Genomic DNA, 288,358 nt, shown 5'->3' on the forward strand with positions numbered 1-288,358 from the left:
ATTTGCATGCAGATGAACTTCGCTACCAGAAAATACCTGACTAAATATTTGACAACCTGAACTACTTACAGAATACCAATATTTTCCCCAGAAAACTAAAACAATAACATCCAGGAAATCAGGGGTTATATTTCCTGGGGTTTTAAGTGAGAGCTTTAAAATCAATGTCACTTTAATTAAGCCTGAGTAAACTACATGACCATAGTCTGTAGCTGCCGTGCCACAAAAATAAAACTTTGTTTCCATATTAAACTAAAACCACAACTCAAGCTAGTATCTCCCAAACAAACAAACCGTGTTTACAACAAGGTCTCAAGCCTACTAACAATTAGCAGCAACAAAACCAGACTGTGTTACTACCATAGTCTTTATCAGTATCACTGGATCCCTTACCGGCATTTTTAATCCCTTCAGTTTCTCACAGTCAACTAAATTCTCAGTTTCAGTATAAGAAATTGCATTTCAGTTTACAGTACCAGAACATACTGAAAAGTTGAGCACTTGATGAAAACGCACTCACATAATTTAATTCAGGGTGTGTGAAGACACTATTTTGAAACAGAATGGCACCAATGAGAATTGAGATGAAGATACTCCATTACGAGCTTTCTCCACAATTCCCTTCCGATTGCTGAAAGGCCTTAGAATCCTCTTGGGTGTACATTGGACAGGGGTGTGCCAGCATTATACCCCAAACTGCATTTCCAACAGCTTTCCTGAGAGCTGCATCATCTGCCTTCTTTCCAACGTACCACAACACTAGGAAGTATAGTCTTTCCATATAAGGAAGTTTCAACCAGATAACTGGGGAAACTGTTCATAAGTATTATGAAACTTTGGTTCAATATTGAATTACAATTTGATTTCAACTAGCTAGAAATTAAATCCCCAACTAGTTCCTAGCACGCTAACAACTCTTGGGGTAAAGAATCACCAAACCCAAGCATAACTACGATAAACTGAAGCCCGCTTACCAAGTCTGGTAAAATTCTAATTGGAATGTATGGACAAGATAGTTCATACAAATAAGCAGTTTAGTTATTAATAACTTAAGATTCATAAGAAGCTTTCTGACATTCATGAGGCTGACTGCCCACATGGCAGTGGCAGGGTTAATAAAATTCAGGCCACAGCCTCTCAGCTACATTTACCAGCTGCCACAAAGCACAGTTACAAGTTTGCCATGTGCGGTTCTGAACTCACTCCATACAGGGTACAAATATGTATTAGACAAGGTATACCATAGCTTGTCACCAGTTAAGAAGAATAAAGCATATAATTTACTAGTTAATTATTAGCAAAAACCCAACATATAATCTATACCACTTACACATTAAAATGACAGAATATTTAAATATGAGAGTATTAATTCCACTTTACATTCCTTGCCCTTCTGCATGGATACCCATGGTATCTGAACCCAATATCTTCATAACCACAGCACAGATTTCTAACTTATCTTTAAAAAGAGTAACTGTAAGAGCAACTGGCAGCATAACACTATTTGCAAGGCAACAGCTGTTATAAGGATGCCTACAGAAAGGACAAATACAGCCCACGGGACAGTGCACAGAATACAGATAGCGTGAAACATTCAGTTAGGGAACAACAGAGACCAGTATAAACCACACCTTATCCCCTTAGTCACATAAAATATCCATTTCTAATCCCAGCTGAGTAAAGCTTTATGGCTTTAGCAGTAGGTATGGTAAGCTGAAGTAACATTATAGTGCCACAGTCTCTTTTGCTACCTGTAGCATGTCAGGCAAGGCAGGCACAGCAGCAGCTACAGGAACACAAGATTTCCCCTTCCACCCTCTCTTCAGAAACCCATTATAAAAATACTTCTTTGGCAGTGACATATTGCTCTACAAAGATCATTCTACAATGCTGAAATACTGATGGATGTTTCTTTAGCATTGTTGGTCCCTCCCTAAAATTTACTCAACATGCTTTCATCAATTTCAAAGAGAAGCTGTACTGGTATCTTGCAAGAAACAAAAGGCAATTTTCTTTTTCTCCCCATGAGAATCCTATTTTCCTGAAAAAGGAAAAAAATAAGAGTCAGACCAGCAACTCTCTTCTCTCAAGAGTGCAAGGGAACCGGCACGTTAATACTGCAAATTTCTAAAAGGTACATCAATTCTACTGAAGTTGAAACTCAGTTACGTTACGCTAACGTAAAATTCAGTAGAGCGTAAAAATATATGCTAATGCAAAACTCTGTGATAAACATTTTGTTATCTAGCTACAACAGAACGTTTAAAACACTGTGGAAAACCCTTAACAAAACTTGTTCCCTTTCCTAACTATTGGTTCTTTACTACTGCCGTTCTCCCTTCTGCTCTCATTTCATGTCCCTTGCCCTTCTCAGCACCACAGATACTGAAGAAATGCACTACTTAGGACAACTCTTCTGTTCCCCTTGCAGTCAGCTGAGTTACACAGAGTAAAGAAAACACACGCAACGTACACAGTAAATACATAATATATTCTATGAGTGATATACTATAAAATTTTGATACTTCAGTCTTGTGGGCTTTTTTCCTCCCCTCTCCTTAAAAGTTTAAGAGCTCAAACAAGACAAATCAATAAGCCCTGATCTTTTGCCCTCTCTGCTAGCAAGGTACACAAGGAAGAATTCTGAGACAGCAGGAAATAATTGAGGCCTTACCTTATCACTTCAGCAAACAGATAAGGAAAGCTGAGAGTCAGCAAAACAGGTAGCTTTGATACTTGAAACTGCAAGTGACCACATAGTCCCTAGCTCATCCTAGCACTACTTGCAAGCTACTGTTTTAAAGGGCCACAATAGGTGCCAATTCAAACACAGTTTACCTGATCAGCGTAATTAATGACAACCTTCATATAACATTACCCGCTAGAGAAGTCTGCTTTAACCAGTCCTATAGAACTGGTTAATTGCAGTATTCATCACAAATTCTTGATTGAAGCCAGGAAGCTGCCTCAGTTTCACCACAGAACAGCCTCACGTCACCAAAACACCTCGCTAGGATGCCAGAGAAAGCGACCGTGCAAGAAACCCCTCGCTACGAGAACGGTGCCTGGCTGGGGATGAGAAATGCGAGGGCAAGACCGAGGAGAGGAAGAGAACGACAAAGACGAGGAAAAGGGACGTTTCTTATTTCACACGCGATACTGCCAGGCCTCGGCAGCGGGTTTAACTCTTCTCTTCCTTTCGGAGAAGTTGGGACTTGGCAGCCGCCCGCCGTTTGCTCCAGGGCAGGTGCTGCCGCCGCACATGGGCCGCTGCCGCCCGGCCGCGCCGGGAGCCCGGGGGAGAGGAAGGAAGCCTCAGGGCGACCTGTGGCGCCCCGGGTCACTTAAGGACACGTGTAAATATCGCTTACGCAAATCAGAAAACGGTTTTTTGGTTTTGATGTTGTTTTTTTTTTCTTCCCAGCCCCACCCGCACGGGAGCGGGGCGGCCGACAGGCCCCAGGGGCCGATAGAGACTCCCTCCGGAGCCCCGTCCCTCCATCCCTCCCAGCCCCGGCCGGCCTACGGGGAGGCGGGCAGGTGAGCGGCGGGGCGCCGCCGAGGGAAGGGGCGACAGCCGCGCAGGCTCACCGGGCCACCGGGGGCCGGCAGGCCCCCACCTCTCCCGCCGCCGGCGGGGGCCCCCTCAGGCAGGCGGGAAAAAACGGGGGCCGCCCTCGGGAAAGCCCCGCTCCCTCCCCACGCCGCGGGGCACCTGTCAGCACCGTCCGCCCCTCCTCGCTTACCTGCCCACACCGCCTTCCTCCCCTGCCTAGGCCCGGCCTATGACCAGGCGCTCCGCCCGCCCGCAACGGCTCCCTCCGTCCGCTCCGGCGAACGGGCAGCACGGCGCGAAGCACCGGCTCCAACCGGCACTTCTCGGATCCGCCCCGCCGTTGTCACGTTACCGGCGGGGCCAACCAATGGGGCGAAGCCGGCGGAACCGCTGACAGGCGGCGGGGCGGGGAGGGGGCCGGGCGCGGCGGGGCGCTTTTGTCCGCCTCCGGCGGACAAAAGCGCCCCGCCGCGCCCGGCCCCCTCCCCGCCCCGCCGGGGTCACCTGCGGCGGCACCTGAGGGTCCCTCCTCCTCCTCGCACTCTGCTATAATAACGATTATTGTTTGTCTCGTCACCGGTTTGGCAGGGAAAAGGGGTCAATTTTAATTGCTTCCCCCCCACCTTTCCATAAAAACCCCAACTCCTTTTCGTCACAGGTGTAGCAACCCCCCCCTCCCTTCATTGAAACAGCTCAGTGAGGAAATTTAGCAAAAATAACAATTTGCAAATTGTATTCATCTATCTGTTACTATAATCGTATTACATTTAGCTATTATTATTAGTTTCAACTTCAAAGAGCCACAAAAACATAATGTGCTTTTGTATGCACTTGTTTTGAAACACAAGCTGAAAGTGAAGCTAAATATACATAAAAGCGAAGCTTGCTTTTTAACCCAAACACATAGAAGCATGTATATTGTAAAAAACAAAAAAAATGCATCTTTGTTTCCCAACTTTGCAGTCATATTGGTAGCATCGCAGAGAATGTATTTGTTTTAGGCTGGCGGTTTCTACTTAGGGTGATGTACCCAGACAGCAACTGAACCTCAGAGAGGCCGCTGTGGCCGTCACAAGGATGTGACACTGTGTCACAGGGATAGGGTGGCACTGTCTGCAGTCCCTGCTCTGCAGTGGCTGGTGAGGTTTGGCAGACAGCAGGCCTGCAGCCTGCCCAGGGGACCAATTCCCCTTTCTCTCATGACCTGCCACCGCCTTGGCTGGCCATATCTCCATTTCCATCATTGGGACAAATCTTCTGCCCTGTTCGGGTTTCCCTGAGGAATAATCACATCTGTTTTACCATATTGGAAGTATTTCCCCTTTCTGTGAGCAAAATAAGTAAAAGTACATCTTATTCTATAATTCTCCTTCTTACTAACTCAAAAATTAATAATCTGCCTCCAGGAACTGCCACATTTTCTTTTCGTCAGCAGTAGGCTAGGAAGACAAATTCATGTTTAATCAAATTATAAAGCCAAGAACTATTTGTGCTAAATGACAAAACCAAGCACTGTTTGTGCTAAAAATAAAAGTATTGAATTAAGTCAGAACTCTGAAGTTAATGGTCATAATGTTCATAATTGCTTGAGCAAAAGCTTGCAACCCAGCTTTCTAGGCTTGGTTCTTATTTACTCTGCTGCTGAGTAGCTCCTGGGGAAGCACAAGGGGAGCGCTTGACTCATCAATCACACCCCACAAATCTCCAGCCGACGATATCGGAGCAAAGGGAATATTTTGTCAACCGCCTACTCCAAAACAAGGCTGTTTTTAGCTGTGCAGCTCCTGACTGTACACCTAGCAGATCAAGTTCTTCTTTGGGGTTATCTTAGTGCGATTATTTTAGGATTAATTTCTTCCAATCTTTTTCAAGCAGCACTATCTGGCAAACGTTCCTCAAGTTCAAACACCCTTTCTAACTGTTTGTCACAGCCATTTATAAGATACTGAAAAACAACAGCTTGACAATCCAGGGAAAGTTGAGTTTCATTTCACACAGCATGCCATCCCCTGATCTTTTCTAACTTGATATTTAGATGTTACAAAACCAGCTCTGAATCTCAAAAGAAGGAGCAGTTTCAAACGTTACACTCAGTGTGACTAATGGGTGTCCTGAGCATCTACTTCAATCCCTTCACGTGTACAATTTTGTGAAATCTCATGTAGTAAGAAAGTGAAAGCTATATAGCAGCATTCTGTATATTTAAGAGGCTAATATTTACAGTCAAATTTTCACTCTAAAATTATTGAACATTCTTTTTAATAACAGAGAGGCAATATTATACTTGTCTTTTAACCCTGTAGTAGTGCTTGGAGTTGCAGGAGCAACAGCACCTTGACGGGAGTCGCTTTGGCAGCAGTTACCCCAAGCTGAGCCAGTCCTTTTGGGATAAAGCTCCCTGTGACAACTTGCCTTGTGACCACCAAGCGCGTTTCTGACCCTCTGTTTCTCAATATCCCATCTTTTGGTATGAAAGGGTACAGCTCCACGGTTAGCTGGAGCATGAACCAGCAGATCACAACCCTTTAACCTCTAAAATGCCATACTACCATTTGTTCTCTAAAGAGAATTAAAAAAAAAAACAAAACTGTAAGCTTCATAGTTCTCCATATAATTTAATTTCGGTCCCTGGCACATTCTGATTATCAAACTGGCTCTTTCTGGCGTTTGCTAAAGCTTCGTCTCCCTCTGAAAATTTATAAATCACATGTTATATAGGCTCCACATCATTGATTCCCTGGAGCAATAACGTGGCCTGCAGTTCACAAAAGAGGCTCTCCGGGAAGGGGTGGGTATTTTAGATCAACGCTTCCCTCTGCTGGCTCTGCAGGCAGCCACAGCTCTGCCTGCGCTGGAGGGACCGGCCCAAACCCTCCCCCTCTAGCTCGGGCAAGACCCCCTGCTCCTTCCAGACAGCTCTGGACAGTAAAAAACTAGCAAAAGTCTTCTTAATTTATCAAATGATTATGATAATCGTAAAATTTTAATCCGGTATCAACTGGACAGGATTATCAATTTAGTTTCTGCTCAAGACAGGAACATCTCAAAGCTGTAGATATTGCTAAAAAATGGGAGTCTGGGGGTCTGCCATTTCATATTCGCTCCAAAACCCTGACACATTAGCTCCTGAGCTGCACTAAAGCAGTTCAGAGTAGGAGACGGCTTGATGCACTTCAGTGAAAAAGCATCAGGATTGCAGGGTACTGCAAGAACACTACCACACATAGGAGTTGCAAATACCTGCAAAACACAGGACATCGGAGAATTCAGCATGTTCCTTTTCTTTCTCTGTTCTGTGCTGCTCCCTATTCTCTGTGCCTGTGAGGAAGTGAGCGCAGACAAAGTGACAGCGGCATGTTAACATTATTTTTTTTTGGCCCATTATAGTATGGGCAGCCTAAAAAACACCAGAAACATACAGTATATAGGGTTGCTATCATGAACCTCACCTTGCAGACAACAGATATATATAGATCTGTTGTCTGCAAAGACCTTCTCTACACAGTCTGTACTGATTTTAATTGACAACTCTTAAGCGCCAACTGGAGCCTCACGCCAGATAAAATTAAGTCAATATTTAAAAACACCTTTTACTCCTACCAACAGGTACTTCTTTGTAGAGTGTGTATATAGGGCCCCACAGAAAAAAAGACTGATTTTTTTAAGAGAGTGGCCGTACTTTTTGTGACTCTAATGGAAACCAAGAACAGTGCTACAGTGAATTTTAATTGAGTGCTACAATTTCTAACTGGCCATCTGTTCAAAATGGCTAGCAATAACCAGAGTATGACATTTTACAGGGGGATTTGATGGAAATTACCATATTCAGATACAGCTGTCTCACGTTCAACTCATACAGTTGTTGGAATACTGTCCACAACTGAGGGAGGGGGAGTGAGAATTGCTGACATAAACGAGTAAGACTGTGCTTAATTCTTGTTCTCCATGAGGACAGGAATTGGTCCCAGTGCAGTACTACATGTGCTCCTCATTTGTACACACATGACTGAAAAACGTAATTAAGCATTTTGCTGAACAAAGATGCTGTTCACATACTCTGCTGAATGAAGGCTTTTGCTGGACTTCAAAACACAGGAAGATGACAAATAACCTAAAGATGGGGGAAGAGGAGCAGAAAATACAGATGTAATCCTAAAACAATATTCCCAGTCAGAGAAATTTACTTTGAACAGGGAGACAGAGACGTTCCACAGAAAAACTGTCAAAAGATTGGATCAAAGTGGTACTTAATGTTAAAAGTTAGAACAGGTAAGGTAACAGTGCTGAAAGCTATACGGAGGTTAACTGGAAAAAAAACCTTCACTAGAAGACAGGAAACAGGTGATTACACAGTAGGTGGTTCCTCATTTGTGTTCAGAACAAAGCCTGTGCTAAGCATACTAAAGGTCTAGTTAGAAAAGATCATGTAAGAAATATTTCTCATGAAAAAACATGTTTTCAAAGAGTTTGGAGAGGAAATAAAAGGCTTGAATGAAGAATAAACTCGAATGTCAGGATCAAGGAGGCATCCTGAGTAACAGCAATAGTAAAAAAACACAACACACCAGCATAAGGTGGCACAAGCAATGCTTTTTCCAAGCAGGATGTTTTCCAGTCATCACCAGGTTTTTAAATGCTGAATAATAAGGATTACTCTCTGCTTCTTTTAGAGGGTACTGCATTCTTGCCTCCTGATGATCCCTGTATCTTATTCTTATTGACTAATTGTGAAGTCTTTGTCTGAGACTTTCCAAGGAAACTCTAAGGTGGACTCCAAGCAGACAGAGCAACTAAAGACAAGTATTTGTTTCCTAAGAGCTTTCAACACAAAATAAATGTTTGTTGGCTCTAGTAGCCCTGCAGGCATTAACAGCTCTCACACGACACTTAATGCTGCATTGCTAATAATTGATGCATGTCTACTAGAATGCTACCAACAAAAAAGAGAGAAATAAAATGCAGTGCTTTAGGATTCTGATACCATTCACTCCTGCTGTTTACAAATGCTTTGAGTCCACTGTACAGTCCTACTACAGCAATTACAAATCATAAAAATGCAATTAAGAAACCAGCACTTGAAACTTTACATCACATAATTTTCTGCAGAAAACACAGGAAATAGACTTCACTGGACTTTTATGCAGATCCTGGCTTCTCACAAGTGTCCTAGGTCTTTTTTTCACTTATGCTATCTTATTTTTTACATTTCGCTCACCTTGCACAGAGGTGAAAGAACTTTACACCTAGTAAATATTTCATTAATGCCAGCTTCTGTTTGCTCAGCGCTCTCGCAAAGTCTTGTGTTTCTAGTCAATTCAGCACTTGTCTGGAGACAACTTTACACTTGCTGTGGAGGTTAACACACTAGAAATGAGAAGTCCTCCAGCAGGAAACTACTCCCTGTGTTGTTTTATATAATCACTGTTTCTTTACTCGTTAGGCTGCAGACATGCAGCCCTGATTTCAGCTGAGACAGGTCAAGAGGGTCATCCCCTTCAATAACCTCCTGTTGCCGACTATAGTCCACAGCTGTTTTCTTGTCAGAGGTTGCTGCTCCCTCAGAACTGCGGTCTGGTTTATGTGTGATGTTGCTCCCCATTTCAGTGCTACCAAAATTAACCTGGTCTGTTTAAACACTTTTGGTTACAGGGTTTCTTTAATCTGCATCACTTTGAAAGACCCAATTTGGGATCACCCAGTATAAGCTGTTTCCCATTTAACCTGCCTGTACAATACAGCAGGATCTGCTCTGTACCTTGCAGACTCAGATCCTCAGGGAAGTTGTTAGATTAGAAGACCAAAGGCAATTGTTTTGTCTTTCATCACACTTTCATTCTGGGCCTTTTTTCCTTGTTCTCTTCAGTCTTCTTTCCTATGTATAGTTTGAGGTTGGCCAGTGATTTATCTGAAAAGCTTATTCCTGATATCCCTCCAGAAAGTGAAAACATCAGTTCTGTACTGCTTGGAGCCCCTACCAGCAAAAATGTCACAGAATCACTTTCTGGTAGCTTGAGGAATCCATAATAAAAGATGCCACTGCTACATCTCAAGCAGAAATTTGCCTCCTTTTTTCTAGAGACCATGGGAAAAATAAGACAAAAAGGTCTGTTATACCAAAGTATCTCTACCCAAATTTAAATACAAAGAAGGTACCTCTGGAATCTGCCAGAAAATGCTTCCATTGTCATATCCATTTTAATTATTAATGGCTTGGTTCCACAGGGGGAAAAAAGCCAATCTGTCCACAAACTGTCACAACATAAAAATATATAATTTTATAAAGAATTTTATAAAGATACAGAGGCACAATTTAAAATCAGCCTTGTCAGTATGAACAATATCCAAATAAATGAATATTAATTTGTTTATGGATATTGCTAAGAAATGCTAGAGTTATCCACCACCTGCTTCACTCCACGGTTGCATTCAATTTTCTTGTAGCTATACAAAATGTATGAGGTCATTTAAAATTGGAGTGCTCTCATCACCTGTTAAGATTAGATCTTTAGAGCCAATAAACCCAGTATAATCTGAACTCCAGGATCAAACTAATTGGCTATGATGCCTTTTTTAAAATAGTGCCAAGCATATACCGTGGCTACTATCTGATAAGTAAATCATTACAGTGTAGGCTACCAGGCAAAGAAAAGTCATTATTTTTGAATGAGAATCAAAGTAAATAATAAATGCGTACAGCACAGACTGATACACGGAGTTCCTTGGCACATATTTTGGATGTTTAATCCTAAAAAAATGTAGTTAGACACCAGTCATACAGCTCACCCCAAACAACTGAAAAGTTTTATGCATTTGTTTAATACTGCATACTGTGAGTAATATAGGAAATTCTCACTGAAGTATTTCCAGTTTCCTAGACTCTCTTGATGTAATCCAGTGTTAGTCATGCTGTGTGGGAGCAGTCAGATAGCCACATCCTCTTCCCCAATCCAGATGCTGGCTGGACTCAGCCTTTAGGAATAAAGTTAGGCCTGCAAGATATTTGGGCTCAATTTTGGGTATTTCTTCATCTCTATTGTCGTATGCTGTATTTTAGACGGCACACTAATTTCTCAGAACATCTCTTTAATAAGTATTTGCAAAAAATAAGATTCCTACTATTTTTCTTGAACAGGGCTTACAGCTACAACATGTCAGAGTGTGAAGTGGCAGCCCGGCAATGGGCTGGCGGTTAAGGATGGTACCTCCCACCCGAGAGACTCCTAATTATCCATGGCTAAGAGGTGTGGGAATGTCCTGCTTATCCTATTGCACAGGCATGCGTACAGGACTGGACACTGAACTGCTGTAGACATCAGCATCTCTTCCTGTGCTTTTGCTTGAAAAGCAGGACCGTTAGTACAGCATAGTTGTGCGGTTCTGAGGAACAAAAGGAACAGAAGAACACACTAAGAAAAGGAATGGTGAGCAAAGATATTCTCTCATCTGCTGTCCCGTTGCTTCTGTGATCAGAAAAATGGGCTTTCATCCATTTCTTGTTAGTAAACAAGACTCTGTCAAAGACACATAAGTCCCCTCAGTAATTCAGTATTTTTTCCTCTTGACAAAAAAATTCTCAGGGCCCTAAACTCATATAAAAAGGAAATTACAACACGTATGTGCCTTTTTGAATGGCCACGTGTAAGGTTTTATTTTTATGACTTGCATAATACCACTGTGGAAAGTACTGGCTGTATCCCAAGGGAAAGCTGATCTAAATTTCATGTTTTTCATCTCTACTTCAATTTGACCAAGGTACAGGTTCATTAGAGTCTTATCTAACTGCAGCTGGGGTAGAAAACTCCAATGGACAAAACAGAGCTGAAGTCAGCTGATTTTCTATGGGCAGTTAATAAGGTGACTTGTGCATCCAAGTTCTGCCAAATAATTTTTTCCTCTTCAATTGAACTGCCTGTCACTAATCTGTTTTGAAGTGTACAAATTCCTGACTACTATTCCTACTTCACCAATAAGATGGAGCTGGGTGATATGAGAAGAAACTAGCCTAGAAATGCACTAATTCTTTCTTCTAATGAATGAGAATGCGTTAACCAGTTAGATCAGCCATATAAGACTTTTATCAAAAATTCAAGATGCATTACTGTGCACTTACAAAATGAGTGAGATGCTTCTAAACTGAAAGTCAGTATGAGATACTTGGGGTGCTTAAAAAAAGTCAGAAAATTTTAATGCAGGTGCCGGGAAAATTACTTACTTTAAATATGGAAATAAATATTACTTCTAAGTATGAAAGAGAAATTTGAAAAAGCAAATTATGTCACCATACCCAAATTTATTACTCTAGCTGAGTCCTGGGATTCAGGACCAATTTAATTTTATGAAAACTGTTGAATGCTCAATTCAAAAGACTTGACAATGGATTTAATCATTAGGCTCAGATGTCAGTGTTCCTGTTTTCCCTGCTGTGACAGAACTTGAAAAATCCTTTTAAGTCAGCAATCTTTGAAACAGAAGTTTGGGCCCTTCACACTGCTGCAAGCGTGGCAAGGCTGAACTGCTCAATCAGTTTCTCTAATACTGTTGAGACAGGCCTCCTTCAAGACCTTCTGACTGATACAAAGTCAGCCTTTCCTGCTTAAAGCACAAAATGCCAATAAGTTAAAGAAATTGTCAAATTTGAGAGAGAACTCAAAAAAAAAAAGCTACTGAGCATAGGTGGTAACTATAACTTTCATAGTGGTCCATGACTACACTGGACTTTGATTGTTGCATAAGTTGGACCTCTTACATGTTTTTCGTATTACTTCAGATGAAAATTAGACCAAACCTGTTGCACCAGATGCTATAGAACTGTAACTAAACGAGCAGACAATATTGGCTTTGTCGTGTTAGTTAAACTGATCCTATTAAAGTATGTGCTCACAAGATTCTGTTTTACCAACAGGAGACACATAATTAGGTGTCGTGCAAGAGATGAAATGTCAGAGTCAGTTGGGGCAGATGAGACTTTAAAACCGCCTTTATTCTTCACTATCTCCGCTGATCTGGTAAACACTGAGCATCACTTAACGGGGTAAGGACTCAAACAGTGCTTCTTTCATCAGCTGAGGATGAATCAGCAGTATCTTAACAACATCCCTTCAGCTATGTGTACCACAGAACTAGAGTGGGGGTCTCGTGCAAAAGCCTGGAAAATATAACATTGCGTGGATTTCATCATGATGTCTGCTTTATACGCGATATTCTGTGAAAAATACGGGCATCAACGTGACGAACAGGCAACGGAAGACTAAAGTTTCTTCTTCCCCCCCCCCCGCCTTTTTGAACCGCCTTGTGACATGGCAAGGTTTGGGATCTGCTGCCCTCCGGTGGATGCTTAGAGAGGCCCTCTCTGCCAGCAGCGCCACCGCGTTTGAGACCGTGAGAATTCTCAAAAAGCATGACAGAAAAAAAGGAATAAAGTGTTAAGTTCTTTGTGTGTCTTATTAAGATTAAAAATAATAGCTGGGATTAATTTCTAAATTTTGTCAGGGTATTTCTACATCCAAGTAGAGGTGTTCTAGTTCATGTTATGAAACTGGTTCTCTTCAATCAGCTCTCTCTCATTTTATATGAATATATATAATAACACGATACATACAGTAATGATATACAAGTAGTAGGTGTGTCTATCACATTTGATAGTATCTGCATTCTGCCTGCTAATTCATCTCTTTGCGATTATTATTGATACACTAGACCTCTTTCTAGCATTAACATTTAAAAAAACCCCAACTTGTTATAGAAAGTGTTTTCTTATTGGCTTGTACAGTTCTTTTAAAATATTTATCTGTATTACTGGACATTTTAGAACAATAAGCGCATTTAACATGTAACGTCATGCCAGGCCACTGTAAAAAATCTGATTTGTGAGGTTCTTTCAGCTCTGCAGTGTGGTCTGAGATACTGTGTGTTAAGATCACAATGTTACTCAGCATACAAAATCAATTGGAGGTGTAGAACCTTTCTCTTTCTTAAAGCTCCATACAGCGATGTTAATATTAAGGCAAACTGGTTTTGTAAAGATTTATAAAAGCAGCAAAAATATGTTGCCAAGGCTTTTCAAATATATATATTTTTTTTTTTTTCTAACTGAATAATCAAACGTAGTGATGATGAGGTGCTGATTAAAAGGAACTTTTTTCATTTATGAAAGGACTCTCTGGTTGTCTTCGTTGTGAAGGGGAACCTTAGAAATGCAAATCCCGTGACTTTGTGGAAGACCTTAAGAAATCTGGAAACCCTCATTCTTTTCCTGATAGCGGAATGAGATGATAGGTACGAGATGATTGTTAAAGATTCTGACACTTCATTCTTTCCAGAAAGACACACCTGAGAGTAACTAGTTAGCCCAGTTTACACCAAGTGCCAATTTTTATGTTGCTCAGGAGATCACAGAATTATAGAATCATAGAATGGTTTGGGTTGGAAGAGACCCCAATGATCATCTGGTTCCAACCCCCCTGCCATGGGCAGGGACACCTCCCACTAGACCAGGCTGCTCAAAGCCCCATCCAGCCTGGCCTTGAACACTTCCAGAGATGGGGCATCCACAACTTCCCTGGGCAACCTGCTCCAGTGTCTCACCACCCTCATAGTGGATGCTACATAGAGATGCTACATATATGAGTGTCCGTGTAGCTCCGTATCAAGAACTATTGGAGCACGAAGAGATCAGAAAAATCATAATGCAAGTTCTGACAAAAAGTCCACCAGAACTTGGCAATCATAAGACATTTCTAGAACGTTCAGCCAAGCTGCTGTGTCCTACTTCGTGAGCAGGCCTCCCACCTGGCAGCAGCCTTTCACCCACCTGCATGGCGCACCACTGAGGCCTTTGCAAGGCACCACCTCAACCGCCTGTCTCGCTACAGTGACTAAAGTTGCCCTTCGACGGATCACCTCCCCCTCAGGAGTGAGGGCAGGCTGCTCGGCCTTCCCACCGCCTCTTCCAGGCCGTGCCCACCGATGCCATCACCCGTGTCCTGCTCCTCACTCCCCCGGCGGCCCTGAGGCACCTGTGAGGATGCCCACGAGAAACCTGCCCTGGGCAGCCCCCTCCCGCTCCAGATGTGGGGCAGGACTTCACTTATCTCAGGCCACGGAGCTTTACACTCTCTTCGGCCGCTTACGGCCCAGTCGGTGCCCTGTCCCGGGCGGGCGACGAGGGAAGGGCCCTCTCTGCACCCCGCGGCCGCCATTTCCCTCAGGGGTTTCCCGCCTTTTCTGCTGAGGCGCCGCCAGGGAGCGCCGGTGGGCGGCGGGGAGACGGTCGCCCCCTCAGGGCGGCGGTGGCGGGGCAGGCGGGTGCCGAGCTCCGCCCTGGCGGCTCCGCGCCTCCCTCTGCGGGCGGGAGTGCGGTGGGCGGTAGAGGCGGCGCTGCGGCGGTGAGTTTGGCGGCGAGGGTGGGGGGTGGAGGCTCTGGCCTCAGGGCCTGTCTCTTTCTGCCGAGGGCCTAAGGGGGAAGCGGCCGTCGGGCTTCGCCGGCCCCCAGCTGGCGGTGGGGGGTGGGTGGCCGCGTTTCTTGGCTCTTGGAGCGGCCGGGAGCCAGCGCCGCGGGCCCGGGGAATGCGGAGGGAGCCGCGCAGGGGCGTCCCGTGGGCGTCCGGCGCCCTCCCCTCTGCTGGACGCGGGGCCTTGTCGGTGAGGCAGGGGGTTTGCTAGTCTCCGTCAGCTCCTGGCCTTTCGAACTTCGTGCTGCAAACGCGGAGTGCTTCTGGGGTGAAAATATGCGTGGGCTGAGGCGTCAGGGAAAGCATAACTGCAATATGAAGTGGTGAAATGGCAAAGCTGCTACATGGAGCGGGGGTGGGGGGGCGAGGAAGTAACACCACCACCTCGTCCTTTTCCTCATTCCGTATTGTGAAATTTATTTCTCCACGCTCAAGTTTTCTCCATTCCATGAAGATTATGGAAGAAGAAATGACAAAATGTTGACTGCTATGACAAATCCTTCACATACAGCAGTTCTTAAGTTCAGTGCCCTTAATAAGAATACCCAACTTCCCAGAGTCCAGCAGAATTAGCAACAATTCTCTTGGCTTGACGTGCCATTTACTACTTTTAGATGGTAGAAAAAAAGTTTTGGAGAGGCCTTGGTGAGATGGCAACCCTTTCATTCTCTAAAGCTTTCATCTTCTAGACACATATGAAGAGAGTCTTTCAAAGGTTCAACAAAGTTTGGCTGAGATGTAACATTTTCAGGTTTGCATATCCAACAGATATTAAACACAACACAAATGTAATAGGGTTTATATTTATATTATTGTGGTGGCTGATGGGCTTGCAGTGTTTCTAGTAGTGTTTGTTCCTGAGACTGCACAGTAAACTGAGACTACTTGTTACAATGGAAAAAATGCAGCAGCTTAAGGGGTCTGACATAAGTCTTTCAAGCTCAAAGGCATTGGTTTTAGAGAGGTGGTATAACTGATGCTCAAAGATGAAGGGACAGTAGCATCTGGCCTTCAGTTTCAAAGGGGAAAAAATCAATTCATTACAAACATGTAATTTTACATAAAATGCCCTGATGGTACAGTAGCATCTGAGATCAGGGTACTGTATGAGCAGAGGTTGGGCAGCTGCGACGGGAGCAGAAGAGCCTGTGACTCAGAGGTTGTATCTGTGCTGGAGTGCCACAGCATGAGCTAAATGATTGTTAGTGCACAGATGTGTTCATAGAGTTCCCATGACAAAGTCTAGCTATATCTTCCAACCTAGTTTAAGTTACCAAATCCGAATTTAAAACAGATTAGCAACCACAATGTTTCTTCCTCCCAGCCCCAGTAAAAAGCGTTTGCTGTGTTGACCTTTCTGTTAGCCTTCCTTGCTTCTTACTGCCCTGAAAAATAGGAAGCTGCAGGGGTAGTCATTCGTTATCCTTTTTTCCCTTAACATGGTCATTTTCCTGTTTTCTTTATGAGGATACAAGCCTGAATTCCAGGAGGACTGACTATGAGTTAAAGAGTGAATGTTTCAGGGCGCTGAAAATTAGAATGGCATGAAAAGTATTCCTAACTGCTAATTTCTGAGTTTAACAGACATGACCCTTGGCCAAAAAGCTGGTGCCTGTCTCCAAGATTGAAAAAAGAGACATTAAAATAAGACTAAGAAAGAAAAAAATTAATACCTTTTCATTCCTCCACAAAGATCGGTGTGTTTTCTGTGTTTGAAGAACCTTACAAATTTTTAAGAGAGTTGAAACAGGGTTTGCAGTACCTCTGTAGCTGCCTAGCACTCTGCAGCTTTCCTGAGCTGGAAGAAACTTTCTATCTTGATGAGAAAAACTTACCTTAAGACATTACGAAACATCTCATTGGTGTCTTATACATACTTGGTTGTTGCAAAAACAGATACAGAGGTAATAATTAAGCGTGCACTCATCCTAAAAGTAACAGTAAATAATTCTCTTGAGCCTGTGATACGTATTAACATGTCATATACAATTATAGTGGGAATGTGTGTGTTTAGGGGGAAAAAAAAAAAGTTGTTCATGGTTTTTTGGTTTTTTTTGAGATCAGTATGGGAGAGTATCTGGTTATATTAAGGAGGCCTTCACCTTTATTTCCTAGAGTAGCTTAAATGGAAATATTCAGTATTGCAGAAGAGAGAAGAAGTATTTTTAGAAAGAAAAAAAGTAATAAAAAATTTTATAGGTGGCTTTCCCATTTAGTGGCCAGTAGTCTTGTCTCTGAGGGCTCTTGAGTCTGAAGAAATGCTGTTCAGCATTTGCTGGGAAAGTGTCACAAAGACTGAAATGTAGTGAGACAAATGTTACATGCTGGTGCCTTGACTTTCCTTACTCAGGCTGTTCAGCAAAGTAGTCTTTATTATGTCCCTCATAAAGCTTTCACAGTTTCTGTGATATTAAAGGTGGATATCATTTTTTACTTCAGGTATTTCAGGTACTTGCAGAGATTGACTATGCCAGAGTGATACAGGTCTACTGCTCCTCATGTTATGTTGTGGTTTTGTATGTTTGCCTTGTGTCAAAAAATGGCTTGTCAAATACCACATTGTCTTTCAGTGCAGCGTGGCACCGATGCTAGAAAAATTTACAACAGTTAATAATTTTTCTTACAAAAGTTGCAAGTTAATTTTGTGTGTAAGGTTCGCAAGTTTTTTTATGTCATTTTGCTACTCCTCAATACAAAGTGAAACAAGCAATGATATGCATTTTTGTCCCTCTGTGCTAACTATTGCAAGTGTTTGCAGTGTGCTGCAAGAGTAATCCTGCCTCTGCTCTGACCCTGGAGAATGGCGCTATTGTTATAGTCACATTTTAAGATAGTATCAGTATGTTACATAAGTAGCTTTTGGAAGCATATACAAGGAGAGAAATAGAGGCCCTCACAACTTTTTTGATTTAATGTAATTATTAACAAAGATTATGTCAAATATGCTAAGTACTGTTATTAAAAGTAAAGTAAAATTATTTACAGGTCTTTTTAAACAGATATACTTCTTTTGTGTCTTTCAGAGAATCTGCTGGCTAGTGTCAAAGGTGTAATTGCTGTTTACTTTTGCTAGTCCTCAGGCCAGCAGAGTTGAGAAAATTGTGTGTTTCTTCCTGTAAAGAAAGCGTCAATGAAATGTATACTTGCACATTGCTAAATGCAATGGGATTGCATGGGTATTATTGAGGGTCTAATTGAGTTAGCTACAACTCAGCATTGTATGAGAAAAACCCTAATTTCAGAATTGAGACTTGAGTTTGTAGCACTGGAATACAAGAAAGGCAAAATCAACATACTTTAAAAACTTAACTCATTCAATGAGGCATCATGAAAAGGGAGTATTGGTTGAGCTTTTCTGTTAGTTTACATGGAAAGTGTGAAGAACACTTTCTTGTTGGACTAAACCCGTTCTTCCTAATGAAAAAAATCATATACTTCGATATTGGATTACCTTCTCTACTTCTATCTGCAAGGCTTGCATGGTAGTGTTTTAACAGGCAATGGTGTTCCTTTGTTTCTAATACAAATAGTATAGGTTTTTTCTTTCTTTTGTTTTCTTCCCCTTTTCAGGTAGCAAAGCCTGGGGGGAAGCAGGGGTTATCTATTCTTTAATGAATAAAGTATGGAAGACAAAGTTAATAATTATACTGTTGTGGCTACTGTGTTTCTGACATAGCTCTACGGGTTACATGTTTTTCTCTTGCACATTCCAGTCATTTTGATAATGTCATCCGGCGTATATGTTTAAAAATACATTCTGGAAGTAGATGCCTGAAGTACCATCTCTTAATTCTTTTTTATAGTTATTGATTAACAGAGCACATTTCCTCTAGTCAGTGAACGATCTGTTACTCCACACAGAATGTCCTTTCTAGCTGTCTGTTTTCTGCTGTGCTAGATATTTATGTTTGCCAAGTCACTGTGGCAAAACTTAGTATAGTTACATAAAGTGCGTAGGCCTGCTTCTCCAGTGTGACTGGTGATCTTAATTATCTCAGTTTCAGAATACCTGATTTGGAACACTTGAAAATGGAGACCAGTTTTAAAGCTGTGTGGCTTTTTAAAAATTGGGCTATTTTTCTCTTCTGTCTAAATTGGGAATTGTAATAGCAATTTTTATTACACAAACACATTTTTCACAACAGTTCTAACAGAGACTTTGAACCTTGAATTGTGTTAAGTCTTAATTGTCATTCAAGGAAAAGATCAGTGCTGTCAAATAGAGCAAACCTTCCTTCTAGATGACATTCAGGAACATTTTGCAGCCCTGTCAGTTAAAAAGTTTCATCCTGTATGCTTACAAATGTGATAAGGTAATAATTTACTAGAACTTATTTCAGTGAAACAAAATCACTGAAGGGAAGAGAAGGGGACCTTATCTTTAAAATTGCTTAGTGATGTGTAGAAACTCATTCCTGGAATCTCTAAGTTTTTTTCAGGTCACTTATTTATTATCCAGGCATGCTTTTGGCTTCACGAAGCTTCTGTTGCCTTGGCATTAGAACATACCAACGACGAACAGATTTGCTTTCCAGATCCATCAAACTTTCAGCCTCTGCAGTAAGTATTCCTTCAGCTTCCTAGATAAAACTATTTTGTGCAATATTTGAGATGCACTAATTTTGCAATGTTGCCAATTTATATCTGTTAGCTGTGTTTATTCATTGTTAAATTGATCCAAACATTTAATATCAAGAAGAAAATAAGATATTTGAATCAGTGAGATATTTAACCACGCTAGCATAACAGAATTTGGCGATTATTGCTTTGTGTATCCTTTTCAGTCTTTAGAGTCACGTCTAGCACTTATCAGGCCAGAAGGATTGCCTAGTTGTTAGGGCACCAGAGCTTGAGATACAGAAGACAGTTTCAATCCCAGCTTTATCACAGATTTTTGGTAAGACAATTAATTTCTTTGTATCTCAGTTCTACTTTAATGAAATGAGAGTGGGGTGCTTCTTGATAAGGGCTATTTAAGTACCTCAAACTTAATTTTTTACAGAATCTTCTCAGTCTCCCAGCTTAACTTCTTATAAGATTGTGTAGCTTCATTTCAAGTCTTCCAGTTTTATTGGAAGAAAGCAGAGCTTTGCAACATGGTAGGTGGTTGGAGGTCTCACTCTGCATTGCATATAGAACACTGGAATGTAAATTGGGTTACCAGGTCAGAACAAGAGTTTATCTAGTCAGCAGCTTGGGTCAACCAAGACACATGTCAGATCCTTAAAAACGGATGTTCAAACCATTGTACTGGACAGTTGTAGCATATTTTTCCCATTTGAGAAGTTTCTCTTAGCACGCAAGCCACTTTGAAGGTCAGCTTTTGCCTGAGTCAGATTTTAATTTTTCCTGTAAGTATTTGCATTCTATTTAATGGATTTGGATATTCTCACTACATGTGCTGACATCTAATCCTGATTGTTTTGGGTTTTTTTTAAATTTTCTTAAAATCTTGCCTTCAGTTGTAGCTTTTGACACTGAATTCCACAATTTAATTATGCACCATATAAAAGTATTTGCTTCTGTCATTATTAAACACACTGCTATTCAGTTTAATCACAGCTTTCTTAGTATTAGGAAGAAAGATAAATATGAGCCACACCTGACTTTCTGTCATGTGCTTTCCTTGATGGAAAGTGTTAGGGAAAGCAGGAGGTCAGAGTTAGAGCTTGATGAGGACATACCTCTCCCAATTAAGTTAAACTCATGGAAATCCTTGCCCTGCACCTAGAATTGGCTTGAAGATTATCAAGTGATTATATAACTGGGCTAAAACAAAAAAGAATTTTAGGAATGTCATGACTTTTTGGAAGAAAGAATGCTACTTAAGGTATCATTTTAAAATGTCACTTAATTGGTTGGCTTTCTCAAAGTAATGAGGTGGACCTGAACCCCACTGTAAGCTGAATCTGTGAAAACCTAATGCAGGTCCAGCTATTCTGTTTTAAAACTAGTTTCAAGGCACAAGAAAAAATAAACAGGAAGACTTGAATCATTAAATATTTAAACTTAAAATAGTATGAGAGCTGTAAGGTGAAGCCTTATTTTACTTGTCAATACATTTTTAGCTAAGGAAGGTTACTTAATGCAGTTAAGAGTTACATTATAGTTAATTATAAAAGTCCTGCAGTTGATAAGCCTTTAGCTTTTAATAAATTGGAGGAGTTCCAAGAAGAGCTAGTCAGTGGAACAAATTTACCCATGGCAGCATACAGAATTCTCATTATTAACTGGAAAGATTCAAGGTGAGACTTCTTATTCCTTGTAGTATGAGAAGTAGTCTAGCATGTGAAAAAAGACGTGTGTGTGTGGCTCAGTCTAAGTAGTAGCTGTGTTATTTGTATTTATATAGTACAGACAAACATTAGTCATATTTACCAAGACGTACACTGTGAAATTGGATTCATCTTCTAAACCGTATGCGTGTTTTTAAATAGATGCAGTACAGGTTACCTAGTCAGAAGTCCTTCTTAATTTCTTCTTGTTCTGTGTCAGGAATTACAACTTCACCTATCTAGTTATCTTAATGGTTTTCTTCATGAGGACAAGTAAAACGTGTCCTGTGCTTGATTCCTCTGGTGTTTGTGTTTCATAGATGAGGTCAGAATTCGATCTGTGGAGAAGACATATGAGCAATGAAATATCTATTTAATTTTATAGCTTCCCATTCTTCAAATCGTTATGTATATGGTAGCTTCATTACTGTAAACAGGTTGAGTGCAAACATGTGCCTGCATATTTCTATGTGAGTCATTCCCATTGATTCAAAGTTGAGACTTGGAGTATAATGGTAACACAGACATTTTCTTCTCAGAGTATGGGTTTTGAATCTTTCAGACAATAACAACAGCTAACAGTGATAAAAGTCACTAAAATCAGTAGTCTGACTCAAAGAAACACGAGTGTCTGGAGGACTGAGGGACTATGTAATCCCTGTGTATTTTTTCCGGTATCAGGCTGGTTTACAAAGATAGAAATGAACTTCCACTTTTTTTGTGTGTTTTTTTTTCCCCCCTAACTTTCTTTTCTCTTTTTAGCTTAAAAATACCACAACTGTCAATAAGTTTTTCTCTGCCTTTATAGAAAGTACTCATTGAAAGTCTATTTTAAAGCAGTTTTTCAAGACCTTAATTGAAGGTCTGAATATACAGCAAAAACATGTTCTAATGTGGTTGTGTTGTGCTGTAAGTAAATAGTTTAAAGTTTTAAAAGTCTGAATGAAAATAGGAAATGTCTTTGCTATTTTCTTCTTACCCATCAATTTAACAAATAAAATTACTTTGAAAATGCACACTTTCCAAACAGCAGGAATGAGCAGGAATTTGACTAGAAATAACAGTCTTTAAGTTGTTAGTGTATCACAGAAAAGAAAAATAATGTATATACCCTATTTTTCTCTTTTTAGGTCATCTTTTAGAGCTCCTGAGCTAAATTGTGCCCCTGTTCCATCCTTGCTGAAAGTTCAGTGGCTTTAGATAATGATGAATGAGAATTTTGGACATTTTTGTGTATTTTCTTGTTAGTCTGAATTCAAGCTATTATAGAAGCTTTCATGAAAGAACATGTCTATAATTTTGTGTAACTACAGAATTCAGCTGGCAATGGTATATTTGAGAAAGGACGAAGGAGGGTTTGTCATGCAGAATCCAACAATATAGTACTTTGTCTTTCTTAACAAAATGGTTCTGTCTGTATATTTTGATCTTGCAGACAATGGCCTTCAGACACAAAAACACAAGACGAATTGAAGGCCTTGATAGCAATGTGTGGTAAGTAAAAGGAAAATATCTGCAAATCTCAGAATATGTCTTTGGCTGATATATTTTCTTCCCAAATTGATAATTATTGCCAATAAGAAGGTATATATCACTTGCTGTCTCTGCTGAAATAGATTTGGCAACTGCTTAGAAGTAGTGAACCAAATTCTGTTAAAGGTGTGAATTAATTCTTCTTCTTGAGCTTTAAATATTGGGCTTGGGCTTGGGCTTCTCTTCATCTAGCAAACCACACAAGACAAGTATAACTCTTGGGCATGGTAGTATAGCTAACTTTCAAATTTAAATGTTACTTTTGTTGAGTAACGTATTTCAATTACACTTGGTTTGTGTTTACCAAATGAATCAGATTTCTTTTTAAAGCTGTGCGAGCTGGCGCAGGCAGGGTGCAGGAACAACCACAAAACCATGGATGAAATGCAAAGAGTAAATTTATTTTCATTGCCTCGCCAACCACGGGATCCCCGAAGCAGCACCAGGGCAGAGGCACACAGGCAGGAACGCAGGCACTGTGAAGCTCGGTCCATGCTAGAGGATCACCGAACCTGCTGGTTTTGCCTGTTTATCAAGGATTCATACAGGCGTAGTGTACCACTGTGCTTTCATCTTTTCTACAGCAGGGCAGGAATCTTGAGCATATTCGATAGGGTGCCTCTAAGTCTATGACAGGCCTATGTTATCTAAACACAGGCGTTCTACTTGTCCAACACACAAGGCGAAACAACAATTAGAACGAGATATGTTTTTCGATACCCCAGCTGCAAGTCACTTGAATGTGTTTATTCCTCGCCAATCTTCCATTATTTTCCCACAAAAGCCATTTTACTTGTCTTTATAATTTAGCTCATTGTTTTTAACACACTTTTTCCTAGACATTAAATTGATCTTAAGGCAATATTGCTATCACTGGTAAATATGGGATTTTGTTAGTTGGTGAAAACACTATTTTGGGCTTTTATTAGTTGCATGTATATATTATATATATACACAGAAGGTGTTTTGGTCATCCAGCCTCAAACTCATTTTTAGCAATTTGTATTGATTTTTGATAGAACTGTGATGCTACATAGGTTTTTTTGGTTTTGTTTGGTGTTTTTTTGTTGTGTGGGGTTTTTTTTTTTTTTTTTAAATCTTGTTAACATTTGGGTAAGGAGGAAAGGTAAAATGCAAAGCCTACCTGTGAAGGGAGGAAAAACAATTGTTCAAGAATCCTAATGTTTGTATCTGACAGGCTACTAGGAACAACTAATTAACAACCTGAAACAGTCTGTTGCCTAAAATTACAAAAAAATATAAATTATAGTACTCTGAGATGACTGGATAGTTTAAGTGACACCTTCACTTGACAGAATCTAGCCTTTAAATCGTTTAATGTGCCTGTTCTAATTAGGTCTGTTTCATTTTGCAAAGAGGGTAGTGTTCCATTTTTGCCTGTATCAAGAGTTACTGTGTGTTTGTGCGTGTGCACATCTGAGCACAGTTCTGCTGGCAGAAGAGTTACTCTGTGGATGCAGAAAGTCAACCTTTTATTGGGTTCCTTCTGACTCCTGTGGTTGCTTAATATTGTCCCAGCCCCCACCTCTCCATGTGAGCCCTCTACTAAAACCTGTTTCCACTGCTGAGAACTTGTCAAAGTGAAATACTCATTTTTTTTTTTTCTTTTTCATGATAATGAAGGAAAAGATAATTTTATCTTGTATGTTCGCTTTAAGATGTTTTTTCTCTTTAGGGTTGAATTTACAAAGGTGGCAGCAGATCCCTCAATCGTTAATCTTGGTCAAGGCCTTCCTGATATATCCCCTCCTAGCTATGTTAAAGAAGAGCTGGCAAAGGCAGCAGCAGTTGACAGACTGAACCAGTACACACGAGGTTTTGTAAGTACTGTGGAACTTGAGGACCCGAGTTCAGTGGAGAGCATGCCTCAGGGAAAAAAAAATTGACTTTGCTTTAAATTGGTTTCATCTGTAGGTCATACTGTTATGTCCCATATTAAGTTGATCTAGGACCCTTATCTGTTACTAATGAACATCCTCTGTGTAGGCTTCTTCAAGGCAGAGTCCTTCAGCAAGAGCAAAATGGTTGAGTACATCTGGGATAGATTGTCTTTGAAGAGTCAATTCACAGTTTCAAGAGCGTAAATTATGTATTTAGCTCTGATTTTGGTCTGTGTAAACGTAAATCGGATAAGATAATGGTAGAATGAGAAAGAAATACTTGATACCACTTGAGACAGTGCCTCTAGGATCAAGAAAAGATTCACCCATAACATTTAGTCGATTTCAGTGGAGATCAGGAAGTGATGAAAACAGTAAGTATTTGCCCCTGGAGGACAGTCACTGCCCATTCTGTACGTTGGCTTGTAGAGTTTATGTCTTGAACTGGGTGTGAGTGTGTGGCATTTATCATTGTCCAAGGCAGGATATTCAAATGGACAATTACTGTTTTAGTATGACCACTTCCTTGTTTGGTTTGTCTTTCTTGTATTTTGTGGTAAAGATAAACCATGTTGCCTGATTGAGAATCATGTGTCAGGATTGCTACAAGACCCCAAGGAGTCTGTCTAATATTCTTCTAGATGACCATGTTACACAACAGTGATAGAAAAACATTGTGTAGACTGGTAGGCCAGCAATTGTGTTGGTAGTTGCGCAATCATTGTGTATATATTCCGACAAAACCTTTTTCCTATTCTCTGAGAATCTGCATGCGTTAGAACTGACAAGGGAGCAGCAGAGGCCAGCGGCTCCCTAAAGGAGAAGCTATCACAGCGAGCAGAGTGGAGGCCTCACCAGCCAGGGCTCAGTCCCACAGTAGCTAAGCAAGGCAGGTCCAGAGATGGTGGCTGAGGTCAGCCCAGATCACCAGGCAAGCGTGTCGTGGTGAGGTGGGCCTGAGGTCAAGCCAGGAAGTCAGTCCACAGGTCAGGCCCAGCAATGCTAACGACTGTGGTTAACCCAGTGATCACTGGGCAGGACCAGAGTGACAAGACAGGTCTAAGGTCGAACTACAGAATCAATCTATAGGTAGGAGCTGGGTTCAACAGGGTCTATAGCCAGGTTGCAGGCATGGCTGTAACTGAATTGTAGACCAGGGGCCCTGCTACATAGCTCTTAAATGGAGCCCTGGACCAGGCGCATAACTCTGGGTAGAGGCTCCAGGTGAGGCTGGTCAGGGCCATTAAAGCTTGTTAGGGCACTCAGGGCCCCAGTGAGAACAGAAAGAAAAAAATAAAATCCCCAGTGAATGTAGTCTTATTACCATCCGTCTTTGGATCATTTTGTTTAATCACCTTGAGCTGTGTGCATAGAGTCTCTGCAAGTATGATATATATATATGTATAAAAACTCTCTCTGTATATGTAAACTTGAATGTATAAAGCAATTATTTAGCATCAGAAACACACAAAAGATGGCTGGGATATAATGAACTTCTGGGCTAAGCATTAGTGTGGCGTTCACCCCTGACAAGGTACCTGAAAATTCTTTGCTCACCAGGCAGACAAGGTTTTGGAGGAGCCTTGGTACAAGGGGAAGGGTTACAGAGAAAATGGGCTATAGTTTGCCTTCCAGCTGATATTCACACACTGATTCTCTAAACAATTTGTAAATCAAGCATAAATATAGTTTTCCCAATGCATGTAATTATTCAATATTTACTTCTATCACTTTGTTCTTTATTTCCAAATAGTTTGATAATTCCCATGATAATTATGAACATTTGCAGATATATTGTACTGTAATAGTAATTAATGAGGAATTTTTACCAATATTCCCATCTTGAGCCTTTGCACTTCCTCTGCAAACTTCTGCACTTGTAGGGTTTTTGAGCAAAGTATTTGTGGTAGCAAATACAGGAGGGATGAGTGTGAATGATGCACATCCATCTGATTAATTGAGACATTGTCTCGGCTCTCTGCGGTGCTTGGACCTCTCATTGACTGTAGGGCTATGGCTTGTAGAGTGACGTAATGTGACTTGGGTGGTGCAGCATTCCTGTGTAGCTGACACACTCACGACAAGAAATGGCTGTCATTTGAATCAACAACGACTTGTAAGCCTTTATTTATGGTAATGTTCTTGTTTACAGAAGGGTTCATGGTTTTATGCTTTGTGTGTTGATGTACAGTGTTCAGTATTTTAGAGGTTTTTTCTTACATAGTTGTATTTTGTCACTGAGCTGTTTTATATTTCCACCAAGTATCCAAAAAGAAAAAAGATTTTCACAGCAGGAAACCTGTAGTCTACCTGAGTAAACGGAATTGCATATTATCGCATGCTTATTTTCTTGTTCTTTGCACATTTTGAGAAGAGTATGTTAACTCCCATGTCCCTGTAGGGGACAGAAATGGTGAATGGTGCTCTGAGATTTGGGATATGACTGTAGGAATCATCATTCTGATCACAAGTTGTGTTTATCAGCAGTATATGAACAGAGTAAAAAGATTTCCCTTGCACCAAATAACTTCTAGTTGAAAGATAAGGAAAGAAACAGAATGAACTTCAGATGGAAGTATGGGCGGGTGAGAAAGAGACTCTAAAGGAGGCGAGGATGAATTGGTTTCTCTCCTCCTGTCTTTTATCCTACCTCTCCTGTAGGCTACCTGGAGCTATCCTGAGATACAATAAGAAGATAGAAATTAAACAACATCAGATATACAAAAAGAATTTCCTAGTAGATACAAATAAATTGGAACCACTTTTCTTCCCTAATGTGCAAAAACTTTAAACCATGCTACCTGTTAAGAGCCATTAACACTGAGGGCTCATCCCAAATTTGTCTATTTCAAAATGTATTGTTTTGATATATGTGGAAAAACCCCCAAACATAAGTTTTGTAAGTTGTCAGGAGCAGACCAATCAGTTGCATTTTTTTGCTTTAAACAGGGACACCCTTCACTGGTGAAAGCCTTGTCTCAAGTGTACGAGAGAGTTTGTGGAAGGAAGATTGATCCTCTTACAGATATCCTGGTGACCGTGGGAGCTTATGGATCTCTCTTTAGTACAATACAGGCATTAATTGAAGAGGGAGACGAAGTAAGTTTTTATTTGAAATATTCAGGTATACTCACTGAAATGAGAATTAGCCTGGGTTTTATTCATGCATTTTTAAATATAAGCTAATGTTGGGGCTTCTTTCTGATCTCCATTAACTTTATTTGTTACAGTTGCACACCTCAGTGACAGTTTCGGAAGCTATGATGAGGAGACTATCCTTTGGATGTCTTCCTATCATTCACCAACTTACAGAGCCCTCTCTTTCATACTTATGGTACCTCTAGCAGTTTCTTTATCACTATTACTGTGATACAATACACACTTAGTCCTTATTTGAGAAAACTTATGGGCTGCTGTCTACAACAGAAGGCTAAGGGCATGCCAAGTGTTGTTGGTTGTTTGAATACCCTTTGTGTATCAAGTTCTGTTTTGGACTATTGTGTGGTAGCAGCATAGGTAGCAGAAAAGCAGAAAAGTCCTTTAAAGAAAAGATTGTTAATTTACTGTACTAGCTGTGATGGTTCATACCTTCACTACTGATGTCTGCCTTTTTGGCAATGATATTAAAAGTAATTTTGGGGGGATATTTTTATCTGTAGTGGACAAGAACTTTTTGTGTTGTCATGCATTTTGCGTTCAATGTTTTGTTGGTTTTACTTGTGTAATGTATTCTTGCTTGTATCTTTTCTTCCTTTTCTGTTGCTCTGACATTCACTTCTCTTTTTTGGTAACAGTCCTCTGCTATGAGCCTTTGGGTTTTTTTTTTTGTTTTCCTATTATCTAGTCTCTACACAATTGTCCTTGAATTTGTCCTCTTTTTCTGCCTGAAAATTTTCTTCTGATAAAATTTGAGGACTGAAGCCATTCTTCTGGGATTTCTGGATACTAGAAAATCCTGGAATTTCATGGACGGAACTAGGGCAACTCTTCTGTCGTTTAACAATTTTCTGTCTCCCATCTTTGCATTTTTGCCTTGCACTTTAAAAGCTCTGTGCAGGACCCAAATGTTCCTAATATTATATCTTAATAATGTGTAACTATAGAAGAACAGCCTGCATGTTGTCAAAATGAGTGCTTATTATACTTAGGCTAAGGGCATTATTATGTGATGTTCTAAAAGGAGAAACATTCTGCAATGTTAGATCAGGGTGGAGTGCCAGAAACATTATCAAGTTATACCACCAAAGTAAATCTGGAACTATGATGGTATTGTGCATGGTAAATTCTCTGTTTCTGATACTGATAACTGTAATTTCAGGTAATAATAATAGAGCCATTTTATGACTGTTATGAACCAATGGTAAAGATGGCGGGTGCAAAGCCTGTTTTTATCCCACTGAGATATGTGAGTAGCTTTTTAAAAATGATTTATCATGTAAAGTTTCTTATCCATACTCAATACAGTTTGATGAACACCTAGGCAATGCTTTTCTGTATAGTTTTTCATAGTATCTAATTATATAAAAAATTGTTTATTTGTTATAATGTAAGTCTGAGGCAATGACAATCCAAAGCAGATAGAATATTTTATTACTGTTGGAGAAGGTGGGACAATGTTTCTCATTTACTTTAATTTGCACATTCTGAAAGCTGATCATAATTCCTTTTTGGATGTCATCAGAGAATGTTTTCAGTGCAAATTAGGGAAAGAGAATCACATATCAGTGCAATTTCTGTATCTGCTGGTTTTCAAAATATTTGGTTTCTGATCCCTTCAGCAATTCCTACAATGACAGAATGTCATTTCTTTTCCAAAATCTGTTTACAAAATAAGGGGAGATCTTGCAGTAGACATATTTGCTATACGTATGAGAATTACTGTTTCCTTTATTGGTAAAAAGGAGTAATTTTAGTATGGGTTAATTTTCAAATTGGTACTACTGGCATTATGCTGACAGCTTGCAAGAATTGTTCTGGATGCAAAGTGTTGATCCTATTACCGTTGCTTTGGGTGACTGGCAGCCTTGCATGGGGAGGGCTGAGGTGCTTTTTAGGCAGGACTCTTGCATGAACACCATGAAATCAGAACAACATGGAGTGACAAAACCTCCAGGACTGCAGTGGAAGTAGGTGAGATTTTTCCTCTGTGTGTCCTCCTTCTAGGGGCATTTTGAATGATGGGGTTCCTCTGGGTATTTTCTGTTTTGCACCCTTGTTTTCTGTCTGGCCCTCTCCCAGTAATGTGCAGGTGTCAGAAAGTTAGTGTAGCCATGATCTTTGTTCTCTGTAGCAACTGGCCCAAACTTCTGTTGTCTTTGTGTAATATCACAGCAACTCCAGAGCCTCAGTGGTACAGATTTTTAACTGTTTCGCCATTTTCATATGGACAAGGAGGAGGAAAAGATCTTGAATCTCTCCAGTGGTGATCAGTCTTTCCAGCCAAGCATGCACACACTTGTTCTAGGGTCTGAGAAGGCTACAAACTCTTATGTCATATGACTGGGCATCCTGCATTACACGCTGATATAATCAGCATGTGTGTAAACAGATCCTGGAAACCAGTTCCTGGGGAGGCTATAAGACAGACAGTGGCTGGGAGGGGACAGCAACTGTCATAATAATTTACCTTGCTCTTAGGCTCCCTGCGTGTTCCTAGAAATGCCCTCTCCCAGGAGAACAGGACAGATTGGATAGATTGTCAAGTATGGTTATGAAAGTTTCTGAGGGTGGTAAGTTGGGCATCTCTGTTTAGGCTGTGACACGTTGTATTCAAGTAATGGATAAATTTATGTTTTGGTGTTTTTTTTGGTTTGGTTTTTTTTTTTTTTAGAAAAATGATGGAAACTCTGCATCTAGTGTTGATTGGGTCTTAGATCCTGCTGAACTTGCAAATAAATTTAATTCCAAAACAAAAGCAATTATTCTGAATACCCCGCACAACCCTATAGGCAAGGTAAGAGTCCTGCTTTAACACTACTGTAATTTCAGAGTATTCCTTAAACATTCTGATTAATGTATTGTCCCTTACTTTCTTGTATCCCAGGTGTTTACCAGAGAAGAGCTCCAAGTAATAGCTGATCTCTGTATTAAACACGATACCCTGTGCATCAGCGATGAGGTGTATGAATGGCTGGTCTATAAAGGAAATAAACATGTTAAAATAGGTACTGATTTTTTTGTGGCATCTTAGAAGTGGTTGTGCGGTGATGTCATAAACGTGCCTCTTGGAGATAATGGTTGCTGGAAGGAGCTCAAACTTCAAGCTTTGACTATTTTACAATGTTTAGACTCTTAAGTAGGAGACTCCCTACCTTTTCTGAAAAATATTTTGAAGAATAATTTCCAAATAGAATTTCCAAAAGCTCTTAAGTCCCTCCAAAGATGTTAAGTAATGGACATTGAATTCAATGAAGTCAGTTGCTGCACAGGCAGTGTGAAAGCATGCTGAAGCATTCAGGCAGCGTTGCTACAGGCATAAAGCATCATTGCAAGAACAAACCAGAAAACCAAATATGATGTTATGTCCCTGTCCCTCTTGTTTTGCTTCTTGATCCAAGTTTCACTGATGTTAGTGGAATCACTCCCACTGCCTAAGTGAATCTAGTGCAGGTTACTGAACTCCTTCCTCAATTCTATAATGCTACAGCTAAGCATTTATGTAAAAGTTTCTGGTGTGGTGGTTTTGGTTTGAACCTGCTTATGTGTTTGATCTGGCTAAAGTCCAAAACTTCCTTACTATATGTACAGATGTTTTGTTTCTAATGGTGGCATCTTGCATGAACTATCAGTTATGATACACTTATTGTCATAACGAAGGCACATTTCAGTAATGTGCAGTAGAGACATCTAGTTGAGATAAAACAACGAAATCAAAGGATGTAAATATAACTTAAACCTGAAAAAGCTTAGCTCTTTTCCTGGCTTTGCCACTGGTTGAATGCTGAATAACTTTGATTCTATGCTTCAATTCCATATATGTAGAGCAGCAATAAAATAAACTTTTTGTTAGTGTGGGCTATATCATTGTAAAAACTGAATCTTATAAAATGTAAGAAGGAAATTATATTTAAATGACCTTGCAATACTTATTAGCTCAGCTACAAAATTGCTGATCATACAGCTGCAATACGTTGATTGTATTGGCCACGCATAGGCTATGAGTCTGTTTTGAAAGCGGCCTGATCTCCTGGCAGTTGTGGTGTGTTGGTAGTGATACCTTCTCAAAGACCTTCAGACATGGAAGAAGGGGAATGTTTTGGGTACGTTTGTGTGATAGTAATCTGAGTCAGTGCATCCTAGCAAGTTACCACAGTGGCTTATCATGTCCCAATTGCAAAGTAAAATGAGTTAAATTAAAGCTTGCTTCATGTACTTAGCAGGTGGTTCATGCAAATAGCCATCCTTAGAAGCAAAATCTGTGTGGGTGGTATAAGATCATCCATTTTCCTTTGCAATGGCAGCAGGTCCGAATGCTTGTGTTGTCAGTTACACTTTGTCTTAGTGGACAGGTGGTGAATTCTTGAGACACAGTAACTCCTTTTTTTTGTTTATATCAGTATTGTCATTTTAATGCTTCAAACCAAAACAGTTTCCAGTTGAACAAAAGGCATTCTGTAGTTTAGCATAAAATATGAAAATAGTATGTAATGATAATGCAAGTTAAAGCCTGGACAGTTAGTCAGCTAGGTTAAGGAATGTATTCTCTAACAGATCCCATGACATCATCTTTAACTTTAGTGTTAAAATGACTATAAAACCTTCAGGGTAACACTGTAAACAAGAACATTATTTCAGTAAAAGGAACAAGGTCTGCTCTTAACTTAAGTTTCTTAGATTTTTTTTAAAATCTACAAAAGGTAATACAAGAAAAAATGAATGTGTTATTTCACTATTTAAAAACTCTTGTGTTTGCATATTAACCTCTACATATTCCATCAAATACAGTGACTCTTTTTTAGTGAGAGATGCAAGATGGATATTGAATCAATTTACAGGGTCTGGTGGTGGTTCCTTAATACAATTTAACAGGGGTTGCTAGCCACAGATCATAAAATTAGTACTGTCTTTGTGCTGTCACTGAAGCAGTTTTCTGTAGTGTAGAGCAGTTCATCGTGTTTCTCATCATTATCTGACTTCCGCAAAACTGTGGACCTCCTCTAAGTAATGATTAGGGTTGCACTGGCAGATGCAGAGTTTGCATCTCCTGACTGAGGATTCTGAACAAGCCTCTCAACAAGCTGAGTGTCATCCCAGGTAACAGGCTTATTCCATGTGTTAGTTTGCACTTCATTAGTTTTTAAATTGTAGTCAGACTTGGTTATGATGTCATATAATGGTGTTGCCATATGGCATGGAGGAATTTCCCTCTCTATTTCAAACTTGCTGCTTGTAAAAGCAATAGGGCTATTTCTTTCCCTGTGCCCTTTTGCTGCTGCTATTGTTTGAAATGCTGTTACATTCCGTCTTCAAGGTCAAATTCCTATGACTGTGTGGCAAAACAGTGTCACTAGAGGGCATTAGCTTTGAAATTCAATTCTTTTTGCAGTCTGAGAGAGCCAGTTTGGTTGCCTTTAGGAAGTATCTATACTCTTGATCTAGCTAGCTAGAAGGCGCATCTGTTCAAACTGCCTTTTTGTTTCAAGGTCACAGAGCAGTTGAGTGAATACGGGTGGGCTAATAGGAATATGAGTTTCTTTCCTGCTGTTTTGTTTCTCCCCTTGGCAAGTCTGCTCAAAAAAATACAATACCTGTTTTCCAATAACTGCAAAGACTTACACCGTGTCTAATGCAGATAACTGCTGCAAAAACTTCCTTATGAAATTCAGTGGTTTTATTTGGAAAATCCTTATTCATTGGTCTCCCTAGAGAGGGGATTTAACAATTGGCAGATTCCTTGGTAGTGGTTCTACTGTACAAATGAGGTGGAGCCGGATGTTGTCAACCACTGTAATTGCAGTTGTGGTTTGACCTTGTCTAACTTTGTGTCTCGGACTTAAGTGTGTCTTGATTCATCTGTTTCTGTTGAAAGTGAATTAAGTTCGAGTCCAAATAGAGCTCCCCTGAAGCAGTGTACAGAAAAAAATTTGCAAACTATAGGAAGAGACCTTTGGTCTGCCATCACCTTGGAAAGGAAACAAAGGATTTTTGTCTCCTACCAGATACAAACACAGAGATAGAGAAAGGCCTCTATGCATCCCTTAATCGTTGCAGACATCAGTAGCTTGCTGCTATTGTCGGTCAGTCACAGGCCTGTTTAAATTATATAACAAAATGTAATTTATTTACTCACTCTGCTGATTTTCTGATTCTTGTGGTGTTCGGTTCTGGGTTAGAAGCCTTAATAATTCTTTTATTTTCCTGATGTCTGAGACAGCCAGTGACACTGAACTGGACAATTCTATTAAAATGGCTTGCAGTGCCTGAATTAGTGTTGTATATGGTGCTATTATCAGGCATCAGAAATAGTGCTATCTTGAGACGAATGGGTAGCCACTTCTTAGATCGTATCTTTCTTATGAATAATTATGCTTTTTAGCTAGGGATAACTAACATGTAGTTTTCACAAACTGTGCCTCTTATTTTCTGCCTCTTCTTTATCCTTTCATTAATCTTTACCTTCTTCTCATGCCAAAAAGCATTGGCCCATATATCCTTTCTCATTTGTTACAGTTGCTATAATTTTAGAATACTCTCATTGCTTGCTTTGTATGCTGCGATGATACGTCAACATATAGCTCTGAGCTAGGGGCAGTACAGTTTTTCTAACTACATGGAATATGTGAGTGCACCTGTACCCAATTAATTTTATTTTACATACAGCTACGTTACCAGGTATGTGGGAAAGAACAATAACTATAGGAAGTGCTGGAAAAACATATAGTGTAACTGGCTGGAAGGTAAGAACAATCAATATAAATGAGTTCAGTTATATAAATAACGGAATGCATTTATTACACTAAAAAAATCTCAGGTTTTATGACCTGTCTTTTGAAAGCTTCTGGCAAATCTCCATGTCTCCAAAGCATGAAGATAGCATTCATTTGGAGTAATTACCTATCTTGAACAACCATGTTTTAATTCTCTTCTTGTCTCTCAATTAATAAGCTCTTGTGAGAAAACAATACTAAAAAAATAAACACAGTACGATTTGTTCAAAACCAGTCAAGAATCTTGGAGAAAAAATGGATATTATGATATTTTAACTTCCAAGTTTTGTGGTGATATTTTCAGATGGTGATAATGGTATGTTTTGGAATTGCATATATTTCTGTAAAATATGTAATGATGATATTTTGCTTGACTTTAAAATATATATCAGAAAGTAAACAAAAATATTTAACTATTTAGTGACTAAATTCTTTCTTCTTCATCCCCTGTGTTCAAACTGAACCATGACATATCCGACTCAGTAGTGAGCTTTTGCTTTATGCTCAGACCACTTTTGACACAGGAGCTTGTAAGATGGAAAGATTCTAAAACAATTAGGAATGACGTTCCTAATAAATGCTCGCTTTGATTTCTAACCCTTGTTATATGAAGAGTTAAAAGTTTGCTCAGTACCCTATGAGAGACAGGGATAAGTGAAACTATAACTTTTCTCTCAAACCTAGAATTTTAAGGGCAAACTTTGTGTAAACCAGCTCTTTCCTGAATTCTTCATCAAAACCAATTCACTACCAATTCTTAAAATAGAAAAACTTGAGACATTGGCTAATTTTAATTCTTTGATAATTTTTAGTAACACCATTGCTGTAAGTATAACTTATGCATGCTTTCTTCTTTAAGCTTGGTTGGTCTATTGGCCCCCAGAACCTGATTAAGCATTTGCAAGTTGTTCACCAAAATACACTGTATACTTGCCCAACTCCATTACAGGTAGGTACACATGGGGCAGAGGAGGTTATTTTCTGGTGTAGCAAAACTATAGGACTCACTGTAACAAAACAATAATCACAACAATGATTTTTAGTCAAATTTTTAGTCAAAATATGTCTTCTGGCATCCAAGAAGAGAAGACAAATTTGATCAACTCACTAGAAGTTTGAAAAAAATAAATAAATCAGTCTTGCAGATTCTTTCTTCTTTCACCTACAAACTGCTGTTTCTCGCATAAAACATGACAATCTTATTGGTTTCCTAGCAAATACAAATAAAAGTTGTCGCAATAACGTCTTGTTTTACTGAGCATTATCTCTGTCTGATAGTTTCTAGTATTCTATGGTACGTTATTGTCAATAATGTAAATTTAGCTTCAATTCAGGTTCTAAACCCTTGCGTCAAGGACTGTGACTTCTGTATATGATTAGTGCCTAGCAAATGTTTGGGTGCTTTGGGTGTTGCCACAGTACAAAGCAACAAACAAATTGCACTCTTTGACCTAGCTTGTGTAATTTCTGTATGCTAGCTTGCTTAATAAGGGCCAGAATCATAGGAAAATCCGTATGATTTCAGTAGGAAGTGTGAGTATCTGTGAATTTACTGAGTATCCATGAGTGCTTTGAACATTGATTATGTTTCCAGGAGGCTTTGGCACAAGCATTTTGGATAGACTATAAACGCATGGATGACCCAGACTGCTATTTTTACTCACTGTCTCGAGAGCTGGAAAGCAAGCGTGATCGGATGGCTCACCTACTTCAAGAAGCTGGACTAAAGCCTGTCATTCCAGATGGAGGATACTTTATGATTGTTGATGTTTCTACATTAAGTTAGTATGAAGTTTATTAAAAGGGGTGTCAAAAGCAAGTATTGTAGTTAAGCTGAAAATGCAACTTTCATTATAAACTGTATTCTCATTTCATGTTTGTATAACGTTGTCAGAAGTGCTAATTGGGACTAAAATTTCTCTTTGACCTTTGCCTGGGAGTTAGATTTTTATAAGCTTCAGCAAAGCCTTTGTTTGTGATCGTACCTACTCTCCATGTTTTGCAAAGTTTTGGCAAGGTTTTAGGGAAGATAAAGAAGGTGGATAAAAATTTCTATTTTCAAAAGGTCTATGGTTATGAAAAGGTTTGAGCGCCAAGAACCTGATTTAATATCCTGAGTTCGTACACTTGTACTTTCCCCTTTCTGTTTTTTGTTTGCTTATTTTTCTTAATCTGAAGTCATACCTTCAAGGCTCTTTGAGGCATTCTGATTTCTAAACACTGTAAAATACTACCAAAATTTACAAAACCTTTTGGAAATGCAGGTTTTGGTAACTTTGGAGGAAGAATTCCTACAGGGGAACATGTTCTAGTTCCACGTTTTTCACTAACTGGTCCTAATGGCACTTGTCATTCACACAGAAATGTTTAAACACAGCTGGACCTTGCAGTGCTACCACACGTCAGAAAGTGTTAGATACCTCAGTTTCACAGATGAGGAAATCGCAGTTGCAGTGATTATTGCTGTGCATGCAATAAACACACTCTTCAGTACCCTCCACAGTCCTGATCCCTCAATAACCCAGACTTGAGGACTTCTTGGAGTACTGCATAGCTTTCATCCAAGCTACGTGTCAGAATTTGCTTTGAATGGAAAGCAAGTGCTCAGGTCGGAATGGAGAGATTCAATCTGTTGACCTATTTTGTTATAGTATATTTTTTAAATTATATTTTACAATAAAAACATACATCTTTATTCTTAAGTATTAACTATAATAAAGTGTTGTTAATGAATGCCTTCCCAATGGAGTCAAGGAAATCTTACAACATGTTTGTTTTAAATTTAATTTTTTTAGATGTGGATCTTTCTGATGTAGATGAGAAACAACCTTATGATTATAAATTTGTCAAATGGATGATAAGGTCTAAGGTAAGGTATCTTAGACATACTCCTGTTTTAGAAATGCTTTTCTGTTGAAAGCAAGAGCAGTGCAACTGTCCTTATTAAATGTCATAGAGATATTCCATTCAAAATATTATTTGGTGTTTATAGTAACTGCTGATAATGATGTGGCTAAAATATTGCTAAATATAAAAAAACCTGTAGGTTTGTGTTATGTCCCAGCACTTTTCTTTCAGCATGCTTCAGTGTTAGTTGTACAAAAGTACCTTTGAAATGTTTTGCCTAAGAAAAGTAATTTGAATTTGGTTAAGCCTAGCTAGTGTATATAAAACCAAACTTTGTCTTTCCTTTGCGTGTCAGGAGGGAGAGTTCTAGAAATGGAATAGTAAAATCATCATGCTTAAAACAGATTTTTTTAAATACATATATAAAATAAGGAAATATTTCTGGTTTATGTTTCAGAAGCTGTCAGCAATTCCTCTTTCAGCATTCTGTGGTCCTGAGACAAAAAAGCAGTTTGAAAAATATATACGTTTTTGCTTCATTAAGGTAAATTTGTGTCCTGGGAAGACTTAAGACTTCTAGAAATCAGTGCAGTACAGAAATCTGCAAGTAATTGATTGAAGTTATTTAACATGTTTTTTGTGAATTGGCTGACTTTTGTCATTTTGTGAGCATTTCCTTTTCACATATTCTTCCTCCTTTTGAATCTGTTCTTAAAAAAACTGAAAGACTTTGGGGACAAGTATGTAAGCTTTGATAAACCCACAGCCCTAAGATGTTTCCTGATTGTTCTGTCATAGAGTCAGCATAATGGAACATGTGCAACTCCTTAACTGTTCTAGTACAAAGATCAGAGCCTTAGATCGAACCAGTAATGAAGGGGAGTTTCTGCTTGTCTTACTTAGTTCTTTTGATGAGGTATAAAGACTTATGATGTAAACTGAGCCAGTAACAACCAGGATGAAACTTGCTGGTTGTAAATGTGGCTTTCCCAGGACGAACAGCAGCAAGTATGTAAAGTTAAAGACTACTTGTATGACCCGCCAGGTTGTAGCCAAGCCACACAACTGGCCACTGGATGGATTACCCACATTTAGAGGGATTATGTTTAAGTAGTTCACAGCATAACTTGGTTGCATGGAGATTTAAAAATCGCAACTGTACACATAAAGATTAGGAAACTATGCTAGTATGTCTCCAATATAGAGCTGCCAAGTACATCACTGCATAAATGCCAGGCATTTATATAAGAAATGTTGCTTTCATTAAATTTGATAGTATGAATACTGAGGAAAATATGTTGTCTTTTAAATATACCTAATAAATATTTGCAAGGAATCGGCATTGAATTCTTTGTGTAGTCTAGATTTGTAGCTATAACTGTTAATGAAAAATGGAAAGATATTTACAGGATGCAAGTGAAACTGCCAAATATTGATTTTGGATGATACAATCATGACTGCTACTCACTTTTCAGGAACTCCATACTTGCAGTAATAGTGATGTTCCTTGTTTTGCAGAAAGACAGCACACTAGATGCAGCTGAAGCAATCCTGAAGAACTGGAATAAACAGACAGCCTGATTTTTCTTATTAACGCTTCCATCTGGTATTATTAGCCAATAGTCGCAGGTTTTATTGCAAATTTAAGAACAAATTACTTAATACAGTACAGAATTAATATGACATAATTGTGCTGCCACCTGCTGAGGGGTTAAAACAATGATTTACTGACATGTGTAATGCAACTCAGGTTATTTTCAGTCTTCAAAATAATTTACTTTTTTTCCTAGAAAAATAAATAAATATGGGATTCACTTTTACTGAAAGACAAACATTTGTAGGACTGTGTAAAATAAATAAATGATACGGGTATTTTAAAAGTTATAAGAAAAAAGTGGGAGGTGTTTTTGGTATGAGACAGTATAGGAACTAAGGGTGAGACTTAAACACTGTGGCTTGTGAAACACAATAGCCTGCAGTGGAGGAAAATTAAGATATGCCTCATATTAGATAATTGCAGTGACTTTCTACATACATACCTACCTACCCTGTCTATGCACAAATTGCATCAGTTTATTTAAAGTGGTGGAGTTAAATCAATGCAGTGTTTATACTGTAGGCAAGACTGAAAAGTGCTAAGTTGCATAATTACTATTTTATTTTCCCACAATAGTCAAGTGTGCTGCTCTGAAAGTATTCAGTCCTCAATAAAATTATAAAAGTGGCCTCTAGAATAGGAATTCTATTTACTCCTGTCTGCCTATTTATTTATTTATTACATGGATGAATCTACAAAGCAAAATAAAAAACCTCACTTTAGAGGCTCCTTCACAATCAGATGTACGGTGACATAATTAATCCTGTCATCCTTTTTTTTTTTTTTTAGCATGTTCAGAACATTGGTAACTTCACACCAAACTTATTTCAGGCTCTTTAGATCTAGGGGGAGAATGGAGATGGGCCTTATACTGTGCTATGGAGCTCAACTAACTTTCTTTGAAGCTCAGTTGATAAAGGACTGCTTCAAAAGAGATCAATATGGAGAATTCCTTTCTAGTTGTCTCTGATTTCAGTTCTGTGTGTGACCTTTTAATCTGTCGATGGGTTTCCCACCAGCAGAAGCAATTCAGGTAGCCAGCCTTTTAAGGCTGTGGGTTATGTTCTCCATCTTGTTTCTGTATTCTTCCCACAGGCCTTATGGTGGAAAAACTGAACAAACTCAAGCGCTAGTTTTGCAAATATTTTACTCATTCTGTGATCACACAGCTGGAATCTTAACTGAATTCCATGAGACTGTGTCCATGGCCAGGGCCTAAAAAAAAAAAGTATAGAAAGTGGACTGTGAGGAAGCTGCAAGGCTTTTTCATTAGTACTTCTTGGTCTTGGGCCTTTGAGAGTCCAGTAGCTGGGACTTCTGTAGTCCTTGTGTCTGTCTTGTACTGCCGTTCCCCGAATCTTACCAGAAAATTGTTGGCTGGTATTTTTAAGGTGGTGTGTAGTATTTGTGTAGAAAAATCAATTTAGTAATTAGAATGACTTAACTGAAATTTCAGCATGAATTTAATGTGGAAATTCCTACATTAAATTCCAGGAGGAGCTATTTTTTTAAGATACTAAATTTCTGTGAAATCTACTCTCTGTTTTACAAGGAGTTTAAAATGTTTATCTAAGTTGCACTGGGGAGCTGTGCTGCTGCAGGAGCTAAGAGGGCAGTGTAATAATCTATTGAGCTGCATAATTTGGGAAAGGCAAATGCAAAATACTCTGATGCTTTAATTGAAAAGTAAATTTTTATAAAATTAAGCAGATTTTTCTAGCATAAATACATGGAAAAAAATAGGCTTCTATGAAATGTTTGTATGATTATGTGAATCAAAATTTTCTAATTTCTTAAGCCTCTGAAATGATACAAAATAATAAAATATTTGCATTTTGGGTTCTTGTCCTTGAAACAGGTGCTTCTCAATGTGATTAAACATTACACAAGTAATATTATTTGCATCATTGTTATATATAAAGTTTTAAAGATCATTGCATCATGCTTCTCTTGAAGATAACAGCTACAAAGCACAAATCTCTTAAGTATTTTTTTAAAACCCTATTTCTATGATTTAAGATTTTCCTGAGATAGCTGGCTTGTTAGAACATACCTCTCTTTACAATGTTTTCATTGCTGTCGCACCTCACTGCTTCCAGAAGACTTGATCTAACACGCTTATATTACTTTCATTGGCAAATGGGACACTGTGTAAAATCAGTCTAGAATACGCATGAAAGAAAAATGATATGCAGGGCTGAAGAGGATATTAAATAACTATAGCAAAATAATTTTTCCATGGTTATGTTTGACTGTTTCAAATACCTCATTAGTATGCTAATAACTCGCCTGCTAAAGCACCAAATTTGAGTTGGGACACACAGGTGGCCGATGTGTATAGATGCAGAGCCTTACTCATGTGTACTGGTTTTGGCTGGGATAAAGTTAATTTTCTTCATAGTAACTAGTATGAGGCTGTGTTTTGGATTTGTACTGAAAACAGTGTTGATAACACACATCTTAGTCACTGCTGAGCGGCGCTTACCCAGTCTCGAGGCCCTTTCTGTCCCTCAGACTGCCCTGCCAGCAAGTAGGTTGGAGGTGCACAAAAGGTTGGGAGGGGACACAGTTGGGACAGCTGACCCCAACTGTGCAAAGGGATATTCCACACCATATGACGTCATGCTCAGCAATAACACTGCGGGGGGAGGTTGACAGGGGAGGGTGCTGCTCAGGGACTGGCTGGGCATCGGTTGGTTCTTGGTGAGCAATTGTCTTAATTTGAATCGCTTGTCTGTCTTGGGTTTTATTTTCCTATCTCTTTGATTTTTTTTTTCACCCTTTTCCTTACATTTTTTTATTTATTTTTAATTATTAAACACTTTTAAATCTCATCCCTCAAGTTTCTTTCCTGCTTCTACCCTTCCAATTCTCCCCCCATCCCACTGGGGGAAGGCGAGTGAGTGAGCGGCTGTGTGGTGCTTAGTTGCTGGCTGAGGCTAAACCACAACCTTCATGTTATAGGACCCATTGTGTTAGACTTCAGTAGTTTAAATTTCCTTTTTCCTATTTTGTCCAGGTGCTGTAATGTGGTAATCTTCTTGTTTCATCAAATGTCTGAACAGATAAGATGCAGCACACCAAGCATAATTCAACTGTTCTGGCTATTTACTGTTCCCTTCGTTTGCTCCTTTGAGGCATTTGACTGACATCTGCTATTTTAACAAAATGACCGTTGGCTAAATCAACAAACCATTACAAAGGACCTTTAGACATACAAGTAAGAACCAGTGACTTGTTTTCATTAATGTACTGTTCATTGTGTTTGCAAAGGCATCTGAATATCCCATTGCGTTATTCTTGAAATGGTGCTGGTAATATAAGCAATGTAAGAATTGCAATTTAATTACACATTTTTATTACTGACAGTAGCTAGCATGAGATACTTTGGGTGAAGTTTTAAGAAACTCCTGAATGACCAATTAAGTAAGTTTTAAAATAGGATTATTGTTCTAACTACAGTGATGGGAAAGAACAGATACAGTAGGGACAGCAAGGTGAACTTTCTGTAAGTTATTAAAATGATCTGTTGTTGACAGAGACTGTTAATAGCGATATTCCCATCTGCCGCATCAACCACCTTTTTTCTGCCGCTTATGGACAGAGCACTTGAAAAATTGCTGCAGACAGGGAATAAAGAAATGCTGAGAGATGATCTATCATATTTTTTGCAACATTTCTGAAAATGATTGTCTTTCTGTGGGTGGAAATTAAACTCTTTCCATTCTAGTTAATGAGAATAGGGTCAGGAGGGACCCACTGCTGACAGTGATTGCCAGCAGAAGATCTTTTTCATAGAACGGATTATATGAGAAGCCAGGACAAAGCTGGAAAGCTTGATGGACCTGAGAGTGCTGATGGGCCACATCTGTTGCAGATGCTGCTACATTTGTATTTCAGAGGTTATGGGGAAACTTAGTATCGCGTGCTGTATTCCCATTGACAGTTACAGTGACTTTTTTTTTCATTACTATTTCATCTTTTGGGTTTATTGAGCATTTGTGAAAAAGGTCATTACAAGTGGAAAAAGAGAAGCTTTAAATTTCTATCTTAGCATCTGTATCTTCTAATAGTTCAGCTTCCTTTTATTCCAAAAGGTAGATATATTTTTTTAAAGTGTAAGGAGTATGTTGGCAAATTCAAATTAGCTCATTTTCAACCAGCATTTCAGTCAGCAAGAAAGTGTTTAGAAGTTGTGTGATAATGAATTTGACTCAATATTAGCAAATATGAAGAGAACTTTTCAACCCTGCTGTATTTCCTTCTTTGAGCTAGCAAATTGAAAAATACTCATACATAGTGGAGACATGGTCTTCAGTGGTGTGAATAGCTCTTTGTATCTGATTAATAGATAGCCAATTTCCAACTGTTCAGAGATGTCAGTCTGGATGCCTTTAATGCCTTGAAGTAATGGCACTTTCCAAAACCTGTAGACATTCCTGCTCCATTCATCCCTCACATTATCAGTGAGGAGAAGCTCATGCCAAAGGAGTAGGGTGTTTTTCCACTGTTTTACAACTTGGGCTTGAAAACCTGTTGTTGCTGCTCAATACACAGACTCATTTTGCATATGGATAACCTCTTGGGGAATTAGAGTCTGGACTGGAGTCCAGTGCTGGAGGGCTTTGGTTTGGCATCAGTTTTTGTGGATTTCTCCTTCTCCTTGGCCTGACATTTGCTGCCCAGGCGGGTGTTGGGGGGGAGACAGAAGGGGATCTGATCATGTCACGTGTAGGGTGACATGGGGAACCCACAGGGACCAGCAGGCACGTCTGGTGGTGTCTGCCTGAATCAGGCTGAGGGTCTCTGCATGGCCTGTTTGCCAAGGGCTTCCATGAGACACAGATGGGCTGCCCGACACCCACCGGTCCTGCAGAAGGGCTGGGTTTTTCTCATGGTGGCATCAGCTGAGTGGTGAACCTGAAGGGCTGGCGCAGATGGTGCCAATAAGGGGGAACTAAACTTGGCTTTCTTCCCCTTTCTGGGAATCGGCCTCAGCTTGGCTCTGGGAGCCGTGAACATGTTGTGCCCCAGAAGCTTCTGCGCAAACTCCAGAAGTTTTGCTTAAGCTCGTTTTCTGTGGAGTTTGTGCAGAAACAGGGGAACCGGAGGGGTGTCCCAGGGGCAGGGGTGGCACTGCGGTGACAGCACAGTGACATGCAGGCTGGCAGGGGGCTTCTGCGCAGCCGTGCCCCTGCCTGGGCTTTGGGCCGCAGCTTGCCCAAAGGGGAAGGCTGCAGCGCAGCCTCCCACCGTGCCGCATTTGAGGTGACAGGCCCTGTCTGAGCCCGAGGTGCTCGGCATCGGTTGGCTCGTTAGAGCGGGATGTTGGTCCCTGCGCCGCCTTGACTGCCGGGTGGCTCCCAGGCTGGCTCCCCGCTCGCCCCTGCCCTCGCCATTCCCTTGGGTGGCCAAGCCCTGCCCGTGGGCCTGGGTCCCTGCGCTGACACAGCGGCGGGCTCGGCCCCGGCAGGGCCGGGACGCCACGAACAAACAGCCCCGCGGGAAGGGCGGGGCCTGGCGGCCTCGCGCCCGTTTGTCCCTCCGCGCGACCCGTACCGCGCGCGTTCCCGGCTGGCCCCGCCCGGCGCTGCCGCTCTATAAAAAGAGGGAACGTCGGGACGCTGTCTGACTGCGCGGCGGCGCTGCGGCACGAGGAGGCAAGATGGCGTCCACCAGCCGGTACGGGAGGCCGGCCGGGGCGCCCGGAGGGGCGCGCGCGGAGGAAGGCCGCGAGGGGGGAGGCGGGAGGGGCTCCGCCATCTCTCCCTGCCCGTGGCGCAGGAGAGAAAATGGCCGGCGATTGCCCCTGCTGCCGGCCGGGGAGGAACCTGTGGCCGTCGCGCTGCCCTTGCCCGGCCCCGCTGTCCCCCGGCTCGGCGCGGCTGTCTCGGTTCGCGGCGCCCTTGGCCGCTCTCTGGTTTCCCATGTCGCCCTGTGCGCGGCTCCCGGGGTGGCAGGAGGCTAGGGAGGGCCGCGGCGGGACGGGCCTCCCTAGGCTTCTCCGTGTGGGCCGGGCCGAGCGGCCTCTGAGGGGCCGGAGGTCGGGAGCGCTGCGGGGGGCTGAGCTCCCCGCTTTGCTGCTTCGTGTCGTTATTAACCGGTAGCGCACTGGGAGGAAGCGAATGTTTTAGGGCACTTGGTGGCCATTTGTGACTGGATTCCGGGGCCCCTCGTTAGCCAGAGCTTGGTGTCACCGGCGTCTGTGATCGAGCCCTTCTCCCTGTAGGGCCGAGCTCTTCCCTCGGCAGTGTCCTACCTTCGTGCCGCCGAGCGCGGCTCCGGCGGAGGGAGGGCTGCCCTCGGTCCGGGGCGTCGGGTGCCCTAAGGCCGTCGGGCGGGTATGGAGCGCCTTCCCCGGTGTCGCCCGGCTCGGCACCGCCTCCGAGCCGGGGTGGCTTCTCCCTGCCTGGCTTATCGGGTCCTGCAAACAACTCTGAGGCTCCCACCCTAAATCTGTACCGGCACCAGTCGGTGGCCAAACGGCTCTCGGGCTCCGAATTGGTGTCTTTCCCTGGAGCGTTATCCAGGTTTTCTTTCAAGTCAGGAATGAAGCCCATGGAGCGGGCTGTGCAGTGACTCTGTTACTCCTGCTAAACCTGTCCTAGGATACAGGGAGTGCTTCCTACTCGTCTTAGTGCAACTCAGGAGCTATTTGCTGAGACGGACCTTGACACATGTGGCATGCGTTTTCCTTGAGTATGGGTTACTTAGTATATTGAACCTGTATGTTATATGAGTAGGCTATATATGTCTAGATAAATGAGTTAAAATTAGGATAGGAAGTCTAATTTTTTACAGTGTTTCGTGAAGGTAGAATCTGAAACAAGACACTGTTAGTATTCTTTTAGGCTTCTGGATTTTATTTTTTTCTTTTGCTTAGTGTGTCGCTAGCCTTTTGCGTAATGCCAAACATCAGATGATTGCACACGCTTTGTCAACAGTTTTGTTTTGTCATATGAAACTACTGGCTGGGAATAGTTTCTCACTACTTCTCGGAAAGTAGTTTAAAGAGCTTTTATGTAGTATTTTGAACATAGCTTACACCTGAAAATCTTGTGTGTACATGTTCTTTCTGGAGGCTTTAATATTAATAGTGATGTTGATTTTCAGTTTTGGCTTCAAGTCTTAGTTATTTTTGAACAGTCACTGAATTAAAATGTTTGGGGGTTTTTTGTTGTTTCGTTTTTGTGCTTGTGGTGGTTTAAACCCAGCTGGCAACTGAGCACCACACACCTGCTTTCTCATTTCCTCCCCCCTCCTTCCCGCCCCCCCCCCCCCCCCCCCCCCCCGCTGTCCCCCAGTGGCATGCGGAGGATAAGCGAATCAGAAGAGTAAAAGTGAGAAGACTCATGGTTTGAGATAAAAACAGTTTCATAATTGAAATAAAATAATAATAATAATGTGTAATGAAAAGGAAAATAACAGAGAGAAATAAACCCCAAGAAAGACAAGTGATGCAAATGAAAAACAATTGCTCGCTAGCAACTGACTGATGCCCAGCCTGGCCCTGTGCAGTGGCCTGCCCCTCCCCAGCTTTCCCCCTAATTTTTATGTTGAGCATGACGTCATATGGTGTGGAATATCGCTTTGGCCAGTTTGGGTTAGCTGTTCTGGCTGTGTCCCCTCCTAGCTGCTTGTATGGCCCCAGCCTCCCCACTGGCAGGGCAGTATGAGAAGCTGAAAAGTCCTTGAGTTAGTGTAAACAGTGCTTAGCAACAACTAAAATATCAGTATATTACCAACATTATTCTCATCCTAAATCCAAAGCAGCACTGTACCGGCTACTAGGAAGAAAAAATAACTCTGTTCCAGCCAAAACCAGGACAGTGCTTTCGACTCATCAGAAGTACCTAAGACATAAAAATTCAGATGGAATGTATAGATTAGGCTGAAGTAATGGACTAGTGTGAAGGAGGGAACTCAGATTAATTTAAACTTTAATAGGATATTTTCTACAATTGAAAGGATTAGTAGTTATTTTTTGGCACAATCAGATTTAAGTTTGTGGGTACTCGTGACAAATTTTTTGTAATCACCCTCCATACCCTCTGCTTTTTAGCTTGAGCAAAATGGCTTTGATGACTATACAGACTCCAATTGTAAATATTTATTATTCTAATTTTGAAATGGCGGGTTTTAACAGAATTAATGAACAGTCACTAGTAGCTTGAATGAGGTATTAAATTTAAAAATGTTTGGTTAGAAGCAATTGGCTATTGTTCTAGTCAGTTGTGTTAAATAGTGCTAGTGCTTTTTAGGAAGTTTTTTATATCTGCTATAACTCTTGAAGATGCATGGGTGTGAAAGAGACAGATCCCTCTTTTCAGAAGCAGTTGCCACATAATCCCCTTCATGAGCTGATTGTTTTTTGTTAAGATCTCACAATTAATGAGTTGTTTAATTACAAAGGGGACTTTTTCTTCAAATACTTGAAAATAATAGAACAGTGGTAGAATCAGCTATTTCCTAAAAATACATGTTGTGTATACACTAATTCCTGAATTAAGGACCTGGTTAGTAATATTGGTCTGATTAGAATGAATGAGAATACTCATCTGGAATGACGCAATCACCACTAACTTTTTTGGGAAATTCATTTAGTGGTAGATTCTGAGTTAGACTACACTTAGTCAAGTCTGTTATTTAGATTTTTGATGTTTTAATTTGAAGTGGTTTTGGTGTATCTTGTAAGATATATCACAAAAATTTTGGGATTTAAGATGACCTGAAGTCTCGATTGTCAACGGTAGTGTTACAGCATTTAACTAAAAGGTGAAGTTCCAGTGTTTAGGTTAATATTTTATCATTCAAATCACCGTAAATTCTGTATTATTAAATTGTTCTTTTCAGCAAGGAACTCTTAATACTTTCGTATATGCAGCCTGCTTGATTAAAAGTAATTAATACTTATTTTTTTTCTTAGTTTGGATGTACTTCCGAGAGTGACTTGCCCAAATCATCCAGATTCCATTTTAGTAGAGGATTATAGAGCTGGTGATATGATTTGTTCTGAGTGTGGGCTAGTAGTTGGTAAGTAGCTATTCATATTTTTATCAATTAGTATGTAACTTAGACTGTGCACGTAGACTTATATGATAATTCGAGTGTTAAAAGGTTTTTTCTTGATGCCTAAATGTTTTCTTTTATGGTATTCTGTTGGCTAAAAGATTACTGTTTGTAATAGTTCATCTTCTGGTAACTTCTTGCATTATGAAAAGAACCAAGCTCTCTTTAGATTAAAAATTTAAAATATGTTGTAATTTAAAATATGTTTTAATATTGATTTAGAATATTTTGCTGTCTAGTCCAGTATCCTGTCTTTAATCGTGACTGTTGTTTCAGTCAGGAAAGTATAAGAAATGTAATAACAGCTCTTTGTCAAATAACTTGCTTACAAAAAAAAAATAAATCTCAGTTTCCCATTAGTTAGAGGTTATCTTCTGCCCTGGAGGAATTATCTTTATATCCTTGCCAGCACCTGTTTTTGTTAATTACTTCTTCTAAGGCTTTTAATACTACCCAAAGTAAATATCCAGTTTTTCCTCTAGAATTTTTCTGAGCTCTTTTACTCTGTTCGTGTGGCAGCAACTTCCACAGGCTAAACTATATTTCTAAGTATAATTGAATATTTAAAATGAAAGGCCTTTTAGGCCTTTTTTGTCTTTGTTTGAATGAGTGAGAGGGAATCGTGTCATAGAACATGCTGCATATTCATTTTTATTTATCTTTTCTAGGATGAGCGTCTTACTGTGCACCTTATTGTCTTCGTTCCTTTTGCATGGGAAACTTCATGCTCCTGTTATGATCTTTCTTTAAACCTCATTTATTTCTATTACATTTTTTACACATGCTATGACCTAAAAGAAAATCCTCTGTTTTGAGGGTGCGTGTTCAGATGATTCATTCAGTGGTGCTAAATATTTCAGATGGTTTTATGTATGTCTCTCCTAGACTGTGGTGATTTTGTTTTGGCTCTCGTCTTGCACTGAATTAAAAATTTTCATACAGCTGTTAGCGTAAAGCTAAAGGTTTAATAAGTTGCAGCAAAAGTAGTACTAATTTAGCCATGCGACTAAAATACGTGTCTTTTGTTTCTGCAAAAAGCAAACTTTCACATAGCTTATTAAAGTAAACATAAAAATATTTAAACTGAGTACCAGTTACCTTGAAAATTATGAAACCATTTAAAAGGCTGGGGCAGTATTGTTTCTTTGTTAAAAAAAGAAGTGGTTTAAACTGCATGAATTCTGATAAAGATAAATGAATTCCCACAGATTTGCTGGTTAAAAATTCAAATGTCCATATCAGTATTTCCTATTGAAATATGGTAACAGGCTTCTAAGTTATTGCTTAAAAATAGTTTGGTCCATGTTTAGCTTTTTGCATGGCTGCCATAGAAGTTGAACCAAAGTTTCGAAAAGCCCATCTTGATCAGTTCGTAACTTTTAAGATAATGCTGGTGTTAGAAGAAGAGGAAAAGGGTTTGCTTGATCTGTTTCATTTTTACAAACTTGGGGAGTTTATCAGAAATCTCACTTCATGTACCGTCTGTTAACCAGTCACAAGGTATTCTTGCTTTAGAAATTTACTCTCTGGTCTCTTCTGAATCAATAGCATTAGAGATTTCTTTAGTTTGCATTGTCAGCATTTTTGATGAGCAGAATCATTAGAATATTAGTTCAAACTTTTGCTGAATTTAATTTTAAAAATATGTTTAAAATGGTCTTAGCCCTCTTTGCAGCCAACATTACTGGTAGAGTAAAAAGGTTTTTTTCTTTAAGCATGCAGTGTTTTTTAAGTAGGCCTTTCTATGGATTTATCACTAAAAGGCTTTAACGTTTACTTTTGTTGTGCTGATTGTTCTCATTCTGTCATGCCTTCCTTCAGCATGTTAGTTTACCTGCATATGTCCAATTCATTAGCTAGAGTATCTAGCAGCTAGTTTAGTAAACTAATTAAATCAGATGAAGATAAATAATTGGAGAGTGCACGACCAAACAGAAGTGTGAACATTCAGCATTTTCTCTTCTGATCTGTTAAGAAATTTAGAGGAAGACAAAACCAGATACAATTCTTGATGGCTGTTTTCTGGGGGTGCGTGCGAAGTAGGGATGTTTTAAAGGAGCGAAGACAAAATTTTGTTTCCAAATGAGAAAACTTTTATGTATTTGGTGCGGATTCCATGATACGTGTTCCCGTTAAGAAAGTAGTGATTTCATTGCCTGTTCTTACATAGAAAAATCATGCATTTGGGTTTCAAAGCTTACATAGGTCATGATGTGTAGCTGCGAATAGGGCCCACTCAGAATATATTTTGAGGTGGACTGAAAGTTAGTGAGATCTTTATCACTGAAGGGGATTGATTAGAACAGTTAAAACCCCAAAAGACTCAATATACTCTATAGCCAAAGAAGTGTTACAGGTTTATTTTTAAATACTGTGATTTTGGTGTATGTGGAGCAGAATAGTAAATGCTGAATTTGTGCATATATTTTACTGTTGTAAAGTACATAGTGATGTGACTTCACTGATTTTTATTTTTTTTTTAATTTATTGTTTTTAGTACGCTTTGGTTGAAGTCAAAGCAAAGAGTCTTTGACTAAACTAAGTATATTTCCACTCAGTGTTTTTCTTGCTTGCTATGGCAAAGTACTAAAGCTTCACATTTGTGGGGAAAATGTGAGTTTGTTTGTCCTGGTTTGAAGTAAAACAGAAGCAATTTTCTGTTCAGTAATTTTATTTCTTAGCTAGGCCTCTTCTAACTCTCTGAAATTAACAGCATGCTGTGTATAAAAAGGTTCGTTCAGAGTGATAAGACAGTTTGTGCCAAGGAATGCTATGCAGAGAGGCTCTTGCTTATACTTACTGCTGTAACAACCAAGGTCAGCTAATTTTGTTATTTGGCTCTTGGAGGGTTGGAAGTGGAAAAGCGTAGAGGGGTCCCACCTTCAGGGAGGAGCGGACAGGACAAGTGACCCAAAAATTGACCAGCAGGGGGATTGCATCCCATCTGCCCCATGCTCAGTATAAAAGTTGAGGGATCAAACGGTCAATGCTCATTCTTCAATGGCCAGTGTCCAGGGAGTACCCTGCCTGTTCATCTGCCTTTGATCCTGATCCGTGTGTTCCTGACTCCGTCTGTGGAATCCAGTTCCCACCCGTGCATGAGTCCAGTCTGGGACTTCCCCAGTGGCTGCTGGTGACGTCACCCTGGGAGCTTAATATGGTTTTGTATATACTGTGTCTATTTCATTATTTCCTTTATATTATATTATTAATATTTCATTAAAGTTGTATAGTTTCTTCTAAACTCTTAAATCTTTCTCTCTCTCCTCCTCCTCTCCGTATATGAGAGGTTGGGGGGAGCATCTGTTGCTGGACATTGGCCAATTTGTCCAAAACCACGACAGATTTATTGGTGCCCAACATGGGGCATGAACAGAGCTCTGACAGATTGCCTGAATAGTTTGAATTCCAGCTTGTTCAGGGAGAACAGACAGTTCACATCATGTCGTTCTTACGTGAAATCTTGTATCGTGTCCTTAGAGAGCTTTGTATGAAGTTAATCAATGCAGTGGGGTTTAACTGGTTGAATATATTGCATGGTTTATTTCTTCTTTGTGTTTGGATGCGGTGGTCTAAGCATGCTCTGTTGGTGTGGATTTGCCTTCAGATGTATAAAAAAAATTGCTTGGGTAATGGTTCTACCTGCATCTTGGGCACCTCATGATGGAGTCTTTTACTATTTACACTTTTGGGATGGATTCTTTTACTAATTACACTCTTGGTTTTACCTGGGGAAAGTTTACTTTGCTCTTGGATGATGATGCCAAAGTGACAGCAACAGAATTAGGGGATGAAAAACTTTTGGGCTGTCTAGAGAGTGAATGTTACTTTCATTTGTACGTGATTCTGTTGTCGGTTTTCCTGAATGTGTTGCAGGGGTGATTTATTGTTAAATATCAGTGCAGGAGTGAGTATTATGTGACATGTGATACTGCTACTCAAACCCCACGGCCAAAGTGAGAGATAGCAGAAATTCAGACAATCCTGCCGTTAAAAGCCACAGCAGAAACTCAGACAGCCCCGCCTCCAAAAGCCACAGCAGAAATTCAGACAACCTTGCCACCGAATGCTGCAGTAGGAATTCAGACAACCCTCCCACTGAAAGCTACAGCAGGAACCCAAACAACTCGGATTACTGCCCAAGCCACAGCACAGACACAAACAAAGCTACCGGCCCCGATACCAGCCCGAGCAGCATCGGCTGCTCCCCCCCCAGGCCCCGACATTGGCCAGACCCACATCGGCTGCCCCCCCGCCGGCTCCGGCCGTATCGACACCGGCGCCAGCGGCTGCCCCCCCACAGGCCACGGCACCGGCACAGCACTCAGCAGCCTGCGGTCGGGTCAAAGTCACTCCGCCGCCTGTGCCCCGCCTTTATCGCCAGCTGTTGCATAGATAATTTTCATGTTTTGTATTCAATTTTCTGGGAATATGAGATGAAATCAGTATTATTAGTATTATGACTGAAGTTGTATTTATCAGGTCTATAGCTGAAAAGGTGAAGCAAGGGGAAAAGTTATGGGACCAGGAGGCTCAGAGAAGGAGCTGATCTCTTTTAACAGCTGAATTCCATGCCTTAGGCAGCACTGTATATTGGAAATACTGCTTTTTGAAGGGCTTTTCGAGAAAGATTTTTAATCAAAGTTGTTTTGTACTCATAGACGTTGTTCTTAGTATCTCAAGATTAAAATTTTAAGTTAAATGCTGCTTTTTCTTTGCACAGCATTTTTCACTTGTTCTAAATAAACTGTGCTGTTTTGCTGTGCAGTATTAAAACAATGAAATCTTGTCACGTCAGTGTAACTGAAGCTGGTGGCTGTTTTGTTATTGCTTCAAAATATACCTTCAGTTTATTAAAAACTTTCATTTGCCTTCTCGGGGTTACCTCTCCTGGATTAGTTTGTGCTCCATCTTTTCATGGTAACTTTCCAACTTGTTAACTCTTCCTCCTGCGAATTGTCTTTTGGATGAAAGGCAGTTGGAGACCTAAGTTGCAATTATCCATGGAATTTTGATACTAATCTCGATTGACATGAATCTGAAACTTTACAAGTCTCCGTCTATGTTTATTTGCTGTTTTAAGTCTTGTGTTTTATTATACATACTTTTCTGAGATTGTTCTGGGATATATAGTACGGTAAATATTCGGGTACTGGCTTGAGAATTCACCAACAGAGTTCTTAGAGTTTGGAGAAGTAGTTAGTTCTGTGTTCGTTTAAAACGTTGACCATATCTCATTCTTCAGACAGACTTAGTGGGGGGAGAGGTGTTTTGTTCAAGAACACAAGGCTAGTAAATCCTCTTTCTTGACAGGTAAATATTTTGCTTACTACCTTTTATGCAGTAAAAAAGGCTGGAAGTCAGCTGGTATTCCAGAAAGGGCTGAAGAAAGCAGAATTGAAGTGGAATACAAAGCACTGAATTTTCTTGATATGTAGCAAAGTGGTGAGCTGAATTTCAAAGGCGACTGAGTCTAGTGGCACGTACAGCCATGTAGCATCTCAGCTAGGTAGGAATACCTTTCTGATCTAAGACTTCCCTTAAACTTCTGTATCGTTTCATTAAATGTTGTCTTAGTGTGCAGGAGTTGCAGCAGTGAGGCGTTTATTTTCAGCATTTAGTAAGTGATTTTTCTCTAACTAGTTAGCTCTGTTTGCTTCAGTGGGCAGGTGTGGCTTAGAGAAGAAGAGTGCTCTTGTATGAAGTCATTTTGGATAGGCTTCTTAAATAAAAAGGCAGAAAACTGCCTTCAGCTGATGAGAATCCTTGGACACGTATCAAGTTGTTAAAGCTTTGAGTCAGATTATGACCTACATTCAGATGTTTATGCAATGTTCTGTGTATACCTGAGTGTTCAGTTAAAGAATCTTGGGGAAGAATGTTCAATAGCTTGTGGTCAGCAGTAAGGCTGTTATGAAATTCTGTCAGAATATCCAGTTGGCTAATGCTTCTGAAAAGTTTGAGGTTTAAATGGTGCATCTTAAATTCAGGTATTGTATGAAGAATAGGTAAGATTTAAGTGTACCACAGATACTTTTTTTTTTTTTTTCTCTATACTATAACAAACGAGGAGGAAGGGGTTTCACAGTTGCCTCTCTGCTGGCCAGCCCATTACTCAGGATGCCTGTCATTAGGGATAAGATTGGTTGCATCTGTACACAGATGCCTGTTTTCTGAAAACCAAAGAAACATGGGTTTGGTGTTTCATCCCCCCAGCTGTTGGTAATACCTCGTTAAGTGGAGGTGCTTAAGTACTTCTGACTGGAATCCACTAGAGGGCAGTTACGCTGTTACGTCTCTTCCAGTGTCTTTATGCCTCTGAATAGTGAAATATCTTTTCATCTTTGGGTGTATGTTCATGGTTACTTCTTTCTGTGAATGTTGTCAACACTTAAAAATCTCATTTTAAAGTATTACTTAAATAGGTGAAAATCTTCAGATGTGGAAGAGTATTAGCACCTTATATCTGGTTACTGCTTGCACACTGGGTGTCCAGAGGACTAAAAAGTGGCTGACAAAAGTTAGTCCTTGCAAGTAAAACTCTTTGCATCCACAGGAAAGCTAATTATAAAGGATACTGAAACTTAAAGAAATTCTGAATAGTTGACTTTTGCATGAGCATTCATAGATGCTTGATTTTCACTGGGAATTTGTAATATGAAAAAAGTAATTTACTAGCCTTTTTCAGTCAGCATTTCAAATAGTCTGTGTTTTAAGTCTAACCCATATCAGCTTTAAAGACAAGGTTCTATCTGTTTCAGCCACAACACTTGTAACAGTGGAAACTTCGACTTTAGATGTCAAAAAATTGGCATTTTTTGTCAGGCTTTTTAATAAGCACCACTTTTAGCATGTTGTTTGTGGAGATTTTCTAGTTAGTGGGTTCTAGTCTGGGAACCAAAGGTGTTTGAGGGCCACTATGAAGAATGCTTCTATTAGTTTAAGCACTAGGTTTATCTAGTGGAATAACGGTAACGTTTTGAATCATCCTATTTAGGGAATGTTTTTTACTTGCTTCCTTATCAGATTGGCAAAGTGATTTAGGGCAAATAAGGGCTGGAAATTATCTAAACTCCTTTGATGGAAGGAGAGTTCAAAGCCTCTGATTTTTGTGATACAGTGTAGATCAGGCACAACATTTTTCGTTGAGATTCTGTAGTTTGGAGCATCCTTTGCAAATGCTTCAACTGTTTGCCTTTTAAAGGCCACAAGTCCTGGGGAGGGCTAACTTCAGCTGACCAGACTTGTCCACCAGATTGTTTAACATTTCTACTCTCATTTGCTTCCTCCAAAATTATTACAAGTCCAGGCTTAGGAAGCCTGGAAATCCCGTTAAATCTGTTATCATTTTGATATGCAGGACCTGCTCAGCCTTTGTTCCTGTGACAGTCATTTGCCTGCAGTGCTATACTGTTTCAATCCATAGTTGCCGATAGGTACTGGTATGATGCTGTTGATGTCTGGAAACTAGTGGAAGTATTGTCTGCATTTTGTTGTGTGGGGTTTTTTTTGTGTTTGTTTTTTTTTTTTTTTTCTCAAAGCCTGATTTGGTTCGGTTTGTGATTTCAGCTGAGTCTTGTGAATAGGCTGGTGTTGCTGTTGGTGATGATACAGTTGTGGTGGTTACAGTTTATTGAAAACAAGACAACTTTTTTTGCAAAGAATATTGCTATCTTACGAAAGGCTGGAAATGTTGTAGAAAAAGCTGTGACACTAAAATTGTAGGTTTATTTTTACCAGAGAGTTTATTCTTTGGTAACATTGGATACATCTGGTCTTAAATAGAAGTTCTGAAGCTGAAGACTGGAAAAAAAAATTGAGTTTATTATTTGGAAGCTATGAAGTTGAGTACTACTGTATGGGGCAGTGCGTTAGCTGATAATAGAACATGGAGTATGTTAAAGGAGAAGCTGCTGCCTGAGCATTCACACACCGTTCATGGTGAGGCTCACACACACACACTTACTCTCAAGCCTGCTTCCTCCTTATTCAGGCTCAACCCTAGGTTTCCCACAGCAGAGTCCCAGGCATCAGATTTTATAAAATAATTAATTGAAAGGTATAACATCAAGAACAGCCCGGGCTGTATGCCTCCAAGAGAGACACACCAGAATGGTGTATGAATGCTCTGGCAGCAGCTTCTCCTTTAACAGAGTAGATATCTGGAGTACTGGAGTCTAACTCTGGGCTCCTCAGTACAAGAAAGATGGAGAGTTGCTGGAGCAAGTCTAGCAGAAGGTTGCAAAAGCGATTTAGGGACAGGAGCATCTTCTGTACGAGGAGAGGCTGAGAGCTGAGACTGTTAGCCCGGGAAACAGAAGGCTCGGTTCAGCACGGCTCTGTGCAGTTACGTTTTCGCAATTCTCCTCACCTTGTAGTCAGCTACCTGGGATTTTCATTGTAGTTTTTCTCAGCACCTCATTACTCTGGATAATAAGGACATGATTGAAATTAATTACAATTCTATATATTTATTTTTTTTAAATTTGGCATTGTAAAATGCTTTTAACTAAAAGTATAATATATGTGCTCACTAGATGGCAGCAGATTCCTTAACTAACTGTAAGAATGAAATGTTCTGCAGAAACAATAGGTATTTTGGTGCTTTAAAGTGCAAATAAACTTTAATCACCATATTCATTTTCAGATCAAAATATTAGTTAATAGTATGTAGAGCTTGATACGATGTACAGCTGATATTAGAGCTACTCTGAAAAAGGCTTAAGAAAATACCTTCTCAACCATTTCAAGACTGGATATGGAAGATAACATTACTTGAGGCTTCGATGTCATCCTATTCCTTGTTTTGATTAAACATCTTAAATTTGCAGCTATATTGTCTTCATATAATAGATAATACAAAATGCAAAAAGAATAAAATATATGTGTATTATGAATTATTGCAAGTGGAGTGCAACATCAAAATAGCTGATACTTTTTCTCTATAAATATGTAATTGCAAATTCAGGGCTTGTCAAGTGAAAATATTTTCCTTTGAGAAAGCACTTTCAATTTTTAGGAGGGCAGTAAACATAGATAATTTCTGATGTGTAACTTCTAGGGTAACTTTTAGAAACTGTTCAAAATGATATTTTAGTTTTTGATACTGACCTGAGTTTACTCTTGCATTTCTGTAGCGCATGCTCTTTCCCTTTGGCAGTTGTGAAAAAAAGTAGCCTTGGTCTGAGGTTTTCCGTTCTGAATAACAGTTCTGCATTTTACAAAATGAGCTTTTCAGATGGTGGGTAACCGGAGTCGGTGAAGTTTGCGGTGTGTATTTCCACTAGAGCCTGTGTGTTAGTCTGTTAGACTGTATTTTAAAGAGTAACAGAATTCTGAAAGAATGGTTTATGAAATGAAATGGGGCAATGGAGAAACACTCAATACGCTTAGAAGGATGGTTCAGGACATCAGATGGGAGACGAGTTGTACAGAGATGTGGTCCTATAAACTGTGTTTTCTGTATGTACATCAGAGGAGAAAGCTGAGGAGATGAACTCATCCGTTTGAAAATTAAATCAAGGAGTGTCTAATGTAACCATATCTAGTGAAGTTTATTTTTGTTCAAAAGGACTGCATCAAAAGGAAGTAGTGAAGGGAATATGCAGCCACTCCCATACTTACCGCAGCTCGATACCATTACCAAACCCAATACAATAATGATGTGAGAAAGCAGAAACTATTTTATAAGGTACTTATTGGGAGCTTATTTTTACTCTGATGTATGACTATCAGACCTGTTTTCCAGGTGCTTCAGGAAAGGCAACCAGTAGTGTATGACCAGCAACTTCAGTTTAGGACTTGAAATATTGACTCAGAACCAGTCTTCAAGTACGGCTGATTCTGTACACTACTTTTTGCAAGACTGACTTCAGTATTTTAAGGTTTTGTTTTGATTGCTTAGGGTGGAGCTTAATTGCATCTGTACTTAACATCACAGTTCCAAAGTGGTTTTTGTGTTCTGGAGAGTTAAAAATAATAAATGCCACACTTTATTTTTTGTGTGTGTAGAATGGGATAATTAGTTGCTTGTAGCTGAGTATATTTTCCATCTATGGAGATCTTTTGGCATATTTTTTCCATTTTCATTAATATTTCTAGCTTGTGTCGCACTTTTGTAGAAGCCTTTTGAAAGGTAGAATGCACTTCCTATATTTCAAATAAGACACTGAGAGTACACAGATAAGCCTTTTCCTGCAATAGCAGATTTTTTGGCAAAGGTATTTGCATACTGCATCTTAATTACACAAATGCTTTATATTCGGTGATTTGTTCGACTTAATCTTTTCTCACTCTGAAATAGTAGTCTCAGTCCTCTGTTTGTACTATGTTTGCCAAAGCAGGCAGTGATATAACACTTTTTTGTTAGAGCAGGAATGGCTCATAACTCACAAGAGGCAGATCCCTGAGTGAGTCATTTAGGTCATTCCCTCTTGTGTGGAAAAAATATTACATCATTGCCCTGTACTCAGTGTTCTATTTATACCATGCCAGAATTTTAAGTACATTTTGCTTTTTTTAGATGCTGTAAACAGTATTGGGGGGTTGTCTTAAAGTAGAGTTACTGCTAGGCCATAGAAGGAGCATTACTGAATCAAATATTTACAGAGAGTCCAGGAGCTAGAGGAGCACGCTGTTGGCTAATTTAAGCTTGGGGGGGGGGGAAGACCTTTCTATCAGAAAGAATGGATCTGTGCCGCCTTTTACTCTGCTATGTTCTTAACCTTCTAGTTTTTGATTCCCCCCACTTTTCATTATAGCAGTAAATAAAGGTGGAGCATAGCTGTGAGCATGTCTGGCAAATATTGGTGAGAAAACCTGTAACCTAAATTTATTCTTTCTGGTTGTGATGATTTCTTGTGGTTCATTTACAGCTTTCAATTTCAAGAATATTCCTTGCATAAATTTATGTTAAGAATGAAGTTCCTCATTCAGAATAGACCCCCCTCCCCCAAATAATTGTGCAGTTGTATCACTCTGTCCATTGCTCCTGTATTTTCTCCAGCTTCATATCTTGTATTACCATTGTTTGGAGATTGCTTTTGTCTGTCTGCGTATGTTCTCAGCAGGTTAAATCAACCTCTGTGGTTTCATACTAAGAATTCCATACCGGAAATTTTTCTTGCAGTCAAAGCTACTTACTCTTTGCAGACATTTCTTTCACAACATACTTACACACACATAAAGGTAGTGAATTTTTCCTCGAGTTTAGCAAAGCCTGGTGGCAGTTATATTGAAGTTTCTTCTGATATCCTGCACAGAGCTGTAATCTGCTTTACTGCAAAAACAGCAAGAAGGGTGTTCATTTTGTGCGTTTCTGTATGTGTATTCTTAAAAGTTCTGTAGTATTGCTCTGTGGGCAACACCTTTGAGATGCAGCTTTTACCAGATCTGTGAAGAGAACAAACTGCATTGCCAACAGCAGGGGGTGTGGTTGTGTGGTGGTGTTTTGATTTTTTTTTTTTCATTTGTTTGGGATGTGTTTTTCTTTTTTTAAAGATTGTATCATTGTGATTACTGTAGGACTTTTGCCTGTATCAGAACCTTGGTTAGAGTTATTTCTCAATCTGAAAAGTTGCTGTAGAAAAGGTTTAGGTGAATGTGAGATGAACAGAAGAATGCAAGGAAAGCCGTTTCATTCAGACAATGTGGGTTTAGTGCTTTTTCTGCTTACTCTGAATCTGTATTTAAACTGTTCCAGGTATAACAGGGTAGGTTGAGTTTAAGAAGAAATAGTTGTGGGTATGTATTGTGTGTTGATAACTGTCAAGCATCATAAATGAAATGGAGTTGGGCAGGGTCAGACCTTCCTTCAAGAACAAGAATTGAGGTGCCAAGTGTCATTATGGCGGGTTAGAAGGTGGCATATTTCAGAGTACCAAGGACCTGGAGTTCATGCACAGAAGTGATTTATTACAGCTTAATGAGATTGTGCATGATAGATATTTCACATGTGCACTTTGAACGCGTGGCAAATGTGAGAGAACTTGTTAAGTTACAATAACGTACTCATTTGCCTAAGCACTGAGAACATCCATAGGCAGCCGAGACCTCCAGCTTGAAATCAAGGTCTTGATTCTTTTTATGTATTGAAGATCCCATGATACTCTTAAAGGATAACTGTAACTCTTTGTGTTCCGGATGCATTTATCTAGTTAGTTATGGTTTCTGTGCAGCTCTAGTTGCATATCCCCCCCGCCCCCGTTTTTTCCCCATTGCCTTTAACTGAACTTGTACATCCCCAAACGTTTTAGTACATTGTCCTGCAAATTACTGTTCTACTTGGGAATGCCAACAGACTACCTTTTTATAATGAAGAGCTCACATGTATAGCTTCGTGAAATATTTCAAAATGTTACAATTATTGCTTTCTGTAAATTCAGGTGACCGGGTCATAGACGTAGGGTCAGAGTGGAGAACTTTCAGCAATGACAAAGCAACAAAAGATCCATCTCGAGTCGGGGATACCCAGAATCCTTTGTTGAGTGATGGCGACTTGAGTACAATGATTGGCAAGGTAACACTTAAAATACTAAATTTTATGACGTTTGAGCATTTTAATGTCAAGTACGTATTTGTATGTCCATTGGGAAACTATTCAGAGAATGTATTTACAAAGAGATTTTGTCTAAACTGAACTCTTACATTTCAGTGGTGTGTAAAATGTGGCTCTTTCTTGGGGGTAGCAGGAAAGGACTGACCTCTTCAACAAAAGAGAAGTTTGCAGTGCTCTGGGGTTAATTGCTGCTCTTTGGTATGCTGCTATAAATAGAAAAGCTGATGTTGCAATCTTTAAAGAAACACTTTGACTTAGCATTTGTATTTAAGATGATTCTGAAATAACAGATTCTTAGTTTTGAGGTCTCAATAGCTAGTACTGCCCAACTTGACTATCATTGTTTGTAATAAAATCTGTATCAGATTCATATTGGAGACCCAGAGATCTACACACGTTGTACATGTTCTTCCAGTTAAGGTTCAAGCACTAAAAGTAGAACTCTTTCATGGTGTGTGAGAAAGTATTCATTGTATATTTGAGTTGAAATATAGTGGTACAGCCATATCCTGCTGTTTCCCACGAGAGAGCAAGCAAGATTAATTGCACAAATGCACTCCCTTTAATGAAGTAGTGACCCAGGTAAGTTTTCATTGTTGTGCTTTGTGTTAGGTTTTCTGCTGCAAGATCCAAATTGATTTTTGTGGATTCTTTGAATGTTTCATGAAAGGTGGTCCCGTTGCTGATAACTAACTATTAAAAAATGTATTGCTGCTTTGTGTGTTTTGGTACATACACACCAGGATTTCTCAGAAGTTTTTGTTCCAGTGATGTTGCTAGGATGAAGAAGTAGACATACCTAAATATGTATGGATACATATAGGGGAGTGTGCACCATACTTATGTCTACCAAGAATTCTTCAGAGAGATGAAGACAACTAATAAATACTGATATGGACAGCTAATCTTGAAGCTCCCGTGGTGAAAAGGACAATCCTTTGAACAGAAGGCTTCAAGTAGATGCTTGTGCTTTGGACAACGCCAAGCATTGCTGCCCACCAGATTTTAGGATGCCTTATGGTGGCTTTTGGAATTTGTTCAGGCAAACAAATTTCTGCACTGGTCCATTAAAAAAATTGGCATTGCCATGTAGCTCAGTGAAGCAGTGCTGTAGAAGTCACTGGAGTTTTAACATCACCTGTATAGGTCCAGAAAGATCGTAGTTCTCAGGGCTTGGATTTCTGTCACTGATTTCATTAGCTGTGATAAAAATCAGAAATACACCTTTACAGACAGATGGAGAAATGGCCTGTTTGGTCCAGGTTCACACTGTTGTCTTGTTTTGGGACTCTGTAAATACAGCATTTGCTACTGGGAACTCAGTTTGATTCACTAGGTAGGATGACCACCTGAGCTCTTTTAGAACCTTTGTCTTTTTAGAAAAGACAAAAGATATTTCAGCTAAAGATAGAATTTGTATCCAAGTGAACAGTGACTTGTGCTGCTAACCCTCTTCTCTCTGGAGGTTCGGATCCTCATTTTAGAATAAAAGGGATAGCAGCCTCAGCCTCTCTTTAAAGATGTAAAGAAATATCTGTGAAAAGTTTATTTTTCAATGAAATCTAAAAATTTTCAGAGATGGACGTTCATCTAATGAAACAGTTTTTCTGTTAACCAGAACATCCCAGAATAGGCATGACTGTCAGTGTGGCTTGATTTAACTTACGAGAACTGTGAACAAAAGTGTCCAAGTACTGCAACGGCTGGGATCGCATTGGAGAATGCAGAGGGGACAGTCTGTCCTACTGTGGATATTTTATTTGCATGGGGAGGAATCACAGAAGAGACACATTATTTTCTACAGGAAGTTGGGAATCTGTTTGATGAACCCGGATGTGTTCTGGACAAGAGTTCCTGTGTTTGTCTTGCCAGTGAGCAGGGGCTCTGGGATGTCAGCTCATTGATGTGAACTCTGTATCAGAAGCTGCGTTTTTCCTCAGTCATTTGGAAGGAAGAGAATGGCTTCTATCAGAAGATGCTGAAGACACTTCCTATCAGTGCAGAAAGGGCATGAATTTTGCAGCAAAAATAACTAAACCAAGGAAGTACATTTCTCAAGCAATCTTCTGAAGTCACTGCCAGCAGTAGGCTGGGATGAGGATTGACCTAGATGTGCACAGTGGTTGAACAAGGGTGAAATTGGTGTAGTCATGGGGAAGATAAGTAGTATCCGACAGCGTACAGAACAGCCTTCGTGAATTCCAGAGAATGAAGCAGGATAAGATTGTATTTTCTCAGTTAATAACAATTCCTAGAATGGCTTGGAGTGGACCCCAGATATGTGTGCCAGAGATTGCTTTAGCCTTTTGCATGGAACAGGGAACAGAGGTATTCCTTTCTGCTTGAGGTAGAGCTGTAGATAATAGAATCTTTAGCCACTCCCTCCTCCTCCACCAAAAGAACCACCCCTCCCCACCAAAAAAATCCAAAACACCACCTGTGATGTGAAAAATCCAGAAGAGAAGGACATTCAAAATTCTCATGGCACATCATATTAGAGATCTATTGTAAATTCCTGGGAATGTAGGTGGAAGTGGAGTCTGAACCACTTGCTGGTTGCAACAGTAAAGTTCTGGTGACTGTCCGTTGCCGTGAAATAATGAAGGAAGGGGCCCAGTTCTGCTTCACAGAATGGTTTGTCACTCTTTCCTCTTTGAAACCAGGAGGTGCTGCTTTAGGACTCCGTTCTGCTGGGAGTATGTGGTCTGTATCTGCTAGCAGCAAACAGAGGCTGCTTTGCCCATGCAAAGGGATTAGTTCCTAATTGGTTTTAGTACTTCATGGAACCATCTGTCTGAGGTACCAACAGCTTGCATTGGAAGAAAGATTAATTTGTCTGTGAAGAGGAGGGTGAATAGTGTAGTTGGCTGCGGTGGAATCGGTTTGCATTCTTCAGGCAGATCTTTAGGTTATTGGCACAGAACTGTGATCTCTGAAAGTAGATACCGTGTGCTGTAGTTGATCTCATGACAATGCAGATGAATTGGAGGTGTGGTGATGTCTGGCATTAGTTGTGACTTGGTTGCCAGAGTATTGTAGTTATTTCTAAATCCTTGTGTAAAATTCAAGAAAAATAACTGAACAAGCAGCTTCTAGATTCTGTGAATGTAAAGGAAAACTTTTAAGTTTTGCTACCTATCTTGTGGGAAAAGTTGTCTTTTGTCGCACTTTGTAGTTAATCTATTCCTTTTTGTAGTGACTGCGACTACAATTTAGATTGGTCGAACAAGAAACTGATGCAATCTGTTGGTATAGAATTCCTATCCTTTGATCAGATGCCTCTGGAAGGAAGCTGGCTGTTGCCAGACTGCATGGGCTGGATCTAGAAGTGCTATTTTGATAAGCAGTGGCAAGATACCAAGGGCTGATGACTGAAAAAGAAGAAAGGATCCATCAGACTGTATAATGAGCTGGTTGTACTGGGCAAGAAGACTGCTGGATCTAGGGGCATTCCTTAGCGCTGTGGATAACCTCAAGTCAATGATGTGGATGATGTTGGTGATGCTTCTACTTTCTGCTATTAAAGGGGATATACTGGCGTACAAAGCTGTTGGCTGCCAGCACTGTAAACGTAACCTCTGTTGAGCCCCTTCAGAGATTACCCCTGTTTACTGGACTCTGTTTTCTCACTCTAGTGATCTTTGAGGCTCTTTCCAGGATTGTATCCATGAGTTTTCTGCTCTGTTTGAAAGCCAAACAGGTGGAACTCCTGACTTTGATGGGCACCTTTCTTGCCAAGATGGTAAAGATATGAGTAGATGTCTCTTAAAGGCCACAACAGTAAAACACACGATTCTTAAAGTCTGATTTCAGTTAAAACTGTATGGCTTCTGTTTGTTCCATGAAAGGAAAGGGACACCTAATGTGATTGTCAAGAGCTGAAGCCAACAAAGCTTTGTCCCTTGACTGAAAGCTCCAGAAGGAAAGTAGATGGTGCATTTAAATTGCTATGGTTTATTTAAGCGGTTGAGAAGGAAGAGTCTTTTCCAGCTCTTTTATAGTTGTGAGCTGTATATTGGGTATGGCTTTGGGGGAGTGCTCATACCGACGGTAAAATCCTTTGGCTAACAGTACTTGCCTGTTGGTAATTTCAATATAGTAAGCATATAATAATCAGACATAAGCAAACATTAAAAGGAAAAGGTAACTGTGAGTACCAGCAAGAAAGTAAAAAATAAGAGATGAAGGAGAACCATTACAAAAAAAATTTAAATTTTTTAGGTGCCATATACTGAGCCAGGGAAAATCTCCGCGGTGAAGGGGAATATTTGATGTCCCCAGGACAGAGCAGTGTTTCATGGTAAAGGACTATCTGGCGTGAAGCCTGCATAGACAGGGACTGGGTGCTTCTGTGAGGGTTGATAGCCTTTGTCTGTGGTCACCCTTCTGGCAGCTACAAGATTTTGAGCACATGCAGTTCCTGTAAGCATTTGTGCATAGCGCTAGCGTAGGAGGCCATAACGCGCATTAATGTTGTAATGTCTTGCAGGGAACAGGGTTAAGAGTGATGGCCAGGAAAGGAGCCTTTTGACCTGAGGCTTGTGTATATTTTAGGCCAAGGAAAGTTGTTCCATCATTTCCGAAAGGAAGGTCTAGTGTTGCAGATACATTTGTAATGCTGTTTGTGGCCTAAAGTTTGTTGTGCTTGATTCTTGCTCTTTGTTGGCCTTTAAACCTTACCTGAGAACCTTTGGGTAGTTGGTAGTTCATCCAGTCAAGGAAGTAGGGTTGCCTTTGGAGCAGCCCTCTGCTGTGTTGGTGCCAGGATCATTTCTGGGTGTTTTTTTCATCTGAAAGGATGTTTGAAGGAGTAGAAAAAAACCAAGAACAGTCTTGGAAGCTAGCATCTGTCATAGAGGGGCCTGTTCAAGGGGCTAGGGAAGCTTGCGAGGAGGCTTCTGTGCTGGCTCCTCGATCTCCACAGCAGTCCCAAAGTGTGTGTGCGTCCCAGACACAGGTCTCGACAGTAGAGGTATCCACTGAGCTCGTCAGAAATGGCGTGTTACTGGAATCCTTGGATGTAGGGAAGTGGAACAGTGTACATGAATGGTCAAGAGTGAGCGTTATTAGCGTCAGACAAAGAACATGTATTAAATGTGGATGTGTACCAGGGGGAGATTATAAAATCAGAGGCTGTTTTAAAATAGAAGGGCAATTCCCAAGAACGTGGATCAGGAAAGAAGAAATGAGCTCTGACTCCATCTGGGCAGCTCAGAGGAATAAGGTGGTGCCAGGGTGTGGTCTGCCCTTTGTCTACTATATCCTGGTCCCACTTTGTACCACGTGGGCATCCTCATATATTCCCGAGTCTTCAACTTATGTGCAAGTGCTGGATATGAACAGCCAGGTTAGCAGTCAGTCATAGATCAGGATCTGCTTTATGCTTACTGTTTTTGGCAAAACAGAACAGTGTAGTAGTCTGTCTGCAGCAGCCACATCAGCTTGTTTAAATGACCAAATCTGTCTGCAGTGGAAGTTGGACGTCCCTGCCCAGCTAAATTGTTTGAAGGTGCCAGCAAGGAATAAATGCTTGCTGATTCAGGGAATCCAGGTTTCTACTCGTGATATGGAATTGTTGTGAAGAAGCATTTTCCACTTGTGAGAACTCATGGTCCCTCACACTGCAACAGAAAGCACATAAGCAGGCAATATAAATTACAGACATTGCTCTTCTGAACTTACAGGCCATGTTGTCATCAGCTATTACTAATCTGACATGGCATTATTTGTTAAAGGCATGTTTCAGGCTGATGGCTAATTGAAGACCTTAAACATTTTAGACCCTCGTAGTTGGACAAAATTGATTGCATGTTTAATAGAAGTATGCAATATGTACCATCAGTTGTAAGGTACCAAAAAAAAGTGCATGTTGTGAAGTTGCCAGATTGAGCTGGTAGCTCCTCTCTTAAGACATCAGGCTTTTCTTTTAAGAGGTTCATGGTTTTCCTGTGATGGCAAAATATATGGATTTTACATTTTGCTACAATTAAGGCTTGCAACTGCTAGCCAGGCACAGTATCAAATTGGTTTTGAATAGGTCATTGGTTTGGATGTCCTCTTTGCCCATGTCTTCGTTTTCATAGCTGAGTTATTGTAACAACTGTCTCCAGTTGGCCATAAAACTTTGTCTTTCTGACTCGCCGGTCTGCCACAGCGCAGATGCAGCTCAAGTGACATATGGGTTGCATAAAATCTAATCTTGGGCCTCAGTGTTGGTGACTGAAGTATTGAGACACACGCATCAGCTACATATTATTCATTTTATTCTTTAGACTATTGTTACGTTAGGAAAGAAAAATCCCTGTGTAATCTGTGGTCCTTGGAAATCAATTCATGATTTGAGACTTGTGCAAAGTATAGAACCTGATGTTTGGAACAACACTCGATTGTATGATTTGGTTCGGTGATGTTTATTTGCACAACTGTTCAAACTGAATGCCTTGATTAAGATGTATTTTGCTGGGACGTGCTTGCTCTTGAAATGAGGAAGTTGCTTGTGTTTTATTGACAATAAAAATTTTTCTTCTTAGGGCACAGGTGCAGCAAGTTTTGATGAATTTGGGAATTCAAAGTACCAAAATCGCAGAACTATGAGCAGCTCTGATCGTGCAATGATGAATGCTTTTAAAGAAATTACGAACATGGCAGACAGAATCAACCTCCCTAGAAATATAGTTGTAAGTTCATGTCTCCCTTCCTTAAATTGTCCTGGCATTGACTTAGTTAGCATAATATAATGAGCACATGAATTTTTGATATTGCTGCTAATTAAATGGCCTAGAGTTAATTAAATTTAGTCTTCTTGCTTTGAAGGATCGAACAAATAATTTATTCAAGCAAGTGTATGAGCAAAAGAGCCTGAAGGGAAGGAGTAATGATGCTATTGCTTCTGCTTGTCTCTACATAGCCTGTAGGCAAGAGGGTGTTCCAAGAACATTTAAAGGTAAGTTTTCAGTGATACAGATTCAATTTTGCTGTGAAGTAAAGGTCTAGTTACTCTTACTGCAGGAGGTTGGTTTTCTCATTCCTGGACTTTGCGGAATTGGTTGTTCTCAGCTACAGCTCACCCTTGGCGGGAGGGTAGGAGGGAGTCTGGAAATCTGTTATATTCGTGAAGTGAGTAGGTTCTTAGGCATGGGATCTCTGGTGATAATGCATTTAAAAAAAAAAAAGGGCATTTGAAAGTCATTCTGAGCGTTGGTGAAAATTAAAAGATATTGCTTAGATCAGAGGATGATGGGGACTATTGTAAGTGAATTTGAACCAACGTTTCTGCAGTAAATATGTGCAGCTTTTCCCTGACAGGGATACAGCTTTTTTTGGCATTGAGTACAAAATTTCCCTTACTGAGCAAGATGAGTGTATTTTTTTCCTTATGAAGAACGTACACTGACTGAAACTATTTGGAAGTTTCACAAATGTGCAAAGCTTATTTAGTGATGGTGGCCTTCATGACATTGGCCTTTTTTGTGGGTCTTAATATATTGAGAATCAAATTGGATTATTTTGGGGGAGCAAATGCTGTCAAGCCTAAAGTTTAATTTTAACTTCTTGTTTAGAAATATGTGCAGTGTCCAGGATTTCAAAGAAGGAAATAGGCCGGTGTTTTAAGCTTATTTTGAAAGCTCTTGAAACCAGTGTTGATCTGATTACAACTGGAGACTTCATGTCAAGATTCTGTTCCAATCTGGGTCTTCCCAAACAAGTGCAAATGGCAGCAACACATATTGCCCGTAAAGCTGTGGAATTAGATTTGGTTCCTGGGAGAAGCCCTATCTCTGTCGCAGCTGCAGCTATTTATATGGCATCACAAGCTTCTGCAGAGAAAAGGACACAAAAAGGTAAAAATTCACTTTTCTTTTTTTTCTCCTTATCTCTTGCTGCTTGAAAGAGAATTCAATATTACTGCAAAACTTGGATGAAGTCTGTGCAGGTGGTGATAAGCTGCCATTCTAATTGCGTACAGCAAGGACCAAACCGGGATGTCCCACTCCCCCCATTGAAAATTGGGTAATTGGTTATGCTCAATCTAAACTGAGTTCACTTTCTTTGGGCACTAGGAGTTGGATTCTTGAATGCAATAGAGCAGTGCATTCAAATGAGCATAATTTTAACTTTACCTGGGCTTGGCCGTGGATCACCTTTGGCATTACTCTCTTCTGGAAGGGTAGCCCTTAGGAAGCCGGTGGAGAGTTCTGGGCTGTTGTTGGCCTTCAGAGCAGCATGGATCGGCCTCCGGGGCTCAAAGAGAATCAGGCCCATGTACGGGCTGCGCATGGGGGAAGGAAGGGACCTTAGGCTGCGGTGGTTAGAACTTGGTGCAACAAATGGATCCAAGTGCTGGTAGCCGGCTGTGGAACATCCACTGATGTGTCTAGTCCAGTTTAGATCAGAAATGTTAAAAATGTAAAAATTTCTTAGTAGAGATCTGCTTTTAGGTAAAGAATAGCCTTTATCTGTCAGGTTATAATGCTTTGTTCTGCATTGATCACTGCTTATTCTGTCCCTGGAGCTTTTATCATGTTGGCAGTTTCCTGGGCCTTCATCCTTGCTCGCCTTGAGCTAGCGGATTATGTCTCTTAAGAGTGATCGTTTAAAAAATACAGCTGCCTGCTGTGGTTACAGACATGACTCCATACTCCTTCGGTGTCCTCGGACAATGCTGAAGGCTTTCATGCACTTCAAGGTTGAAATTCCAAACTTGGTTAAATCTTGGATAAATTTAAGTTTCTGTGCATCTCAAACAAATGTTTCCTTTGCTTGTTAACCAATAGTTTGCTCTGTGCCTCTTAACTTCATGCGTAGCTGAAGGTATTCCTCTTTGCCTATGCTTAAGTTTTCTGCTGGTTTTGCTTAGATTTAATGAAAGTGCAAAACTGAAGATCCTGATGTTGATGTTGATTTATTAGAATGTTGCTGGGCACACATAGACTTTGCAGTAGATGATTTTAATGACTTTTGCACTCTTGGCCCTCTGTCAATTTGAAACTGCTGTTATTCCATGATTGATAGCGTAAGTTGAATTATCGTATGTGAGAAGAGACTTATATGTAAAATATTAGTCACAGAAGTATTTTTTTCCAGGCTTTTGGGAGAGTTACAAATTAACCTAAGCGTACAGCACTTCTTGATAAATTATGCTTGCTGGTTTCTTCAATACAAATGGCAAAAGTAAAAACTAATCACTTGTCTGCTTTTTGTCTTAGAAATTGGTGATATTGCTGGTGTGGCTGATGTTACGATTAGACAATCGTACAGGCTGATCTATCCTCGAGCTCCAGATCTCTTCCCAGCAGACTTCAAGTTTGATACCCCAGTAGACAAACTACCACAGCTGTGAAATTGCAGAGGGTTACTTTTAATTTCTATTAAAAAAAAAAACCAAACAAACCCAAACCAACAACTACAAACTTTTGATTTTTGCCTATAATAAAGGATGTACAAAGTGTTAATATTGAGTCTTCATGTTGTGGAACTGGAGGATATGGCGATGGAGCATAACTGCTGGAACGCAGCACACATTCCAAGGGTAAACGAGCTCATTGTGTGGCATTTTGTATGTATATATTAGTGGAAGTAAATATTTAATAACTGTTGCAACAAACTTAATTTCATATTGTTGTACTTATTTAGATTTCTTTTGTAGGGATCTAGTAAGATGTATTTTGGAAAATTGAAAATAATATGTAATTCCCAAATAAACTGTTTTCCAAAAACACTTAACCATTTTGTGAATATCACTGCAACTCGACATGCCCATAGTGGTCCACACACCAGGAACTGGAACGTGCTCCACAGAATGGTAGAGTTAGCTTCATACTGATGGACTCGGTCACAAGGCTGCTTAAATACTTGCTTGCTTGGGAATTTTTAATATCTAGTGCGGTTTTAATTTTTGTAGTTAGCTGTACAGTGCTGCGTGGATGACTTAACCCGGAATGCAAGCAGTTGCTGAAAAGCTGTTTGAATATTTGCACGACTGCTGCTGAAGATTTCCAGACTTGTGAAAGCATTAGTCACGTCCTTGGCACAGTCTCCCTGATTTTCACTGATGTCTCTCTGCTTTGCTTCTGTGAATTTGACATAATGATGAAGCAGATAAATATAAGGACTGCTACTTTAGTTGAATTCCTGACACCTTTGTGATGCTAGATACTGTACAGAGGAAGGTAAAAAATATTTCTGGTAAAAGTTTCTGTTAAATTTCTGCCCTGTCAGCCTGCCCTACAGCCTGGCTGGCCAGCGCTTCCGCTTTTGGCTGTCACGCTGTGAGTGAGCACTTGCTTGTGTGAAAGGATGCACCAGGTGCTGAGGAGCGAAGGCCAGAAGTATCCAGCCGGCACCAAACTAACAGCTTTGAAAACTAGTTGCCTCCTGACAGAGTCCCTTTGTGTGCAAAGCAACAAATGTACTTAACTGGGAGTCTTCTGGTTCCTGAGTTAATTTTGTATCACAGGTGCAAATTCATTTTAATTATTGATATGAGCAGCTGAGGGGTCAGCTTGCTATGCATCTGGTTCTAAGCCATCCAGAGAGAGGGCTGGGTGTCCAGTGCTAATAGCGCTAATTATCAATAGCCCCCACTGTTTTCTTTCTCCTTTGGTTTTAATCCTCTTCTGCTGGTCGAGACTATTGAAATGTGGCAGCTCAACATTTTTTTCTGTAAACAAATAACAAAGGCCGTACAGTTCTGTTAACGCTACTGAAGCTGTTGGTTGCAGTCATGAAAAATTCTGTTGCGGCTGTTAAAGGTGGTGGTGTGGGTAGTTTGGAGGGACTGTATTCTAATGTAGTTCCTTAAACTTCGTTGCAACGTTTTCTTACCTGGGCTTTCCCTGTCTTGTTCTGAGCTACTCTGCCTCCCTCCTCTGTGGCGAAGGCGTGATGCTTTGAATAGGCGGGGCCTGACCTTTGATGTTCTGTTACAGCTTGGAAATACAAAGGTGAAAGGTGTTTTTTTTATCACGAGTGTACTTTCCAGCACAGATCAGTGTGTTAAGTCTACTACCTGCAGTTTAAAAATGGCTGAAACTTACATTTACCATAATGCTCTTATTTGAAATGCTTTCAGGCATTATGCCTGAGCACTTGACACATGAGTGTTGAGTGTTTGCAGTTGAAGTTGTTACATACAGCAAAAGCTGGCTGGACTGAAATGTAAATCTGTCTGTGCAGAGCTCTGGAGTGCAGCAGATGGAGGCAGGGACGTCCTGTCCTGGCTTGACCCTGCCTCTTCCTGCAATTCCACAAGCAGTTCCTGTACCGGAGATGGTAGTAACTGCGCCGCCCAAAGAGGTAGAACTGGGAGCACGCTTGAAGGGGCTGTAGATTTCTGAAACCAGCTCCTGCTGGTACCAGTAGGCCATTGTTAATGTGAAGCATTCCAGCATAAGAAAAGATTATAACTCCGAATTAATTTTTAGGCAGTTACGAGCCCTTTAGTAAGCTGCTCTGATGAAGCAGAGGAATTTGGTTTCTCGTTCAGACACGAGCTCTCCGTGTTGCTGGCTGGAGCAGTTGTCGGCAGTGTGGGGGGCGCACCAGTGGCTCAGGGTGGCAGGGATCGGTGTGGAGAGCTGGAGAGGAGGCTGTTGCAGCTCTGCAGTGTGTTTTAGCAAATTAATTACCACCTTCTTGTTACCAAAGCGAAGTGGTAGCAGAGGCTGTATGACAAGTCGAGCCTAAAGTGTAAGCGAAGAGACTGGCTGCAATTCAGGTGTTGTAGGTTTCGGCTCTCTGCTCGTGTGCGCAAGCCCTCGCTGGGAGGTGGTTGCGCCGGGAGCCTGGGAGAAGACAGGAGCACTGGGGGACTGCATTCCCCACGCACACCAAAGGCAAGGGCATAGTCTCTTCGGGCACTTCCTATGTTGATTCAACTGTGATTTAGACTAGATATTTAACACTGTCTGGATCTTCATCTGGAGCCAGCCAGAGCACGGACGGATTGCTTAGTTCAGTAGTGAAGTTAAGTGTCCCCAGGCAATGCTCTCATGTGAAATTTGTTCTTAAGAGCAATGCACTCAGAAAAGCAGGCTTTATTCTCTGCTTAAAGAACAAGCTTGTGGGCTGGGTATAGGTTTTTGTTTGTTTACAGAGCTTTCCTATATAATGGGGGGGGGGGGAGGGCAAGAGACTACAATGAAGAAATACCCAGGAGGGGAGTGGGCGCTGTCTCCCCCCGCCCCCAAAGGAAGCCTATGAAGGGAGACTGCGGATTCCAGCTGGCCAGAGTTCAGTAGATGTGTCTTCTGCTCCTTCAGAAGGACTGCTCACCCAAGCAAGAGGAGGCTACTTTCCTTCAGCCTCAGATAGAAAGGTATGCGCAGAGGTAATTAATTTTTTTTTTTTTTTTTTTTTAATGAATGGAAGTACACTGAGCTACCACTAAGAGACTGGGTTTCTGTAAGTCCCCTCCTGATTGCAAGTTCTTTTCTGAAGTCACCTGTGGAGAAAACATGACAAGTCACTTCGAGAAACAGCAAAATCATGTTTGGGACACAATTTACAAATTACTCTATTTAAAACTTTAATTTGTGATATTAATGACTGCAAAACACTTAGAATGACATTTGTTAAAGGCACATTTCATTTTAATGCATAGTGTACCATTCTAAAATATCCTAATTTCCTTACAAAGTGCTTGAGCAGCCACATACAGATAAAGTATAGCAAAATATATTTACAATCTAGAGTTTAAAATCTTAATCTGCCTAAAAATATTTAAAAAACTACAGAGATAAAATTAGTGCTTTCTTTCAGCTTAACTGGGTGAACATACCCTGCCCTCTAATTTTTTTTAATTTTTTTTTTTTAGTGATTTACTTAGATTAAAAAAAGATTTCTGTACAAGATGTAGTTACAAAAAGGTATTTTTGAGGATACTTTCATAAGTGTTAAGCACCCTGTTAGATGCTCATATATATATTTGGGAACCAAAAAGGGTGAGCTGACTGTACCTCAAAAGTACTGGTTTCAGCTAGATACAGGAACATAATTTCTTTCTTATTAATTAGAATCTGGGAACAAGTAATGCTGCAAAGTTGGATGACTCTGCCAAACATGATTCGATTCGTAGAGCTGGTAAAGACGCCTTCCTGGTTCCTGCGGGGGAAGATGCCTGATTTAGACCCAGTAACCATTTTATTATTTTTTTTCCCTAAGCCTCTCCCCTGTTTGCCCTGCAGGTCTGTCCAGCATCAGGATTTTAAACAAACACCTTGGTGTTAACACACTCGAGCGGTTGCGTTTCTGCTTTGAATGCCTAAAATTACAAGTTTTAATTCATTTGAGTGGTGATTCTCACTGTCTTAGCCCACGAACAGCGACCTCCTGGCTGGGATGAACCTGGGAGCGGACACACGCAGTCGGCTCCGACCCGTGCTCGAGCTAAGGGCCACGCGGGAAACCTGACTTCTGAGAACTAATGTTTGCCCACAGAACACCAGATGCCAAAAACAGGTCTTGGTTTACAAGTATGCACAGTGTCTGGTCGAAATTATTTTTCAACTTTTGAGGTACAGCTTTTAGTGTTAGGGGGTTTATAAAATATACACTGCTTTTATCAAAAATATTTATACATTCTGTTACAACGTATTGCTCTTACTCTCAGTAACTGCCAATCTAAGTTCTGGAGTTCAGTGGCCTGTATGTATACAAGTGTTTCTTTTCACTCGGAGTTCTGTGTTGTTCACTCGGCCACTGTGCAAAATTAGTGAAGTGGTATAATTAAATTACTTGCCCGGACATAAGAATGCATTACAACTTCCACATATACATGTTCACAGCATGTATACATTGAAAATCCTCATGTTTTCTAAATGTGCTATGATATTGTACAGCAGACAGAGGATGACGTGGGTGGTTAGACAGAGACTGGGTCACTTCGGTGTCCCCTGGGGGATGGGGAAAGGCAGGGGTTGGAGTACAGGAGCGGAGGGGCTTGGGAAACACGTATGCTTTGCTCTTTGTGGTTAGACTGAGCAATGTCCTTGTCACGTTCTTCATATCAACCAGGGCTTTAAGCCATGCTTAAAAAGCTTGAAGGCAAAACTGTTTGGCAAGTGGCTTTGGTAAACTTTCTGGATTTTTCTGGATTTTTCTTTGTAATGGAAGCACTTATGCTGCTGTTATCTCGAAGGCAAGGCATTTAACATTTTTCCTAATAAATATCATAGAAAATTTACAAAACAAGGCATATCTGTTCTCAATACCATTATTTTAAGAACAAAAGATGAAAGTGTACATAGAAATGTGTAGTTTTATAGACTGCACAAGATAATATTGAACTGAAATTATTTGCCTTCTCCAGCTAGAACCGTGTTCTGTGCGAGTGTCATCAGTATCCCAAACTTCCCTTTCAGTGTGGATGAGCAGAGAGAAGCGATTCCCTAGCTCACAGTCTGCTTTTCCCACTTAAGGCAGATACTTGAAAGAGGGATGTTATCTGCTGTGGGGAGTGAGAGCAACAGTACAGATCCACGTGTGCCCGTGCGCGGGAAGCTTAATACAGCCTGGGTTCACCAACTCAGCTTAAGAACTCCACAGACCTGCTTTCCAGTGCTCAGATAAAAAACAATATACAAAGAGGCCACTCTTCACAAGAGTGTTAAAACAGTACTTAAAAGGATCTTCATGTGACTTAAAAAACCCAGAAGCTACAGGTGGCACAGAGAGCAATTGAAGGGTGGGTATTCTTCTGAGAGAGGCATTCTTGTGAGCCAGTCAGCTGGGGTTTCACAGTGTCTGGAAGTTAACACCAATCAGCAATGTAATCAAAATCTCTGAACATTTCCTGCTCTTCTTCCGAAAGTATCCTTGGTTCCCGAGGTGGAGTGAGGATCGGTGCTTCAGAGGTAAATTCGTCATCAAAATTACTAACATCTTCTCGTCCTCTAATGGTGGGTACAAAAGGAGGCTTCACTTTCTTGGCCAGTAAAGCATTCCAATCTATTAGCTGTAAAATAAAGCAACTGCTGTTTAGTTTCCTGTCTGTGCTCCTCAGTGTCCTTAGAAATAACACTGGTTTGTACTCACCCTGAAGAAGTGATGCTTTTTCACATCCTCAGCATCTTTCTCTCCAGCTCCAAGACGCCGCTCTGGATTTCTTCGTAGCAGCTGACAAAATATGTGAGATTTCAGTGCAAGGATTCAGGGGCAAGGAGAGGAACTAGGGAGGATGAGCGCGACCGTCTAAGAGCCAACACCGAGACTGGAGGGACGGTGAAATTCATACTGCGGGACCTAGACTAGAGCTAGCAGTGCTCTTTTAGAGCTGCCTGAACCTGTTTGCACAATTCCACCATCAGCCCGGCTCTGGCCATACGGAGAGCAGACAATCTGTCTCACCACGGAGCTGAGGTACCAAGTCTCGGTACCTGAGGTGGTTTGTGGGGCTGGTGTTCAGCCTAGAGATACTGAAAAGTGCTTTCTGCTGGAGAGGGTACAGAGTTTACACAAACTGGTAATGTCGTGCTTGGCTCAGAAAGAGATTGCTCTGTTGTCTCCTGTGCCCAGCTATTTCACAGCACTTGATTCACCAAGAGAGGACTGAATGTTGCTTCACACACCCCGCCAAGTAAAAGGGGTTTCTAGTTACGAGCAGAAGTCAGATGTTCCCACTCGTGAATCCTGCTGCTGTGAGGAGACCCCTGTGCCCAGCAGAGCGCCCAGGAGCGGGGTGGCCCAATACATTCGTGCTGCAGCACATTCAAAGAATAATGTCTACTCTATTATGAAAGAATTTCTGATGGAGCAGTGCAGACACAGCTACAAATAGTAAATTGCAAGCACAAAGTCCACAGTCCAGGTATTCCTGCTGCAGTGGAATAGATACTGACATGGTGAGTCTCACAGTAAACATATACCTTTCCCAGGTGCTGCCTTAAAGCTGTATTCTTCCTTCTTTCTCTAGGCAAACACTCTCCCTTGGAGGAAGCCATCATTTTAAGCTGTAGAATATTTGTACTATTACTTAAATACTTACGGCACAGTGGTTACCATGACATGCTTCAACTTACATGCTGCAGCGCGTGGCTGAATTGGGTGCTAAGTGCCTGACCCCCAGTAGCAGCCTAAGCAGAGAGGCTGCTTCCCAAGGCTTTGAATCCCCTCCAGCAGATGCCTTTCTATCAACTGTGACGAGCTTCTAACTACGACAGCATCGAGCATCTTCTTCAGACAAGTAGAGGCATCCCACTAAGGAACAGCGCTAGTAACAATCATAACCAAAAATCAGCTGTTCTTTGCCAAGAACAGGACCGCAGATGCCATGTGTGCCGTGTTCCCTGCCCCACTTGGAAGGAAACCAAAAAGATTTGGAAGTCTTTGAATTAAAATATTCATGTGACAATGTTAATCTACCAAACAGGTCAATGCAGCAGTGTTCTGCTAGGAAATAAGAGCGGAACTTCTCTAGTTAGGTATGACTTGGAAACTTAGTTCAGGGAGAAAATGGAGCCTCTCGTGTTTCATGTTTTAAAAAGGAAAAACTTGCTCCTGAATAAAGTGGAATGGCACTGACAGCTTTCATTTAAGGTGCTGGGCAGCATTGCACAGCATAAATGAAGCAGGGCTGAAATGTAATTGTAGAAAAAACTACCAAGCGTCAGGTCTTAAAAGTATTTTGCTCCCCACAGAAGTAATTAATTTTCTTAATGCTGGAGAGGAAACAGGGTAAGAGGGAAATACTGTAATGTTGCTATGTTCTTACCCGCCTCATTATAGAGATGGCTTCTGTAGACAGAAATCGTGGATATCTTACTTCGTCATTTACAATACTGTCAAACACCTCTTCTTCATCGTCTCCAGGGAAGGGAGACTATAATGAAAGTAATAAAAATATACTATTAAACAGGCTTAAAAATCCCTTACAATTGAAAACCACATATATTCAGTTGACAGTTTGGAATTAGACACACGGAAATGAAATCTTCCTTTCACAGTAACAGATACGGTACTTTTCCATAAGGAAGAGGAAAAAAAAATAAGGCAGGTTGGTATTATCCCTTAGTTTTTACTGAAGGATTATGCTTTAAAAATTTGTTTTTAGAAGTAGAAGCACCTAAAACTGGGATCTTCTGTGAACTCTGACACAAGATATAGAGGGAACGTGGGAAGTATGCATCCGGTCATCTTTGGGAGAGCTGCCGTTCACAAGTAACACGGTAAAGACTAATTTGGTTTTGTAATATCTTTAGCATGTTACAGCTCAGGGGTTTTCAAACCGTTTTGAAATGGCCTGACAGATGTTGGCAATACCCTACAAGCTTTTTGTCCTTTTTTACCTGAAAGGAAGTGAAAGTAAGTCAGTCGCTACCTTTTTTGAAAAAGAACAAAATGAGCAAATCTATAGTTTTCCTCCATTTTTTAGCACGTAAGCCATCACTGTGCTACCTGGGAGCTATTATGAACCAGAAGGTAAAGCAATATATGCAATAGTAAATAACTATTCAATAGTAATTTATTTATTCCAGCTCATTTACATGGAACTGTGGCATTCTGTTTTAGTGCATGTGTAATTCAAATGGTAACAGCACTGCGTTCGGCATAATCTTTCACTACGATCCAGTTTTACGCATTAAAGTTCACTTCCATTCTAGCTACAGGAGTTAAGGAGTTTGTTTTCTCCACAAAAGCATTTGAAAGCAGAAGACTGCTATAGCTGTACGCATCCAAATTTGATGATAACAGATGTGTGCTGGAAATGGAGCTCCCCAAACCCAGATGTGCAATGTTCTTGATTAGAGACACCAATATTAGGGTGCCATTATTGTAATTTGATTTAAGGCATAATGATGTAATTAAAAACAAACCAAAAATCTAGAGGTTAAGTCTTGGACCAGCTACAACTCATTCACTTCCACAATTGCTGGTAACTCAAGCTCGTGCCATGACTCATCAGCTTGGACAGCACTACAGCAGCTGCCATCAGCTGAGTAGCTGCTCAGCATTTAATACTTCTTCTCGATGAGACACATTAAGATGCTCACGGTAAAACCAGGCATCCCATACATACTGTATATGCAAGTGCGGATAAAGCTGTGAGAGGCGGGGCATGTTAGATGTCAACAGGCTGGGATCTTGAGTGTTGTAACCTTTTGAACATGTGTTAGTTTTCCGACTCCATTGTATCTCACTAGAACTTACCTCGCCCACCAGCATCTCGTAGATAAGTACACCAAGACCCCACCAGTCTACAGCTCTTGTATAGGAAGTTTCTGTCAGCACCTCTGGAGCAAGAAATTCCGGTGTGCCACAGAACGTGCTCGTTCTGTCTCCAAATCCCATTCCTGAAAAGTTACAGTTAATGAAAAGCAAGTGGTATTTTCTGCCACTCTACAACCTATTCCTCCAGCAAGTAAAGCCTCTCTGCAGAACAATGCCAGCCCATCTCGTAGTTCCGGGGCCTGTCCTGAAGGCTCAGGCCAATGAGGTAAAACACTCCCCCGCTCCTCCCTCCCGCGCCCTGTTCCACGTGCGCTCCAGTGTAAGTCTTTCTGTCCCTAACTACGTGCGATGAGACGAATTAAGCTTCCAGTTACCCCTTTGTCACCCAGTTATCTTTGCTTGGAAAGATACAAACACTCTTATAATGTATTTCTACCAGCTAGAAGAAGAAAATGTGGTACGCTAGTCAAACATGCCCACTATGGATGCTTCTACAGTGGCAAAACTACACACAGTAAAGTAAAACACAGAGTGTAGTGAAACCACCTGGAGCAAAATAAGCCCTCTAGATTTGCAAGAGCGGCACGGTTTGGGACATCAGCACGGCAAGGGCTGCTGTGATAAGACAGGCGGAGGAGCTGCAGAAAGCTTAAGAAAACCATTAATTGTAGTAGTCAGTAAACCAAAGAGCTTTCCTTGACCTCGTTTCCTTTTGTCATTTAGGGAACTTGTTTGTAGCTAAAGTCACAGGACTTGCCCATGGATATTAAAGACAGCAGCAATGTTTGAACACCCACCGAGTTCACTAAATTCCCTCTTAGGCTATCTAAAAGGAAAAGATATGGAGGACAGGCTATACAAATCAGAGAAGGAAATGGACCCTTCTGGATCTTCCCCACAATAAAGTTTGAGAACGACACTGCAATTTCAGTTGCTACCTCTATTTTGTCTTATTTGAAAGGTATTTGCCAGTAGTGGGATGCTAAAAAGTAGCCTTCTAACATGTAGGCTTCGCTTTTGGGATAGATGTCTTTATTTTAGCTATAATATACTTTGCATGTCATTTCCATATGCCTAAGAATTGTGTTAATTCAAAGATTAAAAAAAAAAAAAGATAATGAATTTGTAAATAGTAAGAGTGAGGTATGGATTACAATGGTACTTGATTTCATTTTACAGTGTCAACACATTTAGAATGAGGAAAAATACCTAATGCCTTTCCTGCTAACTCGTAAAATGCAGCAGTACGCCTTATCAATACGCAGAGCTATGACGAAGTAAGAATCAGAACAGGTGATGCTCACAACTAAAAAAAATAAATAGAGAATAGGGCTGTGCTCAGATGCTCCGCATATTTCCCTACTAAGGAACTTCCTCTTGTTTTCACATTTGTACCATCAGAGTTGTATTTTTTCCTTCAAACAATACAAAGCAAGTATACACTACACATTTGGCGGTCCAAAAGTCTCAAGGAACAGTCAAGAGTAAGACAAACTATGGAATCTCCCTAGAAAGAAAATCGAAGGGCCGTTACCTTCTTTGCAAAGACCAAAGTCAGCAATTTTCACGAAGCCTTCTGTGTCCAGCAATAAGTTATCCAACTTCAAATCTCTAGATGAACATTTGAGAACAAAATTGCATCACTGATGTTTCTTCAGTTCAGAATAGCTAAAATTCATCTGTTGGAAATGGGTCAATGACAACTTACCTATATACTATTTTGTGTTCATGTAAATACTGAAGTCCAAGAACCACACATGCAGCGTAGAACCTGTTGAAAAAAGTTCAAGTTAAAAATTTCAGTGGATTTTAGTCTTGCTTTTCAGAATGTGAAGCCCATTATTATTGATCTGTTTTATTAACCGTCCTCCGAAGATGACTGATTGTTTTTTCAGGTACAGATGAGTTTTAACCACCTGGTTAGGCAGCAAAAATGCTTCAAAACTTGCAGCTTTCAAGCCTTGAGGGTAAGTTTTCTGTAGTGTCCACTGCCACGGCATTGAGGGATTTCTAATTTGGCTCATTCTTTCTTTTTTCAGCCTTGTCTGCTTTTTTAACTTTTCATTTAGATTTTTTATGTAATCTTTTAAAAGAAAGTATGATAAAAATTAAATAGTTGTATATGATTTTTGAATTCAATATGGATTCGGGCACGTTAAACCCGCGTGTGCCTTTTTCTAACAAAATCAGTTAGAATCTCTGACCCTTTTAAAAACTTAAAACAGTATTTACTGAAATGACATAATGTAGAGTCACGTAGTGATAAAGGTCTTAGTTCTTATTCACCGAATAAAACGCCTTCACTAAATGCCACAAAAGGGGTGGGTACTCACACTGCTCTTGGTTCAGAGAAGACGTCAGTGTGAATGTGCATCATCAGATCCCCACCAGCAGCGTATTCCATTACGAAGCAAACGTGATCTTTGGTTTGGAAACAAGCAAAAAGGTTCACCAAGAAGGGATGTCTTACACTATTCACAGTTTCAAATATTCGCTTTTCACACATCAAGCTGCAAACAGAAAATCAGTAAAAATTTAAAGCTGAATCCTGAACCACAATTTTTCAACTCTCAGAAACTATCGTTAATTCGTACCTTATGTTTTTTTCTCTATTCCTCAGGATAAGGTAAGAACACTTTTTGTTTCAAGAGAGAGCTTTTAATATTTGCACACACTTTAAGCTGATGCCAGGATTTCCATGAAGTTGCGTTTAGCTTTCACAAATGAAAAAGGAAACCTAACAGTCCATGAAAATTGTATTCTGCCAATTTTCATCCCAAATACTCAGCCTTGCATTAAGTATGCATCAGCATCATGTGACATTAGCTTCAATCCATTTTTATTTTTAGTGTATACAATAAAGTGGAAAAACAGTAACAATATTATAGACATCTATCTATAGTAACGCTAGATTATTTCTCCTTAAGCCAATTGCTTAATTTGTATCTTATTCTTAAGAGTTATCTTTCTTCCTACAAGCCAAATGAATATAGTCACTATTAAACCATTGTAAAAAGCACCTTCTTGCACTAAAACTAGACAGTTTTCTAACTGCCGCTTCTCTTCCAAGCAAAGAAAATATCTGAGTTTTGGGGCAAAAAGATTAAAAAAACCCACAACAGCAGAGTATACACAGGGCTTAAGGGAAAGTATGACGGACAAAGTATGACAGCATGTTACAGGTTGAGAAATACCATCAGAGGTGTTTCTGCCAGTAAAGAAAGCACAGTCACTGTCCTCCTGAAACGTGATGGAAGTCTGCACAACAAGTAATTAGAATAAATAATTGCAAGAGAACCGAAATGAAAACAGGATGAGATTTAAGTCGGAGCCGCAGTACAGGCATGGTACGCGGGGCACTAAAGGGACCAGCATTCCTGGGCTGCGCTGCTCCCTCCGTGCCCCAGAAGACAGACGACACGTCTGCAGCAGCCAACTAAGCAGGGAGGTGGCAACTTGTTTTGCTCTTTCACTGAATTCAATTGCTGTTGGATAGAGCTTACAACTGTGCTGCATGCAGAAAGAAAACACAGATGATTTATGGAATCCACGTATTATAATTTTACAAACTCACCTGTCTACTTCATCACGAGCGACAATATCTCCTTTCTTTAAGGCTTTAATAGCAAACATCTCATTTGTGTTTTTGTACTCTGCCAAAAGCACCTAAAACAGAAGATAAGTGAATCATTTAAGAGCTGTATCTAGTTTTTGATACAGCCTTGTCATTTGATATACCCTTTTGACATTTACCTTCCCAAAATGTCCTCTGCCCAGCACAGCACAACATCTGAAATCCTTCAGACTGAACTGAAATCTTTGTTGTGATCTATGTTAATTAAAAAAAAAAATAATAAAAAAATCAAAAAACTCACAGTCAAAAATCCTCTAGTTTAACTTTAAGAGATATCGTTCACATCAACAGCAAACCCACTGCATTTTACCTTCTATCTTCAGGCTCTCGGGTGTTGGAGTATTTTATGTCCGAACGGGGAGCATCAGGCTCACAGATTATTTCAGGCTGGAGTTTTGGGACAATACTATTTCTGCCATTTTCAAAATCAAAATTTGATACTTCATCCTGTGAAGAAAAAGAAGTTTGAAAATTTAAAACTGATTGCGAAGGCAAACAAATGGAGTAATTTTACTATAAGCATATGAAATTCTTAACACAAGAATTATCTAAGCTAAAATGGTATACTTTAAAACGACACAGACAAGCAAGCTTTTAACAGACTGCTGAAACCTCTTGCTCCAGTCATCCAGCTCCTTGTAAGTAAAACCATTTTTTCCTGAATACTCTAATAATTTGGGGCTTTTGTTTTCTCTGTGGTGCAACTAATGACTTGGAGAGTTAAACACACCAACCATGGAAACAGTTTGGTACCAAGAATAATCGGAGCATTCTCTCGGGACAGTTCTGTATGTGTAAGTTAAGGGAGCATAAGCTGAAAGATAAGGGAAGAAATCCATCATAAAGATGCCAATATTACAACCTTGTTAAACTGTATAGCCCCAAATTCTTCAAGTGACTTGCCTGAGATGGCACGTCCGCAGCCTTTATCTCAGAGGAAGATTCACATATTTCCCCAAGGGAAGATGCACGGGGTGGAGCAGGTGGAGGCTCAGGCTCAAGTTCAAAGTCCAATTTGGCTACAGGAGAGTCACTGGCAAGAAAACAAATAACTCCTCAGAGTATAGCAGAGACTCTTTTAATAGTATGAAAACCAACCTAAAACTGCAGGTTATGTAGATTTCTCCTAAAACAAATCTTGTGTGTAGATCTGTCTACAAAATGTACGTCCAAACCTGAAACACTGTAAGGTCTGCAGTCATGCAGAATAAGCAGATTTGACACATTACGTATGTTAGGGCATAAGCATCTTCCTGTTACTCTTGCTCTTAAAAGTACTTAAGAACTGTAGATATCGCCTACCTGGCTGGCAGCGTCAGCTCAGGAATGTGTGCATCCACCACCGGCCCGGCAGCAGGCACTGCTGCTTGAGGGCTGAAGGTGCCAGAGTGATTTACCGTAGGAATAGCTCTTCTTACCAGCCTTCCCCAAGTGGCAATATTAATATTCATTTGAGGAGCTCTGAGAAACGTTTTGCCTGTGGATATTGTGAAAAGAGAAAAAAGAGTGCAAGTAGTTTCCTTACTTATTACCAAAAGCTATAATTAAAAAAACATCATATTAATCAGTTTATAGTTTATGAAGAATAAACTGAATTTGTCGTATTCCTTAGCAATTCCTAATTATTCACTATTAAATGCTAATGCGTAATAAGGAATTCTAAAACAAAACATTTCTAAATGCAGTGCCAAATCCTTCGTTATCAACACTTTATTCACAGACAAATATTAGGCCTCTGTATAAAGAAATAACAGATCTGTGCAATTTTTAAGCTTTACACGTTTATATTAAATAATCACCTTGCTGCTTTGAAAAAATTTTCTTCTGCCTCTGGAGTTTTGGTCTTCTTTCAATAACTGGATTAAAAAACGTAACCTGCGGTTCAAATAATGTGTGTTATAATTCAAGTTTCAGAACAAAATGCATTCTTAAAAGTTTAAAGAGAAACTATTCTGCAATACAATACTTGCAAGTATGCTCAAGTGTTTCACAGAAACCTTCTTACCTCTGCAAACAGAGTGCCCTGGGGTTCAAGATAGAGACACATGCCATGCCGTTGGTTGTCCAGGAAATCTTCCAACCTCAGAAACTTTACTGCACACAGAGATCTCCAGTCACGCCAATAAACGGAGATTTCTAATTCACGTGACTACAACAGGAAACGTATACACAGGAAATTACTTATTAGTAATTGTTCTGCAAGAGTTACCTCCGCACAATCGTAAGATCTAGCAACTCAAGGATCAAGATGCAGAGCTGTTTCTTTAAAAGGGAGCCTGAGCCAACGAGCCATACTGAGCAAGCTTCGACTAGGGTGCCTGTAGTATTTCACTTCAGTTCCGATGCAATCGCCAGTGTCCAAATAAAAGAATAAGTGTAAAACTCCCCCAAGAGCAGGAGAGAGCCGCAAACAGTCAGACGGGCTTTTTGAGTCAGTCCAACAACAGTGCGAGTTCAAGATATTTTAGCTCATGCTCTGACAACAAGTTTTTACCAGCGTTTAGAAAACTCAGCTTTACTAGTTTTCCACGTTATTTACAAGTATCAGTTGCATTTCATGGCTGCATAGTGACATTTTACAACCTGCACACGCATCATGATGCAAGACTTTATGTTATCTCCAGAAAGACATACAGGTTTTTTGTGACTCGGGGCCAAAAACTTTAACGTAACAAGAACTACTGCTATATCTTGCTGGTGGGACTGATATATTCTTGGGGTGTCTTATATGCTTGTCACAAAAGGTGAAGAATTGTATGTTACTAAATTCAGTTAGCACAGTTTAATTCCATCATGATGCCTCAATTTGCTGTCTTCATATGATAGCTTTAGGTTTTAAAAGAAACAAAAGTTAAGAAGCAGCAACAGATAAAAAAATGATGGGGTTTGGAACGTGCGTTTCAAATACGGAAGGCTGCGTGGTCATACCCAGCAGAAGCAAGGTCCTCTTCCGGCACCAAAAAGCCACCTAATATTGAGTTCTTAGGTAGTGAACAGGACAGGCTGGTAGGAGCAGCTACTACACTTTGACTAGTCCTAGTCTTAATCTGAGAATAATCAAGGCTTCGTGACTCCACAGCTGCCTAGTTTTGTTCTGCACTACTCCGAACTGGAACCTGAACTTCTCAACCTGCAGGTCTAAAACTGCTTCCTTCCTAGATAGAAGGAACCTGGTTTGGGGCTGGGTGGGGTGGGGGTGAGGTGGGGAGAGAGCAAAAACAGGAAGGTAGCTTTTTTTTTTTCCCCTCTCTTGTTTGTTTTAAACACATACTGGAGATGACATTTAGGCTCCTAAAATATAGTTTAATTTTCAGTCTATTTTAAATACTGATAGGAAAAAAAATCATCCTTGTACTTTAAAATAATGTGACCACCAGGTAGCTAGAACACAAATACTTGATTAAATCTATATAACAGAAATTCTCTTCAAAAGGTGTGAGGAAAGAAATATCAAGTATCATTTCAGATACTTTCATCCTCCAGGTAATCTTTAAAGTTCTAGGAAAGAACTATTAGCGAATTTATTTATTATTCCTGAAGAATTGATCAGCTTCACATGAAAACACGTTTACAGAAGCACTGCAAAAATTCTATGACATAGTTTACCAAAATATCCAGACTCTATCTGATATTAGGATGTACTGACAAATAATCAGAAGTTGATTATTTGTCTATTTAGCACCATCTATCACAGGCTAAATAGATGTTAAGTGTTACATCGTGGATAAAAATGTCAGTTTGTAGGCCAGAAAAGGTAAAATTTCTAGAAAGCCAGCCCAGCACAACAGCTTAACCCCAAGGAGCCCGTTCTGTTAAAGATGGGAATACTTACACACGTGAAATTTGAACATAATTACAACAGGGAAAAAAAAAAGCAACATGAAATTCATCTACAGAATCAACTATAGCTGTCAATGAAGGAAGACCACATTTTTACCCTGTCTAGTTCCAGTGTAAATTTCTGATCCCATGACTGATTGGAAATAGGTTTCCAGCTAGTTTGACCAACCACAGTGTTATCCAGCTTCAGTACAGCACAGACTTCATCTGTAAGTAAAGTACACAAACTCAGCTTAAATCTTTAAGAGGATTTTCCACAAACAAAAAAATCTTCAGTAAGTTTCCCTTAAAAATGTAATCTCATACTTAATTGGTTCTTATGGGTATAATAGTGTGGCTGTGGGTTTTTGTTTTTTTTTTAACAACTTGACAGATGAAGAAACAGGTAAGTTTAAAGCTTAAAATCAATTTAGTAGTTTAAATTACAGAACACGGCATGCACAGTAAAATGTAAATAAAAGATATGCATAAAAATAAGAGAAGTATACTGAACTGGACAAGTCATCAGTTTTCAGAAGGTTTCTACTACTCCCACTTTTACTTTTACTGGTTCTGCTCATGAAAGATGATCTGGCTTCATTCGGACTCCAACCAGGGAGCGTAATTGATGTGGCTTTTGATCGACCGGGGACGTTTTCCAAAATATCTTGGCAGCCCATTAGCCTAACTTCCAGGGTACCTACAACAAGACAGACAATGATTTATCAAAGATTTCTGTTCTTAAGTAAATGAAGTGAAAGACTAATGATTGATTTATAGCAATAGCTCACATTTTGACCCGCGCAGGGTCTAACAGAATTATCAGATGAAATCAAAAGACAGATCTAAGACAGACAAATATACTGAAAATAAGCATCAAAAGTCAAATATGTGCAACTCAACCTTCTAAAAGGTGCAACAGTTCACCCAAATAACACAAAATAAGTTTTTGTTCTGCATCTCAGAATTATCTTCGTTCTCTTCACTTAAGAGCCTAACTGACTTAGGTTCAAGTTTTAAGCAACGTCATTTTTAAGATGACAAATCTTATGTTTCTTATGAAAATGACAGATCTTGCAGATGGGACAATAACAATTTTTCATGAGGGTTATATGACCAATTAATATTGGCTAGATCGCTTTAGTAATTAAAATGAACACGTTGATTATTGAGACTACAATGTTGAAGATACATTCAGAAATCACATTCGCTGGCTGCAGGCTGAAGTCAACTTTGAGTTAGTACATAATTTAAAATCATTGAATTGTTCCAACTTGACTGAATTTGGATTTATAAAAGCTGAGACAAAAAGCTGCTCTTCAAAACCTTCTACATCTTTAACCAAACGAGGTACAGAGGCTGCTGTTCTAATTTCAGAGTTTCCTCCAGCAGCACAGAAACATCTGAATACCACAGATGGTTTGAGAACGGTAGGCTTACCTCATCCTGTACAAGATAGCATCTGTAAAACTGTGACACCACCAACACTAACAAAATTAACTATTAGAAGCGGTAAAGTTAGCCAGTTCATAATCATACTGTCAGCTAGAAACACAGCGCCTGAATGCAGGGCTCTTTTGACAGCAAACGTACTTAACCGTGAAACTTAAAAGTACTCTTGTAACAGAAACTTAAGTCAGACTTGACCTAAAAATGGTCTGGCTACATTACAGCCCACAGAAAAGACACTGAGAAACCAGTCTCAGAAGAAATCCCATCCTGTAGGGAATTAACAGCCGTAAGTGACAGCTAAGCATTAGGCTATGAAGATGAAGGGATGCTGTTGGTTCCCAAAACAGGATAAAAGGTAAAAGAATACTTAATTCCCGAACTCTGTTTAGGAAAAAAAAACACTGCACCCCCCCAAAACCCCCAGAAAGGCTATAATCTTGTCTAAGGACTGGATGGGTATCAGAAAGTTCCGCTGATGCACTTTAAAAAGCACGACCGTAGCACTGATCTCTTTTTCACTGTGTTAGAGGCAAAACACAAAGACACCGTTCATTTAAATGCAGTTCAATACAAAAGCTCTTTGTGTAGCTAATACGAAAGTGAAACTATTAAGAACTTCACAAGCATGTAGCTCTGTTTTGGTAATTCCTATCAGAAACTATTCATACATATCAGTAAAACACACTTAAAGAGGAATTATTTGTCACTATAATGTATCTGACCCATGATTATATATTATAGGAAAAGCATAATGAAAAAAAAAAAGCTGTTTGAAAACCAAGGCACGATACTTCCTGCCCATGGTCACTCATCATTTGAGATTGCATATGATGAAAAAAGCTCCCCTCACCACTCTGCCGCTTCACAAGGGCTCTCAGCTGAGGTCTTGATGCTTTTTACCCTTTGCTCCTCGTCTTACTGAACCAAAATGGAAGACAAGTAGACTCGCTCCATTTTATTATTATTGCAGCTCGGTAGAAGAGTTCCTCTTTTTGTTTTAAAATATAACCCCACAGTACTTCCAAACCAAATTCTTTCATGTATAACTAAAGTAACACTTGAATTACAGATTGTTTTTGTAATAAGCTTACTCTGTTATAGTTGGTTTAATAGTTACATGTAAAATGTAACAGAAAACCAAACCTATCTGTACTAGTAATTCTTATACGACCACTTATGAAATAAATGTAGCAAAGCAACACAACCCCAAGTAGTCCAAAGGATTTGATTTTCTTTAAGAACACTGGGAGGCAAATGGTTAAGAGCTTTGTTAAAGCTCTTGAAACAGTTAACTTCTAATGAAGGACAACAAGTCCAGGTGAAGCCAAACTATGAGAAGTTCCTATGTCTTTTACATATTTTTTTCTATATATATATATATATAAAAATAAATGTACTGTTCCCCCACAGGAGGCTAAGTCCCTCTAGGCTAAAGAGGCTAACACACAAAAACCCCCACAAACTCCATGTTTAATTGTAAGGAAAACAATTCACACCAATAAAGAGAGGCTTCAATAGTTCCATGCATGTTTGTTAGGATCTCCCTCTTTGGTTTAGAAATAGGCCACATGTTTTTGTAGCATAAATCTCACGTTCTAGGAAGCCAGCATGGTCCAGTGGGTAAAACAGGGAGTGTGAGAAGAGCTGGGTGCCTGTCTCCAGCTCTGCCACTGACTTGTTGTATGACCTGGGCAGGTCACTTAACCCTTCTGCACCTCAGTTTCCCCATCTGTAAAGTGGGGATAATGACACTTACCCACCTTTTAAAGTGCTTGATAATCTAAAGATGAAAGGTGATAGGTAGTATTGTTCCATAGTGACCTAACTTAAGGCCAGAACTTCACTTTTTCAACAGGATTATAAAAGAGGTCAAGAAATAAAGCCAAGAAACTTATCTGCATTTTTTGGTGCATAGACACTTGGAAATTATAAATGCTTTTGTCTAGGAAAAGAACAATGATGAAATATGGCCAGAAAGAAATACAGTTGGCATTAAAGACTTGTTTTAAACCATTTAATAAAATAAAAAAAAAGCTCCATAAATCTTACCTGTTAAAGCTGCTGGTTTGGACAGTGTACTATACTGGTTTTGAGTAGATATTACACCTTGACGAGGACTTAATGTGGGTGAAGAGACCAGTGAAAGCTCCTCTATAATAATACTGCTTTTGGGATGGTTTTTAGGAAGTTCATTCAATCTCTGTTCCAGTGAATACTTCAAGAGGTCCAGCTTCTGGCTTGATTCATTAAATCTTGCTTGTGCCTTTTTAAAAAAGAAAAAGAAATATTTCAATTTTTTTTTTCTTGAAAGAACATTTAAAATAAAGTATCAGAAATTGTAATGATGTAAATTACTTCTGAAAGTGCCTTTCTGTCGGTAACTTTCCCAGATCCAAGTAATTTCATCACATTTTTTGCACCTTCTGCTACAGCATACTCTATCCTAAAATGATGCCGTAATTCTTCCATTCGGAGTTCAAGAGGGCTTATCACAGGTTTTGCTGCAAAGAGATATAAACAATCAATCTTCATTGAAGACCATACCCATGTTTAATTTCTTTAATATCAACCTCTTTCCCATATAAACAGAGAGAGGAGAGAAAAAAAGAAAAAAGAAGGGGGGGGGAAATCAAATAGAATGAGAGATGCAGATTTGATAGCCCAAAGAAGAGCTTGAAGTATGTCATAAAAGCAACAGTGAAATTTTAAGCATCTGCATTTGAAGGCAGAAATAACTGATCAGGGCCTCAATCCAATAAACAGGTCCTACTCCTCAAAGAGCTATAATTGCCAGAGGATGCACGAAAAAGAACACATCTTCAGGGCAGTTAAGGGACAAAAGCCAAATTTCCCAAACATCATTCAGCTGGCAAGAGGGAGGTCTGGAGACTGCCACATTTCTGAACCACGCTCTGAGGATTTATCTTTCAAACTGCTCTATAGCTAAGTAGATCCCTGATCTGTTTCTGACGATCCTCCTGCTTCACACAAAATCCCAGGGAATTTGGCTTCTGCCAGCACAGAATGTAAGAGATCCCATACACTGCCTTCCCCAACCAGTTTGAGTTACCCATTCTAATGTCCACTTCTTACAGCGTTTAGATTTCCCAAACAGAATTAGGAAGTCTCCTGTTCAATATATTCATCAATGACCTGGATGAGGGGATAGAGTGCACCCTCAGCAAGTTTGCCAATGACACAAAGCTGGGGGGGGTGGCTGACACACCGGAAAGCTTTGCTGCCATACAGAGAGACCTGGACAGGCTGGAGAGTTGGGCAGAGAGGAACCTTATGAAATTCAACAAGGGCAAGCGTAGGGTGCTGCACCTGGGGAGGAATAACCCCATGCATCAGTACAGGTTGGGGACTGACCTGCTGGAGAGCAGCTTGGTGGAAAGAGGCCTGGGAGTCCTGGTGGACAACAGGATGACCGTGAGCCAGCAATGTGCCCTCGTGGCCAAGAAGGCCAATGGCATCCTGGGGTGCACCAAGAAGAGTGTGGCCAGCAGGTCGAGGGAGATCATCCTCCCCCTCTCCTCTGCCTTGGTGAGGCTGCACCTGGAACACTGTGTCCAGTTCTGGGCTCCCCGGTTCAAGAAGGACAGGGAACTGCTGGAGAGGGTGCAGCAAAGGGCTACCAAGATGATTAGGGGACTGGAATTTCTCTCTTATGAAGAAAGGCTGAGGGATTTGGGTCTCTTCAGTCTGGAAAAAAGACGACTGAGGGGGGACCTTATCAACACTTATCAATACTTAAAAGGGTGGGTGTCAGGAGGATGGGGCCAGGCTCTTTTCAGTGGTGCCTGGGGACAGGACAAGAGATAATGGGCCCAAACTTGAGCACAGGAAGTTCCATGACAACATGAGGAGGAACTTCTTTACTTTGAGGGTGGCAGAGCACTGGAACAGGCTGCCCAGAGAGGTGGTGGATGTCTCCAACTCTGGAGACATTCAAAACCTGCCTGAATGTGTTCCTGTGCAACCTGCTCTAAGGTGACCCTGCTCTGGCAGGGGGTTGGACTAGATGATCTCCAGAGGTCCCTTCCAACCGCCACCATTCTGTGATTCTATGGATATATCCCTTTCTGTTTAAAGCTCTAAGAGCAATAGGAACACAAAAAGGTGTTTGAAAGCCCTTTCTAACTTGAATACCTTTCTTTTCTTTTGAACAAATGCCATACATAAGCCGTGCGCTAAGACAAGGTGTTAAAAAAAAGAAAAAGCCAGAAGTATCATAAGTGTAAAACCAAACTAAACCATTACCCCCAAAACCAAAACAAAACCACATACACACACACGTTTTTCATTATCTATGATATATCCAGGCCTTGATTATGAGCATCGTCACACAACTTCAATGCTCAGAAATGCGTATGAATAAAGTTCAAGATTTAGAGATGTACCGATATGCCCACAATGTTATAGTACACTCATGCTATATACAGCTCAGGGGTATTTATTTTTTTTTTTTAGTTAAAAGATTTCCAAAGAAATATAAGTTTAAAACTACTTCTGAAATGCAGCATGAGTGTTTCAAGTCAGGTGGTTTTAAAAACACTTTTGTTTGTTTGTTTTAAAAATAATTGTTTCCTACTCAATCTAGCCTAAATACCCATAAAGAAAGCAAAAATTTGCCTCCATCTGTGCCCACATTAGTAATAATAAGGTCAATCTATTTAACTATGACAAGCAGGCTTTGTACCTGCATCAGATTATTATTTTTTTTTAGAATAATGAAAAGATTATATGCTTTAAATAGAAGTACTAGTTACTGTCAAGACAAAAGAGAGCATGCATGAAGTGAGAACAACGACCACAAAGCAAAAATGGATTGTGTAAGGTATAAAAAGGATTATGAAGAGAGACTGTATTTCTCTTCATTAAGCTTAAGGTATTTTGCTTCAAGTCAGATGTATTTGGCATCCTAACACACACAATGGTGTGCCTAGACTCTGATTATTTTCGGTTCACGCCAAGTTTTGGCATTCCTACTTTTGGCATTCTAACATTCCTACTAGAAATTTATGATAACTCTGTGTGCATGTGGGTAACGTATCTACATGGCATTCTGACATTAATGATTCATATATTCTTTCTATTCCGTCACCATTATCAAAAGCCAATTCATTGGTCTGGACTGCCTGAAGAATCTGCATCCTTATAACTTCTATTTTTGTCTTGCTGTCCTGGAGCATCTGCTGAGCTGTGGCAAGAAGTTTTCGATCCTATTAAAACAAACAGAAAAGTTAAAATTGTAAACTCTGCATAGAACAAAACACATAGAAAGCTTCAAAACCCACACGCTTTAGGAACTAGAACTAAATCGATGTAGTTAATTCGGTACAGCAGACCAATTCAACTAACCACATTAGGCTATTAGTGGAAATTAAGTTAGGACAGAGGCATATTCTGGTTGATTAAGAAGTACAAGCCACTCTCATGGAAACTGTATTTGTTTAAAGGTGAATAAAGGCGGCACGATCTAGCAACATTACATGTTTAGATTAATGTTGTGTAAGCTGATACTAAAGAAAGGACAAGATATTAAAAGCAGAATACCACCATCCTATGTAGAATGACTCAAATTTACTGTGAGTATGATGAGAACTCTTCTAATAGACAAATTTGCTAGACTAAATCCATATAAAAACCATTGTACCAATTTACTTGAGCTGATTTTTCAATCTTGAAATGAGAAATATGAAGTTAACTTACATAGGACAGTATAAATAAGTCTGCAGTACGTTTTTCCAAACAAAGCTGAACATTTTTTTTTGCATTAATAAATGCTTCATTAGCTATTTCATCAGCAAGTACAGTACTTTTCATCTAAATGAACTAAGGTTATCATTTTTTGTTTTCAAAAACAGTAAACACAGGAAGCAGTTTAGAAGAGAGCGTTTCTGGAGATGAACTTTCAAAGTAGCTGATAATACCATTTCATTGCCAGGAGCACAGCCAACCACATGTTTCTCAGGGGTACCATGTTTTGTCCTCCAGCTACTGGAAATGTGACTTACAATGGATTATCAAATGGTTCTGTGGAACTGGTGGAACTGTGCATGTGCTTCTATGGCTGCTGCATGGCTCTCTCTAAATGTTCTGAGAGTTATCGGATAACTTAAAAGTGATCTAACTGGCAGTAAGAACAACAAAAAAAGGAGTATGAGAAAACTTAAGGCAGTCTATTTGTCCTGTCTGTGCAGTGCCAATCAATCACAGTAATTAATAGTAGCCAGCACAGATGAGTATCGCACTTGTTATAGCCCAAAGGGTACTTTGGTTAACTCATTTTGTAGCCACTCTATAGCCTCATTAATAACTTACTTTCCCATGGACATGGTTTATACTTATATTTTTAATTTTATAATGAAGTTATCGATTATTTAAGAAGTTAAAGAAATTTAATTCTTCCCCTTACCACAACCAAGACAAAGAACTGCAGTGTAGCACAGATACCCAGAGCTAGAAATACCAGCACCATGGAGCATACTGTGAGAAAAATCACAGAAGAGGGAAATTCACCTTCATAGAGCTCCACTATGACCTTGCGCCTAATGTATTACTCTGATAACGTAATGCTACCCTATGTTCTGCAGGGTAGATACGCCAAGATATACATATGAAAACACTTTGGCTGCATGGGGAGAAATTGTGCCCACTCTGCATACCACAGTCTCAGAACTCTTGGTTTTAAGCTCTAGTATTAATCAACATTTCAGAGAGATACCACTAGTTTTCATATTTTAAGATTCTATGTTAGCTATACAATTATTTAATGAGTACACTGAATTTCCTAAATGAATGCCTTCTCAAATACAAATATCAACTTTTGAAATAGACGCTGTCTACAGCAGAATATAGAATCTAAGTAACAGATCGCGAGCAACTCCAGAATCCTGTATTAAGCCTTATCCATGCATCATTCTGATGTATAAATATGCTGTAAGTGTTTCTTTGTCTGTATCTTCCTGTTTATCTTATTTTCGATCTTGCTGCTCTTGATTGTCCCTCATATCCTCTTACTGCAATGGATTTGCTTCCTCAGGGGCAACATCAGCCCTTCAATGTGTAAAATGGCAGTAATTCAGGATTATAGAGATATCCTTATGTTTTCAAGAGGCAGAAAATCCCATCTTCAGAATCAAAATGGATGTGTTACACTCAGCAGCTCTTCTAGTGTTGGAGGCCGAATACAAAATATTTCAAGGCATCTCCTGAGTATAGAAGAACTGGCAGTGTCTCTAAAACTCATCTGCAAAGCTGTCGTGGGATCTCAGAGAATCCACACAAGTCCAAGGAAAGATGATCAATATCTTAGAAACACTTAAGTCTGAATAGGTTGAGCTGAATGTTACTGAAGCAAGTAGAGGAAGTACAAATGGAAAACCTGCCCATGAGATGATGGGTTTATTCCTACTAACAAGCTGCTTTTTCATTTTTAATAAACAAATGATGACCTCCCTCCATTAAATTTAGGTCTGAAAATAATACATCAAATTTGAAATCTGATCATATAGTACACTTGAATAAAGGTCACAAAAGAGTTTAATAAGTTTTAAAGAGAGTCCTGGGACTAATTTTTAAAAAACTACTGGATTACTGGGGTTGAATTCAAACTGGGAATTTTCTGCCCCTTTTGCCCACCTCATCCAGACCCCTGAGTTGTTTTAAGCTCTGCTTTTTAAAAAGTAATCATGATGCTCAAGTCTACAGTTTAAACCTGCCAAAATAACTCACTACTGAGTATTACGAATATGAGAGAATGAATACACACCATTTCCATCCGGTCTGTTGAAGCAGCTGGCAATGCTTTTGTGTTTTCCAGCTTGCTCTCCCCAGCCCAGTTACTAGATACACCCAGTCTGGTAAGGCCAATTTAAGCATTTACCAATTGCAAATACAAGATTCAATCACCAATTTTAATTACATGCCTCAATCATAAAGCAAGCCAGAATATATCCTTTCTACCTAGTCTGATCAAAGCTTGCTAACAATGTCTAATATTATAGCCTGAGTGTCGAGTTAAGTTTTTTCAGGCTGTTATAAGGTTACTTGCTGAGGGTTTATTAAGAACATAATTCACGTCTGTCTTTTGATCCATTGGGTCAGCTGATTATTATTTTTAAGTGCACCTGATGTTAAGTACATGGCCCCAGAGGATGTCGACTGCAGGTTTTGCAGGAGCCGAGGGACTGTGGTGCATGGACAGCATTCCCAGGCCCTTAGTCATAAGGTGCAGTCCAGATATTTCTTCCACCTGCCCCAGGCTAGTAGGTTACAGATCACTTTCAGATAAATCTGCCAAAGTACCAGCTGGTTCAACAGAAGTGCTGTTGGGACAGAAGGAGCTTGGTGGCACCCATGGTCCATCTAGCCTAAACTAATTTTTCTGGGAGCGAGCCACATTTGCTGTAATTTCCTGAGGTATAAGAAAGTCAAACAGTAGACAGATACAAAGTTATCTGCGTTTCCACCAGTCCCAGGCAGAAATTCACTCAGAAATATAAAGTTCCTTTCCGACATTTTTTGGTTAGTATCAATTATAAGGGGTAGCAATGCAATTCATAGATGTCTACTCTTCAAATCAAACACTTTTTTTTAATAAGTTCACAGACTTATAGGTGTTGGGTAGTAAGTTAAGATCTTAAAACATTTCCGTTCATTCTGTGTCTGGACACAGAACCCAAGCTACTGCATACTATTTGTTAGATCTAGGCTTGTCTTTCCCCTTAATTTGGAAATTCATCTCCTTAACAATGCAGTAAAAGTAAATGGAAAGACAGGCAATGAGTAACTAATGAAGGGAGAAAGAGCAAGTAAGTAGAAGATATCCCCTCCTTTTCTCATTTGAGAACTATGACTCCCTTATACTCATAAAATATATTTTTGGGGTTTTTTGCCGTTGTTTTGGGGTGGGGGTTTTTTGGTTCCCCCCACTTAAAAGGTTTGGTTTGTCTTTCAGTTGAGTTAAGGGATTCTTAGTGTATGATAAATTTTATTACACAATTAGGACTATGTAATAAGTCAAAACCATTCAGGGGTTAGCTAACACGCCCCCCCGGCCCCAGAGAACTTCATTCAATTCATAAAATTCAGATGTAGAAATAAGTGTGGCTTTATTTTTAATTTCAGTTTGATGCTACCAGATGCTACCTCTAGAATACCACACTTCTGTAAAGACGCATGTGTATTTCATGTGCATGCGTACTAATGCAGATTATAACTCTTATCAAAGTACTATGCACATTTTATTAAAACAAATATTTGGTAAAAATATTTTTACTGCCAACTACAACTAGATGACCATTTCAGAAGCATACTTGGCAATGCCGCCTTTTGTGTAATTATCGTGCACATTACAACTTTAACACTAATAGATTTTTTTTTTCTTTTTTAGTGGAACTAGGAAAAGCATCAGACACCAATCAGTGCCATACCAAGCTCTGCTGCTAACTGAATCACACATGATCAAAGATTACTAGATGTACTAAATTTAGTAAGCCGGATTTGTTATTTAGGTTGAACTGCATGTGGACAAATTGATAAAACAATCACTTGAGTCGGTATTAAACCACAACAAAAAATGGTGTAGTAATTTGTAGCAGATTTGACCTAACTACTTAACAAAAAATATACCCCAAACTAAAAACACTGAAATTGTATACTGTTTATATGTTGTACATTCACACCACAGCAATATGAAAATTCACAATCACTTCATGTTCTTTAAGCATTCCAAAGCCTTACCTTTGAAGAGCCATTTGAGTACATCTGTATCATATTTTCTGCTCCCTGTTTTACCTTCAGTTCTATATCCAACTGCTTCTTTAAGGCCATCAATCTGTTGTTAGTAGAAAAACGAGGATCGCTATTTGGAGTATCAGGAGTCCTAGGACAATCTGCAAATTAAAGGTAAGATGTAATGTGTGCAAAAAGAAAAAAAAAAAAGGGAAGAAAAAAACAACCCCACAAAAACCCACACCCCCCCACTCTATTCTATTAAGTTATAGATTAAACAAAGCTGGAACATCATACACTTAAGTATTAAGACTGACCCTCCTGTCCAGAGCTACTTTTCAACAGCACTGCAAATGCGCCTTAACGTGAAAAGCCTGGCGAAAGCCCGGTGACTCCTACACATGCCCTAATTCACATGAATCACTTCCGGGAGTGGCGACACAGGCAGGTCTGCAGCCAGGTCTATTTTCATTTCAAAGGAGATTTATTGTTTCTTCTAGAATGTCTTGAATCGATCAAAAATGCAGTTTTCCATTAATCTTTCTTACACTCCTGATTTTAAAAATCTAAGTGTTTTAAAAACAAACAAGCTTGGACAATAACATTCAATACTAATGAGCACGGTCTAAATACAGATATTAAGTAGGTTCTCATCGATTTTAGTGTGGACACTGCAGACACAGTTTATGTCAAAATTAAGAATACATAAAATGAGCCTTTTCCTTAGTCATAAAACTGAACGATTTTTGCTCTGGAATCCTAACAGAATCCTGGCATATAGGCAGACAGGTTATGGAACAACTGTGATCTGTGGGAAGGATAAAGCTTTTTCGTTTGACAATATTACTATTTAGATCTCCATCTTGCTGGATTAATTTAATGGAATGCAAGTTAGTTTTAGCAATCAAATTATATAGTCAAACCTCTTAACTTTTCCACCCTCCTCCAGAAAAGTCTATTAATCACTAGTTCACATTTCAGCTTCTGCAACATGAACTATGACAACTGAAAATAAGTGGCCACTGGACTATTTCCTAGTACTTAACTATTTCCAACATGACTGTCCTTGTAGCTAACTATCTTCCCTAACAGTCCTAATGGCTTCTCTTTGAAACTTTTTGTAAAAAAGGATAAATTATGTCTACTGTAATAATTATGGTTTTTTGTTGTTGATTTCTTTTACCCGAACAACTGAAAGAATGCCTTCTCTATAGGAAAATAACATTAGTTGGTCTCCTGGAAGGTAGTATGTACCTGATATCAACAGTACAGTCTTTTTTCCCCAACTTTAATTAATTTTCCTTGAATTAAAACTGGGATGATGGATCGGGTTCCTGAAATTCTCAATTATTAGAAAACACAGGCATTGCACTAGTAACTTACAAATTATTAATTATGAGGTGTCATGGGGAGGAGGCATCTTATCTGTCATTTAATATTTCTTCTGTAGAAGATTCTGATAACTAATTTTGGAGATTTAATACATTTTACTTTCAAGTTTGCTGTGTAATTTCCTCCTAAATTGTAATCTTTGCTGAGGCTACATACAGATTTCATTTAAGGAGAAGTTTTAATTTCCTCTGCTGCTAATTCACTCTTCACTTCAAGCCACTTTAAAACTCTTACTGCATCCTCACTACTTAAAGGTAGTACAGAAAATAACAGATGTTTAAAATATAAATAAAAAAAAATAATCTGTGCTATTCCTCATCTGTTTTGTCGTTCATCCTCTCAATGTTTTGGCTTGGTTTCTCTGTGAAACATTGCACTTGAACAGCTTTACCTTAAATCTGCTATTAATACAACAAAGATTAACAACATGCTTTCCTCTCACTTATGCTTTTACATTCAACTAATCCTCACCTAACCATCTATTCAAAAATTGGAACAAACATGAAACTTGAAAGTCACAGTGTCGAGTCTTCTTGTTAAGTAGATTAATCGTATAAATGAATGTTTACCAACTTCAGATTTATGATGCAGTCCTCTACCACTTAGAGATCCCAGCCCTGTGATGATCCCCGGGAAGACCGTGGTGCTCCTGAAGCCTGTTTTCACCGCTTTGAAAGATGCACACAAGCAGCCTTCCTTTGCATTAAAACAACACTCAAGTTGCAAGTCAAGGACTAATTAGAGATACCGCGGCGCAGGCTGCCCAGGCAGCTGTTATTATCTCCCTTTGCGTGTCTGCACCGTGAAGGTGTAACCACATCCCCTACCTGGGTCATCTCAAGAGCTGGTCTGCACTTGTGGACCTAAACTCCCCTCTACCATTTAGTTTAAACGGTGCACCTATATGCTTTGTTAGCAACCAGCAGCAAAGGAAATGTTTCTGCACTTCGGACTAATAGCTAGGAAGAATTCAGTTTTTGCTTTCAGGCATAATAGCTGCTCACTAAACTCCCGAACATGGAACACTATGGTTTCTTAAAAATTTTCTTTTTTAAGAAAAAGAAAAAAGTTTACCAACAGCTTTTCAGAAATGGCCTAAGTGACTCCAGTTCCCCCCGCCCCCCCCCCCCCCCCCAATCCCATTACAATGCAGTAAGTAGCCTGAGGCAGCCTCTTATAGAAGAATTCAGATTAAAGTTTTAAGTCAGCTGGACAAACTGGTCCTATTATGGAAAGCGCTGACAACCTTAGCAGCAGCACTATGAGCTACAGCTGTATTAGCAGTTTCCCTCTCTCTTTGTAATGTCTACTGAGGCTGTAATCACTTCGGTATGGCTTGCTATCTCTCATCTATTTGGATAAAGCACTACACAGAGGGGCTCAAATCTCATCTGGAGACATTTAGCCACCTTCATAATACAAATAAGTAATAAATTCATCTGGATAATTGCAATCAATGGGATTTATGTATCTGTTTAAAGTTAAACAAGAGTTAAGTACTCGTACCAAATTAATTCTTCACTCAAGTAGGTGAGTAGTGACTGGGGAAAAACCGAGATTCTCCAGTTTGCCATGTCTGTTGGTCAACAAGGACAGTACAGGACTTGCCATTTTGGATGCATTCAAGTTCAACTTTGCATAGGACAGCAAGAGCTTTGCTGGGGTATGGATTAGTGCCCCTAGGCATTTTCTTCTGGACAGTGAATATCAAGTGAAGTAACAGATGTATTTCAGGTGAACTTGACTTCATTTCAAGTAACTAGCATGTTGATTTGCTAAACAACTACAAATGTTGTTGCTTGATACTAATGAGTTTTGTGCAGCTTGTTAGCCCACATCCAGGCTGCTGGAAGAGCTGCAGTACTGCTTCCCCAGCACCTGCAATATCCTGTTTTCATGAAAATATAAGACTTAAAATAAGTTAATAGTGATGGTTTAACATATTTATTTTCTTCTTATTATTAAAAAAAAAACATCTGGACTGCATCAGGACAATGGCAGTTTTCAGTCTGAAATGTTTCTCTTAACCGTGATCCTTGCTCTTCTGAAAATCTTTTCAGTGCTCACCAGCAAAAACTTTTTGCTTCTAAGTTGCCTTTTACCAGTACTCCCATCTAAATTATATTTATTAGAGTAACGACACAACTCTGCTCTACTGAGACTGCTGCTCATTCCTTTGGGGACTCTTCCCCAGATGCTAGGTATGCTATTTCTTCAATAAGCTCAGTGTGAAATCTAGGATCCCATGTAACTTTCTGAATTTGGGTTCCCAGATGGTACTGCAGCGTGCTGCTAAGCTACTCAATTAGCAGCAAGTGCCCTTTGGTAAATAGTTAATTTTAATCTTATTTGAGGATATTTAATTGCAGTTAGCCTCATCAGTGTCATACTCAACAGAAATACCTGTGATGCATTTTTAGGCATTGCTGGAGGGGGGAAGAAAGAGGCATCATCAGGCATTTCTCAGGGAGTCAGATGCATTTGAACTAAGCCACCAGCCAAGGCAGCAGGGGACATTCTGCACTCAGAGAACATCCAGCACTGACCTAGAAACTTTTGAAGTTGAACTGAATTTCAATTCATTAATGGCTAATTTTAACTACTAAACAAGTGACAGAAGATTGCTTCAAATGGCTTCAATAATGTTATTCTACATTAAGGTTCCCAAAAGTTACCATGAAATTCCTACGGATATGAGCCTTGTAGGTGCACGCTGCTCAAAAAAGTCACTACCTCTATCAGTTTGGTTGCTGCCTCTACTAGTTTCCAGTAATTGGTCCAGTAAATGGACACTCTGGTGTCTGACAGATTAACCTAGTCATTTGTATGGACAAAGAAATCCCCCAAACAGTCTCTCTCACTCCCCTATCAGCTAATCATATCATATTCTTAAACAAAATATTTACTTTATTTGTGACCCCTGCAGCCAAATTTGATGTGAAGTAGACATCTCAGAAGTTAGAGGAGAATGGAAGAAGAGGCATGAACTTGTCTCTTTGATTTCATGTTCTCAATGTTTTATCCAGTCTCTTCAATTCCCTCAAAAGTTTTTCTATCATCTCACCTCCCTACCGTCTTTAATTCAGCTATATGGAAGAGATTAATTTCCCAGTTTATACATATCCTACGTATCAACTATATGCCTAGTTAAATCAGTGACTCGCTGTAGGTAAAATATTTCAATCTTACACCTTACTGAGTCACATTCAAAACCCCAATCGCTACTGCTACTTTTTAGACTTGTAAAAAGAATATAAATTTAATTGTGCTACTTTGTAGAAGTATGTTTTCAAGATACAAGATTTCTTCACCTCTAAAACTGAAGTAATTATTCCTGTGTTACACCTTAAAATAAATCTCTCAATTTTATGGTCACTCTGAGCAAGTAATGGTCACTAGGCTTGTCCTACTCTTTTTGTATTGCTGCATTCCGCTTCACTTTTAAGTGCTGACCTATGAATTTTAAAAACTCCGCGCCCTAGTATGACTAATACACTGCACGATAAGGGCAGACCTGGGGACAAAGTCCCACTTCAAAAACAAATCTACATTCACCAGCAACCCCAAAATGTAAAGTAAACCGATGTTACACTAAAAGTTGTCTCTGAATCATACATCTGCTGCCAAATCTACCGTCACATTCAGTAACATAGCTTTTTGGCAAACTGCACTTTTTCGTTAAGGTTTAATACCGATTCTTCAAATAGTTGTGAAAATAATTTCCTATGGCATTAGGACACAGAAAGCTTCCAGCTCTAAGAAAGCTACCATCAAAACATCTTAACTTGCTTCAAATGGAATGTTATTAAAAAACATTTTTCTACAGGAGATTCATTAACACTACATTTAATGGTTTTAACATGTATCGATTACATTGTGATGATTAAAAAGAAGTTACACTACAAATTAGTGTTTCGTTAAAAAAAAGTAACGCAAGTTACTGCTTGATACCATAAGCAACAGTAAGAGTCACAAAAGCTCACACAGCACTTTTCAGCTCTAAATCTGGAGCACTTTACAAATATATGTTCACACCCACTTTTCAGATACAGGAACAAGGAAAGATTAAATGACTTTTCCAAGTTACCACAATGACCTTTCAACAAGTCAACAGAAACCATCCAAAAATCTTCAGATTTCAGGCCTGACAGGTCAAAGGGCTCATCATTTTATAGGCAATGATCTTCTCAGTGTTACTTCTCAATGGATCTCAGCCCTGACTTTGCTACTTAGAACCTGCAAAAACCTAAACAACATACTCTAGAAGAGGTAAAAAACACAGGGCCGCCCCCCAAAAATATTAAAGTACATAAAGAGAACACAACCCTTGACTCACACACCTCTTGAACCCTCTTTACCTTATTTTCAGCATTCATGCTCTGCACTGTCTAAAAATTTCCTGTGTATTTCCTTCTCTCTTTTAAATCTTTTGTCACTAACTGACCAGAAAAAGGTCAAACACAAGCTAAAGTGAAGAAAACATGTAACTTAAATTAAAGCTAACCTCTGGAAACAATGCGCTTGTTCAGGAAGCTCCCATATTTGTCAGTAAGTGATTATTAAATTCACTGTTGATCCTGAGCAAAAGCAAGAATTCCCAGACTCAGATACCTGTGACCTCTCCACAGAGGTACTCTCGGTCAGATGGCAGTGACATAGGACTATGTGTCCATGTATTTCCTGAATATTATGTGTAATACATATATATATACACACATACACACAGAGTTGGCATGTCGTTTTATATTACTAACCTTATTTTGCAAAGGTCAAGCTCACTGATACCTTAAATCAAATCTAAGACTTCAGTATAAAAAAACTGGAGTATCACCTAGATGATTTGCACCCATTAGTCTCAAGACAGACGGGACGTTCTGGTAGCACTCCTCCCCCATGAATGAAGTAGGAGACAGGCAATTAAATTACAAAGCAAACAGTATAAAAAACTCAAGCATTTCAATTTTGAAGGGTGCGTGCTTGTAGATCTTTGATCTAAGAACAGATATTGAAAGAATTAAAGACTATTTTTTAGAAGGTTATGCAATATATTCTATTAAAATGGGTCTTATATAGGAATACCTGATGTGATACTATACAGAGAATATATGATCTCAACAGAATTAATAGGTTTTTTTCTTGCATATTTCAATAATTAAGTAGGACTGTAAAAGCTATCTACCAATAACACTTTGAACAGAATGAAAGTTAAAAACATAGTACTAAGAAGTTTAGCATGCATCACAAGCAGGTAGAAGCACCTGCTGATAAGTTTATCAACCTTGATCTTTTATCTCTTGAGCTTTCATGAAGTCTCTGGTATTTGAACACAACGCGTGATGAGCCTGGCTGCTAACAGTTATTCGCAAAAGCAATGGGCACTGCTGGCCTTTCCAGAAGCGTAGTAAGGATCTGAACAACATTATTTAGATTTTTGTAGCCAAACCATCTCTTTAGAACGAGCAAATGCTTTCTTAGGGTCTACCACATTTCCCGAGTCATGCACAAGGACAATATGGCTCATTAACTCAATGTGATAGTTTTAAAATGCTAGACTGGAAGGGGGAACTCCAACATGAGCATTCTGCGCTCATCCACTTTTCAAGTTCTACTATGAGATGAACTTCACAAATTTGTGTCCGCACATATTTATATTTGGTCTATACAGTTTCCATATAGTTTTCCTTCTGTTCCACTCTTCCCATTCCTTTAAAAGCCACAGTACTGCCAACACTGAAGCGGATTTTCATAAACCTTAGCCAATATGGAGCAGAACGCTTCATGCCTACTAAATATCCCATGGCTATCTATGAAGCATACTTTATTGTATTTATTCCCATTTCATGCTGCAGCAACTACTTTGCCTCGCTAGTTCCAGCTGTGCTCCTCTCTTCCCCTTGTATCTCTTGAAGAACAAAAGCAGAAGAATGCAGAGAATACAGAGAATATTGTGCAGGTCACTATGGACACTTCAACACTTTGGCAGCATGTCACAGGACCAGTCAGTATGAATTGCTGACATCACCTGCCAGTATTTTCCTAAATTCTCACTGTAATCATCCTTTCTTCAGAAGGATGTATTCTACTGCCCAAACTTCTTAAAGCTTGGCATTCACTTCTCAAACACCTTCAATGGCTTGTGCACATTTATTAACATTTTGCCAGGAAGAGTCTGCGCAGTGTGACATCATCAGGCTGGCAATATCTCCCAAGTCATTCCACAAAGCTGAAAAAGGACTGTTTACTTTCATAACATTCCATCTTAAAATACCAAGCCCTGTATTTTTAAAAAATACATTCAAAATCAGTATTGACTTACTGCCATGCCACAGAAAATACGAATTCATTACAACCATTCTGTGATTCTGTGAAAAAAATTTCAAATTGTTTTTAAAATAGTAGCTTCATTGTGGAAAAGCCTCAAGACTTAACAAATCATTGCCACAGTAAGAAATGTTTGGTAAGTTAGTCAGATAAATGATGCAACAGAAAAACAGTTTTTAAAAGTTAGATTTAAGTGTAAAAAAAAACACCCAAAACTTTTAAATGAAAATTTTACAATTTTTTTTTTCCCATAGAATAAAAAGGTGTATTAACGCTGATGCCTACAGCATAACTCAGAGAAAGTCACTGGAAGAGCTACTGAAATTTCCTTTTATACAGTGAAAAGCTGTTAGGAAATATTGAAGTGATTGACAAAATACTTTAACAGAGTAATAACTGAAAGTGAAGAACTGGTACATGTTAAGTTAGGCTTTAGAGCATTATCCAATAATTCGTGAAAAACCGTGTTTCCCAGAATACAATTTAAAACTCAAAGGGACTGGACACTTATTTGTCAACCAAAACAAAGAGGCATACAAAAATATCAAACTTGCCAGCTACGAATTTGCCCATTCCCAGAGCAATTTTTTCAAATGAAATGGGATAGAGCTTATCTAAGGAGGATAAAAACTGATTTCACAACAACATATGGTACCTGCAACATCTTCTGGATCCGTTACAACAATGTGTGCATTTAACTCCTGTAACTTATGATGCAAGTCTTCTAATTTCTTATTCGACTTTTTCAAAATGTTGTCCACATATGCCAAGTTCTTTTTATCCGTTGTGACCTTCCTGAGGTTCTCTGCTCCCTCCTTGATTTTAAGTTCCTTCCTTATTTCCCGCTTGATTTGGTCCTTTACTTCATCCAGCTTCTGCTGTACCATTGTATCTGAAAAGTCCAACTTTTGGCCAGTGCTCACATTCTCAGAGGCTAGAAGAGTTTTGGCATCCCCCTAGAAAGGAAAACAGTAACATAACTACCAGGAAACACTGTTCCTTGACAACGCATGCTGCAAACTTAACATGACTAGGCTTCAGGTCTCTGTATATTAAACACTCACTTTGTAAGACCATTTACTAACCCTGGGTCTACACTCATGTTGCCCTAAAGCAACAATCTCACAAGACATTACATGTTAACTGGAGTTACATTTTACAACAGATTTATTTTAAATTTAGTGACATCTTTACTACGCCTATTTTTAACAGCAAGAGATTTAAATACTTCTGGATTTGTCATGGCTGCTTGCCTGGCAGTTATATGCCCCAGAGCTAATGACTCACATTTGTAATTTTCTAGATTTAATTGTGTGTTTTAATAGACCAAATGGATACAGGAAATAAGACTAACGTCTAACAGTTATTAACTATGATGAATTTTTATACATTTATTAGAATATATTCCTTTTAAAGTTTGTAAAAAAAGTTAAAAAACCTTAGTGATATTTGCAAATGTTTAAAGAAACACTGACATCTTCATAAAGTTTTGTCAAGATGTTACTGGAAAATAAATTTGCTAGATTTTTTTAAAATTCCCTCAAGGAAAGCCTTTCACTTAAAAAGATAATATTAAAAAAAAAAGTCTTACTTTCTTGTGTAGGCAAGCTAGGCTGAAATGAAAAAAAAAATAAAATAAAAATTTGCAGTGATGAGTAGGAGTTGGTGTAGTAAAGGAGCAGGGGATGAAAAGTCTTCAGACCACCAGTACAGATGAGGTCATGTTTGCGCCTGGTATGTATTTACGTATCATTGAGAAGTAAGAGTACAAAGGGCATGTTATAGAATCTACATCAAAAAAGTACAAGTACAATTAATTACATACGTAATAACACTTCCTGTGTGTATTATCCATGGACCCTGTACAATGAGTAGACACTAGGTCCTACCCAAGAAGTCTTAGCAAAGAAGGGCTGTCCTGAACTTGGAATCTGACCCAGTCGTAATTCAGGATGTATTTAGTAAACGTGTGGCCTGATCTGTACATAACTACCAAACGACCAAAATTTCTGTAAATTTTCTTAAACACAATGAAGAAATTGCCTAGACTTATACAGGCAAAGAAAACAGTAGATGAAAACATTCAAGGAGGATTTCAGGAAGCACAGCATTGGGCTAATTAACTGTAAGAACATCCCAGAACACATGATGTGTAGATACAGTTCACAGCGACTTGTTTGTTTTTCAAGAGAATTTGGGGAAATGAGGGTCATGAAAGTTGTTCCTGGGCCATACATGTCAACAGATAACGCTCGTCAAACTATTTCAATCTGTGCAGACTGCAGTGATACTGCCTTCCATGAGTAATATCCAATCTACTAGTCCTCAACTATAATTTTACAAGTTTACTAAATCATCCTTAAACACTTCTTATTAAAACATTTCTATACATAGCTGCTACAAAAGTTAGCAACTCAAAGATTCTTAAATATGAAAAGTAGCTGGAGTAACCATTTTGCCACAGAATTTCTCTATCAGTGAAAAAGACAAAACCCAAGCTATTTAGAAATAACAAACTGAGTAAGAAGTGAAAGGGAAGAAATCATGCAAATTTATACTTCAAATGCACTTGTGATTCCTGTAAGTACATATCTGTTAATGCAGATTAAAATAGGTAATTTATTATGCATATGTAGAGAGGCTATTCATAGTTGTACTAGGAAATACATGACATTGTTTGTTAAAGTCGATTCTTTTTTATACGTGTATATATGGAAACAATCAATAGCGATGAGCAACTAGTACCAAGGTTCATATCCATAATGAAGGAAATCAACCACCATGTGCTGAGTGTTTTGAGAAACAACTGAAACTGAAAATAAATTCATTTAGCAATTGTATAGCAAACTATTTGTTTAAGTAATAAGTATATCCAAACTAGAGTCAGATCTTTGATTTCCCTGTTTGTCTAGCACACAAAAATTTAGGGTGTAAAAAATGAGCTTCATGATTAGTATATTAATATTTAGCCTTTAAAAACAGAGATCAAAATAGTGTTAGTAATTTTTAAATTGTGTATTTTTAAACCATAATCCTTTGCACTTGTTCTGCAAGCTTCCTAGAAATAAAGTCATCATCTACCTCCTTCAAAGCATGATATTACACTTTTCAAAGTTCACAGGAGAAAGACAAGTAGTAAATGTAAAAAAAAAAAAACCAAAACAACAAAACAACCAACCCCAAACCAAACAAACCCAACACCAAAAGAAAACCTTTATTCCATATTCCAATAGTACCTGAAGTATGCTAAAATTATGCCAAGAATGTACCCCTCTCAAACAGAACAATGTAATTAAAATATAAATAATTCAGAAATATTCTTGACTAGGGTTTCCCCAAGAGACTTCAGTTAATCGTGTACCTATTGAACAATAACGTATTTTGTTGCAGGGGAGGTTTTTATCCCTCTACAAGCCCTACACCCCACCTGTTAAAGGGATGTTATGTTCCTCCATAAGCAGGTTTTTGGAGCTCTGGTTCCAGATACGGAGTCTCTAACAAGTCTTCAATTAAATGAAATCTCCATGATCATTAGTAATTTGCATTCCAAATTTCCAGTAATTAAGTTAAAGTTCTCCTCAGCTTGAGCAGTCTCAACAGCATCTTTGTCCCTGGACTTAAGGGTTTCAAGATACAGAGTCTTCGTCAATGCGCTTCCGAGACAGCTAAGAGTTCAATAGCATGGATGCTACCACTGGAAAGTTGGTCACATTGCCTATGCATTTAGGCATTCATCTTTAAATCCCACCCACCCCCCCAAAGGCCACAGATGATACTTCTTCTGTCTCTCTTGTCATCCAGAGTTAATTATACTTTTGAACTAAAAATATCCTGTCACCTAGTTATCTGGACGTGTCACCTGGCACAAAGGTCACTGTGAAACAAACAGTCTTCCAAGGAGGCAACCTTGGACCCTGAAGGTCACTGTGAATGCAGAGCAAGCGCGTGTTCTGCAAGCAAAGCTGTGTTGCTCCTGCACCGACCCCTTCTGCTGCTGGGATGCAATGAAGGTTTGAGACAGGTCCGCATGCCACAGAGATGAACAGCCTCAGCAACATTCCACTTTAAAATGGAGATAATGCCAAGATGGACACAACTGGCCAGAACGTCTAATAGTTCAGTAAGAGAAGTGAGGTAGAACTTTTTCTTTAAGAAAAACACCTCCCAAAACACCAAACCCAAACTCTACTTTTAAACCGAGAAATTACTTAAAACACTGGATGTTCTAACTTTATTTTATGACAACCTATTACAAACCTCTTGTTAGAGCTGAATATTCTTTCAAAAAATTCTTTTCCCCATTTGGATAAGCTCTCTCCTAGGTTAAGCTTCACATCCATGAGGATGTAAGTGTCTTGTTCCCTCAATCTGAAAATTAAGTATGTCAAAAGAAACAGTGGCTGGAGGCCAGGTCCTTTCTTTGCACTGTTCAAGCAGGCAGGGTGCAAAGACAGAAGAAATCGTTCACATTCTTTATGCCAAGGAAGCATCAACGGATTTTGCACAGCCACTTCCTTTACTCTCCCTCCCAGAATCATTTAACATAAAATATCTTAAGATTGGAAATGCTCTGAAGCTGATGACTAAACCACTCCTGCTGGCTAAACAGAGAACAAGCCTCACTACTTTAAAATCTAAGACAAAAGAATGGGCAGCCAGTTACTAATTCTCAGTTTCTTTTTTAATTCTGGTAGTAGTATTTTGACTGCTGGTTAGAAGGGAGGAGCCAGTCTTTGCTGGGTGGTCCCAGGACTGGACCATAGCATCCTTCTGTCCCTTGTGCCACAGCAGACGGCTGGTGACCCAGTTCTTTGCACCCAAGGCCGCTCCTGCGGTGGCATGTACTTCTTTGCAATGGGAGAATACATGTTTCTGAGCCAGAGTGGAGATTTCTGAAACATTTCAGCGTGTAATGAAACTGAAGCTTTATTTACTACAATAAACTATCAAGGGCCACAAATGAGATACTACTGCTTAAGAGAAAAAAAAAAAAAAGGGAAAAAGGAACCCATATCTATAACTTTCCTACTGCAATGGCCTCATGACTCAACCTCACTTTGATTGTTGGCTCAAAGACTACCTTTTACACAGATGAATTCAAGATGCCAGCCTTCAATTTCTGTATTCCTGTGAAATGATTTAAGTATAGTTGCTGAAAATAATGGGTAGTGGTCTGAGCATGCCTTTTAATAATACTCAGAGCTCATTCTGGCTGATGTGGTAAAAGAAAGTAGTAATGTTGCTTATGAAAACCCATAGTGGCCCTGCACTTTTTCCTCAGGTCAATTCTGAACCAAACAATTGGTGAAGCAGATGCCTTGCCAAACTGCATTTACCATCCAAGCTCCCATTTAAGAATAAAACATTTAAATGGATGAACGATGGAAATGGTACTGCTGAATAGACGAGAGCACTATGAAGCTGAACATATCAGAGAATGTGCTTAAGTTGCGTAAACTGAATGACTTACAATTCAAAATGAGAGTCTCAAATTGCCACCTGCTAGCAGAAAAATACAACGCTAAAATCCTGGGCATTACTAACTCCCAAAGACTTGCTCCTAAGAACACAGTGCAGCTGCACTGTGTTATACCACGTATTCACTATAGAGAATATTGAATAGGGTAAGAATTCAGATTGCTGACTTCTCGTAGAAATTGTTACAGAAAGGTAAGTGGAGCCTTAAACTACAGCATGCTTAACAGCTGATGAGTACTCATGCACTATATTATTTACGCTTCACATTGACTTGCCTTGAGCACACACTCAACCTGCCTTTAGCAAAAAAACCAAAACCACCCATATCAAAAGTCACAGTGAAACTGTGTTTATTTTTTTCCTAAAACACACTCTTGAATTTTAGTAACTATTTCAATAGACAATAATAGACAATTAGACAATAAGTAAACCTGTTTGACTAGCAAAAAAATGCTTGGCTATTTAATATAAGCATACTCATTTCAAATCTAAAAATAGGATTTTCATTTTATGTATGATTTTTAAAAGTTACCATAATCCAGAATGACTATATGTTTATTCATTTTTCATTTCATTTTGAAGAGCTGGAAGTACAGATTTGGAACTATTAGGTCTCTTAGTATAATTTTCTGAATAACCTTTTAGGAAAAAAAAAGAAAAAAAGAAAAAAAGTTGTTTTTCTGAGCTAACTGCCAAGGTCCCTGAAGCTCTCTATAGTAATTCCTGAAACTACAGTGGTCTTTGATTTTAAGAACAATGTTAATCAATTGCAAACTTCCCTTCCCCCTGAAGTCATTCATAAAACCAGATGTGACGGCTTGTCTGGATTACTGGAACTACATGGACTATTTCCTCCTGCCCAGAAGCAAATGTGATTGTGGTCAAGATCTCAGCACTCACCCGATGTCAAGAACAAAAAAAAAAAAAAAAACCCTTGGAGGCTTAATAGATTTTGGCATTAGTTTGCTGTGCTAACATGTCACAAATCAGGATTTAAATTTAATCTAAGTCACAGCTCTCTGCTTTGTAACAAGAGGCTATTTAAGGCACAAATATCCATAGTGCATTGCATTATACGTGGATGAATTCAAGTAGGACACATTAAATGAAGTTCAATTCCCATGTGCAAACAGCGAGTACCTTGGTGCATCTATAAGAGATGAAACAGTTAAAAAATAAAAAAGCTTCCTTAAACCTACAGTCCTCAATCAGCTGGTCCCCTCTGCTCCTCTTGCCCAGTTTGAGCTGTTGCCCTGATGAACACTTCAGGAGGAATGTTTGCTTTTCATCATGAGATAGCTGCTGGGCTGCAACACTCCGTCCTACGGCACCTGCATGAAAAGCTGTGTGGCCTGCCTCAGCCGGGACATCGCACCTAAACAGGTATTAAAATTCCCTGGGGATTCCTTGTTAACATCTAGGCTTCCAGCCACAAACACTCTTTGACTAGGCCAGTGTTTACTAATGCAAAGAGCACACTCTCCCCCAAAGATGCTCCAACAGCAGCGCAGGTTTGCTCACAGCACTGGAGGTCGTGCTGTGCCAACATCCACTACAGAAAGGGACATAAGAGGGAGATTTCCTCGCCACAGAAAGGAAAGAAAACATTTTAAGAAACGCTGCCTTCAGCTGCTTCTCGTCACAGCAGCTCCTGATGATTTTATGCTAGGAGAAGGACCTGCAAGGAGGCTTGCAAAGAAATATGACTCTAAAAGAAAATCCCCACAATCACCTTTCTCATGATCGTGAGCACTTGACGGATGCTATGGCACAGCACAAGCCATGAGCGCCTGAATCTGAGATCAGCAGATAGCCACAGTATCCAGGAGGCGTGACTAGATATTCCGGCAACAGGCACAGTACAGACACTTCAGCAGTTTCCGAACTTTTATCTGTAACTTCAAGTTCCTACTCCCAGCCAAAACACTCCAATGTAGCCCAGCACAGTGGAAACAAACTTACCCCTCTCTAGTTTTAGTTGTGCAAAAGAAATAGCACAAATCCCTCTTATGATGAAGAGGGCCTGCTGTACCAACTTTTATTACATGCGTCCAGGAACAAGATCAGCATATTAAATTATGCCTATAATAACGCCACTCCTCCATTCTCTATGAGACCTTGCTATCTTAGTTTTAATTTAGCTTCTAATTTTTAAATGCATGTGAAGTACCAATGATTATCAGTTGTGCTACAGTAACTGAGTTAGTGTAACAAGATAAAGAAGCGGAACACTTCTTTTTCAGGAGAAAACCGCATTTTACATAATTAATATGGGTTCAAGCAGACCACACACAGTAGGAGATGCTCTATTAAATGCCAAAATATAAACAAGCGCTTTCAAGATACAGGATAAAAATTTCATGAACTGTTAATGCCACACTGTATGCTGGTAATATCTCCACTAATAATGTATCATAGAACTGAGCCCAAAAGACTAAAGTAATTCCCCTTGAAATGAAGCCTCACCCAGATGCACACAGCAGAAACACTGAAATGATAACTTCTCATCTAATTCCTGTAACATTATCATAGCATGTATTCATAATTTGATAAATACAGGCACTCCTGTTTAAAAGAGGAGGAAATCCAGGTGAACTACATGATAGTTCAATAAATGAAGTTCGAAGTAGCACAATATATTTTAAGAAAAGAAGTCCCTTGTCACTGATTCTGAACTGGAGCTGCACATTTAACATACTGGACTGGGCAGTGAAAATGGACATGTATGTGTGTCATACCTCCTACTGCCAACAAAGGAATTCCATGCACAAACTTGTTATCATTTTCTAAATTTAATCTGGAAAATTTATTCTTCTTTTGAGACATACTTTGGGAAAAAATCCTTAAGATCCCAACACAAATAAAACCGCACAGGCTGGTAAATGGCAAAATTACTACTTTTGGGCGGTGCTTGACAGTTTGAGACCGCTTTGAAAAAAAAATTAAAATTGATAGCAAAAAATAAGCACTGAACGGGATTTAGATTTTGGGGTTGTTTGGTTGCTTGTTATTTTAAACAATTTCGCATAAACATGGAGTTATTGTTTTCTTCATGGGAACATCTGTAATTTTCTGTACTGTGTAAATATATAAACAACTTCATCCTAATGGCCTAGAATTATTTCTTGAATATATACAGTATGTACATTTAAAATAAAACGTGTATTTAATATTCTTGCCAAGTACTACATATGGGTATGCATGGTATCCACTTCTTTTAGAAATTAATACACTCACTGTGAATTACTGCTAGAGACTAAAACAAGGTTTTTTTGAGAGAAATTTTTAACAGTAGGCTTGTCTCAGTTTGACTTGATTGATTTTGCCAAGGCTACATTAAGCTTGAGTTTGGTGCAAGCAGTTGCTTTACTGCTCTGAAATGCTTGAAGTCCAACATAACTTACTGAAGAAACAGACCTATTTAAAATAAAGCTAAGGTCATGCAAATGTTGTGTGGAGAACTTGCCTCTAAGTACAGGTAGTACAGAAACTAGTAATCTGTCCACAAGACAGAAACACTGTCCCCTCTCCCCAAATAAAACATAACTAGTAAGGTATCTGTTGAAGTTTGTTAAAGCAAACACTTAAAATAAAGCATTTCTGCTGCTACAGAAAGTTAGTATGATTTTGTTTTATGTCACCCCAATGTAAATACTTTTATTGGTTTTTTTCATATAAAATATCAACATAATTTTGTCTAACATTCAGAGCAGAATATTACACATATAGCTCAAGATGTTGGAAAAAATATTACTACCATAGGATACGATATTTAATTTGGTAAAAGAGATTTTTTTCAAAGGTAAAAAGGTCAGTCAAGAGACATGAGTCACAATCACGCCTTATGGCTTTGATAACTCCTCCTCAACCAAACACAACACAGACTGTACAAAGGTGATAGTTTGTTGGGCATGCATCCAAAAAATACACTTACCTTAATGTAAAGTTAACATTGCAACTATACATTTTCAACAGCTGTAATGTTAACATTAAGATAAACACGCATGGTTAAATTTCTGCTTATGACAAAGTTCTAATCACTATGCAAAAATACCGAAATAAACCTTCAAGGAACCCAAACCCCAGTTATTAATACTTCATGACAAACAGGTCCACTCCCATCTGTAAGGTGGTTTTCTTCTATTATGATAAAAATGAATTAGATGATAGCTACTATTACCCAATTAAAAGGTATTATTATCTCTGCACCAGAATGACCATTCTACTCATCCACAAATTAAAGTGTCGGCTATTGCCACATCTGTAGATGGTGGTACTTACAGTGTTACACATTCTAACTAAACTCCAGGAGAAGAATGCTAAAATGCCTCACTACGCAAACAAGTCAGTCCAATTTGGGACTTCTCTGTTATTTCAGTTCAGGTTAAAAATCTTAAATCATTGAAATGACATATAAGAAATCCTCAGCTAGTAAACAGGAATTTCTCAATAACACATACAAGTGTCAGGACACTGTTAAAGAACAATATGCTAATTTCTTTAATCTGAAAAAGCACAACAAAGTGATCCATGTACGAGAATCTCCATTTCTGGGATGAATAACTATGAGTGGAAAAAAACCCTCTTTGTTTCTGGCAATTCCAGCTTTCAGCACATACAACTGATATGTCCATTTAACTTTACTATATTTTACAGGAGCTATTTTTAGACATTGCAAAACTAATGGAAGAGCTGAGTCTACATTCCACTCTAATTAAGCCATCATCTTTAGCAGCCAACTATTTTGTACATTATAAATGCAGCAATATATATCAGAGATAATATTAACATCTGTTTTATGAGGCAACAGGCCAAATGGCTAAATACTAAATCCTGGTGAAGGAACCAGATTTTTTTGCTTTCTAGGACTGTGCAACAGCACCTTCAGCACAGCTTAGGGTTTCCCTGGCTTGGTAGCTGAATCTGTTATTACAGGAAAGAGATGTATGTTTGTATTTATACCAAGGAACTATGTCTTCATGCTCCAGAATTGAGAACTCTTTCACAGTAGTTTTGGCTATTATATCTGAAGTTACTTAAGTTCACAGCCTACATTCTAACCAGCTGGAAACGCTGCTCTTATTTTCATCTCCAGCAATAAAAGCAGGATGGAAAAGCCTCCTTAAATCCTCTCCTTATCTTTACAGGTGGTCAGTAGAAAAGATCACTTTCCACTATTGGAAATAAGTAGCGCCACACCCAAAATTCCGCTTGCAGAGATGCGGGCATCTCATTCCATGCCTTTCCAGTAAAAGTTTATGGATGAACACAGAGTTATTTATAGAAGCATTACTTCACATCCCCATTTGTCTGAAACTCTTACAGAGCATCACTCTGTATGCTGTGATACATTAGAATAGTGTTTTTGCAACCCTTCTTTCTCTGACCCTTAAAATTTGGTAGGAAATTTCTCACTGACTCTTAATGTCTATTTTCTATTTAAGAATTCCCTAGGTATTAGAGAAGTCACGAAGAAACAGAAGCCTGTCTTCACCTACAGCATAAGCAAAAAGAACATTTCCCGACTTAACTGCTTTATATGCAATAGCAATGAAAAAGAAGCAGGTGATTCCACTTACTGACTATGTGCCCTCCAAAAAATTCTTAATACATTTACATTACAAAATAAAAATCTGCTTAAAGTTTTGGTTTTAAAAACTTTCTACATTTTCTTGTTTTTTAGGAGCTCTGATCCTCCACTGACCTGCAGTACGGTAATCCAAATCTACTTCTTATGACACAAAATGAACCTCTGACATTTATATGAAGTTGACAGTGAGAAGTGTTGAATAGAAGTCTAGGATTTTAGCTGAAGGATTTCTTAATGCTCATTTAACAAGTTTTACTGTTTATGTTCAGTCTCAGTACCATCTCCCAAATAAGCTGTTTTCTGTTTTGCATATGTACACGTATAGGACCCTCTTCCATCTAGCTCTTGTTACCAGTTTCAGTATCAGCTAAATTGAAAAAGGGAAGCATCAGTTTCCAAATAACCAATGCACCAATGAGACCTGTAACATAACAGAAATAAAGCAGCATAAAACAATAGGTTTTCAATGCATCACGTATAGATGTGCCCATAAAAGTAAATCTTAAAGGATATGCTATAAAACCAAGTTTATATAATAACGGAAAGAAGTTCTCACCTTACAACTGCATTAAACTTGGGGAATGATGTGTTGCCTTTTATACTGCTGAGTATTCAGAAAGCCCACAATGAGGCATACTTGTTAGTGAGTTCAATGCCCTTCCTTTTTCAGAGTGGGTAAGATTACACATGCATTCTATGTGTTTTCCAGCACCAATCATGTGAATGGAATCTTGAACATGGTATTTAACCTCTGTTTATCCTATATTGATCCATTGTTTAATATTAAAAGCCTCACTCTATTTTATGGGACATATACACACAGTAGTTTTCACACACACACTTACAATTTTAAAAAAACGTTCTAGAAATATTTGTTGCCAATATTCTAGTGTAACTGATTTTGATATGCTCATAACTTTCATGACATTCTTCCTCAAGGCTAAGTTTTCCACTTCATTCCAGTTCAGAAGCATTTTAGTTAGCACCCAGAGAAAAAAACTCTAGTTAGTAAGCAAAACTGTAGCGTGAAAAATATGTTAAACAGAAGTAGAATATTCTGCTTTATTAATAACTAAGAGCTACGAATAATACTCTAGATATGACATTCAGCAAAACCTTCATGAAGGAGTCCTTTAAACTAAAGAAAGAAATTACTGCAGTCAGAAGCTATTTATGGTTGAAGTTTAACCTGTTGCATTCCCAAGAGTATCTACTATGTATTGCTCTATAATGAGCTATCTAATCTAAAGCATGTCATCTTTAGGAGACAAAAATACACAAACTAACTTTTCACTGAAAAATACTAGCAGAAAGACTTCTACTCGATCAGAGAGACCAGTATATTCTGACAGAAACTTATATTTTAAGAGGTTGTGGCTATTTCCTAACTGTACTTATTTGAAAGGGGTGGGTGCCTGTGTGTTTTGAGGCTCTCTCAAACATTCTATTAAAGATGTCAAGAGTCACAGGACAAAAATAAAAAGCAGTCTCCATAATAAAAAAAGAAATTAAGCTACACAAAAATAAAGTACAGTCTCAATCTGTCTACACCATCTTCCAAAATAAGATACTATATTTAGCTCAGGCTAGCATCCTCTCAACTGTACGCTTCTCTGACCTCTCTGAGCATTACTGGTTTCTTTTTCATGCTCTTCCCACTGTTTTACCTAGCCAGGACACAACGAACTGGCATAATTATTACAAATCTGGGGTACAGCCAATGCTCCTGCCTAGATACAGGTTCTCCTCTTTTTTTCTGAGGATGCCGGAAACACAACCACCACTTCCCTTCTCCTTTTACTAACCCTGAGGTAGGAAATGGCATCTCTGATCATTCCCAGTATGTGTCACCAAAATGCTCATTGCTGCTGATCTGCAGGAATTCCCAGTAGGTGTACTTGATCATGTACTCAGCTTCAAGTATATTCAGTGTGATAAAGAAACACTTAAATACTTCAGGACAGTAGACAGCTTACTTTATAACAGTGGAAAAATTCATAAAGGTAATTAGAAATATCTGACATTTTCAACATATATGGTTAGCAAAGTGCTAAATAAAAATTAGTAAAGGAAATCTGCAGAAAGTATTACATGCTAGATGTAAATCAAGGAGAAAAATAATTCAACTGCATAGTTTAGAAAACGTATGTCAATAAATTCAGAATATGGATGCCTGTAGTTAAGTTTTAAAAATCTATTTACTTGAAGTACTGCATAAACCTTAAATTGACAGTAAATTAATTCAAGTAAATGCAACAGATGGGAAGGCAGACAAATGCTAAAGAAATGAAATGTTACTTTTCAGTCCATAAACCAGTATTGTCTATTATAGAAAGGAAAGAGTTACAAAAATGGGAGACGGCTTGCAGAACTTGCATCTCCCTCGCCTTTCTGCCATACCCGAGGTCATCTGGTTCAAGAATCAAATTGGAGTTAAAGAAACCAATTCCCACATGCACGGCAGCTGCTGCCCTGACTGTGCCACTGAGTTACTCCCACCAAAAAGAAACACTTCAAAAAAGTACACTTTAATATTAGTGCTGGCTGCTAACCTGAAAAATAGATGATGATACTGAATACTACTCTCCGGCAGACCGATGTTGTTTTTCCTCCTGCACTTAAGAAACTTCTAAGGATTTTTTAAAAATCTGTTAGAATTAATTAAAGCTTGAGAATATATTCACTCACTCTCTTGTACAGAATCCTAATACAGGTGAACACCAATTTCTAAAGCTTCTATAATTGCATTTATAAATTTTTATAATCATAAATTGCATTTTGCAATATGTTACAACAAAAGGCAGAATTCAAGGAAGGAGTTTGATCCTCAAGGCAAAAATTACCTGCTAATAATGAATGCTACTGAACTGCCATAAATACTAATTTTATTTGAAAAGTGCCCACACAAAATGAAATGGAAAAAAAGTCAGTTTTAGATATTACATTGTGAACTGGCTTATGTGATGAGGAATCATATTTGAACCAATTTCATAAAGGTGAAAAACTGATTACATTTTTCTCCCAACTGACGAATACTTAGTTTGACTCATACTAACTGGTACGAATAAAGAAGTAGAGAACAATTAAAAAACCCTCTGAAATAAATTATTTTGTTCTAATGTTAATGTACCTGTTTTAAATTTCAAAATGTCATGTTTCCACCTCTTCAGGAGAGGAGAGACTGAAGACAAATCCTAGCAACTTGAAGAAAAATCATTAAATAATGGGTTAAATTTCAAGAACAGAATTTAAATAATCTTCCTGAGGATCTCTAATTATACAGATATTATATTTTGCATATGATAACTTTTAACATCCAGTCATTCTCAGCCTAAAACACCAGCTTCATGAGAGTTTATAAATAAGCAATAAACAAACTCAAATATTGAAGAAAACATGCTTCCATTAAAGGAGATTGCCGAGTCCTAAATGGGCAGCAGTTCAAGAATGCTACACTAGTAGTCAGGCATGTACGATTTACAGTACTTTTACTTTTCTACTGCTGCCACTAAGTTTAGAACATGTCCTACAAAAAGGCCTTGCTGATTTTAAAATGTTCTGCAGATCTGTAGTATGCTTACTTTCGTACTTTTCAATACAAGTCTGTGAAACCCTGCCTTGAGTCTGACTCTGCCTTCTATAACCTTTTGCTACAATCTAGCTTACTGTATCCTGGCTCCCCACCCCATTTCGCCCACATAGCTCCCCATGTGCTCTGGACAGATTATCAGCAGCACACATCCTTACAACTTCAGAGGTTAATAATGTACTTTTGCTTTTAGAAAAGCTGACGCTTCTTTGTCATCATTTGTCTTATAATTTTAGCCTACGCAATTTGAGAATTAGGGAAGAAATAAGCTTGTCATGTTATATGCAGATCTGTCTATAAAGGGAACATCCTCTTAAAATGCATTCCACTTAATTGTTTTGCAAAGTCTTCTTGTATAAATAAACACATGAAGTAGAAGAGCAGCGGACGGTTTTACATATTATGCTTGTAAAAAGCAAAAGGCCACAGAGTCAATTTTCATTCCTCCTCTATTCTCAACAATAGTTTTGGAGGCTTTTGGACTTACGTTACTTAAAAATCCAAGTGATAAGATAATATGCATCACAATGATGAAAGAGCAATATCAATCTCATCTCTTATAACCTAAGTAACATAAACAGTGTAAGTCCTAAAATCTATCATAAATCTTACCATGGAAGAGAAACAAGAAAGGCAGGCAGAAGAACAGAACTTTTCCACTTATCTAAGGACCGGCATAAAGTTTCTTGCCCATATTACACAAACAAAGCCAGTTGTTAGTAGAGAGCTTCGGAACATCTAGAATCACTGAAAACACTCTCCTTGTTTATTTTGAAGATAATCCTTCACCACAACAGCACAAATTTAAAAAAAACAAAAAACAAAAAACAAAAAACTGTCCCAGATGTCAATGGCATAGCCAAGTTATGAAGGTAACGCACACACACACAGTTTGTCACTGTGTACAAGGGGAAGGAGAAAGAATTGATAATTTTGAAAATTAATTCAATGCCATGAGAACTTGGAAAACATGTAATTACTTTGTTGCCTTAAATTTGTTATTTATGCACCATATTTTCAGGCCTTTTCTCCCCAAATTTGGCTAGACCTCTAAAGCACAGCATCAATCTTGTACACAGTAGTTCAATGTCCTGTAAATGGTGCTTTCATTGATGCTCATGTGACCATTAAGAGGTATTCTGTTATTGCAAACATTCAGCTAATCATTGTTTAGGGTTTTTTTCCTACTAAATATTCAAATTACAATATTCAGATCACAGTTATTGATCTACTCAATAACTTACAAATGTATTAACGCCAAACTGTAGTATTCCACACTCTTAGTTATCTTTATGGACAGTAATTTTATATTATTATTTGCACAGTATGTTGCCTTCACTCCAAAATTCGATCCCATCCGTTTCAATTGTATACTCACTTTTTCTTTCACTTAAGTTAGAGAAACAGCAAAAAGACTCAAGATTTTTCAAAACTATTCCTTGCCTTGAGCGTGTAAAAGGTTTAACAGCAACTTCTGAAAGCCAGCAAATAAAGTTGTGGTTATACCCCCACATTTGCCTAGTACTGCTGCAAAACCTTAAGGCTGTTCTTACCTTCAACCAACTAAATGAAACTACGTCTTCCACCCGATGCATGTAGTCCCAAACAATTCTATTTTCAATGCCTTTTCAAACAGGTTTTTACTGATGCATACAGCATATTGTGAGACCTTCTGCTTGAAGAATGCGAAGCTAGAAAAGAATTGTTGTAGACAGTGCATGAACTGTTTGCTACCTCTGTATCCATCTGCAGCAGAACTGGACTCTTTTCACAGTCCCTAGCTCAAATTCACATATATGAGAGTAAATCTCAGCCTGTAATCTGATAAACATTTGACTGCATAAACCAGCATTGCAGGCAAAAAAAAGCGCTCTAAAGAACCAGCTGTTCTGTCCTCCCCTAACAGTTTGTTCCTGCCCAAGACCATTTGCTGATATATATATATGCCCGTACAAACTTTTATATGGCCACACAGTGAACTGGATTCACACAGTGAACCTGATCTGACTGAAAACTAATTTAGGGGGAAAGCCTCCACCAAAACAAAACTACCAACAAAATCTGTTCACCATCTAGCTGTCTGTGTAAATGCAAAGCAACACAACATGGCACATGCTCATTTTCAGCAGTGGTACCAGCTGACAAAGTCTGACACTTCCTTTGAACAACAGTCTCAAGTCTGCACAGGCAAAGCTTCCAGTTCCAGCACACAGTACGGTCAAAGAACCAACGAGAACTTTTCCATCCTAAATTTATGTCACAGACTGGCCTTGCGACTTAGCAATCTGCAACAAAAAACCCAAACTGAATATATGTTTTGACAGTTTGCAAAAATATTTATGTTAAAGTTCCTAAGTTCATAAGCAAACTATAGTGCCACTGAGAGACTAAACCATATCATTAATATTATTTCCTGTTTAATTATAGCCAGTTTGTGTTTGGGACTTTTAAAAAAAAAACAAAAAAAACAACAAACTTTTAATCATCAGTTCTCAACTTCTCCTCAAAAGTTACATGAAGTTTATATATGAAAAAAAGTTTTTATATATATATATACATAAATATATAATTTCAGAACAGCTATGTACCACAATTATTTGCAAGTATTATTTCTAAATCAGGTAAATAACAATTACACTTACTATCAGTTCTTATTCCTTTTACTAGTCTATTTATTGCAATAGTCCCACAAATGTGAGTACACAGAAGGATGTTACATAAGTATTTATGAATTTAATGTACAGGTATTTTATTTTTAAATTTCATAAAGAAATTGTACATGATAGAGATGTTTAAGTGCTTTGAGTATTAACTTTTTACAAGCTAACAGAAAAGGTATATCAGCCTTTACATCCAAGAGTTGAGCAATATTCTCCGGGTTTAAGGCCCATTGCTAATTCCCAGAAAACTGCTACTGTTGCTGTAATCCACATGAGAAGTTGTTCTTTCTGACCTGATCTGCTCTGCAAGTGTTTCTATCAAACTAACAGACAGAGCCTCACATTATTCCTGTGATTTATCTCAGAACTTTGATACAATCTATTAGCACCTTGGTATTGCAGACTTAATTATGCCTTCTCCTGACCTTTGATCTGCCACCTATTGTATTTTGTGGCACCCTAATAACATTGTGGAAAGTCAGTGGAAAGCTGTCCCCTTGGTTCCTCTCAACAAAAATAGCACTGGTTCTGCCGCTTTCATTTTCAGATTAACATGTTCATGTGTTTAATGGAAACTTAAAATGTACGAGCCCTGCTACCATGTTGCAGGATAGAAAATGTTTGAAAAACTTCAACAGAAAAAACAGTTTGCTTCATCACGGGACTACCATACCTAACACTACAGATATGAAACAGGTATTATAGGCCTTTGATTCAAGCTCTCTGATCTGCACTTATTTAGAAAACAAGTCAGAAATTCTCTATCATTTAAAAACCAATACATCTCCAGTGAAGACAATAAGACTTAAAGAAATCCACAGGAACTGGAGGCAGAAAAAGCTAACTAATTTAGTCTTGTCTGCATTAAGGTTTTTACCAACATAGCCCAGTTTTCGCAATTTTCATAATGGGCCAGAGTAAACCCTCCCTGGGTCCTGGCACATATCAACGTTTCTTCATGACACAAAAAAGAACAGAAAAAATCCACATATATTAACCTTTCACAGCCCAGCCTGGCCCTTCTCAGTCAATCATTTCTTATTTGGTACCTCATACCTATCTATACATCTATAATAAAATAACAAAGGCCTTTAGTACAGATGCAGTTGTCTTAGCAAAATACACTTATGCTAATATTCCTTTTTTTTCCATGGCTGCCCAGCAGAAGCAACAAACTACACTGATGAGAGCACAGTTCGGCCATCATGGTGCCCCATTCCAGAAGTGCTCTGTACACCACTCTAGCAGCCAACAGGACCCACAGCCAAGGCAGGTATAATGCTGACACACAGTATAGGAAACTGCATCTATATCTACTATCAAGAAAAATAGAAGGTGTGGCCTACTCTTAAAAAACAATCAGATCCTCACTACCCACATCTGGTGGTCCCACAACTGAACCATAGTAACTCATCACATGAACTCTCTCAACTCACCCTATTTGTGAAGTTAACTGCACCAGCATGAAGAGCTAGATTTCAGCCGCTTCTATTTCACACAGTACAAGAACAGCAGAGTTCCCAGCACAGCGGGTCCATTTAGCTGAACATAAGCCTGCAACTGCACACCACTATCCTGTTCATATTAGTGTCTGCTCACCACAGAACTGAGCCATATCCTCCTCACCAGCTGCCAGAAGCTTCACCGGCAAAGTTGATGAATGCCGCAAAACTGCATTAATTGGACAGACAGTCACAGAACTCCTGAAGGTTCAGGAAAGCACCCCACAAAGCACCACGAGAAAACCCACAGAGCAGAACTCTGCTCCATAGGATGCGTGTCCAGACTGTCATGCAAGTAGTTCAATTCCCTGGTGAGCTGTCACACAGTAAGTAATCAGTAACTGTAAAATGGCAGTAACAAAAAAGGTGTGAACTTGTGTCAGTGTGACATAATTGTATTGCTGCAGTTCAAATAAACAAACTAATTGGATGTAATGTTACTGTAAGGACAGGCCCAAAGCATTTTGTTAACTAATGGCACTACTAGTTTCTGTTTCGATGTAGTACTTCCAAATCGTATCTCAAAGTAACAGAAGTTGTGGATTGGATTCTATAACGTAAGTCTCATTTCTTTAAAAACAAAATGCCCCCCACCCCCAAACACTGGCTGTTTTGTTTGTGCCAGGAATTGCAGACCAAGCATTAATAATTAAAGCTTCAAAGTACCATACAAATGCCTTGTCCATGCTACAGAACAATATCTCATGAGAGATGCTTCAGCTCAGTCCGTTCCTGAACCCATTCGCTTACTGGATCCATGTAGAGAAAACAAAACAAACAAAAAGCCTACCACCAACTAATTTGTACCAGTTGTACAATTCATTTCTAGAAAAAGCAAAACCAAAAAGCAGACTGAGACCCTTGCGCTGCATATAATGCACCGCAAGGCTTTGTTACTCTGAATCTAAGTAGAGGCCATGTCATGTCTTAGTCTCTAATTCAGCAAAGCACTGAGACATTGATGAAGAGATTCTTAATCCCACCGTTAAGCCCTTAAACCACCATTTCCCAACCTAAAGGACGTATTTATCTAGCTATTCTACAACAGATTTTAGGTTACATTGTAATGAATGACCATTCACAATGTATAAAGCTCTTCCAGCAGAGCTTTTACATATACTATAACTACATATACTTTTCTACTAGCCATCACTAATTATTTATCTTGAGTTAAAATAACAGATCTGGGTCTTAGAAAGACATCTGCTCTGATAAAGAAAATTCGGTCAAATGTATACAAGTCTACATCATATATAAGTTCCTATGTTAACAGGCAGACTGACAGAATTCAGAAGACGGAAAAAAACCCAAAACAAAATAAAACCAATACTCCCACCCATGCACTTACCTAAAGGTATTTTAAGGACTGTTTATGTTCCACTGAGAACAGGATGTATATTTTACTAATACAAGTTTTGAACAGCGTAGTGTTTAAAGAGTAATATATATCCACAAATGGAAAAAAACTGAAGTGCTTCCCTAAATCTACTAGTTCTGGAAGCGTTTGTAGGGACCTGAGAAGTCCCAAGCAGCTGTACACACATTTTCATGTCTAAACTGCAGTAGACTAGTTCAAGATATTTTCACTTGAATGTGACATTTTCTTGTTCTGAAGAAACAAGAGTAATTCAAAATTATTTGAGGCTAATCTGTCCTAGCTGAACAGTATTTGAAGGCAGTCTTACTGCTGAGTGTTCAGCCTAATTACAATGTCTGTTCAAAACAGATTAATTAGGTTACTTGTACCTTTTTAAGGTGTCCTTGGGCACTTGACCACAGCTAATAATAAATACCCAGTATTTTTATCTCTAAAAAAGCAAGCATCATTACCTCTATTCTAAAGATGAGGAAACTGAGACATGAGTAAGCAAAGTCATCTGCCTAATGTCACCTAGCTGAGAGCAGAGCAGCCGGGAATGAAAGGCAGGTCTTCAGAGTCCTGCCTAGTAGTTTAATCCAACGCAGCAACGTACAAGTGCCTAATTTTATATACAAGACATAGCTGTGCAATGTAAGACTCAGCTGTCCAATTTATATCATGCCGACTAATAAAATACTAACAAAATGAGCATTTTTCAATCATATTCATTTTATGAATATTCTTGTCCCAGATATGAAACAGAAAAATGTAACAAACTAAAAACTATACCGGATGTGCCATCGTGTAAGCATAATTTACATATATTTCAGTTGTGGTACCGTTCATCATTACTTAAAAAAAAAAAGAAGTTACCAATGGCCGTTAAGCACAATTCTGCCATGAAATTTATTCTTCAAGTACAGCATCTTAGCAAATTAGATGACTAGGGATTCCATTCAAACAAAACATCAATTAAAAAATCCCTTTATTCTTACCAATACAGAAATAATGCCCCATCCCTGGAAGTGTTCCAGACCAGGCTGGATGGGGCTTTGAGCAACCTTGTCTAGTGGGAGGTGTCCCTGCCCATGGCAGGGGGGTTGGGAACTAGATGATCTTTAAGGTACTTTCCAACTCTAACCATTCTACAATAAAGACATTTTTGCTAATATTTTGTAATTTTAGAAATACGTATTATGTCTGAGTTTGAAAAACGCTTTCCAGGTAGAGCCTTTAACCCTTCCATTTCAAGGAAATGAGGGTCTGTTACATACTTATTTACTTTAGGGCAGAGCACAAATTTTCTATCTTGACCTATCTATTTCATTTAAGCAAATAAACCCAAGTAATATACTGTTTTTTCTCTGGAGTTAAACAGGTATTTTTTTGGAAGAACAATTCTGAGTGAACCAAAAATTTTAAAAATAAATCCTGTAAGATTAACGAGACAAGTCTAAAGTTGAAAACATTTACATTACTGTCTAGAAAAGAAGTGGTAGAGAACACCTAGAAGTACAAAAGCTTCATTTAAATACTTTAAGTAATAATTTCTGTTTCCCCAGCCATATTGATTTACTGTGCTGACATCTATCACCACTACAAAGAAAGCGCACATCTTTGGAAATACACACTACCTCACAAAACCTTTTTTTTTTTAAAAAAAAAGACCTTTTTTCATATAAAACTTAAAAGATTTTATTTCGTGGATGCCTTATTTAGCAGCCTACAGCACCCTAAGTTAAAGATTAATTTTACGAGGAAACAGAGTTGTCACTTCCACCAGGAAGCAAAGAGTTAAAGGCTGTGCAATTAACCTGAAAGCAAGCACTGGGGAGGCTAGTTTACCTGCTGGACAAAGTTCTAAAAGGATGCAAAGCCCAGAGAAGGGACAGCAGAATTTTGGAAGGAAAGGCAACGTCAGCAATACTGGTTCTTACCCAAGCTCCTTCCCCCTCCTAAAAAAGAACCTGTACTGGAGATAAAAGGAGGTAAAAAGGTAAGCTGGCTTTATGTAATCTTTCAATCTTTGGTAACCAGATAATTTTGCTGGTGAAGCTACTAAACAGAACAAACTAAAAAGAGGATTTGTTTACTGCCAAGTTTATTGCATACTGTGCATTTGCTAACTACTGAGGAACCAGTGTTGCATTTTTCACCTTGAACAAAGTTACGTGAAAACTTGCTTAGAAGCAAGATATGCTTTCCACATCCTATTAACCATCTGTGAAATGTTTAAAGGAAGATATAGAAGATTGGAGAAAATATTTTGTAGAAAAAGCAGGACAGAAACATCCAGTGGATATTTGCTAACAGAGGTTTTTAAGAAACTGCTCTACCAGATATGGAGTACTTTTTTAAAATATAAAACTGTCATTGTGAGAAGTGTGGCCTATTTAAGGCCTGTGTAAACCCAGTACACTTTGAAACAAGTACATATACCACATCTATGTTTTACCACTTTCTTCTTAGCAGTTACTTATTTTGCCCTTTTGTTTTTCATATTTTCTCAGAACCCATTTCACATCCTGTTAGTCAGTAGTTGTTGAAGTTTGCCAATCTTTGTATCAGGAGAGTTCAATTGATTCGTGACTACTGATCCACTCTTAATCCAAACCTAAGAGTTAACTACTTATAGCACACTGGAGTACGCAGGGCTCCCATAACCAAGTGCATGCAGAACATATGACACGAATAAGCTATGTACTATATTGATCACTGGACGGCAGGATCAAGTTTGGGATTAACACTGGGTTTAGCTTGTTTTCAGTAGGTTTTCATTAATATTAGCAAAACATCTAAACTACACATCGTTCATGATCTAGATCAACCCAACTACGTGACACCTTCAACCTTTCCTGTAGCCCTGCATTCTACAACTTCCTCATCTTTCTGGGCAAGACTGCAATACGCAAGTAAAAGCCCATTTCACATATAAGCACTTTTTAAGTTAGAGCTCTGTAGATTGAGGAAGTTTCCTCCTGAAGAAACATGAGTGAAATGGCGTATCTCACACTTTACTGTAGTTCCCTTTATTTCGGGAACATGCCACTAAACTTTTATGCACAGATACATGAAGAGTCATTTGTTTTGAAGAATTACCAAGAAAAATTATACTGATGCCTTCATATTTCACTGTTAATACATGCCATTGCAAACAAAACACCGCCTTTACAGTGGTCCTTCCTGATATGGAAGTTCCTCTTAAAAACACCCAAAAGTTAGCGGTTTACAAATCTTAAACCCTACTGGGATTTCCACGTTAACTTTGTAACCTTTCTGTTTTGCCCAAAGAACTGTATTTATTGATACAGAAGTTACCACATACAATGGAAGAGGCAGTGCAACAAAAGGATCTAATCCATCCTGGGGCTTGATTTGTTTGTTTTAAATTACTATCACTGTCAGTCTCATCTTCCCAGAAAAAAAAATTTAAATAAAACCAACCCTCCCCACCCCCAACAACAAAAAGTCCCCCCAAAGAAAAAAATCCATTCATTTCTGTTTAAATTAATCCGAACCCCAACCTCAGTACTTCTATAGAAATTCTGCTCCCATTTAGCTTACCTGTAATGCTACCATAGTACTTATTCACACAGCTCACCACTTCAAACAGGTTTACCAGCTTATATATCACCGTATCAAGTTTGTATTAACATAGCGATTCTTCCTAGACACTTATGAGCCACTGATTAAAGTTCAGCATTTTAGATGGATTCTTAGCCTTCAGCCATCTCATGTGCTACAACACTAAATAGACTGCTACATCTCTGTTGTGCCTTCTTTTCCTTTGTTACACAAGTGAGCACATTGCTAATGTTTAAAGTTACAGGAGAATTTAACAGCATTTAGGAAATAAAATTTCTCCTTTTTAAAGCATGCCTTTCCAATTTCCATTTGAGCACTAAATTCAATGCTTTCCATTTATGGACTTCTTACTTTGGCTAATTGTCCAACTAATAAATTCAGAGACACATTCTTTGTCTGGTAAACCATAACAACTTGCATAGATTTAGCGGTGTATATTTAAAAAATTTTTTTTTTTTAAAAAAGAAGCAAGCTTTCTTCTGGACAAGGAAGTGGAAGAGCTAGCAGGTTGAGCTGACATTTAAAGATAAGGGCGCAAAAGTGAAGCTCCCGAATTGCATCTAACCCTGCCGCTGACAAGCGGAAAAGCAACAGTTGCACAGGCAACCAAAACTGGTCAAACTACAGAGATGGAAACAACCAACTCTTGAGTTTTCAGGACGTTTTACAGTGTTGGGGGGGTTGTTTGGGGTTTGTTTTTTTGTTTGGGCTTTTTTTTTTTTCATAGTGACAAGAACCCTTGCCGTGTGACAAATAACGTTGATCGGACCATTTTCTCCTCTCCACAGTCTCCGAGCTCAAGGCCTACATAAAGGAAGCTGCTCCGACTCCTGCGTGGTGCAAGGCACAGGGGGAAGAGCTTTTCGCTTGACCCTGAGGCGGGCGGTGAGGCGGCCACCGGCAGCCCCTCCGACCGCGGCCCTGCCCGGGGCGGCAGCGGGTGGGGCGGGGGGCAGCGCTACCAGCCACCGCAGCGGCTCCAGCGGGAGCGGACAACCTCCGCGCTGGCGGAAGGCGCTCCCCGAGCGGCGGGGCCGCGGCCGGGGCGGGGGGGCGCGGCCCGGGGCAGGCCCCGCCGGAGGGACGCGGCCGCTGGGCGCGGGGGGAAGGACGGAGCCGAGAGCAGACAAAAGCGGGTCGCGGCCGGCAGCGGGGTGGGGCCGTGACCGGGCGGCGGCGCCTCCGCTCCCGGGGGAGAGCGGCGGGAAGAGGCCTGGGGTGGGCACGGGCTTCCGCCGCCTCTCCGGCCGGGCCGCGGGGTGGGCTGGGCGCCCCGCGCCGAGCGGCGGGCAGGGGGCGGCGGGGCGCGGCGGGGCCGGCGGCAGCTCCATCCTCCCCGCCAAGGAAGGGAGCGGAGCTGGGCTGGGGCGGCGCCCGGAGGGACGCCGCCGCTTACCTGGAGCTCGGTGAAGAGGATCTCCCTCTCGGCCGCGTTGGACGCCATTGCGCTGGGGTTTGAAGTCCGCACCTGGACGCTGCTGCTGCTGCCGCCGCCGCCGGCGGGGAGGGGAGCGAGGGAGGCGGGTCCGGGGCCGGGACTAAGGGCGCATCGGGGGCGGGGGGAGCGCTCCGTGCTCAGGCAGGCAGGGGGACGCGGGAGGGGCCGCCGCCGGCCCCCACTCCTCTCATGGGGGTCGCGCCGGGCGCTGGGGCGCGGTGCGGTGCGGTGCGGTGCCCGCCGGGCGGCGGTGCGCTCCCCCCGCCCTGGCGCAGCGCTGGGCCCTGGCAGCACTCGGCGGCTGCTGCTGCTGCTCCTGAGGCCGCCGCTGATGTCGCACCATTTGGCTGTCACCCTGTCGCAAAAGCCTCGGCTGCTTTGCGGCTCCCCGGCGCACGTGACGGGGGGGTGGGTGTGTGTGGGGAGGAAGAGCGGGCTCACCGCAGGCGGCCGGCAGCCCGCCCCCACCCCCCCGTGGGCAGAGCGGTGCGAGGCGTGGCGCGCGGGCTGGGCGCGGGGCCGTCGCGCGCCTCGGTTCCCTTCAGTTCCCCTCAGCGCCCCCCTCGGTTCCCTCAGCTCTCGCCCCCGCTCCCCTCAGCCCCCTCGGTCCCCTCGCCGCCTTCCTCCCGCTTCCCTGATGGCGCTTCCCCCTTCTTGTAAAGCTCCAGCGCTGGGAGTCCCGTCGTTTCCCCCTGTGGTGGTTGGGGAGGGGAGAGGAGGGTGTGTGGCACATCCCTGGTGTCGGGGGTTGCTGGAGTTCGGGCTCCGCCAGGCCCAGGAGACGGGTAAAGCCTTCTGGCCGTATTTTAGCAAAAGCAGCTAGCTCAGGAAGGAGAGGTCTCAAGCACCCGGAGAGAGGGCAGCCACCTGCCGCCCTGGGGATCCGGAGCAGTGGCCCGGGAGGTTGTGGTGAGTGGGGGCTGTAAATGCCATTCTTCTTAGTTTAAAGGGCTAAACATGTGTACGTGGGGTGCTTGGTGAGTTTGGTGGGTGTTGGCACTTCAGTTAGTCTGCAGAGCAATAAGCTTCAAAGCCAGTTTGAGTGCCTGGAAGGAAACGGTTTCTCTTCCCTCTTGGCAGCATGTGACACTAGCATTTATTCTCCATTTCCTGCCTGTGTCGGTTGGTTTTTTTCACCTGTCTATAAACACGTACTATCTGTTGGCTAGTCTATACACACGTGCATTCTCATTCCACCTTAGTATTGGATGTTACGTTGAGCTAATTGAACTCATGCAAAACTCTGCATGGAAGCAATTAAAATTGTTTTTTATCTGTGCAGTTTGTGTCAAGCTCATATAGCTGAAACATTTTTTGATAGATTCATCTTCATTCAAGCATTAGCATTTATTCTCTTTATGCTACTGCATCTCTATGACTACAGGCCAACAAGTTAAGTTTTGGAGGTTTGGGTATTTTGTGTTTGGGTTTTTTTTGTTTGGTTGGTTTTGGGGTTTGTTTTGGTTTGTTTGTTTTTGTTTTTTGTTTTTTGTTTTTTTTTAGGAAAAATGGAATGGGAGAAGTAAACATTAAATTACCACTACTATTCATAGCAAATTTGAAACACTTTAAGTGTTCTTATACTTCCATTGTTGAGCACCAAACAAACCAGACAATCTGAAGTACTGTCTATGATGCAGTACAAAAGAAGTTTATGGACAAATTCACGCAGTTAATTTCACATAAAAGAAATATTAAGATAGTTCTACAGTAACAATGCACATCTTTACAGAAATTTTTGAGGTATACACGTTCTGGGGTGAAAGTAAATTCTTCAAATGCCGTGATTTTATTTTTTTTTAACCTACTGTGCAATTTTAAACTACCTGAAGAATGTTAACTTTGGAGGTCATGTAGGTCACTTTTCTGAGTCTGGGCATCAGGTAAACATCTTTGTGGTATCAAGAGCCGCAAGGTACGTAAGTCATACCTTAGATAGTTATAAAGAATGAGAATTTCAGAAATCATTCATATGACTCAATTGTGAAAAAGGCTGTATGAGGGAATCCTAGTTATTCCTCACCAGACTTCTTGGCTCAATTTTTCCCATAGCCAAAGTTTCATATTATCCAGCAAAATTTGTGCTAGCACAGCTTTGCATCAGTTGTATGAAGTAGTCTGAGTTTAGCAGTCACATGTCAAAAGGCATGAATTGGCTTTACTTGTGGAGCATGGGACATGTGGAAGAAGGTGAGGGCAGGAGGGCACAGACAAACATTTATAGAATAATTTCCCATTTTGAGCATGATAGAATGATGCCAAACTGTATTTAAAATTCATTTGAACTGTTTTTGAGAAAGATATTTAAGGGTGCATAGAAGTAATCAGAAATGGCTGGATTACTGTGGCTTAGTGACTTTGTATACTTGTCAGCATGTACGTGGTCCATTACTGCGGCTCATCTACTAGCCTCCTCCCATCGCAAAGGAGGAGTCATCAATGTGCTAGCATGTATATTTTACAAGGTGTGGTCTGAGGGAAACACAGATTGTGCCCCAAAGAAAATTCATAGATGTATGAGTGGGCGTCAACAAAGTTAGCAAAGCTTTGAGATTCTAAAACAGGCAGCTGACTTTAGTTCATGCTTAACCTAGCCTGCCCATTGAGTGTAGCCTAAAACATGTTGTTATCCCTGTCAAGGCAGGGCCTATAAGCTTTTTCGTATTCCCGATGTTATTTACACAACTTGGAAGGACAAAGTCCTAGATTCTTTGATAGAAGTGCAGTGGTACAGGAATCAAAAGACGAACAGGTTTGAAAAAACAACATTATCTTAGCTAGATCTCTGATACTTAACCATTCTTCCTCTAGAGTCCACAAAAGCACAGTGCTGCACAACCGTAGCTCTACGTTTAAGTACTGTGACAGTGAATTACTGAGCAAGAGAGAACATTCTGAGTGAGTCCCAAAATAGAAGGCAGTTAAGTACGTAAGTCCAAGAATTTAGTATTATATGGAATCCTGAGTTCAGCCCGTGCCTTAAAATATCTGAATGCTATTTCTTCAGCCATTGCTCTGTTAGCTCATTCCCTACACTCAATTATCATGTTAGAAAAACAAACTGAATGAAAGGAATGTCAATACCATTGGCTAATGCCTTTAATTATTTCATTTCTTCAGGTTGTGTTATTCAAGTCTTTTTCCCAAAGACCTGGAAAACTAAATAGCTGAGACGTACAGTGTTCCAGGTGGTGCAAAGCACAACTTGTGAACCCTTGAGCATAGTGGAGAGCTCTTTAGAAAATATCCAGGATACTGTAAGCAAAATCTAGGGTATTTTTTAGACTAGGTCTAACTAGTCCTATGTATCATCTAAGGGAGAGCTTGCCTTTGCTTGGTGATGCATGTAGAAATGAGGATTGAGGACATGTGAGGAACACCGGACAGGTGTTAATTATTATATTCCTATACTTACTACTCAAAAGACTCTACCAAGAAAAATTAAGTTTTTATTTAAGCTTCTGGTTAATCTTGCCTGTTTAATTTAGTGGTGTATTTTAGAGGGATAACCACATAGAGACATGCTTGGGTATGGGCTAAATGAAATTCTCAGGAAGGAAGAAATTAGATACCTTTCTACATGCACTGTTAGTAGGTGAGTGGGGGCTGAACAATAGTAGGCCAGTCCATCACGTTTTTAGGCACAGAACAAGGTCTAGGAATTAGTGACCTTTTTGGTGGGGTGGGGTAAAGATTAGTTAATTTTGCAAGTAATATTGCGATTTGTGAAAGGAAATCCTCTCTCCCTCCTCCCCCCCTAATATTCATGGTTCTAGTCTACTTTAGGATAGCATTTTCTTTAATTTCTTTTGCTTTGGAATAAAGACGAGTATGTAAAAGAAATGTAGTCCCCAAATTAGTTTAAAAAAAAAAAAAAGGCAAAACCCCACAACAGATTTCTAATAATATAGCCATTTGTTCTCCCTGACTTCTAGACGTGGCAGTGTTACTCTTGTGTTCCCATAGTTGTCCTTCTAGGTTGGATCCTCTGAAAACCTTATGAAAGCCTGGAGCAATCGGGCACAGGAAAAATGAGATGAGAGAATGTGTGCGTCTTTGCCGTCTTTGTTTGTTTACTTCAGCCTGGAGATGTTCAAAAATAGTATATTAATGAAGACTAGTACTTTTCATCTTCTTGTTTTGCTTCTCAAGTCATTGTGGGAATAGGAGAAAGTTTTGTTTTAAAGAACTTCAAATAATAGGTCTTGCAATAGATTTAGAGAGAAATGTAACTAGATCAGGTTAAACTATGCAATAAAAAAGAAATTAATATAATAATCTTTTTTTTTTTTTTAGACCAGCAACTTGCTGGTGTTTATTAAAGAAAATGCCAACAGGGAGAAAAAATAATTCAAGGGTGTGGATAATTTTAATGTGTTTAGCTTGAGAATGTTGTTTCCTTTCTTGAAAACTCACTACTTCTGTAGTATTTCTTAGAAGTTAATTACCTGCCTTTCACTCAGATTTCTTAAAGGGAATTCCATGTAAGAAAAGGCTCCTGAGAGAAGGCATGAGAGCTCTCAGAGGTGCCTACTGATGTGCCACTGACAGTGAAGAGGACAAGATGATGACATGTTATAAGCAGAAAACTAAAATGAATATGTAAGTTTATTTAGCTCTTGTGGTGCTTGCAAATTTTGCATATTCTTAAACTATTCCTTTATTACTCTTTTAATTACAAAGCTATCTTACAACTTTTGAGTGGATTACTGTGATATAATCATAACCATGCTAGCAGTTGTTGCACACTTTCTAGTTAAAATTTGTCTTCTGTGTTTACATAGTATTACCCAGGGCTAGATGTAGGCATTATTATCACTGAGCCAAGTAGGCAGAGGCTATGAGTGCTGGAGTGCAACAAACTTGTTTTATTAATTCTGGACCCTGTGAAAGCTTGCAGGCAGTGAGAAACGAATGCTTCAGGGGAAGGAGGTTTATTCCCGTTATTACCTCCTGTTCTTCTTTTCCCTCCTTCTGTTACGAGGGAAAAATCTGCCTTATTCCAGTTAATGTCACTGGAACTCTGTGGAGAGGAAGTGCCCTACCTGTGCAGAACCACCTGTAAGATCAGACCTCATTTCTTTAAAGGAGATCAACTTGGATTATTTGAAGTAATAGCAAAATGCTTTATGCCTTTACATTAAGGCTATGATCCTACAAGTGGATCAACATGATGGATCTTTACACCTATGCTAAGTCCTGGTGATTCTAATTAAACTTGATTATAGGATCAAGCTTAACATACTCGGTGTTGTTTCTGCAATGAGCTCTGCACAGATGGGCTCTTGTGCTTTCATTGAATCCACTGAAGTGCATTCCAGGTGCGGTGAATTCAAGGGCCTGGTGCAGCATTGGTAACATCTAGGCCTTATTTTCTAAGAACACAGACAAGAGATCAGTACAAGCAAGGTAACTATACTGTTGGATAATTTCTGGTCTCATTGCTTTATTTCTGTCAGTTGCAGGCACATTAGTTCAAATGATGGCTGATCTAAAGTACCTTAGTTCATTACAAAAACAAGGCAAGATGCATTCAAGAGTGATTCAAGATATGTTATCCTGTTAGGAGAAGACTGACTTTCTGAAGAAATGTAGGTGTCTGTGACTTAAAGTTGCTATGAATAGACATTAGAAAATCAGGGCTTTGGAGATAATTGAAGGATTTTCACATGCAGCTTTAGGGTGTGCAGCTTTCCATGATTATAGGAAAATCGAATTCCTAAAAAAGGCTTTGCAAATACAAAACAAACAGTTTGAGAGCCACAACATAGCTGAAGTCCTAGCCTGCATTTGGAGGAAGGGGAAATGTATGGCAAAGGATGAGTCAGACACGGTCATCCCCTGGGAAATCTCTTCTAAGTCAGAGATCTGTGCTTGAAAGGCTGCTGCAGGGTTGTCTCTGTTGTGTGCTTCTAAGGTGGGATTTGAGCTGCCTTTGGAAAGTCTGTTGCTGCCAGCAATACCAGACTGCAGATTTGCTTGCAGCTCCCACAGGGTGTGCAAAAGGCAGGAGGTTGTGTCTGTTCTCCTCTGCATCATGGTACAGACAGACTGGTCTCACCCTGCATTGTGGAAGTTCATGTGTGTGACTGGTGAACTTTTGGTTGTCCCCAACCAATTTTAATTTGCTGTTTTGAAATCTACAGCAAAGACTGACAGAAACAGGAACTAAGTCCTTTGCCTGAAAACATGTACAGCTGCAGTGCCACGTCTGGTGATGTAGCGCCCATTCATCAAAGTTTTCTTTAGCTCTAATACGTTTCTGGACATTTTAAACAACTATGCCAAATGATCCTGAAACAGACTTCATCAGACTCTCAGTCTTAGATGGTAATGATTTTTGGTCATGATTAACGTGATGGCTTTTTTTCTCTCCATGTCTTTATCTCCTCTCAGAGACAGTAGCCTGCCTGTGTAACTCTGTCAGGGATTGAAGTCCTAAGTAGTTATTAACTTGTACTTAGTATGCAATGTCTCCAAATTAAAAGGGCAGATCTATCTTCATCTAATGAACACTTAAAACAAGAGAGTTACCAGGCAGGTTTATAGCTAGCTCTAATTGCATTCTCCTTGCTCTGCTGGGACTGACATCCCCAGGAGAGAGGAGAGCTTAAGAACTTTCAGAGAAAATGACAATTGAGTCAAACAATATCAAGAGAGACATTAAAAAAATGTTAATGCTGATACCAAATATGTTACTGCTTCCCCTTCTGTCTTCCTTCTCTTTACTCCCTGTCTTCTCCTGCTCCTTATTCTTTTATTCTCATGCTATGGCAAGCAAACTTGCTCTCATGTAATTTAGTACAGCTTCGCATTGCTTTGATTCATGTTCTACTGCTTTTGAACCCTGTGGTTCAGAGATGGCTTGTTACAGTGTCTTCTACTTGATATACTGTTGTTTAAGTGTGAGGAAGTAAGAATACTATCTCTTTTTTTTTTTCCTTCTTTTTTTCTTTTTTCCTTTCTTTTTTCTTTCTGATTCCCCCCCTGCTTTGAGTTGGATGGTTATAATAGGGGTGAGCAGGGAAGTTAATCACACACATTCTGTTTGGGATACCTTTTAAACTATCTGTAACTGAAACTGGCTCATGTTGCCTGAAAATGCACACAATGTAGAAAGAGATGAAATTTCTATACTGTAGAGCAGTTGCAAAGATAATTGTGGAGTGGCTCCTCTGACTGAAAAGTGAAATGATTAGCTATCTGAAAGAGCAACAACAATTAAATTCTTGTGCTTCTCTTAATTTGCTTAGACACATAGATGCCAGTGGATTATATTTTTAATAGTGTAGTGCATTTTCTTGTAAAAATTTATTCTTATGGTTTAGCCTGTTCTTATGTTACAGAGCAAACACTGGATATCTAAAGGACTAAGCTGAATCAATTTGGGTTATGTAGCTTCGAAGTACCTTGAAATGCATTCGCTGAAATCCCACACTGTCAGCGTGGCCTTGAATTTGGACCATTTACTATAATCATGTAATGAAATATTCTAATAGAAATTTAAAGCACTTTCAAGTTGGTGTGCTGCCTAGCAGGTAGTTTGCAATTAGTGGACTTTTTTTCTTCTTTGTAAGAAAAATGAGGCTAGAAGCTACTGAAGAACATGTGGAAAAATGTTTTGGAGCCTTGATCTGTTTTCTGTATCTATGCTGTCAAGGAGCAGTCAGCCAGAGGCAAACACTGAGGTGGAGGTAATGGAGGAGAGGGCTGAAGTGTACTGCATCGATATTTGAAACGTGATAACCTGGATTTTCTTTACATTCGTTTAACTCATTGCTTGCTGCAATGTTGACATGTCAGCTTTAATGAAGGCAGCTTTTACACAAGTGTTAGAAATGTCTCTAACTGATGGAATCCCTTATTCAGTGTGCTCTCGTTCTTTCCCTCTTGACTGGTTCCTTGCTTTCTTCTGTCTGTTCCCTACACGTACCACACGCTCCACACACACGCTCCATTACTGGAAGTAGTGCAGTGATGGAGCAAAGCGTGAAAATAAAGTGTAATAACCTAAAAATAAAATAATAAGGTTTACCCTTCTCCTGTCCTATATTCTTTCTCTGCATCCTGAGATCCACCTAGTAGGCCAATCTTGAATTGCAACGTCCTTAAAGACTATTTGATTGAGGTAGGAGAGCTTAGTTTAATTGGATCTGATCTGAATGTGGTCATAATAATGATGGGGACATATCAATGATATGTTCTCAGTATCTTTGGAACCATGGCCAAATTCTATAGGGCTGAAGTACATAATCACCATTAGAGTTGCCTAAGCAGCCTAGTGTTTATTCTTTTATTAATCATGATAGATAGTAGTAACAATTATTAGAAGAAAACACTGCATCTAGACATTAAAAGCATGCATTTTCACTGTGGACCTAAGCACAACAGTAAATCCAGTTGTTATTTACACCTGCTATGCAGGTAGAAGTTGATTTAACGTTGGAAAAGTGAAATAATAGGCAGGGTAGTAAAATTGTATACTGTATTATGAGGCATGCAGACTTTAGATACAGCAGCCAGTGTATTATAACTTGTTTTCATAACATTTAGATTATCAAATCATGCTTCAAAAATATGAATATTTCATAAGCATAATGCATCAGAAGTAATTTAAAAGAAAAAGGTGAAGCTGAGGTCGTTTGGGGGTTGCCATTCGCAGGCTGTCCTTAGCTCTGTTTATTGCTTACCCTTTTCCCAGCAAATCCAGTATTTAAGAAGGATTGTAAGACCCATGTAATCATTGAGGATTTACTTCCTTTAGTGCCTCAGAGCTGCATTCAGCAACAACACTGTTTTATTTGTTTTTTAAGCATACATCTCACCTTTATAAGGTACAGGTGGATGTTACCAGGAAGTTTTTTAGATAACTTCAAGCAACAATTTATAGTTGTTATTAACATCTGAAATTTAGGTAGACATATATTCAATTTTTGGTTTTGCATTGACAGAAGGCACTGTAGTTTTACAGGGATCTTAGATACAACTGATGTAAATTGGGACACTGGCTAATGAGGTCGAGTCTTTTCCACATGTGCCAGTACAAAATCTTCTTAATTCTCAGTTTTGTTATTAAAATATAGAAGAATTTTAAATATATAATAGCTAGGCTAAGGTTCAGGGTAGACTTAAGGCTTCTAGTTTGGAATAATCTTTGCTGGCAAAAAGTTCTGGTGTCTGTCGTGAATAGAGAGCATAATACTCTGATAAACTGCTTAATATTTCTTAATGCTTAGTGTTTCTGAAAATTATGTGGCATAGATTAGTGGATAAATGAAATTAATAATTTAACTGAGGTGCTTTAGAATTGTAGTTTACTTCACACTCTTTCCAGTCTTTGCTGTAATACAGGTAAAATATGGAAACATTTGTGTTTATTCATATGCAACTTTCTTCTTACTTGCATAATCTGCAAGGACTTGTATTTCTAAGTGTCCTTAGCACAAAAAAAAAAAAAATAATAAATTTGGTAACGGGAAAAGTGTATTAGTGAAAGATCTGAAACTTCAAGAGGATTTTCTTTATAAATGGAAATTTTAATATTAAATTGCTCCATCTAGTGGCAAACTGCTAAACCTGATAATTTTCCTTTAGTGATTATTATCCTTTAGTAATTATTATTCCTCTTAAGAATTTAAGACTGAATTCTTCTTCTTTTCCGTGGGAAGTCCTCTGCCAAGGGAACTCCACGTGTGAAAAGGTACAAACCTTGATTTTCCTTCCAGGTAGTTCCGAGGATTTTTACGGTTTACTTCAATGGAAGCTAGGTTTATATGTGTCTAAGTGTCTGAACTGCTTTTGAGAACTTGGTGTCAGTGCCTTAATACCTTTGGATTGAGTTCTCATTGGGGCTGGGAGAGAAAATGGGGATGCTGGATTGCATAAATTATTAATATAATGAAGATGAAGTCTCTGATTCTTTGGCAAAGAGTTAAAATGCACAAGTGAATCATGTAATAAGTACAGCATACTGAGATGCATCTTATGTTCTAATGTGAGATAAATTTCTCGTGTACGTTGTTTCATTCAAACATTGGTTGATATTGATACCATTAATTGGTATTGATACTGTAATTTTCATAACAATGAACTAATCTAATGTTTTGTCAACGTCAATATATTTTGCAAGCAATTGGAATTCTTATGCCGATCAAGGCAAAAACCCCTGCGTTTCCCAGTCATAGGAAAACAGTGAGAAAATTCAAAAGGAAAAAGTTCAGGAAAGGTTTAATCCAGGCATCTCTGTTGCTTTCTTCCTTTGTGCACCTTGAAAAGACACATTCTCACACAAAAGAAGGGAGCTCTTGAGGAGACTTGCATGTTTCCCTCTGCCCGCTGCTGTGATCCCTTGTGCAGCTGCCTTTAAAGGGAACTCATGTGCTTAAGAATGCAAGCTCATAGAACAATGAATCAGTTTCGGGGTGGTTGCGTGCTATTGTTTTTCTCTTTCTGAATGGAGCCTAAAACTGCACAGCCAGCAGCTGAAGCCCTGTAGAGAAACAAAAATATTTAAAAATGAAAAGCAAGGAAAAGAACCAAAATAGTTTAAAACAAAATTTTAAGTATTACATTAAAAAAAAAAAAAAGGCTGTTCATGAGAATGTAACAGCTGCACTGGACTTGCTGACTCCCTGTCCTTTACTTTTGTCATTCATTTTTCAGTTTCGGTTAATCTGCTACATAAGTAATTTATACACCTTTAATTTCCTCGTAGATTAATTTTCACTTTTCAGTCCATGTCTGAATATTCCTTTTATATTAAGAAACTGCGCTGTAACACTAGAAGAGTTGTACTTTATTCCAAGACTGTTGTTGTTGTTATTCACTTGAATAATGGAACATGAACCTTGTAGTGAACTTTTTCAGACTTCCTCTCCCCAATTAGGTTGGTCACTTAAAATTGCAGATCACTGTTCTATCTTCCTTTCCCAAGCAAATGAACTCATTAAATATCACAATTGCATAACTTCTCTACATGCTAACTAAAGTTTCCTTGCAGCAAGCATTTTAGCCTCAGTGGTTATACTTTTGGCTGAACTTGCAGTGTTTGAAATACAAGGTAACACGTCCTGATAATAGTACATGAACAAATAATTAACACTGCTATGAATTGGAATGGTACTTTTCATCTTCTGTGGATCTTACATAGCTTAGGCCTTCTCAGGGAATAAAGCCACTTAGGTGTACCCCATCTCTGTTTTTTTTTTCTACTGCCTGATGGATTTGGGGTTATTCTTTCTGGAGGCTGTAGTTCCTGCAGATAATCTTTATCAGTGTTGCTGTGGTTGAGTTACTTCCTCAGTACTGGCATCTACAGTAGTACTGACAGAAAACTGAACAAAAACCTTGGTCTTTGTACCTCATTCTGTTGGACTGGGGAAGCTGAGAGGTATCAGTGACTTCTTTTTTTTTTTTTTTTTTTTTTTTTTTTTTTTTTAAACTGGTGAATTTCAACGTTCAGTGCAGCGGAGTGGCTACTAAAGAATTTGCAAAAGTGAGAAAAGAGTGCTGCTTGAATAATTACATTGTTTGAGATACTTTGGAATACACATCCCAATGACAGTTTAGTCAGAGTAGTGTCTTTCATCCAGTTTGTTACTTGAAATTATGTGATCCCTTTACACGAATTTCATAAGTATTGCTAATTCAGGTATGTATCCTGTCTATTGAAAAATCATTTGACATTCATAATTGCATGTTTTAATATTCTTGAACAAAGTTTTCACCTGGAATTGAGGCTAATTTAGAAGTACTCATCTTCTCTTACAACTAGTTGGAAACAAATTAATGCCTGTTGTAATTTTGAGAGGGTTCTTGCTTTGGCAATTGGTCTGTATTTACTTTGAAAGAAGGTTTTTTTATAGTACTATCTAGCCATAGATTACTCCATTTTATCTACATCACATTTTAAAAAGTACCTATCTTTAATCTGTTGCCAAGATTCAATTGGCAAGTTTTTGTCTTGGAATGCTACAAGCATAGATCTAGAGGGAATTGCTAGGCAATGTTAGACAGTAGTAGTAAAAAGCTTATGGTTCATCTAACCAATGCCAGTTTTCTCAGTCTGACACACATTTCTTGCTAGGAAAAAATGATGATTATCTGGTTTTGGTCATATTTGTTGTATGGTAAGGTATCTTCTTGGAGGTGGCCAAGGACAACTTAGCTTTTTCCTGTTGGTGAAGTCATCAGCTGTGAGGGATGTTTTTTTAATTATTTAGATTTACAACTTTTTAAGTGTATACTATGGTACTGAACACTCCAGGGCTTTGAGATTGCTTTATCTTAAAACAGTAGAAAATTCCTTTGAATAAATGAAAAATAGGTATATGGAATCTTTGTACTCTTTCTTGTTTCCTGGGGCAGATACATTGTGAGAGTATGCCTTACAATGACTTGTACTGGTGTGATTCTGCTCTGCCTTAGAGTTGCTTTGTTATGCTTTTCTACTGACTTTGATCTTGAAAAATGTCTAAACCATTGTATTCCTCACACCATCCAAAATGCCTAATTTTTGTGATGAAACGTGTTTGTTTCAAGCCTGAGCCAAACAACAACAGTCTCAGGAAACAGTATCTCAAAGTGCACATTGAGGGAGAGGACATTTAATGTATGCTCTTCTGTTTTTGAAAACTTACTCATCAGAATCTTGCTGTGACCCACATGCAGTGTAAATAAATATCTGGTATTGACCGCTGCTTTATTCTTCATCCTCACTCCTATAATGTTTCCTTGGTTTCTAGCAGAAAATGTCTTTTTAAAAATGTTATGGGTGTATATGAAGTGGGGGGCTTTATATCAGTGGGGGGCATTTATCATAAATCATTATATGATTTATCGTATCACAGAGAGTGCCTGTCTGCTGATCCATGGACATCTGAGCCTTTTCTCTGAACAGCTGTCATAGGACAGTTCATGACTTGCAGAGCTTTATTCTGGACTTGAAGAGCTTGAGATTTATCCCAGATTTCTAAAGGGTTTGGTCTCATGCACCTTCTTAATGAGACCAAGGCCGTGAAGTTTTGATGCTATTAATCTGTTCTTTTGCATTTTGGATTTTAAATTGTTTACCATATCAGGTTGCTTATTTCATAAGCTTAATGCCAGATTGTGTGACTTGGGCAAATAACTGTGATTCTCACTACTTCATTAGAAAGTGATTCTAGATCTCCTAACATGGATAACCTCCGAGGGTTTTCTTTTTGGTTCGTAATAAAATCTAATGTTAGTGATAATTCAACCCTTTTTCATCAGAGAGATGCTATCTCCTCAAAAGAAACAAATGCAAACATTTTTGGGATATTTTTTGTTTTGTTTTCTGTGTGTTCTTACCATAGATGCATTTTTCTAGTTCAGACAGGTTTAACCCCCTCCCAAACCTTCTTTCGTACGTTTCTCATTGAGTATGATATTCCAGCTGCTGTGGTGTTTCCACAGCTGGCCTCCTCTAAGGTAATGGAAAATGACTGATTTTCAGGTCCACCTCTAATCAGAAATAATCAATGTCCCTTTCACCGGTGTGTACTGTGAACAAAGAAAACCAGTATGTAACTTCTTGTCTTATACATATGTACATAATCTGAAATGATTTCCATTTCATCTTTCCTGGGACTGCAGAACGTATCATGGACTCTTTTACAGATTTACTGCTACCAAAGCAGAAGTCCACATTGAAAGGCATATTTCCAGTCCAGCAAGCTCTCCATGTCTGCATTCATGTTTCCATGAAATTATGAATCAAAGCTTTAGAAGCAGAACATCTGAATCAGAATAAAACATTCTTATTCTGGAATAGGTGGAATCACATGGTATTACCTTAACATACCTATGAATCCACATATGCAAGTCCTGAATTTCTCTGCTTCGTCATTTAAAAAAAAAAACCAAAAAACAAAATAACGCAAAAAACCAACCCCAAACACCAATAAAAAGGACTGCTCAAGTACAGAGCAGAAAAGTGGCACTGTACTTGGCTTTTGCCAAGACTTCTCACACTTCCTGTGTTTATTGCTAATATGAGCTTCCCACTGTTTCATTAAACAGGCTGTTCGTGGCATCCTATTTTCTTTAGCAGATTTCTATCACAGCAGTTATTGTCAGACTTGACAGACTGGCAGCTGGAGATATGAACCAGGCATAGTAGGAAAAAATTCAGATGTTTAAGGGCTCTTATCTCTTTCAATTCCTTCTCTCTCTCTTTTTTTTTTTTTTTGATTCTCTAAACTGCATTTTGTCCTTTTATTCTCCCAAAGTAGACATGTGGGCTTTAAGTCTTCCTTTTTCTCCTGTGAGTAGGAGGTGGGTTACCGTATGCAAGCTGATTTGGAATAGAAGAGAACAGGGGGCTGCACTAGAAGTAGCATATTTCAGTCTACTTTCCAGGTTTAGCATTAGATTTGCATGTTAGAGTGTAGAACTGGACATCGTGGATGGCTCCTTGTGGAGTATAAAGATGTGTTTGGGTACTAGTATGCATGGGGGAATTAAGTTTCATAGGAGATGTAGCAATGTTTGGGTGTTTTTTATTTTTTTTTTTGAAACTTCTGCTTGTTAGTGGAAGTCTGAATTTACTTTTTTCTGTGGAAGCTCTTTCAAAGAGGAAATTTGTGAGCTAAGCGTGCACTAAGCATGAAGATCATGGAAGTGTATCTGGTTTGGAGAAGTGTTGTCTGGAAGCATTAACATCTGAAGTAAGTCAGTGAAGAGAATACACTGTAGGAAGTATCCAAATCTCTGGAAAAATGTGCTGTCCAAGTTGTATGAAAATAATTTACTGTTTATGTTGTAACAAGTATGTGTGTGTTCTAGAGGTGGGGAGAAGATGGTGCTTAAAAAAAGAAAGGTTTTTCATCAACCTTGTCAGATGAAGCTCCAATGGAAAGAAAGGATGTGTTTCTGAAACATGCAGCTCCTATTTTATAACACTTTTCTGGAAAAAGTCTGTATAATGGTGCCCATAACATGCAAGAGATGGGATTTAACCTCTGATTAAAGGCCCAAAAAAAGCCTTTGTGGGAACTGAGGCAGAGAAATATGTATAGATACAGCTGTATGTATCACTATGTCTTGTGCAAACCAAAGTTAAAAGTCAGGAACTAATGGATTTGAACACTTTAGGAGTCTGGAAGGCTGATGCATATGGATCATATGATCTTGTAGCTGTTAACAGGTAACAGACTTGTGATACATTACAAAAATGTACCAAAAGGCAGTGCAGCAGTCCAGCAAGGTTAAAGGAAATGCATCTAACTTACTGAGAAATAGAAACAACACCTGTGGCTTTCTAGCAGTGAGATTGTTTCCTAAAGCTGATGGATATGATTGATATCCATCTTTCATAGCAAAGGAAAGATGGATACATCTTGTTTAACATCGTTTGAAATTTTTCTCCTCTAAAGTTACATCATGTTTATTTGCCTTAAGACAGTATTCACTTACTTCTGCACATATTCTCCTGCAAATAGGTCTGCGTCATGAATTTCATGTGAAACATCACATTTATTCAGTCTGCTGGTTTTAGGTCTATTAGGAATGCTTTCGAGTTACAGACCTAATTCTGTGGCTCACGCACATCATTGTCACTGTGTAACTTCCTGTTCTCAGATGGTTACATCTTATGACCGTTTTCTTCTCTTCCATACAAGAGGTGACTTGATATCGCTTCAAAGCATTTACTTTACTCTGTATGGCAATTATGAAAGAACATCTGGGTCATGGTGCTCAGATAGCAGTACCACTCCTATGAGGATATGGAAAATTGTGGCCTCTGAGGTCTCTGAAAACAGATATATCATGCTTTTCTAACTTATTAAAAACTTGAAGACTTGGCAAAATGAATGGGAATTAGTTTGCCAAAAAGAAATTTGGGAAGGCTGAGAGGGGGAGCTAGGAAAATCACTGGCAGGTCTGTTAAACTTTGGTTCTAAGAAACTGAAGAACGGCTCTCTTTATTACTTGTGTTAAGTCTCTGTGGTCACTTGGAGAAGAACAATGTGATAAATAACAATCCAAGTGGATCAGTTCAGTCAGTCATATCATCTTGCTTGGCTTCACTCTTTGATTGGATAGCTAATTACGTATTAAAGGGGATGTAGTAGAGATTGCATATTTCTGTAACTTCTGTTTCTTTTAATTCAGAAAGTGCAGTAGGGAATCTCTGCTTTTCAGAAGTCTTTGACAGCCAGGTGCAGGCAAAGTAGACTGAACTGCAGCACACAAATGGTGACTGTGGTCTTGCCAGTGCATAATCCCCTATATGAATTGCCAGAATCCCGTATATGAATTGAGTAAATCTAGTTTATCGGACTGAGTATACACAGATTAGATGAACAGCATATGTATAGCAATTCTAATGCTGGTTTTTGAGGCCTACCCCTATGTACATATGCTTTAAAGGTGGTACTATCATATAGCATTCTTGTGTGATTGGTCAATTATTTGGTTATTTTATCCATTAAGTCTTCTTTTAAGGTAGGGATGGAGAAAAACAAACTTTTCTGTTTGTTCTGAGGTTCCCAGATATCTAAAGGCTGTAGAACATTGTAAGCCAAAGCATAGAACCCCATAAAAAAGAACTTCAATCATAATGCATCTTTTGATGCTTAGCATTAGTGAATTACTCTCCCACAGAAAGTCAATTTTGCCCTAGGAAATAGACTGACTGCTTATCAGCTGCAGAAAGTTCAGGAGCAGCTCGTTGGCATCATACAAGTAAAAGCAGAATCTGGTTTGTATTTCTAGGAAGTCCGTTTGTAGAAGACAACTGAAATAACGGGAGTGGTGGCTTTCTGGTGTTCCACCTTGTGGACAGAGATTAAGAAGATAACAGTTTTCTCCTTATAGTGAGTTCTCTGAAGGCAACTAATTTAAATTCAAAAATGCCAAACGTTTTTGGAAACAGTTAGAAACTTTTCCCTGAGCATGTTAATAACTCTCCAAATGAAGGAATAATATTCCCATCTCTGCAGGGCAGTCCGCCTCATCTAGGGTTTTTTTAACCATTGTTGTGAAGATGCGTGTGCCCAAAATACCATCTGCTGTGTATTTTTCATACCTTTCTGTTCTTAACAGGAGGTCTGAGACCGCAATCCTTCTTCTTGTGTTGATTTGGTGTCATTTTTGTAAGTGGCACAAACTTCCTTAATCAATTCAGTAAAGCAGAAAGGTGGATGGGACCTGCTTTCCAAAACTATTTCCAGAGATAGTGGAAAGCACTCAGTGGAGCCTTTCGTTAATTTAAACTATTGACTTGGCAGTCTTGGCCACTGTCTTCCCCCATAGGATGGAGAATACAAGCTTTTTCACTCCTGCTTTAGCCACACGTTGTGTCACTGATGACTGAATGGGCAAGGATAAAGGAGGTGGCTGAATTACTGTCCTCATCTCATCTTCTTTTTAACTATTGAGATTTCAGAAATGGCGCCAATTAGAATAAATTGTAACTGCAGTTTTGGCATTCATATGAAGTAAATTTCACAAGTGAATCGAATTCTGTATTATGACTTTCTTACAATAGTTCTAATTCTGCCGGTTTTACTTGGATGGAAGTCCTATTGAAGTCCCCGTAAGAATTCTAGGATCAGCATTTAGTATTTGCCTCAGTTCAGTAATTGTTTTCTTTTATGCGACTTTTTTTAGAGCGCTCTGACAAGCAAGGAATGAACAGCTTATCTTATCAAGATTTATAGTCAATAGCTTCTGTAGTCTTGTGAAGAAGACATCTGCTGTGCAAATAGCAAGGTTAAAGTGATTGCGCATGAAGTAAATATAAACTTCAGCTAGTATTTCATCCTGAAAACCAGTCTGAACAATACTTAGATAACTTCACGTAATAGAAGCCCTTTCATAATCTTGACCTGTGTACGGTTTTGTCAAATCCAAGGTCAGATAGCATTTAAAAAATAAGCTCTATTTGAACTTCTATAACCATGATTTCACATTTGTAAGCATGCTCTTTAATAAAAAAATACTACTGTTGTTTGGTGTTTTTGTTAAATTCTTACATAAGTCTCAGAGTTCGATCAGTTTTAATAGGAAAGAAAATATTATCTATTTGTTTAGGAAATGTCTTCTAAACCATTACAGCTACAGACAAAAGGAGTTCGTTTCAAATTGATTAATGTGCTGTAAGTATCTGGAATTGCTTTGTCCAGTCACTTTGTTGCTTTCTCATCTCTCTGAAAAATCATATGAAGCATCTCTGAAGATTCCTGATTGATGCTGTCAGCTTTGTACTGATATTACAGTACATTTCAGGAAATGTTCAAAGTGGGGCAATAATTTTCAATCTATTTTCAAGTATGCTGCAGTAAAGTTTTTCTATCAGATTATACAAAGTCCATTTCCCAAAGAACTATGCATTTTTGTGTGTTGTGCTTTTGTGGGTGGGAGCTTTTACATATGGATCTTCATAAATATGCATAAGACAATGATATATTGGTGATATTGCCTACTTTTGTTATACCATGCCAAAGTGCTTTTTCTTTTTTTTCTTCATAACCCATACTGTCTACTTCTCTTATATACAAGCTCCGATTAATTTATTTACACATGGCTTCCAAGAAACTTGGTTTCATTTTGTAAGGTATGTACAAATTTTCCAAATCTTGGTACAGAATGCTTCAGGACCAAATCCAGTAATTCATTGGTAAGAAAGTTAAAGTACAGGAAACTGTAACAAAGAAGATTATTTTGCTCCTAAAAAGGGAATTTGGAGAAGATAATATCATTAATTCCTATATTTGTTTTTCAGCTTGCAAGGAAAGCAGGATTTACCTTAAGTTATCAATTCTGCAAAGTCCTGTGTGTATATGGTTTGGCCAAAAGAAGTTCACACACTTAAGCTGCATGAAACAGTATAAAAATCTTACTGCTGATTTGATTACTTTATGAAAGCATTCAGTGAACAAATAACTGTTGGTCAACAACATAAAAATACAGCAAGAGGAGCATAGCCTTTTGTATCCATAGGCTGTACATGCAAACTCTGCAGGAGATCTTGGGCTGTAATAGAGGTGGAAGTATGGGAGAACTCTAAAATTCTCTTTGGAACCCCCTCCAGTCCATAGCAGAATGGCTGGCTGCTCGCCATGCTGTCCCTGGCTGCTGGCCAGCACCAGTACTCTGTGACCCCTTCTGATGCAGCTCATAGGGCGTGAAGGATGAGTTAATGATGTTTCAAGCAGCATTAATGAATCAAATTCTAAATGTGGATTCTCACCCACAGTGGTGTGGGAAGGTCCGTGGCTCTGAGGAGAAGGAACCCAAGAAGAGAAACGTTCTCTTAAATTTAGATTTTGTGGGGGTGTAAAAGGTATCTTCTGCGTCCTATCACCCCCATAAATAGCGTTGTTAGCGTCTTTTCTTTTTTGCTGCTGTGGCAAGAAATAACTGCATTTATTAGCATGTTATATTGTCATGTTTTGTATAGAATATCTTGTATATGTACTCTGAAAGCTGCCTGAAATATAATTATCAGCATTCTTTTGTCTTATTCTTAATTTAAAATACAACGGAATGTCCTGATTCGGGGGGGAAAAAAAATATTTCAGCCTGTACTTAACTTCCATTGACTCTAATGAGGTTAAAATACACTTGTAAATTCTAATATGCTTAAGTGTTCTCACTTAGAAAGTACTTAGGAAAGGTTATTTCAAAATATTAATTCTGAAAAATGCAATGCTGACCCTTTAAAATTTCATTGAACACATTTTGTAAAAAGTATTCTGCCATCTTTTGAGAGCAAAACAATTCTGTCTTGAAAATCTGGAAGTGGAGCACAAACATGATAAAAACTAGTCTTAGGATCACTGTGATGTAGCTTGTGAAAATTCATTAAATAAGGTCCCCTAATGATAATGATTTACCAAAATTATTTATTTTAAGTAGCTCAAACAGTAACACAAGTGAATATTCTTTTGCAGTATAGGATTGCTAAATTGTGTTCCATTCAGTTTGTATTTGCTTGCTTATTGCTGCAGTGAAATAGGCAAGCCAGTTGCATAATCAAGTCTTTATTGTATTGGTGTAATTTGCATATTTTCTTTATTGTCTCAGAACCATCACAAATTGTTATGAAATGAATAACACTTATTTTCTTGCTGTATAGATGATTGAAACCGCTGAGTGAATTTTTCTGTCATATTTTAGGGTTTGCGTGATAAGGAGGTATCCAAAGACACTCTCTAGTTTTCTCTGTTAGATAGCAAAGTATGTTCTCCTCTTTTTTTTAAACATAAGTATATGCAGCCTTTTATTTTTTTGCTGAGGTGATTTTGTGCCACAAAAGCTATCAATAGCGCTGTATCCTGAACACCTTCCTTCCTATAAGCATTATTTGCACAAAATTACCATTACTGTATGAACAGTGCCATTGTTTTCAATTTGACTACATTTACAGGGACGTACTCTCTGTAAACTTGGCCCAGTGAGGCCAACTACAGCTCCATTAATGTAAAAGGAAAATCCTTTTGTTGAATTCACTGAAAGCTGAACTAGGCTTACAGTGACTATGCTCCACCATGCTGTTGGAAAACTTATTCTTCAAAAAGAAAGGCATAACCAATAAAAAATGGCTGTGTTTTTTTTTTATAATTTTTATTTAGAAATGGGTGGAATGATGGTGCTTTACCTAATAAGGTTGCTACTGGCAAGAAGAGCTCTGGTCTTAGTCTAATCCTATTCAGAGGCTTGATTATCAAAGGGCTACTCCACTGCCTTGTACTAATCACAGATCAGTTTGTGGCTCTGTGTGTATTTTTTAGAACAGTGCCCCATGACTCCCTCATATCAAGTACTCCATTCCTGTTCTGTGTGTGTGGCTAGGTGTTTTAAACCAAGTTAATAGTTCATAAGATGTTCCAAAAAAATTCTGCCACCATTTTCAGGAGTCTCAACTCAAAGCTTTAAAAACGATAAATACTTACTGACTTTGGGAGAGGGGAAGGGCTGAAAGATTGGCCATATATCTCTTAATATTAAAATTATAACAGTAGTGTTATGTACTGTTTATGTTAGGACCTCTCTCAGCACTGAACCGCCTTCTCCCAGGAAGTACATCTTTTAGACTTCCTGAGTCGATTAAATACTTCCCTTAAAGTATAACAATTGCTCCCTGTAGTCATCGAGCTTTGCCACCTCCTTGTTCTCCTTGAAATGTCCCGTGCTTCTAGCCCTTTAATTTGCTGTGAGGGGTTCCTGCACTCAGGCAGCAAGGAGACAGATTATGGCAGGGCTAGTCAGTATTACAGAAACATGTAACGAGCCATACAGCCTGCAGAATTCTGGAAAGGATAAAGGGGAGACACTTAAAGACAGTTTTCTCAAAGTAGTCTCATTAGCCTGTGAACCAGGGTTAAGAGATAAGAGAATTCTTGATCACAGACTGGAACCTGCTTCTTGTGTTTATTGGAAGCTTGTTTTTCTAAAGGTTATAGAGTGTATTTTCCAAGGAGTCTGATAGCTATGCTGTATTAACCTGCCCTGTCTTGATTTTCTATCATTACTGCTTGCAGACTGAATTAAATCCCAAACAGTAGTTCTCTAAGATGGTAACTAGGAATATCTGAATGTAACCAGAATTTATAGTAAGTTTTGATTCTGGAATCCTTGCATGAGTAATCCTCTGAAATAGAATTCTTTTCACCCCAGGTAGTGCAACTAGAACTTTCCCCAAAAGCTTGTCTCTTGTGACTGTTTTAAGATTAGGTAGGGACATGGCTCCTGGGTAACAATTACACTTTCCCTATTGAAAGTATGTTTTGTAACTAATTATTTCATAATTTCTATCACTATATAAGGATATGGAATATAATTTTATGAAATTCCTTAAATAATTGGAAAAGGCTTTTGTTCTGGAAAAGAGGAAGTGTGTGGGTATGCAGAGGTGGGAGGGAGAGGGAAGGGTGCACAATAACTCCCACCATAGTACAAACTATGCAGGAACAGAGCTATCAGCAAAGTGGAAAATAGGAATCAGCTTTGTTTCTAAGGAAAACAACTCCCAGGAGGAAGCAAAAGTCCATATGTAATACCATAACTGCTGATGTGCTGTTCAGCTTTGCTTCCCACAGCACAATGAAAGTTCAGCGTATTTTGTTTCTTAAAGTGGTACCTATGAAATTATGGAAATTCTCATATATAAAATTTAATAAGGGCATCTACTAATATAATGAGTCACCTGCTGCAATGTGTATTTTTCTGCGTTCTTCATCTGCGGAGTGGGAGGTGGCAGCAAAATAAATCTGTAGGCAAATTTGCCTAGCTACCCTTATCTAACCCATGCTTATAGACCTGTATTTGTCTTGTTTGTTGATTGTTCAGGTTATACATGTTTAGAAAGGGTCCAACACTTTGAACTCTAGGTCCCTTATTTCATCCAGTTAAAAGGTGCTGATGCGCTTGTCTTGCCTACATTGAAGAGGCAGGAACAAATGTTCTGTTCTTGCAGAGCCTGTGATGAAACTGCTTCTGACTTTCTTCTGCCCAGGAAACTTAAGAAGCAAGGTGGTGCTGGTGCCCCAGAGCCACATATGACATGTGGTCAGGGAAGCCAACCTTTAACTGATGTGAAGCTTTTGCTCTCATAAATACCCCAAATGTAATAGCTCAAATTAAATTATTTGCATTGGTAAATATTTAAGGTTATACTTGTGCTTCTGCTGTCACTTTTAACAAGTAGGAAAGATGGGGTAATGAGGTATGATCTCTGTTAGTTTTATGCAAGTAGAAGTTTTGTGTACATGAAGTTATATTGGCAAAATTCCTGCTGTAATCTGTTCTGTGGATTATGGCTTCGTCATATTGATATAGTGCACATCACTGTCACATTCACAATAGGAGAACTTTGGGGGTATCCCTCTGTTAGAGTGCTCATAATATGGCTATAGCATGAAGAAATGGTAGACACATTTCTATATGAGATACCAATACTTATTTACTTGTGTTGCTACAACTTCACAGTGAAGTTTGAGGCCCCCAAATACAGAGTAATGGAGAAATTTAAAATCAGCACAGAATATTAGGGTTTTTCTCATCTAGCTTTCATCAGGAGGCTTCTTCCACATCTGCTGTTAACAGGTTAATGTCGAAAGTGCAGCCATGTAAAAAATGTTAGGTGAACGCCCCCTAGCTGAAATAATTTTCAGAACATGACTAAGACAAAGATTTCCAGGAGATTCCAATACACAGCTGGGGGGAATCCCATGTTCAGAGTTCCTTGTTTGTTGGTTTCAACTCAGCCAAGCAGTTACTCTAAGGATGGATACATTTGGATATCTGTGGGTACATTTATGTTCATACACTGATCTTTTTAGAAAAGCATTTTGTATTAAGGAAGCAATCTTAATTTTCTGTTCCTTTTAATTCAGTTGGTACAACATCTGGAAATATGAGGCTGTGTGTACAGTTAGCTTGCAAAACTCATCTGTAAAGTAGATTACAAAGCCATAAATGCATTCATATTTCAGAGACAAATTAAATGATCCTACCAGAGCAAGTGTCATTGAGCTCTGGGCTTTCTCTGGTGTCATATGTTGCACAGGCAGTTCTCAAAGCAAGAGAACTCTGCCTTTTCTATTAGTACAACTGACTGATCTTCGAATAAGCCAGTAGCATTGGTTTTATCTTCATCAAACTGGACATTTCAATATTGGGAAAGAAAAGAAGGAAAAACACTTTCTTTGTAGTTAAGTCTTTGTTCTGTTATATACACACAATGGCATTGATTCTGCTCCTTCCTTGATCGGATTGCTCAGAGTAGATCAGTGCACAGGAATCTCTGAGTCTGCCAACCCCGCATACATTCAGCAAAACTTTTATCGTACCCAACTTGTGAATGGTTGCTATTGCCCACATTCTTTCTCTCTCCGTAAGCCTCATTTTAATTTCATGTGAGAATGAAATAAATAGCCAGTTTAAAAAACCCAAAGCTATATAAAGTTAAGCGTATCAGGTGATTGCTACTGAGTTTTGGACAGGCTCTGCTGTGAGAGTTTCTATGACCGCTGAAAAAGTGCCACTTAGCTAGAAAGCAGGTGATGGGATTGGTAAAATGGCCATACAGCCCTTCCTTTGCAATGCTGACTTCACTGCTTACACATTTTAGAACAGGGTGTTCGAGGATGAAGTAGTATTATCACACTTAGATTAGCCTGGTAGTTGCAAAAATCAAGCTATTGAAGATTAGAGACGATCTTTCCAGATATTATTGAATTAATTTTTGTTGTTTTGTGCTTTCTGTGCATGTGAGAGTGCATAAAGAGGTGGACTGCCACCACAAGCTGTCTATATATTATATCCTTATATTTCTCCAGGCAGAAATCACAGAGCTGAGCAGCAGTAATTCATAATACACATAAAACATAATACACATACACATAATACACATAAAATGCTGTCTTCAAGTTTATAACAAACATAACAAAAGTATATTCAATATGCCTCAAATGCTAAGTAGCAACAGTTGTGAGAAAAAAAATTGACAAAGGTTCAGCACTTCCATCCCCTTCAATTAGTGCTGAGCAAAACCTGCTCTCCCTTAGATTTCAAAAAGCAAAAAATAAGCTTTTAAGCATCTTGTAAAACAACATCATCTTGGTATTTTGTAAAAGGTATAAAACCAGCAAAAGAGCACAACCCCTGTGTTTTCCTTTGAGGATCACTGTTATGTTCAGAGAGCTCCTTGTAGAATGAAAGTAATGCAGAGAACTCTGCCTGAGATCTCTTTTTATCATGGCTACAGCAGCAGCCAGCAGGCTAGTCCAAAAGTAGATGGGCTATCTTTTTAGGCCTGTGGCCTTTTTTGCACGTTTACAGGAGCCAAGACTAGAAGGCGCACGTTGTAGAGTACCTGAAAGCACAGGACAGTAGCTCATTTCCAGCCACAGCTACTTAACATTTTAATGGTTTAAAGGTGTATTTGCAAAAAGTACAGACCTTTTCTTACAAATACCAATGAGACCAAAATGTCCTGTAAAATTTGAAACTTACTTTTGCACAGTTGTTCATGAAATGTAATCAGAATATGGTCTATTGAGAAGACTACAATGACAAGGTATGGCAGTCATCCTAAAAAATTCCCTTCACTTTCTCACAGGAATTTTTTCTGTATTAATTATTTTTTATTCTAATTTGAAAGAGGAGAAAAATACATTTCTCTCTCCTCTGTCTCCGTTTCTTTCACTGACAGAATCACACTGAAAATTAGACTGCTAAATAGTCAGGAGTTAGTACATTTATTGGATCTTCCACTTTTTGCTTCATACTTTAAAGCAGTCATCTAAGGCAAGCTGTATTTGAAAGTCACCAACAGCTACACTGGTATTTGTACTTTTTGCATAAATGAAGAAGTGATGACTGCAGATACGCTACTTTCAGCTAAGAAACTTATTTGTTGCTAGAACACTTGAGAGGATAATTAGTCTTGAAAAATCAAGAAAAATATTTTAGTTAGACATTAGCTTACCTCTGTAAGCCTTGGATATGCCAAACTACAATGATTATTATCAGACCTTAAAGAATTACCTACCTACGCTAAAACTAAACAAAGATGACACAAACTCTGAATTGCTGTATTAACATATCTGAACTCTTACTGACTCATACCGCTACCACCTACCCATTAGTTGCCAAGTCCCAAATTTGATACAATTGCCATTTTGTGTCAAAGTAGCAAAGCATAATAAAGGTAACAGAGGAAATTAAAGTTTGAGCTATATGAGTTTAGCATGTGTTGCAATCTTTTTAAAAAATCGTTCTGCCATATTACTTCTCTGTTTACCTGAATAGATAATAGTGTCATGAAAGCTCAGCAAAAGAAATGGGTTCTCTACTTAAATACCTAAAGTCATATCAGAGTTTGAGGAGTGCATACCACTGGGTCAGGATTTTGGCTTATCCCTGCAATTGTCAACTGCGTTTGGATCCCGATTCTTCCAAAAATCTAGTTCTAGACCCTTCTGTAATGAAATATCAGTATAATGTCCTTCTATTACAGAAACTACAGAAAGCTCCTATTAGAAACGTATGGGTTATCTAATACTCATTAGTGCCTCAACCAAGACATTTTGTTGCCATTAGAGAGTAATCTATCAGGAGGAAGAACTATTTGTTGCCTGGCCAGTGCTGTAGTAGCTCGTTCTCTATAGATCCTCATTAGAATGGAAAATTACAGCTGTGAAATTTACATGAAATCCTGTTGGGTTCATCTCTTCTATCTGTAGGAATGTCTTAGTTTTAAGAAGCAGAAGCACCCTTTTCCTTTTCTCTGTTTTCAAAATAAAAGTTCCACAGTTGTAGGTGAATGGGCATTGGAAGGAAAGTATCACATGGCTGGTAACTCAGTCATTACATTTTTAACAATGGTGGAAGTCTTTTGCTTTGTACAGCCATGCTTAATGCTGTGCTGGTTGGTAATTTTAAGAAGTGAGCTTTCTAAGCTCTACACTTTAACATCTTGCTTTAGTTTGCACACATGTATATAACTATAGCTGACCTCAGAATCTAAACAGGTTCATTACTATTCACTAGCGAGGCAGAGCCTTGTTGATAACAGTATACTTCGTTCATTTGTGCTTTGGTGTTTTTTTCCTTTTTTTGTTTGTTTGTTTTGGGGTTTTGGGTTTTTTTTTTTGTTTTTTTTTTTTTTTTGTTTTTTTTTTTAATGCTTACATGGCTGATACAGGAGAAAAAACCAAGGCCAAGAATCAGTTGCTGTTAGAAGTGTTGGCATGTGATTTTATGAAAGGTCATAGGAATTAGGGCATTTCTTTCCTTCTGCAGACTGTTTTGTGAAAAAGGAAAGAAATCAGAAGAATTGGAAAATCTTGAAAAACTGAAAGTCAAAACTGATGGGGTTTCCCACTATTTTCGTACAGAGAGCAAAAAATTTGCTCTGATTCTTTACCACTGACATATTATACCATGAATCCAAAGCTATTAAAATTTAGTGCAACTCTTAACTGTGCAAATGTGAACAGTGATTGCATGGTGGTAGAAGCAAGGTTAAATGTTAACCATAGTCCTCTGTGCTGGAGTCTGTCTGTCCTCTAATGGAAACACTTGCTTAGTGTTTCCATGGGCTGAAGAAGAAAGGATGTGTGGGAAGAACAAATGAGAGTTTTGTATAAGGTGGCTGCTCTTTGGCTATTTTCCTGTAATAAAACTTTAACACAGTGGTAACCACAGAAATGTATTTCCATGGCACATCTCCTGGCTCTCCCTCTTGTAGTGGTCTATAGTTCTAATTGGAAATACAGGTCACGTAGAGAAGATTCCATAGATTTGAAGTAAGTTCCCTTACTTGACCAAGGAGTGTGAATGGCTGATAACATGCCAATGACCTATGCAGGCCAAATTCAATCTGTGTGTGCAACATCACTAAAGCTGATGGAGGTGGTCCTATTTGTATAGTGCGCACGGAAGTTTGAGGCTTCACTGATCCTGGCTGTCATTCTGCTCCTTGCACTGAAGTTACCACCCCTGAGGCAAAGCTAGCAGAACAAGATATGTGAGTTTGTGTCTCTGCTTATATACTTTCCAGTCTGATGAATTAATGCAAACTCATCTTCTTTGGTCCTGTAAATTAAGATGTCAGGTTTGGAGTGACTAGAGAGAGGTGTGGATTTTTACCTTTCTACTGTCCCTGCTTAAGGGGATAACCTTTTGCAGAGATAGGTAGCTGTTAAGGGCAGCAACACTGATTTGCACTAATAAACTTGCCAAGCCTTCTCTATTCAAGCTGGAAGTATCAATTAACTTTTCAGTATTAATGGATCTTCTACACATCTTCTCAAAATTGACAAGAGCAAATAATACTTCTGCAGTATTCTTAAGGAACATTTTTTAGAAAACTCGTGGCTCTTAATGATTACTGGGATATCTGACCTTGGATTTATATCTGAAACTACTAGAAATTTGACTGTCTCTAATTGCCACTTTAAGAGATAGTCAGATCGTCATACCTTGTATGTTTAGCAAGTCCAGGTTTTTGGAAGTTGCTTGAGATTTGACCTTGTGGAAATGCTTTTTAAATTACTCAGAATCATTTCATAACTCTAATTAGTATGTGATAAAGTCACTTCAACTCACCTCATTTGACACTAGTCCATTAAAGTAACCCATGAAGTTTTATTTGTCTGTTGTTACATATTACTGCCTGTCATTTCTACATGAAGAAAACTTCAAAAAGAGAATCGCCTTAAACAGAAATTATAAACCAGTATATCATATATATAAACCAGTATATCATACTTCCAGTATATAGCAATATTTATCTTGGCCAGCAAATTGTCATGGGTCTCTTCTGAGTAAGCCATGCTCTGGAGGGAGAAAGAGAAAAAAAAATATCTGTGCTATGCTTGTAGGTGACGCCATTTAATCAGCTAGACCAGTTAATAACTCTTGCTGCCTTTTTTGTTTGTCAAGGGCTCAATATTTTTTCAATATGAGGTCTGCTTCAGTGTGCTTTAAATGGCAGTTTATAATTAATGGTACTTGAGTGTGTCTCTTGTTTCAAAAATTCATACAACATTCTTCGTTACAATTTATACATGATTTTAAAGTATAATTAACGTTCAGCTTTACAAGATATATGCAAACAGATATGCAAATTTGGAAATAAATATGCAAACATATAAAATGTTGTTGAATTAAGTAGTCCTTAACATTTTTAATGAAATCAATATTTTATTCATATTTTGCACACAATTTTGAGTACTTAGTGATTTGGTAGTTCTCAGACTTTCGTGGACCATGTCTGGAGATTGATTCTCTTATGGCTCATCTTGTCTTCCAGTCTCCTGAACCTCATACTTTCCTTATGGAAAACAGGAGCTAATCCAAACCCCTCTAAATTATTTGGTTTCTTTTCAGTTACTCTGTGTGGATGTTTGAGATAGTAAACCTAGCATGTTACTGAAACAGTTGAAAATAATCTTTATAAAAACTTTCATATTGAATCATATTAAAGGTCTGTTTGGTCCAATTATCCTATTTCTAACAGTAGCAAAAAAAACCAACAACCAAAGCCCCACCTAGAGTAAAATACACATCAAATATATCACCTGTATGTTTTTCTAGACTTACAGCCACTTGCAAGTCAAGAAATGTCTATGATGGTTTCTATGCAGTTAGTTATCCTCCATGGAATTCTTTTATATATATATATACACACACATGTACGCACACGCACACATATATATATATCTCATCAACAGAATATATATGTATATTCTGTCCCTGACCATGTTGGTGGCTCACTAGTTTACCAGTGTCTTTCTAGTGGCAGAGATTCCCAACCCAAATACAATAGTATAGATGTAGTCTAACAAGTGATGAGTCTCTGTTCCCTTCCCTCAGTCTGCTGATTTTGCTGTTAGTACAGTCCAGGGTGATGTGGGCTGTCTTCACTGCCAGACACACTGCTCGCTTACTGCTGCAGGTGAGGACACTGCCTCCACCTGCCCCAGCCCCAGGGAGAGAACCCTGACAAGCCCTGCAGGCCCAGACCTGGAGAACTGCATCCTCCCTCAGGAGCTCATCTGAGTTAAGACCTCTGACGTGCTGGGAGTGGTTGCTCCAGTCAGTGCTGTTATCCATATGAAAACCAGGCCCCTCCTTCCTACCATGTGATAGCGCTGACTTTTTGAATATTCTGTCTTCCCTTGTCTTCACCACTACTCCCAAACATTTGACTGGTATTTTTTTTCTCTGGATGCAGGAGGCTATTTTCACTGCTACACGGTGCTGGTAGCCCTCACTTCTATAATCTTACCCATAAATTTGTTATATAATTTCTGTACCTGAATGCTTCCTCTTTCTCAGCTTTGGTTGTCCACAGACTTGATCTGTACCAAGGAAATGTTATCTCAGAAGGACATGTAGTTAAGATGCCCAGACAGGCGAGGTATAAAGATGTATAGAGTTTTGTATTTAACTGATAAGAGAGAAAATCCTCAGGGATCCTGAGAGAAAATCAGTATTCTGGCTGTAGCTGCTGGTAAATAACTAGGTATTAGTACTGGGAGACTGAGAGGTGCTTCGCTGTTGTAAGAGTTACATATGTTGTGATAATGTAGCAACAGATTGAACTTATAGGTCAAAAAATACTGGGACTTCAAACTACACCCTTTATAGTGTAATTGTGTAATGCACACTGAGGAGAGGCACAGGGAACAGTTGAAGGGTTTGATGTTATAAAGGCCAAAGGCTGAAGTAGCAGGCAGTGTGTAGAGGCCAGTTTCCCTTCTGTCTTCATTGCCATCCAAACCATGCTTTAAGTTTGCATGTTTTTGAACTACTGAAAGAATCCTACAGAATTTCTGCAATTGCAGAAATTGCTGAAAGTAGCAGTTTCTTCAGGCACCTAGCTAGCAAAGCCCTCTCCATCTAGATTCTGGTGTTAGACGGGGTGTCTTGGATGGGCATTGACTTAAACTGGAGGAATGGGAATACCTGAGCATAGAAATGTAGAGTGGATGAGTGTGGCAAAAAAAGTTGCATTCAAGTCACAATGCACGATAGAAGGCAGGAGGTGTACCCTATTCTACTTCCAATCTCAGAACCTGAACCAATGGTCAGCTTTACAACACTTCAGGTACTACGGATCCCACAAGATGACTGTCAGCCAAAGAGTAAATGTGGTTTTCTATCCTTGGTTTGCAAAATCGCATGTCTAGGCTTTAAGTCACTTAGGATTACTACATAAACTTCTTACATACATAAAGAGCCATGCTGAAGTCTATGTTGTTGATTATTTAAGACTTGCTCATTTTAATAAAGTTTGTAGGATTGGTCCCTTATATTTTTTCAATAAAACCTGGAATATGTTTCATTTAGTTTACATCAGTGCACAAGTAATCAAAATCATAATTATCTCTCTAAGAAACATCACTTAAAAATAGACATATGAATGCTGTTTTGATCATTGCAAACTGCTATTTGTAGTGCAGTGTTTTAGTTATGAGATTTATCTGCCCTTGCAGGTGTGTACTTAAAAGCTATTTCAGGGCAAGTAGTGCTATAGTATTTTTCTGAGAGATATTTACTTAGTACTACAGGTATATTGAGTGAAAACCATACGGCTGCTTCCCTGTACATCTGTGGTAGTTTCAATGTTTTTAGCCTACAATTGACTGAAACCAAGAAGACCTGACGTACTTAGCAAAACAGTGTTCAGAGCTATGCAACACCCTCTGCCTTTACGCCAAATAACCATGGTCTTTAAAAGACTATATGTGCACAGTCACTCAGTTCCATATGCCTTTTATTCTCCCAGCATATTTTAGGGCTGTTTTCTTGCAACATTTTGTTTCTGTGAGCTGGATTTCATTTCAGCTGATTGCCCAATCCCCTCTTCATTCTATTGTAATTGGGTTTTGAATTGTCTCAAATTCTCCAATGGATTTATGACAATCTGAAAATTAACAATGGCCCCTTAATTGCACAGGGTGATGTGATTCACAAAGTCCTTACTTGACTAATATTTCTTTTCCCCTCTCTTCCATCCAGGCAATCCTGTGTGCTTTTTAAACCAGTGCAGAGGCAGTAAAATGTGTATACATTGAAACTTTTTCTTCCTGGCACTCCATCACTTGGAAAGCAATCTGAGGCTTTTCCATAGGCTGATGTATTGGCAGTAACTTATAAAACCCCAAAAATATGGAAACATGATTTTTGATTATGCTATAAATTGGGATTATTTCCTTCAGGCAGGCGGAAGGACATGCCAGCTGGACTTTATATTTTGGCTGTTAGAAAGCTTTAGGAGCCAAAATTATAATTAGCTCACTCATATTGAAATATGTTCTCCCTGGCTGTATTATTTTTTTGCCAGAGCCTGATACAATCCCTGAAAGATGCAGTTCCCCTCAGCACAGGAAATATGCATCATATTGTTGGCATTAACCAACCACCTGTGCAGTGGCTGGTGCAGTGCTTGCACAAGGAGGCAATACATCTGCTACCTGGCCATCCTGGGTATGAGTCTGTGCTGCAGGGACTGGTGTAGAGGGCACGAACTGGCTCTTTGACTGCTCAATACACTAACTGCAGGGTTCTTCACTCTAGGCAGATGGGGTATGAATTGCTCAGAATTACAGGAAATGCTTCTAAACACCAAATTTGAAGAAAAGTGGGGCTATTTCATCAACAAACCATCAGTATGAGAAAGTTGCTTGGATTTTAGCAGCACCTAGTTTTGTGTTGTAAAGTGGTACTGAAGATGCAGCTGAGACCTGGGTGCCACCTACACAAAGTGACTATTGTACACTGTAATTAAGTGATGGGAGTGAAGGACTGGTAGGCACAGCAGAAGGAATCTTTATCAGGGGACTTTGACAGGAATTCATGGGCTACAGCAGAGGATACAAATATCTGCTAGACATCCTGAGTGCTTATTGGGGTAACTAAAATCTCACTAGGATAGTTGAGCAGGCCAGTGAGTGTAAAGCTAGTCTGGGTATGTTTTCACTGACACCCCTCTGTTACTCTGCTGATTTTGGCATAGATGTGCCCAGTGTGAGAACTGGTACCTTCTGTAGCTCACCAGAGTCGAGAATAAGAATGAAGGATACTGAGGCAAAGCGTCAAGCAGTGACCCCTTCAGATTTCATAACAAGTCAGATACAGCACTGCAAACAGAATCCATATTCTCTTGTTTCACAGTTCAGTGCCATCCAATGGTTCGTTTTAACTTGAGTTGAAAATATAACTAACTTCCCGCACACACACTATTTGGACTACGTGTTGGCAAGCTGGATGTTTCATCATATTAGAGGTGGTAAAATGCTTTCACTGAATAGTTCTCAGATTCTGTGTTGGGATGATTCCTTTTACTTGTACTCATTTTTTCTATCTTGTGGCTGCTCACCAATTAATGGGGCAGTTTCTCACAATGAACCCATTTCAGAATTCTATTTTGGATATTCATTTGATTATTATGATTATTATGATGATTACACACCTGAATATTTTGAAGCCTTTATTTTTTCTTTTGTTTTGTATAAAAGACTTTTTTCTGACTCTACATTTTACTACTTTCTTCCCAAAGGAATATAAAACTTGCTTTAGGAGCATAATTTAGTTTGGGTGAGAGACTGAGATAAGGTTTTAGCATTGGGGAAAAATAAAGAGGGAATATTCAGAGTAGAAGATGTTATGTCCATGTGAGAGCTGTGCATCGCAGCTGTGGATTTAATTAGCTCACTCTTCCAGATGAAGGGGCCAGGCAAAGGCAGCCGCCCCTGTCGCCTTGGCATCGGCAAGGTATGTATTCACATTACGGCAGGGGGCTCCAGAGCAGCAGAGAGATTTCACTGAACAGCAGCCACTCACCCTGCAGAACTGAAAGGCATTTTAAAGAGTAGTAAATAGATTAATTTTCTTTATTATTTTAACTTAAAACCCGATAGTATGTCTGTGAATTGATTAACTCATATAGACAGCATCTTTTCAGTTTGAATGTCCTAACTGGTTTTGGAACTGATTCTTTGAAGACATAAGAAACGCATGGCGAATATATTTCTTGCAACTACTAATCAATTTGGCTATTTTGGTAGACAAAGAGAAGAAATGCAAAGCTAGAGTACAAGAAAGATCTAAAAATTAATGGCTTGCTTACCTTGAAGTTTCAAGAGAAGCTATTAATGTTACCCTATGAGGCTGATAGTAATCCAGCAAGTTTTTTTCCTGGATATAAGACACGATGCAAATTTATCTCCTTAAAATGCTCTTTGTTTTTCATCTGTTGAAGGATTAGAAAAAAAATTAGGCTTACAATACTTGAGTTGAAAACTTTCTTACTAATATTAGTAATATTCAAAGTGGCAGTTTAATGCAGATTTAACTTAAGTAACAGACATCCTGTATCTTACTTTTGCTTAGATCCTTGAATTCATGCTATTCTTAGTTACCATCTCTAATTCTGCTTTCTTCACATAAAAATGAATACACTAGAGTACACTACTACCAGATCATACTGAATCACTAAACAGAACAAAATGTTTAGAACTGGAACTCCTAAAAGTAAGCATAAAGTTGTATTACTTGAAAATCACTGTAGTTTCCATGGTGAAAATTCAGAAGGCTTGTAATACAGTTTGTGACATCTATAAAATATTTTATTTTAATGGATCATTTTCTGTGTTTTGAAATCAATGAAATACAAATGCTGGGAAGGAGGTAACAAATATGAATGGGGTAAAAACTTGAAACCTTTACTGCTTGAAAAAAGAGGAACACTCAGGCTTTTGTGCTTCATGTTCTGGAAAGTACTAGTAGCTGAACTGTAAAATCTTAATTTTTCTGTAAGTTATACAGTTATGTACTTGCTAAGGTAGTATTTTTCTCTTTAAAGCTGCATGTGTATTATGAAAGCTTCCTCACTTTTTACTGGCTTATGTCTTCATAACTAAGTAAAACTTTTTTTTGGAACCACTCTTCATTAAAATACATGATACCACAGCAATTCTCTTGGTTGTTCATATTTTCATAGGACTGCACATTACCAAAGTAATTCTGATTATGCTTTCAAAAATGTCCAGTAAGGAAAATGTGTTGGTAGCAAATATTTATAGATTTTTTTTGGATGGGTAGGGAAGAAGCAATTACACACATTAAATTGCATGTGCTTCAGACCTGATTCTACCACCTTTGTTTAGTTTAGTTTAGTATAATGGTATTGAGAAGCACTGTTTTGCTATGTCCCTCATGATTTGCTACAGAACAGCAAATATAAACAAAGATCAGTAATCCCACCAATTTACGTGCAATATCTTGTTTGATTCTTACCTCTTGTTTTTATGTAGGTAAGCCAAGGTGTACAAAGCAAATAGATGTTTTGCTAAGGCTATTTAATCTGAAGTGAGTCTTGCTTTAAAATTATTTTTGCTTTTTGAAATTTGTCTGCTTTGCTGTCTTTCCCTAGGGAATTTGTAGTCCCAAGGCTACTCTGACAGCTGAGGATAACTCTACTGTAGCAGTTAACACATGTTTTTGATGCATGAACTTACTTCTTGACGATAGACTTCTCTTAATTACCTATTGTGGACCCAGGGGCTCCATGGGCCTCAAAGTAAAAAGCACTGTACTAGTCTAATATTTCAGCAAGATCTTCTGCAAACTTGGGCTGATGGTGACCATGACATAGGAGCCAGTAGGAAGTCTCTTATGCTTCCCTCAAATAGAGGTGGTTAACCATTAGCAGTTACCTAAAAGAGCATTATATGTCTACAGTGAAAAAGAAGCTAGAACTTTGTTTGTGCAGGAGAAAGTAATGTAAGAGTGAAAACTGTGGCACAATAGGGGTAAAACTTCATGCTGGTACAGAAGTTCTCTGGATCATTTGATGGCTTTAATACACAGAAGTGGCTGTGTGGAATAACAAACTGTAATTCCTCTGAACTTACTGTTGAATAAAGAATCCTCAAAATAAAAAAAGAAGACCCATGGTTAAATGAATAATCAATGAGCTGTCAGCTGAAAGGAAGCAATGAAAAACTAGAAAGAGAGAGAAAAATCAAGAGGATTAGGTGCCAAAACTGAGGTGCCAAAAAAATCAGGGTCTGTCAGATTGGTATGAGCAATGATCCCTAGTTCCTCATTAGTTCCATATACAGCACATGTTGCCAGAGTCCTTTTGTCCTACATTAATTTACAAAGTATTTTGATGAACAATTTATTCTTTCCACAAGAAGTGCCAGTGGAGGGAGGTAAGGGAGGAAGCCATGTATAGGAGCAGTCATAATAAAGGCACAAAATGCGACCAGGCGTTCTAAAAGTTTACTGAAATATGGACCTTGTCTAATGCAATGATCAGACCAACAATAATTTTTCTTCCCAGGTCTTCTATAGATTACCAAAGAAAATAATTTTCTAACTTCAGAAACTATTTATATGTGATACTAATATTACAGAAATACTAAATATACTTCATTGTTTTTATACAGTGCAAGTGATTGAGGAGAAACCATGCAATTATCCAGATGTACTTAGATCATTAGGGAGTTCTTTCTGGATCACAGGTAAGTCAGATAAATATTTTGGCTTTGGGTTTATGGGTACAGAGCCTGTGGTCAGCAGTTGGTATGTGGCTTGCAGCTGCCTACTTTATCCATTTTTATGCACTAATTCATTTCCTTGATGTAGGGATTTGGGGACAGGGAAATAATTTCATAAATTATAAGCAAAAAAAAAATCTGTTTCATCTACTTCATTCTGGATACCCATTGCATAAAAACTATCAAAACCATATTGCTCTGGGTTCATCCCTGCTGCAGTTGCATTGATTACAGTGGAGTTAAATCAAAGATGAATCTGTCTGCTCAATTTAAATCTAATGATTGGTTAAAAAGTCGGGGGGAGAGCCCTGTCTAAATCCAGTGCTGTTTTATCCTTGTGTCAGCATTTAATTCCATTTGCATATAAGCCTATTTCCCTTCTCTAAATTTAATTTGTTAGAGCTTGGCCCTCAGCAACAACAGCAACAACAAAGTAATTGCATGCAGTATTGGGCAATGGTGCCAATACAGCATGTGCTATAAAAATGTCTCACACAAATTTATAAAATGTAGTCATTAGTGCCATTCTGCCTGGTAACAGCAGTATCTGGATATCTGAAAAAAAAAAAAAAAAGCATCCAGCTACCTCACGGACATGTGACATCTAATAATACACATATGAAGAAGCCTTTTTTTAATATGAGCTTTAATTGTGGCCATTTTACCAAAGGAAATGAGATATCCGTGTCTTATATGACCAATAGGAATTATCCTAGAGTTTCATTGAGATGAGATAAATCTGGCTGAGGCTTAATTCTTAAGGTATCCTAGATATCATCTGTGACTTTGCACAAGATACTTTTGCTGCCTGACTTAGCAGGCTTGTTTTCAACTGGGGAGAAATGTTTGACGTTGTTACAATATACCTTGTTTGTTTAGCTGCTGCACTCCACTGCAGTACTATTTACTATGTTCTCATATCACCTGGCCTCAAAATGCTCAGCCCAATCTTCATTTAGACCTTTCACCTGCTCATCTTACTATGAAAAGATTTTTCTTTATGAACATGACCTGATTGATAGACAATCATTCCAATTTAGTTGTTTTCCAAAGGTAGCACCACCTGCCTCAAGTTTATAGGATCCTTTATGCTCGTTTTCCCTATCCTGAATGTTTGATTGCACTTAAAGGGAAAAACCCCAAATCAAAAAAATTTCTTAGGATTTAATTTGAGTTTCTCTTTCTGCATCAAAAATTAGCTTTTTCATCATGCATTCTGATGCATTAAAACTAATCATGGTAATAGATTCCTACGTCTTGTCACTTTCGCACAACTTCATGATCTTTTGAGAAGGCATTATTTCAAATTCACTATTTGTGGAAAGAAGACACTGATGCCAAGAGGTAAAGATACTGGCCTGGGGCACTGTGCAATATTGTGCAAATAGCAGAGTCTGGAAGGGAAGACAGATTTTCTGAATTACAGCCGCATGCTCTGTGCCTAAGGCCATGCTATACACACAATATAAGCTCACAAAGTTTGAAAAATAAACACATATCTTCCCACTTTCTGATCTCTATGTTTAGGTAAATTGGGTTATTTCCTAACATGTCAGATCTTTTTGATACATATTCTTCCTATGGACAGGAAAGCCCACTGTTGCCCTTGTTACTTACTCCCATTACCTCTTGATGCACTTGCAGCCTATCCTCAGTAGGATTAGAAGGCACTCAGGACCTTTCAGGAGGCACTTACCACTTTACAGGATTAGGATAAGCCTGCCTTTGATGTTTTTGTGATCACACCCATCTGTCATAACTGAACATTGAGAATTAGGCTTTATTTTTATTTAATATTCTTTTATTTAATGTTTTCTTTAAAAAATCAATAAGCATATGTTGGTTTTTTAATATACACACTAATATTTGAAAAGTCAAAAACCCCCACAGTTATTATCATAATCAGCAAATAAAGATGTGTTTTCACCTGATTTTAAGTTATAACAATTGTACTCCATTTCATACTCCTTCCTGTTCTTCCACCCATATATTCATTACAAATGTCAGATAAGGCTAATCCTTCATGTGACATTACTACAGATGGTTACATAGGGTACTTAAACCAGATGCTGATTGTCTGGATAATCTGGATAAAAGCTGGTAACCTAAACCAAATCCGTTTTGTGTATTACTCGTGCTAACAGTTAAGATATGTATAAAATCTTTATTTCCCTGTAACATTTTACATAAATCTTTTGCTTTCCTTTTTTTATACTTTCAAGGTTTTTATTTTGGAGAGGGTTCTTCTACATCTCCCACTGTCTTTCTACCTCAGGTAAATCATGCATGTGTGTATGTGCATAAACAAGATTAGGGGAGGGGAGAGACACTTTCTAGATAAGAATGAATACAAAGTTTATCTTTTGTTTTAAAATTCCCATTGGGTTGAAAATTGTCACTCTTCAACAGGCACACCTGAAAAGTATCTTTAATTTCTTTCATATGAAGAGCTTTAATGGAAGTATTAGCAGAAAAAAAATAACTCCATTTTGTACTTTAGAGCAGCCTTTGAAGTTCAGTGGTTAGGATGGGAGCTGATAGGAATGCCTTCTGGTGAGTGGCCTAGACCTCTGACCAGACTTGAGTGTTTGGAACCCATTTTTATGTCTACTCAGGAACAGAAATATCCTGTCTTAAATGGGATTTACCCTGAATATTATGTATACTTTATTCGTAAGACTCTCTTTCATTTAGTAATGGTGTTTGTATTCTGAATTGCAGAATTCACAAAGACTAGTTAGTCTAAGAACTCTGTGTGTTAAGCAGCCAATTATTTACATGAGAAATTATGTGACATAAACATGGTTAACTACAGAAATGTAGACAATAGTCAGAATATGTGCCATATTATGTCATATTTATTCCACTGGTACATACATATCCCGTGAAACACAAGGTTCCAAGATGTAATAGATGCAACTGAAGAATGCACTGGCTGGTTAAATCTGAGAATGGGAGACTGCAAGTTTAAACTAAGCAAAGTAGTGAAGTGTGGTTCTGACAGGGGCAAAAATATGATGATGGTTGGAGGCTGAGATCTCAGCTAGAAATGCCTACAGAAGGACTCCTTATACCATTCCCCTTCACTTCCTTCTTCACCCTCCCAGGGCTTCTGTGCTTGTGTTTGAGATGAAGTAGGAATGTGATTTTTTCTTTTATTCCTGGGTGGGGAGTTCCTGCAGAGGAAAAGGGAGAGAAAAAAGAAATGTGCAGTGTTGCATCTGGTATCTGGATCCTTCCTTGCTGACCTATAACTACCACTGAATGCTGCCTGTGGTTAGAGGACTTGGAGAGGAAGATACTAGGTTATTGTTTACCATTTAATATAAAGCTATTTGGGGCTCTTTCAGCTCTATTATTTTCTTTTTTTTTATTAATAGGTTGTACTTCTATGCTGGTCGCTAGTCTTGAAATTTAGGAAAATAAGTTTACCAAGAACCCAAGCTATGAAACTATGGTGTAGATTTTCATCTACTGCCTGGAGTATTGAGATTTAGAGTAGACTCCCATACGATAAATGAGCTAGGGTCTAATCTGATCTCCCTCTCATCCAATGAGCTATGAGGGCAGTGGTCTGGAGCATGGTATGTGGTGGAAAGTTCCAGTGATTCTGTTCTTACTTGTTTTGCCCCTAGTGGGTACTAGAGGAGCAGATAAAGAAGTCAAGGTCCCTGGTCAGCCTCAGCGTGTAGTGTACCGAAGTTTGAATACTGGGATTTGATACAGTCTTCTATTGCCAGTCAAAGCTCTCAGGTGGACAACTCTCATAGTCTGTAGCAGCATATCCAGTACTTAGTAATATCTACCTCTCTCAGAGTCCTTACCGTGTCACTGATTCTAAAAGTGCATAGATCACACTGTTGGGTTAAATTAACACAGTTCTACTGAAATCAACAAAATCCAGATGACTTACACCACTAGAAAACCTTGATCCTTCCTTTCACGTATAGAATGATATGGCAGTGAAGTATACTGCTCGCTGTGGGTCAAATAATTCTCTGCAAATTGCTGAAAATGTTTAGAAAAGTAGTCAGTTATTACATCTTAGAGCATACTGCAAGGATATCTAGTGCAAACCTTCTGCAAAGAGATGAGTAAAGACATATTGTCCAGATATTTTCTGTCATTAGTATACACACTGTGATCAGATACCATCATAATTGTTCATTATGGGATCATAAACCTTTATAGTGGAATAGAGGGTAAATGCTTTGGTCTGAAAGGTTAGCCAAAGGAAGACAAATTATTGCAACAGATGCGTAAAGGTGAAAGAGGTGAGTAATTACATGAAATGTTGTGAGCAAGGAACAAAACTCATACAATTATGTGTTTTGCAGCAAATGAGGTCTTGGTAGGATGATACACATTACACCAAATATTATGATTAATAGAGGTGATGTTATTTTAATGTTTGTGGTTACCAAAGAGTGGAAGCAGTAACTGGATCTAATTGATAGCAACATTTGACTAACCTTTGACGATTACTTTTTTAAATGTAAATTTTTAGACTGTGACTTTAAATGGTAGCAGTTCCTTAATGATTTATTTTAAAAGCTTACAAAAAGTATGAAAAGAGAGTAACATTCTGTTATTGACCATGTAGATGTGGTGAAAGACCTATGCATGGGGCAGATCATTTGCTACCATCTGTTTCATGTTAGAGGAAATGTCCAATTCAGTGGAACTATTTCTTTGCATGTTGTAGGCTTGGAAATGCCATTTCATCACTAAAAAGTCTGATTCATCAAGACTGAAACGTCAGTTCCAGAAATGCTGTTTAGTGGAGTGTGTATGTATGGAAATGATCTCCTAGTACAGAGAGGGTCCAGGGATGTGGGTATTTTATGATCCAAATATCTCAAATTCATCTTTTGCTTTTGAAACATAACACATGTTCTAGCTGCACTGATATGGGTTCTTGCTTATTATAGTTAATGGATTATTCATCCTCTTTGTCCTTGACATAATCCTAAGTATGTGCATAAAACTCAGATCATGTTGCCCATAAAAACCAATCAGCCCAGAGTTCTTCTGCAAGGTGTCAAACATTCACCCAGAGCAGATGGTAAAGATAATGTTTAATAAAGAGTTAGAGGATTAGTTGGAACAGAAATAAGCTAAGAGAAAGGGATAATTTCATTTCATATGAAACTCCATGACATTTCATGCACCCAAGGACTGATTAAAATTATGCCAAAAGCTGCTCTTTTTGGACAGTTTGTCCTAATACTGACCCTGCTTATGTTGTCAGCTGCTGTATCTGCATGTGTTATTTTACCACTTCGTGAATAACTCAAAAGAAAGCTCTTCTGATTCTCCTGTGGCTGGCAAAAGTAATTCTTAATTAAATAAGAACAGGTGAGGTGATAGGATTCTGCTAAATGTGTTGAATATATTTAAGCAACTGATATCTCAACTGAGGTTTACAAGAAAGGTTTTATAGGTCATTTTAAACATAAATTAATTTTAAATGGTAGTTTTCATAATGTGTGGAGATAAGCTTTGGATTACCTTGAATATTCAGATGCTGAATGAAAAACAGAGCAGTGGATAGTCCATAAATAATTTTTAGTCTTGTTTTAGGAAAAATTATTTTTGCCATCAAAAAGGTAGTGGAATAACAAAACTTACAGATTTTTCATATTACATTGCATTGTAATGAAGGCCTAACTGTCCTTGAATAAGGCTCAATCAAAGAAATTGAATAAGCCAAATCAGACAGAAGCAAGTATTTTACAGTTATGGTATTTCTGGGCCCATGGTTGTCCTCTGGTATAACTTTAAGTTTCATAAATCAGAAGCTCTGACAAAGCACGTCACATATGGGTGCTGTAGAAGGAAGTGGAATCTACTGGTAAATGCGGTGTTCTTTGTTCTGAACACAAAATTTAAACTCTTTGAAGCTGTTCTCATAAATAAACACATGTGCATAGGAGAAGACATTTTGGTGTGAGACAGAATACAAGGATTTCTTTTAACAGTTACGGCACAAGAGTAGAACAGGATCAAAATCCAAACTATTACCTTTCTTCACTGAGACTTAGTGGTCACTGAAGTGTAAAAACAGATGTAAGCATCCTGGGCTTGTTCCAGCTGAAGCTCAAAGCTCTAATCACTTGTTAATGGTAGAACACTGTTAGCTGTTTCTGTAATGCAGGAAGTCAAAAGTATTCTAGAATCAACGTAATTGCTTTTCTGAAGTGGGACAAAGCCAAAACCTTTGAAAGCCTCTTGCAGTTTGGTGGCTTGGATAATATCACTACCTATTCTAGAATTCAGCTGAAATCTTCTCAAAACCTGCTCCTCACTTTCTAGCCATCTCCTGCTAGAGACGGCTAGATGGCTAGTCTTTACTTAAGACAGTGTTTGATGGTCTTAAGTAAAGGCCGTAAAGCCTTTTCTTCTGCTGCTGATTTTTCCTGCCTTAACTTCTGCTCCTGTTTCTCCAATTGGTTACTTTTGAAAACGTTTCATAGGGCACTTCAAACAGCAGGGTCTATTTAAAATAGTCTGGATTAACATAAAAATAGCAAGACACTGTTAAGAATGAACTGGAAATTAATGAAACCTTAATTTCACTGAGAATAACTGTACTTATTACAAAGAGCAGGTTTAGCTGACTCTTGCCTTTGAAAACTACTGATTGTTGTGAAATAGTTTATTATGAAACTATCTAGTAAAATTATTTCCAAATTTCCAAATAATTTCCAAATATTTACCGTTTGGTAAATATTTGTCCATACTTCATTGCAGCCACGGTTTGAAACCACAGTGGCAAGAATAAAGCTCAACAAGAAGTCTGTCAGCTGATACACAGTATCAAAATCAGATAATGCAGCTCAGCGAGAAGAGAGGGTCATATCGCACAGTTAAGATGAGACATAGATAAGTCTAAAGCAAGTTACGGCTTTATCTCAGCATAACCTTGAACCAGATGCCCTTTTCAAACCCCTTCAATCGCCCTCCCCCTTGGCCCCCAATGTTTATAGTGCACTACAGCTATGTAGTAATAACCAGCTAGAATTAACAAAACTGGAGATGGGAGGAAACAGGCCTTAGAAAGCATGACATTAAACTTATCTTTAAGGATATTTTTCATCCAAAACATGTTATTTAAAATGTACAGAATAAGTATATTGGCTAGCTGAATTTTGAAATGGAACAAGAAATTCAGGTATAAAAGGACTTTTTCTAGTTAGGACTTCATGTTAGTTGAATAATAATCACACTTAAATGTATTGCAAAACAGAAAAAATTTTAACACTTTTTCATGGGTTTCCACTTAAATAATCTTCCCACCACTATAAAATCCAGAAATGGTGATAATTGAGGACTGGGTAAGCGTTTTAATTCTTTCGCAGATTGTGAATGGTTATTATACAAGTAATTTCTCCCGGCACTTAGAATGCTGTTCACCTTGTAAGTCCCTTCAGTTACTCACTCTCTAGCCTGCCAGTTAGTGTGTTCACATCATCTTTGCATATTGCTTTTCTCTTTTCTATATGCATTTTTCTGGTCTTGACAGGGAAATGTCAGAAAACAAGCTTTGTTTTGATTTCTTCTCCTTTGTTCTTCTCAACTAGTGCTTTTTCAAAAGTTTTCAGAAATCAAATGTGTGCTGGTTCTTTTTTATGCCTATTTTATCTATATTGGTTTCCTAATTTGCATCCTCCAGCTCTAGTCTCTCCTTTAACAGTGTCTCTTGTGCTGCTTTTCTCATAAGGTGAACACTTTCTTCATTTTTGCATCTGAATTATACAGCTATACTTCATTAAGAGATTTCTGATTTTGGTAGCCTTGGAATAAGTGAGATCCTACCACTAAGCATACTGCATTTTGGATGCATTTCTTGTGTGCATAGTTATTGCTCTTGACTTGGATTAATAGAAAATCTTTTTTTCTGTAAGGCTTTTATTTTTGAATGCATCATTTCTTCTTTCATTTTCAGATGCTTGTCCAAAGGAAGATTAAAGTTATGCTTGAATATCATGAGACACTGATTTTTTTAACAGAAAACCCACAAATTATTGATTGGCCCAATGTAAGGGTCTCTGGAACATACCCTTGTGAAGACAATAACTGTGATGATGTGTGCTTTTCTATAGCAATAGTTTTATTGGCAAATGTAATGTTTATGCTTCCGAGTTACATCAATGGGTTCTAATAAACAGGTATCACGCAGTTATAGCAAACTATCTAATAATATTTCACATACTGCTTTTCCCAATAGGAAAGACAAGCCAGTAGCAGGAATACTTGTCACTGCTTTTCATTACAAGTAATCTTAATTTTTATCTAATTTTGCGCTGGGGGAACTCCAGAATAATACAGTATACCACACATGTCCAGAATTCAGGGTACAGCTAAATTTTCTCTCCATCTCTAGCTTCTGAGGTTCCTGCTGAAGATTAACTGTCTTCCAGGATCTGATGGAAGTCCATAACCGAGACAGATCTCAGCCTGTAGCTGCAGTTCTAGATCCAAAAGAGTACCACAACGACTCAGTTCCTGCTGATAGATTACTGCCGCACCTGTGACTTCTTAAATTAGCCACAGCTGGACTAGCTGGGACCTACTAGCTGCCATTGGAGAGTGGCAGACTGTTTCAGGAACACCCACAGCTTCTCTGTTGCATGCTGTTGAACTGAAAAACAGCACTCAGGCAAGAAAAGGGCAGTGGCAAACTTAGGTTCTCTTTCCTCTCATAGGAAAAGCCCTTATTCCGTTTTAGCTGAGCCAAAGCCATGTTGTAGCACCTGCTTTCCAGATAACCGCCTAAATTTCTGCATACGGAGGAAAAATATTAGGCAAACTCCCCTCTTAATTTGGAAGAAGACCTCACGGTCACCTGGAAGTAAACTATCATTTTTCCCCACTTGCAGCTTCTACTTTCTCCAGATACACAAAAAAATCCTGGTGCGGAAGAGGAACTGGAAAAATCCCATTATAAAAAAGGATTTGGAAGGGTTTTTCCACCCAGTAAATCATGGATTCTTCTTAAAAAAAAAAGAAACAGAAACAAAAAGTCACCCTTCTTCCCTGACCTTCCTTAATTTTCCTCTTCTGGAAAAGCCTATAAAAGAGGAATGAATTATATGCTTTAAGGATGCCCTTGATTCGCATAATTAGAGAAGCAATTCTGCCTTACTGCTTTCTTCTGACACAGCACCTGTCTCCTGGCTTGGCTTACCTGGGCAAATCACACTGTTTGAGCTGGCTGCCACTTTGAGCAGTAAGAATGTGGAGGAGCTGGATACAGGAAAGATTGGATTACTTCATTTTCTAGTAGCATCCTGTCTTTCAACCTCCTTACTTAAAGAAATACACAAATTGCTCCAGGTTTCCAGTGAAGAGTGGTAAGATACGAAATATATTCCTATTCCACAGAGGTTAAATTAGTGTGTAGGAAGTGCTGACTGATGCCTTGCTTGCTTGTAATTGCCATTAATGCAAAATTAAAGAAATTCTCCTGTTTTGTTTTGAACATCTCTGTCCCCTTATGAATGTGGGCAGATGTTTACATAGGAAAATCAAACCTATAGTATTTTCAATACAAATAAATGCAAGTATAACACTTTAAGTCTTTAGCAGGTAAGTATTTGCGGGGGATCCAGATTCATTGGCTTTCCTCAGCTGTGCTCTTGTTGATATGATAGAGCTGTTTGTGACACTAAGTATGGTGAATTTGATTTTGCTTCAGGTTGACATTTCATGGCACTAAGCGTGAAAAATTAGATCCTCAACCAGGCCTTCCTTGGTGGAGCTCTTGAAGACAAAAATAAGACCTTCTGATGCTAAATAGAGCCTCTGTGATGGCTGTGTGGTTGCTTCATCGTTCTCTTTGAGTCTTTGTCACTTACCCTGTTTCCATCAGAGGCTAAAAATGTGATGGAAGGGTGAAAAATGCAAAGGACAACCACAAAGGCTACCTATTTGTTTTGTGTACATTTAAGTGGCATTCTTTAAGCAGGTCAGTTTACTTAGAAATCAAATTAAAAAGTGATTTGACTGGAGCATGGCAGGTTATCTATCATTGCTAATCTGGAATAGGATTTTCTCTCTATTGAAGCTACAGGAAGTCATGTAAATAGGGAACAGTTTTATGTTTTCAAAATTTATATATTAATATACGTATATGTAAAATATAAATTGTCAAGCATGGTGGAAGTTTGTAGAAATTGTCTTGTGAATCAATAACAATGAAGCCTTGACTTCATGAAATTGAGAGCCTTGGATTACAAATCAAAGTAAGCGGAGGCAAACCAAGAATTAATGTATGGCAAGGTTGCTTAAGATCAAGGATGCAGTCTGTCTTTTAAGGGAATACTCTTTTTGTTACTGAGGTAGAGTTTGGTGATACCAACACATGGCAATGCCATGCAGAGAGAAGATAAATGTAGATTGAATGATTTCTCAGTTAAACAGGGACCAACAGGGAGTTTATAATAAAACAATTTACACTCACTTTGGAATATGACAGTGGCAATTTTTCTTACGCTGAAAACAAACCATTACTGATGTATGTTTGTGACCCAGCAGGAAGTTTTCTAATACAGACTCTTTCCACATCTATTGAGTAGCAGATGTAATTTGTCCAACTTGTCTGGCAGTATATAATATCATGTATTATTACTACTGTCAAATTTTCCTATGATGCTAAAATTCTGGTGAAAAATATAGATTCCTTTGGAATCCCCCAGAAGTGATAGATGTACGTACGGCTTGAAGGTTTAGTTCTTAGTGAATTAGAGACTTAAATTCACTCATCTGTTTTTATATTTCATTAAAAATATTTGTGGTGTAATCTCTGATTCTAAAAAATTTATCAGGTAACATTTTGACATATATGATACCAATTTTTCATTCACATACTGTAATGTAAATCAGGAAGGGTTCCTTTGTCAGTGCAGTAAATCAGGGTGAAAGAACTGACTTCCTTTTTAAAGGAAATTTTAGTTGCATTTTTGACAAGTGGTGTTCCCCAGGGGTCAGTACTGGGTCCAGTCCTCTTCAATATATTCATCAATGACCTGGATGAGGGGATAGAGTGCACCCTCAGCAAGTTTGCCGATGACACAAAGCTGGGGGGGGTGGCTGACACACCGGAAGGCTGTGCTACCATACAGAGAGACCTGGACAGGCTGGAGAGTTGGGCAGAGAGGAACCTTATGAAATTCAACAAGGGCAAGTGTAGGGTGCTGCACCTGGGGAGGAATAACCCCATGCATCAGTACAGGTTGGGGACTGACCTGCTGGAGAGCAGCTTGGCGGAAAGAGGCCTGGGAGTCCTGGTGGACAACAGGATGACCATGAGCCAGCAATGTGCCCTCATGGCCTTGATGCGTCCTGGGCTGCATCAAGAAGAGTGTGGCCAGCAGGTCGAGGGAGGTCATCCTCCCCCTCTCCTCTGCCTTGGTGAGGCTGCACCTGGAACACTGTGTCCAGTTCTGGGCTCCCCGGTTCAAGAAGGACAGGGAACTGCTGGAGAGGGTGCAGCAAAGGGCTACCAAGATGCTGAGGGGACTGGAATTTCTCTCTTATGAAGAAAGGCTGAGGGATTTGGGTCTCTTCAGTCTGGAAAAAAGACGACTGAGGGGGGATCTTATCAACACTTATAAATACTTAAAGGGTGGGTGTCAGGAGGATGGGGCCAGGCTCTTTTCAGTGGTGCCTGGGGACAGGACAAGAGGTAATGGGCCCAAACTTGAGCATCGGAAGTTCCACCTGAACATGAGGAGGAACTTCTTTACTTTGAGGGTGGCAGAGCACTGGAACAGGCTGCCCAGAGAGGTGGTGGAGTCTCCAACTCTGGAGACATTCAAAACCTGCCTGAATGTGTTCCTGTGCAACCTGCTCTAAGGTGACCCTGCTCTGGCAGGGGGTTGGACTAGATATCTCCAGAGGTCCCTTCCAACCCTATGATTCTATGATTTAAAGTGTCTGACAGGAGAGGTATTGATATTACTTTAGTTGTGTCAGCAGGAGGAAAGGATGTCAGTATTCCTAATCTAAACTCTGAGGTCCTAAATTTCTGTCTTCTTCAGTATGGATCCAACATAATCCCATATAAGACTGGTACAGTCAGTAGAGCGTGGCAACAGAGAATTGCTTATAAGACCAACTGAACTCTCAGGTGATGTTCAGGACCACTTTTGGTCAGATGGAACGATCATTGCTCCCTAGGATCAGGCAGAGACATTTCTAAGACTTTCTTGCTGAATAAGATGATATTAACTCAGCTGATTCTGTACTAGAGAAACAGCTGGTATCTATAAGCACAGGATCTTGAAGAATTGCCCATCTAAAGAAAGCTTTGGCTTAGTATAGGTATGCACCATTGCTTTTAGGGAAGGAGGCAGAGCAGAAATTAATTGCAGAGTATTGATAATTGCACTGAAATTTCTGTGCAGGCCCAATGGGAACATTCTTCTCATATCTAGGCTCCCTTAATGAAAGTTGTATACAGACTTTAAGAACATTTTCCCCTTTAGAAGAACAGAGCCCAGTTTTTTTCAGTTCTTTCCTTCCTATTTTGTTTTTACTTCTGAGGAAATATTCAAGGAAAAGGAAGTGCTGGTTCCACTTTTGTAATGGCAGTAGGCTCCTCTGCTTCATAGAGGGAAACTGTTTTGGTAATGGTGGAGAAATATCTAGGACCAGATTAGTAATTCTGTGTTTCTTCATTTTATTTTGTGATTAACTTTCCACAAGTGTAGCTGAGGGAGGAGAAAGCCTAAAACAATAAAAGGCAAGGGTCTGTAATTAGATGAGATTGTCCATGGGAGGAAGAATAGGACACAGCCAGAAAGCTTGGAATACCGTCATTCAGCTGTGAAGCTGAATAACTGCCAAACACATTAGTAAATGTCAATTTTCTTTGTAATTATAAAATCTTAAAATTTCTGTTTGATCATTAGATATTGCTAAATATATGATAGGTGAATTAAAGCATAATTTTCAGATAAATAAAAATATAGAACTAACTTATCTAATTGAAATTTAAGTATATAGAGAGAAATATTCGCAGGTGCAAGCCATGCAAATCATTGGGCTAAAACAAAGGTTGCTTAGATCAGTCCAGTTATTAAAATCTGATAGAAACTTTTTGGAGCCAGACTGCCCCTGGCTAGGCAGAAATGAAGAAGACTATATTAGGGCCTCCAGGAAAGAAGTTATTCACCTGTCTTTGGATCCAGGATAACTGAAGCGCTTGTGCTGTTCTGGGCATATGAAAACACGCTTAGTCTGCAGTATGTATTAGGTTATTTTGTTGTGTAGGAGAAAGAGTAATGAGAAAATTGCCAACTTTCACAACTGCCCAAGTCAGTAGACTTGGCAAGAAGAGAACACGTTTCTTCCTTTCACAGTGATCTATGAGGTCCCAGGGATCACTGCAGCTCTGTGTCACTGTGCCTGCGGGAGTTTCAAGGGCATTGAGGGAGCAGATGAAAACCCTGTTTTTTAATGTCACAAATGAGCTTGCAGTTCTATGAGTAAGATTTAACAAGGCAGATACTTTCTGTCACATGGCACTGTCTTGGAATCTATTTAGAAACACTTTCTAAACATCCATAACTGAAGAACTTCCATTAGAGTAAGGTAATTGAGAAGAAATTTTTCCAAATTTGTCTGTATTAGATATTTACACCTCCTAATGTGAGACAGAATTTCATCAAATGTAGGAGACTTTGCACCCTTTGTGGCATTTTTGTTTGTCAGAGACAATTCTGGTGCATCTGAACACTTCTTCATTAGGAGGATACAATTTTTCATTAAACAAAGACTGATGGAGCTGGCTAGCAGTAAAAGGAGTCCCAATGGGTATAGTGTGGCCTTTTCCACTATCAGAGTTAAGGAAAATGTTTTAGTATAAGTGATTTGGGCTTGCAGATCTGTGTAATGTGGCAGATACCAGCTATCGCATAATAAGATACTGTAGACAGATTGCATTACTGGATAAATCAGCCACCTTTCGTTTTCCTTGCAGGCTGAGAAACTTTCAAAATATTCCACCCTTCAGTTGTAAAATCACAGGCTTCTAGAAACTAATCACTAAATACATCTCCAAGTAGGTTGTCATGGTAGGTACTTTTTTTTACTCTGTACATGAGTCACTGTAGAGCAGTATCTTCCCTGTACTCCAAGCTGGTAGGTGAGAATGGGCTGATCTGGTGGTGAGCTCATACCATATTCAAATATAGCAACATCTTGATGATATTACGATGATTACCACTTTGCAATTGGTATGTCTTAACTCAGCACGGGAACATAACATTCCTAATGAGATATAGCAATAATTTGCCCGTCACAAAATGATCTTTTGACTCCTAAATGACAGTGTGTTACAGTTACAAACGTATGTCCCCATCAACTAAAACACTAATGAATACAGGTCTAGCATTATCATATTAGATATTTGTGCCATTTGATAAAGTGTAGAACTTAATCTGGATCAAAACTGTTCAGATAGCTCATGAATCCTGGAGTTAGTTAAGACAGTAAGGATATCTGTTCTCTTTTTCGCCTGGCCCACAGGAGCCTTCAACTATTCAGGAAATAGCTGGGGCAAACAAAGAGATTTTCAAAGGAGACTAGAAGAGTTAGGCATTGCAGTCTTAATGTAAGTTTTCGTAAGCAATTCCTCTTGGAAACTCTGAGCCATTGTTCATGTAAGGCTCAGTTTTGTACTCCCTCTTTAGGCTCTGAGCCCACAAATTTATATGGGATTAATTTTAAGCATGTGGTCCTGTGGACTTCAATAGGGCTACTTAAGCCTGAAATTAGGCACATGTGTAAGCATTTTCAGAATCAGCTGTAGGAGAGATTCCCATTTATTTTGATGGGAGTTTTGCCTGAATGCAGATTGAGCCCATGTGTTACAAAAGCCATTCTTTGACACTCCAGTTGGACTGCAGTAACTACGGAGAAGTTAATTCAGTGAGATAAAAGTCTATTGCAAGTTTTTGTATACTCATCAGAGTAAAACTGTTTTCTTACTGCTGAATTTCCTTAGTGCTGTAGGTTTAAGTTTACTTCATAATACGTGTAGTCTTTGATACACAGTTTAATGCCAATATTATCTAAATTCTGTACTGTTGGTTTTGTATTATTTTGCTTACTATGACTGTGATGGAAGAGATGGACAAATCTTCAAAATACACATTTTATGTGGAGTGACGTGCGTCACTGTGTGAATTGTTTTATAACCATCACATCATTTTACAAAGAACTCTATTTCTTTGCTGTGTTGTGAATTTTCATCATTTTCTTACACTATCAATGAGGATGACAGAATACTTGAATAGGGTAAAGCTATTGGCCATTGTGATGTGTGATGTTTAGAATTGTGTTTGAATTATACATATAATTACTGGTCAAAATCTAATGACATTATGTAGCTCAAAATCAAAAAAATTTTAACTCAGTTTTTAATAAATATTTTAAGATTAAGATTACCATTTTAACATACCAAACCTGTTGCATATTGATTTGCAGGATCTAATGGAGACCTGGGCTTCAGAGGGTTGTATTAGTTTGTAGTAATGCTGTGCTTGTTGACATGAATCTAGATATTGCAGTCTTCGTTTGAATAAAACCGGGATTTGAAGTGAAAGGGAATCTTAAGGTGCAGAATTTGATATATTTTGTGAATGGGGCATGAGAGCCTGTGAACTGCTTGTCCGCAGTGCAATATCTGTAGACAGGAGAGGGCAGGGATTGAGGTAGGTAGATGCAGGACTTTGCGACACATTGGAGCCCGTGCCCTGGAGTTCCAGTGTGGACTTAACTACAGGACTGGGTATGATTTCACTGGTAACATCTACCCCATGTATTTCCTGTCTGAATGCAGAAACTGATCTGAGTCTAGGTTTGAGCATGTACTAGAGTGGGCCACATGCTCACTCCAGCTAGAGCCTATCTCTAATTACATGGAGTGGTATGCATTAGGTTGCTTTAAAAAACACTTTAGTTTCAGAAAACAACAGACTGGCTTTAGTTCCAGCAGTACTATCCTAGAGTGTTGCTTTTGAAAACTAGAAATATTTAAGAAATTCTGAAAATTCATGTGACTGGCACTAGGCTGCCACATTGGCTCTGTTCTGTAGCAGCAGAATGCAAGGTCAAACACAGAAACAGGAGTCGTGAGATGATGCCAAGAACAAATTCATATGAAGGACTGGGGAAAGAGCACCATGTGAAATAGCTTGTGGTGGTTGATGGGAAGTCCTCTTGAATAGCATTTATTTTTCCCCCCACATTTACATGCTAACACATTTGGTGGGATAGAACAGAGTCTTGGATGGCTCATAAGCACTCTTTTCAGTTATAGTCTTGTATATCTCAGATTCTCTTCCAACTGTTAAGTACTGGTTTGCTAATATAACTTCACGCAGGCCAGCTTACAGCAATGATAATTTTTGGACAGTACTAAAGCAGAATAGGTTCAAACTGGTGACAAGGAAGTGAAAAACTGTATTTATCTGTGTCTAGACCCTCCATCAGCACAGTTTATCCAGGATTAAATTTTTTCACCAAGGGCATTAGAATCACTTGAATAATTCTGATGTAAACTAAGTTTGGATCATTCTTATTCTAACACCTCATCAGCCAGAATAATGTGATGAAAAATGTCACTAGTCACTTTGGGAAGATTAAGACACTACTTGTTAAAGTGATTGGAAAACCTCTGATGTGTATGAGAAAAAGAAAATCTATTCCATTTTTACTGAAATATGCAGAGAATCTTTAAACTGCTCAAGCAAGGCTATGTTCCAAAATGGTATGTTATTAATTTTGAGCAAATATGTACAAAAAAAGCACACAGCAGGTAAGTAATATAGAGCAGATGCAAAATATTTCTTTAGTAATACTACTTGAACATGTCCTGTTACATGACCATATTTGTATTTGCTTTGTAAGCAAACCATATTCTTTTGAAATAAAATCATGATTCATACTTGACATAATTTCTGTTACAATAAGATGAAAATGTATTTAAAATGCTACATGGAAATAGTTTCTTTACAATATCCCAAAAGCTGGACTTAGACAGCTGGAGAAACTGAGGAAGAAAAATTAAATGCAAATCTGCATCGCTGAGTTTTCTGTGTTTGGGTACTTTGTCTTTTGCTTCTGATAGTCCAAGCGTGTGGACTAGTAACTAGCGTGTAAAAATTAACCATCTCTGAAGTATGTAACATTTATGCCATAAGCCTAAATGTCAGACATAATTAGCAAAATTGGTGCAGCAAAATTTTTACATCTGTGAAAGCTGAAAGAATTTAATATTTTAATGATGTAATGATGTATACTAAAGTTCCTGTGAGTTTGAAAGTCCCTACTGAAATAGCTATTGACAAGTTCTCTTATGTGCTCAGTGCACTACCCGCTCAGCAGCACGCTGTCATTTTAGAGCAATTGCCCAGCAAACTTTTAAAATGCTGTCACAAAAAATTGCTAAAACAGAGGTAGCTCTTTAATTTGTCTGCCACTTTTTCTGTCACTCCTACTGCACTTTATGTTGAGTGCAAGGTTTAGCTGTCACATCTGAAGTCCTTCCACGTATTTCTAGAGGCTGGGTTGAGGCCATGTTGCCAATTTGTCCTACAATGTTAAGGGAAGTTTTAAATAAAAATATTTTATTCACACTTCTTTTACTTGTACACTTTAATATAGAGGATTGGAAATTATTCCTCCTATAGTTGGGAAACTATTTGGGATTTGTAAAACAGAATGAGTTTCACTAGAGATCATAATTTGTCCAAATCCAGCTGTTTCATAGGAACATGTGTATGCGTGTATATATATGTATGTGTATATATACATAAATGTATTTTCCCTACTTGTGTATATATAGAAATATATATATATAAAATACAGCTGCTTAAGACTGGCCAGTAGTTGATGTTCTGTCCATGTTCCCATGGGTTCATCCTATGAAAATTTTCCGTTTATACAAGATGCAAAGGCTTCAGTGGGAAGTTTGAAAAACAACTTGCCTCAGATTACCAAGTGGCCAGGATGCTCAGCTGGGATGTGAGAGGACATTAAAGGAAGAACAAGAAATGCTTGTGTGCACTGTATTTTTGTAGTGGTCAGTGTTTTATCCAGATATGAAACAGTATTTGAAAGCTTTGCATTTTCATGAGATGGGAAAACTATTCTTCACAGTTCTAGATCCAGGAAGTTTCTTGCACATTAGCTACTCTTGTGCGATGCTAGAGGCGGAAAGACAAAAACATAATTTAATTTTTTGTACCTCTCTTCTAAAAGGCTTTATTATCTGCTTGCTTTTTTTGTGGGCCCTTCCAAGCAATAAAATTCCTTGTTATCATTCCGCCAGGGCAGAGCAGAGGTATAAGGCAGCTGTATCAGACAGCAAGTCTGTGCCAAGAAATGGGGAAGAGTTGCTTTAAGGCCACAAGATAATTATGTAGGCATCAGACTTCCATGTGGTTAGTATTGGTCATCACTGGACATCCTGAGATCATGAGCAAGCAGTAGGAAATGTCTGGGTCTGTTATCCTTCTTGCAAAGGGAACAACTATGGCATGTATTGCTGACTCTACAATTGAAATTGAGTGTAAAATTCTGAATTACAGCAACTTGAGTGGCTAAATGCTGTTACTGGTAGAAGATGGCTCCTGCTGTCTGAATCCCATCACAATTGGAAACTGCATTAGGAGGAGACAGCTGAAGTTCATTATCACATGGATCATTTTTTGCTTTCTCATTCTTTAAACATAATTTTCATATTTAGCTTTCAGACTTTTTGAGGGTAAAATGGGAAAGAAAAAAAAATACTGTTTATAGGATTAATTTTACATTTCAATGAAACAAAAATTGCATTTTGATTTTCACCATCATTTAGTTCTCTCAAGTGAATAATTAAAAAAGTATGAAGAGCCAAGTAGGATGTATACATTTAAATGATGGAAGAAAAACTTCTTCTAACATACGGAGTTACTAACAGTTTACACTTTTGACTGTAGGGGGAGTGAATATTCATAATAGAAGAAATTTCACAATATGGAATGACATTAGTAGTTACTGACAATCTGTAGATATCAAAGAAGGAGCACTGGCACATTAATAAGGAACTTAAAAGCAGTTCCACTGTCTAACATCTTAGCAACTATAAAACTACAACTTCTACATGTCATATTTTTGAACTCCAAACTATCTTATAAGACTTAGCTAGAACACATTTTTCTTGATACAAATGAGTATATTAATTTCCATAAGATATTATCTCTTACCATATATTTAATTCAGATTCTCTTTCTACTCCCACTAAAATAATTGCTTACAATATACTGACTTGATTTTATATGGCTAATTAGAGCAGAGCATGGAAAAAAATAGGTTTGCAGGTAATACTGAAATTAAATATGTTAATCTGTACCTCAGTGCACACATTTTATATGAGCTTTAATTTGCTATATAAATTACAGTTCCGTGTTTATAAAATGCCCTTGAAAGAATGTCCTATTTTTTGAATACTAATACCATAGGGAAACAAATATACAAAGCTTTTAGCTATAGGCTATATTTGCATAAATTAAGGCAAGTAGTCTGTCTGAATATCCAACTGAAAATATACTTTTAAAAGATATTCTACATGTAGTTGATAGGACTTTGTGTATTTAAGATTTACATTTAGTTACAATGTAGCAGCCTTTCATGATACGCAAGTAAATTTTGAACAATGAAGCGTAAATAGTATAATAAATAAGCGGTGGTTTATCAGCTAGGGCACTGAAAAAATAATTCAAAAGGCTCTCAACTCATTTCTGTATGAGCTAGTAACAAATATTTCCAGTACTGGTCTGCTTTACAGGTTTTTTCTAGAAAAAGTTGGTATGGCGCTCTCAGTGTAGCTGCCCAGTGCAATGTAAGTATTTTGTGACACGACTGCAGTGACACGTGCGATTTCCCACGTAGATTCTGGTAGCTTCAGCTAAAACCCTGGTAACTTCAGCTTTTTCAAAAAATCCTCACTGGTTAGAAAACTCTCCTTCCATGTGAATTCATTTAAGATTCACTAATGATGTGATGTGGAGGAGGCAATTACAAAACCTGTGATGCAGAGTATGTCCCAAATTCTACTTACAGTTTATTATTAAGGAGGGCAAAGGGTATATGCATGACCAATACACTTTTATGCTTTTTTCATAGAGTGGTGGTCAAAACCACCTCTTCTGCTTAGGCAATGGCAGTAAATGCAGTATTGGGATCAAATCCTTAAATAAATACAAGAACGTAAATCCTTTCCATTTCTGGCTCAGGAACAATATCTCTACTGGACGTACATAGCCACGTGTTGTGGAATGCATAGGAAACATTGCACGGCACTCAAAATGCATCACTGAAAATGTTTATTTTGAAAGAGCATCTTAATTCATTTTTATTTCCAGTAGCTCTGTATCAGTGATCAAGATTTGTATGCTCTTGACAGAACTCAGTATCACAGGGCAGAAAGTTTTTGATGACTCCATGACTTAGACATTTAATACTGGTAGAGTGTTAACATTTGGGCCATATGTTACAGCTTCCTTTACCATCTTAAGACATATCAGTGTGCTCCGAGTCTTCTCACTAGCTTCACATAGAAGAACAGAAAACTCAGAGTTAATTTAACCTTCAGACTGTCAAAGTAAAATAAACAGTTTTTTAAATGAAAATAGCTAGTCTGGAATAGTTCACAGTGAAGAACTTCATTTTTTATTCATTCTCTTCATACAAGGTGAAGATCATACAAGCGAATGTCTAATATTGTCCCTCTGAGGGAGTGTCATTGAAAGTACCGCCTAGAATTAATGCTCTGATGATGCTGAACAAGCTAGAGAAAATTGTTCCAGGATCTAATGGTTTGTAGTCACAGGACTATATTTGGGTAAAGATTTCCTGCCCCCCCCCCCCCCCCCCCCCCCGGATTTTCTTCATTCTGTATAATGCTGTTTGTACAATTAAATAGTGAGTTTAACTTTTTGGCAAAATAACCCTTCAGCAACAGCTTTCCAATAAGATTATTTTAATTGCCCATTGCTACTTGCAGTTATAGGGAAGTTGATACAGCGTGACAATAAATCTCCTCCTTTACTAGAAGAAGAAAAAAAGCATGTTGCATAACCAAATGTCACCAGCGATGACTAAAAACATGAAAGTATGAGCCAAAGCCTAGTTATGAGAATTGGTAGAAGAAATACAGTCTCTAGTGATAAGTTTGTCGATCTTTAAGCCATGGTCAGAAGTTTATCTGACACCTTTTAACCTGTCTTCTCCGTTACTAACCTAGTAAAAGCTACAGAGTAGCAAAAGAAAAAGGAACATTTAAAATATGAAAATGCCAGCAAAACTCAACTTAGTCAATGTAATGGTATAAGGTTTGAAGAGAAATCTCCCAGAGGAAGAAATCTGCCCCAAAAGTATGACGGAAGTCCTGTCAGCCAGTCAATTTTTAATTTTTCTTATTTAGAAATATGTCAGAAAACTTAGCTGAAGTTTACGGTCTTCAGGACCAGTTAGCATGGAAGACCATCATATACAACTTCAAAATGCAATGGAAATAAACAGTTGGAGTGCTCAAAGAAAGACTGTTTCCTAGCAATTACGCTGACGAGTTAACTATGACTGTAGAGGGAAACATGGCAGCTGAATGATAAAGAGATAACAAGGTCTAACACAACTTCCCAGACTGACTTGGCCTATGAAGACATTGGCCAGATTTACTGAGTGGCTCTGCAGATAAAATCCACAAGCTCCACTTAGGCACTGTAGAAATCAGAGGAGCAGGAAGAATGAACCTTAGTCCTTTCCCCCCGTTGCAATAAGAGTTCATCCAATCTGTTAGCTTATTTGTACTAAGAGCAATGTAGTTTGCTTCTCCCTGAAAACTATCAGCTAAGATAAAGTTAAACTTAAAATAGAACAATTTCCTGCAAGAGTTGCTAAATTCTGTCAGTCTTTCTTTGGAACACTGGGGGAAAAAACAGGGATGGGCTGAAAATCCGTATTTCAGGATACTCTCTGGATGGAGTCTATTTAGAGGCAATACTAGAAAGTTTGGTTGAACAGAACATGGAATACACAGGTACCCTAAGAATCAGAAGGGGGAAGAGAGGAAGAAAGAAAAGCAAGAAAAAACAGACATTAATAAATGCTGTTCCTGCCTTTTTAGATCACAGGTTTACCCAAATACCACATGAGTCTCAGCATCTCTGAATTAGTGTTTCGTTGAGGTGAGAGCTTACCTAATTCATTTCCAAACATTTTGGATGGAAAGGCAAGTAATTATAAACACAGTTGTTCATGTTTAAAGATGAAAATACCTGTACTAAAACATGCTGAGAATAGCACACTACAGTATTTTTTCCTGGCTAAGATTGCTGTAGGGCATTAAAAAGAGTCACAACACTTGAATCTGATACAGAGTCCTTTTAATTAATTAGTCAACAAAGGTCAGGTCTTGAGTCAATGCACCAGAGTCATTGGACTGGACTGGACTAAATCTAATTATTCCCAGTCCTACTATCAGACAAAGATTTGTTGATAATGACTTTAAACAGAGTGACAACGATAGGGCTCAAAAAGAGGAGGAAAGAAAAGATGATTCTTCAAAACAAAATCAGCTTTATATCAATGTATATTATTATCTGAAAACTGCAAGTACCATTTCTTAAATCAATCAAACATCTGCTTTTTGATTTTTAAAATCCGTGACTACTATCCCACTGAACTTTTACATTTGCCGTGATTGGAAAAGGTATTGTTGAAGCCTGTTGATATAGTTTTCCAACTTTCCACATTACAAGGAACGTCACTGCATTTAGCCTCTAATACAGTGGTGTTTCATGCGCATTGACACTTACTCACTTCTACAGTTTAACACATTTTACACAAAATAATTAATCATGATACTGAGGCTTTAGAACTAATTCTGAAGCTATCACACATTGCATCCCACCTCTGGGCCTTGGTGGGAGGAGAGGTTGGTTTGGCAGTGAGGAAAGACATAATGGAAAGAATCTTGCCTTTAATTTACTAATTCATCTGACCTTTTTTTCATACAAATTGGCATGGCTATCTGCCTTTCCTTCAGAAGCTCACACTAGTGCTCTTCCAGCTTGAAGGTTCACATAGAATCAATTTTTCAAGCCTTGGTGTGACATGTTTTTGAAAAATATGCAAACCCCCTGAATTTTAGGGTTTTTAAAAATTTAGGAAATGCATTAGATAGAAAAAATGTAAATATTTTTAAAAATCCAACATAACAAACCCTGAACTAATTATGTTGAGTACTGTCAATATGATGAGATACATGCAAATGCTTCAGCTGTGCTACAGAAATTCTGGAGTGGGTAATGTTTGAATCACCAACATGTAGTACTATGCTTTAACTGCTAGCAAATGTATATTTTTAATATCAAAGTTTTGCTATATAGGCATAAGAAAACTTTGCAAGCCATCAAACTTCATTTTTTGTTACAATTGTTTAAGTTAAAAATCACTGAACTAAACTTTTCCCAAAAAATAATAATTACATTCCTGATTGAGTCCTTACATGCCAAGTTATAGCCTGGTATCAAAGTGTAAATATTTAGCTACTAAGAATTCCAGGAAATCCTCCTTATGACTCCTGGACTGTGAAATATTTAAAAACCTTTCATTTTCAGCTCTTCCATCTTTCCATGATTATGACAAGTGATACCCTTATATGTCTGGATTCTGTGCAATGTAGACTTGTACTAGTTTTGTTCAGTGGAATTACAATTTTTGCTCAGATACTTTATTTTGAAGCTACAATTAATTCCCATTTAATTACACATTGCAACCTAACGGTACAGTAGAGCTACTTGAGAATATATTTTATCAGACAATGATGATAATTGATGAGAAAGTATTGAATGTACCAGTTTTGAGTATTTTTCTGTAGGAAAAATAATTTCTGGGCTGGACTATAGTGGAAAGGATGGAAACTTGTGCCAGCCACAGAGAAATGCGAGTTTCTGTCCTGTGAAATGCAGGTGCAAGTATCAGCTCTGGTGACTGTTTGTGAAAAAAAATTTCAGCAAATTTCCATTTCAGAATCACTGTTGATCTTTGGGATATGCTTTTGGCATAAGAATGACTGACGATGTTAAGAGATAAAACCTCAGCTCTTAAATAAGTCTGACTGTAGGTTAGAACAGGGATGGAAATCTGGCATCTAGGACACACATTTAAGTCCTCCTCTGTCATTATCCCATATCCTGTGTGAATGCTCTGAGCATGTGGTGTTGACTTTAGGTGCCTGTGGCCTCTTTCCTCCTTTTCATAAAAATCACGCAGGGCAAACATCGCATAATCAGTTCTACTACTAAACCTCAGCTGCAACATCCTTCAGGGTGCAACTCTTGTTCTGTTCTTTCCTTGATCTCCATTTTGAATTTAACAATGCGTGTTCTGCAAATGACAACACCCATCTTTGTCTTCTCGTCATTGCGGCCCTTTCATTATTTCACGTCTCACTCAGCAGTCATCATGTCCTTTTGTTGACTCAGAATTCCATCAAGTTGAGAATAGAAATAAGCTCATCTGGAACTCTTCCATCTGCCGCTTTGACTCAAGTCTGAATGTAATTCAAGTTGTGAGTGACCATGAGGTCTGCTTTAAACTCACATGTAACCCAACTCATTATAACAGCTAGCTTTCACCCGAAATATATCACCTCCATCAGAAATCGAATCCAAATTTCCATGCATACTTTTTTTTTCTTAAATGTAATCTCCCTTATGAATGGAATCTTTGACTCCTAAGTTTACAAACCAGTTGGACTGAGGATCCTTAGTCCTGTTCCATGGTCTTTGTACTGTTTAGCAGGAGGAACCTTGGTTGATATAAAACTGGTTTATGTGCCTCAGTACTCCCTTAGGCTCTTGGCTGTTTTGTGCTTACAGCCAGAGGATGTTGTGCTTCAGTGATCCACAGCCAAAAAGAGGATCGTTAGGTTCAATGACAAAGTTGCTGAATTTGTAGCAGTTCAAAGGCTGCCCTGACTTATGCTGGGAACAGAATTATTCCTCAAGTATCAGGAAAAAAGAAGAAATGATTAAAAGCTATCCTCCTAGCTGCACAATATGGATTTGTATTTTATATAGTGGTATCTGTTCCTATTTCACTAATAAAACAATTCCCTACAGGCCTAATAAAACAACAAACCTTCTTTCTTGCCATCCAGGTCTGCCGGTATCGTAAGCTTCCTTATTGCCCTCCTTGTCAAGCCTGTGAAAAAACTGCTTATTCTAGGTTGAATGGCTTAACTGCTTTTGTATGTACTGAATGCAATTTACCCATGATATGTTTGTATGAATTATGATGTATCAAACTGTATTGCATGTCTATATAGTGCTGTATATGGATTTCATAACTAGATTTAAACACTTGTTTAGCATCAGTGCAAAAGGAAAGATGAAGAGGATATATTTGCCACAAATGGCAGACTTGTCTTGATGTTTGAAGGAATGAGATGGTGGTTTATGAGTTAAAGCTCACCAAATTAAATAGATGGAACTGCAGCTTGCAAATGAGCATAAACAGGAGAAAATAATGTTTTGTTTTGTTTTGTTTTCACTAGACTGATATAAAAGACTTCTCTTTGGCCTGTCTAGTATTGAAGTTTCCATTCTGTAATAAAATACATGCCCTTTACTTCAAACAAATCGTAGTTGTTAAAGTGGATCCACAATTTGAACAAAGTAACAGAATTAAAATAGAGGGTATCTTGTACTTTGGCTATAAAACACTTAAATATTACATACTGTGAAAAGTTCTCATTCACTGCAATGGTTCAACGGTCTGAGAGATCACTTGTCCAAGGCAACATTATAAATCTTAAATTATATCTACAGCTTAACAGTGTGGGGCTTGATCCTATAAATATTCCTATGAGTAATCCCAATGAAGTAATTTCTTCCTAAATGATTATTTTTAACTGCTTTAAAAAAATTGTAGTGGCTGTATTATAAAAAGATACTACTTTTCAGAATACTTTCCCGTTTCCAATGCAGTGTCCACTGCCAGCCTACGCACCAGCTTCAGGAAGCTGCATAACTGGTTTCTCATATCTTCTTTTGCAATCTGTGAAAAATCCCAGTCCTGTGGAAAGCACTAATTAATGCTAGTGAAATCTGCAGAGTTGGACCCTTGTGGGAGTAGCTAAATCAGGGTAAACCGAGTATTGAGTTTGGAAGTCTTATTTTATGGTTACCAACATTTGAGCCAGATTACAACCTGGCCAGCAGTTCATACTTGTGGCAGAGGTTGACTTGTGAAGTGTTGGGCCGTGCGTTCTGTCATGAGTCTGACCGGAGCCATGAGGTGCTCCAGCAGCGTAGAAGTCAGATGGCCACACATATGGCTACCCTTATTCCTGTGAATTGATGAGTGATGGCACAACTGACAGGCTAGGCAGAACCTCCAAGTGCACAGCTGCCCCAGCCAGACCTTCTCCAGCTTTGAAGGCCCTACCAGGCAATGACATAGAGGGACCTTGTCCCCTTACCGGGGCAGTTCGGCAGAGCATTTTCTAGGAGAGGGGTCGGGCTTGCTGCAGGTCGCTGAGCAGGAGGGGAGGCTGAACGGCAGAGCTTTGCACCGGCCCCCCCAGGAGGGGCAGGCTAGGTGCCCCCTGCCCAGGCGGCGTCCCTGCGCCCAGCCTCGGACCCCCAGGCTCGCTCCGGCAGGTTCTCGCCTTCGCCCAGGGGCCGGCAAGCGCCTCTCGCCCTGCCGCGGTCCCCGCAGCCCTGCGGCAGCGGCGCGGTGCCTCCGGGGCGCTGCGGGGCCGGGGCCGGGGGCGGCCGGTGCCAGGCGGCGGGCAAGGGCAGGCTGCCGCCTGCTGCCGGCCGCGGCGCGGGTAATCACGCGTCCCCCTCTCGCTGCTGATTTGCAAGAGCAGATTAATCAGAGCGCGCGGCTTGATGAAATTTGCTGTTATTGTGCCCATTTTTAGCAACATCTTTTATTATCTTCATTATTCATTTACAGGGGACCGGCGTCAATTATGCAAATGAGTTCACAGACTTTGCAGATTACTTCATTTGCCGCTATTGTTTGTGGAAATTTAATTATTAAATATTATTAAGCTTGCGTTTTCTTCAATTTTCCGAGGCTTAGTTTCATTTGATTTTTCCTCCAGCTGCTCTCGTTTCCTTTCAGTGCCAAAACAGCTCCTCATCAAAGCGGCTCTGGCATGTGAAGACCAAATAAAATCTCCTCAATTTAATAATTTTGATGTTAGTCCCTTGTTCTCAGCTGCTTGCTCAAAGCAATGCAGAGAGAAACGCAGAGCACATTCAATTTAATGAGCAGAAATTGAATTCAAGTTTGTTCGGAATTGACTTCAATTAAGCAGAGTCTTAATGATAAATTAATCTCTTTTCTTTATTCCCTAGAATTTGTTTTTCAAAGTAGGAAATTGGACTACATTGAAAGACCAAATAAAGAATACCAATTTTAACTAGATTATGGAACCGATAGCAAAATTTAATTCTTTATAGTAACGTACTTGGACAAATAGCATTCACTCTATGGCATGTATTATAATTTATATTCATTGTTACCACTCACACTTTCATGGCATGGATAAAATGGCAGTTGAATTAAATATGGGCTTGTAATAGACTTCAGAGTTTTAATCTTTATTAAGAAACTCTAATTGAATGCATAATTAGCTTTTCAGGGTCTAGGAAACTAGGTTTAATATCTGTGTGGGCTGAAAACATAGATCAGGCATTTTTTTAAGAGCATTTTTTATGAGTTTATTTTTTAGGAGAAATTATCTTGTAACGTGGCTTGTATAAAACCCCACATTTTAACTTCATTGCAAGAAGCAATGTATGGAGGAGCAGCAGCAAGCTTTTTTGTGTACCTTTGAATGTCCAAAGACAGCCCTTCTTATATTCTGGGTTAATGGTGGGTAGTGCAACCTTCTTTCATTAGAACAACTCAAGATACCTTGTGCCTGTCCCCATTAAAACACATAGGCACAACAAACCAATGCTTATGAATAGCGATGGGACTGTGCCGTTTTCATTCTGTGTTACAGTTCTACTGCACTTAGTCGCCTTAATACCTTCATTATTTTCCTCTATGTTATTCTTGACCATCAAGATCAAGCTCTTAATTTTGCCATTTCAGAGGCCAAGGTATCTTTTTGAGAGTGGAGAGCGATTTGTGTGCCTGCTCTAGGTTTTCAAAGGTGATCAAGCCTCTTTATGATGTGCTGAGCTGGTTGTCTCATGGCATTGATAATTTTTGAAATTTTGATCCTTTACCCCTCTACTCAATGGAAAAAGAAAAATTTATATTGCTGTTGATGGTTGAAATTATAAGAATAGTGTTAGATGGGGGATACTTCAAGCCAATCTCAGCATTCATATTTATGTTTAAAATTAATAGAAAATCCATCCATAGTACTAGCATTTTAGAACTATTATGCAAACATGCTATCCAGTGATGTCTCAGATATTGAAGGAATTTATAGTAGGATTAATTACAAATTCAGGGGGGATGTCAAATTCTGTGCTTTTGTATTTCAGTGGAGAGAGTGGGTAAGTTCTGCCAGCCGAGAACATTCAGTCTTCTGCCTTACCTACACATATGTTCTTTGGTTCCCAGGCACTGGGCAAAGGTATATACTGCTTTTTAAATAAGAAGCAATAAACTGAACAATTTCCTTTAGACACCTTTTACAGTCTGCACTGGACTTGTGAGCACCTCCCACTGTGTGTCCAGCACTGGTATGTTTCTGTTTCCCTAGAGTTTCCTGCTATGTTTTCTTGGTAGAAAGGATCAAGAGCCTGCCAACAGACTCTGCATGGCACACAATTGAAAATATTTATTAAGGCAATATGTTTGTTTTTACAGATCTGTGAGATTAAGTTTTACTGCTTTAAGGATACCCATGTTCTGATGTGTTTGGGGCTCCAAAGATTTGGTTTCCATTTTCTGAATGAATTTTTCTGTAAAGATTCTTTTCTATTTGCAAAAAGGAACAGAATTTTTCTAGAAGTGATAAAGGTTTGTTAATCTAAAGTGACCACGTATTATGTATTTCAGAACTGCCGTTATTTAGAAAGAGATGGAGTAAGTGTTTTTTACAAGAAACTGCCATTGTGGTTCATACATAGCTGTGTTCTTGCATGTAGGAATCAGTCCATGTGTTCCAGTAGACATAGACCAGATTTACAAAAATATTGAGGGGCTCATGGTCACAGAAAGCCTTGTAAAGGTGAGCAGTGTCAAAACACTATCAGTCTTTACAGCCTACACGTCTGATTAAACATGTCTGGTTTTAGGGATGACACTGTAGGTGTCTCACACACACACACACACACACACACACGTGTTCCAACGATTGATTACATTATAAAACATCTACAAAGAAGTCATTAAGATAGTGTTCCTGTTAGAAATACCTATACTATAATAGCACTGTGGTATTCCATATTCCCTTGTATATCACCGATTCTCTTATCAACTTCTGCAGTGCACAAGCATTAAAGGCTTTTTATTGCATATAGATCTTACAAGTTCACTTTAAGGTCTGACCATTAAACCAAGCTCCTTCCATCTATTTGTCATCATTTGTAGTAATGGTTCTGTAGTTAGGTGCCTACCTTCTGCAGTCCCAATGTTGTCTGATTAGACTCTTGTTGACACCTGTGCAGATCACACTGCTATCTTTTCCTTTCATCTGAAAAAGCCCTACAGGGCCCTATATGTGGTACAGTGAAACAGTTTCTCAAAGTTACTTGTCTTATGTACAAAGGAAGACCATATGTCAAAACAGCTCTTTTTTTTTTTTTTTATCTTAAACTGACTTTCCCCATTTCAGAATTGAATCTGATCTCAGTGAACGTGTCCTTTCTTTTGCCTCTAAGTTAAGAGTACATTTTCCCAGGAGGTCTGGCTTTTTTTGAATCTCTATCAGGCAGAAATGGGATGACTCCATAAGCAAAATTTAGCCACAGCAGTAACTTTCCTAGAGAGGAAGGCAGCCATAAGAACAGTTTTAGCTAATGAATACGTTCTGAATCTGAGCCACAGAAATACTGTGCATGTATTAATATGCCTGTTAAAACAGAAAATTAAGTGCTTTTACAAAATAAATTTGAGTCAATTTTGGCTATACTAATGAGCATAGTTACAAGCAAATCATCTGGCCTGTCTGGAAGCCAAACTCCCTACTTCTCAAAGAAGGGTAAGACAAGTTACTGGAAAGCTAAATCAGTTGTTATTTGTTCCTACAAGAAAGATAGAAGGGGGAGAAAAAGGTCGCCTTCTTTAAATTATCCTTTACCAATATGGAAGAGCTCTGGTTTGTTAGTCTTTACCCATCTGCACTATAAATAATGCTCCACTTACGAGAATATTATTATTGTATATTCTGAGTTTATTTTCTGGAGACTGCAAAATAATACATTTCTTATGATCAATATTGTACAGCTTACTTTAATTAATTTCTTACTAGACAGTATTGTTTTCAGTGCTGCTCTTTTCTACTCCATTTTTTTCTGCACACTTCTCCAACAGTCCTGATGCATGAAACAAGAGTAAGGTGAAGTACTCAAAAGGTAAGAAATGTCACACTTATAAAATCCCTTTAAGAGGCAACTCTTGACTACATTGTCAGCTACTTTTTCTGAAGTACAATTATCGTATCACTTCAAATAATGTTGCATTTTGTGCTGTTGAACACTTTGTACATGCCAGAGAGTCTGGCAAATCAATTATCTGTCTGAGCTTTTCAACGTGCGTGAGCCAAATCTGCATTCATGACTACTGCAGTCTCTCACCACTGGTCTGTGTTCTGTTGTCCTAGTCAGAAGCAAAGCATGGATCTGCTGATCCACCAACACCTGAGTACTGTCTAGTGAATAATTCTGTAAGTCACAGCTGGTTTACTACACAGGTTTATTCTGCATTGCAGGTATGTACGATCATCCATATTTCAAGCCTGGCTGATGATCTAGGTAGTTATATTTAATTAACTTTCTAGGACAGAAGAAAAATCTATTCTTGATGTATTTTTTGTTTTCCAAGATTGAGAAAACATTCTAGAAGTATTTTTTTTTTCAGCTAAAAACCACTGTTATTTGTTGGTCATGGGCTGGCCAGCCATAGTTTGGCTACTTGTCAGATACATCAACAAGCTCCAGAACATTGTCAGATGTGACTTGCATTTGTAGGATACCTGAGCATGCAGCTAAGTTAGCTTCCAAGTAAAATCTCATCTCAAAATTGAACTTAAGGCAGAATTGCTGCTGGTTAAAAAGAAAGTCTATAGTATATGACTGCTGACTAAAATAATAAAATATTTACTGAAGAGAGATGAGAATTTAATCACATAAAAGTCTGTCAGTAAAGACATACTGGGCCATTATGGCAATGAAAAATATTATATGCTATTACATCTGTCTCTGAGTTTGTGGGAGAAAAAATATGATATTGACAAATAAGTGATTATGTAATTAGACTGTACTGTAAAGTATACACAGAAGGTGTAGAGCTAAAAAGATTTTGCGTTTCTGGGCTGAGTCATGTGACATTCCTAACATAGTTTTCGGAAATATCTCGAAGTTGGATTTCTTCTACTCTGTAAAGAAAAAAATATTAAAAAGCAGAGTTCCATTATGTGGAGTTACTGTCTTATCACTGCTAGAAGGCTTGGTTTCATTTGCTTCAAGGAGATCTTCCTCTTTTCTGTAAAATTTGATGCAGGTTTTATTGCAAAAGATCTGAGCAAAAGCTCATTTCAAACCTTTTTCAGTAAGTAGCTTCTTTTGCAAGGCCTTCTCCTGGAAGATGTTGAAGAGGGCTAATATGAAAGTTTTCAGTGAAGGCAAACCGAGGTCCCTTTTCTCAATTTTTGTGTGGATTGAAGTCTTGTCTAGAAAGAGGGAAAAAACATCAGGCCTTTCAGCCCTAGTGGAAAACTTAAGATAGGGTAAGAGAAGTGGGGCTTCTGCAGCTGTGATTTTGTCAGGGCTTTCTCTGTACACAGGCCCATGGATTTCTGTGATTCAGTTGTTGATAAGCATCATTAGCCTTTTTGTATGGTTCATATACTGCATAGGTATGTCCTAAGGTAAATTCTTCTTTCCATTATGCCCTTCTAAACCAAAGGTAGTACAATTAGATTTACTACTAATTTAAGCTAACACAAGCCACACCTTGAGTACTGTATTCAGTTTTGGGCCTCTCACTTCGAGGAGGGACACTGAGGTACTGGAGCATGTTCAGAGAAGGACAGCAAAACTGGTCAAGGGTGTGGAGCACAAGTCTTACAAGAAGTGTCTGAGGGACCTGGGATTGTTTAGCCTGGAGAAAACGAGGTTGAGGCGGGAGAGATCTCATTGCTCTCTACCACTACTTGAAAGGAGGTAGCAAGGTGGGGGTTGGTCTGTTCTCCCAAGTAACAAGCGATAGGATATGAGGAAACAGCCCCAAGTTGCACCAGGGGAGGTTTAGATTGGATATTCGAAAAAGTTTCTTCACCAAAAGCATCGTCAAGCATTGGAACAGGCTGCCCAGGGAAGTGTTAGAGTCACCATCCCTGGAGGTGTTTAAAAGATGTGTAGATGTGGTGCTTAGGGACGTGGTTTAGTGGTGGACTTGGCAGTGTTAGGTTAAGGGTTGGACTTGATGATCTTAAAGGTTTTTTCCAACCAAAATGATTCTATGATTCTATAAGCAAAAACAGATATTCCCCTGGAATAAAAATTTGTGGGCCACTTTTTAAATAGCACTATATAGAGTAAATGCACATTTTTCTCTTTAGCTCATAGCTGTGTCCTGAAAAGTAATTTTAATTGTGGCCCATGCTGGAGTATCAGAGGTGTATCAAGAGTCACTGGAATGAAAACTTACATAAAAAAAGCCATCTTGGTGCTCTTTAAAACAGTTATTCACTTTTGTTTTTTCATCTCTGTTCTTATAGTAGCTGTCCTTAAAATCACTGTGTTCATTGTTTGTGTCAAATGACTGCATTGCAAGTTATATTTTGTTATTGCCTACTGCTGAGTTTCTTCCACGTTCCCCTGGTGCATCTTCCCTGCAGGAGATAGGATGTTAGACTAAATGGCCTGTGACTCTGATCATGTATGGCAATTCCTATGATCCTAAGTTTGTATATTATATTGGAGCTTTGAAGCTCTTGTGTTAGATGGGATGTAGTTGCATTGCCCCAGGGATGCAGAACTGAAGTACCAAAGGAACAAATTAACAGGATGTCACATTAAAATAATTTTTCAGCTGTAATTTAGGTAACTAGATTAATGTGAATTAATTTAGGAATACTTAAATATAACATAATCACACCTAAATGATGTACAATATAAACAATAATTAGGGTAGAAAAATCAAATTTATGTAAAAAGGAGTCTAGACTTTCAGTGTTTGTACACCTCAAATACATCTGTTGAAAGAAAATAGAGTTGGAAGGGAATGGTTTAAATTCCAAATCATGTAGTAAACATAGTGTGTCCTTTGACTCTTTGTGAGTCTTTCTGTAGGGAATTTTTTAAAACCTGGCATTTTCTTCTGGCTCATTTTCCATTACCAGGGCTGGCCAAGCCCTTCTGTCCAGTAGAGAAAACTGCTGAATTTCTGGTAAGAATTAAAGTGATGTGACCGCAATCTATTGTCATTCCTGAAAATATCTATATTGTCTTTTTTTTTTTTATATACATGTGCTGTGATTCTGTTTTATGAAATGTTTAGCAAATGGCACGTAAAGTTGGTGACCATATATATCAGTACTTTTTGACATGGATGTTTTAACTGCAAAGCAAGTTTTAAGGGTGAAATGCAGAGAAGTGCCAGAAGAAAAAGAACATTTGAAGCTTATGACGTAACTGAAATGGATTAAACAGTATGATTAATAATGTGGAAAAACTCATTTTCAAATGGTTTGTGAAAAGCAAGGAATTCCATTCACTGTAATTCATAGGTCAGGTTACCCCGGGAGTGCTAGCACTATTAATTCAGACTGGAGAAATAGCAAAAATAGCTGTTTTCATTTCCCCTGTGAACAGATTTCTTCTACTTGTTAATTTCCTTATAAAGAAAAAATCCTGTTTGTCCATCGAGGCACCAAAATTCCTTAGGAGAGTGTTTGTGCAATGGTCAATATTCTGTACCATTCCGTCTTATTGCAACATGACTTTTAAAGTTATTATTTGATTAATGATTTTGGCAATTATTAAATCACTTTGATCATGAAGAGCTAAACTGAAAATGCAAAATCAAACTATGTAGATTTTGATGCTACATGAAAAAACAAGAATCATCCATAACCTGATGACAACTTGCTGCTTGAAGAAATGAGCAATTTTGTTAAGTTTTAAGACTTAAGGATATAGGTGGTCATTGCAGTGGATTCCATTGTACGCTTCCAGGAGGTTTACCTAATTTCAGTAATTCTATTATATTTCACAAAATGGACTCAGCAGTTTCCTGTCTGCAAACTTTCTCCCTGTTACTGAGCAATCAGTTGCTTGAAATACAAGCTATTGACACGTAAGGGGAACAGACAGGTGTTTAATCAAGACTCTGCTTAGGTGATAAATGAACCACTGCAGAATATAGCTTACTACTCTGCGTAGTGCATCTTAATAGAGAATATTCAGCTCTGTGCCAAAAGTTTCATCATGTGAACTTTTGGATCCAGAGCTTTTCCAAAACTCTGCTTAATTGGTGAGAGAGATTCAACACTATGCGTGAACATCAGATTGATTTATGGCCTATTCAGCACTACTAGCATGGTAGTTTTGCAAAGGATGAGGTCATAAGCAAGCAGAGAATTTGTCCTAATTAAACTATACATGTATACTGTACCTAATATGAAAACAATCCAGAAGTAAAACAAGAGAAGTCATTATTAGGTTCTGTTCCTCTGAAGCTCATTTTGTTTGCTGTTAATGCTCATCTTATAAATGCCGTTGAGAGATAAAAAACCTTAAAAAAACTGCTAAAGAAAAAGATGAAAGTAATTATTATTTGAACTTTCTTAGACCTCAACCACAAGCTCTTTTAAAGGAAATGTAATGAAATGAGGAAAATTAAGGTACTGGGTGAAGAAAACATGAGTCAGAATAAAGAGAATACAATAAGTCACAGAATGCCAACAATGGAAACTTCTGCTGAAGCTGATCTGCACTTCTATTTACATTCATGGAATTGTTGGTTTGCTGTGAGCATGGGATGATGTGGTGTATGGAAGGCAATAAGACTTTCCTGAACTGCATTTCCCACATAACTGATAAAAAATAAGTCTTGCTAAAAAAGGAAGTGACAATCCATGCAGTTTCTCGTGCTCACTGCAGATTTTTTTACCATCAGACGTGGGAGTTACAAATGGAGTGTATGCATGTCTAGGGACAGTAGTGTCACTGAGGTGAGTCACCTCAAAAGTGAACAGTTGGTGGAAGTGCTGCTTTCTTCTCCTCATAGGAGGAGGCGCCAATCGGTGGCTGGATATCTCTAGTTAGTTAAGAGGAAGGTCGTTCAGAGAATGTCTGAGGCAGCTATCTTTTAAGTCTGCTTCTTAAACAGATTGCCTGATGCCTATCCTAGAGAGAAGCTGTCCAGGAGAAGGTTTGTGTATAGTACCATCTGCTTTTTCTGTGGATGAATTAACTTGTTTTTGTTCCATCAGCACAGCAACTTTCATCAACATTCAGCTCTTACAAAGTCAAACGTTTTAGACTGTGACTGAGGTGATGCCTATTACCCACAACTTCTATAGCATTAGCCTTTGTTATTAACTCTGGCAAAATCTATTTTCCATTTAGCTTCACAGTAGTAAGTATATTATTCAAGACCAAGACTTGAGGTACGTAAAATAACCAGCAGTATCATACCCATTAAGCTGTCAGTTTTCAGCAGGGCACTCGTGATATTACCTGTGGCTTCCTGTCTTCCCGACTCCCTCCGACAATCTCCTCTCCATCAGCTGCCTCTCTTATGCCCCAGAAACTGCTGTCAGTGGCCTGGCGGATGGCTCATTTGACATGTCTGTCATGTTGTGAAGCGTGTGTAGAAGCTAGATTAAATGAAGAGAGAGCTAGCTCATCTGACTGCCTACCGAGGAGCTTCAGGTCAGGGAAAGCTTTCTCTACATTAGGACTGCAGTAATTGGAGGAGGAGAAAAGTAGAAGGAAAGGACAGCTCTGCAGTAAGGTACGGAGAGGGGGGCAGCAGAGACTGGACAGAGATGGCTGAAGTACATATGCTATGGAGTATAGGAATAATAGCTCTTTTCAGTGCCACATTGGAGTCTTTGAGAACTTTTAAGGAAATCATTTACTGTCAGCTTTTTCAGCCTTAGTCTTTTAGCACACAGTCTTCTCCTAATGCTTGTAGGCATTAGCTCTTCCTGCTTCTGGAAAGTTGGAGGGAGAAAACAGAAGTAGAAGGGCATTGTAGAGGGGATGAATTCTGTCTGCCTGTGGATAGAAAGAGGGAGGCACTTTCCCCCTCCCAAACCTGAGTCTTTTTGTGGAGCTCACGGTAGGTTATAGAAAACTCATCTGAATACTTCTGCAATCTCTGGGTATCAGCTGCTTTTTTCAGTAGACTTGTAAGGCTCCCAGATAAGATGGTGAGGTGAGCAGTGAAAATTTCTGGCACATTCTAAGTAAAATGAGAGAGAGAGCAGTACTTAATATTGCATTAATGAAAAATCATCCCTGGAAAATAGTGGAGAGAGTTATTTTTATGCAAGTGTAGATTTTTGATGCCAAGACAATAAAGAGAAACCACAATTTTGTTCTATTAAGCTTGTATCATATTGTCAGCACTTGCCCATATGGAAAACATATAAATTGTCATGAAAACATGAAAATGGGACAATTTGGTAATGTTTTGAGTAGGCTTTATAAATATCATATGTATTTTTAAATACATAAGTGATGCAGTTTTGAACACAAAAGAACCACAGTTGTGGCAGCCAGATTTTGCTGTGTTCCCAGAGCAGCAAAATTAGCAGAGCTGCAAATGCAGTTATTCAAAAGTTGAAAATCTGGAGTAAGTCAGAAAAAGTATTAAGAGATTTGGTGGGAAACCAGTAAAAGCTAAAAGGGGCACAAATATGCATTCTTTTTTCTCACTGGAGGTCAGAATTTGTGTGTGCACTTCTAGATTTAACTGAGCTTTTGTACAAAGGCTCAGTCATTAAGCCTGACAACTAACTTGGTAACTGGAGCAAATCTTCAGCTCATGGGTGGATGAAGCAGTGGTATAGTTGGGCAAAGGGTAGAAATGTGGGCAGCTCTGTGACCTTTCGCACATTATGTGCTTGTATGGGTCTGGAAAGTACTAAGGCTGGGTCTACAGGCTTATTCTTAGCCCTGCTGTTAAACGCACCGGTTGTTCAGAGTTCAATAGGTATGAATAGAAAAATGAGGCTATGCGTTAGCTGAGAAATGGGCTCGTTACACAAAGAGAGGAGGAATCAAAGGCATCGTTGCATTTTTTTTCTCTTACCTTTTCCCGCTGTCTGTCTTTCCCTTATGTTCTGTGTTGAATTTGTGATGGTCTCAGTTTCAGGAAAAATGACTTTGCTAACACCCGCACTGTTGAGTATTATGGTATGTGTTCCAGTAATTGATGCAGGCCGGAGACTAGGAGGTGTTTGGCAAGGAGAAGTGTTATTTTGGGATCCAGTTGGCCTGGGATTCCTTCACACGGGGTAATCATCCAGTGCCTTTCTGCCAAAATCCTTTCTGACTTGATTCCCTGTTCGTAGAGTCAATAACATTCCTTTCTTTCCTACCTCATGTAAGCCCTTCCCTATGGAGTTTAACTTCTCCAGAGAACATCACACATGCCTAGCTGAGGTCTTATAGTACTAGTACTCCAATGCAGTTGCTAATGTATTAACTGGTAATTCAGTAGAGTGTGTTCTGGGCCTTGAAAACAATGTCAGCTGATTGTACTAGGTTTACCCCGTGTGCCTCCTGGGCATCATCTGACTGAGAACAGCCCATGTCTCTTCTCCACAAAGGCCTGCTGGGTATGTAAACCCCACCCTTGTGTCTCTCCCTGCGGATTTGTGACCTACTGAACAGGGGTGCTTCTTCACTGGGGAAGTTGTACTTCCTTCTGTGGATTTTTTACTGTTTTTCACCCCAGTGCTATGAGAATTTGCTTCTGAAGCTGGAGAAATCTAACTCAAAATGGCAGTGCTTTTAAAATGTATCATAGAGGGATTCTGTGTTGGAGCCTCCCAACAGGGAGGAAAGGGAACATGCAATTAAAAAGTAGTAATTCTTGTTGTTAGTGACAACGACATAATAATAATGTCTGTGTTTTAAAAAAATTCTGAGGAAAAGCCTTAGTGATTCATATTTGTATAGAAAGCAATATTGAAACATTTACTTCATAGCTAGTGGTCAAGGAATAAGATAAAATTCTGATGCTGTATTTATATTGTGTTTTGCAGACATATCTAATCTTCAGTGGCATGAGAAATGTTGTAGAAAAGTATGTCATCAAAAATCGCTGCAGCATCATACTTAAAAAACTATCCTCTAGAAATCAGGTCAACTTTCACTGTAGCTTATGGTAATACATACAGACACTAGAGAGTTTTTTATATCTTATAATGGAGATAGTATAAATAATAATATACTTTCATCTATTACTTTTATCAGATCGTCTTATCTCCTTTGTGGCATCAAAAGCATGTATTCCGAAAAGACAGACAGAAGTGTCTGCTTTATTTCACATACACATTGAAGGGCCTGATTCTGTTTACATTGAAGTCAGTGGAGAGTCACTTCTGTCCTTGATGGGAGCAGAAGGAACTGTCTGAATTCTACTCACAGCATTTCATTAGTGTTCTTTATGCTTATGCACATGGGGAATGGAGGCTGACCCCTCAAATCATAAAAATACTGTTATAATTGAAAAGATATTAGTGCCGTAATTTTGTTGGCAATTAACAAAACTGTTGGTTCTGTTCTGTCAAAGTGCCCATGTGACCTCCCAGTGTTATGATATCCAAGTTCTGGCAACCAAATGAACTCAAAATAACGTGCATATAGTTTCTGTTTGCCTTCCAAGTCATTAGGAAAAAAAAAAAGCGTAATTATTTTTCAGTGTTTTAAGAAATGATTGTCCTATTGGAGAAGAAGTAATAGTGTGAGGCATTAGCGAATGGAACTTTTCTCCTGTTTTTGTGTTGCCTTGAGCGTGGATTACCAGACACAGGTTTTGCAGAGTTGTTTGGAAGGAGGTACTGTTTATGTCTCCTGCAATTGTCCCAATTCACCATGGGATACCGAATTTTCAGATTATGGTATTTTAATAATTTTTGAAGGTCTTTTTGTATATATATTGAAGAATTCCAGGAAGAGGATTACAGTTTTAGAGAACCTATGAACAAAGTCTTTGGCAATACAGCAGACAATAAGCTTCTGCATTTGGTTTGAGAGGAAAAATATGAGTAATTTCATAACATTTTCTTTGATCCAGCAGCTCCTTTTGACTCTATGGTAGCAGCAGTTGGCTGAAATAATAACTGTCTTTTTGTGAGGTCTTTAATACAGAATAATTTCTCCCCTGCTCATCATATTATTGCATATTTTTAGTTTCCTCTAGGCAAGAATGTTCCTGAGAGACTTTGTTTGGTTGATCTCAGTTGTTTTCCCTCCTCATATCCCAAGAAGGTTGAAGATCAGCTATAAGTGATGATCTAAGATCTTTTTTATGCTTCCAGGATAACTGCTTCTGTGTATAATACTACTTAAATGTAAAAGAAAGAAGTTAAATAGGCAGCATAACTTTCAAGTCAGTCTTCTCAGGCACCCACGAGATCAGACCAGTTGTGAGTCACTTTCTCAGAAAGGTTTTAGAAGCTCAGCTTATGTAAGCATAAAATTATCTAGATATTTCTTTCAATTTCATTGCTTTCCTGAAACTGTAAATGACCTTGGAAAACTTGGTCACACCAGGAGGCTTGTGAAGTGACCCTTCTTGTTGTATTTAGAATTTTTTTTTCATGAGACACATGCAGTGTAAGAAACTGTAAAATGCTTCTGTAAAATAGTTGAAATTTGAATTAAATGCATAAACCTTCCATTGATCTCATTAAAGAAGTTTGTATTTTATTTTATCTGACTTTTGTTTGTCTTTAATATTTTTTAATTTCATAGAATCATAGAATTGTTGAGGTTGGAAGGGACCTTTAAGATCATCGAGTCCAACCTTTAGCCTACCCTGACAAGAGCCACTTCTAAACCATGTCCCTCAGTGCCCCATCTACCCTTTTTTTAAACACCTCCAGAGATGGTGAATCCACCACCTCCCTGGGCAGCCTATTCCAATGTTTAATAACCCTTTCAGTGAAAAAATGTCTCCTAATATCTAATCTAAACCTCCCCTGACGTAACTTGAACCCGTTTCCCCTTGTCCTATCACTTGTCACCAGGGAGAAGAGGTCAGCCCCCATCTCTCTACAACCTCCTTTCAGGTAGTTGTAGAGGGTGATAAGGTCTCCCCTCAGCCTCCTCTTCTCCAGGCTAAACAACCCCAGCTCCCTCAGTCGTTCCTCATAAGGTTTGTCCTCCAGGCCCCTCACCAGCTTTGTAGCCCTTCTCTGGACACGCTTGGTATGTAGTTGGGGAGCACAATGGCAAGATTTTTCTCTTAATTTTTGGAACACTAATAAAGGCTGTGAATTTTAAAATAACATCACTTTCGAAAATGCTTTTCAAATTCAAGATGCAGGACATGGCAAGTTCTTTAGATCTCTTTAAACCTTTGGTGAGATTTCTGTGCTTTCATGGCTGGAGGTATAGAGAAAATATTTTCCTAGTTTTCTATTGCTTTAAGAGGCAGAGGATATCTGTGGTGAGTCATGGAGGAGTTTAACTGTGATACGTTACTGCCAAAATGCATTTTGGCAGAGGATGGAGAAGTAACAATGGTGAAACGAGAGCCTTTCAACCCATTTTTCAAAGTGCTCATAGTTCCCCTTTCAAGGCAAGTCAAACAATAAAAGTAGTGAGCAAAGAAAATTAATGTGTATCTGGAATACTTTAATTAAAAATAATAATTATAATGGACCCACGGTGCTCATGAGCTCCTATTTTCTTATTGTTGATTGATTCTGCTAAATTTTACTCTCACAGCAAATTATGTTGCTGTTCTGTTACATTTCATATTTGATTACTGAGAGATAGTGAAGCAATTTAAATGGGACTTCTATGAAAAAAAGAGCTCTGTTTTTGAATTGAACCAGTATCCTTTACTTTAAAGGTAGTTGTTTTAGTACAGGGATTTTATAATAAAAGATTTCACAATAAAGAACCCAAGCAAGAATTAAATACTTTAGATGATAGTTGGAAGACCCTCTTTTGAAAGCATGAAGTAAATGGTGACATCCAGGAAATTAAAATACAGCCTTGGTAAAGACATAGTTCAGAGTGATTATGGAACAACTTCTACATATGAAATTATTTGCCACACAGGCTTTGCTTCTAATCACAGGTTCCCATGCAAATACCTGTTTTATTCTTTATCCTGGAATGCCGTGCTCCTTCTACACATGCTGTCAGCTCTACCCCAATAACCCCCTTTCTGTTGGTGGGATAAGCTAGTTGTGTACAAGCTGTTTCAGTCTGGAAGCCTGCTCTTCATTTTCTGCCACTAAAGTTAAGTTGCACATATTTTTGTTACGTGATGCACATCCTTTAAGACAGGACAGATTTGATTTCTCTGAATCTGTAACTCTAGCACAAACTGTAATTTCACCTTAATTCGCAGTGATCCATGTATTTCACTCTAAAGTCCAGAATGATATAGGGATTCTGGCAAGAAGGGGAGAATGACTGTCAAACTGCCTTTACTAAGAAACCTTAAAAGTAAAGTATGACACTGCAGATATTAAGGTTTATGAGAGTGACAGAGGTTGCTATCAGAGCAGCAGTCTTTAGAAGAGGATTGTGGTTCGATTGTCACAGCTTAGTGAAAACAAAGATAAAGCAATGGCTGATTTAAGAACACTGTCTTTTTGTTACGTGTTCAGTAAGACAGGGAAAGTGGCTCAGAGCAAATCTGATCTGATTCTGCATCCTTTCCTCCAAAACTTGAAGAGAATCCAAGCAAAATGATAGGCTTCAAATAATATGACCACATTTCCTTTTTTGTGTGTTTTCTAACTTCTTTGTGCAAGAAAACGTTGTGCAAGAGAGTGAATATTGTTGGGAACTTCAGGTCCTTACTGAGTAAATGTGCTGACATTTTTAAACTTCAAACTTGCGTCTTGATACTGGACATCAGTGGACTCAAGTCTTTGATTAAACTTATGCATGTTTTTAAATCTATTGCTTGGAATGGTTTATGTGAAAAGATGTTTAGACTTTGAGCCTCATTTTCTTCATTCAGGGGAGTGGTGGTAGCAATATGCAGGGCTGCTCACACATCTTCAGGTGGTTCAGTTGTGAGACAGAGCAAGAGCTAGTGGAAGATGAGTGAGTTTTACATACTTGAGCAAGGAGGAAAGGAAGAGTCACAGGCTTCTGAGGGGAAACGGGATAGCTATGTCATTGCACTCATATACCTGTGAGCAAAACGTATCTATTTCATACAGAGACTGGCAAAATGGGAAGAACAAAAGTAATGCCACTCTACATTAGAACATGTGGCCGTTGATTCAGCCTCTGAAGAAGAGAGAAACAGAAAACAAGTCTTAAACCACAGGGTGTATACAGAATGTGAAGTTTTGATGAACAAACGTTATTTATCCAAAACATTCTTGTGTAGTTTTCAAATATTCCTGTCTTATCTCATGAAAGAATCAATCTGTTCTTGGTGTGTTTTCTGACCTCCTCATTTTCTGACCAAAATAGTCAGACTTCATGGTGACAGATTGTCATATTTTGAATATGAGATATATCTACGTTTTGGTAGCAAGAAGGACATGAACAGAATAGTCACAGAGTCAAACTTGCAAAGCTAAAGAAGTAGCTGTATATGCCGTGGCAGTTTCTCATTTTGTTTTGCATGAAAAAAGTGAGTTTACACATACCTAATTGTGTTCAAATATTATAATAATTCAGAGCACATAACAAAACCACCCCATCAGATATGGACAAAGAACATCGCAAAACTGTTGTTCTTTGATTATGTTTTTTAAAATAACCATTTAAAGGAACAAAGTTATTAAAAAACTTTCATAATTATTTAGAACTCCAAATAGACTTTAATTCATTTGATTTTTATAGACTAGTAGTCTTTAATCTCCATTGCAGAATCTGAAGTGTACCTGTTACATACTGGTAAATTAGTTGTCAATCCCTTGGGCAGTATATTTTAATATCAGTATTATATGGTAGATGGTATAAATCTTGTGTACAGTATTATTAGCTTAGGCAGCTGCTGACTTAAAAAGGCCAGTTTAACAAGTCACCACTGTATTATGTTTAATTAGGTACAGTTTATATAATGAGGTGTTCAGTTCTAATGGAAAGACATGCTGTGAGCAGCACATCTGCAGGAATAACTATTACAATCAGCATTGCAGAGACCCATGGAACTGCAAATTAGACTTACTTATCTAGAAATAAATTACATCCCAATGCCTTCATAAAGCTCATTAATTAATTCCACTGGCATAAAGGTCTTTTTCTTAATTTCATGTTCCATTAGCATAATAAACACAATTTGAGTTACAACAGTATGATCAGTTTAATGGATGCTATTTATTTTAGTTTTTTATTTAAAGTCCTGGTAACATAGAATTAACATCAATATGCTGTTTGGTCCTTTATTAAAAATTCCCATAGGATAACCAGCACAGATGTTCAATACAGCATCATATATTTGCTGCATTTTATGACTTCACTAATTGGCCATATGGAAAGGTGTTGCTTGGATTTAATTTTTTTTTTTTAAATCTGATAAATTATATGGATTGTAATAGTCACAATTGGTCACTATGTGAAGTTGGACAGGTTAATATACACTGCACGCTGGGAGCAAAACAAGAGTAAGCAAAGTTTTTATGTACATTGATTCATAGTAAATAGTACCAATATAGTTCACAGTATATTAAAATCAGTTTCATTAATGTGTAGTTCCTGACATAATTATAATTCTTTAATTTATGCAGACACTGTCTAATCAGAAGGAAATGTTACCAGCTATTTGTTTAGTCACAGTTAGGTTATAGACAACCTTATCGTTGTTCCATTCAGCTTTTCTTGAACCCCACATTTCATGACAAACTACACTGTTAGGAACATTTATGCTAAGGTGTACATTACTAGAACAAGAGGTTTTATTGTCCACCCAGCTAATACTGGTTACTTTGAATGGTATCCATATCTGAGGTTTTGTTAGTTTTAATGTCTTAACAAATGTCTTAACACATTTTGGTTTTACTTTGTATCATCTAACATTTTATGCTAAAGGCTACCTGTTAATATAACCAAGGTAATAGTGTCATCAGGTCGGTGTATGTATTTTCTAAGGATTGTCTCTTATATTGTTTTTCCATTTCCTTGTCCTCTTTCTCCTCTTTGTGTTTAGTATCAATGATTATCACTGCAAATATCTTCTCCTTCAGCCTGTGAAGTAGCCACCTTCTTATGTTACAGAGTGATTTTGGTTAATACTCATGTGTCGTATAAATCCATCATCTGATTTTTCAGATAAAAACTGATTTCTGTCATTGCACTGTAATTCACCTTTCTATTTCTCCCTTACTTTCCAAAATCACTTGAACAGGAGTCATCTATCTCTGCTAGTGTGATTTCCTTCTATTAGATGACCTCACTAGTGTGATTTCCTTCCATTATGTGACCTCAATTATGCCATCAGAAAGAGCTGCACCAGAGCAGATGAGGGCAAGTTGCGTTAATTTCAGTGTGTATGTCTGTATGGACGTACATGTACACAAGTATATAGTTCTCAAGGGTTATGTGAAAGCATTTAGCTTTAAAAAATGCTCTGTAGCTCGTTGCATTTTTAATACCCCCAGCCTGGCACATGCACATACCCTTAGGGTTTGAGGTTGGAGCCTGGGGTTTTTTAGCAATTCCTTTTCATATATTTAATGGCTGGATTTTTTAAGGCATTTAAGCATGTAATTAATTAAGAATGAAATGCCTTTTACCTTGAAATTTAGGTTTATATCATAAATGGGAGTTGTCTAGCAACATACAGAAAAAGAAGTAGCCTTTAGTATAATCCCTTGTCAGTGACTCTGAGCTGTAGGAAACAGAAAACAGTGTAGGCTGCACAAAGCAGTGAAGTTGTATGATTAGACTAATGTCTCTTTCTTTGTAAATTCTGTTTAGTGCAGATGCTTGAATGAAATTTTTAAAATGAATCACTATTTTCAGATGTTTCAGTGTTACGGGTCCTAAGACACACGTCAGAAAAAAATGATTTTGCACTGAAGGACAAAGCTAACATTATTACACAGCTGCATTGTCTGTGAATATAATAAAGTACTTTCATGAACTGCATAGCCACACCATGTAAATTCCAAATTCACCTACAAAATGATATTCATAATGACAAGTAATTGGCATAGAAGATTTTGGACAATCTTCTAGCTGCCATTCCCCTGACTTCAGAGCACCTGAGCTATCAGCCTGTATGAAGTTGAGCACTTTGAGTTACCTGGCAGTGCATTGGGTATGTGGCAGGTATTTTAATTTTTTTCTCGGCTGTCTTTTGTCACAGACACCACTCTCCTATCCCCACTTCCACCACCAACTTTGCACTGTGCGGCTGAGCAGACTGTAGTTGGCTTTGTAGGGTTGAGTGCAGGCCCTTGTCTGAAATACACCCAGCAATTTTCTTTGATCTGTTGGATTCAGATTAACAGAGAAGTCTTGGGATCAGTGGGAACAGGTTCTTCCTGTTGATACTCACCTGATGATTCTTTCCCTATCCCAATCATGATTGGGTTTTCTTAAAATTTGAGAGGATGGAGAAAGAAAGGACAGCACTCAGGGAGTAAGTAGGCAGTTTTTACTGAATGTGTTCTAAGACACACACATCAGAAGGAGTTTGTTCGATTGGTCATTGAAGGGCAAAGCTAATGTTATACTGCTGCACTGCCTGTCACCCTCTGCAGGGAGGTGTTCCGATGAAGGGCTGACAGGAAAAACTAGGGAGAAAACAGAGGACAACACAAAAGTTGCTACATATAGGTTTAGTCATCTTCTGAAATAAGGCATCTTCTGAATGTTGCTAGTCGTCTGATAGAGAGAGTAGTAGTGGAGAATTTTTCCGTTTCAAGTGCAGCAGGTTCATGGTTTGAGACTGATACAAGTTCAAAAGCACACCTTGTGAAATGTAGTTCTAGTGCCTTAATGAAAGGTGCCGTTTCTGTTTAGGATACTGCGTTGGGATACTGCGGTATGGCTGGATAGTTCAGATAGGTAAAATATTGTCTTCTTGTCAAGGTTTCATATTATTTGTGAGACAAGTTTGTTTTATTCATTGTCTTGCAGGTTCACTCAGCTGAAGTGAGGTCTTCGATGATTTTAGGCTTTTGGGAATGAAAGAAAAGACGTCGTGGAGACTAGAGCATAGCTGCCTCATTACTTTTGGTGTGGCCCAAGGTGAGAAACCAAAGGTGGGTCAGGTACGTCTGCAGTATCAGGTAGTACAAGCCACCGTGTCCTAAAAACCCAATGCAAAATCTGGGTTCAGGTAGAAGATAAACATGCCCCCTTTGTTTTTAGGCTCTGTGTGTCCATCCCCGTAACTTAGGATGGAATATCTTGTCATTAGAGAACAGAGAAAAGCATGTCTACACATATCATTTTACAGGCATGACAGGTCCTGGGAAGATGTGGGTGGGAAAGAGGCAAATAAACAAAAGTACAGTTGAGTCAGAATAAAACACGTTTGCCGCATAAACCTATATGTCACCTAACTTTACTGTGTGGCCTGGATAGAGAAGCTCCAACAAGAATAGTTGAGCTTCCCTAACCTCTCAACAATACCTAGAGACTTCCTGTCTCATTGATGTCCTAATACCAAGGGATGGGAGATTTCTAGTTTCTTTAAAACAGTATGAGGAATAAAAATAGAATTTAAATGCTTTGTAATGCAGTCTTAATACAGACATTGACCAGATGTCAGGTTGGTACAACTGAGTAAAATGTTAATACAGTCAAACGTATTTCTAAAAGCCATCCAATGCACATTATTTCCACAAGATATCACAGATGTTTTATTTGCAGCTCAGTGATAAATATTTAAAAAGCAGAAATATTATTTAAAAAGCTTATAGGACTACAGGTGTCACTTTTCCTAATAGAATCTATTTCCCCTGTAGTTTATATCAGTGATCCTGTAAGTATCCATAGAAATGTATGTATTACTTTCTGCTTACGAGTGGTATCTATAGTCTGTATTTTGCATGATCTCGAGAAAGCAGTATCAAGTACCATGCTGAGGCCTTAGGCTTCAAACCGACAACTTCAGCTTCCTGGTTGTTGATTTTTTCACACAGTTCTTGCTTAAAAAAGTAGATGACTTGTAGAAAAAAAATCATCAGGCAGAAATGCATAGAGAAACTGAACAGTAACACCGATATTGAATCCACAGGCCTTGTGACCTTTTATATTCGTTTAAGCAGCCTCTTTTAATTAGTAATAGATACTGTTGCACTCAGATAAACATCAGTGACAATTGAAAACAGTACCTTATAAGCAAAGGATTTGTAGAAATTTAATACATCTAGCTGAACTCAACTTCTTTAAGAAAGTTGCTTTGTTCTTGTCATAATGCTTGAAGTTAATGGACAACTAAAATAGAATGGCTACATGTGTCATACATTGAGTGAAGAGGACTGACTAAAAGCCATTAGCGTCCAGAAAAGAAAGACAAAGGCAGAAATTATATCGCTTCCAGATGAATCCTAACTATTCCCCAAACTCCGTGTTAGTATGACAGGCAAGAGGCAGAGCCATTAATCGAAAGGTCAGATAGTGCAATTTTAGCCAGATTTTCTTGATTGAAAAGGCACTGGAAAATTATCTAGAATGCTGGTGTTACGGAATCTACAAAATACTTTTTAAAAACTGGTTTAATGGCTTGATGGTCTAAGTGACAATTCTACCTGTCATCCTAAAAGGGAAAGGTAGCTTTCAACACTGCTTATGGTAGAAGTGCTAGAAGAGCTGAGATATGCTGCATTTTGAAAAAAACTTTTAATTCTTTTTATGTTTCTCTAACACAGTTAAAGTGTAAACCTTAAAAGTCCCTACCATTACTACTGTTATTGAATTGATTTAATGTCAGCCGTCATAGCTTCTTTATTCCCGAAGAACTATTTTGCTAATAGAACTCTATCAACATTTTATCCTTAACAGTTTAAAAAAGTAATAATTTAACTCCCCCACATCCTAATTGTAGATTTTTGAATCAGTTTTATCAATCATATTTACTATTCATATAATTAAGGAACATTTTAAAACACTCCAGTATTGACATCAAATACTAAATACAAAACAGGTACTTGAATATACGCAACGTGGAAAACTCCATTGTAGACTATTTGTATGTTCCTGAAAAAAATGTATCAAATCCTTATCTTCAATTAGCAGATGCGTTAGCTGGAGGTTTTTGTACTGAAAACTGTACATGACCTGTTGTTTTTTGACATTTGATTCCTCCCACTTCTCAGCCACTAAACAGTGTGGGTATTTGCTGGACATCTGTATGAAGTCAGTTTGGTAGAAGGCATGCCTATCTACTTAAGTTTACCAGTCTTGAAATTCTGAAGTTAGACTAGTGCTGAAATTTAGGATGGAGAAAGAGGAAAAATCTTAAAATCCTCTTTTTGCTAACCAATAAAAAAAGAGTTGCTCCAGACAAAAATACTCACATATTTATGGCCTCATGATTAACATAAAGCAACATTTGCTCTCAGGCATTTTGTCAGTTTTGTCCTCCTGTCACTGCTTTTCCTCCTGTCAGTAAATCCACATGAACAATAACTGAAAGATCATTCTGTTAGTATAACAACTACTGTAATGGATCATTGTTTGGGTGGACTTATCTGCTGATGAAGCTTGAATGAGTGTCCACAAGTTGCGTTAAATCTGTTTCTCTGTAATGGAGCAACCCCCAAATACTGCATAACAAGAATCATTGAGCTAGAGACACTGCGGCTCTAATTCGTGTATCCTTGGGCTCTCAGTATCTGTTGGATACCACCTGCAGTTTTGGATGAGAAATTGGACAGGCCACAATAATAAGTGGTCTAGTTAGTGCTAGCTGCAAAATAACTACTTGTACCAAACAAATAGTGTTTTGCTGTAAGAGGAGGAGGTGCTACTGCTTTAGATTAAAACCTTTCATTTTCCCATTTTGGTCACATGCATTTTACTGCTTTAGATTAAAACCTTTCATTTTCCCATTTTGGTCACATGCATTTTTCTGTACATCTATGGAAGTACAGTCCTGAGGTGGAGCAGATGTGCAGTCAGGCAGTGGTATTTTGTCATTTGACTTAGCGCAAGGAGAATCAGGTGACATTTTAAGGTTTGTGTTATGTAAGAGGTCAGATAAAATCATCTAATGATGCCTTTTAGCCTTGAAAATTAATTAACCTGTACACCATTTTTTTAAATGGATAAGCTTTCTGAGACTTCTTTTCCATTTAATTGTATCAGAATGTAAACACTCTTTGTTAGTAATAGTTAATTATTCTGGTCTGTAGATAAGATGACACATTCAGGACCAAAATAGGAAAAAAATGCCTATGTCATGTTTACTGAAGTACTCATGCCACATTTTCTTACATGTAGTCATGTAATGTTGTCGAATGAATCATGTTCATAGTATGTGCAAACACCTTTTTCAAAGTAAGAAAACTGCCCTTTCTGCCACTCCTAAATAACCAAGCTTTTTTTTTTACTTTGCATTAGACATGTGACTTCTCCACTGTTCATACAGTTTGTCATGAAAAATACCAGTGTCCACTATTCCCTTTATGCCTAGATATTATACAACTGTCAAAGAAAAAAATGACATTCTTCCTTTCCCTTAATATTTACCAACTTAAGAGATTTTGTTGTCAGTGTAGCAATCTCAGAAGGAAATAAATGACTATATAGCGTGGAACTTTCAACTGAAAGACTCATATTGTCTTCCTTTTTATTTCTTAGGCCATTTTCCATCAGTGCAGTGAAATTAAAGAGAGTGCTAGTGCCTAATGTGTTGGAAGCTACACCAATTTTCAGTTATGTTTTGCTTTTTTCCTTTTGCTCTTACTTATTCTAAATAAATTTATGACTTGTCCTGAGGCATTTATCAGTAAAAGGTGACATTGTCATCAATTTTATGATTTTTTTTTAGCCAAAGTGAATGTCAAATGGCAACTGAGGGCACTCAGCACCTTACAGGATTGGGCCCATAGTGAAAGATGATATTTGAAGAATAAACATTGTATAATAGTTTTAAAGAATTGCTAGATTTCATTATGAAGTTTTGCTTAAACTGGTAGAAAAGCATGGCAATATGACAGGATATACATAAGAATGTATCCTAATTTCATAGGATAGGATGACTGTGCTGGGCAAATAATATACTGTAAGATGTATTTCCCGATCTTAGATAATGCTTTAATGACAGTGTATAATTTGGAAAGCACTCCAAGCCCATATATATTTGATCCAGAAAACAAGCCTGCAGGTTTCAATGCGTTTCTCATTTTTACTCTCATGTGACAGCTTAACTTGTTACTACTTGATTATAATTAGGTACTTGATTTTCATCAACAATAATTTCCAAGTGAAGTACTTCATGTTTTTTAAAATAGGGTTTGCTTTGATTTCAGCCAAGAGAATGAACTCCTGTGCCTCAGTTTACTTATCCATAGGATGATGAGTAATTTACCTACCTCAAGTATGATATCCAGAGTCAAAGACTGTCTCTGTAGCATTTTAAGCTCCAATTGATTTTAGCAATAAGTTGCACTTATCCCCCATACTATGATACATTGACCTTTGAAATCCGAAAGGAAACCGGTGTTTTAGACCTTAAAAAAGCCCACTGTATCTTTTCTAACATCGTCTCTTTACTCTTATTAGCATAGCATGTCTCTTTTTTAATCTTGTACAATTCTGATTTCAAAGTCACAGGTTTGGCTGAGTTTCTAACCTCTGAAGAACCACCCAGGATTAACCAAAGCTTAGTCTCTGTAGAGGGGATCTTTTGTTTCTCTTCCTTTTGCTGGCTTTAACAGGATATTGCCTGTGTAAGCCATATCAATGTTAAATACTTGCTAGAAATGTCTGGTATAAAAGGTTCTGTGGCACAAATGTTGGTCCTGGAGAAACTTGAAAACTGCTTATGTTTACTTCAGGTTTTGCTTAGAATTCTGTAGTCTGAACAGTGGAGTCTGGCAGCACCTGGACGTGTGCACATAGTCGCAGGGCTGAGTTTCATTGGACCGTTTTCGGTGCAAAGGTAACCAAAAGAAACTGTGAACAGTAAAGTATTACTGGAAAATTATTACTGAAAAATTATTTGCATAATCTGTGTATATAAAATATGTGAATTCTGATTGGTTTTCCATTTATATTGGAGACCGTTTGAGGCCCTCGTAAGGACCCCAGCGGAAAGATGGCTGGGGGTTATAAAGAAAAATATTATAGAAACCATTTTAAAGGATGCTTTAGTGAGGGAATGTATGACTTTATCTGGAAAGGTATGAGGAAGGAAATTCATTGTGCAGCTGGCCGTGGGCAAGCAACTGATTTGCAGGGGAAAAGGGTAAAACACATTTCAAAAAATGAGTGTGAACTGTTAGAGAAAAATTGTTGGCTATTTAGAAGTATGTATCTGAGAGAGAAGTGACCTATGAGACCTGAGCTCAGAAAAAGGTTCAGGAAAGGGACGTACATGTGCTTTTTTAATGTCTTTGTGTGTGTGTGTGTGTGTGCATATGTGTGTATCCGCGCATGCGTGCACACACTTAGAATCATAGAATCATTTAGGTTGGAAAAGACCCTTGGGATCATCGAGTCCAACCATCAACTCCACTCGACAAAGTTCTCCCTTACACCATATCCCTTAACACCACATCTAAATGACTCTTAAACACATTCAGGGATGGTGACTCCACCACCTCCCTGGGCAGCCTATTCCACTGTCTAACCACTCTTTCTGTGAAGAATTTTTTCCTAATGTCCAGCCTAAACCTACCCTGTTGCAGCTTGAAGCCATTCCCTCTTGTTCTATCGCTAATTACCTGTGAGAAGAGACCAGCACCAACCTCTCTACAATGTCCTTTCAAGTAGTTGTAGAGAGCGATGAGGTCTCCCCTCAGCCTCCTCTTCCTCAAACTAAACAGTCCCAGCTCCTTCAGTTGCTCCTCATAAGATTTATTCTCCAGGCCCTTCACCAGCTTCGTTGCCCTCCTCTGCACTTGCTCCAGCACCTCGATATCTCTCTCATATTGAGGTGCCCAGAACTGGACACAATACTCAAGGTGTGGGCTCACCAGTGCTGAGTATAGGGGGACAATCACCTCCCTCCTGCTGGTCACACTATTGCTAATACAAGCCAGGATGGCATTGGCCCTCTTGGCCACCTGGGCGCACTACTGGCTCGTGTTCAGCTGCTTGTCAATTAGAACCCCCAGGTCCTTTTCTGCCAGGCAGCTCTCCAGCCACACTTCCCCAAGCCTGTAGCAATGCATGGGGTTGTTGTGGCCCAAGTGCAGGACCCGGCACTTGGCCTTGTTGAAGCTCTTAGCGTTAGCATTGGCCCATCGGTCCAATCTATCCAAGTCTCTCTGTAGAGCCTCCCTATCCTCATGTAGATCAACAGTCCCACTTAGCTTCATGTCATCTGCAAATTTGCTGATGATACACTCTATGTCCTTATCAAGGTCATCAATAAAGGTGTTAAACAGAAATGGTCCCAACACCGAGCCCTGAGGGACACCACTTGTGACCAGCCGCCAGCTGGATTTAACTCCATTGACCACCACTCTTTGGGACCGCCCATCCAGCCAGTGCTTGATCCAGCAGATCGTATGCTCATCCAGGCCATGAGCCGCCAGTTTTTCCATGAGAATTCTATGGGGGACAGTGTCAAGTGCTTTTCGAAAGTCTAGGTAGACAATGTCCACAGCCTTTCCCTCATCCACTAATTGGGTCATCTTGTCATAGAAGGAAATCAGGTTCGTCAGGCAGGATCTGCCTTTCATAAACCCATGCTGACTAGGCCTGATCCCCTGCCTGTCCATTATATGACTTGTAATGGCACTCAAGATGATCTGCTCCATGACCTTCCCTGCTACCGAGGTCAGACTGACAGGTCTATAGTTTCCCGGATCCTCCTTTCTGCCTTTTTTGTAGATGGGCGCTACATTTGCTACCCTCCAGTCCATTGGGACCTCCCCAGTTAGCCATGACTTCAGGTAGATAATGGAAAGTGGCTTGGTGAGCATGTCTGCCAACTCTTTCAGCACTCTTGGATGTAACCCATCCGGTCCCATAGACTTGTGCGCATCCAAGCGGCATAGCAGGTCACTGATCACTTCCTCTTTAATTGTGATGACCTTGTTCAGCTTCCCCTCCCTGTCTCCTAGCTCACGAGGCTGGGTGCCCAGGGAACAGCTAGTTCCACTGCTAAGGACTGAGGCAAAGTAGGCATTGAGCACCTCAGCCTTCTCCTCATCCTTTGTGACTATGTTTCCCTCTGCATCCAATAAGGGAGGGAGATTTTCCCTAATCCTCCTTTTGTTGTTAATGAATTTATAGAAACATTTTTTGTTATCCTTATCCTTGTTATCTACTTGTGTGGGTGTGTATCTCTATATATGTATATTTGTATGTGAGGTCCTTCTGCTTTCCCAACAAGAACTGTATGTGGAAATCTTGTGAAAACCTCCATGTTTGCTGGCTTTGCTATTACACGTGAAGGAGTAACCTCAAAACTGGGGAAGCCATGGATGTATGGAAAGTCAGTGCATATGCTGTAGGGGAGTCTGGTTGTCTAGCCTGGGGCTTGATGATGAGAGTAACAATTCTGAGTGGTGCTATTCTTAGAGGGCAATAGGGAAAGGGACAGAGAGATGAAAACTGCCCAATAAGTGTGACGCAGTTCAGAAAAGAGACAGAGAGAGGGCCTGTTCTCAGAAACTTGTATTCCAAGATGTGGACCCCAGCGAAACAGTCTAGAGAGTGTTTGGCAAGTGGACCTCTACATATCTTTAATTATTATAAGTTTTGAAAGAGTTGAGAGGTTGAAAGATTTGCCTTGAGTGGTCAGTACATACTGTTTGCCTGAGATGTATGATTTTTTTTAAGCTACTTTTTCTGCGAGGGATTGTAATAGGCTTCATTCTCCAGCAATAACGTCCTGTGGAGATGGCTATTTTGGATTTTTCACAGAAGTGCCTGCTTGTTACACACAGCATTTTTCTCTTCTCAGAAACCCTTGTGATACACTTATGTAGAATTTTATTTATGTCTTTTCAAATTCAGAGAGCTGAGCATGGATCCCAGCATGAAGGAGAATAGATTTTTTTTATTCCATAAGACAAGTCAGTGGGCAGTCATGATACAGACTTCAATCTAAACATTCTGTCTTACCCCAGCAGCAGTGCTGGAATCCATAGATGTAACTGCTTACCTTTTCTGTCAGCTTCATGGCACTATACCTGTTTTAAACCCAGACATATTCTTTTGGGTTATTGAAAGGCTATGTTCCAATTTGTGGAACTATGAACAGTGTTACGAGACAGATATGTATGTAGAGCTTAAAAGATGTGCTTTCTGAAATCCATAATTATAAAGTTTGCTGGACTACCCACAAAGTGGTTGAAATAGACTGGTGTAATATTCTTAGTGGTTTCTTTTCTCTTTTCTTTTCTTTTCTTTTCTTTTCTTTTCTTTTCTTTTCTTTTCTTTTCTTTTCTTTTCTTTTCTTTTCTTTTCTTTTCTTTTCTTTTCTTTTCTTTTCTTTTCTTTTCTTTTCTTTCTTTTCTTTTCTTTCTTTTCTTTTTCTGTTTTTTACATCTGTTTTTGTTTTTCCTGAATGGGAGAAATTCATACAGATAGAAATCACGAGTACTTCAAATTTTCAATTCAGTTGTTGTGTTTGTGAGTGCATTCATATGTGTGTTTTGGGAGAAAGAAAGGGAAGGCGAGAAACACCGTGTACATGTGTACTTGAATATAATATATATTGAGCAATGACCAAGGTAGCAGAGTTTGAAGATCAGATTTCTAAAATTGCTTGAGGCTTGTCTGACTCTCATGCTGAAACCTGTTAGCAGTTCCCACTGACTTCAGTGAGAGCAGAGTTAAATTAATACTGAAAGCTTTTGAAAATTAAGCAATTTATTTTCTGAACTGTGATTGAATAGCCTGACCTGGTTCTCATCTGCTGCTATTGAAAATTTAAAATAAGTGCAATTTTCTTAATCTCCAAAATGTGTTGAACACTTGCCTATTCTTTTGTCTCCTTGTGCAAATCCTGCTGCCTGCCTGTGGGAAGCTGTGCGTGCTTGTGCTGTTTAGAATGAGATGATTCCAGTAGTGTGCTTTTCTTATTGGAATGACTATTGAAAAGAGTCTAACTGCTATTGAAGATGTCAACTGCCATGCTACTGAATTGCTTTCTTAGATATATTTCTTAAAAATCTCTGCCAACATCTCATAAATGAAGAATTTAAAGAAAGTATGAGTTACTAAGAAATAAATTATTCTTTTCCAGCAAAACCTTCCTATTCAAAGTAAGCTACTTTGGAGGAGTAAAGTAGCGTTTTGCTGAAGTTGTGTATTTAAAGGAGAATTATGCATAGTGCCCTTGTTTTGCCAGATTCAAATAGCTACTCAAGAATCATAAATGTTTCAACAGCCTGAAGCATTTCTTTCCAAAAATATGCAATGACATTTGTCCTTTTCCTCTGCAGCTTTCTTGGGACTGTTCCTATTTAGGATACCGTGTTCAGAAATACTAAAGTCTTCTAATATAAGGATTTAGATACTTTATTAGCTTGGTTGTAGAGCAGAGAAGGGTGACGCTAGCTAACAAACACAGCTGCTTTTTGGGCTGACCGGTCAATTTCAGCAGTGCTGGTTCCAGTAGTTGTCAGTAAATTCTGCCAGATTTAAAGTGTTGTGTTTTGTTCAGCTAAGACATGTCTCTGGTGAATTGCTGAGATTAAGGTTTCAGGGCCTTTTATGCTATACCTACGGTTCATCTAGTTTGGCTGTTTTCAGAACAGGCTAAAGGTATTGTAATCAAAGTGAAAAGCCTGAACTCATAGAACTTGGTTTAGGAAACAGCTCTCCCTTAATCCAGAAAAGTACATGAGAATTGATGGTATTGGTACGTCTTATCTTATCTTATCTGAGACCTGAATCTTGCAGGCACTTATGTACCTTCATAAAATGTTCGTAGCAAAGTAGGTTTGTAGTTTTAAAATTTCTGCCTTTTTAATTTTTCCCTGGTATAGTTCAGGCTGTGTATTGTGTCGAAGGGTACCGAGGAGTACTTAGTATAAAAAAGTGGATGTACTGTAGAGGAGGTGTAATCCCCTCTTACTTATTGCAGCTTTAATTTGGAAAGACCTAATATTTACAGATATATTTGTTGGAAATCAATTCACAAATCCACGTTTTTCCTCTGCTATGCTAGAGTTCCTTCTTTTTTTTTTTTTTAAATGAAATGTGATTTTAAAAGTTGCACTCTACTATTAAAGATTCAAATTTGTGATCAGTGTTATATTCTACGGTTGAGTTTTCTACTTGTATTATCGTAGTTTTCGTGTTACCCATGCATGCTCTGCGTGAACTGACTTGAGCCTGGATACACCGTAGCTGAGTTTACACAGTTCTGTGTTGTATGCTTTTGCTTGGTTTGCTTGGGCTTGATTTGGGATCTCTGTACCTCAATGTTGCTAGCTTTTTCCTCCCCATTAAAACTTGGTTTTCTGTTTCATAATGCCTGTGACTTTGCTTTATCTGGGCTATCTCACCACACTGTTTCCTTGCATAATAAAGGGATGATCTGGATAATGAGCTAGTATTTTCAGTATTGTTCATTCTTCCTGTCTCAGCATAGCAGAATATCTTACTCGCTTTTGTGGTTACTGACAAACATTTTTGCTGAGCAGCCCATGACACTGCTAGCTGTGTTCCATCTCTACTCCTGTGCCATTTAGAGCCCCTCAGCGTGCAGGCTGAAGTGTTTCCTCTGGTTCATGATACTTCTCTCATTCCTGTAGTATTTTAAGCGATATAGCATTGCATTGTAGATTCAATAAGCGTACTTAGATCCTTCCATCAGTTCCTCAGAAGTGTCATAATGTGGCAGCTACAGGTACAAATCTGTTTATTCATATATACTCTTACTTACAGATCAATAACTATCTTAAATATCTGAGCCATGGTGGATTTCCTTGGAAAATTGCATTCACCAGTGCAGTGCAGCGAGGACTATGGAAGGGTATGAAGTAGACAGCTTTTAGTACAGAATTTTCTTTTAATACGGAAATGATCTGTTATTTAATTCTGTAATGAGATGGGTGGGCAAACAAGTAACTGCATCCATAAAGCAAAAACATGAACTGGCTGCACCACAGTGAAAACTGCAGGCTTGATTTCTCTTAACTCATGGTAAATGTAAGATAATGTACTGCTTCGTAATGTGGCAACAATGGGGGAATTAGCACAAAGAAGCTGTAGTGTTGCAATATCCCGCTCTAGTTTACTGCATCCATTTGTTTACTTGTCCATATTGTAATTGCTGTCTATACCTAAAACTTTTTTCCTTGGTTTGTGATTAGGTAATTTCTCTAATAGCTCATTGTTATTGTAGAAGAGCTGCACAGGAGGCAAGCCCAACAGCCTTTATATTTCACTCTGCTTCTGAAGCATTTGTTTGCATCGCATTCTTTTTCTAAGAAAATAAATAATGTGTGTTAACAGTGGAATAAAACTGACTTTGTTGTGGTGGGCTTATGTGGACACGGTTTTAGTAAGAGGGTTAAGGGGACTATCCGACTCTCCACATGTCTTGGAGCATGTGTGATCATGCCCAGCATGACACGTGGGTATGTCCTGTAATCCTGAAATATGCTTTGGTGTAGAGAGGAAGAAACAGATTTCATTCTGCCTCCAAACTTTGCATTGTTTTTGTGTGGGCTTTCTGCGTCTGCCCTTTAAAAATATACAGTCTTCCTCATTTTGGATCCTAGCCTCAAATTATTCTGGGCATTCTTCAGGTGCGGAGTTATGGGCATACGGATTACACACGCTACATGTGGGATTTTGTGAACTGGGTGTTCATAAAACTTATGCAGTATTGCATGTCTGTGTGTAAACTGTATAAATTTTGAATCCAAGTGATACACAAATATTCAGTGAATAGGTTGTAAAACTCCCTGTCATTTATTTTTATGGCTAATGGCTTTTTTTTATATTCCATTTTCTACAAGTTTTCATTAAGCAGTGCATGTGAAGTGCTTCAACTTGACTTTGATGCGCATTCAGTATCAGAAGGAAAGATCAGGCCTTTTATCTCTAAACTACAGATCAATTACCTTTCTAAACACTTACCTCATAATTTTCCTTTAAATAATAAAAAAAAAAAGGTGCCACAATCAACTGTATTAAGACAAGAAAAATGAAAGTGGTTAGAAGAAATGGAGGCATCACCTAAGATAAGGTACAAGGGAGCATGGACCTGCCATTGTAGGATTAGATACAGGTGCACAATAATCATACAGAGTGTAAAAGAGGAAACGGTACCTTACATTTAGAAGTTTAAAAAATCCTTAATTCCTTGAAACAAGAAGATAGCTGGCTTGCTAATTAATTAAATATGTGACAACTTTTAAGCGCAGCACAGCTGCTGAGTTGCCAGAGCAGGTGACTTTATCATCAGCAGATTTTGATGGTATTATGCTTAGGGTGAAATAATCGCTTGTTTCAAAAAACAGTCTCTAATATCCTATGTGAAGGTCGGTCTCATAGATTTCATTCCTTAATATTCTAGCTGACATTCCCATTTTCTGAAGTATGAGTCTTCAGATACATAAGTCTTAGATATTGTAGTATCAAGAAGGTGACTATGTGCAGCATTGCAATTAGGTAGAGAAAATCCTTTACTACGGTACACAGGTAACTGGTAAACCAGAACTTCCAAATTGTTTTTTTTTTATTGATACATTTTTACTAGGACTCTTGTAATAGTGCAGTCATGTTCTAAATATGAGTGCTTTTCAATTCAGCACTGTAAGACTTAAAAAAAAATAATCATTTAATAGAAATAGCACTGGAGTTCAATGTAGATAATAAAATACTAACATCCTCTTACACAGCTCTTGGGTGTGTAGGTTCAACTTAAGAGGTATTTTTCTTTTCTCTTGAAGTGACATGACATTGAGTTATTATTTCAGAAAGGGAGAAGTGAAACTGTTATTTTATTCATTTATATTGCAACAATATTAAACATGCTAGTTTAAAAACACAAGAATCCCCCTCTTTGAAACTAACAAAATAGTCAAATGCAGAAGAAGCTATTCAAAATTGTCTTTTAATAAAAGTTTAAAGTCTTCAAAATATATTTGCCCCTCGAGCAAACTTTTTTCATTTAATATTGTGTCTGTTAATTAGTGCTTCAAATTTGCAAATTCTTTATTGGTTTATATCAATGTAATACCCAAAGCTCATCTCATTGCCAGATTTGAATGAAATATGATCCTGTTTATTCTATTAAAACGAAGGCTTGAAATTGTTACCCAAATGCCACAGGAATTCTTGCCATTTTCTCATCAAATTCCTCATCAGATTTTTTGTTAAAGTCACATTGTTTTAGATTTTGAGCCCTGGCATTTAAATGAAATTCAATGTGCCCCACTGGAGAAAACATCTGCAGGGACATATTATGTACAATATCCATTCCAATCAAGCAGGAGTGTACTGTGTGACTGAATGAGCAGCTTATTCTTACTCCACTTAGATTTACCCTGATGCGGCTATTGAGTCAGTCTGTGAGAAGAAACGTTTAGAAAATTAAACTAATAGAACAGGAAGGATTTTTTTAATACTCAGAGCAAATACTTCCAATTGCACAATATTAATTTAAGAATGACATTTTTTAAAAGAACCTGAAGGAGTTTGGTGCCAAATTCCCTCAGAAATGCGATGGGACTTGGGAATCGGAAGCCCCCAGGGTGCCTTGGCAAATTGCTCTGAGTGATTAGAATTAAGGGTTGTCTTTGAATATAAAATCATGATCTACAGAAGCTGAAGGGAATAAAGAGGTGTTGGGGAAGAGGAAAAGACAGACAGACAGAAGAAAGGAGAGGAGAGGAGAGGATCAGTTCTGTAATACTATAACATATATTAAAAAGCTGCAGAAATTCTATAAGGAAGAGGTTAGCAATCAGTAAAGATGACCTGGAAGAGGCCCTTTTCTTTTTGAAGCAGTTGCCTTACACATTAAGCTTGTCCCGTGTTACCATTTGGCGGGCAAGAAAAGGCAGTATGGAGGAGCAAGCCCTTCTAAAGCAGCAGTGGGTGTTTGTGGAACCTGCTCCTTTTCCTAACAAGGAATTCAGACCAAAAAATAAAAAAAGTTTCTTTAAAATGTATATATGTGACAGAGCCCTTTGCCATCCTTTCAAAAGCTTGTTTTTACAGGCAGAGCGCCTGCCTGTAACACTCTTCTGCTGCAGAGCTGTGAATAAGAGCTGTCATTATGAGTTTTTCAGCTACTTTAAATGAAAACTAGAAGAGACATGGCAGTGGAGGTGAGGGGATCGCTCCAGAGAATCAGTAGAATTGATCTGTATTTAGCACTACAGGCCATGAGGGCAACATCAAGAATACCAGGGCCAGTTTTTGTGCCCCCTGATACAGGAAAGACATTGTTAGACAGGGACAGGGCAAGGAAGATGAAGCCAGGCAGTTGACAGTGGTGCATGGTGAGAGGAGGAGAGACAACAGGCATAAGTTGGACAAAAAGAAAACAAAAAAGAGGTTCTGACTGCATGTAAGGTAAAACTGTTTCCTTCTGAGGACAGTCAGGCATTGGAATAGAGTATGCAGAAAGGCTGCGCATCCATGGAAGTTTTTAACACCAAGTCGCATGAAGCCCTGTTTAACCTGATCTGACTTCAGAGACAGCCTTGCTTTGAGCAGGAGTTTGGACAAAAGCGGGCACGTCAAAGCTTAGAAACAAATGGATAATGAAAGAAAAGAGCGGGTTATTCTGTCACCTGACAAGTTAGACAAGTTGTTTGAGGCTTTTTGGTGGCTATGAAAGGATTGGAAAAGCTGATCAGAAATTTTCTGTTCTTGTTCTGCATGACCATTAAGGGCAAATTGTGCTCTGTGGAGGTTGCAGTGCTAGCAGGTTTTAGAGAGAAATGTGAAGCATAGTAAAATAGGTCTGTGAATATTTTGGTCGTAGTGGAACAAACAGGAAGATACACATGAACTAAAACATCACCATGCTTGTTCCACAATTCAGCTTGATTCTGCTTGCAGGAAGGAAGTTGGCTGATAACATAAGTGAATAAATATGTACAACAAGCCTAGATTGTTTATTTTTTCATCGTGTTTCAGCTTTTTCTGTATACTTCAATAGTACTGTGAAAAATGTAGTGCTAAAATAGGATCAGATTGCTTGTTTATTTGTCTTGGTGATTCTCTATTACATTTTGCAGAGATGATACATCATAGATGAATTTCTGAACTACTTTTTCACCAAACTCAACTGGACTCTGAATTTAAGACTCAGATTCTTTAGCTAGAACGCATAATTGTCACTAATAAAAGTTTCAGTATTTATACCTCGGCTTTCAGTTACAGCCAGGTAATCTTACCTTTTGTAAGAATGTCCTGGTTTGGAGTGAAGCAAAGCCACCTTTCTGTTCAGAGAGGCAAGCTCTTGCTCACACTTGTTGCTGTGGCCATCAGGGTCAGATGACCTGGGTGTTTACCCCATGGAGGGGTCACACCTGTGGGGAGGAGGGGACAGGCCTGGTGACCCAAAATGACCAATAGGATGTTCCATCCCAGCTGCCATGCTCAGTATAAAAGCTGAGGGAGCAAAGGGGTTAGGTTAGCACTTCTTCAGTGGGCTCTTTCTTTGATGTCTCTATTTCTTTAGTGACTGGTGTCTGAGGAGGACCCTGTCAGCACATCTGCCTTTGATCATGGTCAGTGTGTTCCAGTTCCCATTTGTTACTGAGTCCAGTCTGGAACTTACCCAGTACCTGCTAGTGACATCTCCCCGGGAGCTTGATGTGGTTTTGTGTGTATTTGTAGATATTGTATCTATTTTATTATTTCCTTTTTTATTTTATTATTAATATTTCCTTTTTATTATTAATATTTCATTAGTTTAGCTTTTCTAAACTTGCAAATCTCTTATCTCTCTTCTTCCTCTACTTGGAGTGAGAGGTGGGGGAGAGCATCTGTTGTCTTGTCATTGGCCAACCTGGCCCAAACCATGACAAAATAGAACTGAGGAAATTCTTTTCTTCTTGGAATGATTCAATTTTGGTCTTGCATTTGTGTTATAAAATTAACTCTTCACAATGCGCGTGTTGAATCTGTCTTGCTTTCCTTTAGCTACTGTCTCTGCCATGCTAGCATGAGTAAAAAGACTACTTTAATGGTTATTTATTTGTTTTGGTCACTGAAGTTAATAGATATGATTCTGAAAATACAAATTTTTTTTGTAAGGAGCAGACCTATTGAATAAGTAGTCACTATTTTTACAGGCAGAGTACACTTTCAAAAAAGAAAGATGCTAACACCACAGAGATAAAAGGATAATTTGCACTAATTTATGAAGCTAATTAATCAAATGAACTGAGTATATTAACCAGTTGGTGATATTCTGCTGAGCAGGAACTGAAACAGTTAGAAACTTCTTCAGACTTTTTTTCTTATTACCATGACATACTTTAACTTTCATTGCAAGTTTCCTACAGTGATAACCCTTTCATAAACACTGACAGCTTAAGCAGTTTTAATAAACAAGAAATGTGAATGCTCACGATGTCCAGGCAGATTCCTCTTTGTATTGTATCATTTTCTTAATGAACTACCAAGAATGAAAGATATAGTATGTGAAGACCCCTCTGGCTGTAAATATTATGGGTATGAAAGTATTTTAAATGATTTATCTGAATTTATAGCAAGTTTAAAAAAAATATTAAAGTTGCCATTTTGTACAGCCTCAGAAGATTTTGCAGTGGAAAACCATGTTTCTATTAAAGTTATGGTAACTAAAAAAAAACAAAGACAGGCTGGTTTATATTGTCTAGCATCTGTATGAGATTCAGAGGCAATGTATTTCAATGTTAGATTTGTTGGTGAAATATCAGCAAAGATGGAGCAAAATGTTTCAAGATAGACTCAAGCGTTTTGCAGAGGCAGGCCAGATAAGGCCATCTAAATCCTTTAAAGCGGAATTAAGGGTTGCTTTCTGATGTGACAGAAATGCTGTGTAATTAATTCAATTTGTCTCTAGAAGCCAGTGGGAATGAGACATGCAAAATAAATGAGAATTTTTCTCCAAGTGTCCAAGATAAATCTGTAGAAACACTTCGACACGTTGTAGAGTGCATAGTAGAGGTGTTATGGGAACTGCTTCCCAGTCGTACAGCTGCACAACACCTTGTTGACTTAAGCAGCTGGGCTACAGGCATCTGTCTGCTATGCATGTGCTGGTGCATTGACAACACCTGTAGTAACCTGGCAAGAAATGAGACCTATGTATCTGGAATGAAGTTGTATGGCCAAGACTGGTAGGGAAAAGTTAGGTAAGGGTAGAGCCTGAGACCTTAATCTGTGCAGTTAGTTAATGGCATGTGTGGACATCTTATGTTGGAGGGAGTGCGGTTATGCAGCAGAAAGTTTTGAGGTAAGATAAGAGAGGGAGTGACAGCAGTTTATCTGCCCCTTATTTAGTGCTACTTACAACAGTAGCTGACTGAAATAAATTTAGGAATCCCTGCTAGCAAACATAAAATTCAATGAGATGAAATCCTGGTTGTCTGGATTCAGTAGTACCTTCAGTAACCTTTGGGGATTTGTTTTCCATTCATTTTTCATTCCTTCTTCTCTTGAACTTTAGTTTCCTGCACCTTCATGCTAAAAACTGCCTACTCTCAGTGATGTGTCATGCTGGTAAAGAAAGAGCACAAGCAGAATCTAAACAGAAAGGTCAGTTCTTCCTGACCAGTCCATTTCCCATGTTGGAAGAGTTGAAAGGAATAGTCTCTCTCATATCCTTTGAACCTCATGTCAGCTGACATGAATTAAAGCAACCCTTAAACTACTCAGCTTTGTTTTGTGGTCAAAACTGAACAGAGTCAAGAGAGAATAATGTTCAAAAGTGGACTTCAGGGTCTTATGCCACTGTACAACACCCACTGCATAATGAGTACAACATGCCAAACCGGTATTTCCAAGAGTATTGTTACAAGAAGTTGAAATATATTCAATATATTTTCAGACGTAGGGAAAAAAGTTTGGTGATGAGTTCCCAGTAGCTTTCAGAAAGAGAGGTGTCCTTAAGTTTTCATTATGTCTTTGGAGGTCTCTCCTTAACATATTTAATGCTGACTAGTACAGCAGTCTTTGCCTTTCTATATTAAATCATTAACTGATATCCAGTTTGTAGTTTCAAGGACACTTCAAATTTTTTGCCTCTTTTCAATTTATAGAGTAGTTCCTCCCCCTGGTAATTCCCACACATTTTTATTGCATACTGAGTGGCTTCAATTCAAATGTCTTCTGTGAACTTGAGCATCTTTCAGGATCAAACCATAAACCATGAGTTTCAGAAATAGTTATAATTTTAGGGATTAGTGTTTTTCAATGCATAGAATGCATTTAATAAGTTTGTATTGTGAGAGAGTTGCTGGTATCTTCTTAGAAACAGTTGCTTCAGATCAAAACCGTTTCCCACTCTATTGTCCTTTACCATATCAAATAACAATTGAAACAGCAGCAGCAGCCAATGAACACGGATCAATGATATCTTCAGCCACTGCATTTATGTAGGTTTAATCCATTTATGTGAAAATCAAGTTACTGCTGGCCTGTTTTTTCTTTACTGGAAACAATTGATAACATTACTTCAGAAGAAATTAATCCAGAGAATTAATTAGCAGAATCTAATATCCAATAAATGTAGTCCTGAGAAAGATTTCATGGGTGGTCAATTGTGACATTAAATGGAAGGTAAAAAAATAGATACTGTTAGCTGTTTTCCATAATCAAACAGAAGTGCCAGAAAAGGAACAAATAGGATGACATTGACTTTGGAGAGAAATAAATGGGTCAGTTCTTGTAGCTGTCACAGAAGAGCTTTGAGAACAATTTTTTGGGTTTTTTTTTGGCTTAGGCCCATATTTAGGGGCTTAAATTTTTGGAAGAAATACTTTGACAAATAAAAAAAAATAATCATTGTTTCCAGGCCAGTGAGTTTGATACTTGGATACTGCAGAAGGTGCGCTAGCATTTTAGGATCAAATTCAGCCCCAGTCAGTGGGAGCAAAAAAAGTTAACACTTACTACCTTCATCATGATTCCTGTGGCTTTTAGTAGTTTAAATTTTTTCAATTGAGGGAATTGAACCTTGAATATGATCAGGTAATGAAATTTGGCTGATGAGTGGTAACCTCCTTAGCTGTAGTATTTGAATTTTTGATTTTGAGTCCAGCCCCTTTTATTGTTTTATTGTTGTTATTGAAGGATTGCGTTTAGAAATGCAAATGGAGATCAGTGTGCTATTTCGTGAGGGCTGTGTGTATGTACAGCCAAGCACTTTGAGCCAGATTTTGAAAGGTATTTAAGAGCCTGAACTTTCAGAGAGATGCCTAAGAGGATCTTTGAGAGACTGTCTGCATGTTTAAGCAGCTAAATGACTTTAAATATCTCGGATTATTTTTGAAAGATTTGAGCAAGTGTTCAAGCACCTTCTTGAAACAGGGTTTTAGTAGGAGTGAAGGTCTCTTAAAATCCTGAAAGGCCATATTTTTATGGGGATGGGAGTTGTTCCTGCACCTCCCAAATGGGCAAGATGTTTCTAAAAATTGGTCATATTTCATTTGAGAACTCTTTCTTTTTTCAAACTGTCTTTTGCTGCTGACTACGGTAGATGTAACTTTAAGGAAAAAGAAACCACTTTCGATAGAAATTCTATTTTAAGCCATTTCTTTCTTGACCCATAGGCCTGTGTATCCCTGACTTAACTTTGTAGGCTGTAGCTTGTCACAGAGAATGATTCTGCTTTTGGCAGCTGTGCTCATTCAGCGTGTTTGCTAACTTAGCAGCAAAGTGCTTCTGTATTTGCTTTGTGTTGGTTTCTGAGCAATGGCTTATTTACTGAAACATTTCTTTTTCTCTCTTTTCTTACTTATTGGAATTGATTGTGTGAGTGAAATTCAGGATGTTGTGACTGTGGGACTCTGCTGTTAGTTTTTCTAGGAGGTATTATATACTTGTAGGACGTTGCCTTTCACTCATTACTCTGACTAAAAGAATAACTGAAATGGGAAAACATGTATTAATATTCATATTAAATTTTTTTGGTGCAATCTTACTTGTAAAATTAGGGATTTTTTTAAGATGTAAGGGTTTTGGATGTATTTAAATTAGTAGTTGATTTTTTTTTCAGCAAAAAAGCCCTGAGGCATGTGTAAAACTAGTGGCTACATAAAGCTGAAGAATCAGATGTCTGCTGGGCAAATTGACAGAACTCATTAATCTTAGATGCAGTGTACTATAGAGTCTGTCCTTTCATGCACCTGCCCATGCCTAAAGTAATTACATGATGGCACTATTAATACTGAAGAGCTTGAGTGGGGATAGGGTTATCTCCTCTTCTTAGTAATTGATTGCTAGCTGATTAGTGGACAACATTTTTCCTACAGTATAATTGCTTTTCTGCTATTGTAGCCTCTCTAACCTGGGGGTTAGGCCATCTTACTGGTTTTGAGGCCTTGACAATAGCACCATTGCCCTCAAAGTAATGAACTGGAATTCAGTCACTGTGAATTCCCCAAACAGAAGATGACTAGTTAAATGTATTTCAATGATAGCGTATTTTACAACAATCAGACAACAGAAGATTTGTTGCCTCCCCCCCGCCTCCTCTTTCTATGCAGATATTTTCAAACCCTCTAATTCCTGTGTGGAAAAGCAGGCAGTTGACTGCTATTAAATCACATCTGTTGCTTGTATAAAGTTATTATCTAAAATGTGTCAGAACTGTGTAATAAGCTTGCATGTTTTTTGTGACTCTATAGAGGTAGCAAATCTATAGATCTGCCTCTTTAGGAACAAACTGGTGATAAAGGAGTGTATGAATTCTGCAGTGGGATCCAAAGATCTGCTGGTGTCTAAAAATGATTATGTTTTTATATTTAGAAAGCTGACTCTGATGTTTTTGTTGAAATCCAGTAGATATTAGCCTGGTGCTTGGGTAAGTCTTGAAAATGAGCGTCTTTTACCATGAAGTTGCCTGTAGAGGGCACATGATTTCCAGGACTACATAGTGCTTCAGCATTTCTTCCACACTTTGACCCTAGATGCCAGATGTACTGGCTTTGAGACTCTTAGAACTGCTGACCAACTGTACATGAAGTTGGAGATGAAAGATTACACTGCAGGAGACTTGGCAGATCTGAATCTTGGGAGTAAGTTAGACATGAAATAAATGCTAATTTCCACCCCCCAGCTTTTCTGTGTACCTGAAAAATAAAACTTACCTTACATCAGCCTTCAAGTTATCTTATTATGTTTCTCTTCTAGTATAAGTGGGTGTTTTTTGTAACTCTGCACTAAACCAGAGTCACATTAATCTTTGAGCTTTCTTACTCTGGTCCTGGACTCAAATGGAATAGAACAAAGAGCAAAGAAATCTCTAATCTCTACCTGAATGCTGAACCATATATTTCCTTGTTTGATTATCAGTTTATTCTACAGTACACTCAAAAGACTAATTTTATTAACATTTTCTAAAGATTTCTGATTGGCCCTGTTCAGGACAATTGCTTAGCTTAATCACTGAAGTGGATGTCTAGGTTTAAACTATGGAGCTAGTTCCCTAGATTCCCATTTCCAAAGGTATTTAGGGGAAGTTAAAAATATTACTCTCTGATTTTCAGTACTCTGTCTATGAATCCCTCCAGAGGGATATTCCTAAGAGGGAAGTGCAAGAACATGCAGTTGTCCACTGTGTGATATAACCTGCCTGGAAGGATATTTAATTTTCTAACTTTTGTAGATAACATAATGGAATGATAGAGTATTCTGATCGATGGTTTTGTAGTAGCTTGTGGGCTGTGGGAAGGTTCATATGGAAAACAAATCCCATGACAACTGACTCTCGTGAGTGCTAGTTTAGGTCTCAGACATGCTTTCCCTCAGCTAATGGAGATTTGCACCTGACTGGTGATTCTCAAAACAAACTGCAGACAGACGTGTAGCAGGTATAGAGAAACTATAGTTTCTCTGAACAGGTGAGAAAAGAAAAAGTGTTAAAGGCCTCCAGACCTCGGAAGACATGGAAAGGTTCAGAGGGTTAGGTTGCTGAAGAAAATAAGGAGAGGCAAACTGAGTTTTGCATAGGGTTAACTTGTGACATAACTGCTATTACAGATGCACCTTTCAGATCTAGAAAATGAGCCTCATGTGAACTGGAGTTGAGAGAAGGCAGCTCTCCTGTGCTTAATGGCATGGTCAGCCTTCAAGAAACTGGAGTCCGTGCATCTATGTAGATTCACCACACAAGCCCATTTGTGCTGAGTTGTTTAACAACCGCATATCCTAGTTAGATTTTACAAGGAGACACCCTAGTTTATGCGCCATGCCCTTATACAGTATTCAGTTGAGTTGTCCTTTACACATTCACCTGGGATTACAAACTGAGTCTCTACTGTTCTCAGTGAGTTAGCATTCATATAAAAATGTCTAGCACACAAGCTGATGCAAATTGCAGCACTTTTTAGCATTTACAGGAGGATGACAGGGGATTAGGGATGGATATTAAAGAGTCTTCGGGTCATAATAGAAGTGTGTTGTCAGGAAAGGGGAAAAGCCTTCTCATTTTTTTCCTGATTTCCTTTGTTTTCTGCAAACATAAAACACCCTGTTCTTTGTGACATAAAATTTAAACCAAGAAGCTTGAACTGCATAATTCCTTAAAGCGGTCCTTATAGCTGTATAATTGTTAAAACCTCATTTGTTGGATAGAAGGAGAAAGAGCAGTCTTTCCCAGTAAATGCTAAAGAATTTTTAGAAAATATTAATGTAATATATGCGTGCACTTATTCTAAATAGGCCTATATTATGTGTTGTAAAAAATCTTGAAAATGTTAAGGTTGCAAAATGAAACTTTCAAGTCACAAAATGCCAGCATTAAGGTTGCTCCTTTAAAAGCATTTGCTTGCTCTGTGGCTGTTTCATGAACAGTCTTTAATTACTGGATTGCACGCTGGTTTTTTTCCTACGGACCACTGCCTCATCCACTGCACAGATGGGTTATGTTCTCTGAGTTCAGAACTTTAGCTGCACTGTTTCATGTGTGGCCCTAACTCATGTTATCTGGGAAATCATAAAATCATAGAATAATAGAATCATTTAGGGTGTAAAAAACCTTTAAGATCATGAGTCCAACCATTAACGTAGCACTGCCAAGTCCACCCCTGAACCATGTCCCTAAGCGCCACATCTACACATCTTTTAAACACCTCCAGGGATGGTGACTCTACCACTTCCCTGGGCGGCCTGTTCCAATGCTTGACAATGCTTTTGGTGAAGAAACTTTTTTGAATATCCAATCTAAACCTCCCCTGGTGCAACTTGGGGCTGTTTCCTCATATCCTATCGCTTGTTACTTGGGAGAACAGACCAACCCCCACCTCGCTACAACCTCCTTTTTCAGGTAGTTGTAGAGAGAGATAAGGTCTCCCCTCAGACTCCTTTTCTCCAGGCTAAACAACCCCAGCTCCGTCAGCTGCTCCTCATAAGACTTGTGCTCTAGACCCCTCACTGCCTTTGTTGCCCTTCTCTGAACATGCTCCAGCACCTCAATGTCTTTCTTGTAGCGAGGGGCCAAAAACTGGACATGGTACTCGACGTGGGGCCTCACCAGTGCCAAGTACCGGGGAATGATCACTTCCCTAGTCCTGCTGGCCACACTATTTCTGATACAATCCAGGATGCTACTGGCCTTCTTGACCACCTGGGCACACTGCTTGCTCATATTCAGCCAGCTATTGACCAACATCTCCAGGTCCTTTTCTGCCAGGCAGCTTTCCAGCCACTCTTCCCCAAGCCTGTAGTGCTGCATGGGGTTGTTGTGACTCAAGGGCAGGACCTGGCACTCGGCCTTTTTGAATCTCATACCATTGGCCTCAGACCATGGATCCAGCCTGTCCGGATCCCTCTGTAGAGCCTTCATTCCCTCAGGCAGATCAACACTCCCACCCAACTTGTCATCTGTAAACTTACTGGAGTTGCATACTCTTTATCCTGCTCTAATAAGAAAAATTTCCACTTCCACATATGCTTATCTGGGCTGCTCATCACTATTCTCAAATACGTCCATTTTACACAAGGAGAACTGAGCCACAGAATGATTGTTATAGACTTACCTGGGTATTTTGTCTAAGATATTCAGGACCTGATTTTTCAGGATGCTTACTGGAATAAGTGATAATGTCCATATTGTCTGGTAGAGTCCCTCTTGATTTTGGTCAACCGTAGGAGTTTTTAGCACTTCTGGCAATCACAAATTGGACATTGAAACACAAAGGGCATGCTCTTTTCAGCCACTTGAGCTGTTAGCACAGTCACAGATTGTTACACCTAGGAGATAGCTAGAATATTCAGAGGACATTCTGGTGGTACCCAAGACTATTTACTGCAAGTCGCAAAAGCTTGCCATCACCTTCTGTTGAATTTAGGACCTTTTAAACAAAAACTAATTCCCAAGAAAAAAGCAGAACAGATGAAAGGCATTTTCACTACCCTTAGTTACTCAAATAATGGGTTAAAATGGCCAAATTATTAAAAAAATGGACTGTGCCTCATGACAAGCACTCCTCCTTAACCCATGTTTTTGCTAAGATGACCTTGGGTAAAATGTATTTCTGAACCATTGATCTGATTGATTTAACATTATCAGGTGAGCAAGACCCAACTCCTGAAAATCCCAGATTAATTCTAATTTCTAGTCTAACTGTGTATTTGATGTCTTATTAATGCGACTCTTTACATTAAATAATCCATCTTCTTTTTTAATATTTGCTTCCAAAATTCATGTGTTTACTCACTGAATCTACATATAAGCTCCACAAAAGGAACTTCCAAGATCCTTTGGTAAAGCAGAAGTCAGAATGAAGTTCTCAATCCTTCATCTGTCTTGAGTACAAGGCCATCTTTCTTTTTTTTTTTTGCTATGGATCATAGGAATTACATTTTGCTGAATGAAAATAAACCAGAAGACGTACATCAGGAGCATACTTAATACTCTCCCATGCTACTGGGCATTCAGTTTGAAACGAGAAGCAGATGTGGAAATTGGAGTGTTAGCACCAAGGGCTTTTGTGTACAGATCGCTTCCTATTGATCTCAATAGATGTTAATTTTGTCATACTAATTGATACACTCAGATTTCATCACCAGCAACATTTCTTTAAATCAACTGCATAAACTTTTGCAGTCAGGAATGGTAACTGTTAAGAGTAGTAGGTTGCCAACACACAATTTGGCATATGCTTTATTAATTAAGAAATTTTTTTTTTTTTGTAAACAGCAGACAGATGTGGAGATTTGTGAATCATGGGGAAAAGGGGTTGGCATACATGTGACATGGAAAGGAAAGGGGTTGACTCAGTGTACATTTACAACTCGGTTGTGCCTGCCTGCGTGGGCCTTTGGGCACAGGACTGCATGGGCCAGGTTTATTGTCCATCCAGAAGCAGAGCAGACATGGTGATTCTATGCTGAGAGGAGGAGCAGACCTATTGCCGAGAATGTCACCAGTCACCTCCAGGGTAAAAGTTGTCTTCTGTACCTGCTGCGATGTTATGGTAAAACCACATTTCCCTTTATTTTCCTTCTTTCTTTAATGTCATTAATTCTTATGTGATGATAAAATAGTAACAAAAATCAGTAAGCTAATGAAAGAAAAAATAAAAATATTAGTCAGAGGAAGACACTTTGTGTAGAAAATTTCATCCCGAACAGTTGAAGCTGGACGTAGTGGCAAGGGAGTTCTCATGGGAAGCGCTGGGCAACCTTAACCACAGGTGATGTTACTGGTTCCACCTGTAATATATATTATCTAAAACTATTTAAGCAATGTTGTCCTTCACTGTCATGTTTCTTATGTTGCACTTTTTGAATAACGAGCCTGAAAATAACAAGCTGAGCTCATTAGTAGATTAGATGTTGCAGTGAATCCATGTGTTCAGTGTTAGTTCTTGTTCTTCAGTTTGATAGGGTTTCTTTTAGGGAGCAATTACATCTGATTGACAGGTTTTCATGTGCCTCTAGCCCTGACTCCTTCTTACTAAACAATTCTAGATCAAGGACAGTGACTTTTCTATTACCATTAACTAAAATCAGGATCCAGGAGAAAAAGTTAAATACCTTTTAAGATGCGACTTGAAACAAATTATAAAATATGTATAAAGAGGACTATATTTTGGTTTCGTATACTGTAGTTGTTGAAAGTCAAGTAAAAAACACAGTTTAAGGCATGGACATGCATTAAAATCAAGAAACAAATTCTGGTTTTTCTACTTCAGATAAGAAAAATTAAATAAAGGGACAAGTCCTATCACTAAATGTGCATATAGCTTTTCCACGTAATTTGCACTTTGTCATTCACATTAAGTGATGTAATTTAGTGAAGTTTTATACTAATAATGCTATTATACATTCTGAAATCCTAGTAAGTAGAAATGACTTCTTTTTTTAATGAAATGTTTCACTGTAAAAAAATGAGTACTTGAGGATACCAAGTGTTCTTGCCCACTGAATTTTGCTGTTTATGGAAAAAGCCTTAATTGGAAAAGGATTAAAGGCTTAAAAAGTAAACAAACAAAAATAATTTCTCCCTTACTAAACCCACTATAGCTGAATGTTTGCTTTAGTTTTAATTCAATTTGCTGTCTTGTACTTTGTGAGTTTATTTTTTTAAATTTAAAATGTATTTATGGGTTAAAATGAAACAGAAGTCTATTCCCCCTCTCCCTTTGCACCCCAGGCTCAAGAGATGTATCTTTACATCCCTTGCATTCACCTATTATGATCTGCTAGCAAAAATTATTTGGTTGAATTTGTGTTTTGATGAAGTTGAAAGAATCTGTCAGGATTGTCCAGTGGAGGGTTTTTGCCAAAACACAGCAAGTAAATATAAGCAAAAACTATATCTGCTCTCCTTTTATAGCAATGGCTTTTTTTCCCTGTTGCCTGTCTTGGGAAGCTGCATAACAATTTGTGTTACTTAAATGAGTTATCTTAAGTAACTTGTCATGCTGTAGCTTGTAAAGATATTCTGCCTGTCCAGGGAGTGGATTTTTTTTTCATTTGAGGGCCTATTTGTGAAGCAAAGAACATTTTGCTCTGTTTTGGATCCCATTTTCACCTATCTGCTATAAATTTGCCAAACTCCCTCTTAATTTCATTTATCTGTTTCACAGGCTAGCATATCTAGTACTCTATATCAGACCTATCTAGTACTACATATCAGACCTTTTTGACCGCTGGGTTATTCTGTTTGAATGTAATAGCTAGTCAGAACTGGCTTACGAATTTTTCTTACAGTGATTGATGTGCAGATTTTTGCTTTTATTTTCTTTACAATTTTGTTTCCCACCTTGCACTAATTCACTGCTGAATAACAATTCTTAGCATTGGTATCATGGTAGGAAGTTTGGGATTGTGATCAGCTGCTTTTTCAAGGGAAATGCAGCTCCATGAGGGAAGTGCAGATGAAAAATGGGGTAATAAATAGCATGGAAAAATAACCAGTAACACTCCTGCTCCTTCCTGTTGGCCCATATTCTATCACAAGCAAAAGTTCTGGTCTGTAGCTGTATCTGGAGACTATGAGCGCACATCTTCACATTATGTTTCATGCCCATGTTTAATGAAGTATCTTAGAGTTGGATTCAGAACTGGAGGCATGTAAGGCTCTTACACTGGGAATCCAATAGGTAGTCCAGGTCATGTGGCTGGAGCAGATGTTGACTAAAGTATTGTACTTGATGTCTGTCTTGCCCTGAGGATTTCTGCCCTTAATAAGGATTATTTATCCCTTTGATTTTATATATATATATATATGTAAGAGTATACAAGAATGCAACACAAAAATAATTTATTGGCTTTACCAAAACCAGTAGTGCTGGGTCATACCATGCAAAGCAACAAGGGCCCTTTTAGTCATTGGATGTTTTGTATTGAATTATCCTATATTATGATTTATAGTTGTATTAATTTAGCCAAATGTGGTTGCACAATAGTTGCCTTGCATTCTTCCTTAAACTAGTTGCTTTCCTGCTGATTTCAGAAGCCTCTTATGTTTCTCTCCCTGCTATTACTCGCACTCTGCCACTCAGTTATGTGCTGTGCTATAATGATGTTAGTAACTACAGAGTATGCCAGGTGTACTTTCCCTTTTGACAACAAAAGGCCAGATGACAAAACTGTTTTGTTTCTATGCATTTTTCCTTGAAAACTTAGCCTAAAAGAATTAGTCCTCTTGCCAAATTAACAGTTAATATAGTAATTAGCAAGTTCTGCCAAAATATCTGTTCCAGCAAGGAATTGCATTTGGGAGCTTGTCTATTTTTTCCCTTAAGCACTGACCACAGAACTTAATTAACTTTCTTTTCCATCATAAATTCCAGTGCAGGCAATGACCACTGTGTTGTCCCCCACTCCTACGTGTTCAGTTATGATAAATTGTCCCTTACGCAGCCAATCTGGAGGCAGGTGCCTGTATGAATCTCAGGGGTTATACATACCATACTATCCATAGGGCTGATTAATAACAATCTTTTCACTGACCCCCCTTTCTTTAGTCTGTGTTTACGCTTCAGTGAAATAGGGAGACGTTTATGGTAGAATGAGAGGGTTCCTCCTCTCCCGATTATACTTCTCATTTAAACTAATCTCTTTTGGAATTGATTTGCGTGTGCATGCTGCAGGGTACCTGCATTTAACCCCTTGACCCACATGACCACTCCTGTGGTTCTATTGTAAATGCAACCTTTGCCCCCTTACTTTTTCTCAGTAACTCCTGTATTTGTATACATTTGCATCAATGTATTTAGTCTCCCTGCATTTCCCCTTCCCTTATTGTCAATACTGCATTTCTGGTCAACTCTAGCTGAACTGCTATTGCCCAACAGCTTGTGTAAAGGGTCTTGTATTTTGTTTGTAACTACCTGTGAGGTTTTTATCCATAGAAATCACTAAAAGTTGTGACCAATTTGTTTGAACATTTCAGGAGACTCTTTCTAAGAGTCTGTCTATGTCTCAACATACACATTTGTAAACATTGTCATTAGACACATAGGATCCAAAAGCAATGGAACACGAGCTCATAGGTTTCTGTGGGAACACCTAGATGCTGCCATGGACATCATGCTGAATTTTCTGGGCTGCAGTATTCTTGGAAAGCACTGTGGTGTTGTGCATGTGCACCAGCCTGGGTTTAAAGAGAAAACTAGAAGGGCACAGTAACTCAGGGCCAGTGCTGCCATGCACTGTTTGCTTCTGGATCTGGGTCTAGCTCACTTAAAAGTCTCCACACCACACTCCTTTGAGGTGAGAGTCTCTATCCATTGGATCTGATGTCTTTGCATCTGAAATGTAGACAAGGCCTGAGTTACTTTGGAAATTAGAAGTTGCTTTCTCCTCAAATTGGGTCATTAGGCATTTCTGAAAACTTCAGTTCTTTATATGGAAGTCTTTCCAGGCCTCTGATAGCCTCTTTTTTCCTTTTTTTTCTTTTTTTTTTCTCCTCCCTTTTGCTTTTTCTCCGCTGTTTTTGAGCTCTGATTACGCAACTAGAACTAGGAGTTAAGTGTTGGAAGGGTGCCCTTGAATTAGATAGATATCTATATCTTTTTAATGCTTTTCCCTAACTTAATATAGCATTATGTTTTTGTTTGCTTTTGTTTTATTTAAAAATCTTGCTGTTTCTGAGCAGACAATTTAATTTCACTGTTTGCAAAAATGCTTTTGTATTTCCTTTATGGTAGCAACCTTTTGGTCCCCAAATTGTGTGTGAATACAGCAAACACTCAATTTTTCTTTGATAGAATTCCCAAGTGGCCTGTTAAATTTATTGTAGCTGATCACTGGGGAAAAGATTTTGGCTGTGATTGACTCATGTTCTTCGGTTATTTCCAGCACTAGAGAATTTGGTCTTTTCGTTCAGTGTCAAGCATGCTGCAGACCTGACTGGTTTTGATATACTGCTCCATCATCCTTTATTTTAATCTTTTTCCTGAAGTTTGGTCTCCAGGACCTTTGCATATTTTAGTTCTGTTCATGAAATTATTAATTTTTAAGTCATTTTCTTCTCTTCATTTTTTTCAGACATAGCAAAATATTTTTTTCTCATTCAAGGCAGTTCTTTTTCTGTCAGCTTCTTTTCCTTTCTATTCCCACCACTCACATGCATGAGAAAATACTGAGGAAGCATAACAGAAAAGGCAATGTGAACCTCCATATAGTCATTGTTGTTCTTGGTTCAAAACCAAAGCAATCCATAATTAAATCAAGCTCAAGTGTCTTGTCACCAGATTGCCGATAAATGTTTTAATTACTAGCAGGTTCCAAAAGGGGAGGGGAAAAAAGCCTACTTGAAAGAATAAACTTTGTTATCTCCTACTGTTGTATGTGTCTTCGTCATATAAGGCTGTCAATTTGACTTCCCTCTCAAAAATATCCTCATGAAATTACTTGATAGCTGGTGCAGGGTTAAACTGATGTAATATGTAACTACAGCTTGTGATTCCCTTCGTTTTGCTATGCAGAATGTCACTAATGAGAAGTAAGATGTTTAAACTCCCTGCATTTTTCACTTATTATCCAGGTCTAACTACAGTTTGGTTATTATCTTGCGTTCAAAATAAAAGCAGGACATAGAAAAAAGTAGATGTCATGCTGAGCCCAAACATCATCAAACAAAAGGCTTCTTCATACTTAAAGGCGTCTCTCTGATGTTCAGATCAGCCCTTAAAAAAGCATAACAACAATTAATACCAGGGGTTTTTCTGAGTTACTTTGATAAGGACACTCTAAAGCAGGAATACTTATGGTAGGTGGAGTTGATGTTGTTTCCTTGTTTAAAACAGTCATATTCACATGCCTTGGAAATGAAAGTTAATATTTTTCCATGAAGTATGCTTAGCTTCTTAAAAAAGATGCTGGATATTTTTAAGGTGCTACATGATATCATATTATAATGGCATAACAAGTGCAATCTACTTAGGAAAGTTGCTTCCTGCCTCTTGAGGTTCTTTCTAAGGATGAAGGAATACTACGATCTTTTCTGACATTATTTATACTATATTAGAGTGGAACTTGTGCTTACAGCTGAAAATCCTAACAGCTATCAATAGCAATGAATTCAGTATGTGGTATAGTTTTAATTGCATGTAAAAGAACCTATTTGCTTTTACCACTTGAAAAGCCAAGGACTAATTATTTCCATTTGGGTATTATAGTAGCAAGCTTTGGCTTTTGCCTCAGGTAAAAAAGAGTGTTTTATTTATTTTTTTAGTGCCTGATGCTTTTACTGATTGCCGTATTTGAAATGCAAGATGAGGTTCCAGTAATTTCCACTGTGGCAGTCTGGGATTGGATGAGCTGTGAACCCACTTCTAAGAGAAATGACTGTCGTCTGTGTTATTAGCTACATTGTGTGTACTATTGGCAGCACTAATACAAACTCGGTTATGCCTCTGTATGTGTTACTAATGTTTGGATAGATCAAAATGCATTCCACACAGTACTCTCACGTGAGTCTCCTTTGGCACATACTTCTTCCTCGAGCAATTTCTTTTCCTGCTACAGAATATCTTTAGATGAGTATACAAAGTCATTGGTGGGAACTAAAGTAGCAAGGAACTTGGTTGTTGCAATTCAGAGTAGAATTTGTTCCAGCAAGTCCTAAATTGTCTAAAATACTAATCTATGAGTTTTTAATGAGATGCTTCTTGCTAAAACTTACCTTGAAATGTGAACCTGATAGTGAAGTCTTTAGTGTGTTGGGTTCAAAGCTGTTTAGATGATGATTGGATCTTTAAAAAGTAGCACAACCTATAGCTTTATGTGAAGTCTAGGTTAGCAGTTGTTCAGTATATTATGCGGGGAGTTGATGAAAGCTGCTATGTGTAAGAGCTGCCACTCATTTAAGATGAACATACGAATCCATTAAAGTGCTATGTAGTAAGATAGCCGAGATACCCTTGAAAGTCTAAGCTAAGGCTAGAGCAGACAGGAGCTGAGCTACATAGAGAAAGGAGTTCCATTGTGGACCAGACACAAGCCAGAAATTGGGAAATTCATCCTTGTGTGGGAGAAGGAAGAGGACATTTGAGTGCTATGGATGAAGGAAAGGGCAGAGCCAGTATGGCAGAGGCAGAGGGAGGATGGGCAGGAAAATGAAGACACTTGTAACTGAGAGAAAGCTAGAAGAGAGCCCTTCAGCACAGGCTAGAAAAAAGCAGCATACTGCACTGAGCAAGTGCTGTTTTCCCACTGCATTCAGGGGAACAGGACATATATATTTTTGAAAATAAACAGCTTTGCACCAAAGAAATACCTCTCTCGTCAACCTTTCCATGTAAAAAGGGAAAGAATATGTAAGATGCTGAATGTTTGCCACTGCTCTGATCAAAAAATAGCATTATTTGTCTCTCTGCCTTTTCCAAAGAACATATGAGGCTGCTGAAGCTACCTGCTGAGGGCCTTATGGCAAATTTTTAAAGGTATTTAAGATCCTGAAGATGTAGAGGCATCTAGTGGAGTTTTTAAAAACACCAGCATCCTAACTATTTTTGTAGACAATGGCAATTAGATTCCCAGGTGGTTTAGAGAGATTCTATTAAAGGTCCTCTAGGTTGTTTAGTGCTTTGGAAAGGATGCACCCTTGTCCTTTAATCTGAACTGCTTTTGACTGTGGACATCCTGTGGCTGGTCTCTAGTGCTGACAAATATATTGGTCTGTTCTCTCTGTCATGTATTAATTCCAGGTGACAATAGAAATAGACCATAATTTTTGAAACAGGGCTTTAAGTGGAAGCTTAACTCTTGAATGGCTTTTTAGTTTTCACAGTTCTTAGAGGTCTTAATAGTAAAAGCAAATAAAAATATCCACTCAGCTGTATGAGTGTTGTGATGCAGGCTACTTGGGAACTTGTGTGGAGTCAAATTCCCGAAGTGAGATCTTTAGCAAGGAAAATTAATAATATAAATGTAAACTGTTTCTCAAAGTACTGAAACCCTGCAATTATTAACACAATCAACATGTCAGTGTTCTGTTTGAAATGTTTATTAGACTCCGTTCTTCTCACTTTCCAAAACTCTGTTTTGTGCAGAAGCCACTCTAGTTTACAGGAGTTGGGTTCAGCTTTTTTTATTTTCTGTATGCAGCCACATCTTGGCTATGTATTAAGACAACTTAAAAATGGCAAATACTTAGTCTTAGGATAAGTGCACAGTATTATTCACAGGTAGAATCTAGGGAATGCAGTTGTTAAAATGATTCGTATCTTTTACCCCAGACATCCTGTGAAAGTAATACTCAGTATTCAAAGCAGACAAAAATAGTAAAATCCGGCTGTAAGTGAATGAAACCTGATCATCTTTTCAGGAATTCCTGAGTGTTGGCTTGCTTGCTGAAAGAGATAAGTTTTATTGTTGTTAAATTTAACTAGAAGAATGCAGAATATTCTGTTGTTCCTAAAATCCTTTCGTAAGCTCTGCTTTCTGCCTATCTGTGGCATCTTAGTAATTCTGAACATGAAAAAATCCTGAAGTTATTTTCTGTGTTAATTTCAGTGGCTGCTATTTGCCATTTTGATTATATTGCCAAATTTTGAAGGTCACCTTGTTCTTAGCAGTCCCATCAGAACAAAGTGCTAATGCTGACTTTTTTCCTGACAATGTGGAGCTTTAGCTATCACACGAGAGGAGTCCATCAAAACTTTATCCTCCACTGAGTATTATTGCATTTGTAAAGATAATATTAATACACAGTTCTAATGCTCTATGGATCATTATCTGGCAGTGGACCAATAATTGGGTATAAAACATTAACAACTAAAAAGGAAAACTGATTCCTTTGGGTTTATAATTGTTGTTCATTACAAATCGCTACCAAAATAGACCTGAGCTGATTCATAGAGAATTAAGTAGATTTAGTTAGTAATGTTTTCAGGTTTCTGAATAAATTATGAATGCTTCTTGACTGTTAGAAGGAGCCACTGACATTATGAAACAGTAATGAACAGATCTGCAAGAGAAAAACAGCCTCAGCTGATCATCCTGTTCAAAACCTATTAAGGTCTGATGAAATGAGAAGGTTTTTTCCTTCCATGTATAGATGTGCAACAAGTCATAAGTTGTGGACTTTAATAATATATTTTCTTCACAAGCAATAACACAGCAATTAGGAAGTGCTCACTGAGGTAGAAATAATGGTAACCGCTGCACAGATTAGCTTAGCTAAAGGGAGCTCTCAGACATACAGTAAAACAACATATTCCAGGTTCCTGTTGGTGTGTAATTTCTACTTTATTTACTTATCATCTCAGTTAAAGAGGACTCCTGGCAGTAATGAGGCTACATAAATGCACATATAATACTGTAAGATGTTACAAATTATATAAAAGATAAATCTAATGATTACCTATTATAATGACAGTGCAATCACTGGGGAAATTGTACGGTTCTGAGAAGCCCATGTCTGGCAAAAATGCCACTGCACAGTGTATTCGTTATTTCTGAGCTCTTGCGTCTGCATGGCTGTTGGTAAGAGATGCATAATTCACTTGGAAGGGTGCTGCTAAACACAATGGCTCACAAATCTTTATCTAGTACAGCAGTACTTAGAAGTACTGTGGTAAGTATGAAAATAACAGTCCTGAAAACTTGGAGGGATTTTCTTGCTGGAAATTCAGGGTATTTGTTACCACTGTGGTAAAAATGAAGATAATATGACTGCCAAAATGAGTCTCTTATACTATAACTGCCTTAAAAATAAACATGCAAAGAATGCCACATAGTGCAAGTTCCTTCGCGAGAAGGTATATTTGAGTCCATCAGTGCTAACTCAGGGAAATGGATATTAGTATCTCTGAGCCCCAGTAGAGTTTTAATCTTTAAAATCTGCAAGGACTCTGACTCTGATGCCTCTGATGTAGAACATTAAAACAGAAGTCAAACAGAATTTAGTCATAGATTAAGCATAGAACATTTAGCATATATGCTTACAGTAAAACATTTGTAAAATAGCAAATGTTAATTAAAATAAATTATAATTAAAAAGCACTTCAGAGTTGTCAAGGTTATTTTTTCTTTTTTTCTGTTTATGCTGGATGGCAGTGCCTGAATCCTACCCCCTCCTCCTGTGAAGACATTTATATATGTGATGTTGGGCGGAAAGGCAATATAGGGGATCTGTTACACAGAGTGGTATGAAGATATTAGAGGCATTCTGTGCTCATAAGTTATGATATTTGTGTAAGTGAAATATGTGAAAGAGGGTCAAAACTAAAATTTTAGAGAAACAAGTGACTAAAGTGAAGCTGTTAGATATTCTCTCTAACAGCTGAGAAATTAGTATTTGAAATCTGAGTGCTTACTAGTTTAGGAAGCTAAATATGAATTTACTAACTGTAGCCGTATTGTGTTGTGAAATATTGACCTGACGAAGACAGTGTCTTGTGTTTGTGTGTGTGGTTTTTTTTGTTGTTTTTTTTTTTTTTTAAAGAGAGAACAAAGGGCACATCACCTCTTGCAGTGCTGTAGTAAGGTGTAAACTAGAGATGAGTGTAGATTCCATGGACATTTTTGAGTAAGCCCTGAAAATGAATGGCAGAGAGGATGGAGATGGTGTGTTCATGCTCTCTGCTTTATGCAGTAATGCTGCAGTAGTTGAAACTGGAGCTGGAATGGAAGGGTGCCAGCAGGATAGCAGTGGTGTAGTCTAAGAGAGGACATGAATGGGAAATAGTAAATATTTGCTTTTTAGGGTTGGTATGTTACAGACTTGCAGAAACACTTGATGGAAGAGGAAGTGAATGAAAGTCAATGACAACACAAACGTTATGAGGAATGACAGGGACTAGTCTCCTGGAGCTGAAGAGGAAGATAAATAAGACACATTTGTGTTTGAGAATGCTCTTTTTATCCAAGTAAAGTAGTTACGCCTCCAAGATATTTGTCAGACAATGAGTTCTTTTCTACCATCCTCGTCCACTTCTGTAAGTTGTAGGTTGGGACTTGCTTTTTTCCTTCTCATTTTCCACCCCCCCATGAATACTTTTACAATGAAAGGTACAAAAATAGTATCCTTTATGGAGATATCTAGGAACAACTGCCGTCCCTCAAAAGGGAAATATCTGGAGAGGAAAATGAAGGCACTAGTTAACGGGCAGCAAGGCTCATACGAGAGGAATTGTTAAAGTAATAAGCAATTGAGTAAAACTACCTAAATTTTGTCTAATAAAGGTGTCTATATTCAGTTACTTCAAAGAAGTATATGCGTTGTTAAAGGATATGACCTGAAATCAGTGAACTTCAGATGTTAAGTCTTGCACTGCGTTTGCATGTTTGAGAGTTAGAGAAGACTGAAATGGCATAGTCCTGCTCCCAGTTACCAGTCCCAATACTTTGAGATTTGCTTTAAACTGGTCAAAAGAAAAGTAATCAAGGGAAAGATGGACAGCTGATGTGTCTGTGTCAGCCTATTTTTCTCAGGAGCCTCCATTTCTGTTTGCATGACGCAGGCATACATTTATTACTGAAATGTCCATTTCAAAAGTTCTTTCCTTGGGACAGGATTTAATTACTGCTTTAAAAAAATGCAGGAAGCCCATCTTTCATAACCAGTCACTTTTGTAGTATCTTTAGTGTCTCTACAAGATTATATCAATGTCAAGAATAGTGAGCCAATTTTCATACGACAGCCAGAAACTCTTCCAGCAGCTCTTGGTAAGTGATAATGTCTGAAACTAAAAGGCGTAGAAGACTCCCTGGTTGCTTCCCTGCAGTGACAGTCATGTGATTTCCAGCTCCTGGCTGAAGTGAAGAAGATGCTGTCCTCACTTCCACACCAAGTTTTGCCTGGTTTGTGAGGTATAAACTAATTCCCCTTCATGTGTATATATCTGGTGGTGTGGAACTACACTATCAAGAAATGTATGTCTTCAATAAGGCATGACAACTTATCAGTACTATAAGCTATAGATTATACCAGCGTACTGTGCCTGACTCAATCTCCCTGTGCTAAATCATGTCAGGATCTGAAATTCACTGTTCCATAAAAAAGAATAGAGGGAACCAAAATATCTGTGCACACAGGTATATGCGTGTGTATAGCAAAAAATTATAAGTCATTTGGAGACTCTAACAATCCCTGCCGAATCCCCTGGGAATAAGTTTTTGCCTGGTTAGTATTCCAAGGGAAATGACAGAAGCCCAGTCATCTGGGACTTTTACAGCTAGACCAGACAAAGCACCTCAGCATTTTAGAGCAGAAGGCACTCCTGCCCTGGCAGAGGAATGTTATTAATGACCATTAAGTCTTGTGCATCTGTAAGATAAATTCTGTGAGTTTCTGCTCAGCACAGATATGCCTCAGTTTATAAAATCATTATTCAGATTTTAGAGTGTCCCTTATTATTTTTCAAGATCAAAGCCATAAGATGCCAGGGACAATAAATGCATTAGTATAAGTAGTCCTTTTTAAAAGTTTGGGAATTAGAAATAACTCACATTGTATAAATCATATGGCATAATTATTGCATTTAAATGTTACATTACACTTATGTTTACATTAATTCTTAATAGGTCTGATTTTTTTCCTTCTGAAAACATAATTGGAAACAATATTTTCCTTCTTATTCTAATTAAAATATTTTAATAAATGTTTATTTAGATACTATGTCATGGAAGGTTGCAGCCTTGGCTGCCTAATGTAATGTAAAAATCAATTAGATACAGAAAAATATCTGGTTTTAATTTACAAAGACTAGATATCTGCCTGATCGCTGCTGGGTAGCAATATCCATAACGTTTTATATATTAAAATACTAATGATTAGTATTAATCTTGGACATGCTGTAGTATTTACCTATTCATATATTCAAAGGTAATCTGTTTCCTTGAACGCAGCTTTTGAGTTGCCATATTGTATCATTTCTTTACCACACTGTCTTCTACAGTGGTTTGAAAGCAATTTCTAACATGCATCATATACTCGAGGTTTATTTGTCTCATGCAGAGATCAGCATGCAAACATAGCTGCATATGTATGCCTCGTAACTAATTGCATGCAAAACAATGCAAAGATTTGAACATTGTGCAGCAATTAATAATATCTCTGCTAGTGTAAGTATGTTTCCTTCTCCCCATACTCTCTTCCTCTGTGCCCCCCCATCCATAAATCATTTCCAACCTGTCAGAATGGATCTGTGCTGGCAAAGAAACAAGGGTAATGTTTCAATTTTCTCCATCTGGTAAGATATTTTCTGTTAGTTTTTCTCCCTCTCTGTAGTTATTGAATTTACATCAAGAACTATGTATTGTAGACTAATAAGATTCCCTGAAAGAGAGTGGGGGAAGCATGGCCTGTCTCCCACTAAATCTGGGGTTGTGTGAGATGGGGTAAATTCTGTCATTTTAATATAATTGAGAAACATAGCTGAGGACCAGGCTGCCTTCCTGCACCTCCAGTGCTGGGGGAAGGATGCTGGTATACTGGCAGAGAGGCTGGGATTGTGGCCGTAGGCTTGTGAATCACTGTGCTCTAAGCGCATCATTCCATTCTTCTCAGTGTACAAAATCAATTAAAAATTAATTATAATAAAATGATTCTTTCTTTTCCTAAATTTCAGTCATTCCAGCATCTGGGCTTTCACATCTGTGTCCTTTTTGTGGCTTAAACTGCAAGGTTGGTGGGTTACTGTTTGGGTTTTTTTACTTCATTTATGTTAAGTATATTATTAATTACTTTAAAAAAAAAAAATAATTCCGCCTGGGAAAAAGCAATATCCTCCCTGAGTACAAGATCCTGTGTTCATGATAGCCCTTGTGAACAGTTCTCTGTATTGCTGTGGGAGTCTCCATTACAGACTGAATCACAAATGATGTACAGTTTTGTTATAGCCATTAAAAATAAAACCTAACTTTACTTACTTGCACAGAGAGAAATTTTTGGTCCTTCTGAAGTAACCACATCCTGTACTTGTAGGATCTATAGACAAAAAGAAATATCTGGATGCACAAAATAGTAAATGCTTTTTGAATAGTTCAAAGCTATTACTCCAGCTCCGGGCCAGAAATGCTCTCCTAGGGACCTGATTCATGTCCGAAGTGGCAGAATTCCTCCCTCTGCTTGCCCTTGTTCCTTACTTTGTAGTGCCCAGCAGTTATCTGAGGATCTTAGCCAATTTGCATTACTTGCCAAATCCAAGTGTTTGGGATTGAGTTGAAATCAAGAAATTATATTAAAATTATGATGTAATTTGACATCCCTCCTTTGTTTAAAATTAAATTTACCTTTGGTTGTTTTAGCCCTTTTGTGTACATTCACTTCATAGTTACGGGTTTCACTTCATGTTTGAGAAATCTAGACACTTTTTTAATGGAAGCTTAGATTCACATTTATTCATATGATTTCAGCAGCCAGGGCTTTAAGAAAAATAGCAAATATCACAAGATTTGTAGGAAAATAATGAGAGTTGGCAACGCTATCAATTTCTTCTGAGCATACTTCCATTATAGTGAGGTTATTGGACATAGTTATTTGTTATTGCAAGGTTTCCTCTGTATGGAAAGAGCAGAGAGCCTTGGTCTGAAAGAGAACAAAACCCAAGAAGCAGCAGATGTAAATTCCCTGTGAAAGAGCAGAGAGATGGTGTGCATGTGCATGCATGCCTCTGTCTCCATCGATAGGCAGCACTGAACACTGAAAACAAAATGCTGTTTGACTTAACAAGTAGGGAGAGTACTTAGAAATGTAGAGGCACAAAAAATGTCCATGCAATTTCACAGCTAAATACACTACAATTATAATCTAATGCAATAACAATTTTAAGGGTCATTTCATAGTAAGAGATGAGATATCTTTTGAGTGGTAGAAAGCTCCCACCCAGCCGTCATCTAAACAATAGTTGCAGTTCCCTGTGAAGGGAAACATTTGGACCAAATTGCTGATACAGGGATAAAATACTTTTTCAGGTGTTTCTTGGTGTACCTGAAGTTCTTAGATGATAAGGGAGACTTTAAAATCACACATCCCCATACACATCTGGAGTCTCAAACTCAATGTCCTCATCAAAAGGAGGTTAACCTTTCCTTATTTGTGGGTTTGATGTCTAATTCTTAATTAATGGTTAGTTATTGCTGTTGTTTTTTGTTTAGGCTTTAACAGCTCCACAGTGCACTGTGTCCAATATTCCCTGCATCTGGAAGAAAAGTATGCATGTCCCAGGACATGGAGTTGTAGAACTATTGATAAATAAAGGGTAACTTTACTTTTTAATGAGGTCTAAGCATATGGCAAATAGTGCACTATACGTAAAACATGAGGACTCTCAGTAAGATCCTAACTAAAGACAAACGTAATGGGAAGACTGCTTTTATCCTGTAACTTCAGTCTCAGCTTTTTCCTTTTTATGTGTTTGCAAAGTCTGTGTAAGTCTTATTTGTGATGATGTTCATTTCAGCCCCTTGTGTTGCTCTGTGGTCCAGCAGTGACTGGGAGCACTTCAGAGACAGCACACTTTCAGGTGTCACATTACAGCATCTCCTCTCGCTGATAAAAGAGAAGTATTAATAAGCTCCAAAAAAGCCTCATATCCAGTACTTTCACCACTGCAATGGTGTTCATTAACATGTTAGTAAGCATCAATAGATGCCTCCAAAGAGACCAAAAGCAGCCAAAATAGAGCTGCTTCTTCCAAACATAAGCAGTGGTATAGAAATACTAGGTTTGAAAGGAGAGTTCCATTCTGATTCATGGGTCTTTCAAAACAATGATATAAGTCATCATTATTAAATCAAAAAGGCACCCTCTGTGTCTGCCAGCCTTTATGTCTGCCAACCAGATTTCTGGAATGCTGTGTTTTCCCTTAGAAAGCTAAAATGTGGTATGATCGGTTGAGAAAGGCAGAAAAGAGGAAAAAAAATTTTGAAGTGATCAAAATATAAATCAGGAATTGTTAAAAAATGTTCGTGAAGTATTTCACCAAACTTTCAAAATTATGTCTTCCCAGCTCTCACTTTCTGCTTAACCAAAGTATGTATTTCTTTTTATTCAACATTACATCTTCTTCAGAGAATGTTACCTGACTTTTCAAAAGGCAAAATAAAATGGAAAAGCGGCAGTTGTAAGAAATGTCATATAAAATAATGTGCTTGTATTTGAGTAAAAAAGGAAAACCATGATGAAATTGATGTCAGTTTAGAATGTGAGAAATCATAAGCAAGTCATTGCATTAATTTAAAATTATGTCTTCCAAGGCAATAAAAAGCAGAGATTTGCTTATCAGGATTGTAACTACTTGCCTTTGGAAATGCATAATCCCAATGGAAGTAGCTGAGATTTACAATGCAGCTATATGTGTGTAATGTGATATATATTGCAGTTTGGCCAAGAAAAGCATTGAAATGGTCAGCCGCTGGAGTTGTTGGTTCATCTGTGGTAGTTGGGACGTAAGTTGGTCCTAACACTTTTCATTTCCGATGGGTCTTTGTTAGATGTTTCACACCATTGAAGTCAATGAGACTGAAACACATGTTAACTTGAGCATACACCTGGTTTTGGATTTAGTAGTGTTTGACTGAAGCATTTCTGGAGGCAAGATCCCAAATTCTTGCTTTTTTAGAAAGTTATTTAGATTGTATGATTGCAGTTGAAGTAAGTGCTTACTCAGTGTTATCATTCCCAGTCAGTTTTATTTTTCATCTACTGTGCAATGGGCTATTGCTAAATTCCCAGGCAAACCCAAATACGAAACGCTGGCATGCTTGTGAAGGAGCGACAGCAGAGTGTTAGGGTCAGGGCACTATTCAAAATACATTGGTTTCTGAATGCTCTAGAAATGCAGAAGCACAGCTGAGAAGTTTGGGATCAAATTATAATCACAGCTGCGCTATGATTGCCAAAAGGGGAAGTTGCCTTCACCTCCCCAGGCTTCTTCCTGGTGATGAAGACCTGCCCCCTCCTTGCACAGCTCTGGTGCTTGTCAAGCTCTTTGCTGGACTTGATTCCCTAGGCTGGTCCTATCCACTTGCTGGGTCAGCGTTCCACTGTTTTGCCTGGCTGAAAGCGCTGAAGTCCAGGAAGAGCCAGAGGCAGGAGAAAGGAGTGTGTGGTGGGGAGCGCACAGTTGTGAGCAGATGGCAGAGTTTTTTCCTTTTTCAATAGCAGTAACCAGTGGGATCATCTCACCATGTAACATATAGCTTCACACAAAGCAGCAGATTCACCTTTGACAGCATTCAGTTGTGGCAGCTTTGTTTCTAACATGCTCATAACTGATGCAGATACAATTACTTTTTCTGACATATATTATCACATTGGAGATTGATGCCTGATCTAATGAAGGGGGATAGCAAAGTTACTTTGTGTTATCTGATCAAGAATGAGAATGCTTATATTTTTCCCAGACACTTTTTTGAACAAACTCATTTCTGACAGCTTTTGTTTTCCTCTTTTATAAGCGATAACAATCAGCCAAATAACAACCTGCCCCAAAAGGCATGCTTTATAAAAAAAACACCTGAATGCTAGTGCTTAAAGTAAATGGTAAATTGCATTTTAAGAAAACACTGTATGTGTGGAACTGGACCTTAGTCTTCTGCTCTGTTGTTCTGAGATGGCAAGGTTATCTAGTTACTCCACTGGACGAATCCCTCACTTAATGTGTTTCAGACTGAAGTACGTTTCAGTAATCTGACTGTGGACATCTCTAAGTAGGTTTATAATAGTAAAGCTAAGATAAAGCTAACTAAAAAGCTAACTAAAGATACAGTTATAAGAAAATGCCAGAACACTGCCCTAGATCTAATTATGCTCCAAAGTAGTTTAATTTATAGTTTCGTTTCGTGCCTTGAACTTTGGTAGCACATCTTGGAACTATATTCAGACTACTTTGAATTTTAATTTATTCAGTCGAAAGCCAGGCCAGCGTTGCTTACTGTGTGGATTATATTCATGCTTTCTGATGAATTCACTAGCAATGAGTTTCTAATTATTGTTTTTATCCATGCAGTGAGTTGTTTTGCATGTTACCTTCTGACCACTGCCCAACTGGAAGTAATTTCAAGTTTCATAGGGTTTTGGTAGTAAAGACTAAGAATTTTGTAAGGTGCATTCATGTCTAGTACTTTTACATAGCTCTCGTCATTATGTTAGAATATTTACTGGAAATATATTATACGTTTCTTATTTCCTGAGAAAGTCGATGATTCATGGGATTTTTGTCCTGTAGCACTGACTGTCTGGCCCAGTGGTGACCTTCAGCATCATACATGAAAACAAGATCTATGGCATGGAAACTCGTTTAGGTAGGATAAAGCAGAATTTCTCCACAGTAGAATTACAATTCTGGGGTGTAGGACAGCTAGTATAAATAAACACCTCACTTGCTTTGGCTGCAGTTCTGGCTAGTCCAGCAGAGAAGTGAGTTTCTTTAGTGCTTTCTTCAGCTTTAATCAGAGGTTCATTTGCTGTGCTGCTAGGCTTGGGGAGAGAGCTCAGGCACTCGCTTCATCCAGGTATATCAGAAGGAACCTTTCCTATGTTGTAGCCATATAAAGAAAAATGTTTTACTACTTCCAAAATTATATACTTTTTTATTGCAGAATATAGTCATATGAGGTCATAAATTCAGCTGTCAGCTTTCTTGATACAATGTTTGAAATATTCCTGTCCGTAATAAGGACATTTGTTTTGTCTTCATTAAGCTCCCTGCCATTTTTTGCCATCAGATAATGTAAAATCTGCTATGTATGGGATTTCTGTAAACAAAACAGTGCTTAGTTTTAAGCACTCTCAATAAACAACCATTAGGCTCTTTAACAAGATGTTTTAAACTTTTCTAAAGTTTGACTTTTACATTTCCCAGATGCCTGCTTTCAGTCGTTACTCTTAAAGTTCTGCTTTAATGTCTCTGTCATGTTTTTGGACTTTTTGATCATTCATAATTTTAGCATTTTGGGTGAGATTTAAATAGTAATAATTTATTATTTTCTATAACTGTTCATTTTATGTGTGTAGACATAATTTTGTTTTGCTATATATAGTACTGGCTATATTCCCTTTATTTTACTATTGCGCAAATTCAGGTTCCTGCCTGAATTTCCTTCCTAGTCTCCCAGGTTTTTTTCACAGGCAAAGCTCTCATCATCAGTGGAAACTGATTGACCCAACAGCCTAAAAACTTCTTTTGCCTATAAAAAAGGTACCAGAAGAATACAGCACAGTTAATGTGGTGATTTGTCTTTGCGATTCATTTCAACACCTTTCTTATCTGTGGTAGCACTGTAGTGTGTGTGTGTTAATGTAGTACATTTAAACATCAGCAGATGGGGCCCTTGTTTCCTTTGAAGAATGGTTTGTCTTTGAATTTTATTTTTTTAATGTCTGTGGCAAGAATGAATTTTTCTTGTTATAACACATTAAATTAATGTAGTCTTTGTAGCAGATAGGGATCTAAATGCAGATCAGAACGCCTGAACTTCAGTGGGAAGTGAGTGTTTCCAAATCTAACTGGAGATCTAATTTTCATGGCTGGCCCTTATTTCTGCAACTGACTGAACAAAAACCTCTGCTTTGAACACCTCAGAAATTTTCTAGGGTTTGGAAATGAGCTGTCTGCCTTGTGGTTGAATCCATCTTTCTACTTTATTTCATAAATCTTTCTATAGGCAAAAGAATAAAGCAAATTTCTTTTGTCTTCTCCAGAGCAGGTAGCACTTTTCAAAGTTATTTACAAAATGCAGTTTCCCTTCTCCCAAGGTGAAATAACATAAAGGTGAAGAAAAAGGCATTGTAGAAACAAAGCAGAAATCAGTGTAGAGACTAATGCTTTCTTTTAACTGTTGCATCTAGGGGAAAAGCACAGGAACGTGCAGCTAAGGGTAGCATATGTCTTAACTCAATTTCCTTGCTTTTGAAAAACTTGAGTTATAAGTGGAATAGGCTGAATATTTGAATATGGTGGGTTTGTTTCTAAGCTTGGTTGTACCCTTAACTGATTCTGTTAGACCTAAAATACATGCATTTTATTTGTAAGTAAAAAATTGCATGGAAGGCAAAGCAATATACTCCGATGCCTTAACCAATCTTAGGAATGTATTACAAATTTATACTTGTATTTTGCAAATGGGCGTCTCATAGTTTGGAATGACTTTTTCAGAGTTGTTAATCTGTCTGATCTAAATAAGAACCTTATTTGAATGTGGCTATAAAGTGGGTTTTTAACATAATGTATCATAGAGGGCAAATCTTTTCTATTATTAACTTGAAACACCAAAATTGCTCCTGCTGTGCCATTCTAATCTGTCATGTCAAAATGACTGCTGCTTGCTTATGCCAGCTCTTCATGTGGTACAAATGTGCACTAACTTAAAGACTGCAGGTTTGTTATTTTGGGGGAAAAAAGCAGAATAACTAACGCATTAAAAAATTCAACATGTCAAGAAAACAAGCCATGTTTGGAAGAGGCACACAGTTTGCATTTGTTGGTTATTGTGCCACTACCCAAGGGTTGATACTAAGGGTTAAAGTCCTGCTATTTTAAAATTGAAAATTACATAACGTGGAGACAATTATTAGATAAAGCACATCAATTTGGTACATCATTTATTGTTGCTTATACATAAAAAAATGACATTGGTGCAGCCGTGATTTGCACTTGTTCTTTGTTCTACGTGTGAGACTTTTTACTAACATTAATGACATTTTCAATGTCTAATGGTGCAGGCCATGCCAGGCCTGTCAAAAGTTATTAATATTTTAATTCTGTATTTTAACTCCATTTTTTCTGGAGGTATGATTTGTTTTCTAGAATTCAATAGGGAGCAAACTTCACGTACACTTTACCAGTTGCTTATTTAGCTGATATGGGTGCAGAGAATCACAGAATGGTAGGGTTGGAAGGGACCTCTGGAGATCATCTGGTCCAACCCCCCTGCCAGAGCAGGGTCAAATAGCTCATAAACTGTGTGTCCCATTGAAAGATCAGCTAAGCATACCATCCTGCTTGAGTTAAAATGAATTTATCTTCATCATATGGTATAATCCAAGCATCTCAATGCTTTCCTGTACTTTATTACTGATTTTCCCCTATATTCCCTTATATATTTGTCCGGATTAGGCCAAATTGTTCTGTTCTTTACACAGATAAAATATAGGGGGAAATAAACTGATCAAAATCATTGGAGTTGTACTGGATTTTTACTGGTGTAATTCCCATTAGAATTTTGTTCCCTGCAAACATTGTACATGGCAGTGCTTTAACTCAAGAGGGAAAAATTGACTTGCACACGCATTGACTCTATTGGCATTTTCTTCCAAAATGTCAGTGGATTATTATTCAGGTAAGTAAGAAATGACAATTTTATTTGGGCAACAAAACGCTCAGGAAAATTTTTTTCTTTCTGTACATGTGAGAAGGAATGTTTTGAAGGTGTGTGTACAGTTTATAAAGAAAGAGAAAGCGTTCAGGTTAACTATGAACTATTTCTTATATAGTGTATTAACTAAGTGGTGTAAAGAGAGACTAAGATCCAAGGATACAGTACAGTTGTCTAATTTAAATGATTATTTTAGTGGCTTATTGATCTTTTTACTCAACACACTCATTTTTATATCTCTTTTTAGCTGTGTATTCATCATCCAAATGATCAAATGGAATTTTACTTCCTGTTGCTCAAGGGGGAAAGAAAAGAGGTTTAAACCTTTGAGTAGGAGGAAGGGAGGGAAAGAAACGTAACTAAAAGGGAGGTTACTTTCTTTAGAAGTAGGGAGCTCTGCTTTAGTTGGAAACTGAGACAGTGCAGCTGTTCAGAGCAGCTTACATCTTTGGAAATGCTAATGGTCATGATTTGAGTGTCATTAGAAACTGTTCTGTACATTGTTCAGTATAAAAGAGTGAGGAAGGATGGGAAAGAAAGGGGTTTGAAGAACAAGGCCCTTCTGGAGAATAATATTCTATTTACAGTAGCTTTATCAAGGAATTTCTACACATATAATCATTACTAAGCATCCGTGAGACTATTTATCTAATTGCACCTAGTGGATCTTCTAAATCTAGAGCTTATCTTGCAGTTTGCACTCTCTTTTTTTTCTCTTTGAAATGTATTAAAATCAAAATATGAAGTAAAACGTGAATTGTGTAGGTTAATCTTAAGGCTTTCTCTGTAGCTCTTTTCAAGGAAACTTCTTTGAATTTTCCTAATGGATGTTGGTTTAGGGTTCTGTCTTCTGGTAAGGCCTGCACAGAATACATTGAATAAAAGCAATACGTAGATAACCTCTTTTTTTCTAATTTGAGCAAGTCTGGGTGTGGTGGAGGTGTTCCTGTGTGCTGCTTTTCTTGCTAAAACTTTGTAAAAACCCTTGCCACAAAGCGTAACAGTGAATGGCTGTCTGACGTAACTCAGTATGGGGTAATTTTTAGACCCAAATGGACATGTTCCATTCTTTGCATTTCTGAGGGTGTAGTTCTATGAAAAGGGTGGAGGCTTTAGGTGAGAAGAGCTTTTGTGGGATTTCCTAAAGGAGAGCACTATATGCTGCTGTTGTAAGAAACTCCCAAACACTGTGGGTCAAGAAGGAAACCTTCTCCAGATCAGGGTTCACACCTCTCTGCATCTCTGCACCTTTAAAGAGGGAAGGTTGGGTATATTTGGTATATTCTTTTTATTCCCTGCAAACCCCTTTACCTTAAAATTGCATAAAAGGGACTAATATAAGAAAATATGTATTTTTATTTACCTTTTGGAGTATATCCGCGGAGATGGTTGTGCTTAGAACACTATCCTACCGAGCCTGATATTTCCCCAGGTGTCATGGTTCAGGCCCTCAAACCAGGACACCAGATGAGGACCTCCAGCAAAGCCGGTGCCAGAGCTGGATACAGATTTAAACAAATTTTCATTGTGTGTCACTGGATCTAACAAAATGTGGCAGGCTTGAATTCCAGCATATCAACACCCTGCTCTTACAGCTGGATTTTAGGTAGCACTTAGCTGTGCTCCTGAGGAGCTCAGCTGATTCCCAGGGCAATCTGCTCAAGACTGCGGAAAGTTTGACATTATTAATTGTAACTTTGGATTGTCTGACTTAAAGTTTTAAAACATGAAGTTTTGTTTACAGCATGGTTTCTTAGCTTGGTTTTCACCACAGTGTTCTAAATGAATAATGTTTGATGTTTCACAATACTTCAAATTAATAGATAACCATTTACAATGTTAACGCTGTCATAATGAATATTTTTGCTTGGGATTACAAACAGCTGCTGGAAATACAGTTCATCTATCATTTATAATCTTTTATTAAATTTGCACCTGGCAATGCAGATATAGTTAAAAGTCTGTTAATTATGAGACCTGTGTTTGGGAGGCCTGTAAGTCTCGTTTCCAATCTTATGAGGCTAGAACTTTGTATGCAATCTTTTCACTAGGGTGAACTTTTTCTCTTTGAGTGGGTCAACATTTAACTTTTTCCCTTCACAGTAGGTAATTACTCAAGAATTACCTGAAGATGCCAAGTAAGAAAAAGGTTGGGTGCTTTTTTTTTGCCTTTTTATTCCTCTCTTTCTGAAGCTGTCTTTGCCTGGAATGGGAAAACAAATAACAGAACAGAGATGAAAAATAGTTCATAATAAATTATTTAGCATGTATAACTTTTTTCATTTGTGAATTGTCTGCAAGCTGCTTTTGATTCTCTCAAATGAATTTGCTATTCAAAATTATTCACCAAATACTTTATCTGAATAATTTTTGGTCTGGAGATTGTTGGCAAGCAGATTGTTGCATGTATTTGAATTTCTAATTTCAGATATCACTCTGTATATGTTGATTAGATGTAGTAACATTTATGTTCCCTATTTGGAAGAGAAGGTACTAGAACTCTTAAAATCAGATTTCCAAGCTGAATCCTGGTGTTTGCAGGTTCAGAGTTATCAGCGAGTACATAGTCTCTGACTGGATGGGCTGGTGACTGCACCTTGAGTGTTAACCCACTTGACAAAGTCTAAGTCTGTTGTCTCTCTCAGAAACAGTTCTCACAACAAACCACCACAAATTCACCAAAAAAATTATGCAAAAATATGCATATTTTAAAAAAAGTATTAACTGAGCTTGACCTTATTTTGTTAATGTTTTTCATTTTTGAGATGCAGTAGAGGGTACAGATTGCCTTTCTCAGGGAGCTGCCATTGTCAGGAAAGATCATGCTGGAGGCTGGAAGAGCGTACAGGAGCTGGGGGAATAGGACTTGAAAGGGAAAGCAGGATATTTCATAGTAACAGAATAAATAAACCTGTCAATTTAGGGGCCATGTTAAACTGTCCAGTATTGCATTATTTTAGGCTGACAAATCTAATGAAGAGTATAGGAAGGATGGATGGGCAGACAGAAAGATGATTCAATGTATTGTTTTTATGTAGCAGTTTCATACAAAGTATCTCTAACCAGCTTACCAATAATGAGATATAGCTATATGGAACTCAATACAATAGCTTTTACATTTGTCACACAGGAAGACAAGACAGACAATATCTTGAAGGAAGAGAGGTGGAGAAAATGATGAGGAGTATTAGAGAAATAGTACAAGTTCTCTTGTAGGGAGAGAAACAGAAAAGTGTAGAAGAATGGCTAAGAATGAGAGGGGATAATGCGCACAGTGGAACTAGAACTGCCCTGCTGGATCATCTAGTCTGACATCTGAAATACATCACAGGAGCGCTTGCTATCTTAAAGATGATGTGGCTGGCTTTCAATAGGAGTTCGTCACCCAGCTTTTGCTTAATCCTGTGACTTTGGAAGTTTTTCTTATACTGTTTTTTTTTGTAACATTTCACTGGTTTTTTGCTACCACAAATGCTTTATCTGTCTTTGTTGGCAGTATATTCCATACCCAATGACTGGGTTAAATACAGGTGAATTATAAAGTGCAGGCTTGGTTTAAAAATACATAGTGATTTCTTAAGGAGGACCGAAGTTTTTAACTAGATGGGTTAATACATTCCTGTGAAAGAATAACTGCTAATTATTAATTGTCATGCTGATCTGGTAAAAAAGAGGTGCAGTGGCATTAGGACGCAGGTGTAGTGGTCAAGTAGATTCCCAAAATTAGTCCAGAAGAAAAATTGTCACTGAAAGCATCTTTTGTTTTGCTTTAATAAGAAACGTGTCAGTGATTGCTGCTGTTGTCACACTTCTGGATTGGAAAGAGTCTGTAACCCTTTGGACATTGCTGATATTTAGACTGACAGAGCAAATTCGTAGAAGATACGACCGTATTAAGTAAACTGTTGAGTACTACGTGATTATTTTTGAAAACATGATTAATAGAGGGAGAAATTTTGGCAGTTTTTACTGGGGAGTAAGCAGGAGACCTCAAAGAGAATTATGGAGAGGGAACTTTAAAGAGAATTTTGGAGAGGGAAGGAATGTTTAAGGCTCAGGGCTGATTTCAAGAGTTTTAATCTCATCAGTAGGGTAAAGATTAACTGTGGCCTGGCTTTACATACCCACGCAACTCACTAAAGACAAAAGGAAATGTGCTGACATCAGTAAGCAGAACTTAGATCCTTCTTACAGTAAGGTGGCCAGCATAGTAGATGGTCCCACTAAAATCCAGTGCAGTACTGAAGCTTGCACTTTTTTAGTCTCTTCCTAGCTGGACTCACTGTTCCATTAGAGGTTGGGTTTCATAATACTTATATGCTTTTTTTTAAAAAAGTGCACTTTCATGATAAGCCTCTTTTCTTCAGTTCTGTGTGTTCTTGAAGCTTTTGAGATCTTCCTAAGCACTTTTATGACTCTTTTATACGTACCTCTAGTTACGGCCTGATTGCTGAATGTTTTGGGTGAATATTTGCAATTTGGATGAATAGCTGAAGGTGCACCAAATGGCGGCATTCAGAGGTATTTGACCAAGAATGATTGACAGTGTCTGTAACTACTTATTATGTCAAGGCTTCAGCACACCGATTGATGGGAAATGATGTATAATAAATTAGAATGATCACACATCATTTCCCATCGATTGAAATGCCAAATCCTTTGATGGAGTAATGAGTTATGGCCAATACTACTCACTGTCTTGGTGGGAGATTGATTGCATATCCCTTCATCAATGTGATCAAACAACTAAGGAATCCGAAGTACACATGTAGCATGCAAGTTGTACTGCATTTTCAGTATAAAGTGAGAGTAATACTATAAAGTCAGTGTTGCTTCTGTGGTATTATCGGTACTACCTGGGTATATGTGAAACATGAGCAAATGTGAAAATGTGGCCAAATTCATTCAATACAGACACTTTAAAGAGACATATGCTGACTCCCTGCCAGTTTCACATACCAACAGAAGACTAGGGATAAGATCGACCAAAATCAGTGGCACAACAAATTTTAATTAAGAAAATCCCAAATAATGAAAACTCCAGGTTTTGCTTTAATTTTTTTCTGAATTGCATGTCCTTATAGAAATTAAGCTTAATTTTCTCTGACTCAGGAAAGAGTAGGTATATCTCCAGGAAAGTACATGGCCCCATATTAGTAAAAGGAAAGAAAAGTTTCTAGCAGACTACTGAGAAAATAAATTGCTTTAGAATTTTGTATTTTTCTTCACTTTGAGAAATTCTCCATCCGTATATTATAAAATTAATGATTTGTACCAGCTAGTCCCTCTATTCTCCTTTCTCAGGAAAGATGCTTCAGTGCAAACGCATGTGTACACGCACATATTGAACAGTTATTTAAAAGGCTCCACTGTAGCGTCTTGTGCCTACTCTGGTGTGGTATTGCTTATAGACTCAGTGTTTCAGACATTCAGTTTTACTTCACGTATAGTGGTACTCTCCAGTAGCCAAAAAACCCCACCAGAAAACATTGGCTAACACAGAATTAACGTAGCTGAAAAAAGAAAATATGATCTAGAACAAAAGAAGAATTAGAAGAGCTTTTTCTTGAGATCATGGATTGAACTCAGAGGCCATTTATTTTTCTTCACTGTTCTTTTCAACTGTTGAGAAGTGGGTGTAGTCTTCCCGTGATGAAGGCTTCTGAAGCGGAAATTAGATAAATTCCCTTAGGGAAGGAATTGCAATAATTTTTTATATTTATATGTTATTTTATATGTGCATAAAACCTGTTTTTGCACAACTGTTCCTGTGTTGTCTTTGAGAGAATGTGATGATGAGGAAATGTGGACTTGTTATGTACTTTAGTGAGTCTAAAATGTTTTGTAAATTAATTTTCATGAGAAAGAACTATATTAAAATGACTACTTCAGGATTGCAGTTGCATAATAAGGACTGGTCAACAGAGTAATGACAGCAGTATGAGATGAATAGATGGAAGCTAACTTTAAAGCAGGTACTGTTGCTGTCTTGCCATAGCAGCATGAGGTTTAATGTGTGCCAATTAACCCCACCTGTCGTGAGGATTTTGCAGCAGGCAGTCACTTTCAAAGTGCTAGAACAAGACAGCTACCGAGATTGGAGCTAGCTAAGTTAAGTTCTCGTGAGCATCTACACAGCACTACAATCACTACTCGTACAGACTATGTAACCTGTGCAATGTGAAAGCAGTGTGGTCACGCTGCAGTACCGAGGCTGCAGGCAAGTATTTGTAAATTCAGAAATGTTGGAATGTAGGTTGCTTGTGATACTAAACTGTTGTCTCTGTATGCATATTCACTACAGCAGAGCCTTTAATTACATGATCACCTGCTATGTTTTTCTACCGACTTCTGGCTCATTCAATGCATTGCATAGGTAGCAATCATAGACAACAGCAACTTTTTAATATTTTCTTAATGGAAAAAGAGAAGCACAATTCTACAATTACACGGGTCTCAAATGCAACTACCCTAGTCCCTGATGAGAATTTGAAAACTGAACTTTTGCTCTTGAAATGTGATGAACGTTTGGACTAAATGAGTACACAGTTGGAAAAGCCTGCTTTCCTGGCATGGTTTGCTTAAACTGTGACCTAGGTCAGATGGGTACTGGAAGGTGGTCCAAGGCATCTTTCTCTCTCTTCTCCATCCGTCCACTCACCCACCCAGAAAGGCTGGCTGTTACTGGGGTTTCCAGTACATCGTGGGCAGTTGTTAAGTTTCTTTGGCTGGGCATAGACCCAGCCATAGATTACAAACAGTGTTGCGCTGCAGATAATGTTCTGACATTCTGCAATTGCTGACTGCTCATCAGAGACAGGAAACCCCTCTATTTTTGCAGAATTTTATAACTATCCAAGACCTAGGCAGAATATACAGTGACAAAAAAAGGATAGTTGTGTGGGTTAAGAACCTCCTCTCTGTCACACTTCTAAAGCTTCCTATAACAGTGACGTTATTAGAGTTTATTATGGACACCTCCAGAAGACCTTGATGTAAAGAATTCTGGTAGCTATTACTGGTGACAGCAGGACAGACTGAAAAAGTAGCTACTATATAATAGTTAAAGAATTAACTTTGAGAACTGATTTTATATTCACATAATATGTGCATGGGTACATAAATAAAGGCATTTTTAAAATTCAGCTCTGTATTAAGATTCAAACCCATTATTTCACTTATTGCCATTTGCCTTTTATCCATTTGCTCTGTTAGAAGCCATTCTCCTGCATTACTCATTAGTACAACAGCAGCACAATGTACACAGTGCATAGCCTGCTCTTGAAAAATATATGCCAACTTCCAAATTCTTTTTTAATATTTTTTTTATCTGTGAGAAAAGGCTAAATACATGAAAATTGGTAGAGTTATTATGCTTTGGTTTTTTATACCCTTGTAAGTCACAGCAAAATTTGACCCTCAGATGTTTAACTTGCCTCCCATGAAAATCAATGTGGTTGGCACATCCAAGTTCTCATTTAAATGTACATTGAAACAGTGAAGTACTTTTTATAAAAGTGAATTTTTGACCAAGTACAGTAAATTGTAACAGCTTCTGACCCTGTTACAATAAATACATAATTTATCACAAGTACTCTACTAAATACAATTTTTCTGAAGTATCTTGGAGAGGTAGTTACTTGCTATGCATATGCAATTGCCACTTTTTAATATTTAAATATCCTGGAAGTTTTACTTTTTTGTTCAAAATGGGAAAGGCACATCCGCTTTCATAGCTGAATCAAAACCAATGTTAAATAATTACAAATGAAAAAATCATCTGAAGCTATCCAACATGTATTTTTATACGTTATCTCAGAAGGTCAAAACTAAGATTGAGAAAACATGCATGAATACAAATTGCTTTGCCATATTCAGGTTCCTGTGGGTTCCTTTAGTTTTTACGGATGGTTAAAAAAAACTTCTTCAAAATGATGGGGCTGCAGGAGAACAAGTTCCAGGGCACCTCACAGTGATGCAGGATTCTGGAGAGTTGTCCTGTTACCAGCCTCCCCTTTGTGCAAATGCCATGGAATTCCTGCCAACTCACAGTATTATCGGGATTTAATTAGCACTGAGAAATATATTAGAAGGCTTTGAACTTTGGGATAGAGAAAAATGTATGAAAATCCCATAAGCAGCTGAACGTAAGGAAAAAATTTGGATAAATTTAATTGCCATGCTACTATTTAGGTTATCAAAGAAGCCAAAGATCTGATGAGAAAAACACATTGTGATAAATTAGCCAGGGCAGACCACTGTGTTAGTGAGGCCACACTTTGTCTATATTTCTGCAGTACTCTACCTTAAGAATTACAGGTAATTGAGGACAAAGAAAACGGGAATATTAATCACACTGTATATTTTGGGTCTTTATTAGTCCTACCTGTATTCCACCGGTGCTTAGAAGCCCTAGTCATAGATACCATTTCATATACTTTATATATGCTACAAAGGACAGTCCCTGGCCTAAAGCGTTTGCATTCCTATGTATGAGCCAGTGCATCCCAGATGGGTGCAGCCTTACACACAAGTACAGGAAAATAATAACATCGTCTTGTTCAATAGGGTAGACAGTGGCCAAACCTTAACAGCACCATTGTCATTGCCCACTGGCGTTCCCATGTAAGCATTAGGAAAACTTTTAGGCAGGGGATACTTTATTTTTGCAGGCGTTTGAAGGTAGTACCAGCCCAGAGGGATAAAATGTTGAAGTGCTTGTTTTAAAATTCATCAAATCCACAATGAAACTGGTTTCCCCTTTTGTCTGATTCTTTTCATGGGAATGAGGAAAAACAGTCTTGTGTCCTGCCAGCTCTCTATAGACTACCACTGAGTCTTCGTGTTTTCTAGGCAATTGCTTGGGAAAGCGTAGATCATTTACAGATGAAACCTCTCAGTTTTCATTACTCAATAAAATGCACACAGACAAGTTACGCAAATAACAGTACCTTTAAAAGCATTTTTTCAGTGCTATAATGATGCTCAAATTAATTCAAGTGATTTTATTAGAGATAAAAATTATTGGAAATCCTGGTTTCTTCTATGATGCTTCTAAAACTATACCTAAGTGAAACATTTTTACTTTAGATCCAGAAATAAAAACTTCTGGCATTGCTCATCATTAGAATTTTTCCCCTCAGGCTTTGTCTTTATTAGCAGCTTAAGAGTATATTTAGCACTGTCATATGTGAAATCTCTTCTGTTTGCTAAACTAATATGGGATAAAATGTCTTTTTTTACAGTGTTACTCATTCATTATATAAAAATGAAAGAAACTACTTTAGTGTGTATATAGAACTACTCTCTATTTTTATGACAAAAGGGAGGTGACAATACACATCCCTTAGGCACCCAGGGGTATTATGTAAGAGTCATTAGTGTAATTGATATCCATATAAAGAGTGTTGTATCAAACATGATTAAAATGTGCGATATATTACAGAGGTTCCAGTGTTCCAGCTGCTTTGTTATAATCCTTCTTCTGATAGATATGTTTCTGCTTCCTTGTAAAAAAGTAAAATTATTTCGAAGAAGGGATCTTTTCCTTCTTACTAATTTAAGGCACAGTTTCTGAAAGGCGTATCTTGTCCTATATATTTGATTTTCTCATGTACCAAGAGGTGAACATCTACTGTATATCCACTCATGCAATAACAATTTAATCAAGAGAATTCCTTGTTTTATGAAGACTTTTTATTAGGGATCATTTCCACAGACTGCTAATAGGCCTTACCAATTCTTGTAATAGAATAAGATCGTCTCTTCTTAGCATGCTACACCTTGTCAAGAAAACTAAACTCAGGAGAATAGATTTTACGTCTGCTTACAACTCTTTCACACTAGAATGGTAGCTCTGCGTTTATTCTCCCCAGAGATGAGGAGGTATACATTTCTAGATAGAGGTTTTAACTTTCCATTCTTATCTTTCTGTTTGGCTGCTTTTTTTTTAGGAAATTTTACAGTATTTTTAATGTCTAGTTTTAAATATTGTTTTCCTCTTCTCTGAATGTGAAAGAAACATCTTTCTTCAATTCCCTTCTTTAAAGACATTCGCTCAATGCAATTTTTCAGTAAAATCTGATATTAGAAAGCAATCCTTAAAGCAAAAAGCTTCCTGTTTTCAAATGTTGGGCAGGCAGAAGGTGGTCGTCAGATAAGAGGCAGCCTGTCTAGAGTTCAAACTGCAGGGGATAATAGTCACAGGACCAGATTTCCTATGGCAATAGCAGTTTCCAATGGATGACCAAGCATGAGTTTTTCACATTCATCTCTGCCCAAAACTGGCTAGTCACTATAGCTCCAGCCCTGCAGGGTTCTTCAGCTCACATTATCACAATCTGTGCCTTTTAAGATTCAGGGTCCTTGATACAGTGCTACACAAGACATATTCTTTGTTCTGTGTCCAATTTAGATTGCAAGGTCTTCATTCTTTTCTGGTTATAAGCACTGAGTTTCTTGTTGCCAAGTGAAAGCACAATGTTTACGTGTGAATCTCTCATTACGTTTCTTGTCACAACCGTCAGAGTTTAGAAATAAGCCACTGATAATGGTCTTTTATTGCTATTACTGAATTAATAGTTTATAACTCTACCAAACTTTAACATCTTAACTGGCATTTTCCATGACAGGCATCTGTCCCAAACACAATGTGTTTGATGATTAAGCTCTAACACTTTAGTCATTTCCAAGTAAAAGGTCATGAGGAGGCAATTTCTCTCTCTGCCTGTGGAATATTTTTGCTTCTTGAAAAGCTCTTTTTCTGCCATGGGTATTGAAATTTGGCAGGGTTATGCTGGTGTGAAAATTTATCCTAAATATGCTCCTATTACATGTATCAGAAAAATCGTTGCTTCTACAGGCTGAGTAGGGCGCTTTTTTTTTTTTCCTCTCTATTTACATTCCTTGAAGAATTCATCTGCACTGAACGCGCTCTGCTCCAGGCCTGTTGGGATGCTAGACAGGATTGTCCCCACACCTCCAGGTACAACTGTGATGCTGGGCATGGGAACTTCCTGTTGGGACAATCCAGCAGAACGTGGAGAAAAGTAGAAAAATCTGGTGGACTCAGAAATGGAAGCATGAGAAGTAGAGGGAAGAAAAGAAGCAAGCTACAGAGGATACAAGAGATTTGAACTGAAGAGGATGGGTGTTAAGAAAGCAATGCAAGAGTAGCAGAGACATGTCAGTGCAACGAGGAATGGAGTGTGTTTGGAGGCAAAAGAACAAAAGGTGAGAAGCTAGAATGTCCTCCAGAAACCTGTATTTGAAACCAAGAGTCTTGAATTTCTTCCTGCTTCTGCCATCAACAAGTATTTGGCAGAGAGTGTATCTCATCCACTCTGCCATCTGAGTGCAAGTCAGTTCAGAGACAACTGCGCCCAGCTGCAGGATTTTGCCTTAATGAGAGAAAAAGCTTTCCCCGGCTAATAGAATAAGGTGACATTGCTGCCTCAGCCATCCCCCTTCCCAGTTCAGGTACAGGGATAGGATTGACAATATGTATAGCATGCAGGATTTAGTTAGGTTTGGTCTGCTAAGGCTGAGTTCATACATGCTGCAGTGGTTCTTTTTCCAGGATGCACAGTCTGACTCTTCAAAATTTCTTAAAATTTGTATTTTCTAAAGAAGCTTTATGCAGATTTGACAGGCATCTGTCATACAATAACATATACTTTCTGTGTGCAAATATACTCGGAAGTAGGAATCATTATTTTTGAAAATTCTGAGGCTACCATGAGTGAGATGATAAAAATATGACCAGTGGAAGGGAAAACCTTCACAAAGGGAAAAACAGCATCTGCATGCAAGTACCGTCAGCAAGAACTTTTGGCAATGCCCCATCTTATTGCTTGTTATTTTAACTCGAGAGTTAAATAATGGAATGTTTCCTATGCCTTTAGTGCAAGTTGGTTATAACCTATACGGTAAATATATATTTATATTGTTTGCAATACTACGTAAATAGTGAGTTTGCTGTAGGATACGACAGCGGTATAATAGCAACACTTAAAGTATGATCTTTCCTTTTACATGGGTGGAGTTATTGATTATACAGAACCAGTTTTACAGCCAAGACAGTGACTTTCCTGTGCAGTAATTGTATATATGCTGCAGTTTGCTAAGGACATATGTGATTGCCTGAGAGCAGTATTGCCCTCTACTGTGGTAACCTAATTTCAAATCTGGTGCTTCTGGTTTGCATTATGAACAAAGTAACACGGCAGAGCTGCGCAAGAATGTGTATGGGAAAAGAGCGGAAGCTTCGCTTCTTGTGTATTCTGTGTGGAAGCTACTTTACGCATCATGTTTCTTTTTAACCTCAGCCCTAGTCAAATTTATGACAACACTTGTAGGGGTGAAACAAGCAATCTGCAGGTCAGGTTCAATGGAGAGAGAACTGGGTAAGTGCACTTACTTTCTTGTAAGCCTTTATTACTAAGTGTTTGTTTTCAATAAAGAGAAATATATGCTGCCCAGCTTCATTGCAACTTCTGGACTTACAGTTTTGAGGAGATGATGAAACTGGAAATCTCTATTGGCCAATAGAGCAAACGGTTTATCTTTTAGGGCTGGCCTTCATTCAAACAATATTTCTTTTTTTCTTTTTGGCCTCCTGATTAATACACAAGCGCACAGTCTCCAAGGAGGGACTGGCTTGTTGTTTTTTTAAGCAGGAAGCAACAACAAAATTTTGCCTATCCCAATGCTAATGCATGCTCCTCTCAGGATTCCGATTGTTTTAGACACACAATAGGAAGTGCACGTCCAGATGGGCGCTTTGAGAATCAGCCTGTCCCTGTGTTAGGTGACATAGCTTTCACATTCGAGGAAAGCCTGAGCTTCACACGCATGAAAGTGTACACCCTCTCTGGACTTAGAAATCAGGGTTTGAGAATAAAACAAACTCGAATTAAATTGGTTTCATTTTGAAAAGTCAAACCCCATAAGACTTTAATACTTGGGTGTATGCTGATGAAATACCATGACTCTAAAGACTATTAATATTCATAGCAAGTCTGAAATAATTCATGACTTTCTGGAGTAATGTTAGATGATGTACGATGGTAAACAGTATCATTTACACTGAACCTTAAAAATTATTGACAAAGACAAGTTCCTAAACACTGGCTAAACCTTGTATTTGTTGTTATGATTTCTTGGTTTTATACTTCAAGCAGATTTTCAATTAACTCCACTGTATTCAGAGTAATTATTCATTTATTATAGTCAGTTTAGATATGGTAAAGATTAAAGGAGTAAAACAAATCATTTCAGTGACATAGGCTAGTGATACATTGTTATTATTCTGATTTCCTTGCCTCTTGCATAAGGAAGATTTATAGCATCCGTTTTTGAGTGATTCCTTGTTAGCATATATTTTTATAGGTATTTATTCGCTAATATAAAGTGTTCTGATAAAGTAAGAAGCTATCTTCCTTCCTCTCTCGCTATTCTTTTAGGAAATATAACTATTCCTAGAATAAAAGAAAAAAGATTGTAGATTGAACAGCATACATATTATACATGCAATAAAATGTACTTGTCTATTAATAAAAAAAAAGATGGATAATATGACGCGCCGCTATTCTAAGATAACTACATGTGTTCGATGTTGAGAAATTAATGGCATGAAGCAGATGCCTTCAGTCATCTAGGAAGTGTGGCTTCCCAGTGTACTGCAACTGCATGCCCTGCAGTGTGTCATCTCACTTATAAAGGGGTTTTACATGTTTATAAAAGTGTGTTAAATATTGGTAAAGTTTATTTTATGCATTATGCATAAAAGTTGTCATTAGGATTTAACAAAGCAGCTTGCAGAGAAAGATTAGAAATAAAATCTCTGTATACAAAAACGATTTGGATGGTTTAGCTAGATGGTTCTGACTTAAAAAAATTAACATTTCACTTACTGTTCTCAAACATTCAGAGAAAGGAGAAAAACAGCAGTAACTGAAAAGAGTGAAATACATGTTATAGCAGTGCCTAGTAGGATCACTATTACAGAGGTTCTTTTAGTATTTTCATTATAAATCCTCTTTATTCAGTGTAATATCGGGTAATTTTAAATCACATTTGGCTTTAACTTGGCAAATAATCTGTCAACACAGAATTTCAGTTCATTTATATGTATGCATGCATTTATTCTTATATGTGCATGGACTATATCATGTTCACACATTGCTGATGTATAGATTCTAAAATAAGCAATGATTGTAAAGCTACTTGTTTTTTGGTCCAGTTTTCCTAACCATCAATTTAAAAGGAAATTACAGATGGGATTTTCAGAAGCACTTAGCATTGCCTTAAATGGTCACATTTAAGTTAATGGTAAAATTCCTATGACTGAAATTGCAGTAAAGTTAGGTCAATGCTGTTGAAAATCTCACCCCATATCTTTTCAAAATATGTTTAGGGATCCAGCTGTAGGTGTGTGGTGTAAGTGACTGACTTATGGGCACAGTGACATTTAGTGGAGCTTCAAGGAGATTATTCAGAGCTCTTTTGTGCCTCCGAACGTTCCCTGACTAGATAAAAAGCCTAAAGCACTAGTCTAGGCACCTATATTAGATGTTTAATTGATTCAGTTGGGGGAAATTGTTTTCCTCTTTAAAAACAAACTTGAAAGGATGCTTTTATGCTGGATCTAAATAAAGTGAAAAGACCCATTAGGAAGTGAAGGATGCCACAAGTAAACAACGTGGATGAATGTCATGGCTGGAGCTATATGGCAGTAGTGTATGAGAGGTGGAGGTATCAATAAGAATATAGAAGAAACTTGCTGACAATAATAAAAAGGCACACTTTTGGCAGCCATACTTTTATTTTTATGATGTTGTATATTCTGATTTTTTTTCCAGTTGGATAACTTCCTTTTTGCTGTATTTTCCTCACCCACATGCATCTGTGCCTAGTTAAGACATTACCCGGCAGGTAACTTTATTTCTATAATTTTTGCAAGTTAGAAGAGAACTTCTCAAAAACCAGAAGAATATCATTTCAAATCAAACTCATCCCTGCTGATTCTGTAAAAAGATATGGTGCTAGTTAAAAACATAACACCACAAAAGAAGAAATGTTGAAGTATTTAGTTAAATGTACAAAAGTAGTTGGGGATTTTTTCTCTGGGTACGCTAGCACACTTCACTTCCATTTATGCTTTGGAAAAAGAACAATTCCTGTGTTAAAATAATAAACTACAGAAACAAAAAGGCAGTTCTGTAAACGACATGATTATTAGTCAATGTGTTAGATGAGATCAGTGGTGCAACGTCTGTTCTTGGCTTCTATGAAACAGGGCATCACTTTAGATGTGATTCTTTGAGCTTGTAGCTACAGGCTATTTCTGTAAGGGTTCTGTGTTTCTCTCAGGCTCCTGCACTGGCTGGGACAGCTGACAGTGGCTGTCGTCACTACCTGAGTTTGTCTCAGGGCTCCGGCCTGGATGCTAAGACGGTAACCTCACTGTGGTAACGACATAGCATCCTCCTAGGTAAACTGCTGATGACATGCCAAATGACAGACGTAATGATTACTTATTGGGGTAGCAGTACCTCTGGGAATGTGCATCAGGACAGCCAGGTCTGCTGTGGTTTGGGATTTCATTTGAGCCAATAGCAGTCTTCTAACCAAGGCACTTAAGAATATGCTTTTATGCACACATCCAATTGTGTTGTTTTTAACAGAATGCAAGAAAATCCATAAATAACTGGGTGATTAAAAGAGGAACCTACATACTTACTTAAATACTGAAAATGAGGTTTGGCTCATTTTAGTCAAAATCAGAGGAATTAGGATTTTGGATTACATTTTGGGTGGTAGGCTTTAACAATTCAGTTTCCTTCAGCTGACTCGCACCCAGAGGTTGGAAGGTGTTCAGAGTTCATCTCAGTTACAGATTTGCTTTCAATTAACAGTTATTCAGTACTGTTGCTATCTACTACTGTTACTGTGTAAAACGTTAATGGCTTTCATCTCACTTTCCTGAAAGACAATCAAAGCTGATTATTTGATGAGTTATGTGGCATCACTGAGCTCTTGCATGATGGCTTACTGCTTTTTTTGAGCAATTCCCTGTTATTCAGAACTCTATGTTTAAATAAATGAGGATATTTTAAAATATTCTTACACCAAGGACATTTGGGATGTAGGGATGACATGTTTGGTCTGAGTTTGTAATCTTGTGTAATATAGGACACCCTAAAAGCTCATCCTGAATGGAAGACTCTCTTCTGTCCCTTGTAAACTTCAATGAAATAAAAAGCCTGGGTCAGTCTTCCCTGCGCATATTGCAGTTTAAAACAAGCTATGAAGATAAGTACTGCAACTTTATTTTTCCTTAGTATCTTAAAGTATGTTGTACCATAGCTTGAAATTTCATGTTGGTTTCTTTCATGAAGATCAAAACCACTATATTGGTAAACTTCAAAGCAAGAAGTCCAGAGAAAATATTTGCTCCCCAAGAGGCTATTGAAATACAGTTATCATGGGTCCAGACAGCCTGGCACTGAGAAGTGGTCGTGAAGTTTTTTACCTTTAGAACAACATTCAGATCTAATCAGAAGTGGCTACTGGCTAAACCTCATGAGCCTCACGTAACTGCTCTGAGGCCTGCAGGAAGCATTCAAATCCAACATTCAACTCCAGTTTCTGCCACTGTTCAAGCACAATTTCTGCATTAGCTACTTACCATTGCACTTTCCCAGCTATGAGACATTCCAGGATTTAGAAGGATCTCCAATATAATTAGTCTCAAGGACTACATAAATTACAATTTGTATGGGATAACACATTGCTATGAATTCCCATGGAGCTGAGTGCTTACCATCCTGCGGAACACTGTTGATCTTCAGAAAAGTGCCATTCTGGCTACTTTGCTTACACTTCACAACAAAATGTACTTGCGAGTGCTAGGGTTTTAGGTACCTTTTAGGAAGGTCCGACCTACAGTATTAGGAAATAGTGATGTCTATATCATAGAATCTTTCATTATCCTGGCCAAGTACAGTATAATTATGCAAAAGCAAGCATCTTCACCATCCATGCAATCATTTATTTGTTTTGTCCTGCTATCAAGAGATCAAGTGGGGAAGGAAATTTATTACATGTGTTTCTGTTTTCACATTTTCTGAGCAAGAAATTACAATGCTTGGTAAATAGAGCAGGTTCTTTATACTCATTATGGACTATTGTGTGAAAATGCTTTGATGACTTTGGAGGAACACCCATAAATTTGTTAGATGTGTTTTGCAAAGTGTATATTTGACCCAGAATGAAAATAATTACTACAAAACAGACTTCTGAAGAGTAAATGGTAGTTATATGTTATTTGGTCTCTGGAAATCGCAACTTGCGTGGCTGTTTGATCTGACCAATGGCATAATAAATAAGCACATAGATGTTAAAATGACACAGGCTCGGCAGGCCAGGATGCACACAGAGAGACTGGGACTATGTTAGTACTTGTTTCCTCTAGGAAGTTTAGTTTTCTTATTTCTCCACCCCCCACAGAATATTCTACACTGTTTGTTCCTCAGTGGATATGGAGTAATGATGGTTTAGTAAACCATTAATGGTCTTTCTATATGATTTAGAATGGAGTTTCATACGCTTACTAGATCTACACTTGACACAATGGGAAAACAATGGGTACGTCAGTGATTTTTCTGCACTTTTCTGATGCCTTGACCCTAGAGATTGCTGAAGGAAAAAATAGTCTCCAGTATAGATAGAGATAATAGTGCCAAATTGAGTAACAGCTGCCGAATAACTGCTCCGCTAACCATGCTGAAGAGATATTTCACGTTCTTGCTGTGTTTCTTCTTTGGCCTGTTCTGCATGGTACTCATGCCCTGAGATCAGGTGATCTAGGTTTTGTAGTGGTCTGAGGAGCTTCTGATGACAAGGACGTTTTCAGCCATGTATTAAGGTAGTCTTTATGTGCCCTTTGCACTGCTGGCATAACACAAAAGGAATGTAAAAATATCTGATGTTATTTTGGTCTGGTTTTCATAAAACAGAATTGCATTCTCTGCTTGAACCATTTTATTTTTATTTTTCAGTTCCTAGTTCTTTTGCTAATCAGAGATTTTTGTGTTTTGCAAAAGAGAGAAACTTGCAGCAATCAATGTTGTGTCTTGCAACATCTTTTCTTTGTGAAGTAGAATTATTGCCTAACAAAAAGCAGAGATTGCCCTCAACTACTATAGACTAGGACATCAGTGGTCAAATGAGGATTTGGCAGCTTGCCCTAGAACAGGCTGCCTAAAATTCTGGATCATTTCTCTCCCCCATCGTCACACATCTTGTAAAAGAGCTGCTGATCCTTACAGGCTCCAAAAAGCATAAGGAAATAGGTTTGTAAAAAAACCCAACGTGAGTACATTATGCAATTGTTGGGCATTAATTTGATAGTAGTATAATCACCCTTCTGATTGCACCACAATAAATAGACTCGGAGTCAAAAATAGCAAAATCTTTTTTTCCTCTTTTTGCTGGCGTGGATGTATAAGAATGATTTCGTTATAGAAACTCACAACTAAGGGAATGAAGTGATGAAGTGAAAATGGGCAGATACTGAATTTGCACCAGAGGGTACTGTTTTTCACACTGAAATACTGTTCTTCATTAGATGCTCTAGAACAACATTTTTTGGAGGGGTACTGACACTGTGTGACTGAAGTTAATACATCTAAGTGGATCTTAAATTGCACTCCAGTAAAACAAACATTAACTCCATATGTTTATATATCCAGCTAGTGGGGTTAGTAACAGAGTGAAAACTAAATGCAGCTCTTCTGATTAGAGAACAAACCATACTCTCTAACAGCAGAAGGAACAGAAAGATTGTTGTAGGCTTATGGTTGTGTCATAACTGGAGTATTGTGCCCCTGTAACAGTAGTTTTGGTTCCCCAGATCATTTCCATCAACGTGTTTGGCAAGACACATCTTCCCTAGTTCTGCATCCTTCCTTTTGCGGGCACGAAATAATAAGAAAAAACAATACACATGGGCAAAAGAACCTGCAGCCAAAATGTGGTACTCTGGACTTCTTCCAGCAGAATGTGTAAGCTTGCAAATCACTGCTAGATCAGGCTAGGGTGGCCCGCAGACAGAGTTTCAGACTAATATGTCATTCTTAAGCCGTTGGACTTTAAGGAAATAGCTATTGTGTCTCTTTCCACAGACTGAATATGATTTGCCTGTACTACAGGGGCACGATTGGCTTACATGTATTACAATGAACTGTATACTGGGAATATTATGGGCTTTTGCCTTGTGTCTACTTTTGCCTTTTATCTAGGAGGTGACGTAAATGCTAAGCTATCTGTTGAATTAAATAGATTAGGGTTGCCTCACGGTTTATATTACAAACAACCTACCTGATGTTGGAACGCAGAAATCAGTAGCAGCATGTGAGCAAAGTTGCTATTAAAGCATTTGTGCATTAATCGTTTCTATCTGTAATCTATATTACATGATGATGAGAAAAGTGAGGTGAAACAGAAGATTAATGAAAACAATCAATGGTAATTTCTGTACTTTTGCTAAATAAGAGTCAATTTATAGCTTCAGTGTTGAAATCAAAGTAACGTTAAGTCTTAAACTAAAACCAGGCCTATGGTATTGGAATGACTTGTTCTACATATTGGTCTCTTAATCCACTTGGAGTGCCTTCCAGGGCTGGAACATTTTTCAAAAGAGTCAAGTTCTCTACAGTATATTAACTTTTTTGTAGGAAAGGAAATACATAATTATTGTAACAGCAACAGCACCTATCTTGGAAGTAGCTAATATTATTTTTCTGTCTGTAATCTGCAGTAAAATGATTCTAGATTTCAGGAAAAATGCAGCAGAAATATATTTCTTCTTTAATTTCTACTGTTCTTTCAAACGGCGGTTTGCAGAATGCATCTGGGTGTACAACTAATGACCCATGAGCAATAAGCAACTGTTTAAGTAAAATGCACTATGAAAAAGCTTTTACCAAACAGCATTTTAATATTTTAAATAGATTTTCCATTGCAGGCTCTTTGTAACTGGATTAGTTCTCTGATGTGTTCTGACAGAGCTGTTGTTAGGGATACTCCATTAACTTTGTCTGTCATCTTATTTTCCCCAGTATCCAGCATAACACCCTTATATTTCATAATTTGTATTGCTATCAGTGCTGATTTGTAAATGTGCAAATTATAATTAACAACGGCCACTACTTCTATTAAATATTAAATCATTCTTGCAGCCTGTATTTTCCACAGCAGATGGAGCCCTGTGGTATGCAAATAGACTTTCCTTAAGTAGTCAGCAGTTTTTACCAAAATTTTGGCTTTAAAAATGCATTTTTTTGTTTGCTTTGTGTTTTCTATAGCATTTAGGTTAATATTTATTCACTGCAGATTCCCTTTCTCCCCATAAGAATTTCATGGACTATTACGTTCTAGCACTGAGGTTTTGTTTCACTTCATTAATAGCTCCTTAATCATATAGCCTGCTTGTAAAGTACAGACGCTTGTTATTTGTACTTATGCTGCAGTATTGCATAAGAGGCATTTAGTTATATTTTAATATGTATAGCAGAAGCAAAAATGCTGGGTACACCAATGTAGTTTTTAATTTGAAAACCAATCTACGTGCACAGTTTTTTCCCCCAGAATAAGCAAAACCATTTATGGTTTTATACTGTGTCTTAAACATTCCATTAAATGTCATCAGCTGATTCAGGAAAATGTATTGCAAAAATACTAGAGAACTCTAAAATTTGTAAATGTAATGAATGTTCAGGACATAGAAAGGATCGAAAGCCCAACATTTATCATGTAACTATAAAACACCAAGAAACATTGGGAGAACATTATATTTTTCTAATATGTAGTACCTTAAGCATGAAACTCTTATTTTTGGTGTTTACTGCTGTGCTCTTTTATTAAAGAACATTGATCCAGAATCAACATAGCTTTTCTAACATGGAGAGGAATCTGAAAGGCAAACAGTGTTAGTCAGGAAATGGTTTCACTATCCACTCGAGCAATTGCAAATGAAGATTTTTCAAATGATTGACTCAGAGATTGTATCCTAAATAAGGGCAACCCAGTTTTTTTCCACATTTTTAAATGGACACAGGAACATGCAGCTCAAGGACATTAACTGCCACATTAACCGAAGAGTAATGAAAACTTCTCTGAATGAACATTTCAGTGAGCTGAAATGGCCTCAGCAATATAGAAATTAATTGTAACAAGTTAGGGTCTTGTCTTCCTACCATTTTAGTAGGAGTTGGAATTAGCATGCTAAATGGGATCAGCAGCAGTAAGCAACTGGATTGGAGTATCTTGGAATCCATGCTGTGAATGCACATCGGCAGTGTGATACCTCTCATAACTCTGAGGTACCATTTTACTCATAAGTATTAACCTGTTTTAAGCTGTAGTGGTAGGTGATGCTGGAATAGAATGCTGGGCCAGTTCACCAGTGAGAGCGAGAGCAGCTCTGGCCACTGGCCTTTACATCACCAAGAAGGTACTTGTAGGTACGCTCCTATGAGGTATGAGGAGGAGTTCAGATAACAGGGGAGCACCTGGTGCTAACCATTTGGGAACAGTTACTGTGATTTAAAAGATGTTATTTGCACAATGAGCGCAAGTAAAAGACATGTTTCCTGTTTGTTCAGATTTATTAGCTTTGTTGTTGATGTTAAGAAGAAATGTGATTTGAAGGGTGCTGCAGAGATGGTATCTTCAAAAACGGAAAATAAGTTTTAAAGTGAGCAGCAAGCAGAGAAGAATTGCTATATGTGGGCTCCGTTTGACATCCATGGCATGTCTGTCTATGCAGGAGAGCATAGATAAACTTTAAACAAACCAATGGAAGCAGTAGAAGCGGTCTGCCTGTGGCAGCCTGGAACTGCGTATGGGTTGACTTATGCGTTAGCCAAGTGAATTAGTCTCCACAGAACTTGGGCTTGACAGAATAGCATTTTCACCAAGAGCCTTCAGTCTGTGCTTCCCTAGAAATTTGCTATTATATACCTGGGATGGTCTGGATATCTTTGATATTTCTATGCAATTTCTACTGCAAAGAGAGGTTCAAGGAGGCAGAAATTCGACCAGTTTATTGAAATGAAGGGGGTACATATACCTTTAAGTATTACAGAAAGTTGAATTTGAGCAAGATTTCTACCAGAGTCAGGCTAATATTTGGCGCAAACAGTTTATTCACTGAAATATCTAAAGTCTTTCCTTGTGAAAGGAACTTCACAGGAATTTCCATGGGCTTTCAAAGAATTTTGAGTCCAGAAACTTTTGTGCTTTGCCTAGGGAATAGATGTATCCTTGTCTTTATCTCCTTATAATGTCACACTGCAACTGCTGTTACTCACATGCACAGCATGGAGCTAATCCCTCTCCCTGCTTTGAACTCCAGTGTGCCCTGGTGCTTCTGCACCCCCTGCACAGCTTTGCCCCTTGGCTTTTGGCATCAGCCCTGCTCTTTGAGTCCAACTGTTTAGAGCAAAGAAATGTACTTGCTTAGGCAGCTGGGCATGGCTGCGCTTTAGCACGTCCACTTTTGTAAAATGATACTGATGTATTTGGTGACTTTCAGTGTAATATTTCATTGATGAGGATGTTAGACCTCACATAGATACAATCTTCCAGCATACTCCCCTCCCTCTGAAGCCAGAGTTCTGGTACACAGTACCTCTGAAGATCTCATATATAGTGGCTAATGAAAGAATTTACAGGAAATCGAATGTCTCTTAATATCAGATCAAAGCAAGACGTCAGGGAAGAGGGCCTACTTTCTTTAGGTTCAGAAACACAGTTGAGTGAAAGCCATTAGACTATTCCTATTTAGAATCAGAGGAAATTCTCTCTGGAGAAGCTAAGGAAACATGAGCATATTTCAGTCAGTCACTGATATCCCACTTAAGCCTTATTTAAAATCTGTCTAAGGAGGAACTGGTATTTCGTCTGTGAAACTGTAGTATTTTTCTTCTCTAGGAGTAGCTAGTTAGAAGTATTTTAATTATGTTGAACAATTTAAATGGCTATATTTCTTCAGTCCCTTCAAGAAACCTCACTGTTCTAAATGTAGGAGATTTGGATGTTATAAATTCTCCAGGAAGCACTCTTTAAATATCAATTTGTGTATCTTTGAGGCTTAAAATAAAAGTATCAGTAGGGGCTGTGTATCACTACCCTTGAAATCATTCAGTGCTTTTTTGGGAATAATCAGTTATATCGGATGGGCAATCTACAGGAATTTACAATGAGGAGAAAGAGAAGCAGGACCCCTAAGCATTCATTTCCCCTCTGCCTAAATCCTGAAGCTTCATTCATTCTCAGCAGTGCAGTGATCAGGAAAGCTTAGAATAAGCTTAGGAAAATTCGGAAAGATCTTAGCAGTTGTTGGTCGTAGTGGTGAATGTAAGAGGAGATGGCTGTTCCACAACGGCTACCTGTATGACTTCGGTTGAGATTCATGGCCTCAGTTAGGAGCCTCAATAACTCTGCATTAGATCTCCTGTTTGCAGCTGGACCCCAAAGGATCATGTCTGTAGTTTCTTAGTCATAGTGTGCCTCCCCATCCTTGGCTGCTCTTGTTCAAATATAAGAACTTTGCTTCTCCACGCAGTGCATATGCAAAGTGCATACATAGTTCCAGTCATGTGAAATGTTTTGAATTGTAGACAAACTCTTCATTTTTTTTTCATGTTCATTAAAGCTATGCATTTGTTCAAGTGATCATGGTAATGAACTGTGTTGAGATCCAGAAGACTTTACAAGGGCAGAACCTCATTATTGCTTGGTTTGGACATACTGTTTGAAGAGTTTCTGAAGTGGCCTAGATTTTGATCAGGAATTTTCAAATTTGAGAATCTCTGAGCTCTACTTAAAGAGCGTGGTTGATGCATCTGTGGTAAATTTTATCATACAGTGTTTCCATTTAATTAGATTGTGAACTCTCAATGACTTCCTGAGAGTAAATTTTCTTGAGAGGAGAATTAGAAAACATTAGATGAGGTAAAGGACTTGAGAATACTTGTCCAGAAGAGATTGATAAGAACATAACTAGGACAGCTGTGAGCTGTGCTTTAAAATTGTAAATGATGCTAGTAAGTGATTTTCACTTCTGATTTTAAATAGTCTCAGAAATTGTCGTCTACCAAAGCTTCTTTGAATTACATTTTGTTTAGTAATCAGAACCACTATATATGAAGTATTCTGGAGCGCATTACATACAAGGAGAGGGTGAGGGTTGGATTTGCTCATCTTTAAGAAGAGAAGGCTAAGGGGATATCTTACTGCTGTCTACAGCTACCTAATGGGAGAATATAGAAAAGACAGAGACAGGCTCACATACTGGAACAAGTTACCCTGAGAGCTTGTGGACTCTGCTTACTTGCGGGTATTTAGAACTTGACTGAACCTTGTTGACTCTGCTTTGAGCAGGGGGTTGGATGAGGTGACTTTCTGTTGTGCTTTCCAATGCAAATTATTCTATGATTCTACTCTGTGCTGTATCTGGAGTTTCAGGAGAGCATGTTAGCACGTTCAGACTCTTTCAAGACTCAGTTTTCCAAATCCTCTTCCCATTCTTCTAGGCACGTATCAGCATTTAGAGACCAGCTGAGGGGTACAGATTGTGCAGGTAGTGACTCTGTAAACTGTGTAGAAGATAGACTGCTATATGAGGGCCAGCTCTTAAGACTACATGATAAGCAGGAGAATAATGGAGGATGAGGGACAGGGAAGAGGAGAAGGCTCTCTAAGCAGAACAGACATCGCTGATGCCCCTGGGTCCCCTCAGAAGGAAGAGGAGCCTCAGTAGCAGTTCTGTCCCTCCTGATGACATGAGGGAAGATGGTACGAAGCAGGAAGCAGGGCTGGTGCGGTAGTCACAGTGATGTAGTAAGCAGGTCGAGTGGAAGGAACCCTTCTGAGAGCTGTGTAGAGGGAAAGACCTTCCTTAAAAAGGCCTCCGGGAAAAGCATTTCATTTCCTCTTATAACAGTAAGTGTGGCTAATTTCCTTCCTGGTTACCAATATAGTTTCTAAGAGCCAAAATTGTCTTTAGTCAGTGTTCATAGCACGGTTTCCACTGATCAGAAGAGGCACTAGTTGTACAGATGGCCCAGCTCTTCCCTGTGCAGTGAAGTTGAGAAGAAACGAGATCTTGAAGCGTAGAAATATTAGTAACAATAGGTTAGGAGTGCTAGACAATACTTACTCTTCGTCAAGAAATCAGAGGTCCAGCTGTGATAGTAACTCAACAAAATCTTCCCCAAACCTCCTCCAACTTTATTCCAAAACAATGTGCTAGATTTTCAGGTTTTCTGTAGATACAGAAAAGGGTATGTTTAAGCTCCTTGGTTGTGCTTCCTGTATTTTCTCTTGTTCTTTGAGTGATGTAGTGGCCTGATTTACTCCACTGTGAAATCATGAAGCTTTTGATTGATGTGTCATTGAATCATAAGGTAACTCATTGCCTGTTGTCCACTGGGTAGAAAATTAACACTGCAAGTGCTCAAGCTGCCATAAAATGCCGTTATAAATAAATGCAAATGCTCCACTTCAGTGTTATAAGATTGCATAACTAAAATACTAGTAATTTTGTTTAATTTTTGAAAACATTTTAATGAGGGAAACCTCATTTTACACTTCCTTTACCTTTGGAAGAGCTCACATCTGATGGAAGGGCAGATGTTGGAAGAGAAGCAGTCAAAAAGATTTCTGGAGGGTGGTAGGGATAACTTCTTGATACAAGTATTGGAAGGGCCAGCTTGGGTGATTCACAGCTGAATCTGCTGCTGTTCACTAACAAGGAAGGATTGGTTGAAGATATGGTAATCGATGGTAACCTTGGCTGTAATGATGATGAAATAGTGGATGGAGTTCAAGATCCTGAGGGCAATGAGGAAGGAGAGTGGCAGAGTGCAGTCCCTGGACCTTAGAAGAGTCAATTTTGACTAAGAAAACTAGTGGTCAGATACCATGGGAGGCAGCTCTGAAGGGCAAACATGCCCAGGAAAGGTGGCAGGTTTTTAAGAGTAGTGTCATCCAAACACAAGAGCATCCATCCCAATACGCAGAACAAGTGGATGTATTAGCTAAGCAGGGAACTAATGGCAGAGGTGCAAAGTGCAGATGTTCCTCTGGTAGCCACTGAGGATGCTTGCATGTTTTTTCTAAGAGAATAACACATAGACTATTCTGGCATACTGGAAAAGAATAGTCTAACTTCATGGAAGGGTCTGGCTGAACTCTTTGGTCTCTGGTGGTCGGTTCCTGCAAATTCTGTAGAGAAATCTAAGCACTGTCCATCTATACCACTTTATTTTCTCTGACAATGTCTCTGCAACATGCCAATCTATGTTATTCCTTAATATTTTGTTTTGCTTACTAAGAGCTATGCTTCTCTACCATGAAATACTAGATAATGTGAAAATGACCGAGATGACAGAGGCTGCATTTCTTCCAGACTGGAAGAACTACAACAGTATGGTACAGCATGTGAGCTGCAAAGCCCTGCTGTGATACAAAGTTCTTATGCTGGGCACAGCTGCACTGCCATTATTTTAAAGCTTCTGTATCTTAAGGCTTTGCAACATACTTTGCATGCTATTGCAAGCCAGTTACACGCGATGGTTTTTCTTTGAATGCTAGGCACTGCTGGTGTTGTTAGCCAAGCAACTTGCACTTTTAGCTTTGTAGCATGAGGAAGACATAAAGTATATGGTACAAATCCTGTGGGCCAAAGACACGCTAATGGCACTGTTCAAGCTGAATCCTGAATGCTTTGCTAAAACAATCAGGATTGGGCCCTTCTTGCCCTTGGTACTAATCTTGTCCTCTACCCACTAAGCCTTTTATGGGATGTAAATGATTTATTTCCATTCATCACATTCACAAGGTATGCCTATATCTGTGAAACAGATTTTTTTAAAAAAATGTAACACAGTTCATAATCTATATTAAAAAAAAAAAGCATCCATGTATTAGGCCATCAAGAGTCAAAAGCATAATTTGAAATGATAAACGTATCCATTTTAAGTTACACATTACTTTGCATAGTTAATATCACTATAATTAGTCATAGTTCCTGTAATTTATTGAAAAAGATGCTCAGCCCCTCTAGTGTACTACAGTGATGAATGTTGGAAGTGCAACTTTGGAAGCAGGAATCAAGAAAATTAGTAACAGTTGGAGAATTAGCATGTAAATCAATAATATCCTTTCTCTTGCATCTTGAAAACGGAGGGTATACATCACACGCTGCATAACGAAAGGGAAGGCAGAAGTTGGAATTGTAACCTCCTTTACATTACTAGGTCTGCTTTTACTGCAAGAACTGTTTAAAATAATTTCAAACGTTAGAGTAAATCTCTAGTAAATATTTAAACTATGTATAACTAGTCACAAATAAATTAAGCTGATTTTATGCATTCTCTCTAATTAGAAGGGCACAGCATTTGTTGAAACGTGATTAGTATTATTCATTAAGCAAAAAATTCTCATTTGTATCTTATTATCACTATTCTGCATAAACCAACACAATTTGTCATGAACTCCCTCATTTGCTGTATCCTCAAAAAGCAGATTATGCTTATTTTTCATTTGGACAGTGGAAAATCAAGCCAGGTGTTTGGCAGCACCAGAGTGTTCAGGTGTAACTGTGCCAGTGATGGTACATTACTAGCAGCGTGGATGAAGAATGAGGCATGGAGAATCTTGGGACTGAGGTGCCTTGAGGCCCATCCCTTTAGAGTGGTCCTGCTGATGAGACAGGTGGTGTTGTATAGGACTAAAAAAAAAAAGAGAGAAACTTTTTTGTAAAGTCAGCCTTTCACCTTCAAGTGGAAACAAGAAGTGCTTTCCCATAGCTGCTGCTGCACTGAAATATCTGGACATGTTTGTGACTAAAGTCTCTATGGTTGATACTTTTGTCTTAAAGTTTTCTAAAGCTGAAAAATGACGGTGCACAGACATCACTGTCACTGTCTGAATTGGTAAAATATTGCACGGGCAGTGCAATGTACATAAATATTTATACGTGACCTTGATTGTGGTATATTATGCAGGATAACTAATTCACTATATGCATATTCTTCCCCTTCTTTCCTCTCATTTCTTTTTAAGCTTTGCAGAACATATCTTTAAATATTCCATATTTAATTCTGCCCTCATTCACATGCATGTAAACCATCAGTAATACTGCTGAGCTCGATGGTGCTGAGTCAGTGTGGAGTGTGTTGGAACAGAGTTGCAGGCTTTCTGTATCAGCTCAGTGGTATGGATTTAAAAAACGATGTGAACCCCATGTTCCAGCTGCAAGGATACAGGACTGGGCGTCACAAGGATGAGGTTCTTCTTCTGACTTTGTCACTAACTGATGTATCACATTCTTTGTGTCTTTAAACTGGGATTATAGGGGTAATGATATTCAGTGGGCACCAATATCCGTAGGGGCAAAAAGAGCTGTAAAATTTTTAGGCATTTTTATTTCTATGTTGGACAGATGATAATATTAAAGGAATCATCTAGGTTTTAGGGTTGTGTTTCCTACAGCATGTTTTTCAGGTCTGCCAGCATCTGTTTGCAAGGCAATGAGTTAAGTTGTTACACTGCCTTTGCTAAATACTTGTAGAGATCAAGAACAGTTTTGGCTATATAGACAGACAGAGTCCAGCCTCTCCGGACAGCAGACTGTTGCAATTCTTCATTGTTTTCTTAAACTTAGATGGTGGCGTGTGCCCCAGTAAGTTCTAGACAGCATAGTGGCCCTCAGAGACTAGCATGAGAGGTGATATACTTGTGTACTCCAGTTCCCTTTTCTGCCTTTGGAGATAAGTTACTTCTTTATCAAACTGGACTCTCAGAAATTTTACACTGAATCTGGTGTTTGGAGCAAGGAAACAATGAGACAGCCCTGTCTATGTTATGATATGGAAAT

The 288,358-nt window shown here is 38.6% G+C and overlaps 4 protein-coding genes across 13 annotated transcripts in view; 2 read left to right on the forward strand and 2 right to left on the reverse strand.

The window, feature by feature from the left end:
- The window catches only part of LRRC8B (leucine rich repeat containing 8 VRAC subunit B), a 22,200-nt gene extending 18,254 nt beyond the window's left edge, over nucleotides 1–3,946 (reverse strand). The window contains exon 1 of the mRNA XM_074599503.1: nucleotides 3,747–3,946. The gene's annotated coding sequence lies outside the window, so the exon portion shown is untranslated. The remainder of the gene's footprint in view (nucleotides 1–3,746) is intronic.
- A 9,701-nt stretch (nucleotides 3,947–13,647) lies between these two features.
- Nucleotides 13,648–40,940, forward strand: KYAT3 (kynurenine aminotransferase 3). 8 transcript variants are annotated; one of them, XM_074599185.1, is made up of 15 exons: nucleotides 14,895–14,940; nucleotides 17,446–17,490; nucleotides 19,436–19,566; nucleotides 22,717–22,775; nucleotides 24,511–24,655; nucleotides 27,665–27,814; nucleotides 29,034–29,120; nucleotides 30,546–30,668; nucleotides 30,759–30,879; nucleotides 34,535–34,611; nucleotides 35,501–35,590; nucleotides 36,236–36,422; nucleotides 37,437–37,510; nucleotides 37,946–38,032; nucleotides 39,007–40,940. In XM_074599185.1, exons 3-15 carry the CDS (start codon nucleotides 19,468–19,470, stop codon nucleotides 39,067–39,069), a joined length of 1,362 nt encoding a protein of 453 aa, XP_074455286.1. In that variant the 5' UTR covers nucleotides 14,895–14,940; nucleotides 17,446–17,490; nucleotides 19,436–19,467; the 3' UTR covers nucleotides 39,070–40,940. The 8 variants fall into 8 exon arrangements, with proteins under 8 accessions (XP_074455283.1, XP_074455284.1, XP_074455285.1 ...); XM_074599187.1 differs by having other exon boundaries at nucleotides 14,907–14,940; nucleotides 19,466–19,566; XM_074599182.1 differs by lacking the exon at nucleotides 17,446–17,490 and having other exon boundaries at nucleotides 13,648–14,940; nucleotides 19,446–19,566.
- Nucleotides 40,941–44,661: 3,721 nt separating this feature from the next.
- Nucleotides 44,662–70,433, forward strand: GTF2B (general transcription factor IIB). Its single transcript, XM_074599201.1, has 7 exons — nucleotides 44,662–44,767; nucleotides 48,012–48,118; nucleotides 60,538–60,671; nucleotides 67,241–67,387; nucleotides 67,524–67,653; nucleotides 68,270–68,551; nucleotides 69,917–70,433. Exons 1-7 carry the CDS (start codon nucleotides 44,751–44,753, stop codon nucleotides 70,048–70,050), a joined length of 951 nt encoding a protein of 316 aa, XP_074455302.1. The 5' UTR covers nucleotides 44,662–44,750; the 3' UTR covers nucleotides 70,051–70,433.
- Nucleotides 70,434–73,273: 2,840 nt separating this feature from the next.
- On the reverse strand, nucleotides 73,274–130,789 carry PKN2 (protein kinase N2). 3 transcript variants are annotated; one of them, XM_074599192.1, is made up of 23 exons: nucleotides 130,713–130,783; nucleotides 130,395–130,565; nucleotides 105,890–106,190; nucleotides 97,531–97,682; nucleotides 92,888–93,005; nucleotides 90,136–90,281; nucleotides 89,830–90,043; nucleotides 86,843–87,028; nucleotides 86,447–86,556; nucleotides 84,515–84,658; nucleotides 84,309–84,384; nucleotides 83,812–83,986; nucleotides 83,413–83,542; nucleotides 82,820–82,956; nucleotides 82,629–82,704; nucleotides 82,450–82,541; nucleotides 81,209–81,385; nucleotides 80,584–80,646; nucleotides 80,410–80,486; nucleotides 78,855–78,997; nucleotides 77,419–77,526; nucleotides 75,744–75,824; nucleotides 73,274–75,663 (listed from the first exon to the last, which is right to left on the reverse strand). In XM_074599192.1, the coding sequence occupies exons 2-23, from the start codon at nucleotides 130,440–130,442 to the stop codon at nucleotides 75,460–75,462; spliced, it is 2,958 nt and encodes a 985-aa protein (XP_074455293.1). In that variant the 5' UTR covers nucleotides 130,443–130,565; nucleotides 130,713–130,783; the 3' UTR covers nucleotides 73,274–75,459. The 3 variants fall into 3 exon arrangements, with proteins under 3 accessions (XP_074455293.1, XP_074455291.1, XP_074455292.1); XM_074599190.1 differs by having other exon boundaries at nucleotides 130,720–130,769; XM_074599191.1 differs by having other exon boundaries at nucleotides 130,395–130,789.
- Between the last annotated feature and the right edge of the window lie 157,569 nt (nucleotides 130,790–288,358).

This window comes from Larus michahellis, chromosome 8 (genome assembly GCF_964199755.1).
Source record: "Larus michahellis chromosome 8, bLarMic1.1, whole genome shotgun sequence".
Classification (NCBI taxonomy): Eukaryota; Metazoa; Chordata; class Aves; order Charadriiformes; family Laridae; genus Larus; species Larus michahellis.

Bases quoted from the DNA above. Each gene is read 5' to 3' on its own strand.
- KYAT3 (XM_074599182.1), top strand. From the start codon at position 14,624: ATGTGGGGCAGGACTTCACTTATCTCAGGCCACGGAGCTTTACACTCT. The intron at 24,656-27,664 runs GTAAGTACTGTG...TGCTTTAAACAG, and splicing joins ACCAGTACACACGAGGTTTT to GGACACCCTTCACTGGTGAA. The intron at 30,880-34,534 runs GTACTGATTTTT...TTTTACATACAG, and splicing joins AAATAAACATGTTAAAATAG to CTACGTTACCAGGTATGTGG.
- GTF2B (XM_074599201.1), top strand. The intron at 67,654-68,269 runs GTAAGTTTTCAG...CTTCTTGTTTAG, and splicing joins TGTTCCAAGAACATTTAAAG to AAATATGTGCAGTGTCCAGG. The intron at 68,552-69,916 runs GTAAAAATTCAC...TTTTTGTCTTAG, and splicing joins AGAGAAAAGGACACAAAAAG to AAATTGGTGATATTGCTGGT.
- PKN2 (XM_074599191.1), bottom strand. From the start codon at position 130,442: ATGGCGTCCAACGCGGCCGAGAGGGAGATCCTCTTCACCGAGCTCCAG. The intron at 82,705-82,819 runs GTAAAATGCAGT...TAATTAACATAG, and splicing joins CGAGAGCCTGAAGATAGAAG to ATCACAACAAAGATTTCAGT. The intron at 77,527-78,854 runs GTAAGTTCTAGT...CTTTCATTATAG, and splicing joins ACGAGATGCTGGTGGGCGAG to TCTCCCTTCCCTGGAGACGA.